Here is a 253,134-nt window from a genome sequence, read left to right as displayed (position 1 = left end):
GACCCCTGCTCAACTTTGGGTTCAGCCGCAGAGTGGGCAGCCTCAGAGCACAACCCTGGGTCTCCAGAAGGTTCTTCAATGCTTGCTTTGTCAAAACACAGCAAATGAATTTCAGCATGCGAGTATGCATATTTATTTTTAACCGTAATGAGCAACTTTTGGTGTTGTGACCAGCGGCAGTGCAATCAACCCCTCCCCAATTTTGCACACTGTCTCTCCTCTCCCCCCGACCCCAGTTTTATCCTGAGAAGTTATTCCTTCTGTCTACCCTTGTTTTTTCTCCTCGTGTCCCTTGCTCTAGCTGTGAATACTGTGGTCTAACGATGATGATTCATTCCGTTTCTTTTCTCTTGGGGCTTCACACCCTTCCCTCCGCAAATCTCTGCTTCCGGTAGTGCTGCTTTTATAAACTGTTCCTTCTGGTGCTGTTTTCTCCATGGAGATACATTAACACCACGCTGGCCTTTAGAAAGCAGTGGGACACAGGCAGGCGATGTTTTAACATGAGACATCTACATTTTAAGTTATCCCACCGAGGAAACTGTTCACTTTTTAAAAGTATGGGCATAGCCTCCGGTGATCACCGGTGTCATACATAAGGATGTTAATTGTTAAATTAACAACAGGAGTTTCTATGCACTAATTTCCCATGCAAGACCTCAGTCCTCAAAGAGTTGTATTATAATTATGTCTAAGTGCTCGCAAAAGATGTATCATTCTTGGGTGCTTCTGTAAACTTAATTAAGTTTCTAAGAAAAAAAAGTGAAATTAACTTCCAGATGCAATGAATTCTAACAGCCCTTGTCTTAGCTGTTGAGGAACAATTTTGGTTTGGTTTTTTGTGCAAATTATTGAACTCTTACACTTATTATAGAACTCTACTTAGTATAGAGTTGGTCTTCTGTGGATAAGGTTAATTGAAATTGAATCTTAATGGAGAATTGGACTGGGAATGGAAGAGGGAAGAGGAGGTGGGGTGGGAGTGTAGGTGGGAGGGCAGGTATGGTGGGAAGAATCACTGTTTTGCTAAAGTTGTACTTATGAAATGCATGAAGTTGTATTCCTTAAATGGAAGGTTTCTTTGGGGAAAAAAACTGTAGGCACAGATTCCAAAGATGTACACTCCCTAGTATTGAACCTGACAAGCCTTGCTGAAGCAGGTTTTCCCTTACGGTGTTAAAACAGATGATGGCTAGGGCTGGTGTGGGCTCAGACTGTTGCCTTGCACCAAGACAAGCATTCTAAGTGCAGACATGTAGAAGGGGCAAAAGTGGTAAATTTTATTCAAAGGCTGAGAAAGCGGACACACATACACCTGTGAACATGGGTTGCCCCAGGTAGAGAAATACCTGTCATGAGTGGGCAGTGGGCAGGAGGATTGCCCGAAAGGAGGAGAGCTGGGAGAAGGAAGAGAGAAAAGACACCTACACAGTACCTGCAGCCCCTCCCAGGAGTTGGATTCTTTTATGAGGTGGGCGTTGCTGCCTTACAGGGGTGAAGCCACCTGGAAGTTGTGTGGCACCTCTACAATTCCACGTGGAACTTAATGTCCCCCACTTAGGTCGATGAAGCAGATGCAACCTGGGGAAAGGGGGCATTTTGATTGACAAATAGGAGGCTAGAATTATATTTGGGGGCTTGCAGTGACTTCCAGGCCAACAGACCTAAACTTCCAAACTCCTTGTTCCACATCAGGACAAGAGCTGGAATCTAGCTGGAGACATTGAAATAAACTGCAGAGGAGCCAAGGTGAAAAGTTACCCTTAGTCCTTATTACTTTTATTTGCATGCAAGGAAGGAAAGCCTCATTTTCTGTTTAATTTTTGTTTATTCTCATAGACATTTTCAGCCATGCATAAAAGTCTGGGGAGCAGGAGGACCCCCCTTAAATTATTGCCTTGTTGGTGACTCACCAATCACCAACCTCATTTGTCCTCGCCCTTCCCCCATGAAACATCCACATTTCTTTGGCTGTTGTTTGAATACATATTAAAGCCAATCCCAAATGTCACATCACTTCCTGTTCCCCAATACCCCAGTTTACATGTAAAGCAAAGACATTTCCTTACTTTTTAAAATTTTTTTAATTTATTTGACAGGTAGAGTTACAGACAGTGAGAGAGACAGAGAGAAAGGTCTTCCTTCCGTTGGTTCACTCCCCAAGTGGCGCAGTGGACAGCGCTGCACTGATCTGAAGCCAGGAGCCAGGTGCTTCCTCCTGGTCTCCCACGCAGGTGCAGGGGCCCAAGCACTTGAGCCAGCCTCCACTGCCTTCCCAGGCCACAGCAGAGAGCTGGACTGGAAGAGAAGCAACCGGGACTAGAACCCTCTATATGGGTTGCTGGCAGGCAGAGGATTAACTAAGTGAGCCACGGCACCGGCCCCAAGACATTTCCTTACTTATTTGAGATGCCATCATCACACCTAGCAAAATTAAAAATCCTATTAACCAATCTAGACTGGCTCTGACAGGCCTGGCCTGTAGTCCACAGTCATGCTGTTAACAACCGGCAAGCAGCAAACCCATGTGGCCTAGCTTTAAGCTCCAAGAGAGAGGGAGAGGATGCTGGGCAGATGAGTTGAGGAGTTATGCAGGAAGTCTAGACAAGCTAGAACTTGAACTCTTCCCTTCCTTTGTTGTAATTGCCTTCTGACCTAGTTCCCAGGCCTGTGAACCTAAAGTTGTATGTGCTGATGTGGTAGGCTGAGCTATGCTGAAGGGGTTGGGTGGCCAAGAAGAATGAAGAAATGAGAGCTCCTCTCTGCTCTCCTCCTAAGATTCAGGAGGGAACAACCAGGACCCCACGGAGAGGGCTGCCACTTGGAGCGCTGTGACCATGGTGCAGTCCGCCACAGCTGAGAGAACCAGGAAAGACCTTGATGCTAGCTGAGGGGCCTAGAGAGGTCAAAAGCAAGAGAGAAAGGAAGCCCAAACCTGTGCAGAGAACCTGGCCCACTGCTTACACTCAGGCCTGACACTCAGTCGGACATAACATGTCAGCCATGCTAACATGTCCAAGGCCTACCCTGGCCTCCGATGCAGTCATTAGAAGGTTGATGTGTGGCTCAGCAGGGATGCCCTGGCCAGCTTCCAGTTGGCTAATGCCTTTTCTGTTAAATATTTGTAGATCACCTCTGGTAATGTCAGTTAAAACATATATATAAGGTCTCTCATCAGACAAGACCCAATAAGCGATAATATGTCCTAGTTTTCTTCCTCCCATCATTGATCTATGTTTGTCTTCAGTGTGAGACTTGAAGTTGATACATTTTTCTATCTTTTTAAGTCCCTCTCTTCTATTTCTTAGCTTCATCCTTTCTTATCTGACTTCTTCATAAAGCATGTGCCTGTGATTTCATTTCTAAATTATATTAATCCCCCCCCCTTTGACTCTGCATCTCTGGAAAATTCTTAGTTCCCTATTTTCAGTGGCATGTGACAAGTCCCATTTTTTCTTCCCACTCTCCCCTATTTATAGGTTTCCCATTTTTGGCAGGTTTGCTCCCAAGCACTCAAAACTTGTGAAATGAGATATTGTGCTCAGGAAATTCATAGGGCCATTTCCTGCAGTAGTCTTCACCGGGTTCTCATTCTGCTCTCTCTGAACTGTTGGACTACAGCACTGAGTGTCCCAACAGCAACCGCAGTGGGCCTTGCTCACTGCCGAAAGAGAGAAGGGTTTCCGTTTCTCAGTGGATCTTGGTGCTCGAACTGAAGGCTGGGTATGCAGTCTGACAGTGGTGTGTCCAGGGAGGGAGGCAGGCCTGGGGCAGGGGGAGCAGGGCAAAGCCTCCGCTGTGACTCAGAAAGCTCACACTGATGAACCAACAGGGCCATTTCAACATCTTCCGTGTTTTATTTATACCCTGCTTCACTCTAGAGTACATTTGAGATGATTTGAAAACTGAACATTTCCTGTCCATGTTAAGGGGTTCCAAATTCCACCCCTTCTCCCTAAACAGTTAGTAGTATTACAGTAGCACCATGTATATTTTATAACAGGCCCCACCAGTTGAAATGGTAGGGACAAGATCTTTTTTGTATTAGCATTAGCAGGAAAATCATGACTTTGAAATGAACCAAAAAGACTTTTGGTGTTTTCCAAGAAACAGGTGTTGTGTAAACTTTCTGCTTTATGTGATTCTATGGGGTGTTCTGTGCCTCTCCTGTCTTTGACTTATTTTACAACTCAGTGAATTATAGAAAGTCATAGCAATGCAAATAATACTTGGTTATCCACATGCAAGTAGATTTTGCCCAATGGGGGCAAAATGCTCCTCTGGAAAAGCCCATTTTGCATCTGTTTAGCAAATTCATTTGCATGTTCCTAATTGTGTATGTGTCTGGAGTCTCTCTTGAAGTTGGTGGTACCATTTTACTAATTCCCTAGTTAATTAACAAGTTAAGAAAAATCTTTACAAGTGCTCCTTTTATATTTGTAGAGTGGTTGTAATTTTTTTAAAAGACTATCCCTTAGATGCATTTCAAATAATAAACTACAGTCACATCAGAGAGACTTATAGAATTATCTTCTGTGTCCTCAGCACTATTCAAAGCCTAAGAACTGGCCTTAGATCTTGAGGAGTTCTGAGCCTGCTTAGAGAGACAAGACGTTTGTGCCTGACAAATGTGGCTTCCACATTAGTACTCCCTGGGGCTCTGTTAACCTTTCTCTTCCTGTTGTTTCTTTCCAGGCTGTCCTTTCTATGGTCATCTCCACTCTATCCCTACTCTCAGCTCTCACGCACACGCTAACAAGTGTCCTATTATATGGCCTCCAGGAGCGTCTTTCTCCCTTCTGGAGCCGTGTAACCTCCTGTGCACCTGTGCTGTTTCACTGGGATGGCCCCCCAGCACCTGAAATGCAGCAACTTCAAACATTGCCTCATAGCCTTGTCAGAAAGGCCTGCTTACCCTCTCTCCTTGCTTCTTGACAAATACTCCACTGAATGCCAGAGGCCTGTGCCAGAAACCCAGGAGTCAACCACACAGCTGAACCAACTTGTTAACACTGAAAAAATCATTCTTATTTATTTCCACCTATTACACTTTTAACATACTTAACCACAAACCTCAAATGGGTATTCAACACTGACTGCCAACTCCCCTGTCTTTCCAATGGGTTTGCTTTTCCTTTACTACAGATGACTGTTTCACACTTTCAAGATTCACCTCAATTCCCTTCTTCCAACCCTCAACTTGCATTTTGGGTCAGGTTGTTTGGGTGTTATAGAAGCTTAGCAGTATTATCTCTACCCACTTAGTGCCAATAGCACCTCCCCAAGTTGTGATAATCACAAGTGTCTGTAGGCACTGCCGAGTCTGTCCTGGAAACCGGATCATTGCCTCCCCAACCCTCTCCACTCTAAGAACCACTGTTCCAGGTGATTCCACCTGGTATCGTTGATTAAAGCACGTTCTATAAACTTAGTCTCTGTAGTTAGATCTCCAATCCTTACTTGGCCATTGAACTTAGACTCATATTTTCCACTGCTTGCAGAATTTCTGCATGTGAATATGTAAGAGGAGCCTGCTTTTAACCTAATTTCTAACTCACTCCCCCTAAACTTGTTCCTTTCTCAGTATTCTTCATCTTAGTAAATGGCACTCCTACAGATGTCGTGGCCCAAGTCTCAAGCCTTGGGATCATTCCTCCATTTCTCTATCCCCATGTCTAACCTGTAGCAAGACTGACTGATTTTGACTCCAAAATAGAACTCAGACTCGATCCCGGCTCTTCATGTCCACTTGCTCCCATTTCAATCCAGACCTTGACTTTTTGTAACCACAGATCTGTCCATCAGACTTTCACCTTCACTGCTGCATGGAGAGAGCTGTTCTTCAAGGCCGCTAATGACCATGGCATTGCCAGATCCAGTGGCCCATTCTCAGCCCTCGGCTGACTCAACCTGTTTGTACTACCTGACAGAAGAATCCTCCTGTCTTTCTGGAAATGTATTTTATTCATTTAGCTTCCAACTCTGTCTTTGGTTTCTGCCCTTGCTGTTTGCCAGCCCTTTCAGTCTTCTCTGTTGTCTTCTCCCGAACCTCCCTACCTTCTACCATGGACGGGTGTACTCCAGGGCTCAGGGTTGTTTCCACCACCTGGGATAGTGTAACAGTCACATCTTACGTGGCTCTAAAAAGCACACAGTGATTGTATCATAGCATAGGCACAAACTGAGTGGGCCGATCCTTCACTCAGAGTCTCTCACACTCAGGGCAGAAATGAAGGTGTCTACTGGGCTGTGTTCTTATTTTCAGGCTCAGCTGGGGAAGAAGCTTTCAAATCACTCAGGATGTTGGCAGAATTCATTTTCTTGCACCTGTAGGTCTTGGGCCCAGCTGTTTTCTAACTGTGGACTGGAGACTGCCCCGCCCCAGCTCCTAGAAGCTGCCTGTAGTTCCTCGCCAGAGTGATAGGCACAAAGCCCAGCAGCAGAGCGTCTCGTTTTAATCAGCGAAAGCAGAGTCTCGTGTGATATAAAGGAAACTCAGGAATGACAGCCCCTTCCCTTGCCTTATTCTACTGGGTAGAAGCAAGTCCTAGGTCCTGTCCTCACTCAAAGAACATAACTCAGGGAGCAGCAATTAAAGGGGCCATATTAAAATGTTGCCTAGCACCCTTCCCCATCCATACTCCCCATCTCAAGCCCTCACATTTCAACTCTATCCTAATGACTTTCATACTTACATCTCCAGCCTGGGCCTCATCCACGAACTAGACTTGTGTACCCAAGACTACCTATTTGTCATCTCTTTGTGGATTCAACAGGCATCCCAAGTTCAACGTGTCCAAAACAAAACTCCTGATTTCTTGTCAAAGTCACTCCTTCTATGGTCCTTCCCATCTTGGTCAAGATCAGTGCAGGCAAAAGTCTTTAAATCATCCAAACTCTGACCTTTCCACATGTTCCATACATAATATATCAACAAATCATATGTCTGACCTTCAGAATCTATCCAGAATCTCACTTCTGCCCACCTGCTTTGTCTATCTCTGTGGTCCATGCCAATGTCATCTCCCATCTGGATGAGGACTTCTGAACTAGGGATGGTTTTGCCCACTGCATACCCCAAGGGAATTTGGCAATGCCAGAAGACATTTTGGTTGGCACAAAAAGGGGAAAGTGGTTAGAGTGGCTAGAGACCACTCTAGTGGTTAGAGACCAGGAGTGCCGCTAAACATCTCACAACCTGCAGGACATGCTCCAAAATGCCAACAGCACTGAGGTTATGAAACTCTGATCTAGATTAACATAAGTGGCCTCCTGTGAAGTGTGTGTGTGTGTGTGTGTGTGTGTACACTTTGGTTTCATCCATGGTTCCTGGTTCATGACTCCCTCTTCAAGGCAGGCCATAGAAACTAGGATTTCTCTTTCCCAAGTCAGCCCAGAGAAAATTTAATCCTTCTCACCTTTCTGTCTTGAAACTGGCCATTAAGAAATTCTCTGATAGTAGATCTTAATACTCCCATTCCAGGGGCTAGCATTGTGATACCATGCATTGAGGCTCTGCTTGTGGCACCAGATGCACAGTTTGAGTCCCAGCTGTTCTGCTTCTGATCTAGTTTCCCACTAATGATCTTGGGAAGGCATTGGATGATGGCCCAAGTGCTCAGGTCCCTGCCACTACATTGGAGACCTGCAAGGAGTTCCAAGCTTCTGGCTTTGGCTTGGATCAGCCCCAGCCATTGGGGCCACTGGGGCCATTGGGGCTATTGGGGCTATTGGGGAATAAACCAGTGAATAAAGATTCTCTCTCTCTCTCTCTCTCTCTCTCTCTTTCAAGTAAATAAATAAATAATAGAAAAATTCCAGAAGGAGGAAGGAGTGCTGTACAGAGAGGTGAAGAAGAATCTGAACAGACTGGCCATGCCAGATTTCCTCACCTGGTTTATTGGCAATCATGTTTATGCAGTGAATTCTCCATAAAACTCAAAACAAGATCCAGGATAGCTGACCACATGGAGGCTTGCAGGATGGCAATGAGGGCTCATCCATGTTCTGGGAGGGTGGTACATGGAAGCTTCTGTGCTTGGGAACTTCTAGAACTCACCCTATGAATCCTGTGAATCCTTGAGTCCACCCAAGGATTCAAACAGTGGCTAAAGCAGAGGGCAGAGGTTGGCAGGCAGCCCCTCTTGAAGGGGCTTGCCATATTGTGGGAGCTGTTGGCTGTTGCATTGTGCCTGACTGTCTTAGTCCATTTTCTATTGCCAATAGCACAATACTTTGAAATAAAAGTTTATGGGTCCGGCGCCGTGGCTCACTTGGTTAATCCTCCGCCTGTGGTGCTGGCATCCCATATGGGTGCTGGTTCTAGTCCTGATTGCTCCTCTTCCAGTCCAGCTCTCTGCTATGGCCTGGGAAGGCAGTGGAGGATGGCCCAAGTACTTGGGCCCCTGCACCGGTATGCGGAGCACCTGGCTCCTGGCTTCAGATCGGCGCAGCGCCAGCCGTAGCAGCCATTTGTGGGGTGAACCAACGGAAGGAAGACCTTTCTCTCTGTCTCCCTCTCTCACTGTCTAACTCTGCCTGTCAAAAAAAAAAAAAAAAAAAAAAAGAAAGAAAGAAAAAGAAATAAACGTTTATGTGTTTTGGCTCACAGTTCTGGTCCAGAGTTGGGAGGCTGCATCTGGTCACAGCCTTCTTGCTGGCAGAGTCTCTGGGCAGTACAGAGCATTGCATGGCAAGAGACAGGGAACATGAGCCTGTGTGTCTCCTCTGGCTTATTATACAGAATATTTTAAAGAATACAAAGGAACAGCCAGATGAAGGATTCATAGGGTGAATCCACAGACAGAAATCATTTTAGTGGGACTCTGGAAAATAGGGGTGGTGCCCAGTTCTGGGTCCCTGGCTCTGGTATGTTTAGGGCAGAGGAATAAGTGGCCCGATGTGGCAGAGCTCTGGATTGGTCGGTTTGCACATGAGAGGCTATTTCCCACAGTGAGTCATTTACCAGCTCTACAAATTACCCAGCCCTGGAGGGACAGTCTTTCCAGGGTCAGTGAGACCCCAGGTGTTCAAGTGTCACAGAATATACGGTATGAAAAGCATGGTTTATGCAATCTCTCCTGATGCTTTTTCAGCCTCTTCTCCTAAGTCAGGTTCAAATATCTTCTCTACAATTCCACAGTACCCTAGCATACTCGTGTCATTGCAGCGGTGGTCATACCAACAACAGTATCTCAACCAACAGCCCAAGAGTCTTTGTCCTTCAACTTTCTTCTTGGGAAATGACTAAGAACGTTAAGCCATTTTCAAGTAGATTTAACAGATATGTGACCTTACTTTGTATTCATAGAGGTGAAACTATACATTTAGTCTCTATTTAAATGTCTTAAAAATATGTTTCTTCAGTATCGTCCATTAAAATGATAACAGCATTCCCAGATGTGTTAATACTGAATTTCAACATTTAGAGACCAATGCCATGGTAATGTATGCAGGCATGATCCATTAATCTTTGTGTGCAGATTATGGAGTAAAACCTTTCTCTGCACTACTGTGCATATACTTGTACTTGATCTTCCAAATATGCAATCAGTTAGGAAAATGGAACTTCTGAACTGTTCTTTAAAAAATTTAGGCCTGTGCATATCCATATATATAAAGCTGAATTACATGACTACACAGCTATTCCTCATGCTGCAGGCCACGTGGTGTCTTATGGTCTTTATAGGTCAGTTGCCTGCATGTGAATTAGGGAAAGAAGCTCCTTTCTTGGGACAGAGGCAGCTCTGTGCTGGGCACATGGCATGGGGAGGAGATCAGAGGCTGGCTCTGGTCCCCCTTGCCACCTGCCCAGAGTGCCTTGTGCTGTGCCAGCCTGTAAGACCTTGGGCAAAGATGTTAAATTTAGGCTTGCTTTGCTCAAATAGGCAGGTCTCAGCTCATGGGCTTCTCTGGGATTCTCACACTCTCCAGAGAACAGGACGGGCAGTCATGCAATAATAAACGAGGAGTTAACACCTCATGAAATACATTTTGGGTACTTTCTAGAACATTTTAATGTTTGCATTCAGAATACTAAGCACATGTTAGATACTCGCAATGATTCAGCTGAGAAGTGAATATTTCTCACCACCTTTCCTTCAAGTTAGATTAAGGAGTCCCCTGAATTGTCAAAGCACAATGTTGTGAATCAGTTTTTATTTGCAATTATTCATCTTGTGATCACATTTTTCTCAAGAAACAAAATACAGATGAACGCCATATAAAACACAGGTACAATTTGGATGCTGACTCTCAAACTATCAACCGTAACATTCCACATTTTATCACCCTGTGGGGAGCAACTGGGAGCAACTCGGACTAGACTAAGTTACTGGAATTAAGACTTATTCTATGCATCTGCTCTCCCACAATATGGCGCTGAGAAGGGAAACAGCTTCTACACAGCTGCCTCCAGTTCAACCAATAAACTGTAGGACCTGCTCCTGATTGGAGGAGAGCAGCGTACTCGGCGTGTGGGTAGCAGAGTTGGGATTGGTGGAAGAGGACTATAAAGGAGGAGAGAGACGACATGCACCGGTAACATCTAAGGGGAACATCTATCTGAAGGAACACCTGTGCAGCCCCCGAGAGAGCCGGCCGGCGGTGTGCCGCTCCCCCGCGGAAGTGGGGAATGTGGCAGGGGGAACCGCCCTTCCACGGAGGTGGAAGGGTCGGTAGCCAACCCAGGAAGAACCAGCAGCAAACCCGGGATCACCCCATGATTCTTATTGATGAAATATAATTTAAGTACAAAATACATTTGCATCATAAAATAAATTTATACTAATAAAATATGATCTTACCACTTTTATGTATTATAGATTCTGTTTGTTTCCCATTTAAAAAGTATAATTTATTTTAAGGGCAGTTTTGGGTCTACAGCAAAATTGAGTGAAAGGAACAGAGAATTCCCATACCCCTTTCCTCCACTCTCCACACAAAGCCTCCCCTAGTAGCAACACCCTCCCCCACAGGGATACACGGGTCACGAGGAACCAGCCCACACTGCCAAGTCACGGTCACCCGCCCATTGTTTACGTCAGGGCTCACTCTTGGTGCACATCTGTGGGTTTGGACAAACTGGCCATGTACTCACCACACGGAGCAGTTTCACGGCCTTAAACACTCTCAGCCTGCTCATCCCTCACCCTCCACCCCTGGCATCCACCCATCTTTTTACTGTCTCCATAGTTTTGGATTTTCCAGAATATCAGGTAGTTAGAATCCTACAGTATGTAGCTCCTTTAAATAGGTTTTTTTTTTTTTTTCACTTACGTGCAATTTACAAAGCCCCGGTGAAATTATTCAAAGTAGATAAGATTTCTCCATGTTTATCCATTTATGCTCTGAAGGACATCTTGCTTGTTTCCAGGTTTGGGCAATTATGAATAAAGCTGCAGTGAACAGCAGGTATTTGTGTAGACACAAGCTTTCAACTCATCTGAGTGAGTACCAAGATGCTAGATCATATAGATTGCAGATTTTTAAAGAAACTGGCAGAGGCCAGGGCTGTGATGCAGCAAGTTAAGGCGCCTGTGCTTTTTTTTTTTTTTTTTTTTTAAGATTGGTTTATTTATTTGAAAGGCAGAGAGAGAGAGAGAGAGAGAGAGAGAGAGAGAAAGTAAGTCTTCCATCCACTGGTTCACTCCCCAAATGGCTGCAACGGCTGGAGCTGGGCAAGGTGCCAGGAGCTCTTCCAGGTTCCCCACACAGGTACAGGGGCCCAAGGAGTTGGGCCATCTTCTACTACTTTCCCAGGCCATAGCAGAGAGCTGGATCTGAAGTGGAGCAGCCGGGACTCAGACTAGTGCCCATATGGGATGCCGGCACTGCAGGCAGCTTACTTGCTATGCCACAGCGGCAGCCCCTGTGCTCCTGATCCAGCTTCCTTCCAGCTGGGAGACCATGGATGATGGTCCACATACTTAGGTTCCTGCAACGCTTGTGGAAGACCCAGTGGAGTTCCTGGCTCCTGACTTCAGCCTGACCCAGCCTTGGCTGTTGCATCACGTGGGGAATAAACCAACAGATGGAAGCGCTCTCTCTGTCTCTGTCTCTCTGTGTGTGTGTGTCTTTCTCTGTGTTACTCTGCTTTTCAAATAAATAAAGCTTTAAAAAAAGAAACTGCCAAACTGTTTTCAAAAGCAGCTGTATCCTTTTTCTTGAGCCTTCCTGTTGCTGCACATCCTAAGCAGTGTTAGGTGTCATCAGAGTTTTAGAGTCTGACCATTTCGGTGTGTGTGGAGTAGCACCTCAGTGTTGTCTTAATTTTTGTTTGATGACGTAGGACATGGAGCACCTTTTCTCATGCTTATTTGCCATCTTCTTAGGTGAAGTATTGAAGTCTTTTGCCCATTTTTAAATTGGGTTGCTTGTTTGGTTAATGTTGAGTTTTAAGAGTTCTTTGTGAGGGCTGGTGCTGTGGCTTAGTGGGTAAAGCCACTGCCTACAGTGTCGACATCCCATATGAGGGCCAGTTTGAGTCCCGGCTGCTCCACTTCTAATCCAGCTCTCTGCTATGGCCTGGGAAAGCAGCAGAAGATGGCCCAAGTTCTTGGGCCTCTGCATCCGTGTGGGAGACCCAGAAGAAGCTCCTGGCTCCTGGCTTCGGATGGGCGCAGCTCTGGCTGTTGTGGCCATCTGGGGAGTGAACCAACAGATGGAAGACTTATCTCTCTCTCTCTCTCTCTCTCTCTCTTTCTGCCTCTGCCTCTCTGTTACTCTGCCTTTCAAATAAATAAATAGTTTTCTTTTTTAAAAAGAGTTATTTGTATATTTTGGGCACCAACTCTTCATCAGAATTGTGGACTTGTTTTTAAAAAGAGTTATTTATTTATTTGAAAAGCAGAGTGAGTGAAAGAGAGAGAGAGACAGAAAGAGAGAGAGAGAGAGAGAGGAGAGAGAGGAGAGAATCTTCCCAGGCACATTAGCAGGGAGCTGGATTGAAAGCAGAGTAGCCAGGATTTGAACTGGTGCGCTGATGTAGGATGCCTGTGTGCCAAGCAGTGTCATCTTAACTCGCTGCACCACAGTGCCGGCTCTGCATCAGATTTGTGTGTGCTAAGTATTTTCTCCCAGTCTGTGATTGCTTCCTCATTCTCTTGTTTGGTTGAGTTTCATTTGAAAAGAAGGTTTCATTGCTCTTAGTTGAGAAGTGCTGTTTTGGTAGCTTTCTGGCGTCATTCCAATCTTGTTATTTTATTGATAACCTCTCATTAGAGGTTATGTGTTCACAAAAGACATAGGACTGATAGTGATAAGATAGTGGCTAAAATGTATGTCTCTGACTACCCTTGGTGAGTCTTTCTTCAATTTTAAATTCTTGCTTGGTTCTTCTTTCTCAGAAGATGGTGAGACACAGGCATGTGCTGCAGCATTATCTCCTAAATTAACTCATGGTTGCTCTTTTGCATAGTCCCTTCAGCTCCTAGGAACCTTTCTCAGTGGATTTCAGGTTGACAGACCCAGCAGGATTAGGGCATCTATTACCATAGTGATTTTATACATAGATACATACATATACACCTCAATACTTCCTTTTTCTTTAATTCTTATTAATTTATTTTTATTTTATTCAAATGGTAGGGATAGAGAGACTAACAGAGATCTTCCATTGGCTATTTTACTCCTCAAATGTCTGCAATAACCAGGGCTGGGTCAGACCAAAGCCAAGAGTTCAGAACTCCATATGGGCCTCATCTGTGGGAGACGGGGCCTCAGATACTCAAGCCATCACCTGCTGCCTCCCCAGATGCACATTAGCAGGAGGCTGGATGGGAAGCAGAGGAGCCAGGACTCTGATATGGGACACAGGTGTCCCAGGCACTAACCTAAGCCACTGCTCCAAATACCACCCCCAGTAATTACTTTCAAAAAACTGTTTCCTGGGGCTGGCGCTGTGGTGTAGCAGGTAAAGCCGCTGCCTGCAGTGCCAGCATCCCATATGGACGCCAGTTCAAGACGTGGCTGCTCCAAAAGCAGTAGAAGTTGGCCCAAGTCCTTGGGCCCCGGCACCCGCGTGGGAGACCTGGAGGAAATTCCTGGCTCCTGGCTTCGGATCTGCGCAGCTCCAGCTGTTGCGGCCAATTGGGGAGTGAACCAGCGGATGGAAGACCTCTCTCTCTCTCTCTCTGTCTCTCCTTCCCTCTGTATATAACTCTGCCTTTCAAATAAATAAATAAATAAATCTTTAAAAATATAAACAAAATTTCCTTAAATTAAAATTAGCATTGTATACAGATTTGTGAGGCTAAAAGTATGGTTTCTGAACCCTCACTTATCCATTCATTCAGCAAATATGTATTGAAGCCTGCTCTGGGCCAGGTACTGCAAGGCACTGTGGGAGGCCAGAGAGACAAGCAGTATCGAAGAAGACCAGCTCCGTGCCCTCCTGAGATTTCCTCCTGTGATTTTAAGTAAAAGTTCTTTCGTGAGTTGATGAATGAATGTGATAGATTTGCATGAGAACTCCTTCCAGAAGTATTCTTAATTATAATTCCTTTTAAACTCTGTACATTTGATTCAAAACAAAAAGCAAACATAGGAGTACATGGTAATTATAGGGTATAGGAAGTGAGTGGGAAATGTTACAGAACCGGAACAGAAGCTCACAAATGGAAACAGAAAAAAAAATCTGCTTGTCTAAGATAGACTGTGGGTTTTACCTTTTTCAAACACGAAGTCGATGTATTTTCAAGTTGTTGTGAAATTACATTCCCATGTAGGCTTATATTCCTCCAGTCAAATTGTAAGGCTCAGTAAAGAGAGCAGTTACCACTGAAATCAAAGTAGTCATTGATCATCTTTGAGTCTCAAAGTTGAGTTTTTTTTTTTTTTAAATCTGTAGCTAGGAAAAGGGTCTTCATTCAAATCTGTTTAAAAATTATTTATTTATGGGGCTGGCGCTGTGGCGCAGCAGGTTAAAGCGCTGGCCTGAAGCACCGGCATCCCATATGGGCGCCAGTTCTAGTCCTGGCTGCTCCTCTTCCGATCCAGCTCTCTGCTGTGGTCTGGGAAAGCAGTGGAAGATGGCCCAAGTGCTTGGGCCCCTGTACCCTCATGGGAGACCGGGAGGAGGTGCCTGGCTCCTGGCTTCAGATCGGCACAGCTCTGACCGTTACGGCCATCTGGGGAGTGAACCAGCGGATGGAAGACCCCTATCTCTCTCTCTCTCTCTCTCTCTCTCTCTCTCTCTCCTCTCCCTGTAGCTCTGTCTTTCAAATAAATAAAATAAATCTTTAAAAATTTATTTATTTATTTGAGAGGCAGAGCTGTAGATACAGAGAAGGAGAGACAGAAAGAAGAGAGGTCTTCCATCCTCTGGTTCACTCCCCAAATGGCAGCAATGACCAGAGCTGGGCCAATCTGAAGCCAGGAGCCAGGAGCTTCTTCTGGGTCTCCCACATGGGTGCAGGGGCCCAAGCACTCAGGCCATCCCCCACTGCGCTCCCATTAGGTGCATTCACAGAGAGCTGGATAGGAAGTGGAGCAGCCGGGACTTGAACCAGTGCCCATATGGGATGCTAGTGCCACAGGTTGGGGCTTAGCCCACTACACCACAGCTCCAGCCCTTTCCCTTGAATATTTTGAGTGCTAGGCCTGATGGATGCTGGTCCTTTTTCCATCACTGAAGCTGAGCCAATAAGCTGCATGCCTTTGAGTAGAGATGGCTCCAGGTGGTGGCTGGCTGGGTGGGAGGCAGAGGTCCAGGCTCCACAAGGCCTGCCTGTGGTGTGCCCAGATAGGAAAGACTCAGGAATGGAGATGGGATGAGGAAGCCACTGAACAGGAGGACTTCACAGCAGGGGTCAGACTGCAGCAGTGGGAGCTCACGGGACATGGCCACAGCACCCACAAGTCAATATCCTGCAGCAAAGACCTGGAATGCAGAGGGCACAGCACAAGCCCCAGGCCCTTCTGCCCTGAGATCGCAACTCAGACCTGTTGTCAGGGGGAGATGAGCTGGAGGGCTGGAGACCCCTTAGGAAGGCCATGTGACCACAGCAGGAGCCAAGGCCACTGTCACCTGAGATCTCATTGTCTCCTGGTCAGCAACAGTAGATTGACAACAGCCAGGGCAGATGCCAGGGGCTTGCGTAGGTTGGTCACGTAGGCGTCCTTAGGACTATCTAGAGTGGAGAATGGAGCAAGAAAGACTGACTGCTATGCTGGGTGGATGAGAATCATAGTCCTTACTTGAACAGATTGTTCTGGGTTTCTACACAGGATGCTAACATGAAATGTATCATTTGCAAAGGGTAATTAGGGGCATTCAGAAAGCTTTAATCCAGGAGGAAGACCAAATTGGGTGCCAGAGGGGCTAATCAATGATCACAGATAAGAGAAGGCAGCAGACTGAAGCTGGCTCCGAAGAGTCTTTTAAAGAGATTTTCTTGTTCATAGCAGCCAGTTTCTGTTGGCTCAAGCCAACAGTGTGTGACATTTCTTATCCAGGGCTGCTGAAGATACTGCCCAACCCCCAAAAGAAATTACAGAATTCTGTCCCCACAACAGAGAGAGAATAGGCTTATCTGAATCCAAGTCGACAGTGCTGGTCCTTCATTGTTTTTAATTTATTTCGACATCTGTGGGCCTCCTTGAGTATTGGTATTGGGAGGAAAACATTTCCAATCGGGATCCCTAGGACCTGCAGATTAACCAACAGCAGAATACCAGGAGGAAAGACAGCATTCACTCACTCACTCACTCCCACGTGGGCATGTTCAGTAACGCTCCGTGAGGCTTCTGTATCAGTTTAACCGGGAGCAGAGGGGGAGACAGGGTGTATGGGAAACAAATGTCTTCTAGGAGAACAAATGGAAGGTGGACAGATTTTGAAAACGTGTGTGTGATTCTTCATTGTGGGGCTAGTGGTCAGGCTGCTTCCCGACTGAAAGCTTCCCAGGATAGGTTTATTCTTGGAAGTCTCTGCCTTTAGTCAGAGAAGGAGAGCTTAAAAAAAAAAAGGGCTTTTTTCTGCATCTGCTGTATTCAAATGTCTCAAGTTTAAAATAATCTTGAAGCCATTCTGGTGAGTCTCGGTGGGCTCTTCATTACTACCACTATGTTCATCAGCCATTATAAGACTGTCTTGGTAACCACACGCAAATCTGAACAGGTAGAGGTAGAATGATGATCATATGATGGTTAGCATTTCCTGCAAGCTTACAGCCTGTCAGGCCCTGTGCTTAGTGCTCCAATTGCATTGCCTAATTTAACCCTCAAAACACTCCTAGGTAGTGGATAAACTCAGCCACCCATATCTATGGGTTCCACATCTGTGGATTCAATCAGTTGCGGATCAGAAATATTTGAAAATGGCAGGTGTTGTGGCACAGTGGTTTAAGCTGCCAACAGCGACACCAGCATCCCAAATAGGAGCACCCGTTTGAGTCCTGGCTGCTCCAGTTCTGATCCAGTCCCCTGTATATGTGTCTGTTAAAGTAGCAGATGATTGTCCAAGTACTAGGGTCCTTGCCACCCATGTGGAAGACCTAGATGGAGATCCTGGCTCCTGGATTTGGCCTAGCTCAGCCCTGGCCATTTGGGGAATAAACCAGCAGATGGAAGCTCTGTATGTGTGTGTGTGTGTGTGTGTGTGTGTTTCTCTCTCTCTCTCTCTCTCTCTCTCTTTCTGCTTTTCAAATAAATAAACCTTTAAAAAACTGGGAGAAAAAAATTTCATCTGCACCAGACATGTATAGACTCTTGTCAACAACACAGTGCAATAACTGTTTACATAGAGTTTATACTGTGTTAGGCATTCTAAGTAATCTAGGGATGATTTAAAGTATAAGGCAGGATGTGCATAGATTACAGGTAAATACTGTGCCGCTTTATATAAGGGGCTTGAGCTGGCTTGGGATTTTGGCATTTGCAGGGCGCTTCTAGAATTAGTCTCCCTCTGGAGGCATCCATACTGGCTTTTCTACAGGAGGAAAATAAGTTCTGAGAAAGCTAACATGTAGCTGTGCTCCATACCTGGGGAGTGATGGAATAGGAACCAAATATGGGCTCTTCTGACTGTAGAGCCCAAGATCCTGCATTAATTCTTTTTTTTTTTCCGACAGGCAGAGTGGACAGTGAGAGAGAGAGGGAGAGAAAGGTCTTCCTTTTGCCGTTGGTTCACCCTCCAATGGCCACCGCGGCCGGCGCGCTGCGGCCGGCGCATCACGCTGATCCGATGGCAGGAGCCAGGTACTTATCCTGGTCTCCCTTGGGGTGCAGGGCCCAAGCACTTGGGCCATCCTCCACTGCACTCCCTGGCCACAGCAGAGAGCTGGCCTGGAAGAGGGGCAACCGGGACAGAATCCGGCGCCCCGACCGGGACTAGAACCCGGTGTGCTGGCGCCGCAAGGCGGAGGATTAGCCTAGTGAGCCGTGGCGCCGGCCCTCCTGCATTAATTCTTTATGGCTGCATAATTGAGTCCCTGAAATACTACAGTCAAAAACATCAAACATTTATTATTTCTTATAGTTTACAGGATTAAAAAATTTTTAAATGTATTTTATATATTTTGAAAGACAGAAGGAGTTCATCTACTAATAAATGGATAAAGAAAATGTAATACACATACACAATAGGATATCACTCAGCAGTAAAAAAAAAAAAGGATGAAATTTCATCATTCACAACAACATGGATGGAACTGGAATTGAATTATGTTAAAGGAAATAAGCCAAGCACAGAAAGACAAGTATCACATGAGTGATCTCTTAGCAGTTAAGAGTATAACGGTGGTTACCAGAGGCTGAGAGCAAGAGGACAGGGAAAGGTTGATTGACAGGTATGAAGTTACAGCTGGATAGGAGTAAGAGGTTCTGGAGTTCTGTTGCACAGAGGGTGACTACAGATAATGTTAACACAATGTGTATTTCTTTCTCTCTCTTTCAAAAAAAAAAAAGAGAAAAGAAAAAGAAACAAGCAAACAAAAAATTAGAATATAGGATTTTGGATGTTAAAAAATGTTAAATGTTTGAAGAGATAGATATATTTACCCTGATTGAACATCATACTATTTATATATATATAATATTGAAATCGTGTATAATGCTCCATAAATATATACAACTTTTGGCCGGTGCCGTGGCTCACTAGGCTAATCCTCCGCCTTGCGGTGCCAGCACACCGGGTTCTACTCCCGGTCGGGGCGCCGGATTCTGTCCCGGTTGCCCCTCTTCCAGGCCAGCTCTCTGCTGTGGCCAGGGAGTGCAGTGGAGGATGGCCCAAGTGCTTGGGCCCTGCACCCCATGGGAGACCAGGAGAAGCACGTGACTCCTGCCATCGGATCAGCGCGGTGCGCCGGCCATAGCGTGCCAGCCGCGGCGGCCATTGGAGGGTGAACTAACGGCAAAGGAAGACCTTTCTCTCTGTCTCTCTCTCTCACTGTCCACTCTGCCTATCAAAAAAAAAAAAAATAATAAATAAAATAAAATACAACTGTCATGTTTGTTAAAATTAAGCAATTTTTCAGTGTAGACACACAGACACAACACAGAGAGCGAGAGCTAGAGAGAGAGATTTTGATTGATTTCATGTGCTGTTTCATTCCTCAAATGCCTTCAATAGCCAGGGCTGGGCCAGACTGAAGCCAGTGTGGGGAAATTAGGCACACGTGGCAATTCAAAGATGGCGCCCAAAGGAGGTAAGGTGGGTGGTATCCAAAGATGTCTACCACCAAAGCTAATTGCCTGCGCAGCATCAGGGGAGGTGACGACAACTGATGACGAGTGTACAGACATGTGGCTGGTCCTGTAGAAAATCGCCCCGTAAAATGACCTTTTAAGTAATTGGTTGGTCCTTATGCCCTGCCCCAGTAATCCTGTGGTCTTGTGCTTTAAAAGGCTTTGCTACGCATGCAATAAACCGAGTTCTTGCTTACTTGACTTGACTCCCCATTGCCGTTTGCATCTGACTGTCTCCGGGATTGGGGCGGGGGGGTCTGGGGAACGGGCGAGTGGCGCATTTACCTTTCTTCGGACCCAGTCCATCCTTGTTCGGGTGCACTAAGACTCCGCAAGCCGGGAGCCTGGAACTCAATCTGGGTCTCCCACAGTGTGACAGGGACCAAACTTGAGTCAATACCTGTGCTTCCCCCAGGAGTGCACTTTACCAGAAAGCTAGTAATAGGAGCAGAGCTGGGACTTGAACCCACACACTCCAATACAGGATGTTGGCACCCTAAGTGGCATTTTAACCACTACGCCAAACATGTTCCCCAATTCTGGGAATTCTAATGAGGTGTGGTCAGATGCTGGATGGGCCAGCAGCTTTCTGAAGATGTATTGGGGTAAGTGGATCCCCTGCTGAGGTGGTGCCTTCCCACGGCTGCTGCTAGATGCTGGTAGAAGGTCTTGGTGCCTCTCTGTGTGGACCTCACCAAGGAGTGATCTCGCCACATGGAGCTGGCTGCCCCAGAGGCCAAAGCAGCAAGCTGCAATGTGTTTTAGGATCTAGTCGCAAAGCCACAGGACATGACTTCTGCATAGCCCTTCTGGGCGTGCAGGTCAGCTGAGGGGACTACGGGAGGGACCACACAGGGCACGGGTGCCAGCAGTGAGCATCACAGGGGCCAGCTGCCCATCCCTGGTAAACGTTTCCTTTGTCATCCTAAGTGAAAATGTTGTTAAATAAAATTCACTGGAGGCCACTCTGGACTGCATTCCTGCCCTTGGCCCCAGCAGACCAAACTGAACCAGAATGGAGTCACTCGTGCTCGGTGCCACATAATCAAACCAATCACAGAAACTGATCAGTTTTCAAAAGAAAACAACCGGTCAAAATCACTGCAGTCAATCCAAAAGGGCCCAGTAAACCGAGCCTGCATGAGAAGGAAGTCTCCTTGGCTTTAGTCCTGCAGGGAAAGCAAGTTGGAAACAGCTGATCCACTTTTTTTTTTTTAATCTTTTATTTAATGAATATAAATTTCCAAAGTACGACTCATAGATTACAATGGCTTCCCCCCCCATACCGTCCCTCCCACCCACAACCCTCCCCTTTCCCACTCCCTCTCCCCTTCCATTCACATCAAGATTCATTTTCGATTATCTTAATATACAGAAGAGCTGATCCACTTTTTGCTCCCCGTGTTTGCTCTCTTCAGCCTTTTCTGCCTACAGATCTCACTCTCTCTGCTCAGCTCATCCGAGCAACTTCCTGTTTCATAGACAGAATGCTGTCCCATTCACAAATCTCTAATAGAAGTCACTTTGACCTTTACGATTCTGTGTGTCGAAATTCTGTTTTCCTGCAATACCACTGTACCTGGAAGGTTTTCTGTAATTATTTCCTTCTCTGTTTCCTCCATTGCAGAGTCATCAGTGTGTTGAAAATCGTAGGCTTTTAAGAAGTAGTGGAGTGAATGGGCAGACAACATCCCATAGTGAGACTTGTGGTATTTGATGAAGAAGATAGATATCAAGGGGCCCACTGATTTTGCAATAAGGAGCTAGCTGGGGAGAGGGCAGATGCTTGTTCAGGAAAACACAGTAGTGCACGGGAAGCTGGGGATGGCAATGTTAAGTAGATGACTGATTATTTCAGCAAGTGTGAAGTGAGAGGAAGCAGCAGTGGGCAAGAGCCAAAGCAGAATCTTGTTGGACAGGATTTTTTTCTCTTCTAGGTTTGAAGTTGCCAGAGCACATTGAAAGGCTAACGTGAAGAAACTGGTAGGAAGGCTGAGGGTGAGGATATAGGAAAGAGGGATTTACTGATGGCCTAAGATCACAGAGGAGGTGGCGAGGGAGGGTTCTAGGTATCCATGCTGTGCAACAAGGCACCCCCAACCTGATGGCTTAACATGAAGTTGGCTTTCATTTTCATTTTTCTGTTGTTCTCTTAAATCTTTAAATTTTTATCCAGCTAAGTGGGAAGAGTTGGTCTCTGCTCCCCTTGGTGTTAGCAGTTCAGGGCCCGGAGCTGGAGTCATGTGGAGACTCTCACTCTTGTCTGCTGGTTCATTCTGGCTGTCTCCTGGGCCTTCAGCTGGAGCAGGATTGAAACACCTCCACAGGACCTTTCTCCTCAGCTTTGTGGCTGGACATAGCTTAGGCATAAAACCAAACTAAAACCAACATAGCTTAAAACATAAAACCAACATAGCTTAGATATAAAACCAAAACAGGACTCTGTGTTTCCTTCCCTAAGGAGACAGGTGGGAGCCATCTGCCTTTTCCTGGCTCAGCCTTGAGTCACAGGCCCATGTGGACGCAATGGGAAGGACCATGCACCTGTGGTGTCAACACCTCATTCTAAGGAGAGAGTGTGGGAGGCAATGCATGGGTGCAGCCGTCTTCGGTAAACACAGTCTACAGTATAGATGGTCTCTGTACAACTTGCTGTTTGTAAGTTCAGCACATTCATAAGTCAGCAGCTCATCTCATTTTAGTGCTCTACTAGACGAGGAGGAGCTGGGGAAGACAGCACGAGCAGGCATTTGTGAGGGGTGCTTCAGTATGGGACACCGGAGGGGCACCAGCCAGATGGAGCGAGGCACGTCATTACGTCTGCATACCTGCAGAGCCTGAATCCGCCCAAATCAGCATTCTGAAGGGGCCACAAGGGAGCTCCGCCTCATAGGGGCTGCCATGCAGAGTGACTAAACAAAGGCAGTGCAGCCCTCTGTGAGAAATGTGAAGACAGTCTCTGCAGTTAGCAGCTACAGCCAGAAGTGGAGGCAGAAGCTGCAAACAAAAGACTGGGGCTAGGAAGCAACAGTGGCTATGAGTAAGCAGAAGCTATGCCTGCGAGAGAATCCTGGAGATGAGAGAGAAGAGCCGTCACAGCAGCAGGTGCATAGAAGGAAGTGATGATGGTGCTGACTCACAGCAACCACCAAGCATTAGAGCCAGGCAGGCACCTGCGCTGAGGGTGGCCCCAAGACAGTTCCTCACCAGAGCCAGCAGCCATTTGAGAGCCTACCTGAATGGCAGCCAACGTTGAGCCACGTCTCTAGGTCTTTCTGCACCGGGCTCTGATCTTTTGAGGCAACTGGAACTTCCTTGGACCAGAGAGAGCTTGCCTGGCATAGAATCCCTAAATTAATTTGAAGGGAATTTATTATGGTGCCAAGGATATGCCTGCTTAAAAAATCACCACTACTCACTTGCAAACTGGGATTGGCAACATGTGGCAAAAGATAATAAAATAATTGCTTAGACAGGTTGCAGTTGGTGCTGTATATTGTTTAAAAAGATACTGTAGAGGGGTCGGCGCCGTGGCAGAGTAGGTTAATTCTGGGCCTGCAGCACCAGCACCCCATATGAGTACCAGTTCTGGTCCTGGATGCTCCTCTTCCGATCCAGCTCTCTGTTATAGCCTGGGAAAGCAGTAGAAGATGGTCCAAGCCCTTGGGCCCTGCACCCACATGGGAGACCAGGAAGAAGCACCTGACTCCTGGCTTCGGATCAGTGCAGTTCCGGCCATTGCGGCCATTTGGGGAATGAACCAACAGGCGAAAGACCTTTCTCTCTGTCTCTCCCTCTCACTGTCTATAACTCTACCTCTCAAATAAATAAAAATAAATGAATTTAAAAAGACACTGTAGAAAGGACATTTGGTTTAGGGAATCCTATCCAATCATTTCATTCTATATTATGCTCCTTGCATGTAGAATAAGGTTGTGATTTTTAGAAATATTTATTTATTCATTTGAAAGGCAGAGAAACACACAGACAGACAGAGAAAGAAAGAGACATCTCCCACACATTTGGTTCACTTGCCAAATATCCACAACCCACAGGACTGGGCCAGGCCAAAGTCAGGAGCTGAGAAGTCCGTCTAGGTCTCCCACCTGGGTGGCAGAGGTTGAACTATTTGAGCTGTCACCTGCTGCCTTCCGGGGTGCACATTAGCAGAAAGCTGGGATCGTGAGTAGAGCAGGGCTCAACCCGACATTCCAATGTGGGATGTAGCATTTTAACCACTGTGCCAAACTCTCATCCCTGGATGTTGTAATTTATGGGCTGGTTAGCTGGAGGGCACAGACCTCGACACGTATCTGTCTCTTCCACACGCTGTCCCTCCTGGTTCATTTCTACACTGAAATTTATACTAAATTGAAGGCTTCTGTAACCCTCAGGCTGACTACCAATCAGCTCTCTCCTACTGTCTTCTCTCTAAAAGGACCGGTGTCGAAGGTAAGAGCACAGGTTACAGGGACTGCTTCAGTGAGTTCCTACTTTTAGAAATCCATTTTCTTTATCCTGGCAAGACATCCGTCATGTGGCCAGGAAGGATCACCTATGCCATTTGTTCTATGATCCATGTAAGACTTTGCCAGTCGCCAAACATTCAGCAGGCTGGAGAGCGTCCATTTATTTGCAGACTTGATGCTTCTTTACCTGTAAAAGCCAAGTACAGTCATGTACTTGGGGACATGCTCTGCGAAATGCAGCTTAAGGTGATTCTGTCATTGACTGAACAGCACAGAGCAGGCTTACACAAAATGGACGGCATAGGTCAGTCATTGATGCAGTCAGTCGACAGGAGACCCATGAGATGTTGGAGGTTTCTGCCAGCGTTACGTGGCTCACTGTCTTACAGTGCACTGTTTAATAACTAGAAGAGTACACTCTAAAATAACAACACAATGTCTAGAACAGTCAACACATAAATGGTAACACAGTCATTGATGATCACTTTCACGTATCACGTACTGTACATAATTGTACTGTTACACTGTTATATGGCAGACAGTGTAGTAGGTTTGTTGACACCAGCATCACTACAAACACCAACAATATGACGGCTAGGATGTCAACAGACACGGCTTCTCAGCTCCAGTATGGTCCTATGAGACCACTGTCATATGTGTGGTCTGTCATTGACCAGCATGCTGGTCAATGTGATGTCATGTGATGCTGTGGTGGTGCTGTAAGTGCTACCATGGATTTTAATATATGTCACTGTTTTCCAAGGCACATCTATGTTCTTTTCCTGTCACCTGTGTTGTGAAAGGCAATGTATGTCGATCAATGTTCTAACTAGCCTGGGAAGGAAAAGACTATACTAAGGAGGTTCAGGGCCCTTGAAGCATCTCCAGGAGGGCCAAAGTCAGGCCTCAGGGCTGGGCTGGCAGCACACAACAGGGCTGCTGCAGGAAGACACCGAAGCAGCACCATGGCCAAGGGTTTGGAGAGGCCCATGGCCACGGCTGCTGGAAGGCCCCACCCTTCGCCTCCAACCTTCCTAGAAACAGATCTACAAGGTCCCTGCATCCTCCTCTCCCCATCAAAGCCAGGTGGGGGAGTCTCTGATTGACAGACAGAGCCTAGGTCAATGCCTTCATTTGCAAGGTGGGGTAGGAAAGGGCATTTCTGACTACTGCTTTAGGAGGGCAAAGTAAAAGGGGGCAATTCGTCAAAGGTGGGAAGAGTTGTTCGCCAAGACGCTGGATAGTCACAAATCATGACAAATGTGACCGAGTGTCCCAAGATGATCAAAGGCAGGGCTTTCAAATGACTATTATGGGGTTTCTGAAAATGACGGAGATGCACTGTAGCTTCATAGGAGCACTGATAGGACAGCACCTTTTAGACTCCATGCCACGATGTCAGCTGACTCGTCTCATGAAGGAGTGCCCACCTCTGCTGCAGTACAGTCTCTCAGCTGGTTCCTTCAGATCCCCTGTGAAGCAGAGCTCAAAGCTCTGTACTCAGTGGGTGGCTGCATAATTGTTTTAGTCCGTTTGTTAAACATAATTGTTTCTCTTCACTTCTATCCTCTCCCTTTGATACATGCTCTGCAACTAGCTCCCTAATGAACGTGATCAGGGCTTCCCATGGTGTGCAAAGGAAGAGGTGGTGACATTGGTAAGCTGGGGACGTGTCTTCATTTCATGTTTCCTCTGACACCTGGACAGCAAGTTAATAGGAGGGTTCGTTGCTGGCTTCATTAGAGCAAATTCTGCCTATTGTTATGCTTGAGGGAGCTGGGGAATGAGGAGGAAGACAGAGGACACAGAATGGGGTACACTGTGTTAAACTCTGCCAGGTGCCCCACCCCCACCCCAAACCCAGAAATTAACCATGAATGTTTACATACAGATGCTACTGTTTGAACAGGTCTTCCAAAATGCAGGTGTTGGAAATTTAATCCTCAAAGCATAAGTGCTGGGAAGTCGGGCCCAAAGAGAGGTAACGCCGTCATTGACAATCGCTTTCAAGTATTATGTGCTGTACACAATTGTATGGTTACACTGTTATGGCAAACAGTGTAGTAGGTTTGCTGACACCAGCATCGCTACAGACGCACCAGCAATATGATGGCTAGGATGTCATCGGCAGTTCCCTTATCCTACCCTGCAGGTTTTAAAGATTTTGTACTACACTTACTTTTAAAACTTTTACAGTTTTAGCTTTTATGCATATGTCCGTCATCCATTTCTAGATAATTTACGAGCATGTTATGTGGTATTGGTGAGGTTCATTTTCCCATGCTTATATCTAGTGATAGACATGCTTCCCAGCCAATTGCAGAGGAGAGCCCTTTCCCGGGACATTTCCAGCAATGGTCCAGCACTGCTTGTCTTATGAGGAGCCAGAAGAGAAATCATTCAAGAAAATGAAAGAACCACCCCGCCTCCAGCTTAGCAGAGATCTCTACTGTGCTTCTAATTGAAGTTCATGCATTTTGTCCTATTTTTAATTTGCTTTCTGTAAATGAAATAATTTACTTATTTAAATTAAACCTGAAAAAAACTACAAGACAACAAATTAAACCATTCATGAGTGTTTTGTTAAGAACTGAGTTTTTTTTTTTGTTTTTTTTTGTTTTTTTTTTTTGACAGGCAGAGTGGACAGTGAGAGAGAGAGACAGAGAGAAAGGTCTTCCTTTGCCGTTGGTTCCAATGGCCGCCGCGGCCAGCGCGCTGCGGCCGGCGCACCGCGCTGATCCGATGGCAGGAGCCAGGAGCCAGGTGCTTTTCCTGGTCTCCCATGGGGTGCAGGGCCCAAGCACCTGGGCCATCCTCCACTGCACTCCCTGGCCACAGCAGAGGGCTGGCCTGGAAGAGGGGCAACCGGGACAGAATCCGGCGCCCCGACCAGGACTAGAACCCGGTGTGCTGGCGCCACTAGGTGGAGGATTAGCCTAGTGAGCCGCGGCGCCGGCCTAGAACTGAGCTTTTATTCCTAACCCTGTTGCTAGACAGAAGCCCTACTTCTGGTGGGTAAAAGTAGACCAGGCAGTCCTTCCCCAACCCACGGTGTGGTAGAGTGTCTAGAAGCCATGTTCAAGTAAATCCTAGACCTTAGACGTCATAGAGAACAGAACCATTGTGAGTCTGATGAATTGGTGGACATGGTAATGCTCTTAGTCTCCACATCTTTATTTGTAGTAGTTGACTTGCATGGTTTTGTTTATTTTTAAATGCTTACAGTTTCATATATCAGATGAGTTATGGATTTTCACTTGTTCTAAAGAGTCCAAAAATTCTTAGTTTACAATAGTGGTCCTCTAAATGTGTACACTGACACTTACTGTGCACCCTGTTCATGTTTGCAGTATGAACCCATGAAATATGGACACATGAAGGTCGACAATTACCACAAGTACAAAATCCTGTGCACCAAATGGAGGAATCTGGAAATGAGAGCTGTAGAAATTTAGGAGAGAGGGACTGTGGTGTTTTAGGGAGCTCGAGGAAAGCTCCTGAAAGATTAGAGCCAGATGTGCTCACCTAGGTTACAAAGAGGACACTTCAGAAGGGCTGGGCCAGGGCGGGCAGGGGTGCAGAAGAGGAGCGTAAAGACACAGAGTGGGGCAGCCACCAGACTGGGGGTGGGGCCATGAGCAGCTGTGGTCCAGGCAAGTAGCCAGAAGCTAGGAAGCCACCTCAAAGCATGGAGGTACACATGGGATTTTCCCTGGGTAAAGTATCACAATTATAAGACCTATGATAGCCGGCGCCGTGGCTCAATAGGCTAATCCTCCGCCTTGGGGCGCCGGCACACCGGGTTCTAGTCCTGGTCGGGGCGCCGGATTCTGTCCTGGTTGCCCCTCTTCCAGTCCAGCTCTCTGCTGTGGCCAGGGAGTGCAGTGGAGGATGGCCCAGGTGCTTGGGCCCTGCACCCCATGGGGGACCAGGATAAGTACCTGGCTCCTGGCTTTGGATCAGTGCGATGCGCCGGCCACAGCGCGCTGGCTGCGGCGGCCATAGGAGGGTGAACCAATGGCAAAAGGAAGACCTTTCTCTCTGTCTCTCTCTCTCACTGTCCACTCTACCTGTCAAAAAAAAAAAAAAAAAAAAAAAAAAAAAAAAAAAAACCTATGATAGCTTTCTGTATCCCTAAATGGGAATTTTGACAATTCACTTCTTTCTTATTTATTTAAGGGAAAGACATAATGACACACACAGAGATACAGGGAGAAGGAAAGAAATCTTCCATCTGCTGATTCATTCCCTAAATGTCTCCAGTAGCCAGGGCCGGGTGAAGCTGGAGCCAGGAGCCTGGAACTCTATCCAGGCCTCCCATGTGGATGGCCGGGACTCAAGGACTTGAGCCATCCTTTGTGGCTCTCCAGGTGATCAATCAGGAAGCTGCATCAGAAACAGAGTAGCTGGAACTCAGGATCCTGCACCCCAAGCCATGGCTTAGCCCTCTGCATCACAATGCCCACCCCTTGGCAATTAACCTCTGACATACCATTTATCAGAAGATGCATGCCAGTTCCAAAGAGGTTAGCATGTGAGGAGCAAGAGTGGTGCTCAGTGTGGTAGCCAGTCTTCAGAGTGACCAGCAACATCTCCATATCCTTGTGTTACAACCCTTTTACAGGTGGATGGGCTTAACATGACTAAAGAATGTATATTTAAATATGGTTAAGCTAGTGAAGTTCATGTTTTATGTATTTTACTGAGACTGAATATTTTTTCGGTTGAAAAATTCTTCTAAGGTGATAGAATGTTACCTTCCAACATCCTGTGTGATAGGGAAGAAATGAGGATACATAAATTTAAATCTTCAGAAAAAAAGAGCCAGGAGCCAGGAGCTAGGAGCTTCATTTGGGTCTCGAACTTGGGTACAGGGGCCATCTTCCACTGCTTTCCCAGGTGCATTAGCAAGAAATTGGATCAGAAGTGGAGCAGCTGAGATTCGAACTGGTTCCCATATGGGACGCTGGTGCCACAGACATCAGCTTTACCTGCTATGCCATGGCAATGGCCCCAATAAAATAGATCTTTTTTTTTTTAAAGATGTACTTTATTTATTTGAAAAACAGAGTTACAGAGAGGTAGAGACAGAGAGGTCTTCCATTTGCTGGTTCACTCTCCAGATAGCCACAATGGCCTGGGCTGGGCCAGGCCAAAGCCAGGAGCCAGGAGCTTCTTCCAGGTCTCCCACATGAGTGCAGGTGCCCAAAGACTTGGACCATCTTCTGCTCTTTTCCCAGGCTCATTTGCAGGGAGCTGGATCGAAAGTAGAGCAGCTGGGACTCGAACTGGTGCCCATATGGGATGCCAACGTCTCAGGCTGCAGCTTAACCTGTGATGCCACAACACCGGCCCCAGACACTATGTTTTTGATAAGGCTGATTTAAGAGTGGCAAAGGATCTGTGTGATTTACTCCAGGGTGATTTGTTTATACTCCTATACTTGTTTGACACAGTTCAAACTTGCTTACCTTTGCTTGGAAATGCGACGGTCCAAGCCACAGGAAGGAATCCTTTCACTTCAGTTCTGTGCTACGTGTCCTCCTTCAGGTGTTTCTGTCGGAAAGTGATGCCATTGACCTGTGGCTCCTCACGCAGCCTGAGAAGAAAGGAAAACCCGGTTTGCGTCTTAGGGATGTCATTGGACTGAAACCTTTGTTGACAAGACTAACAGCAGAGTGATATTTACCAGCCTGTGCATTTCATTAAACACCATTTTCTTCTCTTTATGTTTCACAAAAACAGCCCTGCAGGGGTCTCTTTCTGGCAATATGGCAATCTAATTACTTGAATCATCCCTCTTGCTAAAAATAACGAAAAAGCCTGAAAAATCAAAGCCTTCTCAGAGGCACAGATGAGCTGATAAGAAACAAAGACACAGGGCAGGCACTGGGTGCAGGTTTAAGATGACCCCAGGTGGGAAGCTTGCATCCCATATCAGTGTACTCAGAGTGCTGGCTCTACTTCTGATTCTAGCTTCTAGCTAATGTGCCTGGGAGGCAGTGGTAATGGCCCAAATACTTGGGTGCCTACCAGTCACCTACACTGGAGAACCAAAATTGAGGTATCAGCCTGCCCAGCCCTGCCTCCTGAAAGTTGAACCAGCAAATGGAAGATCTCTCTGTGTCTGCCCTTGTCTCTCTGCCCTTTAAATAAATAAAAAAGTTTCAAAAGGAAGCAAAGAAATACACAGGGAGTACTTCAAGGAGAAATGGGAACTGGGAGAGAAGCAAGCAGAGTCAGCTTTCAGCATGAGGGTTTGGCCAAACTTGATGGGTCTGAGCCGCAAGGGTGTACACCCCAGCCTTGCACACAGAGAACAGGGCTGGGGTGCGGTGTGCTCTCAACTGAGCTGAGACGCACTGCAGGTGCAAGGTCTAGTTTTCACCGCCTCTGAGGGCACCAGAGACAAGAGACAAAGTATGGGGCAGCCAAAGTAGGGTATTCCAGGAAACCTCCCTCCCCAGAAGCTAGAACCCTGGAGAACCTCACCCTCACTGCTTTGGAAACATGCTCAGCTGTAGCCGCTGTCCCATCATAGCACTGTGAGGAAGACTGCTGAGCTCCTGGCATGGAGCAGAGGACGCATCCCACTTCCGCAAAATTGTAATACATCTTATGCCCACCTCTAGCATTTCTACATGGATATGTGAGCATTAAATTTATGTAAACATTTGATTTTCATTTAAATACTTTTCATGGTCAGTAATTTACCACCTGATGTTTTTTTCACTTGATAATGTACCTGGAAGAGCCTCTTCTATTTGTTCAGCAATCTGGACGGATTGTAATTGATTTGTCCAATCCACCATTAGTAAATATTTAGTTTCTCATTTTCTTTTGCTGTTTAAAAGCAGTGCTGAAGTGAACGTTCTTGTACACGTACACTTCTGAAATTGTGCAAACGCACTCCTTCGTCCTTGCTTTCTGCCACATTCTTTTTTTAGGACAGAGGAACACTGCCGACACTCTACTCAACAACAGTGCTCTTCCCTCCAGTCCGGTCCTTTGTGCAGCTGTTCCTGTGTGACGTCTGTGTAATCTTTCTCCTCTGCATCTGAGACTCTCCTGGGACTAGAGTCCTGAGCCAGTCTGTCCCAGCCTGTGCAGAGCCAGAATTGCCTGGGAATGCAGGTTCTTTCGGGACAGAGCTCAGCAGGTGGTAGATGGCACAGGATATGAAAGCCCAACTCTGGCTTGAGCTAGGATGTGCTTGGGAGTGTAATGCACACTGGAAAGCTCCCCTGTACCGCCTGGCGAACGCTGGGCTTGGCTTCCTTAGCTTCTTCTCTCCTCTTCCTCACTTGCCCCGCTCACCCATCGCCCTTCCATGATTGATCACAACCAAACCAAAGAACCCCTGTGTGCTGACCAAACTCAGCACAGAGTTCTTCCTCTGGAGAGAGTGTCTTCCTCAAAGTCATCAACTGTGATGGTCAGTTTTGTCTATCAGCTTGTCTGGACCACGTGTTGTCCAGAAAGCTGGTTAAACGCTATTGCTGACACTGTCTATGAAATTGATTTCACAGATTAGCTCTTTGAGTTGGTGGACTGAGAAAAGCAGCTAGCTTTCCCCAGAAGGGGTGGGCATCTTCTCATCCTCGAGGGCTTCACTGGAACAGAAAGGTGGAGGCAGGCTGAATTCTGCTTGACTGTGTGCTGGAACCTTGATCTCAGCTCTCCTGGTTCTCTGACTCAGAGAGGAGTTGACCCTCTTTGGCTCTCAAGCCTTCACACTACACCACTGGTATTCCGGGATCTCCAGCTTGCAGAAGGCAAGATAGTGGAATTTCTCAGACTCCATAATTCCAGGAGCCAATGCAGTGGTGTAGACACCTCCTATCAGCTCTCCTTCTCTGGACAACCCCGGCTAATAGAAGGGAACTTCAAAAAGTTCATGGACGATGAAATTAAAGATAACTTTAGCACAAAAGAATTTTGAAATCCACGCACACGAGTGTAGACAGTTCTATAGTGAAGGATGGAGTTAAGTTGTTGTAAGGCTTTTTAGCTGGGTAAAGACTTACTGTTGTTGAGAAGGAGCAGAGAGCAAGTGTCTGCATTGTCGGGTAAGCGCCCCCACTGCTTAAGTCCCTAAGCTGCCAGTTTGCCACGTTTCTATCTACAGCTGTCACCTCAGTTAGAGGCAGATGGAAAATGCCTGGACAACCAATGAATCCTGGAGAAGAAAGGGCGAGCCACTGGTCAACAGGACAGATGCTAACAAAGCCCATTTCCATCCATTCTTTCGATTAGTAGGTGGAAGGCCACCTCTGCTCGATATTAACTGGTCGTGAGTGCAGGCCCGCTTATCTAATCAGCGGGCCATGTAGGGTGGTGTCTGCTGCCAGGGAAGCTGCTCCCTGGGCTTGGCTCTGCTGAGCAGTGCCTCTCCACCTCTAACAAAAACAAGATGTTTGCCTGCTGCGTTCTGCCAGCTCAGCTCTGCTGCCCTAGAGCAAGAGCTTACACCCAAGTCACCTGGCCTCCAGGGACATACTCTAGGTAGTCTTTACTGGGGCTCCTTGGTGGAAAGCAGGAGTGAGGGAATCCATTCTAGACACATGTGTGCACGTGTTCAACAGAGTGTTTGCACAGGAATATTCACCTTGACACTAATGCAATCCTTAAAACCCGGCTGCTTTTCTCATTTTCTGGCCAGGACTGGTTATGTGATACTAGTTAGCCATTCATGATGGAAACAGTGAATAGTGCAGGAATGAGGAAAGAAAGAAATATAAAATTGGGGTGTGCGTTGTGATATAGAGGGTCGGGTTGACAATTGCTATGCCCAGATCCCATATCTGAGAGCCTGGGATTGAGTCCTGCCTCTGCTTCCTATCCAGCTTCCTGCTTATGTGCCTGGGATGCAACAGATGATGGCCCAAGTACTTGTGTTCCTGAATCATTCACTGGTTCACTCCACGAATGCCACAAAGGCTGGGGCTGAACTTGGGCTGGACCTGGGAGACAGGAACTCAATCCAGATTTCCCACATGGGTGGCAGAGACCAGCTACTTGAGTTGCCTCCTACAGGTAGGAAGCTGGAATCAGGAGCTGGAGCCAGGAATTGAACCCAGGCATGCTGATGTTTTAACATCTAGAGCAAATATTGGCCTCTCCACAAACTTTTTGAAGTACGCTCATGTATTTATCCACTCTCTGCCCTCTACATTATAAGTAAGGACAACTGATGAAATTTTAAACTTTAAAACCTAGGGAGCCCCTGATCAGCTCAGTAATCTGAGCTGGTTATTTATCTTTGTCAGCTGAAGCCCTTGCTTCCATCTATCTTATTTCTCTAAACTCTAGCACCAGCACTGGTATCTTCAGAGCACAGAACTTTGAAGATAATAATGCTGCATCAGAAAAAACCCAAAACTTATGAGGGCTACCAAAGAAGCTTAAATGCTAATTTCTTGGATAAATTAATATCATTAGTTAACAATGTTCACCATTACTTTCTTGCAAGTTAAAACTAAAAAAGAATATCTATTAATACAAAGTTCATTTTAAACCACAGAAATGTTAGGGATGCACCTAAATCTCGTTTAGCTTTTTCATGAACTTTTGGCTCACTGAAAAGTCCTCACATGAAATCACTTGAAATGCCACATTCTGGTATTGCTTCCAATGCTTCTAATGTCACACAGGTCAGAAATAGAGTAAGGTGTATTTAAGGAACTTGACATGTGATCCTGAGAAAGAGTTTATGACTGCTTGGAGGGTATGAAGTCCCCTCGCATCCTTCTATCCATAGACTTAATGACCTCAGCAACATTAACCTGCTTTTAGGGGTCAAATTTGAAACATCTATAATTCTGTATAAGTAAGGTTTTAAAAACTCTTGCATACCCCTTGATAAAATGCAGGCTATATATAATGTTATTACATGGGTAAATTGTGTAATTTGCACAATATTTAAATGATTCCAGTGGGCGGCTTTGCTTTGAAAGCAGCATTATGCAGAACTTGTGCCTGGGAGAGGTAATTGCAGCGATATTGCTTCTGTCTGAAGGAGAATGAAAGAGCGCGCGTCTGCAGACCTCCTTATTGATTCCAGCACCCATAGGGCCGTGACACGGACACCCCGGCTGTCCCTCTCCAACTGACTTAACATGCAGGAATCGTAGTGACTGCCTCACATTTAAACAGATGCTTTGAAACCAAATTATCCTAGTTTTTATTAATAATTAAAATCCATGATAGTAATTAGGAAACTCTTATTTTAAAAAATTTGATGTCCATTTTGATAGCAGTTGTGTTATTATTTTCCTCAAAGCTAGTGAAGCTGATTAGAAGTGACTTAAAGTGACATGGGTCAGCTACTGTTGAAAGCAGCAGTTCAGGCAAGGGAAGGGGTAGGTGGTGCTTCACATGGCAATGCAGGCAGGAGGGGAGATAATCATATACTCCATAGCATAGATTTTATCTATTTATTTATTTATTTATTTATTTATTTATTTATTTATTTTGACAGGCAGAGTGGACAGGGAGAGCGAGAGACAGAGAGAAAGGGCTTCCTTTGCCCTCGGTTCACCCTCCAATGGCCGCCGCGGCCGGTGCGCTGCGACCGGCGCACCGCGCCGATCCGATGGCAAGAGCCAGGTGCTTCTCCTGGTCTCCCATGGGGTGCAGGGCCCAAGCACCTGGGCCATCCTCCACTGCACTCCCTGGCCACAGCAGAGAGCTGGCCTGGAAGAGGGGCAACCGGGACAGAATCCGGCGCCCCGACCGGGACTAGAACCCGGTGTGCCGGCGCCGCAAGGCGGAGGATTAGCCTAGTGAGCCGCGGCACCGGCCGGTAACTCTGACTTTCAAAATAAATAAATAATTTTTTTTTAAAAGAAGCTGCAGATAGTGAAACAGTAAGGTTGGGTTCTGCCACACATCTAGAAATCCACAGCCCCGAAGGTAGAAATCTTGGTGAAGCATGGGGTAAGGACAGAAGAAAAGAAATTGAAATGACAGTACCTCGGTGGGCAGGCTCTACAGGCCACTTTTAGCTGAAACTACATGATCCACAAAGCTCTGGAATGTTTTCCATAATTTATTTGGCAGCAAAACTTGACCTGCCATGAAGCTATTTATAGTATGTCATTGGTGGTTACTGTTTTTATAACTTCTAATTAAACAAAATGCATATGCGTTGGAGACGAAATTCAGATACATAGATAAGAGGACAAAATGAAAATCACCCACGGTTCCGTTGTGTAGCTGTAAAAACTTAATGCTTTGATGTTTTCCTGTTGGAACGCAAGAGCCCAGAGAAACAGGTTGAACAATGTGTATTCCGTTGTCTGCTGTTACCTGTGACAACCGGCCCGGTCCTGGAGGCTGATAGGCTTTCTGCCGGCTGGGACCACTATTGTGGAAACGCATTTTACAAAAGCCAAAGCGTAAACTGTTGTGGGGCTGTTGCCGTTGCTGTCGCCACTGCTGTGCTGGTCCTACCTACCTATGGCTCCACGCGTGTTGTTCCAGCCCCTGGTCCCGTATGGCTGAGTTTGGATCTGACAGGTTCCTGACAGATTTTAATCATCTTCAACCCACTTATTTATCTGTGTACCTGACTAGTTACAGGACTACCAGCCATCTACCTATAACACCTAGAGATGAGAAATCTATCTATATGATATACAGTTATTTTTACAAAGGCAAGTTGTACTGTATATATTATTTTTTGTGGAGAAATTAGGCACAGGAGCCAATTCAAAGATGGCGCCTGCAGGGAAATTAGGCACACTTGGCAATCCAAAGATGGCGCCCAAAGGAAGTAAGGTGGGCAGTACCCAAAGTCGTTTACCACCCAAGCTGATTGGCAGCACAGCATCAGGGGAGGTGACGACAACTGATGACGAGTGTACAGACATGTGGCTGGTCCTGTAGAAAATCGCCCCGTAAAATGACCTTTTAAGTAATTGGTTGGAGCCGGCGCCGCGGCTCACTAGGCTAATCCTCTGCCTTGCGGCACCTGTACACCAGGTTCTAGTCCCGGTCGGGGCACCGGATTCTGTCCCGGTTGCCCCTCTTCCAGGCCAGCTCTCTGCTGTGGCCAGGGAGTGCAGTGGAGGATGGCCCAAGTGCTTGGGCCCTGCACCCCATGGGAGACCAGGAGAAGCACCTGGCTCCTGGCTTCGGATCAGCGCGGTGCGCCGGCTGCAGCGCACTAGCTGCGGCGGCCGTTGGAGGGTGAGCCAACGGCAAAGGAAGACCTTTCTCTCTGTCTCTCTCAGTCCACTCCGCCTGTCAAAAAAATAAATAAATAAATAAAATAAAATAAAAGGCTTTGCTACACGCGCTATAAACCGAGTGCTTGCTTGCTTGACTTGACTCCCCGCTGCGTCTGTCTCCGGGATCGGGAGGCTGGGGAATGGGCGAGCGGCGCACTTACCTTCTTCGGACCCAGTCCATCCTAGTTCGGGTGGACTAAGACTCTGCAATTTTTTAAACTGTATTCCTTTTTATTAATAGATCACAAACAGCTTTTCATATTCACTACATGTTTTTTCTCCTCATGTTAAAATGACTGTATTTATAGAAATGTACCTTACTTATGTAACCAATCTCTATTTCATGATACTTAATTTTCTTTCAAATTTTTCACTATCGAAAGCAACCCTGTAATGAATATGCCAATAACTACATTTATGCAAATAACTAATTTTTTCCTTAGTGCAAACTTTCAACTGAAAAGTTGCAAGGGAAAAGATATTTTGCTAAGTATGTGATAACTTTGCCAAATAAGCCTCCAAAATGTGTACCAATATGTAACTGCCTCCCACATGTGCTCACACTTGTCACGTTAAAATGCTCATTTTTGTGCAATGTCTCAACACTGAATAACAAAGTTAAAAAATTTTTGCTAGTTTATTAGATGGTATTTTATTATATCCGTTTCAATATCTTTGATTCCTAGTGAAGTTGAACCCCTTTTCATTAGTAAATCAGCCAGTTGTATTTTTTAAAAATATTTATTTATTTCATTTGAAAGTCAGAGTTACACAGAGAGAGGAGAGGCAGAGATAGAGATAGAGAGAGAGAGAGAGAGAGAGAGAGAGAGAGGTGTCTTCCATCCGTTTGGTTCACTCCCCTGTTGGCCGCAATGGCCTGAGCTGTGCCGATCCGAAGCCAGGAGCCAGGAGTTTTTTCCTGATCTCCCACATGCGTGCAGGGGCCCAAGGATTTGGGCCATCTTCTACTGCTTTCCCAGACCACAGCAGAGAGCTGGATTGGAAGTGGAGCAGCCAGGTCTCAAACCGGCGCCCATATGGGATGCTGGCGCTTCAGGCCAGGGCGTTAACCCGATGCACCACAGCGCTGGTCCTGTCAATTGTATTTTTTATAAATACAATATAAAATATAAAGTGTTTTATTAAGACAAAGCACACTTAAAGAAGTGTACAAATACTAAGTAAAGCTCAGTGAATCATCCCAAGGGGAGCGCTTGCACGTAACCAGATACAGGTCGAAAAATAGAACATTAGCAAGACTGTAGAAGTCTTCTTTTTGTTCCCTTTTGCCAGCACCCTCACCTTCCTCCTCAAAGAAGACACAATTTCTAGATTGGTTAGCAAGTGCTACAAAAATGCCACATGACAAACCATCCCAAAATTCAATAACCTACAACAGAAATCACTTATTGTCACAGAGGAGTTATCACCTATGCCCACGGTAATTTATGTATGGGTCAGCCTATCGGCCTTGCTAATCTTGGTTCACCTGCATGCCTGGAGACCAGCTGATCTGGACTGGGCTTAGCTGGGCCACTGTCCTCAAAGCTAAGCTAATAGCTAATTTTCAGTGCTTTTAGTTCTTTGTATAAATGGACTCCTACACTACATGTTCTTTTATGTCTGGCTAATTTCACTCGATGTTGTTTTGTAAGTTTTGTCCAATAGCGTGTTCAAGAATGTGTCTCATTGTTTAATTTTCAGGAATTCTGAAATCCATTTGTTAAACTTAATTATTAGTAAAATTTAAATCACAAAAGCTTATAGTTAAATCAATTATACCAAAAACACAGGTAATACTCAAAAGTCTTCACTTACTCACCTAACATTTTAGTATTATCTGTACTCCTGAGTTGTTTATATATAACTGCATGGAATAAATTATATCATGGGATCCTAGTGTGTATTTCTTCCTGATCTTGTTTACAGTACTGTCACCCAGTTGGCCTGTGATTGGAGTATTTGGAAATCACCAAATGCTATAAACAGGACTTGACTAATTGTTTTGCTGATTGGTTAGACTTCAGAAAGTGATGGAGAAAATGCTAACATCACAGATTAAATTTAAAAGTGTGTCATGTTTGGCAAAAATCTGACAAAATTTATTGAAGATCCATAGGCAGTATGAGCTTGTGGATGGGTTCCAGTTTCTCATTTAACAATGAATGCTCTTGATACATTCTCATGAATGTAACTTGGTATACATATGTACTCATTTTTATTACATACTGTATGAGAGTACTTTAAATACTTCATGGAAAGTAGAATTAAGAAATATGTTTATTTTGGTGCAATAATTTTGAAATCCATGAATAGGTTTTTAATATCCTGTGAACTTTTGGAAGACTCTTTATACTCATATTAGTTGGCTGTTACTGCTGTAACAAATTACCACAACTTTATAAGCTTAAAACAGCACAAATTTATTGTCATTCAGTTCTGAAGATCACAAGTCCAAAATGGGCCTCATTGGATTAAAATCAAGATGTTAGCAGGGCTGCATTCTGCCTGGTGTGTCTAGGAATATGCACCCATTTCTTTTTCCAGCTTCTTCCTTTTTTTAGGATTTTATTTATTTATTTATTTATTTGAGAGGTAGAGTTACAGGCAGAAAAAGGGAGAGACAGAAAAAAGTCTTCCATCCGCTGGTTTCACTCCCCAAATGGCTGCAACAGATGGAGTTGGGCTCATCTGAAGCCAGGAGCCAGGAGCTTATTCTGAGTCTCCCATGCTGTTGCAGGGGCCCAAGCACTTGGACCATCTTCCACTGCTTTCCCAGGCCATCAGCAGAGAGCTGCATCAGAAGAGGAGCAGCAGGGACATGAACTGGCACCCATAGGGATGGCAGCACCGCAGGTGGAGGCTTAGCCTACTACCCCACAGTGCTGGCTCCTTTTCCAACTTCTTAAGGCCACTTAAATCACTTGTTGCCAATTCCAGTCTGCAAGCACATCACTCCAAACCCTGCTTCCACTGTCACCTCTTCTTCTCTCACACTGGCTCCCCTGCCCACAGGTCCACAAAGATTATCAAGGATAATCTCATGTCAAGAACCTTAATCTGGGAACAACAGTGTGTCACAGTGGATCAAGCAGCCGCTTGTGACAGTGGCATCCCATATTGGAGCCCCAGTTCAAGACCTGGCTGCTCTACTTCCTATCCAGTTTCCTGCTAATGCACCTGGGAAAGCAGCAGAAGACAGCCCAGATGCTTGGGCCCCTAAGCCCATGTGGGAGACCCAGGTGGAGTTCTTGGCTTTTGGCTTTGGCCTGGCCCACCCATGGCTGCTGTGGCTATTGGAAAGTGAACCAGTGGATGGGAGGTCTCTTTCTCTGCATCTCCTCTTTCTGTCACTCTGCCTTTGCAATAAACAAAACAAAATCTTTTTAAAAACAGTCTCAGTTTGCTCATATCTACAAAATCCCTTTTGCAAGGTAGATAACATATTCACTGATGCCAGGTGTTAGGATATTAACATCTTTGGGGGCCATTATTCTGTCTTTCACAGACATCTACTTAAAAAAATGGAATTACTGAGTCATAAATATTCATATATTTTGCTTTAAAAATGTTGCCACATTTTCATTTGATAGGATCAATCATCTTAATTTGAGTAATTCTGGTGGGTTTGTAGCAGTATCTTACTGTGATTTTAATTTGCATTTTCCTGATGACTAAGGTGCAATTCCATAGGCTTATTAACTATTTGAAAGTCTTTTATGAAATTCCTGTGTAAGTTTGTTGCTCATCTTTTATTGGGTTGTTTGAACTTTCTTTTTGATACACCAGAATTTTTAAACATATGTTTTGTGGATTCAAGCCTTTTATCAATTATAAGTATTATGTGTATCTTCTCCACTGTGTGTCTTACATTTCAATACTCTGAACAGAGGTTCTGATTTTATGAACAGAGATTCTGATTTTAATGTGATATGATTTATCAATCTTTTTCTTTATGGTTAATATTTGCTGTGCTCTGTTGTATTCTGTTTTGCCTACCCTGTGTCTTAAAATTGTTCTTCTATGTTAACTTTTGCAAGTCATGTTTATTTTACGTTTCACATTTACATCTAGCATTTTGGAGTTAATTTTTGTACATGGTATGGTTTGTTTTTATATGATGTGGTTTTATCCATATATTGTTATAAAACAGACCCTCCATTATTTATTGGAAAAAATGTTCTCTGCCAATTCTTGAATTATTGTGTGTGTGTGTGTGTGTATAATTTTTTAATTGAGTGCTATACATTGGGAATGAACATTTGAGAGCTAACTTGAGGCTTTGAATGATGTCATCCTCTTCCAGAGAAGATTAGGTTTAACTTCTGCAGACAGGTTGGAGCAGATCATCTCAACTGATCAGGGATTGAGCTGATTGGAGAAGAGCCTTCTTCAATTTGCTGAAGGCAGGTTATTTCCAGTTTACTCTTCCTCCTGTAGTTGCCATTGAGGGGCCCAACCACAAGGCTTAGGGTTCACCAAGGCCTCTCCTCTTGGGTAGGCCTTACTGTTCTCTGTCTTGCCCCATGGGAGCACTGAGAGGTCTATTTTGCTTCTCAGGATTTCAATTTCTCAAATTCTGACCCAAGCAGAACATCAGAGCCAAATGTCAGGTCACTCAAAATGTTCTGTGTCCATGTCCAAGTGGAGGCTTATGGTGGCCAGGCAGGCCCACTCCATGGCTGTTTCTCCAGTTCCTAAATATTTGGCAACAAGGGAGATGGTGGTAGGAAATGCTAAACAGAAGCCCTGAAACATCCTTTCCCTATCAGAAGAGTAAGCCAGAATCCGGACAGCATCCCAGAGGAACTGCTCGGATCAATACACATTACAGACTCACAGAAGCAGGAAGGATGAGTTACCTACTTAATTCACCTGTTGATCCATGCAGAAGCCAAGCCGATCCTAGAAAATGACAGTTGACTGTCACAAACTCAATCGTGTGATGAGACTCCACTTACAAAGAATCTTTATTATAGCAAGTCAACACAGCTCATTGCACTTAGTACACCACTATGGACCTGGTTAATGCCCTTTCTCTGGTACCAGTATTCAAGGTCCAGCAGATCAATTCGATTTTAGTTGTCTGAGCCAACAGTATGTCTTTACAGATCCACCTTACCTCAGAGCTTTATTTATTTATTCCTCTTCCTACCACAATACAGTCTGCAGAGATCTGGATCATCTTGCTGTTCCACAAAACATTCCACTGGGCCACCACATCGATGACATTGTGCAGACTGGCAGAAACCATTGGTTACCTGGTCCATTGGACTGCTGCTACACAATGGAGTTCAGGGGACTGGACAATGGCAAACAGAAGCTAGAGATACTATCCATGATAAACTAAAGAAATGACGACTGTAGAAGCTTTGCGTGTTTTCCCTTTGCTTCTTTTTTTTTTTTTTTTTTTTTTGACAGGCAGAGTAGACAGTGAGAGAGAGAGAGACAGAGAGAAAGGTCTTCCTTTGCCGTTGGTTCACCCTCCAATGACCGCCGTGGCCAGCGCGCTGTGGCCAGCGCACCGCGCTGATCCAATGGCAGGAGCCAGGTACTTATCCTGGTCTCCCATGAGGTGCAGGGCCCAAGCACTTGGGCCATCCTCCACTGCACTCCCGGGCCACAGCAGAGAGCTGGCCTGGAAGAGGGGCAACTGGGACAGAACTGGGAGCCCCTGACTAGACCCAGTGTGCTGGCGGCGCCGCAAGGTGGAGGATTAGCCTAGTGAGCCGTGGCGCCGGCCCTTCCCTTTGCTTCTTACATGCATATGTATACTATTTCCTTCTACTGTCTCTCTCCTACTCTCATTTTTTATGCATGTTGATGGAGGTCAACTGTATAATTTTGTCTTTAGGTAACAGAATATTCTAAGAACCATGACTACATTTGAAGAGTAATTAATAGAACCAGTCACGGTTGTAGTCATTGTTGGAACTATGCATCTTCTTAATACAGGGAAAAGTGACAACTCCTTCTTTGGTAAGAAGTCTGTATCTTTTTTTTTTTTTTTTTTTTTGACAGGTAGAGTTAGACACAGAGAGAGACAGAGAGAAAGGTCTTCCTTCCATTGGTTCACTCCCCAGATGGCCGCCATGGTTGGTTGCTGCGTCTATCTGAAGCCAGGAGCCAATGTGTCCTCTTGGTCTCCCATGTGGGTGCAGGCGCCCAAGCACTTTGGCCATCCTCCACTGCACTCCTGGGCCACAGCAGAGAGCTGGACTGGAAGAGGAGCAACCGGGACTAGAACCCAGCGCCCATATGGGATGCTGGCACCGTAGGCAGAGGATTAACCAAGTGAGCCACAGTGCCGGCCCCAATTTTAGGTAGAAATATTGAGTTGCTTTGTCTTGTGTGATGAACAAATTTATGTATGAGGATACAAATGGAAGTTGAGTAGCCAAACAAGTGGGCTGTTCCAGGTGTTCATTTACAACCTTTTCACTCCAAATTCACCCTTCAGTACTTGCTGTGCAATAATGATTTTTTTAGGCTTCCCCCTTTTACTCTGAACATGATAATAAGCTTCGTCAGTAGAGGGCACTAGAGGGGCACTTCTGGAAGGTTCTTTCTGCTTCTGATTGTTGTGTTTTGCTCTTTTTGCTCCTGGTACATTGTCGGCATTGTGTTTGTGTAGGGACATCAGTGGTGCTCTGCCGCAGCCACACAGCCAGGACGTGAATCTCTTGGAGCTTTGCAGTCTTGGTTAGAGCCCAGGTACTATGCTGCTGTGGCCCTTCTGACACACACAATGACTTTCAGGCCTTTGACTGCAGTGAGGCCCCCATCTCCCTCTGTGTACCCACAAGTCCCGCCTTGGCTGGCCTGCACCCCAGATTCTTGCTTCCTGCTTACCGATGACTGTGGAAAAGATCTGGCCCCAGAAGTCCAGTAGACTTTTTTGCCCTCCAGGAGGCTGTAACCATACCTTCTCTAGCAAAAGTACAACCTTAGGAGGGGAGGAGGCTTCATTCCAAGATTGTCTGTCCTTGGAACTGTCACTCAACCCTAGGGTACACTTTCAGTTTTACTTATGTCTTTGAATTTATTCTCCTATAATAGTTTAATAATTCTTTTTTTAAGATTTATTTATTTGAAAGTGAGAGTTACACAGAGAGAAGGAGAGGCAGAGAGAGAGAGAGAGAGAGAGAGAGGTCTTCCATCCAATGGTTCACTCCCCAATTGGCTGCAATGGCCGGAGCTGGGCTGATCCGAAGCCAGGAGCCAGGAGCTTCTTCCAGGTCTCCCACACGGGTGCAGGGGCCCAAGGACTTGGACCATCTTCTACTGCTTTCCCAGGCCACAGCAGAGAGCTGGATCAGAAATGGAGCAGCCGGGTCTCAAACCAGCGCCCACATGGGATGCTGGCACTTCAGGCCAGGACATTAACCCACTGTGCCACGGCGCTGGCCCCAGTAATTCTTTATATTGAGCTTCCCCCTTTTCTGTGTCCTTATGAGAACTACACTGATGCATAGTATGATAATGAAGGGAAAGCTCTATTTAATGTTAGGCAAGCAGCTGGACTATATATCAATGAGGTCATGTTAAAACAGGAAGCCAGAGATCTCCAAGCAGCGATGTCTCTGGAACAAAATCACAACAGCTGACTTTCTCATCACATGGAAAATTTTACTGAAAGGTTGCAGAGAGCATGGGAAAAAATACCAACACGTACACAGGATCACAACAATATGAAGTTGCCTGGATCACATGAAAAATTACCTTGAGGAGCTTTGGCGAACACTTGAAGCATTAACCATAAAAACATAATGCCTCATAAACTGAAAATGATACTGTTATTAAATTTAGAATTAACAGTTAATTATAAAGGAAAGGAAATATAATATGTTGGCTTGCAGCAAAACTATAAAGTCACAACATGATTTAATCAAAATTATGCTAAAGCTGTAGTTAAAAGATAAGGGGAAGGACAGAAAGGTGAAAAGAGAGGGGTGTAAGATGCCAAATAACTGTGCAATTGCAAATGATCTTGGCAGAAAAGAGGACATTACCAAAGAACAGATGTGCCCAGAAAACCTATCACAGAGCCATGTAAATGCTGGAAGCAAGGCTGATACCTGGCACAAATAGAAGAGAATAGTGCAGACACGTAAGAAGAGGAAGAAGCCAACGGTCACAGTAAGCTAGGGTTTGTACACCAAAAACTGCCTGGGCAAACTTACAAGACTTTACAGTGTGTTTTGTTCTGATAAGGTAGGCATTGGAAGATGAAGTCTTTAAGAGAGAGTCATCCATGAGGACATAGAATGCAGAGAGAACAGGAAGCTTAGATGATGTGGAAACCAGGGAAGGCCTCGCGGAAGAACACCGCTCACCCAGTGCCAGGGAGAACGTGGGTAAATGGATTTGCCAGCGTGGAAGGTTTCAGTCTGCATCTCTGAAGCTCTGAGGAGCATCCAGAGGAGCCAGGAGCCCGTGAAAATGCAGATTCGGATCCAGCAAGTCTGGGATGCAGCCTGAGATTCTGAAGTTCCGGTCGTCTCCAGGCGATGCTGGCACTGCTGCTCTGCCACCGTTCGACTAGCAAGAGCCTGAGTCTGCACGTCTGCCGCGACTCCAGTCATTTGAAGAAGAGCAGAGTGCGTGGATTGAGAAAAGCCCGAGTCTGGAGAACACACTCAACGCAGTAAGAAGCCTGGCCCATTTGGGTCCAAGCTCTAAGGAAGCCTGTCTTGTGAGAGGAGGCACTGGAGAGATCTGAGAAACTCCACGGAGAGTCTTTACAAGGTCCTTAATGCCAAGAGGAGAGGCCCAGGGAGGCTGCCTGGGGGAGAACCCCAGCCCCGCCCCAGCACAAGCAGCATTATCAGTGGCGATGGCTGCCCCAGGCTCCGAGAACAGGGACTTGGAGATAGATTCTCCTTCTAGCATTGCTGGACAGGCAGGTCTGGAAAGCACACCAGGAATTTAATGTGCTTACAGGCTGTGTAAAGAAATATGGATTAGATGCTACTTACAATTAAGTGGAGTAGTCGCTGGTTTAATAGCCATACCCAAAGGGTATTGATTAATTGACTGATGTCTACTCAAAGAGAGGTTTCCAGGACCCCGCGTGCAGCTCTTTTGTGTTCAATGGTATGACCCACAATAGGGATGAAACTTGGGACATGAAAAGTGTGTATCAGGACTCTTTTGGAAGTAGTAGAAGGACCAGCCCAGATATGCCTAAGCAAAAAAGGAGAATGTGTTGGCTTATTATTGTGCTTATTATTGTGTGTGTAGGTTTCAGGCAGCTCAGCAATTTAAACAAGTTCTCAGACTGTCCCCTGCCCTATGTGAACAGATACCCAGAGAGTGATGGTTTTGGGTGTTGCAGAAGAATGTATAGGAACAATTGGGGTACCAAGTAAGGAGGGATTCCATCTGCTTGGGAAGACAGTGGAGGAAAACATCATAGAAAAGTCTTGGCTGAGTCTTAGAATGGGGACAGACAGTCTTCAAGAAGCTGGAGGCCCCCAGTGTGGTAATTAGAACGCAGGTGCTAAAGTAGAATGTCCATGTTCAACTCTTGGCTCCCCATTAGGCTGTGTGACCTTGGGCCAGTTACATTTCACTGTTCTAGGCCTTTGTTGCCTCATCCATAAAATGGCATGTTGGTAGGTTGTTGATAACACTCAACATTTATTTACTTGTTCACTTTTATTTATTTGAGAGGGAGAGACAGAGAGAGAGGTTTTCCATCCACAGGTTCACTCCCCAAGTGGCTGCAATGGCTGGAACTAAGCCAATCTGAAGCCAGGAGCCAGGAGTTTCTTCCCAGTCTCCCACGTAGGTAGAGGGGCCCAAGCACCTGGAGAAACTTCCACTGCTTTCCCAGGCCATTAGCAGGGAGCTGGATTGGAAGTGGAGCAGCCAGGACTTGAACCTGTGCCCATATGGGATGCCGGCATCACAGGCGGAGGCTTATTCTTCTGTGCCACAGTGCTGTCCTCTAACAGTCAACATTTACTGAAAGCTTATAATATACCACTTGTCTTAGTTGGCTTACTGTGTTTATAACAGAATACCTGAGGCTGGACAATTTATTAAGAAAAGATGTGGATTGAGCTGATGGCTCTGGACGTCCGAAAGCATGGCATCAGCATCTGCCCAGTTTCTGGTTAGGCCCTGGGACAAAGAGGAAGGGGGAGCAAGAGCATGCAGAAGAAACATGTGTGCAAGAAAGACAGAAGGGGGGCAAAGCTAGCTTATAACAATCTGCTCTTCAGAGAAGTGGGCATTCCCACAAAGCTAGCCCATTCCCTCAAGAAGGGCATTCATCTATTCACAAGGTGGGAGCCACCATGACCTGATCACCTTCCAAAGTCCCCCACCACCCACCACCACTGGATTGGGAATCCACTTCCAACATGAACTTGGCTGGGGACAAAGCATAGGCAAACCACAGCAGCTGGTGTCATTTTACCTAGGAGATAGGTATTATTATTATTATTACCCCTCTTTTCAGACAGACACTGACGGGAAGTAGCATTCTCCATCACAGCTACAGAACATAGACCAGGGATTCAAACTCAGGCAAGGACAGAGCCCGTGCTTTTAACCTAATACTTCTCCAGCTTTCTACGAAGTATTTGGAAAACAATTAGAACACGTCTGACATAGGGTACACACTCAGGACCGCCAGTGGTTGCTAGTGTGGCTTCTGTTGTTGTCTGTGTGGTCTGTCTGGTCTCCTAGAACAACACTCCTACCCTGACCAGCTCAGCTGAGCTATCTTTTTTTTTTTTTTTTTAAATTTGTTTATTTATTTGAAAGGCAGAGCTACAGAGAGGCAGAGGCAGAGAGAGTGAGTCTTCCATCCGCTGGTTCACTCCCCAAATGGCCGCAACGGCCGGAGCTGGGAAGATCCGATCCAAAGCCAGGAGCCAGGAGTTTCTTCCTGGGTCTCCCACGTGGGTGCAGGGGCCCAAGGACTCGGGCCATCTTCCACTGCCTTCCCAGGCCATGGCAGAGAGCTGGATTGGAAGTGGAACATCCGGGATTCGAATTGGCACCTGTATGGGATGCTGGCACTGCAGACCGGGGCTTATGGCATTGGCCCCAGTTGAATTATCTTGACAGCAGCCTGGCTAACAGCAATATCCTACCTTCTATGGTGTCTTCACCTAGCGCACTCAGGGTTCTGAGACAGTATTTTCCTACACACCAGTCACATACAATTCAACTCCACTTCCTCCTCAACCTCTCTAGAACTCTCCCAACAAGCTCGGATGACCAAAAACAAACAAACAAAAGTAAAAAGCCACAAATCCAATAGAAAACATGTTTCTAAATGATCTATCTACTTTGAAGGGGGCAGATGCCTCTTAATGTCATAGTTTGAGGCGTTTGCCCCCTTCTTGGTGAGAAATTTAGGATCACTAAACAGCCGTCTTCGTGTGGGGCTGAGGCATTGTTTCACCTTTGGGGTGTCCCTTAGTTTGGTGTTCGGAGAGGTGTGGTGTTGAGCTCACAAGCGCCTTTGTTCTTTTTCTTGCCACCTTTGTGAGGATTTCAGTGCATTTCCCACTCTGGGAGTTGCATTGCAGGGGTTGTTTAAAATGTTGCTTCATGGCCAGCGCTGTAGCATAACAGGTAAAGTCACTATCTACAATGCCAGCATCCCATATGGGCGCCTGTTTGAGACTCGGCTGCTCCATTTCCCATCCAGCTCTCTCTAATGTGCCTCGAAAAGCAGCAGAAGATGGCGCAAGAGTTGGAGGCCCTGCACCCACATGGGAGACCTAGAGGAGTCTACTGGCTCCCAGCTTCAGCCTGGCCCAGCCCTGGCTTTTGTGGCCATTTGCGGAGTGAACCAGTGGACGGAACATCTCTCTCTCTCTCTCCCTCTGTCTCTTTGTAACTCTCTTTGTAACTGCTTTTCAAATAAATAAAAAAAATCTTTTAAAAAATTTTGCCTCTTCCTTCTGAGGATTTTTTCAGCTAGGGCCTGAGAATTAAGTTGACATAAGAGAGATCAACAAGAGAAAAGCACACTAATTATTTAATACAAGTCATACATGGCACAGGAACCTTCATAAATAAATGAAAACCCGAAGCCTCGGAGTCAGACTCTTGTATGCTGAGTTGGACAAGGAGAAGCAAACAGTGAAAACGTGATGTGGCAAAGGGCCCTGGCCTGGGGCGGTTAATTGACTAGGAAGATAAGGGTTGGTTTCACAAGGCTGGTGTATACAGATTTCCTTTGCCCTCAACTCCCAGTGCTTGATGATAGTAAGAATGATGCTTTCCCTCTGGTACAGGGAAAACGTTTTTCACATGGGAATTTCATCTCCTGCTTTTAAGAAACAGAATGAAGTTTAGAGTGATCTCCTTGCACCCTACTCTTTTTCTTTTTAAAGATTTATTTTATTTATTTGAAAGAGTTACAGAGAGAGGTAGAGACAGAGAGAGGTCTTCCATCCACTGGTTCACTCCCCAAATGGCCACAACAGCCGGAGCTGGGCCAGTCCGAAGCCAGGAGCCGGGAGCTTCTTCCGGGTCTCCCACGTGAGTGCAGGGGCCCAAGGACTTGGGCCATCCTCCACTGCTTTCCCAGGCCATAGCAGAGAGCTGGACCGGAAGTGGAGCAGCTGGGACTAGAGCCGGCACCCATATGGGATACTGGCACTTCAGGCCAGGACTTTAACCTGCTGCACCACAGCGCCAGCCCTGCACCTACTCTTTTTAAAGCGCCTTTAGCTCAATAGTCAATATGCTAGAGTAGCATATTTTAGGGCTGCGTATTCTTAACTCCTTTCAACTATCCTGTAGAAGTTTATTTGCTCTGTCCAAAAATCTGAAATATACAAGATATTTGTACCTCAAATATGAATCTGCAAGGAGGAAACTCCCTCCCATCTAGCACTATGTAAGTCTGTCCAAAACACCAAAAACGGGGAGAAGGCCCAGGCTTAGGCAGACTTGGCTTTCACGCAAATGAAGAAGACGTGGGGCCTGTTCCTAAGATTCAGACCCCTACGCTGAGGCACATCCCAACAGAGCCCGCCAGGATGAGGGATGGGGTAACAGCCTGGGACGGGGCTTTTCCAACAAGCTCCCAGGTCAATTTGATGCTGCACAGCCAGGCCAAGTGCAATTCTGCTGATAGCAATCTAGACCAAAAATCCTCTGGGGACAAAAGGCCAACCTGCTCCTCAAGAGAGCTAGGAGTGATCATTTATCAACGTTGTCAGTGGACGCTCATCAGAATCATCTTTGGAAAGAGAGCTGGTGGTAAAAAGAATGAAAGCTTAGCCCACCAAACCAGCTGTACTGCACACACACACCCCACATACACACACCCACAAACACACACACATACCATATATATACTCATGCCACACACACACCCCACATACACACACACGATCTATATACACATGCTACACATACACACATCCCACACACACATACTCATACCACATACATACACATACCACACACACACACCCCACATACACACTCATAACATATATATACACATGCCACACACACACACCCCACACCCCACATACACACACACTATCTATACACACGCACCACACATACACACATCCAACATACACACACTCATACCATATATATACACATGCCACACACACAAACCCCACATACATACACCCCACAAACACACACACATACCATATATACTCATGCCACACACACCCCACATACACACACACGATCTATACACACATGCCACACATACACACATCCCATACACACATACCCATACCATATATATACACATGCCACACACACACACCCCACATACACACACACTATCTGTACACACATACACCACACATACACACATCCAACATACACATACTCGTACCATATATACTCATGCCACACACACACACCACATACACACATATACCATCTGTACACACACACCACACATACACACACATACCATCTATACACCACACCCCACATACACACACACATACCATATATACTCATGCCACACACACACACACACCACATACACACATATACCATCTATGCACACACACCCCACATACACACACATACCATCTATACACACACACCACACATACACATACCCAACACAACACACACACCAACTACACTCCTTGCCTTGACACAGACTTAATTTCGTTGTTTGCCTACAGGTGTATTTCAAACTATTTCTAAAGGACACAAAGTGACAGACGGAAACAAAGATAGATGACAAACCCAGAGACACTCCTAGTCTCTAGAAGCAGGAAAATTATGGGTTTCCATCATAGCCACATAGGTGTCAAGAGGTTGTCCACCGGCTAACCTACCTACAGCCCCATGCCTCGTCCCATTGCTCACAGGCACAGAACCTGCACCTTGGTTAATCAAAGCTATCTGTAATCATTTGATAAGATTTTGCCCTTGCAAGTTAAAACCATCATTTCCCATTAAAAATATACTAAATAAGAAACCCATATTTATTTTCAGAATTTTGCTATTTTGGAATTTGTGGGCTGTTTTTTTAAGTGACAGGAATCCAAAAATAGCCATTCTTGTCCGAAGGAGAGTAGATATTCATAGATGTTTGTTAATGAGGACGTTTGCAGCTATGTTCTTGAGGGCACGGGGGAAAGAAAGGGTTGGAAATGTTCCTGGACCCAAAGAGAGACACATGGAGCCTTGAGGAAACAAGCAAAGAAGAAACATGCTTTTCTCCCGCAGCCTGTGCAGTGAAGGGCAACACCGTTCACCCAGGTACCAAAGTCAGACCACCAGAGGTTCAAGTATCTGTTGAGTGGATCTTGGACTATCTATTAACATCACACATTTTAAAAAATTATTTATTTATATTTATTTATAGATTTATTTATTTATTTGAAAGTCAGAGTTACACAGAGAGAGAAGGAGAGGTGCAGAGAGAGGGAGAAAGAGAGAGAGAGAGGTGTCTTCCATTTGCTGGTTCCCTCCCCAGTTGGCTACAATGGTCAGAGCTACGCCGATCTGAAGCCAGGAGCCAGGCGCTTCTTCTGGGTCTCCCACATGGGTGCAGGGGCCCAAGCACTTGGGCCATCTTTTACTGCTTTCCCAGGCCACAGCAGAGAGCTGGACTGAAAGTGGAGCAGCCAGGCTGGCGCCGCGGCTCACTAGGCTAATCCTCCGCCTAGCGGCGCCGGCACACCGGGTTCTAGTCCCGGTTGGGGCGCCGGATTCTGTCCTGGTTGCCCCTCTTCCAGGCCAGCTCTCTGCTGTGGCCAGGGAGTGCAGTGGAGGATGGCCCAGGTGCTTGGGCCCTGCACCCCATGGGAGACCAGGAAAAGCACCTGGCTCCTGGCTCCTGCCATCAGATCAGCGCGGTGCGCCGGCCGCAGCGCGCCGGCCGCGGCGGCCATTGGAGGGTGAACCAACGGCAAAGGAAGACCTTTCTCTCTCTCTCTCACTGTCCACTCTGCCTGTCAAAAAAAAAAAAAAAAAAAAAAAGTGGAGCAGCCAGGACTCGAACCAGCACCCATATGGAATGCCAGCACTGCAGGTGGCAGCTTTACCTGCTACACCACAGCGCTGGCCCCACCACACATTTCTTAATCATGAAAGTCAATGGATTCAATAGGCAAATAAGGCTCCAATTCACTTTTCCGTTATACCTCTAGTCCCCCTGTATGAAGTCAGGCTCTTTCTCTCTCTTTGCGACTTAACAAGTCTGTGTTGATCTGCTGATTAGCTAGTCTCCCTGATGGCAGTCATGTGGCCTTGATCCATACACCATGCTGCTACAGTCAATGCGTTTATCCCTTCATTTCATAAACAGTCTCGAACACTGTCTACAGATAGAGCACTGTGCTTGGTGCAGGGCACACAAGGTAGAGTGAGACACAGCCCAGTGCCTTCAAAGATGTATGCTTGACCGTAAACCAGGTAAGAACTCAAAATGCTCCCCAATACTTAACGTGCCAGACACTGTGTTAGATGCGGGGGGTGGGGGCATGGGGTAAAGAAAAACTCTGTCTTCTCTGTTGTAAATAATAATGAACTCCCCCGACCCCGTCACCCCGTGAACAAGCCAATGAGCCTACAAGAAAGTTTCCACTAGCTTGGGCTTTCAGACTCCAGGGGAGGGCAAAGCAAGCAAAGCATAGGGAGGGCAAGGGGGTATCTCAGTCTCAAGAACTCAGATATCCCCAAGATCATTTTTCTGTCTCCTTTCTTCACGTGTTGGCTTCATTTTCTCCAGATGACAGCTGTACTCCCCAGAGCTACCTCTTATACCTCCCTCCACCAGAAATCTTCTCTTCCTATGACCCATTGTGGATCCTGGAGTAGGTTTCTGAATTTCCCCACTTGGCTTATGAGCTTACCCTGGACAAATACACTGAGGTCCGGTGGGGGTGGGTGGGGAGCACAGGACCTGCTGAATGGCCATGGGTACACCTGCAAGGGGCAGACCCCTAGCAGAAGGGACACCGGGTTGGCGGATGGAGGGCATCTACATTAGGGAATCAAAAGGCTATGAAGGGACAGCACTGTGGAGCAGTGGGTTAAGCCACAGCCTATGACACCACCGTCTCATATCAGAGTGCCAGTTTGAGCCCCAGCTGCTCTGCTTCCAATCCAGCTCCCCGCTAATGTGCTTAGGAAAGCAGCCGAAGATGGCCCAGGTTCCTGACACCCATATGGGAGACCCAAATGGAGTTCCTGCTCTGGCCACTGTGGCCATTTCAGGGAGTGAACCAATGGATAGAAGATCTCCCTTTCTGTCTGTCAGTCTGCCTTTCAAATGAATAAAATGAATATTGAAAAAAGGGCTATGAGACAGGTATTGCAGGTGCCAGGGGATAATAGAAAAAGCCAAAATAACCCACACTGGGAGGGTCAGAACCTGGACAGTAGTCATAGGCGGAGTATATGTGGGAAGACTGGTAGGCATGGTTGAAAGCACTTGGTGAGTGATTCGACATGGGGCCACGGGATGGCTGTAGGGACTGTGTACCAGGAGTGAAATGTGGGAAGAACTACAGAAGGATGAATGAATTGGGTTTGAGTCTTATGCTTCCAAGTTAGGTCTGAACCCATTTGGATTTATCCAGAAGACTAGAGACCAGGGTAGAGGCAAGATAAGCCCTTGCAGCCACCCTAGCCCTGTCTTCAGATGGTAACGGACTCCCGGGGAGTGGATGGAACTTCCCTAAGAGCACAGGAAACACCGTGGACAGCAATCAGCAGTTAAGCAGCATTGGTGGAGTTCTGATCTAATTTCACTTAAAACCCTAGAAAGAGGCTTCCTCGTTATTGCTTCTCACATAAAGAAAAACTCGGACATATAAGTGAGTAATAAGCACGCCCACATTTCTCCTCAAATCCTTTTATTCAATCAAGTAGGTAATCCAGTTGGAAAAATATGCGTTTTTATGAGGCTCAGCAAAGTCATTTTTATTATGGATGAAAGAGGGAATCTTTTGACCTTAAGCCAGAGTGCTGAATCTCGGCTGAAGTGGGTGACCTCAATTACCTACAGGGTGCAGGAGTGACACCATTATAGCAACGGGAATGCAGAGTAAGCTGAGGTTACTCCAGAGACCCAGTGGGTCTCTGAGAGGAAGCTGATCCAGGTAGAAAGCAGAAAGCAGGTGGCATCCTATGAGCCAAGGAGCGACAGATTGTCTTCGTGCGGCCCCTTTCGTGCCCCTCCAAGACCATTTGACACCGTCTAGAAATGGATTGAAACTGAACTGACTGATGTTAATCTCTACCAGACAAAGCCTCCATTCCCGAGGGCCTCTCCACATAATTGACGTTTTGCCCCAAGGAGATGGCTGGAGCCTTGTGTCTTGTGTCAGAAAATGTACTGGGCTTCAGTGTAAGGAGGAGGATTGATGTCTTGGAGTTTACATCCCAAAGGATAAACCTTGGTTCTCTCTTGCGGCAGCCTTTCACAGGGGATCCAGGATTGTCCAGAAAAATAGCCTCAGGTTGAGGGACAAACTCTTTGCCATCAGACCCTCAGCTCTGTCCATGGTCATCCTTGACCGTGCACGTGGACTTACTGACCTCCACCATCTGGCAACAGAGAGCGCCGCTCCGGCTAGCTGTGGCTGGCAGTGCTTGATGGCCAATTTTCTCAGCATTCTCCTGGAGGGAAAATTCCTATTTTCCAGTTGGACGGGTTGCATGCTGTCACTCTAACGAGAAGTGACAACTCGTCACAGGCAAGACGGACCTGTTAACAGGGCGATCATACCGTGACTGTGGGCAGGTGTTCTACCCCAACAGAGCCCCTCTGAGAATGCCCACCCTGGGCAGCGCTGCTGGTTGCTAAGAGCTCCTGAGACCAGAGTGGGGGTCTGGCATCAGGAGCCTTTCAGTCAGCCTCAAGTTTTCCTATGCAGGAGCTGGTGGAAATGGAGAAATTGAGGGGGCTCATACCTGGCTTGTCTGGGGAGCTCCAAGTCCATTTCAAAAAAGGGACAAAATGCTTCTGAGGGATTTTCTCACTCTCCGTTTGTTCCTCGGGTCTCAAAATGGTAGAAAGTAAAGGGTGGCTGCCTTGAGCCGGAAGAACAAGCTCTCTGACAGAGAGAAGCCCAGGTGCTGCGGAACAGGCATGAAGCATGACAGTCAGGTGCACAGTCTTTAGCTGACCACAGATACTGGTGCTGCATACTTAGAGAAAGCTAGGAGAAAGAATATTGCATGTTTCCATGCAAATGATAAATGCGTGAGGAGATAGATATGCTCACCCTGATTTGAATATTATACAATGTATGCATGTATTCAAACATCACAGGGTACCCTGCAACTACATACAATTTTTATTGTGTCCATTAAAAAATTTTAATAGAATGACAGACAGCAATGGCCCAGCTGAGGACTAGTGGGCAAGGCAGAACAGTTCTCCTGGGGGCCTTGGATTGACCCAATTCTCTCGTCTCTCTTGCTTGTATTTCTCAGGAGTAACTGCAGAATGTGTTGGGAGCGCTATGTCCTGGGACAGGAAGAAGTACTGGGCTAGCCTGGGCCTTAGTCCCTCCTAGGGAATGAAACATCTTCAGTTCGGGAAGTGTTGCCCAGGATAGCTTTGCTCCTCTCTCCTCTGGAAGCCCGATAGCCTTAAAACTTGGCCTTGCTGAGTCACATGGCCCCTGAGGTCTATAAGCTGGGGTGGGCTGCCTTTCAGGGTCCCTCAGTTGTAGAGTGTGATGAGGCCTGTGCAGTCAGGGCTCTGTCTGCCCTGGACAGCTTTCTTAAGCCTTCAGGGACTGGCTCACAATGAATCTGAGACTTCTGTCCCTTTGTATGACTTGCATGTGAGTGAGTTGTCTCACTGGACTCAGACATTACTCACAGTGGTCAGTAATGGATGGTGGGCCTAAGCAGCAGCCCAGGATGCAGTGGGCATAAGTAGGTGGACTCCTGTTCCTGGTAGTTGGTACAATGACGACTTTTGCTGTGGGTAGGAAGGGAGTCCAGCGAAGGGCGATGAGCTGAGCACTGCCAACACCCAAGCCGCATGCACTGCACAAATCCCATCACCTTCTGTGCTCACTCAGCGTGGCTGAAGGCTCAGTACACCCAGTCCCCATCATGCAGCTAATCTTCACTTTCCACCAGACACCATGGCCCCTTCCTGGAGACCACCATGTCTGCTGCAGCTCTACCCACACCCTGCCTTCTTTGACCATTCAATCAGGCCCTGCCCAGAGCACCACCCCTTATCCTATAAAAGGGTGACCCGAGTCTGGGTGGGGGAAGTTCTCCCTCATGAGGCTGTCCACACTCACGTCTGAGTGCCTTTGCCTTTCAATAAATCCTGCTTTTCCGCTTATCTTTATCTACATCTCGTGATTGTATTCTTGCATGCAGAAAGACAAAACCTGGACTAAATCTAGCTGGAGAACTCTGATCCCTAGAACATAATTCAGAGGTCCTGATCCCCACAACAACTTGAGACTGCTCCCTAGATCAGCCACAGCCTGGTGTTTCTTTGGTTCTTTGTCCCTGTGTCATTAATTCTTTTACACAGGTGATTCACAACCCTAGCTGGTTAGGACCACCTGAGAGAACTTTGGAAAATTCATTGATTCTTTGGCTCCACCTTTTACCTATTAAGTCACAATCTCAGCCATAAATAAAGTTGATACATAAATTTAAAAACTGGAATCAAACATTCTAGCTTATGTAGGCAAAGATTTAATATCCAGGAAATAAAAAAGCATATTCTCTTTATAATCAATAAGAAAGTGATTTTTTAAACAAACAGAAAAAGCTGAAAGAGAATTTATGAGGAAGAAGTAGACACAATCAATAAGCTCCAAAAGGTGCTCAACCTTCCAGTAATTAGGGAAATAGAAACAAGACAATGCTGCCATGCATTTCACCCACAAGACGGGTTAGAAAAAAAAAGAAAGAAACTGATGATGAGAATCAGGATTGATGAAGATGTGGGATATTGGTACATTCAGATATATAAGAGCAATAAAAATAGGTTCAGAATTTTTAAGGAGTTGTTGGTATTTACTTAAATATAGGCAGCAAATATATATATATATATAGATAGATAGATAGATAGATAGATAGATAGACAGTACTCACCCACTAACCCAGAATTCAGCAACTGCATGTCTAAGGTTCTCTTCCACAGAAATGTGTGCTCGGTGTACTGAGACCTGTGTACGAGGGCAGCATCGTTGTACTTTTTAATGGAGACAATCAGCATCTCCATTAAAAGAGAAAGAGCTGAATAAATTATGGAATGCAATATTGCCTGCTTGTTTAAAAATGATGTCTATCTAAATGTGCTGGCCAAGCAGAATGTCTCATATATCCTTTATTGAAGAAAGCAAGCTGGAGAATGCTATGTACAGCAGACTCACCTACGTAATCCTGTTAGATCTGTGTGTATATTTTATATTATTTTGTGCACCTACATAATCCTGTTAGATCTGTGTGTATATTTTATATTATTTTATGCATTGTTCTCCACATCAAGACATTTAGGTCTTTGGTTATTTCTTGCTTTAATGATTTTTGCAGAAAACAGAAGCTGTTAGAAGCCAATAGTCCTTTTGTGTCTTCTAAAAATCCGAGCTCATGAAGAGATTACACTAGGGTGTGCATTTAAGGGTGAGAAAAGAGAGAGAACCCCTTGTCATAACAAGAAGCGAGGGAGAGCAGAGATTTCCCTCTGAACAAGTGAAGCAGGTGACAGGTGTGTAGACCAAGGGGCAAACTGTGTATTGCTCCGGGGAGAGAAGCAACATGAGGGAAGGTCAGGCCTGGTGTGCCCTGGGAGACTGGCACAAGGAACAGGGTGTCTGAGCTTGTCAAAGATGCTAGTGCCCTGGCTTTGAAGTGGGCCAGGCAGCAGCAGAGCTGCCTGACCTGCAGGGCCACCTGGGAGGCACAAACATGAATACCTCCTTGGCTGGCACAGGGTCCGGGAAGTTTGTGTCACTCTGAGAGTAGGGAAGCCCAAATGATGGAGGAGGACTTGCATTCAGAAGTAACTCAAGTTGTGGGTGCTAAGTGCAATAAGGATGGGAAGAGCTTTTCAACACGGTGCTGGGGAAACATGCAAAACAATGTAGTTGGACCTACCTAGCACCATATGTGAAAATCAACTCAATGGGTCTAAGACTGCAAGCTACAAAACTCTCAGATGAAAACACGGGGGAAAAAGCTCATGACTGGGTTTGGCAGTGATTTCTTGGCTATGACACCAAAAGCACAGGCAACAAAAGAAAAAAGTACAAAAATTGGATTTCATCAAAATCAAAAGCTTTAATACAGCACAGTATCCCATCTAGAGAATGAAAATACAACTTTCAATTGGGAGAAAATATTTGCAAGATGTATATTCAATAAGGAATTTTGATATCCAAAATATACAAAGAATTTCTACAACTCAAAACACCAATTAAAAATAAGCAAGGAGGAGGGCAGGTGTTTGGTGTGATGGTTACAATGCCCCTTGGGATGGCTGCAGCCCATGCTGTTGTGGGCAAAGGAGCCCCAGCTGGGCTTATTCCAAGCTGCTGTCTCCATGCATGGAAGAATTCGAGGAGGAGATGCAAAAGTGTACAGGAAAGCAGGATTTATTTAAAGGAATAGCACACACTCACACTGAACATCGTTTAGTTCCATTTTCCATGTGCTCTCCTATATGAGGAACCTAGAGTTGTCAAATTCATAGAGATGTAAAATAAAACCAGAGTGGCCAGGGCCTGGGAGGAGTGGCTGTCTCAGGAAGAGGCACTGTTTTATGAGTACCAAGGGAAAAAGAGGGAGTTCTGGAAACGGATGGTGGTGGTGGTTGCAGAACCATGTGAACTTCTAAATGGCACTGAATGCTAAACTTTAAAATGATAAATTTCATATTCTGCCTATTTATTGTCATAAAACAAAGAACAGAAAATAGTGTATTTCACGTACTAGTCCATCTGATTGGGGAAATGAGGAGAAAAATGACTACAAGGGAATACAACAGCGTTTCCACCTGGGGAGAGGAGCGGTATTGATTAAAGGGAGGGAGGGGGACATTTCACTCTCGCACCCCTGTGTTGTTTGAATCTCTGATGCCTAGCGTTGCTTCGTGGTTTGCTCACTGGGATGAAAGAGCGTGCAGTTCTGCATGGCCCGGTGAGACCCCGCCTCACTGTTCCCAGGAGCTCAGGCCCCGTGGAGCCTCCCGCCCCTCCTCAGACTCCTCCCGCCCTTGCCTCTTGATGCATCTCAACTCTTCCCAGAAACCCCCACCTAGGCTGAGCTCACAGGGCCCATAGGAACCCCTGGGCTCTGGCCTCTTCCCCCAGCGGCTCCCCGGGCCAGCTCCTGCTGCAGGCAGCCAGAACTGCAGCAGCTTGAGCCCAGGTCCTGCCCCACACCCAGGAGCCCGATATATTTTGACAACCACTCTGCCAGGTTCTGGTCAAGCTGGTGGGTAGTCCCTTTCTCTTGCTTGGGACCAAACATTACTTGCTCAGTTGTTTCTGGAGAGCGACAGTGGGAAACACAGAGCCCTTAGGGCGTTGTTACTCCTCGAATCAGAGCTGTGGCCCTTGGGATCCTGCTGCAACTTCAGGAAGCAGTGCTCAGTCTGGCTCCCAGTTGCCATGGCGCCACTTACTGGGAGAAGCCTCATGGGACCCAGAGTTTGCACGCTGGAAGACGCCTTCTGAAGCAGGTTACACAGGAAAGAGGAGACTCACTCTTCCCATCGGCCTCAGCTTCTTGTCCAAATATCATGCCAGGGAGCGGGTGTTTCACCTGGCAGTTAAGATGCCCACGTCTCACGATGGAGAGCCTGGGTTTGATTCCTGGCTCCAGCCCCTGATTCCAGCTTCCTCCTAATGCAGAACTCAGAAGGCAACGGGGATGACTCGAGTAATTGAAATTTTTTTTTTTTTTTGACAGGCAGAGTGGACAGAGAGAGAGAGGCACAGAGAGAAAGGTCTTCCTTTTGCCGTTGGTTCACCCTCCAATGGCCTCTGCGGCCGGTGCACCGCACTGATCCGAAGCCAGGAGCCAGGTGCTTCTCCTGGTCTCCCATGTGGGTGCAGTGCCCAAGGACTTGGGCCATCCTCCACTGCACTCCCTGGCCACAGCAGAGAGCTGGCCTGGAAGAGGGGCAACCAGGACAGAATCTGGCGCCCCGACCAGGACTAGAACCCCAGGTGCCGGCTCCGCAGGTGGAGGATTAGCCTAGTGAGCCATGGTGCCGGCCAAGTAATTGGATTTCTGCTGCCCACACGGGAGACCTGCATTGAATTCCAGGGTCTCAGCTTCAGCCTCAGCCAAGGTGTTGCATGCATTTGGGAAATCAAATGCCAGTCTCTCTCTCTCTCTTTATCTCTCTCTCTCTCTTTATCTCTCTCTCTCTCTCTCTAATAAATATTTAAAACATATGCCAGTTCACTTTGAGCACCTTACAGCCTGTATTTCTGGCCTGGCACTGGGACTTCTGGTTAGCACTCGTTTTCTGGGGAGATCCTCTTGACGACTTGCTGTCGGGTCTCTCTGGCGGTCAGTCTCCAGGGTCACCCAGCTCCTCCGTGACCCACAGGAGGAAAAGGCCGGCATCCCACACAGAGGGCATGGCCAGGATGCAGCTCTCAGTTCCAGGGGAGGAAGAGTGTGGTGAAAGTCTCAAGTCACTGTGACACCAGACTTCCGCCCCCAGGGAAAGCCTGGGCCAGACACCACCCCCGTTCTGTTGGAGCTGTCCCCAGCGTGAGTCCGATGAGAACCTCTGCATGGTTCTCCGTCTGCTGTAACCCTGGTTGCCTTCACCGCCGACGTGGGGGTGGTGGATGTGCCCTTAGCTGTTGTGAAGATTACTGAACAAGGTCCTGCTCTTACGAGGCAGGTAGTCAGTTCCCTACCTTCACCGTCAAGCAGCATTTCTCAAACTGTTGGTTACTTTTTTTTTTATTTGACAGGTAGAGTTATAGACAGTGAGAGAGACAGAGAAAGGTCTTCCTTCCATTGCTTCACTCCCCAAATGGCCACCACGGCCGGCACTGCACCTATCTGAAGCCAGGAGCCAGGTGCTTCTCCTGGTCTCCCATGGGGTGCAGGGCCCAAGCACTTGGGCCATCCTCCAATGCACTCCCTGGCCACAGCAGAGAGCTGGACTGGAAGAGGGGCAACCGGGACAAGAATCCGGTGCCCATATGGAATGCTGGCGCTGCAGGCAGAGGATTAACCAAGTGAGCCACATGGCCAGCCCTATTATGTTTTTCCTTTAGAAGACCGTACACTTAAACCTGACATGGGAGCTACAGGTGAAGAAGGGCCTCTTCCCTCGTGTTTTCGCAGGGCAGGACTAAACAGATATAAATACCTCTCTCTTCTTCAGCCGGGGCAGAATCTGACTGAGGTGTCGCCCCTCTCTCCCTATAAGGAAGTGCCCCAACTATGGCCCGGGTGCTAGTTTTCCTTCTCTGTGCCTTGGCAGAATTTCCCGATCCAATTACAATATCGAAACAGGAAAGCATCAATTTGCTGCCCTTGAATTCCTGATAAACTGAAAAAAAAATTCTATTGTTTTTCGTATGTTCTGTTGTGATCAGTACATACAACCTAAAATTCACAGCTTTTACTGCTTTAAGTATTCAGTGGCATAGAGTATGTTCATCACCACCACCCATCTCCAGAACTGCCTCATCTTTCCCAACTGATCTCTGTCCCCACTACACAGTGACGCCGAGCCCCCGGCCCCGGCCCCGGCCACCACCACCCTGCTTTCTGTTTCTAAGAATCCGACCCCTCTGGACACCTTGTGTAAGTGGCCACGTACAGGGCTCGGCTTTGGTCTCCTGTTTGCTTCACTTAGCATAACATCCTCCAGGTGCGTCCGCGCTGAAGCACACACATGTCAGTGTTCTCCAGCTGTCATTGCAAAGAGAAGCTTCATGTCAGCCCTGCAGCCCCACACCACCGGCCCTCCTCTGCCTCGCAGTGTCAGCTCCAGGCGTGGAGAAGGAGCGCGTCTGATCCACACAGGCCTTCACATCCCTGTCCCACGGGGCTGTCTTTTTTTCTTTTTCCAATTACGAGAAGGTTACCTTGGCAACTAATTGCTTTTCTAATTCTTTATTAGGGTTGTAAAGACATGACCAAATTACAAGGACAAAAGATTATGAAGATTAGGTATGCATTTATAGAAGAGAACGTTGTAATACTTTTCAGAAATGCAAAGTGTTTCTAATGTGGTTCTGACACGTCATACTTAATTCAAGAAATAGGCTTTGAACAGCCTGCAGTTGGCAGCACTGTGCTAGGTCCCAGAATACGACGATAAGCAAATATAGACACAGAGTTCATGTAGAGCTTATGGACTACGGTGGGTAGACATTGCCTCAATCATCACAAACACAGCTGAACTGCTGAGAAGGAAAAGACCACAAACTGGAACAAAGGAAAGATGTGCCCAAAGGACGGGATTTGAGAGATGTGTGGGATTTGAGCAAGCTGTCTGGGAGGGGAGAGGGCCCCCAGATGTAGCGGATCGAGTGTGCTGCCCAGTGGCAGGCTACCGCATGGATCTGCTTCATGGAATGCTCCAGCAAGTCCAAGTCCCCTGAGAACACAGGACACACCACTTTGTCCTTTGGCAGGTGGATAGATGCAATACATGTCTCCCATGTGAGTGGCAGGGACTCAAGTATTTGAGCCATCATCTGCTGCCTCCCATTATCAGGAAGCTGGATCCGAAGCACAGGAGAATTCAAGCCAGGTACTCCGAGATGGAATGCAGGTCACCCAAGCAGTAGCTCGACTGCTGCTCGAAAATACATTTCCGAAGTTTGGGCTGCCCTTCCCCTGCACAGTGTGTCTCAGAGGACGGTCTCTGGGCTAGCTGTAACTGGTTAGTGACCTGGAGCCTGGCTCAGGAGTGGAGTGCCAGTCAGGATGTACGTGACCAGTCAGGAGCTCCCTGGGGACATGGAGAAGACGGGCCAGCTCTAGGGAAAGATGAGAGCCAGGAAGTAAAAGCACTGTCTGGACCTTAGCTCTGGCTGGTGGTCAGGTGTGGACATCATTTCCCAGGCGAGCAGGGGGTGGCGCCTCAGTGTGACTGGGAAATCGAAGTGGGAGCCACCTGCCTCACAGACAAGAGGTCATGGCGGGGACATGGGTGTCCAGGCCTCACAGTGTTATGCTTGGAAGTGAGATTAGGCCCTACACCTCTTGGCTGCATGGACCAAAAGTGTCCATGGCCACTTTGGTGGCTTAGTCTGCACTGAGTCTAGCCTGGAAGGAGCTTAGCACTGAGGTGTGTTTTTTTTTTTTGACAGGCAGAGTGGATAGTGAGAGAGAGAGAGAGAGAGAGAGAAAGGTCTTCCTTTGCCGTTGGTTCACCCTCCAATGGCTGCCGCGGCCGGTGTGCTGCGGCCAGCGCACCGCGCTGATCTGTTGGCAGGAGCCAGGTGCTTCTCCTGGTCTCCCATGGGGTTCAGGGCCCAAGCACTTGGGCCATCCTCCACTGCACTCCCTGGCCACAGCAGAGAGCTGGCCTAGAAGAGGGGCAACTGGGACAGAATCCGGCGCCCCGACCAGGACTAGAACCCGGTGTGCTGGCGCCGCAAGGCGGAGGATTAGCCTAGTGAGCTGCGGCGCCTGCCAGCACTGAGTTTTTAAGAGTTCAGAGAGCAGCTGACAGGAATAGAATGTGATGGGGGCAGGGAGGAGGAAGAGAAGGGTTCGGGCTGAAGCTGGAACAAGCACTGGGGTCAGGGGTCCACAAGACCAGGTTAGATAGAAAGACCCCACCTAGATAGGCATTTTGTCGATGATTGTCCAGGAGGGCTCACAGAACTCAGAAAAGCTGCTCAGTTTGTAGTATGATTTATTACGGCAGAAGGATGCAGATTAACATCAACGAAGGGAACAGGTACAGGGGGACATCCAGGAAGACTAAGAACAAGCGTCCAGTGGAGTTGCACAGGCAGCACTTGCTTCTCCCACCACGGATGTACGACAGCATGGAGGGAGCACGGCACGCCATCCTTGGCATCTGGGATTTTTATTGGTGGTTGAGCTTGTAGGGAGGGGTGCCCATGTGGCTGACCCCAGTCTCTCCAGAGGTCAAACTTACAAGGCATGGTCCAAGTTCCCCACCATAAATTACACCATAAATGAGCATAACCTTGCTGGCGTGGCCCAAGGCCCAGGTATACAAAGGTAGTGCTTTCAGGCTAGAAAGTTTGAGGCCTTAGACTTTATCTCCCAGGAGCCAGTTTCTTTGGCATATGCAGGGTTGGGACAACCAAAATGTACTGCAGTAACTCTTTACTGAACAAGCGTGATTGCTGGCTCACGGCCAATGTCAAGAAAAGGAAGAAATGTGCCCTTGACGATTATCATCCTTTCTAAAATGTTGCTCCGTCTCATCCTTGCAACTTGGCTCCTCACTGCTCCTGAGAGGCCAGTCTTAGTTGCCATGTTCTGGTGACCAGGTCCCCCATCCTCCATGTCCATCTCCTGGGCCCAACTGAGTTGAGTTGAAGGGGAAGGTAGAAATCAGATCAGTCCTGATAGGTGTTGTGTCCCTTAGTTTGAAGCCGCTGTGAGACTGCGCTGGCTCTGCAGTGATGCATATGGAAATCTGTGGGCTGTTTCCAGGGTTCATTCCAGCACTTGCTGTACACAGCACACAGATGGTGCGTGCGTGATATTTTATCCCTCCCTTTGTGGTCGCTGCGAAACTAGGCTACTCACTGTCTCCCCTGCTCTCCCAGCATACTCTACCCACCCCATCTCCCAACGGTGCTTATTTTAGCAGGGAGAAAGGCCTCCGTGTTAACTCACAGGCCTCAGCATTTTACCATCCTGCAACTTCTTAAAGGCAACTAAGAAAAGAGGTCAATATTCTCTCTGAGAAGGTTTTAAGTATATCTGAACAACACAAAATGGATTTTTAAATGGTTATAAAAACTATTTCACCACTCTTCTTCCCTCTTCCCGCTTCCTTCAAACTTCCCTGCAGTGTGTCTCCTTATTACAGGAATCCACTTTGCAGTAAGGCAGTTTTCAGTTGCAAGTAAAAAGACCTATGGCTTTGCTGCCTGTTTTATCTTGTCTTTCAGCTGAAACCTAGAGATGCTGTGTCAGTTCACACACATGGATTCAGTTGTAGGGGTCCCAGGGTTAAGGTCTTTTGGCCTCTATTAAACCGTTGTGCCTTTGGGTCTGTAACGAGGGTCACAGGGTGACACTATGCAGAGGTGATCTTCAGCCGCGGCACCCAGCTCTGTGTCTGCACACTTGGTCTCTGCCCATGCCCATCAGTCATTCAATGCTTTGAATGTCATGCCAGGCTCCATGTAGGATGTGTGAGCATGGGAGGCTCTGAGTCATACCCTATTGTGGGCCAATTCTAAAAGGACAGCAAGATTTTCCTAACACAAAGTTAACGGAACAAAAGACTCAATTCTGGGTGCCCTCTGCAGACCCCAGTTGACTAACAATTCCAGAGTGCTTCCTGGAGTCAGTCTTTGTATTTATGGTGACCTACTTTTCATAGAGTCGTGTTTCAGAGACTTTGTGCACCACTTGCAAAGGCGTGCATATCCGCAGCACCAGCATACGGTGTGTTCCCGATTTAGCTGTTTGTTGTGTGATGAAGATGCAATCTCCCTATGCAGTGAGTAATTTCCTCTACGAGCATTGCTTACACCCCTGCTCTGCAGGATGGGAGGTGCACTGAAAACAGGATTCACACTCAAGAGCACTTGGCACAGAATGGGCTAAACCGAGTCCTTCCTGGAGGGCTGTACAGAGCATTTAACATGCTCATGTCTACTGTGAATGTGTCAGAGGGCTAAAGTATGCAGATTTCTCAGTGTACCTGGGCCAAGAACACGACATATGTGTATGTAACTGTCCTACAATGTCCAGCTCATGGTCCAGTATCTTAATATTGTTATAACTTACAGGCTGTAAGGTGCACAGCTGAGTGACTCTTAAGGCAGAAAGACAAGATCAAGGTTATTCATTCACTCATGTACCCAACATTGATTAAATGCTCAACACCACACTCAATTCTAGTGACTAAAAAAGAATACATGGTCATTTCTCTTGAAGTCCTCAGGTAGGTAGTTAAAACTGCTAGCGGCTCCAGTGCCATAACATGCTGTGAGCTCCCTCCCAAGGAATCCCGTCTTTCCTTAGAAAGAGTGACTACACTGCACTATCATTATGTGAGCGTGCGCCTGTTCTCCATCTAGACCCACGAGAATAGGCATGGCAGTCTATTCATTTTTGTTCAAGAGCTTCTTCAGAAGCTGGTGTATTGAGAGAAAGCATTCCACCAATATTTGTGGAATTTGTCCTAACTCTGTCTCCACTTGTTATTGGCTATGTGACCTTGGACAAGTTCCATGACTTGCCTTAGTCTGCTTTCCAGTCTGTAAATTGGAGATAGTCACATTTCCCTTGCAGGTAGCTGATAGGATGGAAAACGAAGCCTCGGTAAAGATCCTGAGTTGTGCTGACACTTAGATACTCGGGATTAAATTTCAGAAGAAGAGAAAGAAAATCTTGATGAACGGGGTCCTCTAACCCAGTATGCAGTTATCCCTCAGTATTCACGGAGAATACGCAAATCCTCAGATGTTCAGATGTTTGTACGAAACAGCATAGTATTTGCAGAGGACCTATGTATGCCTTGTATAATTTAAACCATCTCTAAAGTACTTATAATACAGAACATGATGTAAACCGTGTGTAAATGGTTGCTGTACTATACTGTTTATATATTATACTGAAATAATGACCAAAACAGAATCCATACATGTTCAGTACAGACACGATTTTTTTTTGGAAAAACACTGTTTTATTTCAATGATTGCCCCACTGTAACGATCAAGGCCACCACGTCAGACAAGAGAGGGGAACTGTATTTCTTGGTCTCTTCCTCCTCGGCCGGTCTCGATGACCTCCTCCTTCTTGTCCTGAGTGGGCTGTTGACAGCAAGTGCTTCTGTGCTTCCTTGGTCTGAGGCCTGTGGGCCTCAGCCCGGTCAGCCTGGAGGGTCTTGTTGGCCGTCAGCTCCTGGGTGTGTGCCATGAGAATCCACTTGTTTTTGAATGTGTTTCCCTCACCTTCAGGTATAGGTGTGGTACATGCGGTGGTCTATCGTCCTGGATTTATGGTATCTTCTGGGCAGCCAGTGCAAAATCTGTGTCCTCCTCCTCCAGGTCACCTTCTCCAGCCTGTGCCCTTTCAGTTACCTATACCTGTAAGCCTGCCCCTCCAGTGTGCCAGCGTGGTTTCCCAGCATGGATCTCGGGAACGGACAGTCAGAGATGTGCAGAAGAGCAGCCCATCTCTGACCAGCTTCTGGATCTGCGGATGGGAGGTGCCCCGAGCTATTTCACTGGTCTCAGTGGGGGTCCAACCTGACCTTTCTGCCACAACAGAGAACACTGGAGACAAACCTCTTATGGAGCTGGGCAGGTGACGTGGTTCCGGTTGTGACAGGATGGGGATTGCGAGCAGGAGTCTCTCAGTTGTATGGGAGAGGGCAAGGGTGAAAGGTTTATTAAGTGGCAATTATAGAGCCTTGCTATTCTCCCATCTCTCCCCTGAAAAAGCTGAGCTCAGCAGGAGGTTTAGGGAGCAGAGCCCCATGAGCAGGGTCAAACCTAGGTTGGAAATGATTGTTGGCAGTGATTGTTGAACTAGACAGAGGAGCAATGGGCCACAGGGCCCACATGACCAAAACGTGTGGCCACAGGGCTCTCCCACCCTGAGACAGGGCGTGTAGGGAGGGTAGCAAGGCCCAGGGAGGACAAAGAGGATTTTCTGGAAGAAAAGCTGTGAGCAAGGTTTAAGAATATGAAGGCTGTGGTGCACGATGGTGTTATGGACCAAATTATGTCCCCGGCCCACAGGACTCAGAATTCAGCCTTATTTGGAGATAGGGCCTTTACAGAGGTGAAGTTAAAATTAAGTCATTAGGCTGGGTCCTAATCCAACCTGACAGATGTCCTCATAAGAGAAAGTATGAGGCTGGCATTGCAGCTCACTAGGCTAATCCTCCACTTTGCAGCGCCGGCACACCGGGTTCTAGTCCCGGTCGGGGTGCCGGATTCTGTCCTGGTTGCCCCTCTTCCAGGCCAGCTCTCTGCTGTGGCCAGGGAGTGCAGTGGAGGATGGCCCAGGTGCTTGGGCCCTGCACCCCATGGGAGACCAGGAGAAGCACCTGGCTCCTGCTGGATCAGCGCGGTGTGCCGGCTGTGGAGTGCCAGCCACGGCGGCCATTGGAGGGTGAACCAACGGCAAAAGGAAGACCTTTCTCCCTGTCTCTCTCTCTGTCCGCTCTGTCAAAAAAAAAAAAAAAAAAAAAAAAAAAGAGAGAGAGAGAGAGAGAGTGAGTATGGGAATATGATGTGAAGACACGGGGTGAAGATGTCACTCTACAAGCCAAGGAGAGAGACCTAGAACAAACCAAGCCTGCTGATGCTGTGGTCATGGATTGGTAGCCTGCAGAAGAACTGTGAGAAATAAGTTGCTGCTATTTAATCCATCCCATCTGTGGTGCTTTGTTATAACAACTCTAACGACCTCCAACCAGGGACCAAACCCATAAGCCTGGTACTGCTCTAGTCTGAATGTGAACCCTAAAGTTCATGCTTCAGGAGCTTAATCCCAGGCAATGGCGTTGAAAAGTGGGATCTTTAAGAGATGACTTGGTAGTGAGGCCTCCACCCTCACAAATGGATTCATGCTGTTATTGAGGGAAATGAAGTTGGCTCCTTTCCAAGCCAAGATCCTGTGCTCAATGAACCTTAGTATAATTCTGTGAGTATAGGAGACTATTTCTCCCATACTAACCTTTTCCAAGAAAAGACACCTCCACTGTGCCTCAGCATGCCCAGAAACATGGCCCAGGATGAGCCACTGGGATGGCTAAGGGCACCTAGTGAGCCAGGCCCATGAGAAAACCCCAGCCCTGTGGGGACAGTGCATAGCCTAGGTACCCACTGCCAGGCCTCAGCATCTCAGCAGCAGCTATGGACACAGCTGCTCCGGGAGCCTCCTGCCCGGGCTGGCAGCTCCACCAGGGTCCTCTGTGAGCTTGACAGTGTTCACTGGTGCAGAGAGGCTGCTCAAGCCCAGAGTCCTCAGGCCCATTGGAAATCCCCTGCCCTTGTCTCCCATGTCCCTTGGCTCCTGGGGAGATGGGTCTGGTAAGCCCTCTCCTCTCCCACGCCCTGTTCTTGTTGCCAGCCATGCTGGTTTTAGTCCAATTGTTGGCAGCTGTGCAGGTTTCCCAGCACACCTGGCCCTCCCCACCCTCATTCTGCCGCATTATTTATTCAAGCTGGCTAGGACTATGTATAGCTCCTCTGAAAAGCAGCAGCCGCTCAGTTCCCAGCAAAGTGGAGCACTGAGACATTAAAGAGTATTTTCAAAAGGAAAAAAAAATGTCTTCTTACAGACTCCTGAAGTCGCCTTCCCCATGTGTCTTCCAAAAATAGGCCTCCTGGCCCCTCCACGGTGCCAGTTCTCTCCTTTGAGTATCTGCCACCTGCTGGGCCCAAAGTGAGAAAGCCCTGTGCCATTTTGCTGCTGTTCCAAAATGGTCAGTTCCAATGCCCCAGCCCTCCCTCACACCCAGAAAATCCCAATGTTCTTGCCTGGGGAGATGTCCACCCGATTGCAACAGATGGAGCCAAGTGAAATTTCTAAATGATCCCTAAATGTCCTGTGTAGCCCAGGGAACCCAAGATTCTGAGCTTTCTGCAGGTTTGTTCTCCAGGGAGCATCCAAACCCATTTTAAATACCACCTCTTTAACATTTTAGTCTTCTGGGAAGAAGCCCAGATACAATGGTTTCCCGGAAGTCTCATAAATGTGTCTGGTGCTCCACCAGAATACCGTGGGTCTAAATGGGTTATCAGGGAACACAGGGAAGTCAGAGGCTGCAGCGAGGGCAAGCCGGCTGGGTGAAACAGAGTGCAGGGCTTGAGAGATGGCAGGTGATCAACTGGAGAACCTGGTGCAATAATGCTATGTGTGGACTCCAGAGACAGCGGTAAGCTACACAGTCTCTAAGCCAGAGTGTCTTTATCCCATGCACATCACATTGTTGTATTACATGAGCTAATTCAGGCACAGTGCTCATCAAACAAGAAACATGTGTCTTGGTATTGTGGTTATTAGTAATGTTATAGATGAGGAGCGTGGGGTACAGAGCTTGGAGAGATTTCTCTAAGGCCCCACTGCCCCAGGATCAGAACCAGTCTCCCGGGTTCCAGTCTGGGCTCTATTTGTCGTTAGTGTATGTACAGTATCAGGTGCTCCCATCAGAGGGTTACACAAGGCAGGTGGCCAGCTGCCCAAGGCATCAGTGAGCACTCAGAGCCTGAGAGAATAAGAAAATTTACATAAAGGAGCAAGAACTGAGAGGGGCATTAGCAATCCAGACAACTTTTTCTTTTCAGCTGGGAAGCCCTCACCTCTTCCCTGTTGTGGAGGAGGCCAATCCCAGGTGGGCTTGCAGGGCAGAGAAAGGGGAGACCCCTAACTTCAAGGAAGGAAGGAGGCTCAGCTGCCAGGCAGCTCTGAGCATGCAGGGCCTGATGTGTGGGGCATCAGGCAGGGTCCATGCCTGCCAAGACCAAGCAAGCTGGAGAAGCTGGGCAAGACTTGGGAAACGGTGACAGAGCAATGCCATGAAAGAAGAAACGCTCCACGATTCCACTTGTATGAGGGACCTGGAACAGTCAGGTTCCCAGAGACAGCAAGTGGAATGGTGGTTTCCAGGGGCGGGAGGAATAGTTAGTGTTCAGCATGGGCAGAGCTTTAGTTGGCGGAGATGAAGTCATCCTGGAGATGGAGGTGGTGATGGTTGCACAGCAGTGTGAACGCACTTAAAGCCACTGAACCATACATTTAAAACGATTAAGGTGGAAATGTCATGAGATAGATAGGTAAATGATAGAAGGATAGAACTATGAAAGACAAAACTGTGGACCCAGAGATGTGGTCCAGATCATTGTCCGAGTGGCAGCTTGATAAGGACAGAAGGACTTAGGCTAAAATGTTACATTAGACAGAACCTTATGATTGCAACCATCAGAAACGCCACTCGACCACCCTAAGCACAACAGGGCATTTTTCATACAATAGAGTTGTGGAGGATGGCCCAAGTACTTGGGCCCTGCACCCCATGGGAGACCAGGAGAAGTATCTGGCTCCTGCCATCGGATCAGCGCGGTGCACCGGCCACAGCGTGCCGGCCGCGGCGGCCATGGAGGGTGAACCTACGGCAAAAAGGAAGACCTTTCTCTCTGTCTCTCTCTCTCACTGTCCACTCTGCCTGTCCAAAAAAAAAAAGAGTAATTCCCAGGGAAGATCATGTCCATAAGCTCTCAGCAGCTAATATTCCTAGGCATTGGAGAATGTGCTCATTGTCCTAAAGATGACAGTTGAACCGTGCGCCACACATGTGGGACTGTCCACACTGCACTGCTCAGGTCTACTTGCTTCCTGTGATGTTTATTCCCTGTGGAAACAGTTGCCCCAGTTCTGTAGTTGGTCTTATTCCAAAGTAAATTTCCAAGAGATGTAGATTGCTCGTGGGATTATAACTGGAATTCATCACACCCTCCAACCCATTCTAGATTCAGCTGATCTTTGGCTGGGTTTATTGGGGATAACCCAGACCTCCTTGGTTACCATTCCCTTCCTAGTGTTATGCTTGTCCATTTACCATTAAGACCAGGCATAGAAGCACCAAGAGATGTCCTAGTAGGCCACCTGAGTGTTGAATCCACTCTTCCCTGCTCTCTTGGGCAACATCAGTCCTGTCTCTTCCTGGTGAACAGGATCCAAAATTCCTATCATGGTGACTGCCTTGCCCACAGAGTCCACAGTCTTGGAGATGAGAAGCCCAGACTCCCAAAGTGGGTCATTAAAGCACTGGCACTCATAGGCAGAGCCACTCCTATTCAGCCCTACGTAGACACATCCCTGTATAACATCTGCCGACTCAGGTGGATATGCTTCCTGAAGGATGGCAACTCATCTTCTCAGGGTATCCCTTGCAAGCAGCAGATTTGAGGGGCAGTGCACTGTTCTAGGTGGTGCAGTATGCAACAGGCCCACAGCAATGTTTATAGGATCCTTTGTAGACAGAGGAAATAAATAATTTGTAAGCCAAAGCACTGTGCAATGTGAAAGGCATACCTATCCTGAGAACATGTGCCATCCCAGCAAAATCAATCATGGGTGGGGAAACTTTTGTCTGCCAGATATTTATAACATCCTTTGTGGACCACACTAAAAATTAGCCTGCTATAGGTTTATTGAATGTTGAGTCCCTGCCTTGGCAGGGCCAGACCAAATGATTTCACAGGCCTAATATGGCCCATGGCTGGACATTCCCCACCTCTGATTCTTGCAGCTGATGGTCTGCATCAGGGACCCAGTGTCGGTCTCTATTGCTGGCAACTTGGAAATTTGGCAGCAAAGAAGCTAGGCCAGTCCTGATGAGTGGAAGCTCTTACTGATGGGCCCATGTACAGCCTCCAGCTCTGCTATGCCGGGCACTCTGCTCAGAAGGCCCGAGTACCATCCCCAGAGAGGCTGACATCAGCTTGCCAAGTCATCCTGTCTGTCATTTGTTCAGAGCCTCTTCCATGGTGGGTGCTCTTAGAGGGCACTGAGATGGAATAGACGTTCATGGGTCAGTCCACAGTTTCCTGTCCCTAATTTTCTGAGACAGAAAAAGAGAGAGAATTTCCTAAATGTATTAAAGTCAGGGTTCTCTCTAATATATATTATTGGCTCTATTTCTCTGAAGAACATCCGGGAAATTACATTTCAGTACACTCACTGCACTGCGGCAGGGTCCTTCCTCACAGGAAGTTGGTCTCTCCTTCAGTAAAAGGGCTCCAGGCCTAAGAAATGGTGGGGGTTCAAAAATTAGGCAAGAAATTTTAACTTTAAACTAGGGCCACATCCTTCAGCCTTCTGATCATTCTGCCTTAACTTCTTTAGGATTCGTAGGTCAAGCAAGCGACGCCCTTGGCGGATGCCTGTCTGTCTTGCCTCTAGGAGCAGTGTGCTTTATTGGCCATCTCTTTGGTTCTCCACCAACCAGCTTGTCGCTCAGCCTTGCACCTCAGTGTGATAATTGTGCCCACCTGGATTCTGAGATTTAATTATCACCCTCTGGTCCTATTATTTCCCGATCCTGGCCCTCCTGTTGCCACCACCATCCATGCTGAGAGACAAAAGCTGGAGTCTTCACCAGCACATAACTTAGGGCTCTGGTACGTGTCCTGAGGGCCCTCCCGCAGGGTCAGCTAGTGGGTTTCTCAGATTCATATTCTTGACCTTGGCCTATTCCAGGTTTCCCACTTCTCTGAGCCTCTTGAAACCTTCCTCTGCCATGTGCTGAGGAAGTTATTACCTTTTCCAGTATTTCAAAAGCCTAATAGCAGCACATCAGCCCTGTTCCAGAAGAGGTCACTTGACAGAACAAATCGATTCCCTCATCCTTAAAGAATGGATGGGATCTGAGTAGATGTGATAGGTAGTGAGGTCAGTTCAGACAGAGGAAAGAGCACTGGCAAAGGCCTAGACAGGGGAATGCACAGGGACCATTGCAATGTGCAGGCCTCCCACAGGGTAAAAGGGACAGGGAGAAAATCAGGAGTGTGTTTAGGGTATTTGTAATAAGAGAAAAGACATCAACTTGCCTGATTGGGAAATTTTCATTACATTCCAGATTGTTTTGGGCATCTGATGAAATTGTAACATAAAATAGAAGTGTTATAGACTAAATGTTTATGTTCCCCCCAAATTCATACGCTAAAATCCTGATTCCCAATGTGATGGTATTTGGGGATTGGACCTTTGACAGGTGCTTAGGTCATGGGGGTGGAGCCCTCCTGGATGAGATTAGGGCCCTTGTGAAAGAGACCTCAGGGAGCCCCGACTCAACCTTCTACCACATGAGGACTCAGTGAGAGGCATCTATGATCCAGGAAATGGGCCCTCACCAGACACCAAAGCTGCCAGCCAATGCCTTGATGTTGGACTTCCCATCCACTCAGTCTATGGCATTTTGTTAATAGTCATCTGCTGCACTTTCTCTTAATTTAATCTCAAGGTCTCTGGACAGTAGCTATAAACCCCACCCTGCCCAGAGAGCCTCAGGGGACATAGCTATGAATATGCACAATGTGCCTTTCATGAAATACTTATCTTTATCCTGGAAGACGGCCTAGTGCCCAAGTGTCTGTGCTGTGACCAGGTGTCCCTCTCACAGGAAATGTGTTTATGCTGGCAGACCCCCTAGTGGCCCTGATTGGACCTGTGTCCAGTCTATTCCCAACCACGATAGCCGCTCTCCAGGAGAACCCTAACTAGGATCAGCTGTGTCAGTCAGGAGGCCACACAATAAAACACAGGAAATAGCAGGAGCTGTGTGTTACTTGTAGGTCCAAGAGAGAAGAGGAATAATGAGAGTACTCAACCAACAGGGAGGTACTGCCGAGAGACAGACCTGTGGACTAAGGACTGCAGACCAGGGCATTAGCCAAGCATTTGTGTGTGTGTCGGGGGGAGTTTTAATAGTTTGTTGTAGAGAAGCAGGCATGAGTTCCACAGAGGCATGCATGATCGACAAGTGAGGTATATGTGCACTGTCCATATGGGTGTGAGTCAGCAGGATGAGTCAAGTAGCTTATATCTAACAGTCCCATGGGGAAGTAGTCACTGTGAAGCGGTTGCTCAAGCACATATCTGGGTCAGCCACCTTAAGGAGCTGAGAGAGGAAGCGGAGAACTGTAAACTGCTTCCAGGTAACAGATACCTGCTTCTGGTATGAGAAGGTCCAACTTGTCTCAAAGCAGGTTGTTGCTATGCTTTGGAGATTGGTTTGGATGCCCAGTGTTAAAGGCTTGGTCTCCAAAGCCCATTAATGGTCAAAGGGTTAATGCCAAGTTTAATCCAATTATAGTGTTTACCAGGTGGGCCCAGTGGGAGGTTGTGCCCTCAGGAGATAGTTCTCACAATAGTGTTGGCTATAAAAGTGAGACTGGGGCCTAATTGCTCTCTCTCTCTCTCTCTCTCTCTCTCTCTGCTTCCCGGCATGCCATGTGGTCTTTTCTCTATATGTGTTCCATCACTCACCATCCTCATCAGAGGAAAAACCAGTGTGACCACCTGATCTTGGATTGTGAACCTCCAGAGTCAAAAGCCAATGTAAACCTCCTTCCTTCACAAGTAGCTCCTCTCAGCTTCTTATTAGAGTGATGAAAAGTTGACCAATACAGATGCTGAGGCCCAAACAGATCAAGACAAGTAGGCAAGGGGGCAGGCATTTGGAACAGCCAGTAAGTCACTGCTTGGGATGCCTGTCCTATGTCAGAGTGCTTGGGTTTAAGTCGTCTCCTCTCTCCATTCTGAATTCTTGTTAATGCATACCTTAGGAAGAAACAGGTGATGGTTCAAGTACTTAAGTTCCAGGTATCCATGTCAAAGACCCAGAATTAGTTCCTGGCCCCAGCCTGGCCCAGTCTTGGACATTTGGAGAATGAGCCAGTAGATGGGAGATCCATCTCTTTGTCTATCTTTTTTTTCTCTCTCTCCCTTTAAAATAAATAAATAAATTTCAAAATAACAAAAATACAAGTAAGAATAAACCCAAGATTGCAAATTCAAATGTCTACAAAAGCTGCCTGGGGAACATAAATAACACAGGCTAAATTTTTCTTTCAACACAAACACACATTGCATATAAAATACACCCAGACCGTCCTAGCCTTTATGAAGGCTTTGAGCAAATAAGAAAACACCATTTCCTCTGAGATGAGGTGGGCCTGAGCCAGGGGTATGGCTTGGTGAGCCAAGTGAGACTGTGTGTCTGCCCCGATTTGTGCCCTTTACATAGGATACAAATTGCACACCATTAGGAACCGTGTCAAGAGGTTTCATCCCGTTCTTCTTCAGACAGATGTCCCGTTCTCCCTTTCACTCAGAGAGCAGCAGAGACTGGCACGTGGCCTTAGTGCCATAACTACAACGGGGGGTGCTGGGGACGGACGCAAACTGGCAACGCTGTGCTCCACTGTACCGGTGAAATGTGGGCTTTATGGGGCTATATCCTGCAGTTTTTCTCGATATCACAAATGTTGATTTTTAATGTAACACCTTCTGCTTTTTAATTGTTCTTTTTTAACAAAACATGGTTAAGCACCCCAGCCATTGTGAGTATTTGGGGAGTGAAGAGTTAATGAGAACTCTTTCTCTCTGTCTCTCTATTTCTCAAATTTCAAAGCTTTCTGTACCAAAAAAGTTATCATTTAATTCTATTTTTCACTGAACTTTTTGAAGTATCCTCATGTTGTGTGTATTTAAGCCCCACAAGACATCATTTATTATTGTAACTAAGAATTAATAATTCATTTTATCTTCATACTTTCTCTGTTGTAAACTTCTATCTGTGATCATTTGCTTTCTGCTTAAAGAATCCTTTTATATCTTTTAGTGTAGAATACTTGGTGACAAATTCCTTCAGTATGTATGTGTGAATGTATTAATGAAAATATCTTTACTGTAACTTTAATTTTTAAAGATTAATTTCGGGGACTGGCACTGTGGCGTAGAAGGTTACAGCCTCCGCCTGCAGTGCTGGCATCCCATATGGGCTCCGAGTCCTGGCTGCTCGACTTTCAATCCAGCTTCCTGCTGATGTGCCTGGGAGAGCAGCAGAAGATGGCCCAAGTCCTTGGGCCCCTGCGCCCGTGTGGGAGACACAGATGAAGCTCCCGGCTCCTGGCTTTGGTCTGGCCCAGCCCCAGCCATTGCAGCCATACAGGAATCATACGAGGCCTTAATTCATAATACTTACTGGTTCATTTATTTACCTGCTTTCTTCACCTTCCTTTGCTGAACAATGACTAACACTGTGTGGCAAATGCCCATCACTAGAGGATGCTCACTCTGCCTTCTTGCAAAGCAACAAGCAAGTGCTTTAAAGAGTCTAAGAAATGAAGATGTTCATAAGTAGATGAAGTTGAGTCACATTTTACATTGAGATCCATGCAGAAGTATTGGCTATCCCATATCAGGCAATGGAAAGTCGGAGAGGTTACCAAATCCCTTAGAAGAGGTGAAAGATATCCTGAAGCCATGAGAGGTGGCAATGGTAGGCAATGGGTGTCCCAGTAGCCAATCCTTAACACAGAGGCTCTGGTAGATGACCAATTGCTTTCTCTCTGTGTGTGCATTCGGCCCCTCCCCTCAAGAGACAGAGTCCAATTTTCCTCCCTTTGAGCCTGGGCTTGACCAACAGAAGGCAACAGAAGTATTGCTTCTAGCCTGCTAGCCTGCTGAGGCTACAATTTAAGAAGACTTCAAATTCTCCTGGGCCTTTTCCAATACTCCCTCTTGGGTTACTGCCTCTGAGGAACATGGCTGCCATGCTGTGAGGAAGCCCAGGTCACTTGTGGAGGCCATATGTAGTGCTATGGTCAACATCCCAACTGAATCCCTGGCAATTTATGAAGCTGCTATGTTTCGAGTGGTTTGTTTTGCTAAAACTGATAAGCAGAGGCTGGCGCCGCAGCTCACTAGGCTAATCCTCCGCCTGCGGCACCGGCACCCCGGGTTCTAGTCCCGGTTGGGGTGCTGGATTCTGCCCCAGTTGCTCCTCTTGCAGTCCAGCTCTCTGCTGTGGCCTGGGAGTGCAGTGGAGGGTGGCCCAAGTGCTTGGGCCCTGCACCCGCATGGGAGACCAGAAGGAGGCACCTGGCTCCTGGCTTTGGATTGTCACAGCATGCTGGCCGTAGCAGCCATTTGGGGGGTGAACCAACAGAAGGAAGACCTTTCAAAAAAAACTGATAAACAGAACGGTGGTATATTTAATTGGAAATATTTTTTTCTTTGTTTATGACACAAAAGAACCATGTATGTTTTGAATTATTGACATCTTACACTTGATGAAATGCAGTAATAATTTTCTTATTTTATAGTACTGCTTTGAGAATTAAATCACCATACTAATAAAATCTATTACTATTTTCAGAATTTTGAAGACTAGCACTTTGATTTTGAAATTATTTCCCCAGTGTTATTCTCCTGCCTGTCACTCACTTTTTCGGTACCTCTCTTCTTCTCAGCTTCCCTCTGGTATTTTAGTCTGTTTTCTGCTGTTATAACAAAATACTTAAGATCAGATTATTTGCAAAGAATAGAAGATTTCTTCGGCTCATGATTTTGAAGGTTGGGAGACCCAAGGTCAAGGGGCTGCATCTGAGGGGGCTTCTTGTTGGTGAGGACTCTGCAGAGTTCCAAGGCTGGTGGTGGCAGGATTGCAGGGGGTGTATGCAAGAGACACAATCAAGTTTTTATAATGGACCCAGTATCAAGGTAACCCACCAACCCATTCATCCATGGATCCATGGATGGATTAATTCATTCATGAGGACAGCATCCTCACCACCCTTTAATAACTCACAGTGGGAATTAAGTGTCAGCAGTTTAGTGGGGACGTTCAAACCATTTTACCTTGAAACTTCAGGGGTTTAACTCAGTTCAGTTTTTCTGTTCTTGTTCATCTGTTCTCCAACACTGCCCTTCATGACTTGGTTTCCTCCCTTGATGAGCAGCAAGTGTATGTCAGCTTCCAGCGGTCTGTGACTTCAGAATAAAGTCTCATCCTCTTCATCGCCCAACCTGACTGGTCACACACCCTCCCTGTTCAGACAGGAACTGCCACCTCCTTGCGACCCTCCAGGATGGTTCCCAGCTGGAACACTTGCTTTGGATGGGGTCTCCACATTCTTTCTCTATGACTGCCTGATCAAATCACACTAACACTCTCTTTCCGATGCTGGGTCACCAGCCCAGCCTCCTCACCATGGCGGGGGGGGGGGGGCACCTGCTGTCTCCCTGATGTTCCTGCTCACTAATGCTTCCCTTATCCCCCACCCCAACCACAACTAAGCCGTAACTTCTTTCTGTACCTACAGCTTTTCCTCCCACATTCCCTCCATTTATTTTTATTGTTTTAAATAAGCATTTTGTGACAATTTAAAGTTCAGAACAAAACTGTTTAGAGAGAACAGGCGGTTCCCACATACCCTCCGGCTTCCTCCCACACACAGCCTCCTCCTCCCCATCACCAATATCCTCATCCCCAGAGAAATACATTTGCTACAATCAATGAATCTATACTGACACATCATTGTCCCTCCATGTCCATCATGTACACCATGGGTCACCCTTGGTGTTACCCATTCCATGGGCTCACAAAACCATTTCCAATATAGAACCACGCAGCCTTCATTATAGTACCAAAGTAGTTTCACTGCTCTAAAAACCCTCTGTTCCACCTTATCCTCTCTTAAACACAAGGATGCCACAGATATCTTACTGTCTCCATAGTTTTGCCTTTCTCAGAATGTAATAGTCGGAATCACACAGTGTGGAGCCTTTTTAGACTGGCATCTTTCACTTAGCATATGTACTTAAGACTCTTCTGTGTATTTTCATGTCTTCATATGTCATTTGTTTTTAGCACTGAGTAATACTTCATTGTTCAGATATACCGCAGTCTGTTACTTATCCATTTCTCCATTGAAGGACTTCTTAGCTGCTCCCAAGTTTTGGCAACTAGGAATAAATTGTTATCAACCCCTGTGGGCATGTTTTGGAATCTCTGCATGGACATAAGAGCAGGTTTGGTTTTGTAGAACTCCTGTTGCTCCACACCCTCATCAGCATTCGAGGTGAGTGTTTTGGTTGGGCATCAATTAAAAACATTGCCACTTTAATAAGCTTTCTCAAATCTTGAACTCTGGAAGGATACACACATACATGACAAACATTTTCTTGTGCATCGCACATGGAAGTATAGATTATTCTGAGTTTGTGGGAACAGGGAGGACAGTGCCAACTCAGATGCAGGAATTCCTAACTTGGCAGGAATTTCACCCGACCTAAAGGCAAGCCTCAAGTAGGAAACAAAGGTAGAGATTAAGTTTCCTGGACACAGGTGGGGCTCATCTTCATGCAGAAGCCCCTGATTCTTAGAAAGGGCTAATGCCTTGGGGACCAGTGTTGTGGTCCAGCAAGCTAAGATGCCACCTGTGACAATGGCATCCCATAGCGGGGCACCAGGTCGAATCCTGGCTGCCCCACTTCCAATCCAGCTCCCTGCTTATGTGTTTGGGAAAGCAGCAGAAGATGGGCCCAGGCCAGCCATCCTGGCCATTGTCTGGACAACCAATGGATACAAGATTCATCTCTCTCTCTCTCTCTCTCTCTCCCTATTCCTCTGTCCTTCAAATAAATAAATCTTTTAAAAAGAAAAGACTGATGGAGAGACCTCAGAAGCTGACACCTGAGGGCCTGAATCTTTACATAAAAACTTCCTGCAAAGCCACAAATTCATCCCAAAGCAGCTGAGATCGCTTATCACAATACACAGAATGAAGACATCAGGGTGGGGCGTGGGATGGGGCTGCGCTTCCCCGTGCTTCTGGCTTGTCTCTCCTTACTGATGGGGCATTGTCATGTTGCCCACATCCACTGGGAGTTGCTGCTTGCCCTTCTCCTCACTGACAGTTGTGAGAGACCCAACATTCAGACGCAACTTCTACAGCTGACTCAGTTTGTCAAAAGGATTTTGATGGTAGGGAAACATGCATGTTTTGTTCCTGCTTTGGATGGAGTTACATTGCACAAAGCATCTTTTGTTTCTTTTAAGCTTATTTTGGTTGCTGCACCCTCACCTGCTCTGAGTTGCCAGGGGGAAGCGATTTTCCTGCCATTACAGGATGGTTCCCTACCCCTCCAATGCCCCCTGGGAGGCTACCTGGCCTCACACCTGTTCAGAGCTGACGCTGAATTTGGCACAGCTCAGCCAGCTTGGTCCAGGCAGCCGGAAGTCAGCCCAGGAGGATGAGTGAGGTGCGGTGCAGGCAGCAGTGGTGAGGATTCCAAACCGAGCTGGGAGAGAAGGACTTAGGGATGTGGGTGGCGGCTCCCACTCCTGCTCCTGCTCCTGCCTACGTTGCCTGTCATGCATAGCATTTCAATTCCTCAGGCTCACAGAGCACCTGCAACTTGCAAAGAACATGTTAGGCCCTGTAAGGAAAAATTAAACACATATGTACACACACGCACGCACAGGCACATGCATGCACGCACACCCTGCCACAACAAAGTGAAAAACCACCACAGGCTGGGAGCTTACGCAAGAGCATTCGTTCTTTCACCGTTCTGGAAGCTGGGCTTGTGAGGTCGAGGTGCTGGCAGGATCAGCTTCTCCCGAGGCCTCTCTCCTTGGCTGGTAGAAGGCCATCCCTTCCCTGTGTCTTCATATAGGCTTCCCTCCCATACCCGAATTTCCTCTTATTAAGAAAAGCACTCAGCTTGGATTAGGCTCTGTCGTAATGGGCTTCTTGAAGTGTAATTACTTCTGTAAGGACCCTATCTTCAAACAGTCACATTCTAAGGTCCTGGGGTAGGACTTCAGCATATGAATGGGGGAGGGGAAGCGGTGGCACACCCACACATATGCACACCCACACATACACAAAGCACACATAGCATACTCAATTGCACACTTTACACACACATGCACATATACACACATGTGCTCATACATGCACAGTTGTACACACACATGCGTATTCACTGCTCATACACATGCACAGTGCACACACACAGTGCACACGTAGCCGCCATTCCATGTCGTAGTGCTGGTTCAGGGACTTGAAGCAGCACTCTGATATGGGATGAGGGCATTCCCAGTTGCAGCTCAACCCACTGCGCCTGCCCTACTATGGCCCCTGACATTTCCCCTTTGACTCTGCACACCACCTTTTCTTTTACTGTGCATCCCATGGTCACAAAGCCGTGATAATCTCTTCCTGTGTAGTAATTTGAAACCTCCTGAATGTTCCAGAGAGCGCCCTCAATGGCTGTGATATGCCGAACAAATAGCAACAGAGACTTGTTGACGTGAGAGAAGCTTGTTCAGAGTAACATAGCAGTTAGCAGAGTTTGAGGGTCTCTTACCCTGCTTCATTCAGCCAGCCGTGGGGGATGATGGCAGGGGACGGGGGGAGGGGCTCTGATCTAAAGTAGATGACCCTTCTGCCATGTGCTAGTTTCCCTTTTTAAACAGGGGGTTTCTTCCAGCAAAGCATGGGTGGACGCCTCATGGCTATGTACTGGGTCTTGGGGATGGATTCACTCCGGGGGTGCACCCCTGTGTCCTGTGCATCTTTGAAATTCCTGGTTTCCCTCCAACTTGATGAAAGCCTGCATTTTGCAGGTGCTGTGCGGAGCAGCACAGAAGGAGCACAGAGTTCTCAGGGCCAGCCTGGTCCTGCCAGGGCACCAGGTGCTGTGGTACACAAGAGTCCAGGCAGGAAGTACTGCCTGAGTCCCCAGCTCTCTCCAAGTTCTGCCCGCAGAGGGCACTGCCAAGACCCGGCTGGGATTCTGGACTCTGGTGGCCAAATGTGACAGCCTCCTCTCCCCCAAGCAACATGCATTCGTGGCTCCAGAGCAGCCGGTCAGCTTGAGAAAATGTGGTCATCTCTGTGCAACTGGACTGAGTGAATCTGCAAGGAGGATACAGCCACATGCTGGCCCTCCCCAGCACCATGATACTCACATGGACATGAAAAATAGCTAACTGGTTTTTAAAATCTTTAACCGAGGCTTCTTTTTACTATTTTTTTTAACAGGCAGAGTGGACAATGAGAGAGAGAGACAGAGAGAAAGGTCTTCCTTTGCCGTTGGTTCACCCTCCAATGGCCGCCGCGGCCGGTGCACCGCGCTGATCCGATGGCAGGAGCCAGGTGCTTATCCTGGTCTCCCATGGGGTGCAGGGCCCAAGCACTTGGGCCATCCTCCACAGCACTCCCTGGCCACAGCAGAGAGCTGGCCTGGAAGAGGGGCAACTGGGACAGAATCCGGTGCCCCGACTGGGACTAGAACCCGGTGTGCCGGCGCCGCAAGGTGGAGGATTAACCTAGGAGCCGCGGCGCCGGCCAGGCTTCTTTTTAAAAACATGTGTTGGACGATAATATGCATATGGAAAGAGGCATAAAGCATAAGTGTGCAGCTTGGTACATTTTATCAACAGAGCCACCTGTGTAGCCAGCACCTTCAGCAAGAAACAGAGACTCTTATGGGCTCCCCCAACCCTCTGTGCCTAGCGCCTCCACCAGCAAGGGTGGTCTCTCCTGACCCAGCCATCAGACATCCAAGGTGGGTCTCACCCACTTTCACTTTTTATATGACCCTTTTGTGTGTGGCTTCTTCACGCAACATTATGTTTTTGGAAATTGTTTTTATAAGTAAAAACATTATTTCCATACCCATCTAAGACAGAGCCAAGAAATGGAGAGGAAATGTTGAGGTCACAAATGCTTGTTCCAGGAACTGCCCCAATCCTCCAAAACATCCCTCCTTATTCTAAGGCTATGAGTACATTTTCTCTGTTTAGCATCTGTTGGCCAAACTGCCAACTGCAACCCTAATCCTAGTTTGACTTAGGAACTGCCAGTTCTCTCAAACAACATGCACAGATTTCTCTGTGCCATGAAACCCTCTTGTTTGTTCTCCAGGCATACCAGGGGCCACTCCAGTCTGTGCGTGTATGTCCCGGATGGTAGTCTTGGCTGTCATTTCCAAGTAGGAGCTCCTTTATTGGAGGTTTGTGTCTACATTATTATTTGACGTTGATATGTTTGTGCGAGTCACCCACATTATCAATGGTTGTAGGTGGTTCTTGTTGATGCTGGGCAGCAGGTCACTGTGGAAATATACCACAAAGTATTTGTGGGTTCTGTGTCTATGCACGTTTAAGTCATTTTCAGGTCTGGACTACTATATCACTTTGAATGTTCTAATCCATGTATCTTGGTGTACAATTGTATTCATTTCTTTTGGAGTCTGTACCTGTAAAGGAATTTTGGGGTCATGGGATGCACAATTCAGCTTTAGGGAATGTACTAGTGTTACAAAGAACTGGTTTCGGGGCCAGCACTGTGGCGTAACTGGTAAAGCCGCCACCTGCAGCGCCGGCATCCCATGAGGGCACCAGTTCAAGTCCTGGCTGCTCCACTTCTGATCTAGCTCTCTGCTATGGCCTGGGAAAGTAGTAGAAAGCAGTAGTAGCAAAATCCTTGGGCCCCTGCACCCATGTGGAGACCCGGAAGAAGCTCTTGGCTCCTGGCTTCAGATTGGCACAGTTCTGGCTGTTGTGGCCATCTGGAGAGTGAACCAGTGGATGGAAGATCTCTCTTGCTCTTTCTGCCTCTGCCTCTGCCTCTCTGTAACTCTGCCTTTCAAACAAATAAATAAATATTTTAAAAAAAGTGATGGTTCCTGTGTACAAGCACCTGGCACTCCCCATCCTTGCTAAGACATCTTATTTTTTCCTCTCTCCATAGGGCCAAAGACAACTCACTTTTAATGACCATTTACTACATCCTAGGAACTATGCATCCAAATACATGTTTTATGTAGTTTTTCAACAATCCTATGAAGTCATCCTCATTTTCACAGATGTTGGAGTTCCTCCAAACCCTAAACCATGTGATTAACATCTGAACTCCACCAGCCTGTCTCCACACCCACTCTCAGTCTCTTCTGCTGCACTGTGCTTCTCTTGGGTATACACAAGGCCGGTGCCGTGGCCTGTGTTTGGGAGTCTCTTGTCTAACTCCCCCCCGCCTCCGGCTTTACTTGCCTTGCACCAGATTTTCTAGTCAAGGTTTCCCTGCCTTCCACATAGCCTGTGTTTGGGCCCCTTAACCATGTAGGAAATGGGTACTGAGAGAGTCAGCCAGACGCAGTGGGCCCAGTCCTGTGAAGCACCACGCCCTTAGCACTGTGGGGTGTCCCCTAGCCCTGGCTAGTTAGCAGCCGACTTGCACTGAGCTGCTAGACGCATACCCAGCTAGGGCTGGAGCACTGGGTTTCCAGCAGCCTCCATGGTGGGAAACCAGAGCTCAGCTTTGGGATTCACCCAGATAACTGGGTTTGGCTGCTGGGCATCCAAAAAACACCACTCACTATTTCAATGAGTCAGGTCCATCTTTCATTTAGTCATATATGGCTTTTCTGTTAGCCTTTGGTACTATATTTTTAAAACTTTTTCTCACTTTGAGGTTATTGCAAGAGTCATCTAAACTTTTCTGTAATTTTTAAAGGGTCGATGCTATGGCATAGTGAGTAAAGCTGCCACCCGCATCACAGGCATCCCACGTGGGCACCGGTTTGAGTCCCAGCTGCTCCACTTCTGATCCAGCTCCCTGCTAATGCACCTGGGGAAGCAATGGAAAATGATGCAAGTCTTTGGGCCCTTGAACCCATGTGGGAGAACTGGATTAAGCTCTTGGCTCCTGGCTTCGGCCTGGCAGAGCCCTGGCCATTGTGGCCATTTGGGGAGTGAACCAGTAATGGAGACCTCTCTCTCTCTCTCTCTTTCTTTTTTTTTTCTGTCTCTCTATTTCTGCCTCTACCTTTCCCTCTCTGTAACTCTTTCAAATAAATAAATAAATCTTTAAAAACAAAAAGAAGTGTGACTCTCCCAGGCTTATTTCCATTACATGATGAGTAAAGCAGCCATCTTTATCCATCTCCTGAGCCTGCCCACACTTCTTCACCCCAAAGCCTTGTCAGATTAAGTGATGATGGGAATGGGGTAAACATCAAAATTATTTGCTGCATCTATTGATACAATCTCTTATTGTATTACAGAGGATCTCTCTGAACCTTAGCTTCCGCGTGTATAAAAAGACAAAGTTGGATGATGCAATGTGTAAGGTCCTTCCGGTGTTAAAGTTCCGTAAGTTACACTCTGATTCTAGCTTTTAAAATTTTAAAAACTGTTGCATTCACTGATGAACTCGCTCACACACAAAATGACACAGCCCACACAACATATGCCTTAGCATCAGTTTGAAATATAGCCCATAACTGAAAACAGTGTGTTTATGTTCTACACTGGCTGTGAGAAAATGTCCCATTCCCACATTCTGCCCTCAACAGCAGTCCCAATGGAGACAGGCAACTGGGCTGGACCTGAGGCACCTGCTGAGGCAGGCTCCATCTTCACCACAGTGCCCCCCCTCCCAATCATTTCCTCTCTGCTAACTTTCTCCAGGAGTCCTCCTTATTCCACCTAGAAAAACCCTGCACTCTCACTGCAGCAGCCAACTCTTTCATTTCCTATGTTCAGATGACTTGACATCTGGGGCCTTGCTGACTGTGCAGGGCCTGCCCCCCACATCCCCGGGTTTACCAGTTCCTGGAGCTGGTGAAGGCCTCCCCTGCCAGGACAAGTCAAGTGTGAACTACCCAGTCCAGAGCCATGCCTACCACCTTCCCTAGGGAACCTTCACACTGCAGGCCACTGCCCCTACCTTCACCGCCCTGGGGCCAGGTCCAACCGGGAGCAGCCTCCAGAGCCCCAGAGCCCTGGAATGATTGAAACTAGCCAATCCTCAACTCACCCACCCTGCTTCAGCAGGAACCACAGTGCAAGCTCTGGCCTATAATACTCCCCTCTCCCTCTGCTCATGGCCCACCCAGCACCTCCCCTGGTGCCCCTGCATGGAATTCTGGGCCCCCCTTCTTGGGGTCTGTGAAGAGCAAGTTATCACCTCCATGGCAGACATTTCTTGCCCTGTTGGTCTTACTGTATATAAAAAATAATAAAGCTGGGCCGGCGCCGCGGCTCACTAGGCTAATCCTCCACCTTGCGGCGCCGGCACACTGGGTTCTAGCCCCATTCGGGGCGCCGGATTCTGTCCCGGTTGCCCCTCTTCCAGGCCAGCCCTCTGCTGTGGCCAGGGAGTGCAGTGGAGGATGGCCCAAGTGCTTGGGCCCTGCACCCCATGGGAGACCAGGAGAAGCACCTGGCTCCTGCCTTCGGATCAGCATGGTGCGCTGGCCGCAGCGTACCGGCCGCGGCAGCCATTGGAGGGTGAACCAACGGCAAAAGGAAGACCTTTCTCTCTGTCTCTCTCTATCTCACTGTCCACTCTGCCTGTCAAAAATAAAAAAAAAAATAAAAAAATAATAAAGCCAATATTAAGAACGTCCACAACACATTCATTTCCTCGAAACTATGCCTAGCTCTGGCCCCAGGCCATTCAGAGCACCCATCATGGCTTCCTGTTCTCTGACTTGTACAAGAGATGTTTTGTCCCCACATCCCTTCTTGACATGTACCGTACCTGCCATCACGTCAGCAGGGCCCATGAAGCCATGAACTCAGGCTTGCTACCACTTCCCAACTCCCGTTCTTGGTGGCATTCACCATCCACCCACAAGCCACTCTCCTGGAACTGAAATCCATTGCCTCTGCTTTTGCAGCAAGGCCAAAGTTCATTTGCAAAGTCTTGGGCAACATGTTACCTCCACGTATTTTGTTGGTGATGGTGGTATTTCTTTTTTTTTAATATATATTTTAGTGGTTTGTAAAGCAAGGAGGCCTCTTGTGAGATTAGTGAGGCTTCTCTGGTGAGGTTAGTCCCCAGCCATTTCAAGACCCTCAAGTTGCCAGCAGGACCAAAGGAGGACCCAATTTGTTAGGCCACAGATGAGTCAACATCGCTCACAGAAACCCAGGATGCCAAGCACAGGTCCTCGATCCCTTGCCACCCAACAATGAAGGACTTTCTCCCGGTTCTCACTACCAAAGGAATCCACGCCCACATTGAGCCTGGAGTCAACGTCTGCCCGCACCTGGCTAATGCCCCGCTGCGGTTGATCTCACTTCCTGGAGATGAATGTACTGAGTCTCTGAAATTTCACCTTGATGTGCACAGCCCTGTGCAGTCTGCAGGTGCCTCCTACGTACCGTCTCCTTCCATTCACTGAAACAACTGGAAACCAGTTGTGCCATAACACAAAGCAATGGTAGATAATAGGACTATAAATCTTAGTTTTCTGGATGAGTTGGCCAAAAACAAAAGAGCAAGAGAAAGAGAGAGAGGAGAAAAGGATCTCAATTAATTTTAAACAATTAATTCACAATATAGAGTTGACAGTCTTCATCCCAGGTTTTCTTCAAGATCAAAAGAGGAGTAAGGTCTTTATATAATAGTTATCATTTTTATTGAACAATGAGTTATACTTTGCAATGTTATTTAATTCTCAACACAAAGCTAGTGCAAAATTAATGCTTTCTTCCTATTTTATGAATGAGGAAATTGAGGCTCAAAGAATGAAAGAAGTTAGAAAGCATTCTCAGTTGAGCATTCATTATCAAATTAAAGTAACCATTACAAAGCATTCAAATGAAAACACGTTCATTTAGGACTTCATTACAAAAGTTCCAGCTTTGATTTTTCTTTTTCTGTTATTATTTTATTATTATTCCTCTAACCCTAGTAGATTCTGACCCTAGAACTGCTTCCTTCCATACCCCCAGAGGGCTGTGCGGCATCTTGGGAGACCCTGAGACATGAGCCTTGATCCTACATGGGAGGGGCAGGGGAGGAAAGCACAGCGCAGAGACACACCTGCTGGGAGACCGGAATGGGGGCCTGGGCTCAGGCAGCAGGGGTCTCATTTACAAAGTATTCTCTCACTGAAACACTGAATTTTGGAAAAACTCGCTTGGTAAATACACAAAACAAACCCAAGCTTAGCAATCCAGCTAAGCAAGAAAATAAGTGTAGTTTCATTCTGTGTGGGTCTTCTTAGAGGATAAATAGCTTGTACTCTAGGTAAGGGCTTTTTATGTAGAGTAGCACAATCATTGGTTCACTCATTCAGTCATTCACACTGAAGACACAGCCTCTTCCCACCTGCTCTAGGGGGTGGGGGTGGCAAACACAGACTCCTGGGGAAGGAAAACTCTGCTTCCCAAGACCGGAAGGGAAGCAATCCTCCAGAATATGGCTCAAACAGAAGGGTCAGGGCTGTAGCCCCTTCCTGGAGACCCACCCGCCTCTCCCACCCCAGAGTTCCTTCATCTCTGCTTTGGAGGGATTTTGTCTTTTGGGTTATTTCAGTGGACGATGTCATCACCAGTTGAGACAGGTAGGTGACCAATTGGATAGGTAGGTGACCTCAAGACGAATGAACCTTTGTTTTCTCCACACCACAGGGCTTTCCCCATTCTCCTCTGCACCTGTGTCCATGCAGGAACACTGATTGGAGGGATTAAGCCCAGGTTGAATGAGAGGTAAAAATCTGATGGAAATTTATATCTGCCCCTGGGGGAAGGGAATCTGTTTAAGCACGCACAGCGTGAGGCTTTGGAGAAGAGTGATTAGAAGAGGGTGGGGCTGGCGCCACAGCTCACTAGGCTAATCCTCGGCCTAGCGGCGCCGGCACACCGGGTTCTAGTCCTGGTTGGGGCGCCGGATTCTGTCCCGGTTGCCCCTCTTCCAGGTCAGCTCTCTGCTGTGGCCAGGGAGTGCAGTGGAGGATGGCCCAGGTGCTTGGGCCCTGCACCCCATGGGAGACCAGGAAAAGCACCTGGCTCCTGGCTCCTGCCATCGGATCAGCGCGGTGCGCCGGCCACAGCGGCGGCCATTGGAGGGTGAACCAACGGCAAAGGAAGACCTTTCTCTCTGTCTCTCTCTCTCACTGTCCACTCTGCCTGTCAAAAAATAAAAAAAAGAAATAAAAAAAAGAAGAGGGTGGAAGCATAGTGGGCCAGGGCTGGGTGAAGTCCTCCCTCCCCTCCTCTCTCAGCCAAAACAGAGCAGCCGATCCTTTAGAAGCAACAGCACCCGAAATAGAGAGAAAATTCCACACAAATGCTCTAGGGATCCTCAGAAGAACTATTAACACATTTGTGATAGCAAGTAGCCTTCCTTGTTTCATTTATCAAAGACTCCTCGATTTAACCCCTGTGGTTTCCAGGCTGCTCCAGCAAATTCATAACAATCATGTTATTCTAATGCGCGTGGGGGCTATTAAGGATCACTCCAGCAGTTAGGTTAGGAAAACCACTCAGCAGCCACTCAGGCCTAGAGGTGACCAATTACCAGCTCCATTTAAATTTTTTTTTTTTTTTTTTGACAGGCAGAGTGGACAGTGAGAGAGAGAGACAGAGAGAAAGGTCTTCCTTTGCCGTTGGTTCACCCTCCAATGGCCGCCGCGGCCCGCGCGCTGCGGCCGGCGCACCGCGCTGATCCGATGGCAGGAGCCAGGAGCCAGGTGCTTTTCCTGGTCTCCCATGGGGTGCAGGGCCCAAGCACCTGGGCCATCCTCCACTGCACTCCCTGGCCACAGCAGAGGGCTGGCCTGGAAGAGGGGCAACTGGGACAGAATCCGGCGCCCCGACCGGGACTAGAACCCGGTGTGCCGGCGCCGCTAGGCGGAGGATTAGCCTAGTGAGCCGCGGCGCCGGCTTCCATTTAAATTTAAGGGATAAAAAACTAGCTGCCTTGGAGGGCTAGGGCTGTGATAAGAAAGGGCCTAGCGCCCAGGAGGCGGCAGGTCCAAGATCAAGGCGCTGGGCAGGGCCGGTTTCTCCAGGGGTCTCCCTCCGCAGCTTGTGGGCGCCGCCCTCTCCCTGTGAACTCACATGGTTTTCCTTCTGTTTCTGCCTCCCCATCCTAGAAAAGCAGGGGTCGCTGGATTAGGGCATAGCCTCAGGCCCTCCCTTTTAACCTAATTCCCTCTTCGAAGACTCAGTTTCCGAATATGCGGGCTCTTTAAAAAGTTCATGGAGAACACGGGCAATCCTTACGATTGCACGTCTCCATGAGCCCTTTGGAGCACCCTCCCACAGTCACATCCTGAGGTGCTGGAGGTGCGGGGCACAGCATACACATTTGGGAAGACACAGCGTCACCCAGAACACCAGCCAAAAGCTGTGAAAGCCTTGATCTATGTCCCTCTTTCCACAGAATTCTGTGTTTGACTTTCTTCACCAACACTCCCCTGTGTTCATTTGTGTTTTCTTAAAAATATTTTATATGAAAGATAGAGTAATAGAGGGGACAGGGAGAGAGAGGGAGCTCTTCCATCGCTTGGTCACTCCCCAAAGGGCTGCAATGAATGAGACTGGGCCAGGCAGAAGCCAGGAGCCAGGAGCTTCTTCCCGTTCTCTTTCATGGGTGCAGGGGTCCAAGGACTTGGGCCATCTTCTGCTGCTTTTCCAGGTGCATTAGCAGAGAACCGGATTGGAACAGCCGGGACTCCAACTGGCGCTCATATGGGATGCTGGCATGGCAGGTGGCGGCTTTACCCACTACACCACAGTGCCGGCCCATACGTATACTTTTTTTTTTTTTAATTTTTTTTTTTTGACAGGCAGAGTGGACAGTGAGAGAGAGAGAGAGACAGAGAGAAAGGTCTTCCTTTTTGCCGTTGGTTCACCCTCCAATGGCCGCCGCAGCCGGCGCGCTGCGGCCGGCGCACCGCGCTGATCCAATGGCAGGAGCCAGGAGCCAGGTGCTTTTCCTGGTCTCCCATGGGGTGCAGGGCCCAAGCACTTGGGCCATCCTCCACTGCACTCCTTGGCCACAGCAGAGAGCTGGCCTGGAAGAGGGGCAACCGGGACAGAATCCGGCACCCCGACCGGGACTAGAACCCGGTGTGCCGGCGCCGCAAAGCGGAGGATTAACCTAGTGAGCCGCGGCGCCGGCCTACATATACTTTTTTTTTAAAAAAAAGCTTTTTATGCAGCTCTCTTTTTACAAAAAGGTAATGAGGGATACTCACCTGTGCATGTGTCAGCACTGCTGATTCTAGACTCTGCTGCCAGCTTTTCTTGCTCCTCTGCTGATTCCTCCCAGGGCTAACTGAGAAGCCACGCCCCAGAGAAATGGAAGGCAACTTGATGTGGATGCTAAAATATACCCTCTACACAGGTGTGATAGAAAATGCATATTCATAGCAGATTTTACTACTTGTTTAGAGGACAAGATTTTATCTGTTTATGTCATACCATACAGCACAAGATTCTAAAATGCTGATCTGACATGCTTACTGGAGGAGGAAATGCTAGAGAGCCATGCAGGCATGTTTCCCCTCTGAAACAGTCCTGCCGCACATCATGGGTGTTGTCGCACCTGTGCCAGCTCCTGGCTCCTCTGGCCCCTCTAAGCGGTCCTCGCTGACCTCCTGCCCTTATGTCAGCGTCTCCTGGAAGGAAGAGGATGGACAAGGAAGCTGTGGCATCTCCCTCCTTGCGGGGAGGGGGGGGAGAGTGTGTTTTGTCTCCCTCTACTCTCCCTGGAGGCCTCTCCAGCCCTACCTGCCTCCCCCCCTCCCAGGGTCTTAGGGTGCTGTGACTGAGATCAATTCCAGGACCTGGGCCCTCACTCACAGCATGAAGATGCCAGGTCCCCACCCTACCACCACCACCACCACCCCCCGCCCAGTGTCTTTCGCCACTGTCTCAGGGCTTCCTCCTGCTCCCAGGCTGCTCCTGCTCGCACAAGATAACACAGTCAAACCTCTTTTGGGCACGATTCCAACACAATCACCATAATTCCTGTAGCTCCCAATATGGATCAACATTGCTTGATTAAACATATCCGTTTAAAGTAAAAGCCTCATTAATATCCAGGATTGCAAGCCCATTTTGCTTGGATAACTGCTTGCCTTATTATTTTATTTGATTTATTCCTCTGCCAAACTAGCACCATCAGGTCTCCTCTCCTGTTAATGTAGCATCCAAATGAAACATGTCTGTCTCGTCACACCAATGCAGTCCTGGGGAACGTCTGGGCTGGAGGGGGCTCCACACCTCATCCTTTCCAGGAGTCGGAATGCTCCCCATCTCTCCCTCTAGAAAGAGGGCACCCATGATATTTTAATTGTAAAAGGACAAGGCAAACAAGACATAACAGAATAAAGAATTGTTTTCTACATGCAGCTTGTGAGAAATTGTCCTAAACTATCAAAACTGAAGCTTGATTCTGCTCTTCACCATGCTCTCTGCTGGGGACTTTTACTGGCAGACTCAGGGGCTCATTGGGGCAACCTTCCCAGGAGAGATGGAATGATGATGATGATGGTGATGATGGTGGTGGTGATGATGATGATGATGAAGAAGATATGAAGATGAGGGTCATACATCAGTCCTATTCATGCTGGTGAAATGATCTCTCCAAGATCACAGCTAACACATGGTCACCCTGGCCAGGTACGGGGTTTTCCCATCTCTCCCTAGATGTCCAGCAGCCTTGACTTTGTGTGGAGAACAGTGCTGCCCTTGGCACTATTCTGGCTGACGTTATCCACGTGACCCTGGATGTTAGTTTTCCAGACAGAAACATGGAGTGGTGGGGTTGGAGGTTGGGTGTCGCTCTGGAGCTGCCCCAGTGCGAGGTCCTGAAGCAGTGACTCTCATTGTTTCGGGGTGGTGGAGGGACAGTGCCGTGTCTATGAGACAGGAAGCTCTGCACCCTCCTTCCTGCTAGAAGGGTCTGAGCCCCCTCCCTTGGGGATAGCTCCCTCCCCTCTGATCTTAGAAAGTGACTGCTCTGGGGGTCACAGCTCTGGGGAAAGCCCCGCCCGTCCTTGATGTGTACCAGCCCTGGTGGAGGACTCCACACACGGTGTGTGCGTCTGGCTGGGGGCGGGGCTTGTCTCTGGTCTTCTCCCTTCCCTCATGCTCTCTAGGATGTGCTGGGGTAACTGTGTAGGGCACTGATATCCAAATGTCTCAATTCTTCTGATGCAGATGTTAAGATGGACACCAGCAGTCAGGGTTTTAGAGGAAAGGGTAGCACACGAAGACGAAAACTCTTTCTCCTGCAAATCAATACCACACACATGTACAGATACCCGGATGCCTCCTCCATGCATTTCAACAGTGAGAAACTGTGGCATGGAAGCCAGGGGTGGGGTGCCAAGCCAGGGGACAGGGCGGGGGGCTCCAAGGGGCTGCAGGGGTGGAAAGCAGAGGTCAGGAGGCAGGAACTGCCACGGATTCAGTGATGGTCGTTAGTGAGATCTCTGGATGACTTCATGCTGTGAAATGAGCTAGAGTTGGCTGGGAAAAAAAAATCACACCAATTCACCTGCATTCCCAATCCTAACAGAGGGAGGGGGAGGGGCGTGCAGGGCACCTGTGGCCCGCCCCATGCTGGGACTCCTCCCTCCCTTGCCTGTGAACAGGGATTTCCTCACACCAGGTTTTGGCTGCTCCATCAGAATCTAAGTGCATGAATCAATTCTATCAAGCGTGTGGACTTCATCCGGCAGCAGGGAGAAAATGGTGAGACTCGCCACCTTGGACCATTTCTGACCTGCACAGGGAAATGTTGGGGCAATCCTGGTGGAGAAAGGGGTGCCATCCACTCCCACAGACACAAGCAGGTTCCAAACCAAAACAAAAGGAAACCCCTTCAGTTACAAACACTTCTGGAAAACACTGACAAGCTGCCTAAAACGGCTTTCTGGGTGGAGAGGCAGAGAGAACATGGAATTTAGGGCTGAAATGGGTCAGGGATGCCAAGTCTCAGTCCTGGGCTGGACCAGAGGGGAGCCAGTGCGTTTTCCATGGTGGGAGGCAGACACACGACTAATATGTAGATCAGCCGTCCATGCTTTTGGAGGAAGGTGGGTGCTGATGGAGACCCCGGGGAAGCAGGAGCCCCGAGATACTCCCTGGGACTCTGATGACTGTGCCAAGATCAGGCTTCAAAGCAGCAGGGAAATTTGGGGTCCCTCTCTTACTGCTTCCTGGGCTATCACACTGAATGCTGAGGGATTTGGGGATTTGCCTAACAGTAATTATAACTCTGATGGGCTGGGACAAGTTCTATATTCCGGCTGGATTACCCTCTCTGCTCACATCCTCCCCACCGGAGGCCCTGGCACTTCCGGTGGCTACCAGTATACCCCAGCTGTTCCAACGCCTTCCAGCAATCCTAAACAGCCCTCCTGGCCTGGCCTCCATGACTAAACCAACAGGAACCCTCCACTGAAGAGCCCGTGTCATCCAGTGTTGTTGCCATGGTAATAGTCACCCAGGAGAACAGCTGCATTTCAGCAGGTGTAGGATGCTAGCACAACACTCCAGTACGGGCTTATGAAGTTTTCTAGTTTCCGCCAAGACTTTTAAAATTAGGAACCACTCAGAACACAATTTCCCTAGCAACCAGAGAAATGCTATTCCCTCCTGTTGGGAGATTAAAAATAACTGCAGCCGACTACAGTCTCCCAGTCACCCTGCTTACAGCAGGTGTCCACGTCCCTAAACCACATCTTTCCAAGACATAAATGTACTACTTGCTTGGAGTCACCGCTGCTTCCTGTCTGTGCCTACATGGAACAAATCACAGCCAGTTTGGTCCTCAAGAGCAGGTGCCGGCCTCCTGTCCTAATTTTTGTCCACACAGTACCATCGTTCTAGGTATAAGCAATTTTTCAGCATTCTTAGACCAGAGCATGGGCCTCCTACTCTACCCGCCTGCCTTCTTTCCTCTCTTCCTTTCCCCCTGCCTCCCTCCTCTCCTGTTTTCCTTTCAATATGGTTAACAAGCAAAAATATGAAACCTTTTAAAATGAGATGGGTATTTGGCATAGCCACTAGGTAGATACTTGGGGTAGCTGCCTCCCATACTGGCGTGCCTAAGTTTGTGTTACAGCTCTGCTCCTGATTCTACTTGCCTGCTGATGTGCACCCTAGGAGGCAGCAGGTAATGGCTCAAGAACTTGGGTCCCTGCTACCTGTGTGGGAGACCCAGACTCAGTTAGCTTGGCCTAACTCTGGCTATTGCAGGCATTTGAGGAGTGAACCAACAGATGAAAAGCACTCTTATCTCCTCTCTCTTCTCTACTCCTCTATTTTTCAAGTGGATGAAAATAAACTTTAAAAAAAGATTTATTTTTTTAAAGATTTATTTATTTATTTATTAGAAAGGCAGAGTTTCAGAGAGGCAGAGAGAGAGAAAGAGAGAGAGAGTTCTTCCATCTGCAGGTTCATTCCCCAAATGGCTTCAATGGCCTGAGCTGGGCCAATCTGAAGCCAAGAGCCAGGAGCTTCTAACACATCTCCCAAGTGGGTGTAGGGGCCCAAGCACTTGGGCCATCTTCTGCTGCCTAACCAGGCCATAGCATAGAGCTGGATCAGAAGTGGAACAGCTGGGACTTGAACTGGCATCCATAGGAGATGCTGGCATTGCAGGCAGCAGCTTTACCCGCTACACCACAGCACCGGCCCCTAAAACAAACTTAAAAAAAAAAACAAACAAAAAAAAACAAAACAGAAATTAATAAACATGTAGGTAAATCTACAGGTACACCCATAGGTCAGTTTGTTTCTCTGTCTCTGCACTTTCTTTAGTAGATCAATTAAATAATTAAACAATTTGAAATATTTTAACTGATATGTTCAATGAAGTTTGACAATTGTATATGCAGGGCAAAATACAGAACATTTTCTTCACACTAGAAAGTTCTCTTGTGGGCACTTCTGGTCAGTCGACCATCTCCCGACCCAGAGACAGCCATGTGCTTTGACGTCTAGTGCCACGGATTGCTTTTTTTCTGATTTGGACTTCACAAACAAAACCCTGCAGAATGTATTCTGGTGTGTGGCTATGGCAGCAGTTTAAGACCTATGTTTCTGTCGATGGACATTTGGACTGCTTCCAGTTTGGGATTATCACAAATACAGCTTTTATGAATAATTTTGTGCTAGTCTTTTCATGGACAATTGCTTTTTATGTCTCGTAGGCAAATGCCTAAGAATGCAATGGCTGAGTTATGGGATAGCTGTGTATTTAACTTTACTAGAAACTGCCAGACTTTTCTCCAAAGAGGTTACACCTTTGAACTCCTCCATAGTCATGTATGAGAATCCCAGCTGCTCTATAGCCTCACCAATGTTAGTGCTGATATTGTCAGTTTTTTTTAATTTAGCCATTCCAGTGGATGTGTAGTAGCATATCAGTGTGGTTTTAATTTGCATGTTTATGTCAACCAGCGATGTAAGCATATTTTCCAGTGTTTATTGCCCGTTTATATATCTTTGTGAAATACCTGTCCAAGTATTTTTGTATTTTTAAAATGGAGTTAATTATCTTCTTATTAGTCATTTTATTAATAATATATTCTGAATACAAGCATTTTGCCAGATACATGTTTTGCAAACACTTTTGCCTATCTGTAGTTTTAGTTTCTTGTGGTATATTTTGATGGGTAGGAATTATCAATTATGAATTGCAATTTGTCAGTTTTTTTATGGCGAGTCCTTGTTGTGTCTTAGTCTTAAAAGTCTAGCGTTAACTCAAGGTTACAATGAACTTCTCTTACATTCTTCTAAAAGTTTTATGGTTCTGGCTTTTTCCTACAGGCTTTGATTCAGCCCGTGTGTGAGTGTGTAGTGAGGAAACGGCTGGGGTTCCTCTTTTCCATAAGGACACCCAGTAGTTCCAGCACCATTTGTCGAAAGGTTTTTCTTTCTATGTTGGACTGAATCATGTCCTTGCCAAAAATTAGTTGAGGGGTAAGATGGCAGTGTAGCAAAGCGAAGCGGTTAGCATTGAGTCTCTGGGCTGACTTCGGTTCCGATCTCCGCGGCAGCAGCTGCGGTCGATAAGCAAAGAGTGCCTAGGATTGCGGGCCAAGATGCTGAATATTAAGATCTTCAGCAGCAGCTCCCACCAGGACTTATCCCAGAAAACTGCTGACTGCATGGGCCTGGAACTAGGGCAAGGTGGTTATGAAAACATTCAGCAACCAGGAGACCTGTGTGGAAACTGGCGAAAGTGTAGGTGGAGAGGATGTCTACACTGTTCAGAGTGGTTGTGGTAAAACCAAGGACAATCTAATGGAGCTTCTGAGCATTGTTAATGCCTGCAAGATTGCTCCAGCTAGCTGGGCTCCAATCTCAGCCATGCTTGTTGCAAACATGCTATCCGTGGCAGGTGCCAATCACGTCATCACCATGAACCTACATGCATCTCAGAGTCAGGGCTTTTTTGATATCCTAGTGGACAGGTTGTATGCTGAGCCAGCTGTCCTGAAGGGGATCAAGGAGAGCATCCCAGAATGGAGGAACTGCACAACGTCTCGCCTGGTGCCGGGAGAGCTAACAGAGTGGCCTCCATTACAGACCAGTTGAATGTGGACTTTGCCTTGGTTCACAAAGAGTGGAAGAAGGCCCATGAAGTGGACCGCATGGTGCCGGCGGAAGATGGGAACGATCGGTGGCCATCCTTGTAGATGACACGGCTGACACTTGTGGCACAATCTGCCATGCAGCTGACAAACTTCTCTCAGCTGGAGCCACCAGAGTTTATGCTGTCTTAACTCACAGAATCTTTCCTGGTCCAGCCATTTCTCCATAAACAAGGCGTGCTTTAAAGCAGTAGTAGTCACCAGTACCATCCCTCAAGAGGACAAGATGAAGCACTGCTCCAAAATACAGTGATCGACATCTCCCTGATCCTTGCAGGAGCCATCAGGAGAACTCGCAATGGGGACTCTGCTTCCTACCTGTTCAGCAGGTCCCTTTAGAACAGTGTAACTTCTGAGGCTTTTTCAAAATAAAATAAACCCCACCCCTTGTTTTGCCCTTGGTATTTTTTAAGATTTATTTATTTATTTGAGAGGTAGTGTTACAAACAGTGAGAGGGAGAGACAGAGAGAAAGGTCTTCCTTCCAATGGTTCACTCTCTAGTTGGCCGCAACGGCCAGAGCTGCGCAGGTCCGAAGCCAGAAGCCAGGTGTTCTTCCGGGTCTCCCATGTTGGTGCAGGGGTCCAAGGACTTGGGCCATCTTCTACTGCTTTCCCAGGCCACAGCAGAGAGCTGGACTGGAAGAGGAGCAGCCAGGACTAGAACCGGTGCCCATATGGGATGCCGGTGCCGCAGGTGGAGGATTAACCTACTGCGCCACAGCACCGGCCCCGCCCTTGGTATTTGAAGACACCATCGGCAGAAGACTCGGCTTACTCCAGCGTAGTTGTCTGCATATCGGATATATTAGAGCTTATCCTAAAATGGGGGAAGACAAATTGAGATGACCTGCTGGGATTTCCCACCTGCCTCCTTTCCCACTCCGGCTCCCCTGATGAATTTGTTGTGAGCTTTGCAGCTTTAAGTACAGCTCAGCAGCTGCAAGGGGTCAGACTTTTGAGGGTGTTATGCAGGGACCTTTGGATGTGACAGCAGGTACTCAGACTATGCAAGTTTCAGGCTTTCCTTATGTCCAGAACAACTAGCAGCAAAGCCAGCCCCTGTGCGACAAGATCTTCGAGGTCTGTAAGAGCCCTGGGCAACCCAAACCCAGTCTGGGAGCCGAGCAGCCTGCAAGGACGGAGCAGGCAGCTCAGCTCGAGCAGCTGTTAGGTAGGATCCGAAGCAGAGCGGGATAGCCGGGTTCTGCAAATGCTTCTTGGGAGGAAGCAGCCTGACCCATCACCAACTCACTTGACTGTGCAGCTTCAATTCTCTGTATCTGATCCTTTTGGTTTTGGCTTTGCCATCAGCCATCTTTTCCTTTCTCCCAGCCAAATACACTCTTGGTCCAAGTGATCATGTCACCGTGTCTTCTGGAAAGAAAACTTAACTTCCTGCCTTGTAACCGCTAACATTCAGATTAGATGATTTTGCCATGGCTTGCTCTTCTTTAGAAATACAAGCTTCTGTTCCCCAGATCCCAAAGAGAGAATAAAAAGGCAAGAACAGGTTTCCAAGAGGATTAAATGAGATAATCCATAAAAAGCACTGAGCAAATGCCCAGCACACAGGAGCCATTGTGTAATGTCATTAAACTGATGTGAGTGAACTGTGGGTGTGTGCTACAAAGCACACCTCACGTGGAGAGGCACCTTGTCTGCTTTGCTGATCCCAGCTCTTCAGACAGGCCAGCAGTGCCTTGCCCGTCGCTGAGTGAATGAAACACAAGGATGAGCAAAAGCAGTCGTCTTTCTGCCCTCGTGGAGCTAGGAGTTGGGAAGGGAGACAGAGGCGGACAAAAACCACACACAGACATAAAATTACAACTGCATTAAGTACAGGTGCTCACAGTCTGAGAGTACGGCAATGAGGATATTTGACCTGGTCAGAACCATCAGAAAAAAAAGATTTTTTGAGCAAGTGAACTAGAACAAAGATGAACAAGAATTAACTAGGCAAACAGAGAAAGATCATGGCAGACAGCACAAACAGCATGTGCAAAGTCCCTGAGGTAGAACACAGCTTGATAAATACAAGAGCCTGAAAGAAGGCCAGTGTGTGGGGGCTCAGGGAAAGAGAGGCCACAGCCGGGCAGTGAGACTCAAGAGGGGGTGGCGCGAGGCCCTGCAAGGCCTCACCCACCGCATCAAGGAACTTGTCCTTATTTTCTGAGCAATGGAATGTTGATTATGGGGTTTATGAGGGGAAGAAACACAAACAGGCACAACTTTTTAGAAGACCACTCAGCATCTGCTTGAAGCCATGTGGTGAAGCTGGTTAAGAGGCCACTGCACAGCTTGGATGTGCGCTCCCTGTAGCTTGCACGAGGCTGGTAGAGGAGAGTGGAGAGAAGTGGGGCAGAGTCAATGTCTCCAGGAATTCTCACCGCTTCCACTACTGATACGGGAGACGGGGCTGAGCCATTCCACACGGCTGTCTTCAAGATGTCCAAAAGAATCTGGGATCATTTAGGTGCTGGAGGGAGGGTTTCAGGGATCCTAAGTCACCCAAAGCTCACAAAGGAGGGGTGATCTCTGAATAAATTCAAGGACAAAGTCCCCTCCTTCCATCTCTCCTGACACCCAACTCTCACTTTACAACCGGGGCGGGGGTGGGGTGGAGGGTGGGGGTCTCTAGGAGTCTTAGTCCGGGTGACTCTTTTGACCCACTGGGTGCTGGCTCTGGCCTTATTGCTATGCAAACTCATGACATTCACCCACTCCCCTTGGAGCTGGTACCACTAACTGGCCTTCGGCACCCCTCCAGAACGTTCTTGCCCACAGGCTACACCCGTGCCTCCAGGAGGAAGGAGGGCACACTACTCCGCAATCTGTTTGCTAAGGGGTACCCCAAGTCCATCATCATAACCCTCCCAGCTTGCTCCGAGACAGAGCCAAGATGACCTCTGGAACAAAACATTGCTTGAGTTTCCAATCTGTGTTCTCAGTTTTCCTTCAAGACGAAGCTTATCCCTCCCCCCCAAATCTGCATCCAGTGCAAAAAAAAAAAAAAAAAAAAAAAAAAGCCAACATAGTGAGTCAGGCCCAGTGCCCCTCTCTGGGCTCCGCTCTGTAAATAATTCAGTCTCCTTCTTGTTCTTGCAGGGGAGACCCTCACACCTTGTCATGCGATACCTCTGCATCACTGAAGATGTGTTATAACTGCCAGATGCTGTGAATCAAAACCGGTATGGCATCTCGTCAAAAGGCATTTGCCCAGTGCTGGGAGCAAACAGGAAACACCAATAATTCGGGGAGGGGTCACCTGGGTGCTGGATTACCTATCAGACACGTGTCTTCTTTTCCTCCAGCATCAAACCTGCCTCGCACCTGCGTGCCTTAGGACCCCAGGGCTGTCAGTTCTCTCCAGTCTGTGAACACATCAGTCATTCAGTCAGTGAACAGATTCCCTGAGCATGCCTTGCACTCAAAGCTGCTCACAAGGACACAAAGTTTCAGGGGGAGGGAGGAGGACATGTCCCTCCAAAGCACAGGGATTAGGGGCCCTGTTGATGCACAGCCTCCACAAATGCAGAGAGAACTCGTTCCCTCGTGTGCAGGATGAATGACAGCCAGGGCTGCTGACCTACAGCCCACTCTCCGGGAATCCTGGAGGCCGGCGGGAAGTAGCAGATGCTCCCTCAGCAGCGAGCACCCTTCCACGGCGAGTCATTGGTGCTGTCAGGCCTGGGACCACCTCTCGCTGCGCACAGATGCAAGCAGCTCCTGCCCTCTGACAGCCAGGCCCTGTGCACTGCATTTATCTCCCTTTCAGCCCACATGTGTCAGGTAAGGTTCACAGTAGCATTATTCACAATCGCCAAAAGAGGGAATCAACCAGAAAGGCCACCAATGGATGCAAGAATAAACTGTGGCATGCCCACGCCACGGAACCTTGCTCAGCCTTGCAAAGGAAGAATTTCCTGGCACATGCCACAACATGGATGAACCTTGAGGACGGAGATTCATCTGCTAAGGGAAGTGAGCCAATCACAGAAGGGCGAACACTGTAGGATTCCACACTTGTTCGCCTGAGGTGCCCGGAGTAGTCAAATCTACTGAGACAGGAAGTGAAGTGATGGCTGCTGGGAGCAGGTGAGAGGAGTCTGGGGAATTGTTTTTAATGAGGACAAATTTCAGTTTCAGAAAGCAAAAAAAGCTCTGGAGATAGATGGTGGGATGGTGACACAACAATGCCACTGAACTAAAATGTTTAATATGGTAAATTTTCCATTATGCATGTTTTACCACACTTTACATTTTATTTATTTGAGAGGCAAAGAGAATGAGATAAGCAGAGACAGAAATAGTCTCATCTCTCAGTTTACTCCTCCAGAGATCCACAACAGCTAGGGCTGTGTCAGAGGAAAGCCAGAAGCCAATCAGTCAGTGCAGGTCTCCCACTTGGGTGTCAAGAACCCTATTACTTGGCCCATCACCACTGCCTTCTAGGGTCTGCATTATAGGATGCTGGAGTCAGGAGCCAGAGCCAGGAATCAAACCCAGGTACTCTGATGTGGGAAGCAGGCACTCTGATCAGTAGACAACCCAACCACTAGGTTAAATGTCTGCCACAACGCTTTATGAAGTTAAAAAAAATGTCTAAGGGCAAGAAAATGAGCAGATGAGGTCAATAGGGTTTAATAGGTTTGCTGATTGAAAACAAAGTTTAGTGCACAGCAGGAGATCTCCTAATTGTCTGATCCAAGCCAGTCTCTGCAAGGGTTGAAAGGCTTAGCCACTTAGGCAGACAACATGGAGAGAACCACTGCATTGGCTGCTGACCCCACATGTACAGTTGGGTTTCATTCTCCTCACACTACACAGATCAGAACACACCTGGCCTTCTGGCCAGGGTCCTTTCCACTCCTTCACATCCTTGGGGAGACTCTTCTGCTTTGAATTCTTTGTCACAGAGGACAAACTTGAATTGAGGCTACCACACTTTACCTTTGTTTCCAGTCTCCCTCTAAATTCCAGATTGTTCTGGCCAGGAAGGTTTGATGCTGCCCTTCCACCCTGTACAACCAGCCCCATCATGTGCCTCTGTGTGTCCTGTCCTAAGTGCCTGGGCTTTGCTGGAAAACATCTCAGAGCCAGGCAGAACAGTTCCATCACAAGGTGCATCCTCAGGTTGCCCCTTGAGACTGCTGGGTGGGGCCTTGATTTGTTCTCAGCCACTCTCCCTTCACTCTTCTCAGCCACGGTGCTCAGCAGCCCCCTTGCCTTCAGCTCTATGATGGGGTCTTACCTTGCCCACCCATGCTCTGTCTCTAACTTGTCCCTGATTTAGCTGGAGAGTTGAGGTCAATGGGTCAACATTTCCTCTCAGCTTCCTGTCTCCTGATTGACAGCTTGTGCATTAGACTGGAACCTGGGCAAGGAATCAGAAAACCAGGCTCTCCTGGATGCTTTTAATAGTCCCGTGGTATGGACCTTGGCAAGTCACTTCTCCCACAGCTGATCAAATGCCGAAAGGGAGGGGCCCACAGAGTTTCATTGGAAGAGCATGGGAAGGAATTGCATCTTGGCTCCTTGACTATGGATGCGAATGCGGGCAAGTCACTGAGCCAGTTTGAGTCTCAGCACATCCAGGTCAGAGCAGGAGGGTTCCTCTTCCTGCTCAAGACCCCTGGGTTCCTCCTGAGTTCTGGATTCTCTTCTTCCAGTCTCCCCTGGGCTCTCCATCCATAGATGACCCCCTCTCTGCCTCTTTAGCTGTATCTTAACTGGTTCTACAAATGGAAACATTTGGTTCTCCCATTCACATTTCTCCTTCCTCAGCTGTCCCCATCACCACAACTTAACCAAAACTGGGCTGACCAGAGCCACACAAAGGCCATCCAATGGGTCTGCTTAGGTGTATTTACTCATTGCCTTGCTTTGTCTTTCTGTAGCATTTGACTCTGCTGCTCCCTCTCATCTTCGCTTCCCTTTCTCCACCCACCTCTTAAATGTTGGTGTGTGCAGGGAGGTGGCTTGGTGCATCGTCTTCATTCTCCCTGAGCAACTATACCCATTCTTTTTGGACTCAACCCCTCCACACCTACACTGGAATCTATTTATTGCACTAACTATTTAAGCGGAGAAACAGTAACAGGTTACAACCAATTAAGAGGTAAACCTCAAGAGCTGACACATACAGAGGTAATTAGCAATGTTACCATGAATTTGCTTAATCGATGGAAAACTGGCTTCTTTTGTGGTGGGAAAGAAATTGATTGTACTTCCAGCAGACAAAATTGACGACCATGTCTTGGTCAAGAGTCTGCATTGGTACCAGCTGAAGTGTTGACAGTGTGTGAACTAGTTCAAGACAATGACAGAGAATGGTGTGCTATAAACTAAAGGTGCAAAATTCTCCCCCGATTTCAAAGTCAGTCACAGTTTTTCCTGATGTCTCCTTCTTGCTCCTCTCCCACTCATGATCATAATCATCTTGGGGTTGGCGCTGTGGCATAGCAGGTAAAGCCACCACCTGCCATGCTGGCATCCCATATGGGTGCCAGTTTGAGTCCCACTGCTCCACTTCTGATCCAGCTCTGTGCTATGGCTTGGGAAAGCAGAAGATGGCCCAAGTGCTTGGGTCACTGTACCCACATGGGAGAACAGGATGGAGCTCCAGGCTCATGCGTTCAGCCTCGCCTAACCCAGGATATTAAAGCCATTTGGGGAGTGAACCAGAGAATGGAAGATCTCTCTCTCTCTCTCTACCTCTGCCTCTCTGTAACTCTGCCTTTCAAATACACAAATAAATCTTTAAAAAAAGGAACATTCCTGATTGCAAAAGAACAGTATTCATAATGACACACATTCCAAAAAAGGCTGACCTCCTTAGGTTTGGCTGAATTATTTCCATAGGGGCAGCAAAATCGTTACTTAACCATGCAGGGTTCCTTGAGTTCACTTTTGCATACTTAGAATTTTACATTACTGAACAAGTAGTGAGGCCACAAAATTAATGGTTAGCTTAAAATTTTCATAAGAAGTCTCAGGTTTTTATTAATCTTCTATTATTTCCTATCATGAGGTTAGGATACCAAGTCTTGGAAGCTTCCCCTGGTTTCCCCCGCAGTCCTGTCAGGTTTGCTAAGGGTCTCAGCCTGCTTGGCACCTGGAAGCCAGGTTCCAGCCAGTTTTTATGGGAGAGCTTTGTAGCTATTGATTGACAATCTGAGTAAAGTCAATCTTTGCTCCTAAAGCAGCTTGTCACACTTGATTCAGTAAGAATTCTCCTCTAACATGACAACTCCAGGTAAAGCCCTAATTGCATAATTTTCCCAACTGTATCTTGGTAAAGAAAAAGGAAAAGGAAAGAAGACAGATTCTTATTGAATCTATGCAAATAACTATATTGTTATGGGAAGTGAAGAGGTTTAGTAAAAGTTTCTGAGTTCATGGGGAAGAGGAGCTTGAAAGAATCAGATATCACTTTCTAAATGAAATTAATTTGTAAGTAACCTTGATGAATTGGAAAGTGGTGAGTTAAGAAATTCAAGTTAAAATATTCTTCGTTTCTTTTTTAAACTCACCAAGGGCACTTTCTTCTTTTTTTAGTGATTTTAATGAGCAGACTTTACTTTCTGGAATAGATTTACAGAGAAATTGAGCAGACAGTACAAAGGGTTCCCATGCGCCACTCCCCTTCTTGCTCCCCAGTTTCCACTTGTAGGAGAGGAAAAATATCTTTTCCTGACCCATTGTTTGGTTCATAGCTACGACCCCTATAATGAAAGACAGATTAACAAGAAAAAGCAGAAAATCAATTTAATATAAACTTTACATAACAGGGAGCCTGCATAAGGGAACAAGGCCCCTAAGAAATGGGTAAATCTGTGTATTTTGGGGAAAGATTTATTTATTTATTTGAAAGGCAGAGTCGGCCGGTGCCGCGGCTCACTAGGCTAATCCTCTGCCTTGCGGTGCCGGCACACCGGGTTCTAGTCCCGGTCGGGGCGCCGGATTCTGTCCCGGTTGCCCCTCTTCCAGGCCAGCTCTCTGCTGTAGCCAAGGAGTGCAGTGGAGGATGGCCCAAGTGCTTGGGCCCTGCACCCCATGGGAGACCAGGAGAAGCACCTGGCTCCTGCCTTCGGATCAGTGTGATGCGCCGGCCGTGGCGGCCATTGGAGGGTGAACCAACGGCAAAAGGAAGACCTTTCTCTCTGTCTCTCTCACTGTCCACTCTGCCTGTCAAAATAAATAAATAAAAATAAAAGAAAAAAAGAAAAAGAAAGGCAGAGGCACAGACAGAAAGAGAGAGAGATCTTCCATCCACTGGCTCACATCCCACGTGGCCACAACAGCCAGGCCTGGGCCAGGCTAAAGCAAGGATCCTGGCACTCTATGCGGGTCTCCAACATGGGTGTCTACGAGGGGTAGGCACTTGGACCATCTTCTGCTGCCTCCCAGTGCACAAGCAGGGAGCTGGTGGCGGTGGAGAGCCAGACTGGAACCAGTGCTCACATGGGACGTGGGCATCAGAGGTGGTGGCTTAACCTGTTGCATCACAACGCCAGCCCCAAATCTGTGCATTTTTTATTTTAGGTTTAATAAAGATGTGGAAAAGCATGAGTGGGAAAAATGTGATCGAATGGTAATAATCTGAGAGGAGCTTGGCAGGGCCTGTTGTGCAGACTCTTGCCTGTGTCCCCGTATCTTCAGAGCTAGGAAGATCCCCTTTTCTGGCATAGGGAGGGCACTTCTCCAATGAGGGTCTTATGACCTGCTTCACAGCAAGGACAGAGCATCCGTCCTGGAGCTTATACCCTGCTCTGGGGGAGAAGGGTGGTAGAGGGTGAGAGCACCTTCCTTTTTCTGCAGTTTTCTCAAATTCCAAGGTGCTGTATTTGGGGATAGTGAGTCCTGAACCCTGTCACCTTACACCTCACACCAATGTGGCAAATTTGTTATAATTATTATTAGGAACCAAAGACCATAGTTCAGATTTCCTTAGTTTTTATCTCATGTCCTTTTTCTATTCCAAGATTCTATCCAGAACACCATGTTATGTTTAGTCACCGTGCTGTTGACATCCACTTAGGACTGCTGAGTAATATTCTAGTTCGTGGATGTACCACAGTTTATCCATTTGTCTTGAAGAACATCTTGGCTGCTTCTAGTTTTCAGTGATTATGAAAGAAGTTGCTATAAGCTTTCATGAACAGGTGTTTTGTGCACATAAGTTTCCAGTTCAGGAGTGTCACTGCTGCATCATATGGTAAAATAATGTTTAAATTTGTAAGAAACTGCCAAACTGTCTTCCAGTGGCTGTACCATTTGCAATCCCCTGAGCAGTGAGTGAGAGTTCCTATTGCTCCATATCCCTGCCAACATTTAGTCATGTCAGTGTTCTAGGTTTTGGCCCTGCTATAAGTATGTAGGGAGCCAGCGCTGCAGCTCACTAGGCTAATCCTCCGCCTTGCAGCACCGGCACACCGGGTTCGAGTCCCGGTCGGGGCACCGGATTCTTTCCCGGTTGCCCCTCTTCCAGGCCAGCTCTCTGCTGTGGCCCAGGAGTGCAGTGGAGGATGGCCCAAGTGCTTGGGCCCTGTACCCCATGGGAGACCAGGATAAGTACCTGGCTCCTGCCATCAGATCAGCGTGGTGTGCCGGCCGCAGCGCTGGCTGCGGCGGCCATTGGAGGGTGAACCAACGGCAAAGGAAGACCTTTCTCTCTGTCTCTCTCTCTCACTGTCCACTCTGCCTGTCCAAAAAAAAAAAAAAAAAAGTATGTAGGGCATTACATTGCTTTGATGTGCATTTCCCTAATGGCATGATATTGAACATCTTTTCATGTGATCTTTCTTGACCATTTGTACTTCTTTGGTGATGTATCAGATATTCTGGTATTCTTCCTTTCATAATTGAGCTGTTTTTGGTTGTATTGAGGGTCAGTGTACCGACGATTACAGATAATACGTACACAGTTTTGAATGCATGTACCCAAAATGGAAGAAGTTACATAGTTTCTCTTTTTTTAAAATTTTTATTTATTTATTTTTTGACAGGCAGAGTGGACAGTGAGAGAGAGAGACAGAGAGAAAGGTCTTCCCTTTGCCGTTGGTTCACCCTCCAATGGCCGCCGCAGCCGGCGCGCTGCGGCCAGCACACCGCGCTGATCCGATGGCAGGAGCCAGGAGCCAGGTGCTTTTCCTGGTCTTCCATGGGGTGCAGGGCCCAAGCACCTGGGCCATCCTCCACTACACTCCCTGGCCACAGCAGAGAGCTGGCCTGGAAGAGGGGCAAGTGGGACAGAATCCGGTGCTCCAACCGGGACTAGAACCCGGTGTGCCGGCGCCGCTAGGCAGAGGATTAGCCTAGTGAGCCGCAGCGACGGCCCAGTTTCTCATTTTTTTAAAGGGGTTAATCTAGTGGTTTTATAGATTAAAATTTATAGGCACGAGGTGGGCGTTTGACATAGCAGTTAAGACACTGCTTGAGACAACCATATTCCATGTCAGAGTGCCTGGTTCAAGTCTCGGCTCTGCTTCACAGTCCAGCTTCCCGTGAATGTGCACCCTGGAAGGCAGAAAGTAATGACTCAAATTGTTGGGTCCCTGCCACTCATGTGGGACTTCTAGATTGAGTTCCTGGCTCCTGGCTTTGACCTGGCCCAGCTCCAGCTATTTTAGGCATTTCAGAAGTAAAGCAGCAAATGCAAGTGTTCTCTCTCTCTCTCTCTCTCTCTCTCTCTCTCTCTCATTTTCTCTCTGCCTATCAAATAAAACCAAGATAAATAACTGATTTTTTAATTTACCTGTACATTTTCCCTAAGATGATATCAAGTATGAGATCTTCATATCTTCAAAGGATGATAAGCTGTTACCTTGTCTCAGTAACTCACATATTAATATGATCCTACCTACTCAAATTTTCAGACATTCACAGCACATTACCGAAGTTATTAGGAAATCTGGGCTTCTACAGCCAAAGGCGTTAAACAACATAGACAGTCTGAGATGGACGGCTAAGATCAGCAAGCATTGTTTTTTCTTTAAAGAACAAGTCTAGGGCCGGCGCTAATCCTCCGCCTTGTGGCGCCGGCACACCAGGTTCTAGTCCCAGTCGGGACACCGGATTCTGTCCCGGTTGCCCCTCTTCCAGTCCAGCTCTCTGCTGTGGCCAGGGAGGGCAGTGGAGGATGGCCCAAGTGCTTGGGCCCTGCACCCACATGGGAGACCAGGAGAAGCACCTGGCTCCCGCCATCGGATCAGCGCGGTGTGCCGGCCGCAGCGTGCAGGCCGTGGTGGCCATTGGAGGGTGAACCAACGGCAAAGGAAAACCTTTCTCTGTCTTTCTCTCTCACTGTCCACTCTGCCTGTCAAAAAAAAAAAAAAAAAGAAAAAAGAAAAGAAAAAGAACAAGTCTACCAGAACAGCAGGGGATTAGAAAGAACTTAAAATGGTCAAGGCCGACTCCCCATTTCAGGTCAGTCATGGTTTTCACCTGCACCTCAGAACACCACAAGCTGCCAGTCTTCCTCCACGTTAGGAGTCAGCCCCACCCCCACCCCAGTCATTGTTCTAGGGAGCCTGCTGCTGCCCAAAAGTGGGCTTTTCTTCAAAAGCCTTGAAAGTGGAGGGAGAGAAGGGGAGGGAGGGAGAAAGGGAATATCACTATGTTCTCAGAAGTGTATCTATGAACTAAAAAAAAAAGATTAAAAATAAACATTAGGAACGGACAGCCTTTAAAGAGGACATGTTCCAATCAGTTAGTTAACATCATCCAAGCTGCACGGTGCTGTCTGCGGCATCAACCTTAAACACCGCAGGTTAACCTAATTACCTGGGGGCAAGTGGTGGGGTCACATGCATCAGACAGGTAAGCGTTTGGGTGGGAGCCCCTACTCTGGAGACGTGCTCCCTGACTCTCAGAAGAAGCATGGTGCTTAAACAGGCTGGTTCACACTTTTCTCGGGCAAAGTTGGTGAGAACATTTCTACCATTTGTGACCCTTTCCCCGCCATCATCCCTACCAATAAATAGACCACCCCATCAATACACTGACATTTGAATAGAGAAGCTCCTAAAGTAGAGGGTGACCTGAATCTAAATGTGTTTCTGGTCTGAGGGTCTGCCCCTGCCTAAACTGCTATGCCCACCTGAGGAATCACTGCTCCGACAGGGCAAGAAAACACGTTTACACTGTGGTCTTCTCACTCTGTCATGTTGGACCATGGACATTGTAAGGTACAGAAGGATTTGTCAGTAGGATCAAGCATAAAAGAGTAGGAGGAATGTATTTTGGGTCTATCCATCTTTTTTTTTAATCTTTATTTATTTATTTATTTGAAAGGCAGAGTTACAGACAGAGAGGGAGAGAGAGAGAGAGATCTTCCATCTGCTGGTTCACTCACTAAATGGCAACATCAACCAGGGCTGCACCAGGCTGAAGCCAGGAGCCAGGATCTTCATCTGGGTCTCCCGCCCAAGGACTTGGGCCATTTACTATTGCTTTTCTGGGTGCATTAGCAGGGAGCTGGGTGGGAAGTGGAGCAGCCAGGACTCAAACCAATGCCCATATAGGATGCTGTCGCTGCAGCCATTGGTTTAACCCACTGCTCCACAGTGCTGGCCCTAGCTCTATCCATTCTATGCATGAGGGTTCTGCTATTCTGCATTCTAGATTTCATTCCTAAAATTCACGTGGTATGAGAGATGGATGGATACGAGAGAGAGAGAAACAGAGACAGAGAGCTTGACACCTAATGATAAATTTAACCAACATTTATATAGGTTTTGTTTTCACATTCGTTCAGCCTTACCATATCTCTGGATGCAGGATCTTTATAGCTATTACATAGAGGAGTGAACTGACAAGGAGAAAAATTAAGTGATTTGTCCAAGATGTCTCAGCTGGTCATTGAAACCAAAGTTTAAACTGCAAGAATTTGGATTCACTGTTTCCACGATGCTGCAAAACGGCCCAGGGAAATGCGGTGCTGTCGTGGACTCCCTTACTGGACTGTCTGAGTCCCTGCCACCCAGAGGGGAGACCCAGATGGAGTACCCTGGTCCAGGCTTTGGCCTGGCCCAGTCAAGCCGTCGGCAGACATTTGGAGAGCAAACCAGCAGATGGAAGATGTCTCTTTGTCTCTCCTTCTCTCTCTCTCTCTCTCTCCTTGTCTGTCTCTTTCTCTCTCTCTGTCACTCTGCCTTTCAAATAAATAAATGAATCCATCTGTAAAATAATATAAGTCCAAAACATCTAAGTCCAAAACATTTCAGTGTTGTTGTAGCCCACATCTTACTAATCTCCATCTGATGGCTTGTGCTTCACAGCAAAAATCAGGAGGACAATTGTAATTAGAATGCAGTCACATTTACATTTCAAATGAGCTCGATCCATTTTGCTTCTCATAATATCGAGGGTTGAACAAGCCATGCTCTTCAGGGTGAAAGACTGCAATGCTGTCTCAGGAGAGAGAGTATTTTGTAGGATCCAAAATGCTCTGAGCTATTCTTGGCCACCATGGTGGTGCTTTGAGGGCTCATTACAAAACTGCATATTATTCTCCTCGGAACATTTTGAAAAGTTCATCTGTGAGCTCGTGGAGTTTTATCGGGTTGTCTTAACCTTCACACAAGAGCAGTCTACTCTTTCCTTAAGAGACTCACTTAGAAGAATAAATCCTTCATTTGTGACAGGCAGCACACCAGAAATGCCACCATTAGTAATTTAAGACTAATTGGAAATTTACTGGTTTGGTTTTCATTGAAGAACTTATCATGGAGAAAAGGGGGCATGGGAGAAATCTGCTGAGGGTCATTATAGGGTTGTTTGGGTTTAGTCACTGAGTCACCAAAGAACTTGGATCAACATCAAGAGCAGAATGTCTGCTTCTGTCTATCACGTAGCAGTACAGGCATCCTGAACCATTGTCATGACTGAAATAACTACATTGTTCAGTACTAAGATTTTATTTATTTTTAAAGATTTATTTTACTTATTTGGAAGGCAGAGTGATATACACAGAGATAGGGAGAGACAGAGAAAGAGACTTTCCATTCACTGGTTCAATGCCCAAATGGCCACAATAGCCAGGGCTGGGCCAGGCCAAAGCCAGGAGCCTGGAACTCCACCTGGATTTCCCACATGGGTGGATGGGACCCAAGTACTGAGGCCATCCTCTGCTACTTTCCCAGGACATTAGCAGGGAACTGGGCTAGGAGCAGAGCAGCTGGGACTTGGAGCAGCTGGGACCTGAACAGGTACTTCTATATGTTATGCTGGCTTTGCAGGCGGAGGCTTAACCTGCTGCACCATAATGCTAGTCCCGGACCTGTTTTTTTTTCCTTTTAAATGCATGATTGGGAAATATCAAGGTGAGAAACCTACCTAGACAAAAACAAAGCAAAATCGGGGACCTCTGGGAGTTAGGCAACTGCAAAGCTAGCCTTTACCATTAAGGTTTCTGCTGAAAATTACAATGTTTGAGCTTCTGTTTGGATGGGTACATAAGCAAGGGAGGCCCGATTAAAACCCTAGGAACCACTCCAGTGAAGAACTTGATGCAAAATTCCTGCCTAGGGCTGGGACCCCAAATAGCTCTAATTTAAATGTCAGGATGAATTAAACTCTAGTGTGCAGAGGGTAAAAGCAATGAGACTTACCTGCCTAGACTTGGTGCTGACAAAAAGAAGAAACATTTCCCTGAGAATATATAACTGTAAGTAAGATATTTTACCAATTTTCAGTCCAGATTCACATGATCTCTGTAACCACCAAAAGCCACAAGCAGGTAATTTTATCCAAAGTGGCCAGATAGGTAATACTCTCAGGATACTGCAAAGAGCAAATGCAAACCCTGCTTGATGGACTTCAACATCAAGCCAGGCCTCAAAGAACTTTTACAGAAAATGATCCAAAGAAATAAGCTTCTAGCAGCACAAATCACAAAACCTGCAAGGAAATAGTGTACCTTGTGTGAGAATCAGCAGAATCAACAGGCAGCTGAAACAAATCCTCAAAGAGAACTTGAAAATATGAACTAGGAGCAATACGTTTACAAAATAATCATGAAGATACTTCAAAAACCAATAGGGCTGCTAAAATTAAAAAGCAAAAAATGAAATGACAATTCAACAGATGGATTAGCCAGCATATTAGATACGGCTAAAGAGAAATTTTCCAAAATGAAGTTTAGGGAGACAAAAAGAGATAAAACATGAAAAAGAAGATAGAAAACAAGAAGGCTAAAATGATAGGGAACAGCCTATGTCTGAACATGTGCCAAAGAGACAGGGAGAATGAATGGGACATATGTTAAAAGATGATGGGTGAAATTTTTTTTCAAATTGTAGAAGACTACCAATTTTCAGATCCAAGGAACTCAACGAATTCCCAGTTGATAGCAGATGGAAGACCTTTTACACAATAAAGAATGGTAAAGAAATTGATGAATATGTAGGTAAATCTATATAGGTACATCTGTAAGTACACTTATAATACAAAATGATATTAATAATATCTAACTTGCTGGTCAGAAACAATCCATTATTAAAATTTTAAACAATAGAATGTAAATTAGGGGGATATTGATCATTATAAAAACTCTCTAAGGTCTTTGTACTGTTCAGAAAGAGGTTAAAGAAGCTGTTTTAGTTTTTATTAGCTAAGTATAGGGTAGTTATTAGGAAACTACAAATAGCTCTATAAAGAATATAAGAGGCTGTCTTTGTGGCTCAATGGATTAAGCCACTGACCTCCCATAGTGGAGCATGAGTTTGAGTCCCAGACGCTCCACTTCTAATCCAGCTCCCAGCCAACGTGTGGTCCATGTTTGGGCTCTCTATCCTGTTCCACTGACCTATTTGTCTGTTCTTTTGCCAGTATCACACTGTCTTGATTACTGTTGCTTTATAATAAACCTTGGAACTGGGGAGTATCAGCTCTCCAACTATTTTCTTCTCTTTCAATATTGTATTAGGCCTTCACGCTCTCCATATACAATTTAGAATAAGTTTGTCTGTATCCACAAAATAACTTGCTGTTTTGATTGGGATTACATTTGATCTATAGATTAATTTGGGAGATCTGACATCTGGACAATATTGAATCTTCCTATCCATGTACATGGATTCTGTTTCTGATTTCTTTCACCAGATCTTTGTAGTTTTCCTTATACAGGTTTTGCACATATTTTCTTAGCTATATTTATACTTAAGTACAAGGGATATTCAAAACGTACACAGAAAATGTTGTACCGTGGAAAAACTATACATAGATTTCAAAAGTGTTGTCATCAAAATAAATTTATCTTTCAACTCATTTTCCACAAACTTTTTGAAGTACCTTCAAATTTCTTTTCATTCTTTCTTTTTTTTTTTTTTTTTTGTCTTTCATCTTAAGGGAAGAGGATTTTTAAAAGAAAATAAAATTAGAAAGTTCAACGATTACAGAGAAGCAAAGTAAAAGAACAATTAAGCTGCATAATTCAAGGCATGACTCCAAATGCAAATTAGCAAAAGAAAGAGTACAATTTGCTAAAAAGGCCTAAAAAAAGCTGCAAAGGCTTCCTCAGTGAAGAAAACACATGGAAAACAAGCTGAGCTTTGCAAGGAGAGCCCAAGAACACAGTTCAGGAATGGAGCGGGTGTGCCAGGCTGCCAGAGCTCTGATCATCTGCCCTGCACCACCCTCAGGAAGGCCTCAGGCAACGCAAGGGGAGACAAAGGTGTAGGCAGGACCAACACACAGCCAAGTCTCTGCCATTGGTCAGAAAGCCATGCCGAGGACCAGTGACAGCACCATTTGGAGAAAGCACCGGCACTCAGACTATGGAGACAAGTCCCAAATCACACATCGCACCTCACACGGGAGGATACAAGGATGAAAGAGCTATCCTGGGACAAATGTTTTCAATGAAGAAACGACTTCTATGAAAACACACTTGGAGAGGAAATTGTCCTTGCTGATGAACCACTTGGAGGTTGAGGCTAGACCCTAAGAGCAGGAGTTTCAGAAAACAAAGACAAGTGAGGAAATCAGCTGCTCTCTGGAGAAGGGAATGGAACTGTGGGGTGGGAGGAAATGCTGAGAACAGAGGGAAGGAAAAGATAGGGAGAAAAACACAGATGATGGCTGAGCAGCGTGGTGTGGTGTCAGAAGGCACAGACGAGGGTGGGATGCCTGATGCCCTGATGTTTGGGGCCTTTTCAAGTCTGGGAGTGGGGGAGTGTTTGGCCTAATGGTTAAGATGCCTGTGTCCCACATCAGAGGGCCTGGGGTCAGTACTCAACTCCATCTCCTGATTCCAGCTTTCTGCCAGTGTAGACCCTACAAGGCAGCAGTAATGTGCAAGTAATTGGGTTCTTATCCCCCACCTAGAAGACTCAGATTTAGTTCTCAGCTTCCAGCTTCAGCTGTGGCCCAGTCCCAACCACGGTGGGCATTTGGAGAGTGAATCAGCAAATGGACGCTCTGTCTCCCTTTCTCTCTCTGCTTCTAAACAAACAAACAAACAAAGTCTCTTGGTCACTGTCACATAACCTGACCCTTTGCTCATCTTTCTTTATCATCAGTTATTTAAAGAAAGAAGTCACAGGAAGCAAAGCACAAATGATCCCAAAAAGGTCCCATAGAAGCAGCAGTTCAAAGCTAGGCAGGGCCATGAGAATGTAAGTTTCAGGCATTGCAGACATCTTGGGTCAAATGCAAAGAGGATCAATGCTCAACAAAGTCACATAAGAAACAAAACCCAACTCTCTTTTTTTAAAATTGATAATCCATTAACATGATTTTTTTTTAATTGTTTTTCAGGCTTTGTCTATGGCCATACCACCCTGAATGCGCCCGACCTCATCTGTGCCAAGAAATTTATACGGGTTATCTCCTTTGACCTTAAAACCCTATTGGGGGGCGGGGCCTGTTGTGGTGCAGCAGGTTAAGCTGCCAGCTCCTACACCAGCGTCACATATGGGCACAAGTTCAAGTCCCAGCTGCTTCACTTCCAATCCAGCTCCCTGATAATGCATCTGGGAGGAGAGCAGAAGATGGCCCAAGTCCCTGGGCTCCTGCACCTACGTGGGAGACTCAGATGGAGTTCTAGGATCCTGGCTTTGGCCTGGTCCAGTCCTGGACATTGCAGCCATTTGGGGGAATGAACCAGTAGGTGGAAGATATACCTTCTCTCTACCTCTCTCTTTCTCTCTCCCTTTCAAATAAAAAAAAAATTTAAAAAAACAACCCTATGAGGTTAGAACTGTTATCATTATCTTTATTGGCAAGTAGGAATATGGAGACTTAGAGCAGGCAGCAACTTGTCTGTGGGCATTCAGTGAGTAACCAGGCCAGGATCTGAGTCCGGACTGCCTGACTCCGGAGTCCCCTTCTCCAGTGCAATGGTCGGCAGCCCGTTTTTCGTATCTATTGGCAGAATGACTCACAGCCAACTTAGAGGTCATGTGACTCCCTGAACCTCTTTTTGTGGAGCTCATTAAATCATCTCCCTGTTGTGAAATCCAGTGAGCTGACTTCTGAGTAATAAAAGAAGCAGAACCTAGCTTTTTTTTTTTTCTTAAGATGATAGTTAACGTTAACTATGAACAACAACGTGCCAGATGCTTCTTCCTCCACAGAACTTTATTTTTCCCTATAGCACTTACCCACCATTTGACATTCTATATTTAATTTGTTTATTTGTCTGTTGTCTCCAACAGCTAGCTGGGGAAGACGTTCCTGTTCTGCTTTATTTGCTGTTGTCTCTGCTGTTGGAAGTGCCTGGGAGATCATAGCTGCTTGAAAAATATGTGTCAAGTCAACCAACAGTTTGCAGATATGTCTGCTAGGTCTTTCAAAAATTAAATAAGGACCTGGTGCAGCAGGTTAAGCTGCAGCCTGCAACACCAGCAACCCATATCAGAGCACTGGTTTGAGTCCCAGCTGCCCTGCTTCCTATCCAGCTCCCTGCCAACACACCTGGGAAAGCAGCAGAAACTGTCTCAGGTGCTTGGGAGACCTGGATGGAGTTCCAGGCTCCTGGCTTTGGCCTGGTCCAGCCCTAGCCATTGCAGCCATTTGGGGAGTGAACCAGCAGATGGAAGATCTCTTTCTCTCTCTGTCTCTCCTTCTCTGTGTCTGTGTCACTCTGCCTTTCAAATACAATAAACAAATAAATAAATAATCTTCTTTTAGAAAGTTAAATAAGCATCTACCTTATTACACAGCAATTTCTTTCCTAAGTATTTTCCTAAAATAATGGAAACATAGTCTTAAAAAGGATCCTGATGAGGGGCCGACGCCATGGCTCACTAGGTTAATCCTCCGCCTGTGGCTCCAGCATCCCATATGGGCACGGGGTTCTAATCCCGGTTGCTCCTCTTCCAGTCCAGCTCTCTGCTGTGGCCCGGGAGGGCAGTGGAGGATGGCCCAAGTGCTTGAGCCCCTGCACCCATATGGGAGACCGGGAAGAAGCACCTGGCTCCTGGCTTCGGATCGGCGCAGTGCCATCCGTAGCGGCCATTTGGAGAGTGAACCAACAGAAGGAAGACCTTTCTTTCTGTCTCTCTCTCTCTCACTGTCTATAACTCTATCTGTCAAATAAATTAAAAAAAAAGGGGGGGGGGTCCTGATGAAAGGGTAGTAATTTTATCCCTAACTGCCAAAAACTGGAAAAAACCAAATGTCTATCAACAGGTAAGGGGATGGGTAGATAAAGTGTGATACTTTCTTTATATGGACGAGAATTCAATAACAAAAAGGAATTAATTACTGATTCAAAAAGCAGTATACATGACTCTCAAAAGCTTATGTTGTACAAAAAAGGCAGACACAAAATGATACATACTGTATGATTCTACTTTATGTGAGTCCAAAGACCAGCCAGAGCTAACACGTGGTGATTGGCATCAGAGCAGAGGTTACAACGGGTGCATGGGCATTGACTTGCAGGGCTACTGGGAGCTTCCTGGGTTATGGAAGTATTCTTTATTAGTTATGAGTGGTGGTCTTAGACATGGAAGCAAGGCAGAACTTAAGAAATGCATCATTTCAGGCCGGCGCCGTGGCTCACTAGGCTAATCCTCCGTCTTGCGGCACTGGCACACCGGGTTCTAGTCCTGGTCGGGGCGCCGGATTCTGTCCCGGTTGCCCCTCTTCCAGGCCAGCTCTCTGCTGTGGCCAGGGAGTGCAGTGGAGGATGGCCCAAGTGCTTGGGCCCTGCACCCCATGGGAGACCAGGATAAGTACCTGGCTCCTGCCTTCGGATCGGCGTGGTGCGCCGGCCATTTGAGGGGTGAACCAATGGCAAAGGAGGACCTTTCTCTCTGTCTCTCTCTCTCACTGTCCACCCTGCCTGTCAAAAAAAATGCATCATTTCAGACATATGCATCTTTCTGTAAATAGACTGTAACTCCATTTTTGAAAAATCTGTTTTAAAAATGTTAACCAAGAAAATCTGGAGAATCCCTCTCCTCCCCACCTCTTTTCTTTCAGAAAGCCGTGTGAGCTAATGAAATAGAATATCATTTTCTAGCAAGGAAAACTTGTAACCTGTTACTTCATATGTTATTCAAGAAATACAAGGCTTACCTAACAGAATTTTTGCCAGGATTAAGTAAGGTGAATACAATGGCTTGAATATGCTTTATCCCCTCCAAAGTCATGAAGAAGCTTCATCTCCAAAGTCATATGTTCATGGTAGTAAAAGAGTGGAAACTTGATCTGACAACAGGGTTTAGAGGTGGGGCTTAGATCAGGTCCCTTTAGGGTGCAGGCCCCACGAGTGTGACTCTGTGGCCTTGTAAAAAGAGGAACAGAGGCTGGCACCGCGGCTCAATAGGCTAATCCTCCGCCTTGCGGTGCCGGCGTACCGGGTTCTAGTCCCAGTTGGGGCGCCGGATTCTGTCCCGGTTGCCCCTCTTCCAGGCCAGCCCTCTGCTGTGGCCAGGGAGTGTAGTGGAGGATGGCCCAAGTGCTTGGGCCCTGCACCCCACGGGAGACCAGGAGAAGCACCTGGCTCCTGCCTTCGGATCAGCGCGGTGCGCCGGCCATTTGAGGGGTGAACCAACGGCAAAGGAAGACCTTTCTCTCTGTCTCTTTCTCACTGTCCACTCTGTCTGTCAAAAAGAAAAAAAAAAGAGGAACAGAGACAGAGATCAGACACAGAGACCAATCGCAAGCCTGCCATTACCATGAGCCATGAGGTGTTGTTGTTGAGGAGCATTTTCTCAGGCACTGGGGCAATGCTGCGTGGCCCTGCGGCAACCCCAAAACTGCGAGCGAAATACAGGTGGGTTTTTTTTTTTTTTTTTTGGTTTTTGTTTGTTTGTTTGGAAATTTAGCTGGCCTCGGGTATTTTGTTATAGTAACACAAAACTGACTGATATAATAAGGTATACGATCTGCTCAATATCTGGCACAAAATAAGTGTTTCATTAATGTTAATTCTCTGTCTTGCTATTATAGTAAAAGACAGTTTTAGATTTTGACTATCTCTTACACCCATTGGCACTTTTCTGCTCTTCAGTTATTATCAAAGTCATTCTATAAGACCACAGTGCTTTTGACCTTGAGCAAAGCAAAACTGGGTCAAATTGAATCAATGCAGGCAAAGGCAAAGTTAAAAAGCAGTTCTGAAATCTGTTCCCTGAACTTCAGAACTTTTATTTTTAAGTAGTGAATTATGGGAGTTACTCATTGGCAAAACCTCTAAGAAACTGTCATTTTAATTTTCAAGGTAAATGTCTGCTAAAGGTTATGAATTTGGTAGGTACTGTCACTTCATTATCATAGAAAATGAAAGTAATTATCAGTTAATTTTGCATTATTGACCTGTGTAATGATTTCCATCACTCTAGATGTGGCTGAGTTTGCTCCAGGGATTCTTTGTGATTGCTAGATCTTTCTTGTGCTGCCTGTAACTCATTTCCCTAAGGGACATCATGGCGCAGCCAGGTTGGCCAGTGTCAGTTCTAAGTCAAGCTGGGAGAGCAAGTCCTCCTGTCCTGCAGGAATTGCCATGGCTGACAGGGCTCTGGGGGGCGTGCCGGTCAGCCAGACTGCAGAACTTCAAGCCCGCATCTGAGCAGCTGAGGATGATACGAGGCAGGAGGGCCTGGTCCTCGCAGAATCTGAGACGTCCTGATTCCTTGGATTTTGAGGGTATAAGAGTGGCGACAAACACAGTTCCATCCTCCAAGACTCCGATTCTCCCTACAGCTCTGCCCAGGAAGAGCTCATTCCTCGCGCCGAGAGTGGCTATCCATCTGGACAATGCACTAGCTCCCTCACATTTTCTCTGGGACTGGACTTCATCAGGGAATAGCCAGGCTGGGGATCAATTCTGGAACCTGTGAAAAGCATCTCAGGCTAACCTTCACCTGGTTCTGTGATGTCTGCTTCGACCGTAATCAGAGTCCCAGGAAACTTAACCAACCAAATTCCCAGGATCTGCCTTCTACTGCCAGGTTTTCCTGGGGGCCTGGTATTGTGGGATCTTACTGGAATTAAAGAGTAGGCATGGGATCCTACTTTGTCTCCACTCCATCAAGGTCATGTGGGACACTTACAGATTAAGGTGAATATTCTGGAACCTTTGTGTAGCCTTGGGCAGGTTTTTCTTTCTAGGCCTTAACTCCCTCATCCATGAAAATGGGGGCTAATACCTACCTCATAGGGTTGTCCTGGGGATGAATAAAGAAACCAATATAGTTCTTGGCACATTATTTTCAGAGTAAATGCTCAATGTAGGATAGCATTATGGTTCTAAATATTTTTATATTAACCTGCCACACAAGCTGGCTCTCTCCTATGGAGAGTTCCCATTAATATCTTTCCCAAGTGTCACCATAGCATTGGCCTCTCTCATCCATGCTGGCCCTCCCAGGAAGTTTTGCCCACTGGTCCTGGAGCCCACTCTATCACCAAAGCGCCCCCATTCTTAGATCTCATCTCCTCTCAAAGGGGATGGGCAAAAGGCCACAGCATTTAGGGAATTCTTAATTGCTGAAAAACCCGCATTTCTTCCCAGGACTCAGTTTCCTTGTATCACTAGCACACACGGATTGGCTTAAGACCTATCAATCTGGTGAGCAGAGATTTGGGAACTAACAGTTAATATCAGTAAAATCTTTCAAAGTCATGTGACAAAAACGTTCCAAGGTGGTACATGTGAGGTATGTCATGATTTCCCACTTTTGCATATGGTTAATTAGTACTGCAGCAGGATGAGAGCCCAAGGAATAAGCACAGACTGACAACTTAGAGCTAGAGGGGCCCACAGAGAACACCTAGTCTGCAGGGTATTGGGAAGATATAATTAAGAGAAACAAAATCTCCCAACCCAGAAATCCTCTCCACATAGGTAATCAAGGCAGGAGGCAGTTTTATTATTAAACAAGCATTAAGCCAGATCAGGATGCACTGCACAGATAATGAATATGAAACAAAGGAAACTCATCCTGCTATGCAGCCAAGCAGGCACAATTTTTTCTTGCCTTTTTTCTAAATTATATCATTATATCATTTATTGGAAAGGCAAGGAGACAGAGACATGGACAGAGAGATCTTCCATTTGCTGGTTCACTCCCCAAATGCCCACAATAGCCAGGGCTGGACCAGGCCAAAGCTGGGATCCAGGAGCACCATCAGGTCTTCCATGTGGGTGGCAGGAACCCAAGTACTTGAGCCATCACCTACTGCATCCCAGGGTGCACACTAGCAGAAAGCCAAAACAGAAGCAAAGCTGGGACTCCAACTCAGGGACTCCCATATGGGATGTGGGCAACCCTAGCAGTGATTTAACCACTGTGCCCAATGCCTGTTCTCATATGCAGATTTTCAAGATAAACAATGGCTAGCCATTGAATAAGAGGATTTGGCAACACTTTTTGTCAAGTTCCTTCTGACTCTACCGTGGTAATGGGAAGCCCACCTGTGTTGCCTTTGTCAAAGGACACAATTACAACAATTTAATGATCTCAACTGAATTTAGTTTCTATTCTAGAATTGAGCAACACTTCATTCCATAAAATAGGGTAAAAACTCCAACAAGTTGAACAGAAGAGTTGGTTTTTTGGTTTTTAAAAAATATTTATTTATTTGAAAGGCAGAGTTACATAGAGAGAGGGAGGGAGTAGGGAGGGAGGAAGGGAAGGAGGGAGGGAGAGTGGAAAGATAAAGAGGGGCCGGCACTGTAGCACAGCGGGTTAATGCCCTGGCCTGAAGCACTGGCATCCCATATGGGCACCGGTTCTAGTTCTGGCTGCTCCTCTGCCAATCCAGCTCTCTGCTATGGCCTGGGAAAGCAGCAGAAGATGGCCCAAGTCCTTGGGCCCCTGCACCCACATGGGAGACCCGGAAGAAGCTCCTGGCTTCAGATCAGCGTAGCTCCAGCAGTTGCAGCCAACTGGGGAATGAACCATCGGATGGATGGAAGACCTCTCTCTCTCTCTCTCTCTCTTTCTGCCTCTCCTCTCTCTGTGTAACCCTAACTTTCAAATTAATTAATTAATTAATTAATTAAAACAAGAAAGAGAGAGAGAGAATCGTGAGATCTTCCATCTTGTGGTTCACTCCCCAAATGGTTGCGACAACCAGGCCAAAGCCAGGAGCCAGGAGCTTCCCCTGGATCTCCCATGTGGGTACAGGGGCCCAAGGACTTGAGTGTTTTCTGCTGCTTTCCCAGGAGCATTAGCAAGGAGCTGGATCAGAAGCACAGCAACTAGGACTCCAATTGGCACCCATATAGGATGCTAGCATTGTAGGCATTGGCTTAACCCGTTATGCCACAACACCGGCCCCAAGGAGTTGGTTTTATAGATAAAAGCTAAAGGAAGCAAAAACAACAAGTTATTTTCTTTGCAATGTGAGGAAAGGAGACAGGATAATAGAAGGTATTGATTAGTTAGCCTCATATTATTGTATACTTCTTTTGTATAAAGATTAAAGCCAAGGGAAGTTTGTTTTAATGCTAATTGTCCTGTTTGGGAAATCAACTGTTCCTTTGGAAAATTCAGCTGCTAATCCTAATCTAGTCCTGATTTCTCAAAAGCTTATAGATACACAGCTTGGTTTGCACTGGGTGATGTGAAATGATAGTATGAGTGACTCCATTTTGATTTTTAGCCTGGTCTGTTGGGACCTGGTGCAGGAGCTTCATTCAAAACAGGGGACTCTTTTCAATTTTTATTTAACAAAAAGAATAACTTTAGTATCAGCATGTTGTATATTTAAAATTTACAATTAAGCAGGCAACAATTTTTGGAGATAACAAAGTCAAAAGGCCAGGGACCTGAGCTGTAGCACACTGTTCTTGGGGTTCCCTTCTTTCTAATGAAGGCCTCACAGTTTGAAGCTGGCAGATGACAAAAGAACAATTATGACATGTTCTTAAGTTGATTAGGAGGGTTGCAGGACACAGAAAGGACCAGGTAAGGGTAAACCCTGGGAACAAAATCCCTAAGATACTGCTTCACATCCGTTGGAACCTCGATGTCAGTCCCACCATAGCTGACCACCAGGCTATCCAGCCCCATTACTGTATAAACTTTCCAGACTCTTAATGCCAACCAATCCCCAGAACCAACAATTATTTCTTGTGGACCATCCCCCTCCCCTTGGCGTTATCCTGGCCCTCTTACTACAGCCAGTGTAGTATCGGCATAGACAACTTACTGTGATACAAAAACTTTTAGTTCTAGGTCCAGTGGACATTCTTTCAACAGCCATGCAGAGTTGCTGCTAGAAGTTGTAGCAGCTTGTCCTAGGACCTGTACCCTTTTCTGGTTAGCATTCTATCACAGCCAAATAAACCCTTCTAATTTAAAGACCCCTTGGTCATAAGAGTTTTGTTTCAATGCAGGCTGGGATGAGCTCCCATGATATTTTGTAGTGAATTTAAAAAGAGTACTTCTTCCATAGGTAAAAACTGCAATTAGTAAATTATTTGTTTCTCAATAATAATTACCAAAATAAACTCAATCTATATAGATTTTTACAAATTAAATTACTGGACATAAAGTTATATAAAATGGAACTTTAATCACAATAATTAGAAACTCAATTAAAAATACAACAATAAGAAACTCAAGGTCACTGGACTATAAAAAATTATGCATCTGGGGCCAGTGCTGTGGTGAAGTGGGTTAATGCCCTGTCCTGAAGTGCCAGCATCCCATATTGGTGCCAGTTCGAGACCCGGCTGCTCCACTTCCCATCCAGCTCTCTGCTATGGCCTGGGAAAGTAGTAGAAGATGGCCCAAGTCCTTGGGCCCCTGTACCTGCGTGGGAGACCCGGAAGAAACTCCTGGCTCCTGGCTTCAGATCAGTGTAGTTCCAGCAGTTGCAGCCAACTGGGGAATGAACCAGCGGATGGAAGACCTCTCTCTCTCTCTCTCTCTCTGCCTCTCTTCTTTCTGTGTAACTCTCTCAAATAAATAAATCTTTTAAAAAATTATGCATCTTGCTTTCATGACAACAGCTTCATTGCTTGCTTGTCCCAATATCTCTGTTTTCTATAGAAATCATTGCTAGATTAGACTGTATTTTTTTTTTCTTTCTAACATTACAGGCCTGTTAAATAAAAATTATGGGAGGCCATTGTTTCAGTCTGGGCTCCTACATTAGGTCCCAACAGAAGAGGCTAAAAATCAAAATGAAGTTTCACGTCACCAGACCACTGTTTATCTGACCTTTCAATAAACCAGAAAGGAGCAGTAACAGGCCAGTGTCAATGGCATGATAATGAAGTTCCTTCTGCTCTAATCTTCACCAGAAAAGGCAACTGAGTAATCTGATGTTAGCCAATTAGTCACTTTTCCATTGCAGTGGACAAGACTAGCACACCATGCCTTAATCAAGTGATCAAATTACATCACCAAGGACCTGGATAAACTGAAACCCAAGGCCACATCTTAGCAGGCAGTGAGAAGAACAGAGTGTCTTGTCTGTGCTAGTCCTACCAGGGATGCAGAACCTGGATCTAATCATGAGGGGACAGGCAAACTCAGGCTAAGGAACATTCTAGAACCTAACTGTATCTTCAAAAGCACCAAAGTCGTTAAGAAACACAATGACTGAGGAGCTGTTCTAGACTGGAGGAGATTGAGACCAACAACTGCACCTACTGTGTGACGGGTTATCCAGACAACTGACAGAACATGGTCTGTGGTTAAATGGTAGCCATGTATGCATGTTTTTTTTTAAAGATTTATTTCATTTATAGAAAGATGGAGTTACAGAGAGAGGTAGAGACAGAGAGAGGTCTTCCATCCATTGGTTCACTCTCCAGGTGGCCGCAATGGCCGGAGCTGAGACGATCCGAAGCCAGGAGCCAGGAGCTTCTTCTGGGTCTCCCACATGGGTGCAGGGGCCCAAGGATTTGGGCCATCTTCTGCTGCTTTCCTGGGCCATAGCAGAGAGCTGGATTGGCAGAGGAGCAGCCAGAACTAGAACCGGTGCCCATATGGGATGCCGGTGCTTCAGGCCAGAGCTTTAACCTCTTGCACCACAGTGCCGGCCCCATGTATGCATGTTAATATCCTGATTTTGAGCCCATATTGTGGTCCTGTGGAAGAAAATCCTCATTTGCAGGAAATATAGACTAAGTATTCAAGGGTAATGACATATCCAGGTTATCAACCAACTCTCAAATTGTTTAAGTTTCTTATTATCTGGGTTTTAACTATTACAAAATAAAATATCAATAATATACAAGAGAAAGAGTACAGTGTTCTCCTATTTTATGTATCTTATTTTAATCTGTGGTGTCTTCCACGCACATTTGCAGCAGAATTGCTTTCTGGGCTCAAATTATTTTTTACTAGATTCACTCTTTGTGTTTTGTAGTATTGTAACTTAGAATTTGTAATACATATATAATATACATTATATATATTTGTAATACATATATAAAAGGGGCAGGCGTCATGGTGCAGTGAGGTAAGCTGCCGCTCGGGGTACCTGTATCCCATACCAGAGTATTGGTTCAAGTCCCAGGTACTCCACCATTGATCCAACTCCCTGCTAATGCACATGGGAAAGCAGCAGGTGATGGCTTAAATACCTGAGTTCCTGCCATCTATGTGAGAGTCCCAGATGGAGTTCCTGGCTCTTGGTTCAACCCAGTCCTGGCCATTGCAGCCATATGGAAAGTAAACCAGCAGATGGAAGATTTCTCTTGCTATCACTCTGCTTTCAAATAAATAAACTAATCTTTTTACAAAATAAAAGTAGGTAATTTATATACCAAAAAAATCTCTATATCATTAAAAGTAATTACTATAATGGAATTAGTGGACTGTATTTGAGTAATTTCCAACTGAGGTATATAATACTATGTGGCTTACTAATAATAAATGAATATAACCTATTAAAATGATTTGAGCAGGAGCTGGCTCTGTGGCGTAGCAGGTAAAGCTGCCGCCTGTAGTACTAGCATCTACATGGGCGCTGTTTGGAGACCCAGCTGCTTCACTTCTGATTCAGCTCTCTGCTATGGCCTGGGAAAGTAGTGGAAGATGGCCCAAGTCCTTGGGACTCTGCACTCACATGGGAGACCCAGAAGAAGATCCTGACTCCTGGCTTCTGATTGGATTAGCCCAACTCCGGCGGTAGCAGCCATCTGGGGAGTGAACTAGAGGATGGAAGACCTCTCTCTCTCTCTCTCTGTCTCTTGCCTCTCTGTAACTCTGCATTTGAAATGAATAAATAAATCTTTTAAAAATGATTTGTGCTATGTTGAAAAGAATTGTAGATTTAGGTGGGGCACTCAAATTACAATACAGGTTTAGCAAATAAATAGCAGAATTTATGAACTGCAATTCAACTACAAAAGCTCAATTTTTGCCACAATGGCCAGGGCTGGGCCAGACGAAAGCCAGGAGCCAGGAACTCTATCTGGGTCTCCCATGTGGGTGACAAGGGCCCAAGTATTTGAGCTATCATTTGCTGCATCCTAGGTATGCATTAGCAAGAAGCTGGAATCAGGAGCTCAACCAGGACTCGAATCCAGGCACTCCAAGAGGAATGTGGGCATCCCAAGTGCTATCTTAACTGCTGTGCCAAATGGTCACCCCTCCCAATGATTTCAAATGGGAAAATATATTAAAGATTATGTGACAACATAGAATCCTTAGCCAAGTTACTAAGACAAACCAAAACACAGTGGAACACTTAAATGCAAGTAAGATACCCTTGAAGAGACATAAAATGCTTAAAGTATTGCTTCTTGATCACCAATTAATACACTGCTAACCAACACTAGGTCTGTATTCCATAGCAGGTGGAGTATGCATGCACCATTACGTTAGCAACACAGCATATCAAATAACACACAGCAATCAGCGAATCTACTAGAGAAAATGCACGTGAAGCTTACAATAAATTAAGACTGTTTTATATAATGCCACTCACTAAGTGGGGTAGACATTTGGAGCTGCCCAAACTTAAGAAGCCGCTGCTGCTGTAAGAGGAGCTCTGTGTACACTCTCGGCACTTCTGTGTGTAAATTTCTTTATATGGTGCTATCGAGGCATGAAACTATTCTGAAAAACAAGCCGTTTCATCCTGTGGCCTCATGTCAAGAGGAAGGACAGCACTGCTTATGTTATTTTGAACCACTGGTGTCCAGGGGTTGATAAGATGCTCTTCCAGGTTTCCACTGAGGTGGAGATAATCCCCCAGCATGAGATTTTAGAGAGCTCTCTCAACTTCTTTTCCATTATCTCTTCCAAGCGCTCTCCCCTTGCAGGGGTCATAGCTTTGCCTGGGCATTACTGCCTCTTCAGAACGTTGTAAAACCAGCCACAACATTGGATGCAATCCTACATTAAAGAACTGGTTCTAGTCCTCACTGCTCCACTTCTCAGCTAGCAACCAGTTAACGTGCCCGAGAAAGCAGCAGAAGATGGCCCAAGTGCTTGGGCCCCTGTCACCCACATGGGAGACTAGGATGGAGTTCCTGGTTCCTGGCTTCAGCCTGGCCCAGCCCTGGCTGCTGCAGCCATTTGGGGAGTGAACCAGTGAATGGAAGATCTGTCTCTTTCTCTCCGTGTGTCACTCTGCCTTTTGAACAAATAAAATAAATCTTAAAAAAAAAAAAAACAGCTACAAATTGCAAGGTGAATTTTTTCTAGAACCATATTTTATTTACAGAAAAGCTGTTTTTTTATGTCTTCTCAATGAAAGCAACCTGAACCAGGTTTGGGAATGTTTTCCATGTAAACTAAAATCTTTGTATGAGAAATATGTCCATCCTACAAAAAATGCATTTTAATTTTTTAAAAAAGATTTGTTTACTTAATTGAATAGTAAAGTTACAGAGAGGGAATAAAGGAGGGAGTTGGGGAGGAGGCAGGGAGAGATGGAGAGAGAGAGATCTTCCATCTGCAGGTTTGCTCCCCAAATGGCCATAAAGTCCAGGACTGTGCTGGGCTAAAGTCAGAAGCCAGGAGCATTTCCCAGGTCTCCCACGTGAGTAGCAGGGATTCAAGTACTTGGATCATCTTCCACTGCTTCCCCAGGCACATTAGCAGGGAGATGGATTGGAAGTGGAACAGCTGGGACTAGAGCCCACACTCATGTGGGATGGTTGTGTTGCAGGCTGCAGCTTAACTTGCTATGCTACAACACTGGCCCCAAAAGTTGAGTAAAGCTGCTGCCTGCTGTGTCGGCATCCCATATGAGCACCAGTTCAAGTCCTGCCTGCTCCACTTCCCATCCAGCTCTCTGCTATGGCCGGGGTAGAAGATGGCCCAGGTCCTTGGGCCCCTGCACCCACGTGGGAGACCTGGAAGAAGCTCCTGGTTCCTGGCTTCAGAGCAGATCAGCTCTGGCCATTGTGGCCATTTGGGGAGTGAGCCAGTGGATGGTTCACTCTCTCTCTATCTCTGCCTCTGCCTTTCTGTAACTCTGCCTTTCAAATAATAAAAATAAATAAATCTTTTTTAAAAAATAAGGATCTACTGTGGAACCAATATTTGGAGTATTCCTGTGTGTTGGCCCTGCTGGAAGAGGCACTTTATTTCCACCTTTTAAAAAAATCACTATAGCATATTGACTTTAATAATAGTGATGATAATAATTAAGAAGACAGTTTTAGGCCATTTGTCAAAAACAGTTCCCAAGAAAATCAATCAATTACCCATCTTTGGAATCAAAAAGGTAATAATATTTAAAACATTTTTTTCAGAGACATAAAGATGTCTGCCTAATTAAGGACATTCCCCTAGTTGTGCAGCATCACACCTTTCATATCTGAATAATTGTTCCTGGCACCAGGAATCAGACTCATGGAATCCATTGGGCATTCCATTAAAAGAGAACACTGCATGTGGCAGATATTCCTGTAAGCGCTGACAACATGGCAGGATGCTGGCTGCAAAGCCCGCCCCCTTGATGACTTAAGGTATCCAAGTATCTTCCTAACCAGTCATTAACTCAGTGGCAGTGTGCTATGGTCTGCATGTGTCCCCCTGAATTTCTTTATTGAACATTTAATCCCCAATGCTACAGTGTTGATAGGTGGGATTCCAGCTGGCCTCTTAATAGTTACAGGCCCTTGGGAAGGTTGTGTGATTTCTCAACAAGACTTAGGGCACAGCTTAACATACTCACTCCATGAACTGCAGTGAGTATATGAGACAGTTACGGTCAGGTGCTCAACAGCCTTCACTTGAGTCACTCTTCATAGTAGCTATTGATATTGTGGTTATTGTCACTCATAATAGGGAATGCAGGGGGCCGGCATTGTGGCATAGCAGGTTAAGCCTCTGCATGGGATGCTGGCATCCAATATGGGCATTGGTTTTAGACCTGCATGCTCCACTTCAGATCCAGCTCTCAGGTGTTGCACCTGAGAAAGAAGCAGAGGCTGGCCCAAGTACTCGGGCTCCTGCACCCACATGGGAGACCTGGAAGAAGCTCCTGGCTCCTGGCTTTGGCTGGCCCAGGCCTGGCCATTGCGGCCATTAGGGGAGTGAACTAGAGACTGGAAGATCTCTCTATTTATCTATCTCTCCTCTTCTCTCTATAACTCTGCCTTTCAAATACATAAAAAATAAATCTTTTAAAAATATAGAACTCAGAATATGAATCATATTATTACTCATAATGTGGAATGAAAGCCAATTCTCTATCCATGATTAGCTTGTTTTAGAATGAATTCTGTTCTGTGAAAAATGGTTCCACCAGTTGCCAGGGGGTTTCTTCAGAATCCCTTTCTGAAGTTTCAGGATCCTCCCTGGAGAAAAGTTTCCATAGGAGACAAATGGTGAAATGTTCTCTCTTCAAGGGAAGTGCAGGGATGGTTACTTTTGGTCATTAATAGTGCCTTGGACATAGAAGATACTCAGTAAAAGCCATTTGTTAGATATATTATGGATTCTGAATGAAGACTTTTATATCTAAAAAAAAAGCACACTGAGTTCAATAATATGTAATTAACCTCATCTCTGTTCAATGGAGCCAACAGCTTAATTAGGTTTGGACAACTGAGTAGAGCATGATTAAAAACAAACACCAACGAGATGCCCAAGCACTCATTTCCCCTTCCTGTTAATTTTCTAGTAGAACAAAAGAAAATCTCTGGGTAGGTTTCTGTTGCCACTGAACAGAAGGTGGCCAAATCACCAATTAGGAAGTTTTGGGCTTTGTTTTGATTATGGATGTATAGAATTATATGAAAGCACTGCTTCATCCCAAAGGATATTTCACTGTAAGGCTGGAAATATCAGTTTACCTACTAAGGTGTACAAAAATGTAATTTTAGCTTTTAAAATAAACTTCAGGGGCCTGAGCTATGGCACAGCATACTAAGTTGCACCTGCGACACTGGCATCCCATATCAGCACAAGTCTGAGTCCCACCTGCTCAGCTTCCAGCTCCCTGCTAATGCACCTGGAAAAGCAGTAGAAGATGGTCCAAGCACTTGAGTCTCTGCACCCACATGGGAGATCTGAATAGAGTTCTAGGGTCCTGGTTTTGGCCTCGCCCAGCTCTGGGCCATTGTGTCCATTTGAGGAATGAACCAGCAGATGGAATATCTCTCTCTCTCTCTCTCTCCCTTTCCCTCTCCCTCTCCCTCTCTCTCTTTTTCTGTGTGTGTGTGTATGTGTGTGTGTGGTGTAACTCTGCCTTTCAGATAAATAAAATAAATCTTATCTGAAAGGCAGAGTTACACACAGGCAGAGAGAGAGAGAGAGAGAGAGAAAGAGAATCTTCCATCCGCTGGTTTACTCCCCAGATGGATGCAATGGTCGGAGCTGGGCTGATCCGATCAGAAATCAGGAGCCAGGAGCTTCTTCTGAGGCTCTCACATGGGTTCAGGGATCCAAGGACTTGGGCCATCTTCCACTGCTTTCCCAGGTCATAGCAGAGAGCTGGATCAGAAGTGGAGCGGCCGGGACTCAAACTAGCACCCATATGGGATGCCGGCACTTCAGGTGGTAGCTTTACCTGCTGTGTCACAGTGCTGGCCCCAATAATCTTTTAAAAAATAAAATAATCTCTAAATTTTTATTTTAAATGTAATTTTACCTGTTAAAGGCTAAATTGGATTCCCCTCAAATTCAGTTTTTGAAGCCCTAACTCCCAGTGTCTCAGAATATGACTGCATTGGGACGTAGGAGATTCATAAACAGCCCTCCTTTACCTTAAGTTTCTATTTCAGTCTGGCGGTTTTGAGTGGTGCTTGTGGGTCAGGGCAGGAGCTCACAACCCCATAAAACCAGTTCACTGTTCAGCTGTCTATGGTGCTAGCTACAGAATTAGCAGTCTCGGTACAAAATGAAGATATGGAACTCTTTGTTCAAAAGTAATGAAAAAAGTACTGTTAACAGAACTAAAATATTACTCTTTCCTTTCTTCCATGATCTCTCACTCAACTTATCAAGATATGTTGGGATTTTTTAAAGATTCATTTACTTATTGAAGGACAGAATAAGAGAGTGAGAGCGAGAGCGAGGCTGATCTATCCATCTGCTGGTTCTGTGCCTAAATGCCTTCAACAACCAGGGTTGGGAAAGGCCAAAGCTAGGAACCAGGAACTCTATGCAGGTCTCCCACAAAGTAACAGGAATCCAAGTACTTGGGCCACCATGCACTGTCTCCAGGTACATTTACAGGAAGTTGAGTGGGAAGTTTGAAGTAGGCAGGACTCAAACCAGAAACTTCGTTATGGGATGTGAGTTTCCCGAATGGTGGCTTAACTTGTTGTACTATAATACCTACTCCTATAATGTTTTTATTTGCTATTTAAAGTAATTTTATATAAAAATACAAATTATTAATATGAATTTGACTGTTCACCTTTATATTGTGCAATGCCATTTTTTAATATTTCATACATGGATGCACTATAACTACACAATTCAGTTTTGCAGCTGGGACTGCCTATATGCTTTTTGTTCTTATCAGAATAGTGGAAACCCTGCACAAAACTACCTGAACACATTCTAACACTCACAAATTCTACTAACTCTCCTACTGCTGGCCGATGATGAGTAAAACTGGAAGGATGAGGAACCTCTCTCCTGTCTGTCCCTTTTCCTTTTGTGTTCCCATTGTCAGCATAAGTGGTTGGCTTACACAGGGAGGTACCATAGTCCCTTCTTAACCACAGTGTATACAGTCTAAGACTCCCAGTGGATGCCACAAATTGTAGACTAACAACAATAACTAATAATCACATCAACAATGATAACAGCCTACTGCTAGGGTTTCGGTATGGTTTGAGTGTCCTCCAAGGCTTCCTGTGTTAGCATTTAACTCCCATTGTGAGGTAGTAGGGCAGTAGAAACTTAATTCAACAATAGTGTTTAGAGGTGAGACCTTCGCTATGATTAGGAAGTCAGTAGGGGGGAGCCCTCATGCTGGACCTAGTACGAGAGAGGCTGGACAGACAGACACATAGACATGTAAGCAACCTGTCTCTTGCCATGGACTTATCTGTGCCAATTCAGAACCCAGCCACAAGAAAGCCATCACCTGATAAAGTCTCTAGACCTTGCACCGCTACAACAATGAGCCAAAATAAACCTCTTTTCTTTATATAAAGTATCCGGCCTCAGGTATTTCATTATAATAGTGAAAAGTGAACTAATATGCTAGGATAAAATTTATGTGAATGTGATATCTCTCTCCCTCTCTCTCTCTCTCTCTCCAAAATATTTTTCCTGTAGATCTTAGCAACCTCAGCATATGACTTTTTCTTGTCTTTCTTTGTTTAAATTAAATCATGAACTTTTCACTTAAAGGAAGCACTTTATAATAGCTTCTCTTTGATACATTTGATCTGGCAGCATCACTGCTCTTGAATTTGGGGGCTATAATTAAGTGTAATTCAGACTACTTGAACACAGACATTGCCATACAGTGACTGGCAAACTTATAGCCAAGATGGCTACTAAGTGACTAACAGGTAAAGACACTGAACAGAGAGATGAGTCACTCCTGGGCAGGAAGAAGCGGGAATGGAAGGGTGAAACCTTTGTGGTAGAAAAGCATTTTACTCAGGATGTTTCATGAATGATTCTTCACTAGCAAGATCTTATAAAATAGCTCAAGGTTGGCCATTCAATCCAGGGGGCTGGATCATTTTGTGAATTTCTGCACAAACCTACCCTCTTCAACAGCTCAGCGGGGTAGACCTGCACCTTTAGATACATACACATACACATATTAAATTTATTTATATATTTATGGACATATATCTTTATATCTAAATTTGTTATTTTATTTATGGATATTAAATATAAATATTATTAAAAACCCTGATTTCTGGGGCCAGCTCTGTGGCGCAGTGGGTTAAAGCCCTGGCCTAAAGCGCTGGCATCCCATGTGGGCGCTGGTTCTGGTCCCAGCTGCTCCTCTTCCGATGGAGCTATGGCCTGGGAAAGCAGTGGAAGATGGCCCAAGTCCTTGGGCCCCTGCACCCATGTGGGAGACCCGGAGGAAGTTCTTGGCTCCTGGCTTTGGATCAGACCAGCTCCGGCTGTTGCGGCCATCTGGGGAGTGGACCAGCGGATGGAAGACCTCTCTCTCTGTCTCTACCTCTCTTTGTAATTCTTTCAAATAAATAAAATATAAAAACACTGATTTTGCCCCTTACTTTGGCAAGATGGAACACATAGTATTACAGACACATGGCAGGGCAGGTGTCAGGTCACAGTAAGCTAAGCTGCTGCTTGGGATGTCCACATTTCATATTGGAATCTCTGGTTTGAGTCCTGGCTACTTCGAGCTTTTTTTTTTTTTTTTTAAGATTTTATTTATTTATTTTAGAGGCAGAGTTACATATAGTGAGAGGGGGAGAGGGAGAGAAAGGTCTTCCATCCACTGCCTTACTCCCCTGTTGGCCGCAAAAGCCAGAACTGAGCTGATCTGAAGCCAGGAGCCAGGAGCCAGGAGCCTCCTCTGGGTCACCCACATGGGTGCAGGGGCCCAAGCACTTGGGCCCTCTTCTACTGAGCCACAGTGCCGGCCCTATACTTCAAGCTTTTAATCCAGCCTCTTACTAATGGAGCTTGGGAGGCAGTGAATCATGGCTCAAGTACCTGGGTCCCTGCTTACCCACACAGGAGACCTGAATAGAACTCATGGCTCCTGGCTTGGCCTAGTCTTCTCTGGCTGTTGCATGCATTTGGGCAGTGAATCAGCAGATGGAAAATCTCTCTTTGTCTCACCCTTTCTCTCTGTCACTCTGCCTTTCAAATACATGAACAAATCTTAAGGAACAAAGAAAACCCCACCATAGCATTTTCCCCAACTCTGCAATTTCAATGTAACATTTTCTCGGGTCTTTGACTTCATTCAGTCTAGTAGCCCAGATTCTCAGTAAATGACCCAATTGATACATTCAAACTGCAGAATTATAGCAAGTGGGATAACATGTTGATCCATCTTGGGAGTTTCTTATTTCATTAATTTGAGAAGCAGAGAAACAGACAGGCAGACAGAGATCTCCCATGTACTAATTCAATGTCCAAATGCCCACAATGGCTGGGGCTGGGCCAGGCCAAAGCTGGGAATCAGTATCTCAGTTAAGTTTCCCATGCGGGTGGCAACTATCTGAGTTATCACCAGATGCCTCCCAGGGTGTACATTAGCAGGAAAATGAATAGGGAGTGAAGCCAAGACTTGAACCCAGGTACTCTGATGGGGGATGCAGGTGTCCCAAGCAGTATCTTAACCACTACACCAACACCTGGCTCGCATTCTAGTGATATAATAACTGGTAATCATTATTGGTCCAGAAATATTTCTCATGGTTCCTCTTTTTTAAAAAATATTTTATTTATTTATTTGATAGGTATAAGTGCCGACAGTGAGAGGGAGAGACAGAGAGAAAGGTCTTCCATCTGCTGGTTCACCCCCAAAACAGCCTCAATGGCTGGAGCCAGATAGATCCAGAGCCAGAAGCCAGGAGCTTCTTCCGGGTCTCCCACATGGGTGCAGGGGCCCAAGGGCCTGGGCCATCTTCTACTGCTTTCCCAGGCCACAGCAGAGAGCTGGATCAGAAGTAGAGCAGCTGGGACTAGAACTGGTGCGCATATGGGATGCCAGTGCCTCAGTCAGAGAATTAACCTACTGTGCCACAGTGCCAGCCCTCTTGTGGTTCCTCTTAACATCCCTTCATTCCTCCTTCTGTGTCCGAGTAAATACTATGCTGTTTCAGATTTCTGAAAGAAATCTGGATGACATAGTAAACTGTGTATGACCCCTGCAGCTTAATTTGTCCCTGAACAACAGTGAATACTGATGGTTTGAAGAATGGATTATTTCCTGGGCAGAGCAAAGAGCTGAGACAGAACATGTGAGGTGTCCTTTCCACCCTGGGTATAAATAATTAAAGTCAGCAGTCTCCCCTCGTGCACAGCTCCTGTGGTTTAGGTACTGTGGATTGTCCCTAGATGGGACTGGAGTGGGAAGCAGGTGACAGCCAGAAAAGTACAGCATGAGACCAGTCTGGAATTAGAATGCCTGAGGTTTTTTGTTGTTGTTGTTGTTGTTGTGTTTTTTTTTTTTTTTTTTTTTTTTTTTTTTTTTTTTTTTTTTGACAGGCAGAGTGGACAGAGAGAGAGACAGAGAGAAAGGTCTTCCTTTGCCTTTGGTTCACCCTCCAATGGCCGCTGCAGCAGCGCTGTGGCTGGCGCACCGTGCTGATCCGATGGCAGGAGCCAGGAGCCAGGTGCTTTTCCTGGTCTCCCATGGGGTGCAGGGCCCAAGCACTTGGGCCATCCTCCACTGCACTCCCTGGCCCCAGCAGAGAGCTGGCTGGAAGAGGGGCAACCGGGACAGAATCTGGCACCCCGACCGGGACTAGAACCTGGTGTGCTGGTGCCACAAGGCGGAGGATTAGCCTGGTGAGCCACAGTGCCGACCTCCATAAGTTTTGTCATCCACAAAATGGGGCTCCTGAGAACACTAATCTCACTGGGTCTGCTGTGAGGATTCAATTAGATACTCCACGTACACCATTCAGCACAGTTCCTAAAACACATAAAAGCTGGCTATCACTTTTATGGGAACTTGATTTTTAAGTCTTTTATAAAGAACTAAAAGGAGTTTATAAAATATAACCAGGCATTTGGAATGTTACAAGAAAGAGATATCTGTGTTGATTTATTAGAATGAAGTAGAAAATTCATTCTGTTTAAGTTGAAAATTTTCTAATCTTAGTAGTTAGCAATTCTGCTTTTGCAATTAGACTGAACATTAGAGACCAGTGCTTTTTTCTGATGGGAGAATTGCTCTTTATAACCAAGGGCATTATTAATTCCAACATTAATGCTTATAAAAAATGATCATACAGGAAGACAGAGAAGCGGTCAGAGGTTGCATGAAATTGGATGAAATCTGGTGAGTGTTTCTTCTTAGGGTTCTCTTCTCTTTCCCTTACAGTGAGGGTACACATGGCATTCTACCTAGGTGATGGCTCGAGTTTGCTACATGGTTCTTGTTGGCATATGGCTGTTCACCAACAAGCTTGTCAAAAATATCCTTTATCATTCCCACAGTAAGAAACCTGAAGGGCAGATGTTGCTTCAATACTAAGTCTGCAATAATTTCTCAATTCAGTAATTTAGGTAGAATTTGACCCTGAAGCTCCAAGTTATATCTTAAATTACATCTGTACTAACTACAGGTTTATGAATTCAGGAATGTTGACAAGGGCTCCTAGCTATCAGGCAGCATCTCTCCCTGCTTCTTCTATACTTACATATTTATTTTTGACTTATTTATTTTATTTATTTGAAAGGCAGAGTGATAAAGAGGAGGAGAAAGAAGGGGGGGAAAAAGAGAGAGAGATCTTCTATCCACTAGTTCAACCCCTCAAATGGCCACAATAGCCAGGTGTGGGGCAGGCCAAAGCCAGGAGCCTGGAATTCCATCCAGGTCTCCCATGTGGATGGCAGGGGCCAAACACCTCCACTGCCTTCCCAGGTGCATTAGAAGGGTGCTAGACTGGAAGCAGAACAGCTAGGACTGGAAAAGCAGCCGGGACTGGAACTGACACTGTCATATGGGATGCCAGTATCACAGGCAGTATCTTAACTCACCGTGGCACAACACTGGCCCCCTGATCCCTGGCTCTTAGAATACCGGAGATTCTGCCACTAAGCACTTGCTTCATTTGTAGGAAACACCAATCTCCTCCTGCAGTTTCTGCTGTAAGGGAAAAAGAACTTCAGGAGTAGTTGCTGACCAGATCCCTTCCTTTTGTCGGGGAACGAGTGGAGTGGGGGTTGAGAGTTTGAAGAGGAAAGCTGTCTCCAAGGGTGCTGGAGAAGACATACATGACAAACCCAGCAAACCCAGAGTCAGTACTGCCTCTCTAAATGATCCCATTACCTGAAAATGTGAAAATCTCACTTCTAATATGTATTTTTTCTTCATTCTAAACATCTCCTAGTGCTCACTTGTTGAAAAAAATTGATTTCAAACCCTACAGGAGAAGGTAGGTTGAAGCATTAATCAGGGTTGTTTGTGCTGCTCTGCAGGAGTCCGGCTGCCCTGAATTACTTCATGGACACATTAATTACCTAAGCAACTCAGGAGAGGAAAAAATATTCCTAGGACAGGAATCCTTTTTTAATATTCTTGAATCCTTTCCCAGAATTCTCACTTGCCTCCATCACAGCAAAGATTCCAGGTCCATTATTCTTATCACTCTCTCCCCACATCAGATGCATGTGTCAAAATCCCACTTTGGCAAAACCCACACTCCTGTCAGCACTGCTCTGCTCCTGGCAATTGAATGTAGTGGGAGAAAAACACAACCATGATGGCACACTTCACATTAAATGCTTTTTTATAAAAAATTGTTTTATTTATTTGAAAGGAAGAATGACAAAGAGACAGAGGGAGAGACAGAGAGAGAGAAGAGGTCTTGCATCTGCTGTTTCACTCCCCAATTGATTGCAACCATCAGTGCCGGAGCAGGCCAAAGCTAGGCGCCTAGAACTTCATTCTGGTCTCCCATGTGGGTGGCAGAGGTCCAAACACTTGGGCCATCATCCACTGCCTTCCCAGCTGCATTACCAGGAGCTGGATCAGAACCAGAGCAGCTAGGACTCAAAATGGCACTCCGATATGGGGTCAGTGTTGCAAGAAGTGGCTTAACCCATTGTACCACAATGCAGGCCCCTCACATTAAGTTAAATTCACAAATCCAAATATATTTCTGTAGTCAGCCAAGTCTCCCACACCCCTATTATGACTGTTCCACACCATCTTTCTTCACAGTCTTAGACCAGTGCTCATTAGCTGTGAATGTAACTTTTTTTTTAAGATTTATTTATTTGAAAGGCAGAGTGACAGAAAGAAAAATAGGGAGAGGGAGAGAGGAGTGAGCAAGAGAGAGAATCTTCTATCTGCTGATTCATTCTCCAAATTCCTGCAAGAGTCAGAGCTGAATCAGGCCAAAGCCAGGAGTCTAGAACTCTATCTTGATCTCCCATGTGGGTGGGCAGGGACCCATTGCCTTCCGAGGCACATTAGCAGGAAGCTGGATCAGAAGCAGAGTAGCTGGGACTCAAACTTGCACTGTTGTATGGGATACCAGCATTACAATTCATCACCTTAACTCAGTGCACCACGATGCCTACCTGTTGAACCACCTGGACACCTGTAAAACACACCAATGCCTGGTCTTATCTTCAGAGAATCTGATTTAGTTGGGGTGGATATGAGTGTGCTTTTGAAACTCTCTAGGCAATTCTAACGTACCGTCAGTGTTGGAAGTAGGACACTTTGTCCACCTTCCCTAGGTACAGCTGATGACCTTGCTTCCAACTTCACAGAAAACATTGAATCGCTACATCTATGAACGTGCCTGCATGGGGTCTTTACTCCACTCCCTTCTGAGAGAAGACCAAACCTTCCACTCCACATTCAAGCAATGGTTCACCCATCCCATGAGTCCCAGGTTAACAAGACAGGTTAACAAGAGAAAAGCTCAACAGATATACTTAATCAAAGTTTCAGGTGACACAGAGGAGAAATTCCGCAAGGCCTGTCCAAATTCTCGGCTCTCTATGCGGCATTTGTTTCTCCCAAGTGTGGATGTGGCTCTCTCTGGAGTAAGGATCTTAAGATCCACCACCAGACAAGTAACTCAAGAGAATTCCTTTATGGCCAACTCTTATACAGAAAGGTTTTATGTCTGTTTTTTGGGGATAGGGGTTCTGGTTTCTATGACCAGGCTTGGGGTACAAGGGGGAACAGGAAAAAGAAAGGCAGGAGAATCTGCAGCCTGGATCTGGTGCTGGAACTCTGGGTTCATGTCTTCAGATGCATTAAAATCAAATGTCCTAAACTACGCTCTAGTTCTTCCTTTCTAATCCTGCTGCTCTTGTTGTAGATCAGGCAAAAAACTGTGGTATCAGTCTCAACTCATCTCTTCCTCACTGCCCACGTTCAATGTCTTCACAAAAGCTGTGGATTCTGCCCTCAAGATATATTCTGATCTGACCAGTTCTCACCATATCCATCGCCGCCAGTGTGGTCCCAAACACCCACTTCTATGGGCTGGATTGAGGCAATTGTATCTGCTCTTGCTGATTCTGCTTTTCTTTGCTTCCCTCTATTTTCCATTAAGAGACTAAACTGAGGCCCTTCAAATTCAAGTCAGGGGGCTAGCTTGTGGTGCAACAGGTTAAGCCACTGCCTGCAAAGCTGCCATCCTATGTCAAAGTGCCAGTTTGAGTCCAGCTGCTCTGCTTCTGATCCAGCTCTCTGCTAATGTGCCAGAGAAGGCAATGGAAGATGGCCTCTTCTGCGCATGTGGGAGTTCCAGCCTCCTGGCTTCTGCCTGGCCCAGCCTTGGCCTTTACAGCCAATTGGAGGGTGAATCAGCCGATGGAAGATTTTCTCTCTCTCCCCTCTCTCTCTTTCTCTCCCCGGCCCCCTGTAACTCTGCCTTTTAAATAAATAAAATAAATATTTTATAAAAACAAAAATAAATTCAAATCGGATCTCACTTCTCTAGAGCGCTAAGCTCTGCAGTGCTTGGTCATTTCCAACAAAATAAAATTCAAAGTCTTACAAAATTGAACACCCAACTTCCAGGGCAAGTATTTAACCTGGCAATCACGACAAATGCTTCCCACACTGGAGTGCCTCTGTTAAGTACCTGGTTCTAGCACCTGATTCCAACTTCCTGTTAATGCAAACTGTGGGAGGCAGAGGTGATAGCTCAAGTGATTGGGTGTTGCCACGCATGTGGGAGACCTGCATTGAATTCCTGGCTCCCTGGTCCAGCCCTGGTAGTTGTAGGCATTCAGGGAGTGATCCGATGGATGGGCACTCTCTCATTCTCTCTCTCCCTCTCTGACTCTCAAATAAAATAAATAACACTCAAATCAAATTCTTCTCCAATTTCATCTGTAATTTTTCTCTCAGCCTCCCCAGCTTTAGCTTCATTGGCCTCCTTGGCGTTTATCAGGAACAGTGTGCTTCTGCCTGGGGCTATGGCACTTACTCCCTTTTCCTGGAATGCACGTGACTTGTTCCTTGCTCTGGTGTGGGGACAGTTTGTCCCTAGGGCTTCGTGTGTTTAAGGCTTGGTCCTCAGGGTGGTGATGTTTGGAGGCAGTGAGACCTCAGTGGAAGGTTTCCATGTTATTTGGAACATGCCTCCTATATCAGTGCTCAAGGGAGACTGTTACAAAAAGAACAAACCTGGCCATACCCCAGCCTCTTTGGCTTCCTGGTTGGTGATTGTGATCTCTTGCTCCTGCACTTGCTAGTACCAGGATGCCATCCACTATGAAGTTCCCATCAGAGAAAAGTTGATACCAGCATCACACACTTAAACCTCCAGAACTGTGAGTTAAATAAACCTCTTTGCTATAGCTATGCAGCTTCAAGTATTTCATTATAGTAATGGAGAACTGACTAATGTACTCTCCTAATCCATTTAAGATCTGATCAAATGCTACCCTAGCAGATTAAATTTCTCCCAACCAATTTATATAAACACACACATACAAATGCACACACACAACAATTACCACCATCACAATCACCATCAATCTCTGTCCCTCTATTTTTTAGCTCTTATCAATAACTGACATATAGGGGCCGGCGCTGTGGCATAGTGGGTAAAGCCGCTACCTGCAGTGTCGGTTCCAGTCTGGCTGCTCCACTTATGATCCAGCTCTTTTCTATGGCCTGAGAAAGCAGTAGAAGATGGCTCAAGTCCTTGGGCCCCTGCACCTGCATGGCAGACCTGGAAGAAGCTCCTGGCTCCTGGCTTCAGATTGGTCCAGCTCCAGATGTTGCGGCCACTTGGGGAGTGAACCAGCAGATGGAAGACTTTTCTCTTTCTCTCTTTCTCTCTCTCTCTCTGCCTCTGCCTCTCTGTAACTCTGCCTTTCAAATAAATAAATAAATCTTTAAAAAATAACTGACATATATACACTAATTGGTTTATTTATTTATTTATTTTGTTCTCTTCTCTCCCTATGCAGTAGAATGTAAGTGTGATGAAAGGAATCATTTCCATTCTTCTTTGATTTATTCCCAGTGCCTAGAAGAGGACCTGACATGTAATAAGTACTCAATATATATTTGATGAATTAGTGATTAAACGAATGAATCAATTAATGGCAAAGTCATAGCATCCCAATCACAAGAGGGATTTTTCCAGAGACTTTTCCTTAGTTTTGCCATTTTCCTTCTCTCTGCCTCTCTGTGCTGGGTCCTAGACAACTTCGCCATTTAAAAGCATGTGGGAAGGTTGGGTCCTCAGGTTCCTGAGTCAGACACAACTCCAAATGCCACCCTGTGTTCTGCAGATTTACCTCCAACCTCCTCCCTCACATGCTGGCCATGGTTTAGCAGCTACATTCTTTTTCTTCCTCTAGAACTTCTCCTTGGCTCTAGCCTCTGTCCTTTATGGCAAGAAGGCAGTGTGGGGAGAAGTAGCAGTTGGACTGACCTTACCTCTGCCCTCTCTATTCACAGTGACAGACACACAGCCTTCCCAAGCCTCATCTGTCCTGTGCAGCCAGGACATTCTCTGCCAACTTAGAATCTTTGTTCTCTTCTTTTTCCTGCAGCAGCCTGGCCATTTACAAAACCAAGTATCAAAAAAGTACCCACAGGAAACAACATACTGTATTTGACTGATTCTAAGATGCCCCATCCCCTTTGTGTACATTTCACATCTCCAACATTAAGAATCATCTTACAGCAGGTGTAAGTCCCTAAGCAGTAACCATAGCCTGAGCCCAGGCCAACTCAATTGCTATTCCTAGAGTGTGCCTGGCTTCATACACCCTTCAGCATGTCAGGCCACAGGCCTTCTAAGACCTGTTTGAATGGGGCCAGTGCTGTGGCATAGTGGATAAAGCCATCGCCTGCAGTGCCAGCATCCCATTGGGGCACCGGTTCAAGTCCTAGCTGCTCCACTTCCGATCCAGCTCTCTGCTATGGCCCGGGAAAGCAGTGGAAGATGGCCCAAAGTCCTTGGGCCCCTGCACCCATGTGGGAGACCTGGAAGAAGCTCTTGGCTCCTGCATACAGATTGGTACAGCTCCAGCTGTTGAGGCCATCTGGGGAGTGAACCAGCGGATAGAAGACCTTTCTTTCTCTCTCTGTTTCTGCCTCTCTGTAACTGCCTTTCAAATAAATAAATAAATTAATTAATTTAAAAAAAAACACTGGATACGATAAAACAAAATAAGCAAAATATCAGCATCAAACCAGGTGACAGATTTAGCCATGCCCTGCCTGTGAGGCTGGGGCATGCTCCTTGGCGTTTTGGTTTGGTTTTCTTCTCCTGCTGCCAGCAGTCTGGATGTTGGGGGGAACAATTCTATAAGAAATGCAGTGGGGTGGGTGTTGTGGCACAACGGGTTCAGTTGCCACTGAGACACCTGTATCCTCTATCAGAGGGCCTGGTTCGAGTCTTGGTTACTCAACAGTTCTGATGCAACTTACTGCTAACGTGCTTGGGAGGCAGCAGATGATGGTCTGATTCCCAAGTTCCTGTCACCCATGTGGAGGACCCTGATGGAGTTCCTGGCTCAAGGCTTGGGCCTGGCCTAGCCCTGGCCATTACAGGCATTTGGGGTGAACCAGCAGATGGAAGATCTCTCTCTCCCTCTGTCTCCCCCTGCCCATTACTGCCTTTTAAATACATAATATATAAATCTTTTTGAAAAAAGTAGCATCACACAGGCTCTGAGTGGCTCAGAGGAGCACATTGTGGAAAAAAACCTGGGAATCGACAACTCTTGAGTTAGAAAGTACGTAAGGCAGCTGGGGTTGTGGTGGAGTGGGCAGAGCCATTGCTGTGATGCCAGCATCCCATAGGGGCACAAGCTCATCTCCTGGCTGTTCCACTTCTGGCCCAGTTCCCTGCTAACTGACTGGGAAAAGCAGAGGAAGATGACCCAAGTGTTTGGGCCCTTGCACCCATGTGGGAGACCTGAATGAAGCTCTTGGCCCCTGGCTTCACCCTGGCTGAGTGCAGGTCATTGTGGCCATCTGGAGAGTGAACCAGTAGCTGGAAGGTACCTCTCTCTCTCTTTCATTCTCTCTCTCTGAAACTCTTGACTTTCAAATAAATAAAATTTTTTTAAAAACAGAAAGCAAATAAGGACAGCAAGAGTATTGTTTTCTCTTTCTTTCTCTCTCTCTCTCTCTCTCTCTCTTTTTAAGAGGCAGAAATTCAGAGTGAGAGAGAGACAGAGAGAGCTCCTATCCACTTGTTCACTCTTCAAATACCGGTAATGGTTTGGTCTTTGGGCTAGGACCCAAGACAAGAGCTGGGAAGATAATCCAGGTCTCCCACATGGGTGGCAGGAACCCAGTGACTGGAGTCATCTCCACGACCTTCCGGGAGCCATAGCCTGGTATTAAACCCCAATACTGCAATGTGAGGCATGGGTGTCTTAATAGGCATTTTAATCACTAGGATAAATGCCTGACCTATTTTTTCCCTCTTCTGATAGTGAGATTCTGAAATTTGGAAAAATTGAACCAGTTGCTTTAGTTGTTATCTATATTTATGCATTAAAGTGATACATGACAATTACCTATCCAAATAATTATCAAAGAGCTTTTAAAATAAACTCAAATAAAAATCAAAAGTGAATTTGTATCATAGTTTTCCCTGACATCCTTTTCTCTCTCAGTCATACACAAAACAATTGTGCACTATCACATGTAAGGAGGTTTAGAATCAATGAAAAATAGCTCCAGTTGGAGAAAAACACAATGGTTGGCTTAACAAAACCTAAGGAATCTACTACACAAGTGGATTGCTTTTACCACCTGGTGCTCTTGGGAAAACCATAACCAAAAGCTCAATATTAGTCTAAAATTAATTATATTTCAAAGTTAAATTATTTGGAAGATGTTTTCAAATGACTTACAGTTAAATATTTCAGTGTGATATTGATCCTGTAATTACCATCACAAATAACATTACCAATAGAAGTTAATGATGTAGAATCACAATGGTAGCATCAAGCAGGAGAAATCCAGGAGATGAGAAATGTCTTTGTTTCCCAGTAGTTTTGTATCCTCTCCACTCCTCTCTTCACAGTGAGATGTGCTCACCTGTCTTCGAAGGTTAGAATATTTTTACTTTTCTTGTTTGGACACATTTGGTTAACATGCAAACACTTGACTCTGAGCTGAAACAGTCATTTAATTTTTATTTGACAAGCTTTAGGGTAATAATTTGACCTCTCAATCTGTTTCTTTGGTGGCCAATTAACAACCCCCTTCCCAATGTTGTATGCTGGATGAACTGCAAGCACTTTTAAGCTTAGGAAGCAGGATACAGGGTTTCCTTGGAATTATCACCATACAAATGCAAATTAGGGGCAAAGCAAGACTCTGTCCATCTTTGTAATTGTTACTGCTTTGTACTAAGCTTCCAATAAGTAGCAAAACAACCCACTGGGGTTTTTTTTCTCTTTTGTTTTTAAAGATTTATTTATTTATTTGAAAGTCAGAATTATGGGCAGGGGGGACAGAGAGAGCGAGAGAAAGAGAGAGAGAGAGAGAGAGAGAGAGAGAGATCTTCCATCCATTGGTTCACTCCTCAGATGGCTATAATGTCTGGGGCTGGGTCATGCTGAAGCCAGAAGCAGGAGCTTCTAGCTCTCCCATGTGGTTAGCCAGGCCATTAGCAGGGAGTGGTATTGGAAGTAGAGCAGCCAGGACATGAACCAGCACCCACACGGGATGTTGGTGTTGCAGGCAGTAGCTTTACCTGCTATGCCACAACCCTGGCCCTAATCTGCTGTTTTTAAAACACACGCCTTAGCTGCAGACTTTTTCCTTGGCTCACTGAAGAAGAGAAGAAACTGTTTTCTATGAATTTTTACCCCTCTGGGTCCCACTTAATTATGATTTTTTTTAAAAATTTATTTTTTTTGAAAGGTAGAGCAAGAGAGCAGGGAGAGAGAGAAAGAGAATGAATCTTTCATCCACTAGTTCATTCTCCAAATGGCCACTACAGCTAAGGCTGAAGTCAGGAGGCCAGAACTCTATCAGGGTCTCCTACATGGGTGGCAGGGGCCCAAGAAATTAGGCCATCATTTGCTACTTCCAAAGTGCATCAGCAGGAAGCTGGATCAGAAACAGAGGAGCCAGGACTCAAATGGGCACTCCAATAATGGGATGCTGGCATTGCAAGTGGTGGCTTGACCTGCTGTGCCACAACATTTACCCATTTATTCAAGTATTTTCTTGGATAACGTGAAATCTTGCAGGAGTCTTACAAAATGTTTTATTTATTTTTTGGAAGTCAGCATTTCAGAGAGAAAGGGAGAGACACAAAGGGAGAGATCTTCCATCCACTGGCCCATTCCCCAGATGGCTGTAACAGCCAGCGCTGGGCCAAGACGAAGACAGGAGCCAAGACGTTCATCCTGGTCTCCAGCTGGATCAGAAGTGGAGCAGCCTGGACAGGAACCAGTGCCCATCTGGGATGCTGGTGTCGCAGGTGGCAGCTTTACCTGCTACAGCACAACACTGGCCCCAAAGTCTTACAAATTTTTTAATTGCAGAATTTGAACTTGAGCTAGAGTCTCAGCTTGCTCCTTGTATCTTCATCCCATGCTTCGGCATGACCCTTCCAGGGAAGTCTGACCAACTGTGCTCTCTTTGAAATCTTTGGTCTGGTTAACACCACATAGAGACATGCTGGAAACCAGCCCTTTTCTGTGGCACTGCTCTTGCAAGGGAGTGGAAATCCTTTGTAAACACTTGATCATGTATCAGCCAGCCGATCCATATAGCAAGCAATGTTAGGTGAATCCTTTCCTTTTTATATATTGTGTTAGTGGTCATCACAAACTGATGCCTGTACAGAGCCTCTGGTTTGGGTGGAGGACACACAGGGGCTGGGGAAGGAAGGAGGCTGACTCAGGAGGTAGAACTGACCTCACTAATGGCCTCATCTCCATCCTTTATGTGCGCTCAGAAATAGCACGTCTTTCTGTTTTGTGTAATTATTATTTAGTTACTCCCAGTAGGATTTGTAAGCCCTTTACATCTCCGTGGATTTATTTTATTTCTGAGTGAAAGTGATTTGACGATCCACTTACCATTAATGTGACTTATTGCACGGTTTGTGTGCGAGGGATGGCGGGGAGGGGGCTCGTAGAAGGGGCATTCAGGAAGACAAGACAGTCTGAATATATGATCGCCATCCCCAGGAAGACGGCTGCACACCCTTGCCCCAGGAAAACGGGCAGATGCAGCCTTCCCGTTCTATTGTTTATCGGAGCACTGGTGACGGGGTCACATTTTCAAAGATGAGTGTGTCAAATGCATGTGCGTAGCAGAGGTTAAAAGACAGAGTCGGGTACTCAGGATTTTGGAAGTAATGAATATTTTGAGTCCAAAAGGTATCGAACGGCAAAGATGATGAGGAATGACTATCCACCTAACTCCACTGCCGTCACCCTAAAATTGCAGGAACACTGAAGCAAGGCTGAGTTAGCATCGGACCCCAGAAATGGGCAGGCGAGACGAGGCTCCTCGTTAGGGTGAGGTTCCAGCCCTGTGTGTTTCGCGGTGACCTACGACTCGCAGCAGCCGCCGCCGCAGCCGCCGCCGCCGCCGCGGCGAGTGTCGACCCCTCGGGGCCGGCCGCCTACCTGGAGCGTTTCCGCAGCGCCTGGTTCAGAACCACTGGGGCGAACAGCTCCCTGGAGCCGGGCGCGGACTGCGAAACCCGACCGCGAGCCGGGGGCTCGGCGCCGCGTCCTCAGTCTCCCGCGAGCGGGAAAGCTCGCTGGGCCGCCACCCTCCGCGGGGACAGCAGCGGGGCCTGCGGGAGGCCGCCCGCGGCGGTGCATCCCGGCCTGAGAGGACTGGTCCGAGCCACTGGCCCGCAGTCTTCCTCCTCGGCTCCCGCCCCGGCCGCTCGCCGAGCCCCGCCCGGCTAAGGGGGCGGGGGCATCCCCGGCGCAAGGCCCGCCCCGCTCTCCCTGACCGCGCCCGGGCTGGGCTTCCCATTGGCCGGCAGGCTGAAGGTGCGAGGAGGCGGGGCCCGGCGCCGGCAGCTCGCGCCCGGGAAGGTCGGCCGCGGTGCGCCGGGTGCCGCGGGGAGGGCGCACGGGGACGCGGCGGGCCGGGCGGCGGCGAGCGACTGAGACACGGCAGCGGCGCCGGCGTCTGGTGTCGCCTGCAGCCCCTGCCTTCCCGGCGCGCAGCTCGCCTCCTGCCGCGGCCGCAACCTGCGGCGCCCGAGCTCCGAGGGCGCATCCCCGGGCGCTGGGCCCGAGGCGGCCAAGACGGCGGGCCGGCCGGGCACGGGGCGGCGGACGCTGTGCTGCGGGCTGCGCTGGTGGGGGGCGGCGGGCCGCGGCGCGGGCCCGGGGCCCGGCGCGTGCGGCTGGGAGGCGCTGTGGGGAGCGGGCGCTCGGGCGGCGGCTGGGGCCATGGCCGAGGGCGGCGGGGGCGCGCGGAGGAAGGCGCCGGCGCTGCTCGAGGCCGCCCGCGCGCGCTACGAGAGCCTGCACATCTCGGACGATGTGTTCGGCGAGTCAGGCCCGGACAGCGGCGGGAACCCCTTCTACAGCACCTCGGCCGCCTCGCGCTCCTCCTCGGCCGCCTCCTCGGACGACGAGCGCGAGCGCCCGGGCCTCCCGGGGACTCCAGCCGGCCCGCCGCCGCCGCCCGGCGCCCAGGACGCGCAGGATCCTGAGGAGGACGAGGCCGGCGCGGGCTGGAGCACCGCGCTGCGGGACCGCCCGCCCCCGCGCTTCGAGGACACCGGCGGTAAGGGGCGGCTGGCGGGCAGGGGTGTGGGGGCGCGGCGCGCGGATCCTGGCCTGGGAGAGTGCCGGAGCACGTACCTTGCAGATGCCCCGTGGGCGGTTTCGTCAGTGGCAGCTGTGCGTTCCAGGAAACAAATGAGGTTGCGGGAGCAGGGGATTTGAAGTGCGAGATCCCTACACTCCTGGGGGGCTCCAGATTCCTCTTGGGTGGGGGCTCTGGCAGGCGCTCTGGCCGAGGACGCGGGCGTCCAGGGACTGTCTTCACTGGATGGGCGTGTCCCAGCGTTCTACCCCGGAAACCGGTCACACCTGTAGGGGTCGGACCTCCGGAATGGGTTCAAGTTGGACTTTCCTAGGATTATTGACCAGTAATGAGGCGTGATGGGGTTGGGGAGGGCGGGGGTCGTTCGGCTCTGAGGGCCGCAGAGCTGTCGTCACCCAGGGGGTGCCAGGGGTGAGGCAGGTAGTGATTGGAGCCAGACCCAGGGAGTGGTTTAATCGGTTTAGTTTTCGCTTTAATCTGAGAAACTTTCCCTGTCCGCGCCCCTGGGAATCTTGTTGAGAACGGAGACTGAAGGGACCGGTTCAGCAGCGTTCAGGTGCCTGGTGCCTCTAGTAGGCGCGCTCAGGTGTGTTCCGCTTACCATTGCCGTGGACAAGCTGGGGGCGCCTGGAGAAGGTGGCCGGAGGGCTGGCCGCTCCGCCTGCTGTAGTTCTTCTGACTGCTTGCTTTCGCGGGAGTTGGGTTTTAAACTATCACCACGTAGCCTGCAGAAGCTCAGCGACCTTGCCCTTCGGAGAACCAGCCTCCCTTCCTGCTGCTCTTCCTCGTTGCACCACCCACCAGCCAGGATCCTAAACGCCATGTTCATCTGCACCAGTGTGCGCAGCCCGTGTTGATGAGGGCCAGGGAGTGGCTACCCTGGACACCATGCGGCTTTTCTTGTGGCTTTTTCTGGTTCTTGTTCACCGAGTCGGGAACATGGTGTATAGGAGGGCAGGCCCAAGGAACCTCTGGCAGGTGCCTGCAGCCTGCCAGGAGGCTGGTAGGGTTGGCCTGCCCCTCTCTGAAAGGAGTGGGCTGCAAATCCCTGGCAGGTTGCAGGGTGGAGGAGCTGCGCTCCAGCTGGGCTTGCAAGGTCCGGGCTCCCTGTGCAGTGTTTTGGGGCTGGAATTAAGAGTTTGAGAATTTTCAGAATCACTCAGCACAGTAATTTTATACGGCCCTGCATTTTCCAGGCTGTCATTAAGGTCTTCCTGCTGTGGACAGCTGTTTTCTGTATCGGCTCTTTAAGAATTGTACCATCGCGGAGTCCTGGGTAGACAGACTTGTGCTGTGAGCATCTGTGATCCAGTTTGCAGCTTGGAACAGCTGAGATACAAATCCACCTGGGAGATTGCAGCAAGTCTGTATCCCAGGCCAAAATAAAGAATTGTGCCAGGTTAGGCCTAGTTATGGCCCGAGTGTGCTGGTGTGAGAAGGCTGAGCACACTGTGATAGATTTTAAAGCAATCTTGTATTTCTTAGTAGCTTGTAAATGGGAACAATTCTGCAGCAGTCATTTAATCTAGCCACTGCAGCACTTACGCTCATGTAGCGCAGTATCGTGTGTCATTTGGCATTAGGTTCAAATTCTGCCTCCTGAAGATGCCCGTGAAGTCCCCACCTGGACCTAAAAATTACAGCCAAGCCCCTTAACCAAAGACATTAGTAGGTGGTTGTTGGCATTTAGACTGGCTTTGTTTTCCGTTTTTGTGTGACATCTTTAAAACCCTTTTAAATCCACATCTAATTTAGAATTTCCTCTCTGCAACACCCTCCCCCAGAGGGAAATTGGAGGTGGAGATTGGGGAGATGAGACTGGTGTCTTGTTAAGCTTGAGGTCAGATTTTCCTGAAACAATGGAATATGATTTATGGAAGCTGAAAATAGATGTAGGAATATACAGGGGTAGTCAGAGAAGGTCCTTACACTTAGCGGTGTGGAGAGAGATGGATCTGTTTATTAAGAGGGCAGGAGCACAGCCCAGCCACTATGAGAGGTATAGCCTGCTGGATTTACGAAGTGTATCTAAGACACTCTCAAAAGCGTGTGTTCCTCACTTGCAAGGAATGTAGCCTGGAGCTCTCTCTCCGGTCTTTGTCCCCCAGTTTGTTAAGGAGTGAGTGGGGTGGGGTTGGGAGAAGAGCAAGCAGGTGACACATCCGTCTGTAATCAGGCTTCATAATAGGAACTTTGTCACCGAAATTGTTGTCACTGCTGTCACTGTCACTGTCAACAAGGAAAGCCCAGAATTCTAGATTCACAAGGCTTTCTGCCTTGCTCCCATTGTAAAAACAGGTGTGCATACAGGTAAGTCAAGGTGTGTCATATGTGAGCGCACAGATGTGGAAATGTGTAACTGTACTGTGTATGAATGTGTTTTGCTCACGCTAGTTTGCACCGTGTAGGGTTCCTTCTATCAGAAAGAGGTTACAACTGCTGCTTCTGAGCCTTCTGATGCTCTAGAAACCTTTTCTGGGAGTCCCTGTACCCGAGGGAGGTAGACACCAAGACCACTGTACATGTGGCCCCTGCAGTGGGGGTGCTCACAGTAAGGAGATGCCTGGTATCCAGCTGAGAGGAGGAGGCAGCAGAGCTAGATCTGGGGCCAACCCTAACAGCAGCATTTCTGTAGCTGAGGATACCAACCAGTCTTCAAGCTGTTCTAGTCCGCCCAGCCCCTTCCTTCTGTTTTCAGCATAGTTAGTGTCCTGGTGTAGGCTGTTGGGATTGCAGCCAGCAATTACAGGTGGAGAGGGTCCTCTCGCCACACCTTGTCTTCTGTCACCTCTGCCAGATTCTGGCTATGATTTCAGGTGTGGAATCCCTGCAAGATGCTTTAAATGTAAACACTGCTTGCAGGGCTGCCGACGGGCTCTTCACCCCTGCCAGGATGGAGGGTCAGTCTGGGAGCTGCACTGCTCCCTGGGAGCTCAGGGCCCAGGACCCTCTCTTACTGGGCCTTGGCAGCAGATGTCCCTGAAACAGTCCCCTCAAGCTGTCAGCCTTGCCTGCTCACTGCACAAATAACCAACACAGCATGCGAGCTCACTCTCTGGAAACAACATGAAATTCAGGCCCGTCTGCCCTTTGGTTTTTTTAATTCCAAGCAGTCCTGTGATCTGTTCCCTCTGAAGAGGCAAAGGAACAGGCAGATTCACACATGCTACAGGGTCCCGGTCTGTTTGGCTTTGTCGGGTCCTTTGTCGTTGGGGACTGGGATCTGAGCCATTGGCTCTTTCTGTTAGAGGCTGGACTTCATCAAAGAGGTTTTCTCTGCCCATGGACAGCAGCCCTCTCATCACTCACTAGGGAGGCATGACCTTGGGAAGGGGGAGAGACACATATGGCCTTGACAATTAATGAATCTTATCTTCACAGTTTGTCCTTGGTTTATTTGGTTTAAAGCCTTTTTGACTAGCAAGTAACAAGAGAGAATTTTTTTTCCTCTGAAAATCAGATTTAAACCAAGACTGTCTGCTTTGAAGCTGTTTGTGAGCTCAGATATCTGGATCTGTCTCTATAATGTTCTGGGAAGACGCTTGCTCCACCTTTAGTGCTACCTCCGATTCTGCAACTGCAGGAGGAACTTCGAACCTTGGTGGACTACAAGAGAAACTTTGGGCAACACTCCCTAAGAAATCCAGTGCCAGACTACCATGTGCCCTCATGCCATGGCCTCACCGTTGGGCTCCTTTCCCGGTGTCTGTCTGTGTGCTAGGTGAACCAGGCACCTGGAGAGAACCAGTAGTTCTCTTTGTAGCTTGCTTTGTCATGCATTATCACACTTACTCTTCACGAGCACACTGGCAGAACAATTGCCATGTCTGCTTTAAGGAGAATACATGTGTGTCTATGAGCCACTGTCTGATGGGGGTGAGGTTACCTGGTTAAGTAATCACTATCCAACTATTCAGACTTGATTATTTGGGAAAAGTAAAACTTTTTTTTTACTAGAACTTTTTTTTTTTAATAACTATTTTACTTATTTATTTGAGAGGTAGAGTTACAGACAGAGGGAGCGAGAGACAGAGATGGGTCTTCTGTCTGCTGGTTCACTCTCCAAATGGCCGCAATAGCTGGAGTTGAGCCGATCCAGAGCCAGGAGCTTATTCCAGGTCTTCCATGTGAGTGCAGGGGCCCAAGCATTTGGGCCATCTGCTGCTGCTTTCCCAGACCATTAGCAGGGAGCTGGATGGAAAGAGGAGCAGCTGGGACTAGGACTGCCACCCACTAGAACATTTTTGAGTCAAAATATAAATATTTTGAGACAAATGTTGATTATAGTACATGGGATTGCATTTAACTTTGTTGGGGGGTGGTTTACAGTTCTTTGAGTTTTAACACATGAATAGATTTGTGTCATCAGCACCACAGTCCCCATATGGAAGAGAGGAACCTAGAATTTTTCTGGTTCCTTATTTGATCCTTGCTCTCCCTGTGTCCTGTCATGGGGGCTTGTAGTGTTTTGCAGGAGGTAGGCTTTGACACACTGCAGCAAGTTTTGAAATCTAAATCCCACCTTCCTTTTTAAGAGCGTGACTGTATATTTTTTCTTATTAGCACGTAATATGTATTCATTTTGGAAAGCAAATAAAAATGAGAAAAATGATTAAAAGCTCTTTAGAATCCCATTGCCTTTAATTAATAAGCAATAACTACAGTTGACATATTGAACCTATACTTCAGAGATTTTAGATTACATATTGTGAGGGAGACTTTTTTTTTTTAAAGACTTACTTATTTATTTGAAAGAGTTATAGAGAGAGGGAGAGAGAGACACACAGAGAGATATCTTCCATCTGCTGGTTCACTCTCCAGATGGGTGGGCTATGCTGAAGCCACGAGCCAGGATCTTTGTCTGGGAGACCTGATTTTTAAATGTAATTAATATATGTGAACATTTTCCCATTTCCATTTTTAAAAGATATTTTAGTGAATCCGTAATATTCTATGGTTCCCTTTGGTTAGCACTGAGGTGTTTCTTTGTTTTGGTTTTGGTGTTTTTTTTTTTTTTTTTTTTGCTGTTATATTGATGTTATGATGAATAGTCTTGAAGTGTAAGTTTGTGGGCACATCCTTAATGTATATCTTAGTATAAAATGATGGAAAAGAGTTTATCCACTTTTTAAGGTTTCAATAGCTGTTGTGAAAGAACCTTCCAGAGATGTACCTACTTAAACTCATGCCAGCAGTATGCCAGAGAGTCCATTAGAACCTATGCTAGCTGACAGGGCAGCACACCAGTGTCTGATTCCCTTGGGTAGGGTGGCTCTTAGGGTACTGTTTGATTTAGTAAAAGTCACTGGGATGTGATACACCTGTAGTGCATGAGTCATTCGTGCACAGATCAGTGAATTCTTACATGTGTACACCCATGTACCTACCACCCAGATCAAGGTAAAGAACAGGCCCAGCACCCCAAGAGCTCCATCCTGCTTTCTCCTGGAGGCAGCCACCGTTCTCGTCTTTTTTAAAAGATGTATTTATTTTATTTGAAAGGCAGAGTGATAGAGAGTGTCGAGTGCAAGATCTTCCATCTACTGATTTACTCCCCAAATGGCCACAACAGCTGGAGCTGAGCAGCCACAGGAAATCCACCTAGGTCTCCTGTGTGAACGGCAGGGACCCTGGCTCGTGAGCCATCTGCTGCTTTTCCAGGCACATTATTAGGAAGGCAGATCGGAAGCAGAGCAGCTGGGACTTGAAGTGGCACTTGGGTGTGGGCTGTGGGCATCCTAAATGATGACTGTGCCACACTTGCTCTGGTAGCTGCTATTCTGAGTTCCATCACCGTAGGTCAATATTGCCTATTACATGGTTTTATCTTTAAGAATCATCCATGTTATTGAATGTAGCAGCCTCACTTTTGTATTGCTGGGTATACTCATTATCCAAACATGCTACAGTTAATCCATTTTTCTACCTGTGGGCATTGGGGTTCTTCCAAGTTGAGGGGCTTTTATAAATGAAGCTGTGACAAGCATTCTTGCATGTAGTTTTTAAAAAAGTATTTATCTGAGAGAGAGCACAATACTCCCATTGCTTGGTTCACTTCCTGAAAGCCCACCATGCCCCCAGTTCCACTGGCTGGGGCCAAAGCCAGGAGCCTGGAACTCCACCCAGGTCTCCCACATGGATGGCAATAATCCGGTTACTTGAACCATCACTGCTGCCTTCCAGGGGCTGCAATAGCAGGAAGCTGGAGTCCGGAGGCGGAGGCAGGTGTTACACACAGATACTCTAATGGGGATATAGGTGTCTTAGCTAACCAGCATCTTAACCCCTAGGCCAAACATCTTATCCCTTGCATGTGTTTTTTTGATGGACATGGACATCATCTGTCTTTGACATATATACCTAGGAGTGTGATTGCTGGGTCATAGGGTAGGTATTTGTTTACCTTCAGAATAAGGTCTTTCATCCTGGGCATATTGACATTTTACAGTAGGTAATTCTTTGTGGGGGCTGTTCTGTGCATGGTAGGACAGCTAGCAGCATTCCAGGCCTCTATTTAATAAATGCCCTTTTCCCCAGTTGAGTCAATCAAATGTGTCTCCAGATATTTCCAAGTGTCCTCTTGGGGCAAAATCAGTAGTCACTGAAAACCTCTGCTTCAGTAGTTGCTGTCAGATGGTTTTCCAATTTACACTGCCACCAACAATGAATGAGATACCTGTGCATTAATTGAGCAGGCACATTGATCCCTGCTGGGATAAAATGATAAGAAAGACATCTCCCCTGGGGTCCACTAGGAGAGACAAAGTGAGGAAAAAGAGGTAAGTGTCTCTGGTGAGTGGTGTGATCAAGGTGAACAGGAACGTGTGTGGGATTCCCAAGGTGTGGGCCGGGAATAGCTGGTGCTTTTGGCAGAGATGGCCCCAATGCTGCATCTTCAACAAAACAGAATTAGCCGGGTGAAGAGGAAGGAGAAGTGACTGTCGCAGGAGAGCAGTTGGGGCAAAGGCAGACAGGTGAGAGAACAGATGCCATTTTAACCCTAGGCAGGCAACACTACATGCCCCAAAACTCAGCTGCCTTAAAGTGAGTACTTAGAGTAGGATCTATGGAGAAGTGCCAGGGTATTTAAGGAAGGAAAAGGGAAAATGATAACAATAGGTAATGTAATAAAGTCGTTATTGGTGTGTAGAAGCACAAAGTACTTCAAAAAGTTCATGGAAGATGAAATTAAAAGAGGAGTTCATTTTGGTGCAGAATTTTTCTGTTGAATTTTAGTTCTTAATTTAGATATAAATTCTTTATCAAATAGATGACTTCTGTTTCCTCCCATTCTGTGGTTATCCTTTTGACCTTTAAAACATGTATTTAAAGATAGAGTCAGAGAGGTCCTCTATCTGTTAGTTCACTCTCCAAATGCCTGTAACAGCCTTGACTGGGCAAGGCCAAAGCCAGGAGCCAGGAACACTCTTGGGGTCTCCCATGCAGGTGGCAGGGACCAAAGCACTGAAGCCATCACCTGTTTTCTCCTAGGGTGTGCATCAGCAGGAAGCTGGACTGGAGAGTAGAGCTGGGTCTCGAACTTGGGCTCTCCAATATGGGCTGCAGGAACTCAAGTAGCAGCCTAACTGTTGCACTATATCTGCCGCGGTCCAAGGATATTTTGGAATCCATGCATTGTTTTTTCATAATGCATGTTTTCATGAACTTTTTGAAGACCCCTTGGCATGGATTTCAAAAGTTTTCTGCACCGCCGGCGCCGCGGCTCACTAGGCTAATCCTCCGCCTAGCGGCGCCGGCACACCGGGTTCTAGTCCCGGTCGGGGCGCTGGATTCTGTCCCGGTTGCCCCTCTTCCAGACCAGCCCTCTGCTGTGGCCAGGGAGTGCAGTGGAGGATGGCCCAGGTGCTTGGGCCCTGCACCCCATGGGAGACCAGGAAAAGCACCTGGCTCCTGGCTCCTGCCATCGGATCAGCGCGGTGCGCCGGCCGCAGCGCGCCGGCCGCGGCGGCCATTGGAGGGTGAACCAACGGCAAAAGAAGACCTTTCTCTCTGTCTCTCTCTCTCACTGTCCACTCTGCCTGTCAAAAAAAAAAAAAAAAAAGTTTTCTGCACCAAAATAAACTTGCCTTTTAATCTCATTTCCCATAAACTTTTTGAAGTCTCTATTAGTCAGCTTTTTGTGTCTTTGACTAAAATACCTGAGAGGAGCTTCTTAGGAAGGAGGATTTATTTCAGCTCTCAGTTTGAAGCTTCACAGTCTGAAATCAGGCAGCCCTGTTGGCGCAGGCATCTGATGAGGCTGAAGGGTGCCGGAGGGATGATCACATGGTAAGCCATGAAGCAGAGAGGATGTGGGCTGATCTTGGCTTAATTAACCAGCCCTCTGATAAGAACTACCTGCCAGGGTCACACCCTCTGTGTCCTAAGACCTCTTCCTGAGTCCACCTCCTGGACAATAGTTAGGTCAAGTCTCCATCCTTAGTCCATTCATCATTAACCCAAGGCCTCTGCTCAAGTTTGGAGGGCCAAATCCTGTTCAATCCACGATGATATCCTTGTGTGATCTGGGGGTGGAGTGATGTCAGGCTAGAAGAATAACACCTGCAATATCTTATTGTGGAAGGCGGTGCTTGGCACATGGCAGAAAGAGCTTTCTTCCTTCTTGTTTGTGAGCTCTAGGGAGGATTGCTACAAAAGCAGGAACAGCTGGGCACTCTTGAATGTATATTTAAGAAATCACTTTCATTAAAACCGTTAGGAGCCCAGATTCTTCCACTTCTGCTGTCCCTGCCATTGTTGCCAACTTTACCTGGGACAGCATCCCTCCTTTGCAGGGTGCTGGAGCTTTTTCTACTTGGATTTCCAGTTCCACTCTTGTCTATGGTGTAAAAGTGATATTTTATAAATATAAGCATTATCTACTTACTTCTCTGCTGCAAACCATCCTGTGGCTTCTCATGCAAGCTGGAAGGAACTCTGGATTCCTTACTGTAGCTTCCAGGTTCACAGGCCACCCTGCATGTCCTCTCCAATATCACCTTGTCTTACTGTCAAGTCTGTTGCCACTTCTGTCCATCTGGGAGCCTCTGTCTTCCTGACCCTTACCTGGCAGATGCTTCCTCCCTGTGTTTGAATGGTAACCCTCGCTTGTTGGCCGGCTCCTCATGCAGATAACACCATCTCCAAGAACCTAAAATCACCACTGTTCCTTGGGTGGCTCCAAGCACCAGTTGCCATCCTGCATAAGCTAATTCATTTCCCACATATGCAGAGGCCTTGTATGCTTTTGGTCACAGAACATAAGTACTTACTTTTTGTTGAATGATTACATGAACAAAAGAATAGATGGCTGAAGAAGTAGATTTTTGTAAAAAAAAATTATTTATTTGAAAGGCAATGACAGAGAGGGAGGGAGAGACACAGATTTTCCATTTGCTTGATCATTCTCCAAATGACTGTGCCAGGTAGAAACCAGGAGCCTATAAATCCATCAGGGTCTCCCACATAGGTGGCAAGGGGCCCAGACATACTTGGGCCAGCTTCCATTGTTCTCCCAGGCCCAGTAGCAGGGAGCTGAATCAGAACTAGAGCAGCTGGGACTTTAACCAGCATTCTGATATGGGATGCTGACATCAAAATCACCAGCTTAACCCACTGTGCCACAATGCCAGACCCCGAAGTAGATATGTTTTCTAAGATTTATTTTATTATTTGAGAGTTATAGAGAGAGGCAGAGGAATAGATCTCCCCTCTGCTGGGTCATACCCCAAAAAACCACAACAGCTGGGGCTGTGCCAGGCTGAAGCCAGGAGCCTGGAACTTCGTCATGATCTTCCATGTGGGTGCCAGGGACCCAAGTATTTGGGCCATCTTCTGCTTTCCAAGGCTTATTAACAGGCAGATAAGTAGCTGAGAATCAAGCTGGCACTCTAGTGCTAGTCACAGGTAGTTGCTTAACCTACTGTGCCACAATTCTCCCCCAACCCCATACATTTTATTTAATTTTTAAAAATTTTTAAAATTTTTTGACAGGCAGAGTGGACAGTGAGAAAGAGAGAGATACAGAGAGAAAGGTCTTCCTTTGCCATTGGTTCACCCTCCAATGGCTGCGGCGGCCCGTGTGCTGCGGCCGACACACTGTGCTGATCCGAAGGCAGGAGCCAGGTGCTTCTCCTGGTCTCCCATGCGGGTGCAAGGCCCAAGGACTTGGGCCATCCTCCACTGCATTCCCGGGCCTTGAAGAGGGGCAACCGGGACAGAAACCGGCGCCCTGACCGGGACTAGAACCCCATATGCTGGCGCTGCAGGTGGAGGATTAGCCTATTGAGCCGCGGCGTCGGCCACATTTGACTTTGATGTTTCAAAGCGTCCAACAGGCCTCCATGGCAAAGGCAACAGAAAATGGAATCACCTTAGAGGTGACAAAGAGATGAAATTTCTCTAATTTGGGCAACAGCGTTACAAAGAGAACATAGATTAGGGCAACGGATGAATTGTGCAGAGTGGGTACCGAGAGTCCTGAGCCTTTACACAGCTGGGGAATGTGACATCTTCCACCAGCGCTACCTTTAATACATGTTCCTGGAACTCCCATGCTGGGTGGACCACAAGAGGCTTTGAGGTTTTCTGAGAGTACAGTTCGCATCAGAATGCATGGGGAAAGCAGTCTGCATCGCCTTCCTCCTCTGCCTGGAGTGAGGCTGGCTTTGCTCAGGTCCCAGCACTGGAGGTAACTGGAAATGTCCTGTCTGGGTTGCTCCTCAGCACTGGGATTTCAGCAGCATTTCCCATCTGTTGTCCTTGGCTGTGTTTCCTTTGGCTGGCTAGGGCACTGGACCACAACCAATGGCATTTAGGGGATGGGCCTTCAGAGTGCCAGGAGGGTCTCGGGACAGAACCTAATTGGAAACTGTGGACCACAACTGCTTTTCTTTAAGGTTGACAGGGTGAATTTTAGGTAAATAACAGCCAGTACATATTCACACTGTGTGGGGGAGGCCTTGTGAAACAGCAGGTTAAACTGCCCCTGGGATACCTGTGTCCCATGTTGGAGGACTTGGATTGAGGCCTGGCTCTGCTTCTGATCTAACATCCTGCTAATGCATGCCTTGAAAAGGAAAGGTTTTGAGTGTGCACTTTATATCCTCCTTTAACTACATTGTATTATTTTGATATATATTTATAGAATATCTAGTGTGCACCAAGCCCTAAACCAGCCTAGGTCCTAAGGATGAAGACAGACAGGTGGCCCATGAGTAATTGTGGGGCAGTGTAATACTGTATGATATGGTGTGATACAGGTGCATCCACAGGAGGAGCCTGCTTGCAGATGTCTTTAGAGCCACAGAAAACTTGATGGATACAGGTGCACCAAGCAGAAGGGATTGTTTGCTCAAAACCCTGCTCCTTGACAGCTCCAAAGAGTCTCCCCCAGAGAAAGAACATGAAGGTTGGCAGGCCTGGAGTCTGGCTATGAGTAGGGGTGTGGGTGTCTGTGCCCAGACTCTGACCTGCAGCCAATAATGTGATTCAAATTCCATTAAAGAGTACAGCTGAGTGGCCAGTGTTGTGGCACAGCAGGTTAAGCTGCCACCTGTGATGCTGGATTCCCTTATCAGAGCACCAGTTCAGTTCCCAGCTGCTCAGCTCCCTGTTAATGCACCTTGGAAAGCAGCAGAAGATGGCCCAAGTGCTTGGGCCCCTGCCACCCACGTGGGAGACCCAGGTAAAGTTCCAGGATCCTGGCTTTGGCCTGGCCCAGCCCTGGCCTTTGTGGCCATTTGGGGAATGAACCAGGTGGACGATCTTTCTTGATCTCGATCTATACACTACCCCCCGCCCAATCTCATCTCTTTCTGTCACTCTGCTTTCAAATAAATAAATCTTTTTTAAAAAATGGATATAGGGGCCAGCATTGTGGCATGATAGGTAAACCTGCTTCCTACGATGCCAGCATCCCATATGGTGCCAGTTCATGTCTTGGCTGCTCCACTTATGATCCAGCTCCCTGCTGGTGGCCCAAGAAAGCAGTAGAGGATGGCCCAAGCACCCACTTGAGAGACCAGGATGAAGCTCCTAGCTCCTGGCTTCAGCCTGGCTCAGCCTGGGCCACTGCAGCCATCTGAGGCGTGAACCAGCAGATGGAAGCTCGCTTGCTCTCTCTCTCTCTCTTTCTCTCTCTCTCTGTATATAACTCTGCCTTTAAAAAATTGAGTACAGTTAAAGACAGTAGTTAAATTATATTACCCTGAAAGTTGTACTGGGAATCAAAGTGGTGCTTGTGGAGTTAAAGGAAAAGTAGTACATTTTTTCTTGATAGTTTTAGCATTGTGTCTGATCTTTTAAAAAATATACATGTAAAATTTTATTTAGATGCATTGGTAAAATATCATACATGGCTTTGAACTAAAGTCCCTTTTTACCCTTTTCCCACTATTTTTTTTATTGTAATCCCCTTCCCCTTCCCTCCTGAATCTACACAAATGCACAAGCACATTTGTAAGTGTATAGAGTTATTTTGCAATTGGGAGGTAGTTATTGAATAACAAATATTTTCTCTTTTTTAGATTTATTTGTTTGAAAAACAGAGTGACAAAGAAAGGGGGGCAAGGGGCAAAGTCCCTGAGCCTTCCTCTTCTGCCTCCCAGGCACATTAGCAGGAAGTTAGATCAGAGGCAGAGCAGCTGACACGCAAACTGGCAGTCTGATATGGGATTCTGGCATTGAAACTAGAGGCTTAATATGCTGTGCCACAACATTAGTCGCTATTATCTCATTTTATAACCATTTTAAAATCAAGCTCTTATTTAGTTTTAATTTTTCTAAGGAATGGCTGCTTAACTTTTGTCAAATACCTTTTTAGCATTTATTGCTATTATTTCTTTTTTCTACATTTAAGTTTTGAAAAAATGTATTCATTTTATTTGAAAGGCAGAGAGAGAAAGAGAAGAGACAGAGATGCTTGCAACAGCCAGGGCTGGGCCAGGGTGAAGCCAGGAGCTGGGAACTCAATACAGGTCTCCCACATGGGTGACAGGTAATAAGTGCTTGGCCCATCATCTGCTGCCTCCCAGGGAGCATATTAGCAGGACACTGGAATCAGGAGCAGAGTTAGGACTTGAACCCAGGTGCTCTGATATGGGATGTGGTTGTCAATAACCTGTGTCTTAACTGCTGTGCCAAATATGTGCCCCCATATGTAATTTCCTGGGGAAATGATTTTGTTGATATCCTGGTATTGAGCTACCCTTACATGCCTGGAATAAAGCCAGGTTGGTCTTGTCCATAGCTCTTTACTGGACAGTTGAATTTGTTGTTTGCTAATACAAGAGTACTTCAAAAGGTTCATGGAAAATGGAGTGAAAAGATAAGTTTATTTTGGTGAAATAAAATTGAAATCCTTGCATAATTTTTTTCATAATGCATATTTCCCATGAATTTTTTTGAAGATCCCTTGTATTACTTCAGAGTTTCTGTAACTAATCAATCATAAGCCAGATTTGTTAATAGGCTCTCATGTTATTTCTCAGGTTTGGTTATGAAAATTATGCTTGGCTTCATAAAATTAATTGGCTTATTATTTTTAATTGCCTCCTGCCATTTAACAATAGAGTTATAGATTAGATAAAACTCAACTGTGAACCTGTCTGGCTTGGGAGCCTTTTTCTGAACATTTCTACACTTCTACTGTTGGATGATTTGTGTTTTCCTAGGAAGTCATCATTGCTTGCAAGGTTTTCACATTTATCAATGTAAAAAGTTCCGTGTGTTCCTGATGCTCATTTTGTCTTTTTTGCACACTGTCCCTCTTTCTTCACCCAAGCCCCTTTATTCTCTCTTCTCCACCTGCTTATTCCTTATCTTCTCCTTATGTGGGCATGTGTGATGTTTTCTGTTTTATTGTTCTCTTTAAAGAACCAGTTTGAGTTTATTGGCCCCTCTTACATATTTTTATTACTTCCAAGTTTCACCTTTATTATAACTTCTTTCCTTTGATTTATTAAACTACCCTAGTTGCTGTAGATAAGTATAAAGATCCTTTTGAATTTTAAAGTATTTTCTCCCATATTAAAGAGAGTTAACACTGAAATTGCATCAAATTATAACTTTTAATGTATTTTCTAAGTTTTGAAATTAAATGTTCGCTTTTCTATTACTTTCAAGATTTCTTTCAGTCTTCATTTTTTTGTTTCCTCTTTGACATAGTATGTTAACATAATGTATATAACAGTTTTACTGAAGTGTGATCAAAAAGTATCCTTTAGGGCCAGCATTGTGGCATAGCAGGTAAAGCTGACACCCATGATGCCAGCAAGCCACATGGGTGCCAGTTTGCATGCCATCTGCTCCACTTCCAATCCAGCTCCCTGCTAATGCACATGGGAAAGTGGCAGAAGATGACCATTGTGCTCCTGCACCCACGTGGGATACCCAGAAAAAGCTCCTGGCTTCAGACTGAGCCCTGCTCTTGCTTTGCAGTCAGTTGGAGTTGGAGAGTGAACCAGCAGCTTAAGATATCTCTTTCTCTGTCTCTTTCTGTCTCTTCCTCCTCTCTCTCTGTACCTTTGCCTTTCTTCTTTCTTTCTTTCTTTCTTTCTTTCTTTCTTTCTTTCTTTCTTTCTTTCTTTCTGACAGGCAGAGTAGACAGTGAGAGAGAGAGAGAGAGAGAGACAGAGAGAAAGGTCTTCCGTTGGTTTACCCCACAATGGTGCAACCAGCGCACCATGCTGATCCGAAGCCAGGAGCCAGGTGCTTCTCCTGGTCTCCCATGGGGTGCAGGGCCCAAGCACTTGGGCCATCCTCCACTGCACTCCCTGGCCACAGCAGAGAGCTGGCCTGGAAGAGGGGCAACTGGGACAAAATCCGGCGCCCCAACCGGGACTAGAACCTGGTGTGCTGGCGCCGCAGGCAGAGGATTAGCCTATTGAGCCGCGACACCAGCTGTACCTCTGCCTTTCAAATAAACAAATACATTTTTTAAAAAACTTAGAAAATAAAGTATCCTTTATATTTTTAGTTGGAAATATTTGTGAAGGTTTTCTTTGTTGTCAAGTACACAGTTACTCTTAATAAATGTGGAAGTTTAAAAATTGGGTCTGTGGAAAGTAAGGGTACCTATCTTCTTTTTGTCTTAACTTTTTTTTTCTTGCTCTAGAGATATTGTCATTTGAAAAGCTAATTTTTTACCATGTTCTTCCTTTTTTAAAGCTTCTAGCTGCTATATTGTTTGGCACACACATACTTATATATTTTATATGCTTTCCTCCAGAATTATGCCTTTAATAATGTCCTTCTTTATCCTGCTTGCACCTTTATTATTTTTATTTTTTTTATTTATTTTTTATTTTTTTATTTTTGACAGGCAGAGTGGACAGTGAGAGAGAGAGACAGAGAGAGAAAGGTCTTCCTTTGCCGTTGGTTCACCCTCCAATGGCCGCCGCTGCAGCCGGCGCACCGCGCTGATCCGATGGCAGGAGCCAGGAGCCAGGTGCTTTTCCTGGTCTCCCATGGGGTGCAGGGCCCAAGCACTTGGGCCATCCTCCACTGCACTCCCTGGCCATAGCAGAGAGCTGGCCTGGAAGAGGGGCAACCGGGACAGAATCCGGCGCCCCGACCGGGACTAGAACCTGGTGTGCCGGCGCCGCAAGGTGGAGGATTAGCCTATTGAGCCACGGCGCCGGCCTCACCTTTATTATTTTTATAGAAAAAATTTATTTAATAAATATAAATTTTGGAAGTACAACTTTTGGATTATTGCGGTTCTTCCCCCCATAACCACCTTCCCACCCGCAAACCATCCCATCTCCTACTCTCTCTCCCACCCCATTCTTCATTAAGATTTATTTTTAATTATCTTTATATACAGAAGATCAACTTAGTATATACTAAGTAAACATTTGAACAGTTTGCACCCACACAGACACACAAAGTATAAAGTACTGAAGTTTGAAGGCTAATTTTACCATTAATTCTCATAGTACATCACATTGAGGACAGAGGTCCTATATGGAGAGCAAGTGCACAGTGACTCCCGTTGTTGATTTAACAATTGACACTCTTATTTATGATGTCAGTAATCACCCGAGGCTCTTGTCATGAGCTGCCAAAGCTATGGAAGCCTCTTGAGTTCACAAACTCTGAACTTATTTAGACACGGCCATAATCAAAGTGGAAGTTCTTTCCTCCCTTGAGAGAAAGATACCTCCTTCTTTGATGACCCTTTCTTTCCACCAGGATCTCACTCACAGAGATCTTTCATTTAGGTCATTTTTTTTTGCCACAGTGTCTGGGCTTTCCATGCCTGAGAAACTCTCATGGGCTTTTTAGCCAGATCTGAATGCCTTCAGGGCTGATTCTGAGGCCAGAATTTTGTTTAGGGCATTTGTCATTCTAAGAGTCTTCTGTATATCCCGCTTCCCATGTTGGATTGTTCTCTCCTTTTTAATTCTACCAGTTATTATTAGCAGACACTGGTCTTATGTCTTATTTATGTGATCCCTTTGACACGTAATCCTGTCTTTATGATCAGTTATGAACTTAAACTGATCATTTTAACTAGTAAGATTGGTACCTGCCAACTTAATGGGATTTGGAGTCCCATGGCAAGTTTTTAGCTTTACCCTTAGGGGTAAGTCTGAGGGAGCATGTGCCGAACTGCACATCTCCTTCTCTCATTTCCATTCTTATTTTTAACAGTCATCAATTTTCAATTGGATTTAAACACCTAATAATAATTCTGTATTAATTAAAGAGTAGAAAAAGAAAATACTAAAAAGAATAACATAGTAAGCTGTTCCTTGACAGTCAGGACAAGGGCTGATCAAGTCATTGTTCTCATAGTGTCAGTTTCACTTCTACAGGTTTCCTTTTAGGTGCTCAGTTAGTTGTCACAGATCAGGGAGAACATGTATTTGTCCCTTTGGAACTGGCTTATTTCACTCAGCATGATGTTTTCCAGATTCCTCCATTCTGTTGCAAATGACCAGATTTCTTTCTTTCTTTCTTTCTTTTTTTTTTTTTTTTTTTTTTTTTACTCCTGCTTAGTATTCCATAGAATACATATCCTATAATTTCTTTATCCAGTCTTCTGTTGATGGCATTTAGGTTGATTCCATGTCTTAGCTATTGTGAATCTCTGCTTGCACCTTTAACCTCAAGTCCAGCTTGTCTGCCTTGAATGTCTCCACACTTGCTTTCTCCTTTGCATTTGCCTAGTCTTACTCTCCTGGTATATTTTTTCCAACCTTATTTGTCATTATGTTTTTTGAACAGCATATGGATACACACACACACACACACACACATCATTCTCTCTTTGAGAAGCACAGTGACAGAGAGGCAGAGGGAGGGAGGAAAGGGAAAGGAAGAAGAGTTTTTTTTTTTTTTTCCATCTGCTGGTACACTCCCCAAATGGCCACAACAGCCAGCATTAGGCTTGCCTGAAGCCAAGAGCCAGGAACTCCATCTGAGTCGCATGTGGGTAGCAGGGGGCCCAAACCTTGGGCTAGCCAGCATAGCAGGAAGCAGAGTGGCTGGGGCTTAAACTAGCACTCTGATATGAGATACCAGGGTCACAGCAGAGGCTTAATCTACTGCTCCACAATGCTGGCACCAGTGGTTATATATTTTTAATACAACACTAATAGGCTTGTTAATGTTGGATAAATCAACATATTTAAAATAATACCAATGTGATTTTATTCTTTTCATCTTATTTTACTAGATGTATTTTTCTTTTTTTCCTTGTTTTTTTTTTTTTATATCTTGATCAAGTTCATCTTTTTTAACTTTAAGAAATTCTTATTTTTTAAAAAAACTTACTCATTTATTGGTGTTGGGGGAGACTGATTCTGTGTGATGACTTGCTCCCCAAATGCCTACAGCTCATGTAGATTGCAGGAACCCAATCACTTGAGCCATCACCACTGGGTCACTCACAGGGTCAGCATTAGCAGGAAACAGAGTCAGGAGCTGAGAATTGCACCCAGGCATCTAGTGCAGGATATGGGCATCTTAAACAGTTGGCTAACTGTCCACTCCGCATCTTTCCTTTTTTTTTTTTTTTTTTTTTTATGACTGGCAGAGTGGACAGTGAGAGAGAGAGACAGAGAGAAAGGTCTTCCTTCTTTTGCCGTTGGTTTACCCTCCAATGGCCGCCGCGGCCGGCGCGCTGCGGCCGGCGCACCACGCTGATCCGATGGCAGGAGCCAGGAGCCAGGTGCTTTTCCTGGTCTCCCATGGGGTGCAGGGCCCAAGCACCTGGGCCATCCTCCACTGCACTCCCTGGCCACAGCAGAGAGCTGGCCTGGAAGAGGGGCAACCGGGACAGAATCCGGCGCCCCGACCGGGACTAGAACCCGGTGTGCTGGCGCCGCAAGGCGGAGGATTAGCCTAGTGAGCCGCGGTGCCGGCCCGCATCTTTCCATTTTTAAAGTAGCAGCTTTGAGATATATAGTAGGTTCCTTTATGTACAGGGGTATAGATTCCAAGACCCCCAGTAGATGCCTGAAACCACAGATAGTACCAAATCCTATATATACTATGCTTTTTTCCTGTACATACATACCTGTGATAAAATTTAATTTAGAAATTGGGTACAATAAGAGATTAGGGATAATTGATGATAAAATAAAACAGTCAAAGCATTGTACTCTAATAAAAGTGTATGAATGTGATTCCTCACTCTTTGTCTCTCAAAATATCTTATTATGCGTTTACCTTTTCACTTAACGTAAGTACTTCGTAGCTTCCTAGCTTCTCTTTGGGATGTCTAAGTTGCCAGCATAGCTATGTCTGAGCACTGTGATCATTATTAAGTAAAATAAGGGTCATTTGAACACAAGTCCTGTGATACTGTGGCAGCCTATCTGAGAACCTGCATGGCTGCTAAGTGAGTGACAGGCAGGTAGTGTATGCAGGATGGATACACATGACAAAGAGATGATTCATGTCCCAGACTGATGAAGCAAAATTTTCATCACAATACTCAAAACTGAGTGCAAGTGAAAACTTGTGAATTGATTATTTTGGACTTCGACTGTGAAACCACAGAAAGCCAAAGTGCAGATACAGAGGGTCTACCGTAATTCACGTGCCATACAATTCACCTATTTATTATGTATAATTCAGTGGCCTTTATTATGTATTCACAGTTTGTGCAGTCGTCAGCACAGATTTAGAACATTCTTTCACCCTCAAAAGAAACTTAAGCCATTGTCCCCTGTCCTAAGCAACCACTAATTTATTTTCTTCTCTATAGAGTTGCCTGTTCCAGACATTTCATACAAGTGGAAATCATAATATGTGATCTTTTCTGATTGGCTTCTTTCAATTAGCATAATGTTTTCAAGGTTGACCTATGTGGTTGCATATATAGGTACTGCATTCTTTTTTGTTGTTGAATAATATCCCAATGAATTTTATTTATCCACTCATCAATTGATAAGTGTTTGAATTATTTTTATGGTGATAGCCAGAACCTTCATGTACAAATTTCCTTTTTTTTTCTTTTAAGTTTTTTTATTTGAAAAGCAGAGTGACAGGGAGAGAGAGGGAGAGGCAGAAAGAGAGAGCTTTTCCATCCACTGGTTCACTCCCCAGTTATAGCTGGGTCACAGTGAAGCCCTGACCAGGAACTCCATCCAGGTCTCTTGTGTAGGTGTCAGGGACTCAAGTACTTGGACCATCTTTTGCTGCCTTCCCAGATACGTTAGCAGGAAACTGGATCAAGAGTGGAGCTCAAACCAGAACTCTGTATGGGATGCTGGTGCACTACAATGCCAGCCTCCTGTATGAGTTTTCACGTGGACATACTTTTTATTTTCCTTGAGTATGTGCCTAGGAGGTCGAGTTTCTGGATCACATGGTAACTGTATGTTCACCATTTTGAGAAACTAGCAGACTGTTTTCCAAAATGTATCTACTATTTTATAGTCCTACCAGCAGTATGTGAGTGTTCCCATTTCTTCACCTCGCCTGTACTAGTTACTATCTTTGGGTCTGATTCTGGCCATTGGGTGGGTGTACAGTGGGATCACCCAGAAGTCTTGATCGGTATTTCTCTCATGATTAGTGCTCATGTTAAATTGGATTATTTATCTGTTTATTATTTAGTTATAAATGTTCTTTATATATTCTGGATATATATGTTCTTTACCAGATATAGAATTTACAAATTTATCGTTCCATTTGGTGAATACATGTTTTGATGAATTTCCATTTATCTATTTCTTAGCCTACTGCTTTTTAAAAAAAGATATTTATTTGACAGGCGGAATGACGGAGGGTGAGGGGAGGGAATGAATCTTCCATTTGCTAGTTCACTTTCCAGATGGTCACCAACAGTGAGGCTGGGCCTGGCTGAAGCCATCTGGGTCTCCCACATGGCAGTGGGAAGTCAAGTACTTGAGCCATCCTCCTCTGCTTTCTAGGTGCATTTGCAGGGAGCTAGACTGGAAGTGGAGTAGCTGGGATTCCTACCAGCACTCCGATAGACCACAATGCCTGCCCCATTCTTTTCTTTTTCTTCTTTTTCTTCTAGTGTCGTAACTCAGAAACCATTGACAAGTTCAAGATCACTAAAGTTTATTTGTGTATTTTCTTCTAAGAGCTTTATATTTTTACTGTCACTTTCATGTCCTCCATCTATTTTGGGTGCCCTCTGTGTATGGTGTAAGGTAAGGTTCCTGTTTTATCCATTTGCATGTAGCATTCAGTTGCTTCAGGACCATCTGTTGGAAAGACCATTCTTTCCCCATTGAGTTGTTTTGGTGCCCTTATCAAAAATCAATTGTCTGTAATTTATTTCTCATTATGGTAATATTTTTCTCCCTCTGTCATCTTCTACCTCATAATTAAATGCATATTTGTTTAGTGATTTGAGAATAACATGCTATTTCCCCAGTTAAAATTGTTTTCCCTAGAGCAAGACCTTCTTTATCAAGAATCTGTGTTCAACTTTTTTATTATACACACACAATCCCTTATAGTTACCACTATACTTTTTTAGATTACACACACACAATACACCAAATGTCCAAATGGCTAAATGCTTGCTGAAGTCAATACTGAAGCCAATTATAGAGTGAACTTCCAGGAATCAGGAACACTATCTCCAGTTTTAAAATTACCTTTTATTAATGTTTTAAGGAGTCAAAATTCAAAGGCTAACAATGTGGTACAGGAATGATAATTTTTTGTGCGGTCAGTGGTCTGGGTGTAGCTGAAGTCACTCTACTGCACACCTGGGAAAGTGCAGAGGTGTTCAGGTTTCCTGAGGTTGGGAAGGGGCAGGGCCTGTTTGGCTGTGTCTGCTAGCACAGGGTCCTCTGCCAGTGATGTTTCTGTTTTCCTGTCTAATAGCCACCTTTGATGGTAAGGGCTCACTCCTAGGCTTGAGGATTTGGTCAGTCCTTGTATGCTGCAATTTCATTGACATAAATAAACCCATGAACTAAAGCCTTGACTCACTATTTTTTTTTAATTTATTTTTTTATTTTTTTGACAGGCAGAGTGGACAGTGAGAGAGAGAGAGACAGAGAGAAAGGTCTTCCTTTTTGCTGTAGGTTCACCCTCCATGGCCACCGCGGCCGGTGCGCTGCAGCCGGCGCACCGTGCTGATCCGACCGCAGGAGCCAGGTGCTTCTCTTGGTCTCCCATGGGGCACAGGGCCCAAGCACTTGGGCCATCCTCCACTGCCTTCCCGGGCCACAGCAGAGAGCTGGCCTGGAAGAGGGGCAACCGGGACAGAATCTGGCACCCCAACCAGGACTAGAACCTAGTGTGCCGGCGCCGCAAGGCGGAGGATTAGGCTTTATGCTGCAATTTCATTGACATATATAAACCCATGAACTAAAGCCTTTACTCACTATTAAGGTGTTCTCTGGATATTTTCAGGGGTAAATGTCAGGTATTTCCATCACTTAAAATTTTCATTGCTAATATCTCTGCATGCAGTTGCTACTTCCCACCATCACTTGAGAAAAAGTAAGCATGTAGCAAAGGAACAGTAATTTTTTCTGGGATAACAGAATCACTTCTGAATTTCTGCCTGCATCTCAGATTTCAGTATATAAACGCCAACTTTGGTGTCCTCCCTGAGAATACAGTAGATGTCGTATAAAGAACACCTGTACTCTTGTGACCCTCAGCTTGGTTACCCAGAGTGCCCTGAGCCAGCGAGCAAGGCAGAACAGGGCTGAATTCCTCATTCATCCAGCAGGCTGTCAAACCTGAAAGGTGGGGATGTGTTTGCATGTCCGAATGTCTGCTGTACAAGATGCCGAAGGAACACACTCATTTGGGTTAAAAAAAAAAAAAAAAATCAGTCACACACTTTAAGGAGGAGTTTACAACCAGGATGCATTGTTTGGGTCCATCTTGGCAATTCCTTGTCTTCTCACTGCTGAAAATGTAGTCTGTCTACAGTGATCATTTCAACATCCATTTATTGCTGCTCTCGGCCTTGGGGCCTGGAGGAATAGACTGACTCCTTCTCTTCAGATTTCTTCTGTCTTGAGAGCTGAGTATACGTTGTCTCAGGTTCCCCCAGTGCCCAGAAGTTGCCAGCATCCAGCGCACCTCTGACACTGTTTGTGGCCAGCCTGTACCTATTTCTTTTTTTCTTTTTTTCTTTTTCTTTTTTTTTTTTTTACAGGCAGAGTGGACAGTGAGAGAGAGAGAGAGAGACAGAGAGAAAGGTCTTCCTTTTGCCATTGGTTCACCCTCCAGTGGCCGCCGCGGCCAGCACGCTGCAGCTGGCGCACCGCGCTGATCCGAAGGCAGGAGCCAGGTGCTTCTCCTGGTCTCCCATGGGGTGCATGGCCCAAGCACTTAGGCCACCCTCCACTGCCTTCCCGGGCCATAGCAGAGAGCTGGCCTGGAAGAGGGGCAACCAGGACAGGATCCGGTGCCCCGACCGGGACTAGAACCCGGTGTGCTGGCGCTGCTAAGTGGAGGATTAGCCTAGTGAGCCGCGGCGCCGGCCTTATTTCTTTTTTAGGCCCCAGCTCGTGCTGCCCAAGGGGTTGTCTGTCTTTATTCTTGGATTTGTGAACTTTAGCATCTACCTCTGTATGTCTTTTCCTTTTTTTTTTTTAATTAATTTATTTATTTGAAAGGCAGAGTTACAGAGAGATCGAGGTAGAGAGAGAGAGGGAGAAAGATCTTCCATCCACTGGTTCATACTCCATATGGCCAGAATGGCGAGAGCTGGGCCCATCTGAAGCCAGGAGCCAGGAGCTTCCTCCAGGACGCCCACACCAGTGCAGGGGCCCAAGGACCTGGGGCAGCTTCTACTTTCCCAGGCCATAGAAGAGAGCTGGATCAGAAGTGGAGCAGCCAGAACTCGAACTGGCACCCATATGGGATGCTGGCACTGCAGGTGGAGGCTTTACCTGCTATGCCACAGCACCGGCCCTTGTCTGTCTTGTCACTTATTTCCAGAAGTTGGTGCCTGTTCCTGCCTCTCCTTCATCTGCCCCTTCTCTCCCTGGGTCTCAGAATAAGACCTCACAGTGTCATATCTTGTCCTTTCTGCTGTCCATTTCCTCTGCTTGGTTATTTCTTGGCTGTGATGATCTGAGTCAGTAACTCACAAGCATGTATAGCTACCTTCACCTTCTTTGTTTAGTTGGGAAACGGGTTTTTTTTAGCGACAGGGACCCTTGTCTTGCCCTGTGTGTGCTGTGGTGGAATCCCGTTGAGTGCTGTAATTCTTTTAGTTAAAATTCAAGTTGTCATCTGTGTCCTCAGCAGCTCCCTCTTCCTGGGTTTGTGTTCTGCTTGTTCCGGGCAGTCTTCCTGCCTCTACTGCTGAGACCCTAGGAAGGAGGTGACCCTCTGTGTGGGCTCACGGTGTCTGGATCTGGAGGAGTAACTCCCACCCTGCCCCGGCAGCAGCTTTGGCCTGCTCTCTTACACAGTAAAGCAGTTGTGGAGCCTTTGCCAGCCACCCCAGGCTCACATTTACATTCGGCTACCAAAGCCCAGCAGATTTGCTTCTCCAGGTCTTGTGTGGACCTGGCAGGTGTGAGTGCTGTGCACTGCCTGTGTGCCACCGGGAGTGCAGTGTGGGTCAAGTGAGCTGAGCACCTGCGTGTGTCGCCAGGGGCCTCCACACAGACAAGCTGATGGCCAGGTGAAAACCCAGGCCCAGGCAAGAGAGGCAGGTGGCTGGAGGTCAGCCCGTGTGGCTGGAAGCCTGAGATCCCTAATGTGGAAGAGGCCTAGACAGCAGAAATCCTAGAAGGCTAGGAAGTGTGTAACCTCTTTTCTTAGTTATGCCAAGGTTGTTGTCAGTGCTTCTCCAACCCTCTGGAGGTCAGTGAGGTCAGTGAAAATTTCAAACAAACATTTTTATTTCCTTCTAGGCCTTGCTGTTTTTTGAACTTAGCCTAGGACAAGGCTCTGCTCCCAGGTCCTCTCTCTAAACTCATCCCAGTGCCCTTTGCTGCTTGTGTTTCGCTCTTGCCCCCAGCAATAAGCAGCTGGGCCCAACATCAGGACAATGTGACAAGTCAAGAGTTGCCTGTGGGGGCTGGTGCTGTGGAGTAGTGGGTAAAGCTGCTGCCTGCAGTGCTGGCATACCATATGGGCACTGGTTTGAGTCCTGGCTGCTCTACTTCCAATCCAGCTCTCTGTTATGGCCTGGGAAAGCAGTAGAGGCTGGCCCAAGTCCTTGGGCCCTTGCACCCATGTGGGAGACCCAGAAGAAGCTCCTGGCTCCTGGCTTCAGATTGACATAGCTCCCGCTGTTGGAGCCACTTGGGGAGTGAACGATCGGATGCAAGACCTCTCTCTCTGTCTGCGTCTCTTTCTCTGTCTGTATAACTCTGACTTTCAAATAAATAAATAAATCTTTTTTAAAAAGAGTAGATAAGATAGACTCTTGGTTTAAAAAAGAGAGAGAGAGAGAGAGAGAGAGAGAGAGAGGCAGGCTTGGCACAGCAGTTAAGTAGCCGCCTAGTAAACCTGCCTCCCATATTGGAGTCCCTGGCTCGAATCCTGGCTATTCCATTTCTAATCCAGCTTCCTGCCAGTGCATACCGGGGGAGGCGGAAGATAATGGCTCATGTACTTGGGTCCCTGCCATTCACGTGGGAGACCTGGATGGCATTCCTAGCTCCTGGCTTCAGTCTGGCCCATCCATGGCTGTTGTACACATTTGGAGAGTGAACCAACAGATTGTGTGTGTGTGTGTGAGCCTGCCTCTCTGTCTTCAAAGAAAATTTTAAAAAAGGAGTTTCCTGTGAGAAGAGCCACCTCAATGAGAAGGAGCACTCATTGGGTGCTGGGGTGTAGCTCATGTGTGTAATGCACCCCAACCAGCCGTGAGTATTACCTGTGTCTTTTGTGTATTGACCATAGTGGGTAAGGGGCGGAGCCAGGACCCAGGAGCCAAGGCTGGTATCCTTTCTTCAGGCCATGCAACCTTCCTAATGGTGACCGTGGCCTCGTCCCTGTCCTGATACTCTGTACAGGGCTATCCCTACTGGAAAAGTTAGTTGTCCTGTGGGAGATGCTTCCTGGGTCACTGTGCACACCAACATGCTTCTCATGGTGGCAATACCTGGGTCAGGATCCTGACTTGTCAGTTTGTATCCAGTTCCCAGCTACTGCACTTCCCATCCAGCTTTCTGTAACGTGCCAGGGAAGGCAGCAAATGGTGATCCACGTGGGAGACTCGGGTGGAGTTCCTGACTCCTGGATTCATCCTGGCCCAGTGTTCTTGCTTGCTGCACCTGAGATGTGGCTTGCCACATTAGTAACCTGTCAGTGTTGCCAGGTAACAGGACTTGACTTTAAAAGGATTTAATTTTGTGGGGAAAATGTTCTGCTGGGTTCCTGTGTCTTTTTTTCCCTCTTGTCTCTTCTGCAAGTCTGAACATGGTCTTGGCTGCTGTGGGCTTTGGGGAATGAACCAGTGGATGGAAAATCTGTTGCTCTCTGCCTTTCCTTCATTCTTTAAATAAATAAATAAATAAATAAATATAAAATAAATCTTTTTTAAAAATAAATAAAGAGATACGTTGGTGCTGGATTGAAAGTAGACCATAGAGAGGTCAGTAACCCGGCTACTGCTGCAACCTGGGGAGAGGTGGTGGAGTGGTGGTGGCAGTGGGAAGTGTTCAGATTCTGGGTGGCTTTTGGACCGGAGGCAGCTGGGTACCCTGAGGGATTGGCAGACTCAACCTTGGGAACTGAGTGTTGGAGGAATCTATAGCAGTGCAGGCAAAAGAAATAGGCATCGTTCTGGCAAATCTGGTGTGAAGAGACTGTCTGCAGCACCTTGCTGAGACCCTGCAGTCACTGGACCCTCTGCCTGCAGCATTCTGTCATTCCCACTGTCATTACTGGTGCTAGTGATAACAGAATTTGTAATAGCTGTCTGAAGACCAGAGCAGAAGGCCTGGGGTAGGAGGGCTCTTAAAAATGTCCATGGACAAGAATTAAATGGGCTCTGTTTTGCTGTAAAAATTTGAAATCCATGCATGCTTTTTTTCCTAATATTTTCTTTGAACGTGAAGACCCCTTGCACATTGTCCTTGATGGCTCCACCATGGGGCACAGCAGTTTTCATCTGCAAAGTGAACACGTGCCAGGGCCGTGGCACCCACGGGAGGGCTCGTAGCTGGGATGGGGCCCAGGCAAGGGGTGTGCTGTGCTGCTGGGCCCCTCCTGCGAGGACCAGCTCCCTGGGGTGTCTCTGGGCAGGACCTCCTGCTCTGAGTAGCTGGCTCCTGTGGGGAAACAGGCTGCCTGAGAAGATGCCAGATGTGCACCCACAGGCTGGGGAAGCGGCATCCTGGGGGAGGGTGGATAGCCAGAACCCAGCAGCCCAGTCACACCTTAATTCCAGATAAACAGTGCTAACTCAGTCCAAGTTTGTCCCAGATAGTGCACAGCATACGTAAGTGCTGAAAGGTTATCTGTCGTTTATCTGAAATGCAAATTGAACAGGGTGTCCAGTATTTTAATTTGCTCCATCTGCCCACCCTGTCTTGATGACATGCTCTTGCTAGTTGCACCCGAGACTTAGCTTGCCACCTTAGTAACCTGTCAGCATTGTCAAGTGACAGAACTTGACCTTGAAAGAACCGTTGCATTTGGTGGGGAAAATGTTCTTCTGGGCTCCTGTGTCTTTTTCTCCCTGTCTGCACAGCAAGTCAGAGCCTGGCCCTGAGCGCTCATCAGAGTGTTCCCTGCTTCCTGCCCTTCTGCCTCTCTTTCTCCCGGATGGATCTGCTGAGTCCTGCCCACTGCTTGTGGCTAGGTGGATTTGTTTGTTGGCTTTTGTAATACTTGAGATTCAGAGGTGGGAGGCAGAGAAGGGCAGAGAGCTCCCTACACTGGTTCACACCCCAAATGCCTGCAATGGTTCAGACTGGGACAGGTTGAAGCCAAGAGCTGGGAACTCAATTTGGGTCTCCCACATGGTTGGCAGAGACCCAAGTATGTGAGCCACCATGTGCTGCCTCCTAGGGTCTGACTTGAGAGCTAGAACTGGGGATCGAACCCACATCTTAACCACTAGGCTGAACATCCACCCCTGCAGCTGGCTAAATCAGTGCAGGCCCTATGGGATGCGGTACTGAGGACTGAGAACAGTGCCCTGAGGCTGAAGGTCTTTAGCCCCTGAAAACCCAATTCTGGGAACTTCAAGGGTGGGTTCCAGGCTAGGTGTGAGCTTTGGGTGAGCTCTACTTGGAAGCTTTGGTTCTGCTGGGGAGAAGGCCCGACACCTCTGCTGCTAGTTCTGCCCTAAGCATCACCTCCTATCTGTCGCAGACTGAATGGTGTCCCCTAGAATTCCTCCACTGGAGTCCTCACCTTAGCCCCTCAGGATGTGATCTTGTTTGAGACGGGGTCTTTTCAGGAAGGCTGTTGAAATAAAATGAGGCCATTAGAGTGGGCCTCAATTCAGCGTGACTGGTATCCTTATAAGAAGAGATTAGTGGGGCCAGCATTGTGGCATAGCAGGTTAAGCCACCGGCTGTTATGCCACCAGCACATATTGGAGTTTGTGTCCCAGCTTCTCCACTTATTACCCAGCTCCCTGCTAATGGCCTGGGAAAAGCAGCAGAGGATGGCCCAAGTACTTGGACCCCTGCTACCCATGTGGGAGGCCTGAATGAAGCTTTTGGCTCCTGGCTTTGGCCTGGCTCAGCCCTGGCTATTGCAGCCATTTGGGAAGTGAACCAACAGATGAAAGATCTCTCTCTGGCTTTCAAGTAAATAAACAGATCTTAGAAAGAGGAGATCAGAACACAGACAGACAGGGAAGACCTCATACAAATACATGAAGAAGGTGGCATTGACAGACCAAGGAGAGGTCTCAGAAGAAACCAACCCTGCTGATGTCTCCATTTCAGCCTCCAGAACTGTGAGAAAGGGGCGATGTTCTATTGTTTAAACCACTCTGTAGTACCCTGCTTTAAAAAAAAATGTTTGTTTTCATCTATGAGAGAGAGAGAGAGAGAAAATCTTCTATCCACCAGTTCACTCTACAAATGCCTGCAGTAGCCAGTGCCAGGTAAGTCTGAAGCCAGGGGCTTTGGTCTCCCATGCGAGTGGCAGGGACCCAAGCACTTGATCCATCACCTGCTGCCTCCCAGGTGCATTAGCAGGAAGCTGAATTGGAAGTATAGTAGCTAGGACTCAAACCAGCACTCTGATATGGGATGTGGGCATTCCAAGCAGCAGCTTAGCCCACTGCACCACAAGGCCCACCCCATGTGGTGCTTTGTTATGGTGGCTTAGGCAATTAAAGCACCATTCTGCAACAGATGTGCAAGACCAGACAAGAAAGCCAGGCAGGACCCTAGGGGTTTCTGATGAGGTAGGCTCAGCTGTGTGCCACTCAGCCCTTTGCCAGCTGGGACGATTTCCGGGGCCTGCGGGAATCTGCAGGACCACATGTGCTGTTTCAGACTTGAAGGTGATCCATTAGAGCTGGCCTTGCCGTTCCATGGGAGGGGGGCAGCTCCTCCAGGGCACAGCCCCTGGCCTGGGAAGAGCTGTTGGGCGGTGATGGCTCCTGAGCCAAGGCGTCCTTGCACGTGTTCACAGCCGTCGAGCTGGCGTCTTCCTGGCTGCATCTTGTGCTTGGGCTCTGCAGAAGGCGGAGTCACGGGAGGAAAATGTCATTCAGCTCATGAGCTGTGAGACGCCTGATCTTCCTGGAGGCGGGCTGACTTCCTTATGCTTTTTGAGCTGTGATACGTCTACAGGAGAACATGCAGCCTAAGTCACAGTGCCATGAATTGTTGCATAAGTGTATACCCGTGTGTTCTTTGAGGTCTGGGGAAAAATACTGTCCTAGATCTATTTTTATGGCAGTGAAGTCTCTGGGTAATTAAGATTATTTTTATATCATTGTGCTTAGGGATGAACATGATAAATCTTCTTAAATCTCCTCTGTTGCTTGGATTAGTTTGCCCTTTAGAGATTTGTCTTCCTTCATAAAAATGTCACCTCAAATGTCAAAAATAGAATTAGAAGGCTGGTTATGTTAGAGGAGTAGAAGCAAAAGTTGATTCTGGATTGTTGGTTTTGTTAAGCTTTGGAACTTCATTCAACATTATACAGTTTCCCTTTTTCTATTTTAATGCAATTGTGAAATTTTTGCTTTAAACCTGGACCTACATTGGAAAATTTAGCTGGTGAGATTTGCAAAGCCAGACGGTGGCTCCATGTGATGAATCTGTGCCGCTTGCCAGGTGGGCTTTCCTGCCCTCACAGGTGCCTGAGATGCGATATGGGAAGAAATTTCATCAGCAGTGGCTGGGTTGGAGGCCTGGTGTGAGTGTGCAAGCGTGTATATGTTTGCCATGTGCAAGTAGGGGGTGTGGGCCTTGTACAAGCATGTATGTGCTTTGTACATTTGCATGGAGGAGCGGGTATAGATCTCAGGGGAGCATGACGTCCAGCTCCTGGAGTCCAACCACACAGAGCTGAGGATTTGGCATAAACCAAAATAGAACTCTGTTAGTACACCTCATGACCTGTCCTTAGAGAGGGTCCCTGGCTGTGGCTCCAGCCCTCTAGTGAGGACTCAAGTGTGTGACACTTCAAGGAGCCCTTCTGATGTACAGATTTGTTAAAACATTTTTTATTAAAATTAAGAAAGAAAGAGACAGACAGGGAGGAGATCCTTCATCTAATGATTCACTTCCCAAATGCTTGCTATAGCCAGAGCTGGGACAGGCTGGTGGTCGGAGCCCAGAACTCAGTCTGGGTCTGATGATGTGTCTCATGGGTGGCAGGGACCCAGATACTTGAGCCATCATCTTCTAGCTCCCAGCGTGCACATTAGCAAGAATTTGGAATTGGGAGTGGAGCTGTGACTGGAACCCAGGCTCTCTGATATGGGCTGTGGGCATCCCAAGTGGTATCTTACCTACTGTGCCACACACTTGCTCTCAGAATGGCTTTCAAACATGAGTGACTTCTTCATATGGCACCTCCTGAACAGGCTTGTATGGTAATTGAGCTTATCTTCACAACAGTCCATGGGTAGGGTGTCTCTCCATTAGGTACAAGGCTACTTCAGAAAGGTCATAGAAAAATGAAATTATGGAGCTGGTGCTGTGGTGTAGCAGGTAAAGCCACTGCCTGCAGTGCCATCATCCCATATGGGCACCCAGCTGCTCTACTTCTGATCTGGCTCCCTGCCGATGGCCTGGAAAAAAAAGCAGAAGCTGGCCCAAGTGCCTGGACCCCTGCAACCCACATGGGACACCTGGAAGAGGCTCCTGGATCTTGGCTTCAGCTTGGCCCAGCCCTGACCATTGTGGCCATTTGGGGAGTAAATCAGCGTATGGAAAACTTCTCTATCTCTCTCTGCCTCTGCCTCTCCCTTTCTGTAACTTCACTTTTCAAATAAATCTATTAAAAAAAATCACCTGCCTGTGGTCTCATGTCTGTCCATGGGCAACTCAAGTGGACCCTGGGGTTCGTTACTGTGAAGCCCAGGGCCATCCAGTGATGCCTTCCATTGGGAAGGAGCACCTCTGGGTAGGTATGAAAGGTTACTGACCCAAGATGAGTGGGGAGGGGCAGTAACCTTATGTACTCCTGTGGGTGTCACAAACACGCCTCAACTGTGAAAGCTCACTGGCACCTGCAGCAACAGGTGGCCAGGCTCCTAGGACAGAATATCTGACAGGTGCAGTATGGTGAGTGGAGGAGGATCCTGGGGAGCCATGGAAGGGAGGGGCGGTGGGAGGAGATGGGAAGAAGAGGGGATGTGAGAGGAGTGGGAGTGGGGAGGAGGAGCATCAGGGTGCTGGAGAATGCCCTGTCCCTGAGCAGGCTGCTCCCCTCCTCCCCTGCCCCTGGAGAGCAGAGGAAGGCAGGGCTGCTCCCTGTGGAAGCTGAAGGGAGAGAGGAATGGGGGTGGACCCGGCAGACAGAGCTGGTTGAGCGCTTTGTCCTGGTTGGCAGGTATGAGATGGGAGCTAGCACCCATGCCCTCCACACTGCTGTGGCAATAATCCCCATGCAGGGGTCCTGGACTCCAGGGAGATAAAAAGACAGCTGTGTTTTGTTGAAGAAAACCTGGGAACAGCATGTGGGCCGTGTTCTTTGAGGAGCCATAGGTCGAATTTGAAGTTCAGTTTTCTCGAAGGTCCACATGGCCCAGCCAGAGATGGGGATGAGCCAGAGAGAAAGAGGGCACTAGGTAGGTGAATGAGAGCTCTGGGAGAGGCACTCTCGGGGAGAACCTGGAAAGCCTCCAGTGTCTCCAGTCTCCAAGGCCTTGTTTCCTGAGCTGGTTCTGAAGCCCCCATAGCAGACCCTGGGAGAAGCTGTGTCCCTCACGAGTCCTCAGAACCTCCTCAAAGGTTGGGGGTCAGGGTCCCGGAGTGCCCTGCTAATGTGTGCCATCTCCTTCCTCTTCACCTGGTCATCTCCTGTGTCTCCAGTGTTGTAGACAAAGACGGGGTCTCCTTGGCCCCAGACCACAAAGCCACCCCTGCCTCCAGCCCTGCTGGCTTTCCTCCCTCTGTTCTAGGCTCTTTGGCCAGGCCACACTTCATGCCAGTTGAGTGACTTTGCTCTGTAGCTCTGTGCAGAGCCCTGTGGAGCTCTTCATAGGGTGGGCCATCAGTGCTTTGTGGGGCATTTCCAGAGATGACCTGTTGAGTACTAAGCAGAGGTGTTGGGGAGGGGACAGAAGCTACCGAGGAGCCAGGCACACACTGGGGACGTGGTCCAGTCTGGGTCATGTGGGCTGTGTGGACCCAGTAGGAATGGGGTGGGCGGTGGAGGCAGTTTGGTGGTGGGGAATCCAGGCAGTATCTTGACAAGGAACACATCTCCAAGGAGCTCGGAAAGGAGGACAGACAGGTGGATCAAAGGGCGGAGCCAACTCCAAGTTCTAAAGGCAGCTGCCCTCCTGGGGCACCTGTGAGCCGGAGATAAAAATGACACTCTGGGTGCTTTGTAACTGAGCTTTGCAGGTGGCAGGAGCTGCCTGGAATACAGCGACATTTGAAGCTTTCCTAGGGCTTCCTCTGCTGATCCCCAGGTGACACCTGACTTTGCCCCCTACCTCTCGTGTGGCCTCAGGTGGGATGGGACCGGGAAGTGCCAAGGCCAACGGTAGGCAGTGCCAGCAGGGGCTGAGCACCACGGTGGCAGCTTGCAAAAGCACTTTCAAAGGAAGAAAAATCAAAGGAAGTCAGATTTTCGTTTGAAGAGCTGGTCGCGAAGCTTCATAGCGCTCCTAAGCCTGCAGCCTGCCGTTTCCTGTGTAAAGTTCATTTCATCCTCAGTTCCTTTCTAGCCACATTGTTGAAATGAGTGGATGCCTAGCAGGACTGCCATGTCTGGCTCCCCGTGGAGGAGAGGGGCAGCGTGGCCTCCTGCCTGGGGCAGGCAGCGGCTTGTGGCTCGTTTGTGTCCAGTGTTGAAAGGATCGGCATCAGGCATTGGGGCTCTTTATCATGGCAGAGCCTGCTTGATTTATTGCCTATTGGGAATGGTGAGGAGGAGGTTTACTTCTCTGGAAATACTACACGCTCTTAATTGTGCCAAAAATACAGCGGGACCTCTGTTTCATGGATGACCAAATCCAACTCTTTGTCCTCACAGCATCTCATAGTTTCGTCGTGGAAACTGTCTTACAGCCAGAACCCAAATCTTGTTGCCGCTTAGCCTATGAGTCCTTAGCGTGTCAGGCTCCTCACGCACACCCCCTGTCACACGTGGGGTGTGCATCTCTCTGTTAGGATTCGATCTGAGAAGTAAAATCTGTTGCATCCCCATGGGGAAGCAGAGCACAAACTCCTATTTGTTCCCAGGGGAGAAATTGAGGGGGTAAAATTGGAAAATTGCTGAGCTGGGGTCCCCTGTGCCATTTCTGAATCCTTCCTCAATGTTTTGATGGCTCAGTGAGAGAGGGACCAGAGCCGGCCGTGCATCCTCACTTTGAGGAGCTGCATGTGAGCTCCCAACTGCTTTGCTCCAGATATTGGCTGTCAGTGACTGCGAAAGGCAGCAGCTCTCACCAGCCCCGCCCCCCAGGCCCTCTCCACACCCAGGCAGGCTGTCCTTGGTGATCTGCCCTGGTGATTTCCTGATGGCCTAAGCCCAGTCCCCATGACCAGGCAGTGTGAAATGAGATGGGGAAACTGGCATGGAGCCCCTGCTGTAACCCACATCCACTGAGTTGTCCCCGTAAGATGTCACAGACAGGCCCTGGCCTGGGAACACTGAGCTGGGGTGCAAGGTGCAAGCCAGGCTCCCTGGAGTGGGCAGGCAGGGGTGGGTGGAGGTTGGAAATTCCAGGTGATTCTAACACCGTACCCACACTCCAGGTGAGGTCCCCAACCTCAGACTTGGGTTTGCCATCATCCATTTTGAAGCCTGCTGAAAAACAAATGCAGGTTGATTGAGTTTGTTGTAGCAGAGAGGACACAGTGACCAGAGGAGCAGTGCCAGGTCCTGGGGCGAGGGGTGGGCGGAGCCTAGCACAGGTTTGGACTTCTGGGTGATGCAAAGGAGGGTGAGAGAGCAAGCTGAGGCCAGTTCTGGTGGAAGCATGTGCAGATATAGGAGCTTCAGTGGGTGACAGAGTGACTGGGTTTTATCTGGAAGGTGGAGGCATACCATGGCGCTGGATTGGTAGCAGTGTGAAAGCAGCAGTCACCGAGCCGTGTGACAGAGTTGAGGGATGTTTGGCTTTGATTGCTGCAGAGCGCCCCTCTCTGTGTCTGTCCACACCACGGACAGCCTCATCCCTCATCCAATGATTGTGACCTTCTGGGACAGGCTTTATGTTCATTTGGGGCTCACTGGGCCTGGTTGGCGGCTCATTTCATTCTCTCACCCTCTTGCCTCCTGGCTGTGTGTTTGGGCTCCTCTGGGCCTTGGTTTCCCCCTTTTGGAGAGAGAGGGGGGTGGGGCGATTCCTTCTCTGCCACAGATGCTGTCACTTCGGGACAGGGTAATATTCTCCGGTCCCCCTCAAGTTGTTGCAAAATGATTGCTTTCTTCCATGTCCCATGCTGCTGAGAATTTCTGAAGACCATATAAATTGGGTGGCTGTTGACCAGTTGGTATAAGGCTGAACTTTTTTATGTTTTAATTAAATGTTTATTAAATGAATTTTTCAATCTTTTTAAAGATGTATTTATTTATTTGAAAGAATTACAGAGAGAGGGAGAGACACAAGGAGAAGAGAGAGATTTTCCATCTGCTGGTTCACTCCCCAAATGGCCACAGTGGGCAAGCTGAGCCAGGCCGAAGCCAGGATCGAGGAGCTTCCTCCATGTCTCCCACATGGGTGCAGGGGCACAGGCACTTGGGCTGTCTTCCCCTGTTTTTCCCAGGCCATTAACATGGAGCTGGATGGGAAGTGGAGCAGCCAGGACACGAACCAGTGCCCACTTGGGATGCGGATGCCACAGGTGCGGCTTTATCTGCTATGCCACAGTGCCAGCCCCTCAGTCTGTTTCCTGTATTGTGGAGTCAGTGAAACCTTTGTCAGGGCCTGAGTGTTTCTGCAGGCCCTTTTCCAACTTTAGTCCTGGGCCCTGTATCCACAGTGCCTGATGAACAGAAAGGTGCCATTCCCCTGCCCATGGACACCCTGAAGACCAGGAGCTCCCACAATACCAGGAAAGGGTCTGGGGAACGCTGGGAGCCCTTCAGAGTCTATGGGGCATTTCTGTCTACGCGTGCACGTGCTCTTACGAGGAGAACGCCATTGCCTTTGTAGACTCTAAGGGTTTGGCATGGCGTAGAAGTTTGCGTGATGCCTTGTGAAGTATGCAGCATGAAGGAAGATGTTAAACTGGAAGGCCAGCCCTGCAGCAGCAGCCGAAGCACAAGGCAGCATCCTCCCAGTCTTCCCAGGACCACGGGGCTGAGATGGGAGTGGGAGAGGACCGACCCAACAGGAGTCTGTCCCTAGGGGCCCCCTGGCTCCTGCCCTTAAAGTCTCCAGCCCAGGAGGCACCTTCTTTTCCATTGCCGTGGCCTGTTTCAACCAGAGGTATCAGTAGTAGCAGCTCCTCTGTGACCACAGAGATTGTGGTCACCTTGAGAGGTGACATAGGTGGCGACCCAGGGGAGTGACCTCTCAGCCTGCCCTCTGAAGCTTTTTAAATGTGGTCAACAAAGGAAGGTGACAGTGGTTCTCGCCTGCTTCCCAGGGGATGATGTGGTGTGTTGTCCCTTGATTGGGATTTCGTGAGGGGTGTTGCTGGCCTCAGATCCCGCTGTGGCCACTTGGTCTGCAGGAGGCCAGGGTCCTCAGCTTTGGCAGAAGTCCACGCACCCTTCCTGGAAAGGTATGTCTGCTCTGGTAGGTCCCTGCCTAGCTCTCAGTGTAAGTCTCCCTGGTCTCTGGCCTTCCGTATGCACGGAGAGACCATCTTGCCCATCCTGAGTCACAGCCCTTCAGCAGCTGTGCCCTGTGGAAGAGCAGCGGTGCTATGTTCCAGCTTTTGGGCCAACACAAATTGGTCCGCAGGGGCTGCTGGGATCTGTAGAAAGCCCAGTGTGGTGGGCAGTGGGGGCAGCAGCCTCAGTGGCCCCCTTTTTGCTCTCAGAAGATCCAGCCCCTCCTGACCACATCCCTTCCTTCTTGTAACTTCTCCAGTTACACAAACTTCACTGCCAGTCCCTGAAGACATTCTTCCCCACCTGACCTGCCCAAGCCAGTACTTTGGTATCCTCCAGGAATGCAATTGCAGACCTGAGCCCCACGCCAAGAACTCTCAGGAGGGCACTGCTGGTCAGTTCAGGCTTACAAGTAACCATAGAGGTGCTCTTGATGTGGTGACTGTCCCACTTTGTTCCCTGGGGTCATGGGCCTCCCTAGCCCCAATGGTCACCCCTCTACAAGCTTAGGCATGCCTGAACAGACAGAACACATTGCTGAGGGCAGACAGACACTGGCCACACACTTGCCAAGAAGAAAAATGGGAGCCTTTTTCTTCCCATCTGACATAAAGGCCTGCCACACCTCCCACCAGCACAGCCTTCTGGTTGTCTTGCGTGCACACCAATGGCTCCGTGAAGTCCAAGTTGCTTCCCCAAAGTCCTCGGGCCATTCAGGGCCATCCTGTACTCTGCCCATTTTGTCCTTCATTCTAATGCTAAATCCAACCTACCCTGACTCCCTCATAAGTAATTGAATCAGGGTCAAGAGAGAAAGGTACCATTAGTAAGCCTAATTTATTGTTGGCTCAGAAATAAGGCATCTTTTGGAATTGAGGTTATAAGTAAAGCCATTTAGAAATCAGAAGGCCTTTAAAGCACATTTCTTGTCTGTGTCTCTGCCTGCTTGCCACTTAGAAAGTTTAAAATTTTGTCCAAAGGACACTCTGCCTACTACTACCTAAATGCTAGATTATGAGGTTTCTTTAAAAAAATAAAATGAAAAGTACTTCTACCTCTATTCTTCAAAAAAAAAGAATCCAGCATCTAAAAATAGAAGGCAATGGGAAATGTTCCTTTCCAGAGTTCACTGAGGGTTTTCTGGGCCCTAAAATAGCAGGGAGCGATGGCTTTGGGTTGGAGTTGTTAGGTCAGAACCTTGAACTCATGTCTCTGACAAACGGTGGTTTTTATGTTGGGTTAGGGAGGAAAGCCTTGATCGTGATGTTAAACATTTTCTTCCAATTCACATTTCTTTTCCAAAATTCCTTCCTGACCTTGCAACATAGTCCAGTGCTGGGAAAATACCACATTTGAAATATGTGCTATATTTATAATGTGGTTCAAAGAGGTAATATCTAAATATAAGAAGATTTCCTACTAAATAAAGAAGAAAATTACAAGGGAAAACCCAACAAAAACCTGAGCAATTAAAATATGAGTGTACTGCACCAAGTTCATAGAAAAATTGAATCAAAACAAAATTGAAATCCAAATATAATTTTTTGAAGACCCATCAGATAATCAAAACAAAAGACCAGTAGGCATATGGACTTACGTTTAACCACACTAGTAATCAGATGATGAATTAACCATCGTTGATGAGGCTCCATTTATTTCCATAAAACCACCAAAAATTTATAAAAAAGAGAAATAGCTAGAATTAGCAGGGGAAACAGGCCCTCATGCTATGGATGGGAGTGAAATTTGGCAACTTCCATCACCTCTCACAACAGGGCCATTCTCTTCTACTCATGTGCCCTATGTAACTAAAGACAGGGAGACAAAGACGTTTGGTGTAAGGATCCCAGTACTGATTATAAAAGTAGAAACTTGGGTCCTGCGCTGTGGCATAGTAGGCTAAGCCTTCGTCTGCGGTGCCAGCATCCCATATGGGTGCCAGTTTAAGTTCCGGATGTTCTTCCGATCCAGCCCTCTACCTATGGCCTGGGAAAACAGTGGAAGATGGCCCAAGTGCTCGGGCCTCTGAACCCTCATGGGAGACCCAGAATAAGCTCCTGGATACTGGTTTTAGATTGGCCTGGCTCCAGCCATTGTGGCCATTTGGGGAGTGAACCAACAGATGAAAGACCTTTGTCTCTGTCTCTCTCTCTCTCTCTGTAACTCTCTCTCTCAAATAAATAAAATATCTTTTTAAAAAGTGAAAACTTGTATAAAATCTAAATATTCGTGGCTGGCGCCAGCTCACTAGGCTAATCCTCTGCCTGCGGCGCGGGTACCCCAGGTTCTAGTCCCGCTTGGGGCGCCGGATTCTGTCCCGGTTGCTCCTCTTCCAGTCCAGCTCTCTGCTGTGGCCCGGGAAGGCAGTGGAGGATGGCCCAGGTCCTTGGGTACTGCACCCGCATGGTAGACCAGCAGGAAGCACCTGACTCCTGGCTTCGGATTGGCGCACGCGCCAGCTGCAACGTGCCGGCCATAGTGTCCACTTGGGGGGGTGAATCAACGAAAAAAGGAAGACCTTTCTGTCTGTCGCTCTCTCACGGTCTAACTCTGCCTGTCCAAAAAAAAAAAATCTATTCAGATAATCAGAGATTAGAGATCTAAATTACAGCACACACACGCAGCATGGAGTATCAGGAAACCACTTAAAAGGACGTAGTTCAGTACTCCTTAAACTCCAGTGCATAAAAACCACTGGGAGCTTGTTAAAATGCTTGTTCTGACTCAGCGTGTCTGGGGTGGCGCCTGGGCGTCTACATTTCCAACAACCCTCGGTGCAGATGAAGCTTCCGGTTCAAGGAATGAACTTTGAGTAGTCAGGATGTAGGTATGTGTTTGCTAACAAAATGCTTGTTGCCTGTGTGGTAGTAAGTGAGGGTAAACTCAGGTGACAAGAGTACCAGGGGCCAGCACTGTGACATAACGGGTAAAGCCTCCTGCAGTGCCGGCATCCCATATGGACACCGGTTTGAGTCCTGGCTGCTCCTCTTCTGATCCAGCTGTCTGCTATGGCATGGGAAAGCAGTAGAAGATGGCCCAAGTCCTTGGGACCCTGCACCCGCATGGGAGGCCCGGAAGAAGCTCCTGGCTCCTGGCTTCAGATTGGCACAGCTCCGGCTGTTGTGGCCATCTGGGAAGTGAACCAGCGGATAGAAGACTCACTCTCTCTCTCTCTCTCTCTCTCTCTGCCTCTCCTTCTCTCTCTGTGTAACTCTGACTTTCAAATAAATAAATAAATCTTTAAAAAAAATAATACCAGCTTATCTGTTAAAATGCACACACACTCTTAGACCCAGCTGTCTGGAAATACATTTACCAAAATGCAAACAGTACGTAACTCAGAATGATGAGAATGTGGGGTATTTATTTTTGCTTATTTGTATTTTCTGATTTTCCCTACAATAAAATGTCCCCCCCCCCCCCCCCATGAAGCGTATGGAGGCAGGAGGTAGCACTGCCCAGGCATAGCACAGCTGTGACCCTGGATGCCCCTGGCTACAGGTTCTCCCAGCCCCTCTGGCCTTTCTCACCCTGCCCTGCGACTCCAACGACCTCTCAGCCATGCTTGCTTTTCCAAAATCCCTTTAGCATCAGGAAGGGAGGAAGAAGTGGTTGAAGGATCCATTTCTAAAGGCTGTGGGTCTGGCTCTTTAAAATACTGCTTAAACCACAAAGCGATTACTTGCCAATCCCCTGCCGTCGGAAGGAAACCTTGCAATTACCAAGCATCTGTCTCTCAAGTCGAACTCAAGGCCCCACAGCCAGCAGACGCCGTGATTCAGCAAACAAGCGGTCGGAGGGCGCTATGGGAACATCTGTATCAAAATCCTGAATTCTCACTTGTGTGAGACTGAACTTTCAGCCCAAGGCTAGGCAGGAGTATATGATGGGAAAAAATAGCCTCTTCATTCAGCATGCTGCACTGACTGGCAAAATGAAAGGCGGCAGTTTTAACTGTCACCTTTGATAAAAGCAGAGTTGAGTTCAATGACAACAAACATATTTACTCAAAGATAGTCCATTAACTATTGTGGTAGCTCAAGAAAATGAATAAGCCACAACAGCTAGGAAGGTAGCAAGCCCTTGGCCAATGCCAGTGTTCTTGGAAACAGTGTTCTAGAGCAATGGTCAGGCACTAAAATGGAGAAAGGAATTGAAGAAGGGAACTAATATTTAATCATCAAGCATTTAGTACTCACCCAAAAAACTCGTGTTACAGATGGGGAAACTGAGGTAGAGAACAGCATGGCATCATGGGAGAATCAAGCCCACCTGGGGTCTTTGTTCCACCCCCTTCAACTTGCATCACCTCGGATGAGTTATTTCTACCCCCGACTCTCTGCTTCTTTGTGAAATGTGGATGCTAAAATGATCCCCAGTGTTTCAGAAGCTGAATTGAGGACACTCAGGACAGTTCTCCTGCAGGGCGCCTGTTGAGCAGTTGGAAAGCACAGTTAGGAGGGACTGCACCTTGCCTGAGGACCCCAAGGGTGGGCTTTGATCCGGGGAAGCTCTGTATCCAATGTCCCTGCACAGCCTCACTTCCCCATGCCCTACCCAGCCAGGTTTCCAAAGCATAATTCCTCGGAAGCACTCCCACCCTCTGCAGTCGAAACCTGCCTTTCACCAAGTGATCCGAAATCAAAACATCAGAAGTACTAGCGTGCATTCCCTCTTTCTGTAACTCTGGTTTCCTGGTACTCTGAATGCCCGATGATCCAATACTTTCTGCTTTGCCATGTCCCAGCTTCGCCAGCCCTCTTTCAGAAGTATCTTGTCTCCTCCCAATCAGGAGTCTTTCTGTCTGCACAGCAAAGCAGCTTAATCAGGAAGGTTTTCAGCTGTGCTTGGCAGACAGGAAGTCCCACCACCTCTGGAGCTAATGGCCAAACCTGACCTGCCGGTCTTCATCTTGACTTCTGTCACCCCTGACATCCGTTCTTTTGTCCACCCGCCCTGCCAGCCCATGCAACCTGCCAGTCCACAGCGCATGAGTGCAGAGTGCCATCGTCCGGAACAGGTTTTGCTTATGAAGGCAGAAGCCAAGTGAAGCCGGCTGATGGCCAGGCTGGAGACCAGGGCACTCAGGCAGCTGCAGAGCCCAAGCTTCTTCTAAGGTGCATTGGCCCCAGCCACTGCCTCTCTGTTGCTCTCAAGCTTTCAGACATTGTGAATGCCTCAAGAGATGGTGGTGAGATGGCACAGAGCCGTTGGCCAGACCGCCTCACTGCCAAACTCCAGTCAGAAGAAGTTTAAGAGACTGGCATCCTTGCAGTGCAATAGCAATACCGAGTGATGTTTGAACCTTGGTCTGTCGCTCCTCCGCTCACAGAGGAGCAGTACCGGACCAGACGCTGTTATTCCCTTGCTGTCGGTTTTTTCTACAGTAGAGCAAGCACAAGTAAAGAGAAGAACGAAATAACGAGCTCCCCCCCCCCGAACTCTCCACCAGCCCGGAGACAGTAGTTGTCCCAGAAAGTGCAGTTGAGTCTCCTTTTATAGTCTTCTTCCACCAATCTGTGCTCCGCTGCCCGTGTGCTGAGCACACTGCTTTCTTCCAATCAGAGGTTGGGTCAGTTCCTGCAGCTCGTTAGTCAAATTGATGAAGCAGCCGAAGCCGCTGTGTAGGACTTGTTTACTCCCTCTCAGCGCCATGTTGTGGGGGCCGGGCCCTGCTTCCCACATTGGTCACCTTGCACGAGCTTTCATAACAGACCCGTGTCTCACACTCACATGACTAACCTTCCCAGTGTACCCAGGATTGCCCTGCTTCAGAGCTGAAAGGTCCTGGATCCATGGAACCCTTCAGTCCTGTGCAAGTCTGGACAGCTATCACCCCCTAACACCCTCACAGTGGTGGATGAATGAGCCCGTTCTAGGAGATCAATCTACAAAAATCAGCACTTCCCCTGCCCACCATCAGGGTGCCCTCTCTGTCCAGTCCAGCCCAGTTTTTATTGTGTCTGCGCCATGCACTCACAGCTCTGCTCTTACATGACGTGGAAAATTCCCTACTAGTGGACATTTCTGAAATTCCATCAGTAGGATTTTATTCTCTTGGTTCTAGACCCTTGTGTCTTATTAAAAGTTAAGATATTTCAAAATCCGCCAGCCGAGGAACAGAGCGTTGGTTAGCACCTGCTTTAGTAACCACAGTGAAGCGCTCCAGAGGACATGGTGACCTGCTGGGCTGCTGCTGGTGAGGGCACTGCAGGAGAAGTGACGCCGTGGGCTCACAAGGAAGCGTGGAGCAGGACTAGAGCTTACAGTGTCAGGGCAAATAGCTGTAGTCCACTTTGGAGGGTTTAAACTCCCTATGAGAACGATAAGTGCTTCAGAGCCCATGGAAGGAGAGTGCTTTCATAAAGAGGTCACAACTGAGTTTGGTGTTACAAGCTCTGTAGAAAATGGATGCACGGGATAGGAGGAGGGCAGGCGGGTGCTCCCTAGTCCAGCATATGGCAGGCTCATGGGTGATTGTTCAGCACCCTGGGCCCCCGTGGGGGCTGGGGAGGGTGAAGGGAAGGATGGGAGATGAGAGGTGGGGTGGGAAGAGGCCACTCACATCCAGGCTGGATGCCCGGCTGCAGAGCTGGAAGGGCAGGGAGCAGGGGAGGTGACTGCCCTGTCCCCACAGTCTGCTTAGAAGTACGAACGTGCTCCTCTCACTCAGCCTAGTGCCCTGCATCAGGCTCCATCCAGGCTGGCGAGATTCTGCTTAGGTAGCGACGGGGGATGCCCAGGCTGGCGGAGGGTGTGTTCTCTGCCCAGGATTGGGTTGCCCAGCCAGACCTCTGCAGCGGGAGACATCCAGTTCCTGTCCCCCCGGCCATGATGCTGAGACTGTGGTGGGCCACTGGGGAAGGAGGCAGCAGGAACTGGCACCGTTCCAGAATCTACCCAGGAGCAGCAGGTGCCCTTCCCCAGGGATGCTCAGAGTGGAGGCTGGGGGCGTCTGCCCAGGAGCCCAGTCTTCAGGCCCCATCTGCGCCCAAGCACTTCAGAGTGCAGGCTTATTCTCTGGCTGGGCTCACAGCCTCACGTTGAGAAAGAACTGTGCTCTCAGCTTGGAGACAGAAAGCTCGGTTTAGCGCCGGCTCAGACTTTGTAGTCCAGGTAAATTCCCCAACCTTGTTTGGCCACCAGTTTCCTTATCCAAAGCCTGGTATTTCAGAGAGTGGTTGTGACAATGGCAGGAAGGAACAGCGGGAGACAGTGTGTGACAAAGTTTACAAAGTATAGGGTGCTGTGCGGGTGAAAGTGTTTGCCTCATTTTCCCTCCTGACTATGGAGAACCTGGAGCAGACACCCACTCAATCCGTGCGTGTCCACAGGGGCCCAGTGCTCCTCCTGACTGTCCTCTCTCCCGTATCTGGATTGATTTGACTCCTTGATCTCTCTGGGGCCACTTGAGCTGTTCTTTCTTACCTTTATTCCACTTAAGCTCTCTCTTCTTCTGAATGGCTTAGCCCTTTGGTGGACGGGCCTGCACAAGCTGCAATTGAGCTCGAGACTTGTGGTCTTGAAAACAGGTTGGTGGGCCCAGGCTGCGTAGCTCCCCTCTGTGCACATGTCCCCTGGGAGTGCCTTTACTTAAAGGAGCTTCTCTGGGAACTCCCAAGCCATCCCCCGTGCTTTCTCCTTTCCACAGATGCACTGGTTCTTGACAGTAAAGACTGAGGGACTTTTGCTTGGACTTGGAGAGTAGGGAGGGAAGGGGTCACTGGGTGGAGCTGTCAGTTTCTCCCAAAAGACCAGCCCAGGGAGGCGGAGCCTCTGGCGGTTGCCAGTGACACAGATGGGGTGTCTGAATTAGGAATTTGCAGCAGGGTTGATTTCCCTGTGTAATTAGGTGAAGGAAAAGGGCCTGCAAGTGCTACCTGTCATTTCCATGTGGTATGTTCCCATGTGAGGCTTTGTTTTCTATTCTGCAATGAAAGCATTGAGCCGACCCCCTGTCCTGGGCTGGCCTCCTCTCTGCACCTGGGCAGGTGCTCCTTAAGCTGTCACCAGGTTTGTGACACCCACTGGGCTCTGGGTCTGCAATGTGCTATTCACCCCTGCTCTGCAGAACTGCCCAGCCATGTGCAGCCCGTACGCATGACGGCAGTGATGACAATCAAGTGTGCCGGGGGCAGTAATTGAGACCTTACATGCAGGGCTTGGCCTTCCTGAGTTCACATCCTGCACTTGGGCAGGTCACTGAATCTCTGGCTTCGGTTTCCTTTGTTTATAAAACGGGAACAATAATCAGATCTCAAGAGGAGGATGGAGATTAAATGAGCTAACAGGTCTCTGTACTGTTGACTCCATATGTGGTGCTATGCAGGGCGTGCTCCATAGCTGGTGGCTCTGTGTATCATGGTAGAGGGGGTGGATAGATCGCTGTGGGCGTGCAGAAGGAGGAGTACCTAACTCTAGGGTGCTGGTGGGCTGCTCGGGCTGGGTGTTGGAAGAGGAACAAATGTGTGGTAGATGGAAGTTTGCAGTGTAAGAGCAAGGAGGCCTGAAGCCATGGCCTTGAGTGGGTTAGTGTGGCAGAAAGCTTGGAGTAACGATGTAGAAGCAAGTGAAGGTACTACTGTAAGAGGCAGCAGGAGAGCAGTCCTGGAGAGCCTTAGAAATGAAGGGCCCTGCCAGTGCCGCGGCTCACTAGGCTAATCCTCCGCCTGCAGCGCCGGCATACCGGGTTCTAGTCCCAGTCAGGGCACCGGATTCTGTCCCGGTTGCCCCTCTTCCATTCCAGCTCTCTGCTGTGGCCAGGGAGTGCAGTGGAGGATGGCCCAAGTCCTTGGGCCCTGCACCCACATAGGAGACCAGGAGGAAGCACCTGGCTCCTGGCTTCGGATCAGCGCTATGCGCCGGCCACAGCGGCCATTAGGGGGTGAACCAACGGCAAAGGAAGACCTTTCTCTCTGTCTCTCTCTCTCACTGTCCACTCTGCCTGTAAAAAAAAAAAAAAAAAGAAAGAAAGAAAGAAAAAAAAAAAAGAAGAAGAAAAAAGAAATGAAGGGCCTTGACCTCATGCTGTGGGCAGCAAGGAGCCCATGGGACATGTCAGGTAGGGGGTATGGAGCGATGAGGAACCTGCGTTTGAAAATGAACTCCAGCCATGAGGGTGGAGATGGGGCAGCCCACCAGCAGGCTGCAGAGTCAGTGTGTGGGGACACAGAGCAGGCCCGGTGGGGCTTGGAGAGAGGATTCTGACGTGGTGCAGCAAGGACACAGAGGCAGAGGTGAAGCAGATGCAGAGGCAGAGACGAGGGAGAAGAAAGACCCCAGGGTTGTGTCTTGAATGACTAAGTGGATGGGACACCATGCTGGTCACAGATCACAGATGGAGAGAGATTAGGGATGCAAGCAGGTTGGGCGGGTAGCAGCAGGGGGTGGTCTGGCGTGCAAGGTGTGGGGTCTCTCTCTACTTCGTGGGTGCCCTCCGGGTGGCTTGGCAATCATATCCTTCCAGTTTGATACCTCAAGGTGTCAGACAATGGCTGCTGTCTTTGGTTTGACTCCTGAGTGTATTAAAAAGGAGGATGATGGCACCCCTATCTGCAGGGTCCTAGAGAAGCGTGAGGAATGAAGGCCTGGGAGTGGGCGAGTCGCTGCATGTGGACATGATGGTCTTTGCCCAGTTTATTGGCTGTGCCGAGGTCTGGTGGGCTGCAGGGGCGCCTCCATGAGTGGCAGCTCAGAGCAAGAGCCTTTCTTGATGGGGGCATTTTTCCTTGCAGTGCTGTGCAGAACAGACAGGAAGCAGGTGGGTGTTCAGACAGAGGTGGAGAGAGAGGAGGCATCTTTGTATGGAGAACCACACAAGCAGGAGAAACCCCAGGCTGTGCTCCAGTGCCTTTCCTTGCAGAGCCTAAGGCACTCTCAGATATGTGAGATGAGCACATGTGAGCCAGCCAAGAGGCTGCAGGGGACAGGGAGATTCCTGAATGCAGAGAGGACAGGGATAGCAGGTATGACCTCGGGGGATGGGTGAAGGGGAGGGACTATCTTGTGTCTTTTCCACTCAGCATCAGCTTGACAGCTAACCCTCCTTGTGAAGGAAGCACCTGATGGCCAGGTCCTTATAACCCTGCAAAGATGATGATGTGATTCGTTAGTGTTGAGTGCGGTCCTGTCTCTAACAGAGAAGCAGTGGCAGGTGGAGCAGGAGCAGCCCAATACCATTTCCAGGTGGTGCTTGAAGACCATAATCAGAAACAGGAAGGACATGATCAACATCCCCAACATAACTTCTGCCGCTCAGGATTTCAGAAGTGGAAATGTGCTTGGTGTTTGTTGCCTGTGATGTCCTCTCCTGCTGAGCTCTCCATACTTGGACTCTCAACAAGGAGTCTACAGGTTTTTTGTTTTGTTTTTAAGATTTATCATTTGCTTATTTGAAAGGCAGAGCTTCAGAGGGAGAGGGAGAGATCCAGAGAGAGATCTTACACCTGTTGATTTACTCCCTAAATGATCACAACAGCCAGGACCGGGTCTGATTGAAGGCAGGAGCTCCATCCTGGTCTCTCACTTGGGTACCAGGGACCCATGTCCTTGGGTCGTCTTCTGCTGCTTTCCCAAGCAAGGAGCTGGATTGGAAGTGGAGCAGGATTCAACCTGGCACTTTGATCTGGGGATGTCAGTGTTGCAGGCAGTGGCTTAACCCAATAAACCACAACACCAGCCCCACAGTTTTTTATTAGTCTCTGTAAGGATCCCATCTGTCTTTGGAGACAGAATCAAGCCAGAGGTGCACCTTACTTGGCCTCATTGATCTATCAAGAAAGAGCCTTAAATCTAATTACCGTGTCTGCACTAGAAGACCCAAGCTCCAAGTGCTTGCATCTAGGCAGACAGCATTAATAACAATAGCCAGTGCTTATTCCAAGTGTAGTGTGTACCAGACATAGCCCTGTGCTTTATGCAGAGTTTTGTTTTATTCCCATGACTACTGTTTGAGGTGGATACTCTAATCATCCCCATCTCACAGATGGGGTTGGATACTCTGTCCAAGGCACCTGTTTGGTGCACCAGATCTGCCTGCCTATAGAAGCCAGCCACTCTACTTGTCCAGCGTTCTTGGAGACAGCAGGAGCCCCAGGTGCTCAGTTTGGGCAGGCTTTGCAGGCAAGAGATGCATTTGTAGGCCAAGCTATCTCAGTGAGGCCATGCCTGCTGTGGGTCCCAGGTGGTCTTCATCATTGTGTCATCATCACAGCTTCCCCCTTTGTGAACCGCTTGTTCCAGTGTCAGCATTTCACCCAGATTGTCGTTTCCTTATCCCTCTCTGCTATTGGAGATAAGCCGCCATTTCCCCTTCTGTCTAAGAATTTGTTTCAAGGGAGTCAGAAGCCTGCTCCTCAGACCTGTGCATTCAGGATCTCATGCTTCTGAGGCCTCTATGCACCTGGAGTCAGGGAGGGCTGTTTCCTGGACCCAGGAGCACTGAGCTCAGGCTGTGTCCTGGAGTGGGCAGCTCTGCCTAGGTGACTGGGCCCTTCCTTGACCATAATTGTAGCTGCTACTTTTGAGCACTTGGTCTGTACTGGACACTGTGCTAAGCACTCCACAAATACCCTCAAGGCTCTCTTTCCAACAGTCTTGTGAGCAAGGAAGTGGGGTGGAGGTAGGGAAAGCATCCTCCCCTTACAGCAGGAGCAATGCATTTAGGGCCTGTTGCTTGGTTGGGAAAAACATTTTGTAAAGAGCCGGAATGAACCTTAGATATTCTTAGTCCACGGGTTTTTTTCTGTAGAGAAGGAAGCAGAGTTGTTCGCCTGGCACCTTGCAGCTCCTCAGCGGTGAGGCCGGACCTAGTGCCATCTGTCTCCATCTGCCCTTTTGCTCTGCACTTCCCCTGTGTGTCTGGGCACACACTTCCAGCACCCAGCCCAGCCCGCTGGCCTTGGGCAAGGAGCTCAGGTTCTCACTCGGAAGCTGTGCATTACAGGGACCCTGGGGGTTAGAATGAGAATTCTATACCAGGTGATATGAGCAGACCTATAAACAATGGCCCAAAGCTGGGATAGTGCCCGCAAGGTGGGTAGGGCCCAGGGAGATGGGGCTACTCTGGGGCACGTTAGATGAGCTCTCAATTTGATGGAAGTAGGATGTAGCCTCACTCAGCTTGGAATTCTCTCCCTTAGTGAAGTGTGCTAATAGAGTTATATAAAACTTCTCCTCTCTCAAAATGTTCCTTCGGGGGCCAGTGTTGTGGCACAGTGGTGAAACCACCACTTGTGATGCTGCATCTCATATAGGTGCCGGTTTGAATCCTTGATGCCGCGTTTCTTTTTTTAAAAAAAAAAGAAAACTTTTATTTAGTAAATATAAATTTTGAAAGTACAACTTTTGGATTGTAGAGGTTTTTCCTCCCATAACCACCCTCTCACCCGCAAACCATCCTATCTCCTACTCCCTCTCCCATCCCATTCTTCATTAAGATTCATTTTTTATTATCTTTATATACAGAAGATCAACTTAATATATTCTAAGTAAAAATTTCAACAGTTTGCACCCACACAGACACACAAAGTATAAAGTACTCTTTGAATACTAGTTTTACCATTAATTGGTATAGTACAACATGTTAAGGACAGAGGTCCTATATGGGGAGTAAGTGCACAGTGACTCCCATTGTTGATTTAACAATTGACACTCATTTATGACGTTAGTAATCACCCGAGGCTCTTGTCATGAGCTGTCAAGGCTATGGAAGCCTCCTGAGTTCACAAACTCCGACCTTATTTAGACAAGGCCATAGTCAAAGTGGAAGTTTTCTCCTCCCTTTAGAGAAAGGTACCTCCTTCTTTGACGGCCCATTCTTTCCACTGGGATCTCACTCACAGAGATCTTTCATTTAGGTCATTTTTTTGCCACAATGTCTTGGTTTTCCATACCTGAGAAATTCTCATGGGCTTTTTAGCCAGATCCAAATGCCTTAAGGGCTGACTCTGAGGCCAGAGTGATGCTGCATTTCTGATCCAGCTCCCACTAATGCACCTGGGAAATCAGTGGAAGATGACCCAACTGCTTGGGCCCCTGACACCCATATGGGAGACCCAAATGGAGTTTCAGGTTCCTGGCCTCAGTCTGGCCCAGCTCTGGATGTCACAGCCATTTGTAAAGTAAACCATTGGATAGAAGATCTCGTTCCCTGTCACTGTCCCTTTCCCTTTCTCTTCCCCTGCCTCTCTCTATCTCCCTTGTAAATCTGCCTTTAAAATAAATAAATAAAATCGTTCAAAAAAAAGTATTCCTTTGAAAATGCACCTATATAGAAAGGGATGAATCAGTGCATCCCAACTTGGACACCCCATGGTGCTCTGCCCACACTCTGCTGTCTGTTGACTCCACGTAAACCATGAGGCTGTGGGATGACAATGAAAATCACAATGGCAGCAGCAGTAGGGAGAGCTGGTATTTCCTGAGCACATCCTGTTTTGCCTTCATTCACTGAATCCTTACAACAGTTCTACAAGATCGTGGACTGAGTCATCAAGCCCCAGGTCAACAGCTAACTCGAGAAGTGGCAGATTCCAGCCAGGCCGTTGGTGCTGGGCTCTGCACTTTTAGCCGCCCCGGTTCTTGACAGCAGATGGGAAGGTTAACGTGAAGCTTTCTGCAGTAGTGCTCGTGACAGCTGCCCAGCCGCCTGCACAGGACTGTGCTCGGAGAAGGAAAGAGAGAAGCGGTCTCTGGCTGGCTGCCTGTGTCCTCCTGCACATTTTGCTACTTCATCGTGAGATTCTTCCATCTATTCAAATCAAAGAAAAGTGGGAGGGTAGGCTGGGGTGCGCTCTGTCTTTGAAAAGGCAGTATCCAACCTGACCAGATGTTTCTGCATGTAAAGGATTAGGAGGGTGGAGAGTTCATTCCTTTGCTCAACGGGGGCATCCAGTGCTGAAGTTTCACCTCGCATTGGGGGGTTTAGGACCCACTCACAGCTAATAGGAAGAGGAGAGTGTGGGGGCACTTTCCTGCATCTCTGGCATTAGCTGTCTCCCTGCTTCCAACATTTGCTCATTAATATACACGCCCCTCCTGCTGGGCCCTTGCTGGCACGCTGCTAACATCTGCCAACAGCTGCTTTTCCTTCTCAGTCTTGACAAACAATACCCTTGGTCACAAAGAGGACTATTTATAACCAATGGAAAGTACAAACCAGTATTGGCCCACCCTATTCACATTTCTGGGATTCTTTTATTTTTTTCCAACCTCATTAAAATTCATCTCTCGAGATCTCTGTCTATAGCTTTCAGTCTGCACAAGTTTGAGTGTTTTTGCTTGTCTGTTTTCTCACTCCTTGGAAACTTAGATCTGACAGCAGAAATTGGGACATTCTGATGAGATCTCACCCCCAAAGAAGGGGGAGGCTGTGAGCTGCTTTGGGTTGGGGGAGATGCTGTAGAAGGAGACCCAACGGCAAACCTCACACCTGCTGTCTTCTCTGGGCCCTCCTGGCCTCTGATTTGAGTAATGCAAGTGAATGCGGAGGCAGGTGGGCCCCAGTGCACAGAGCATCCGTGCTGGCAGCGAAAGAAATCTAATCCTGCTTGCTGGCTTTGCAAATGAAACCAGCCCTTTACCCAGAAGGAAGGTTAGAAGAATTACTAGGCCTGCTGGTACTCCATGTTGATAATGCCATTTGCTCTTCTTTTTCTCCTTATGAAAGCCAGATATTTAATGAGGTCGGTTCAGAAAAGTATGAAGAACAAAAAAGCACACCATGCAGAGGGGACGGTGGCAGGCCCCATGCCTTGTGTCCTTTCAGTCATTTTATCTTTATAAAGATTTATTTATTTATTTCAGAGGCGGGGTGGGGGGTCTTCTATCCACTAGTTTGCTCCCCAAATGGCCACAATGCCCAGAGCTGTACCTATCTGCAGCCAGGAGCTTCTTCTGAGTCTCCCACAAGGGTGGTGGGGCCCAAGGACTTGGGCCATCTTCTACTGGTTTCCTAGGCCATAGCAGAGAGCTGAATTGGAAGTGGAGCAGCTGGGACTTGAACTGGTGCCCATATGGGATGCTGGCACTGCAGGTGGTGGCTTTACCCACTAGGCCACAGCGCTGGCCCTGTCAGTCATTTTCATTTCAATGGCACACTTTTTAAAAGTAAGTTTAGGGCCAGCGCCGCAGCTCAACAGGCTAATCCTCCGCCTAGCGACAGTGGCACACCGGGTTCTAGTCCCGGTCGGGGCGCCAGATTCTGTCCCGGTTGCCCCTCTTCCAGGCCAGCTCTCTGCTGTGGCCAGGGAGGGCAGTGGAGGATGGCCCAGGTGCTTGGGCCCTGCACCCCATGGGAGACCAGGAGAAGCACCTGGCTCCTGCCTTCAGCTCAGCGCAGGGTGTCGGCCGCAGCGCGCCGGCCGCAGCGGCCATTGGAGGGTGAACCAACGGCAAAAGGAAGACCTTTCTCTCTGTCTCTCTCACTGTCCACTCTGTCAAAAAAAAAAAAAAAAAAAAAGTAAGTTTAGATCATGCCATGCCTATTGCTTGATACTACTTTTTTTTAAGATTTATTTTATTTGAAACGCAGATTACAGAGAGAGAGCGAGAGTGATCTTCTGTTTGCTAGTTCACTCCCCAAATGGATGGCTGGGGATGGGCCAGACCAAAGCCAGGAGCCAGGAGCTTCTTCTGGGTCTCCCACGTGAGTGTGGGGGCCCAAGTACTTGGGCCATCCTCCTGCTGCTTTCCCAGGCACATTAGCAGGAAGCTGGATCAGAAGTGGAGCAACGGGGACTCAAACTGGCACCCATATGGGAGGCTGGCACTACAGGCAGAGGCTTTACCCACTATGTCACAGAGCCGGCCCCTATAATATTTTTATTAATTTATTTAATTTCTATTTATTTGAAAAAGAGAAGAGGTTCAGGCCTGAACCAGACTAAAGCCAGGAGCCAGGAACTCCATCTGGGTGTCCGAAGATTTGGGCCATCTTCTGCTGTCCCAGGCCGGGACTCAGTCTGGCACTCAGATGCCAGCATCAAAAGTGGTGGCTTCATTCATTGTACCACAGCAACCCTGTGTAATCTAAAGGTGTTCTCATGAAAGCTTTTTTAAAAACATATTCTTACACAGGCCTCAAGAATACTCACTGTAATATATAGAAAATTACAGAGCATTCCAGGCTACAGTCTACTAGCTCCCTTTTTGGGAACTTTTTTTTTTTGTACTGATTTTCTAATATAAAACACATGAATGTCTCTGATTATTTCCTTAGCCTAACTTTGATGCTTATGAACATTGTGCAGTCATGTTTCGCTTCAGAAATGTTGACACTGTTTATTCTTTTTTCTTCTTCTTTTTTTTTTTTTTTTTTTTTTTTTTTTTTTTTTGACAGGCAGAGTGGACAGTGAGAGAGAGAGAGAGAGAGAAAGGTCTTCCTTTTGCCGTTGGTTCACCCTCCAATGGTTGCCGCAGCTGGCGCGCTGTGGCTGGCGCACCGCGCTGATCCGAAGCCAGGAGCCAGGTGCTTCTCCTGGTCTCCCATGTGGGTGCAGGGCCCAAGCACTTGGGCCATCCTCCACTGCACTCCTGGGCCACAGCAGAGAGCTGGCCTGGAAGAGGGGCAACCGGGACAGAATCTGGCGCCCTGACCGGGACTAGAACGCGGTGTGCCGGCGCTGCTAGGCGGAGGATTAGCCTATTGAGCTATGGCACCGGCCTACTGTTTATTCTTAAAGAGGACAAAATATGTTGGTGGTGCTCTGGGTGCAACCAGAGCTGGTCAGTGTTTGGGGAGAAGCCCTGACTTCCTTTCTTGCCCATCCCTACCAGACATGACAGATATGGGGGCCCACACCAGCTGCAGCAGGTGGTGCTCAATGGTTACCAGACGCTTCCTGGGTCCCGGATGGGGCTTCAGAATCCTCCTCAGTAGCCAGTGTAGGCAGCCACTGGCTATTCAGGCTGACATGTGACCAGGGATTGACATTGTATTTGGCAGTGGTGTGCAAAGTCCTGTTTTATTCACGCCTGAAGAGGTGTGTGTGTGTTTGTGTGTGTGTGTGTGTGTGTGTTTGGGGGGTGGTGAAGGGGCATGAGAACAGGGGAAGCAGAGGTGGCACCTGCACAGAATGGGATTGATTTTGTAGGCACCAGGATAAAGCGCCCAGGTTCACACTTCGTGGCCCCACTCATTGCCATGCTCCATGCCCAGGAGCCACGCCATCCTCACCCTGCCACGAGGGTGATGTAGGAAGTTGAAGGCTTTATTGAAATTAAAACTCCCTTGGGGGAGGATTGTGTCTTTATCCACTGGCATTCCGTTATCTGTCAAAATCTTGCAGAGCTGCAGAGTTTGAGTGACAGAGATGTGTGGGGAGGGAGATGCACCCTGGAGTAAGACTGGGCCAGGGGAGGAGGCAGGAGGACCTAGGCCACCTGGCACGGGGCTCAGGAACTTTGCTGCCCAGCACCTCGGTTGACTGCAGGGAGGATCATTTATGCGATGAGCTTCCGCAGGGAGATGAATCTGCCAATGGAAGGGAGTGAAGGGAGTAAAGAACTTCTGTCTCCATCGCCATCTAGCTGTCAGTCTTTCAGAGACTGTGTGTCTCTCCAAGAAAGGTGTGGGTGGTGAGGACCTTACACTGCAATGTGTCAGCCTCTCTTGTTGTACCTGCTTTGGTTTGGAGGGTTTCAGCTGGAGAAGTGTGTTCTGTGTGGTCCTGTGGGGTCCCTCTCCAGGAGCAAGCTAAACAACAAAAGAACACGAGTGGGATGACAGTGGGGAAGGTGTTCAATTTGCACTTGCCAGGTGCGTCTTCCAGCATTCTGCATTTCCCAACAGCCATCACTTTTTTTTTTAAAGATTTTATTTATTTATTTGAAAGGCAGAGTTAAAAAGTGATAGAAAGGGAGAGACAGAGAGAAAGATCTTCCATCTGCTGGTTCACTCCCCAAACAGCTGCAATGGCTGGAGCCAGGCTGATCCAAAGCCAGGAGCCAGGAGCTTCCTCGGGGTCCCCCACACAGGTGCAGGGGCCCAAGCACTTGGGCCATCCTCCACTGCCTTCAGGTCACAAGCAGAGAGCTGGACCAGAAAAGGAGCAGCTGGGACTAGAACCAGTGCCCATATGGGATGCCAGTGCTGCAGGAAGAAGCCCAGGCCACTGCACCACAGCGCCAGCCCTGAGCTCTCACTTGTAATTATTCCATCTAGGTTGTTTTGTTGTGCATGGAGATCGAAGATGGTTGTGTGTGCACTTTGCAATTGACCTCCCTAGTGTGGATCAGCTCTCACAGGAAGAGGATCTAGAAACACCCAACAGCAATGAAACTGCTTCCTAACCATGCTCACAGTGCAGGCTCACCTGGGTAATTTGATTTGTCAGAGAGTGAATGCTGCACTGCGGAGCACCCGGCCCCGTCAATCATGAACGCCTTCAGCTTGCTCTTTTCTGGGCTTACAGCAGGAGAAATGCGGCTGCTGTGTGTGGCATGGGCAGTTCTCTCAGGCGCTGCTTGGAAGGCCTGCCTGGTTAGGGAACTCTTCAGTGCTGTGCGTTGCTGTGTGTTGGTTGGTATGGCTTCCTGTTCAGGGGTACTTTTACCTGCCCACCCGCCTCTCCCAGACACCCATCCTCTGGGCCAGGTAGCTTGTTCACAGCTCTTATTAGCACTTGGGACACCCCTGCAAGGAGGTGCTATGCTTCCCTCATGACAGAAAGACCAACTTGGGTTCAGCTACGGGCCTTGTCACTCAGCTGGTGACGTTGTCCTAACTCTGTGCCTGTCTCCTCATCTGGAAATTCCTATAATCATGTGTGTCAACCTACAGTGGCCTCCTGGCCCATCATCAACCCTGAAGAAAGGTTGGTGTCCTGGATACTGGATACTGCAAAGTTGAATTGCTTTGGAACTGAAGACTGTCTGAGCTTCTGGAAGGAGTCGTCGGACTCTTGTCTAACTTGCACACTAGGAACGAAGCAGTAAAATGCCTGTGGCCAGGGACCTGGTGGTGGTCACCTTTGTGTCTCTGGTTCCTCACAGAGTGTTTCTCACTGGCGCTGAATGATTTAGAATCCAGGCTCCAGCTGCTGGCCCTGGCTCAGGGCCTGGCCTCCCTGCCTCAAGTGGAAGCTGCCCCTCCTGCCGCAGAACTGGGCTTCATTCAAGGGCACCTTGTATTTTTGCTGCCCTCATTTTTGTGAGAAACCCATCCTTGAACTCTGCAATTCAATGCTCAGGGAGAAGTAACGTTGCCACGAGATACAGTGAGAAGAGCTGGTGTGTCAGAGGGTTAAGTTGCGTTTAAAGGAATGTGCAGTCGAAGTCTGGGCTTTTCGCCTCTTTCTTTCCGTGACCGAACAGCTATGGACCTGCTTCATTTCCTTCCTGGTGTCTGCTTCTGTCCCAGCCCTGGGTCTTATCTCTTCCCTTTTCATTCACTCTCCTTAGTCTCTCCCAGTTACAGGGATCTAGCTAAGTACCAGGGAAAAGCAGTTCCAGCCTCTTCTGTTTTCCTTGGACCGGTTGTGCAGAGACGGGGCCAGTTCCACCTGTCCATGAGATGCTGTGGGTTTCCCAGGGGTTGTGGAAAGAGGGATGCGGACCCCACCTGTGTACCCTCTCTACTGCGTGTGACCCCAGCTATCCTGCAACCCTGCCTTCCCTGTCCCCAGCACCTACACAGACACTCCGAGGAAGCACAGAGGTGTGGGCTCAGCAGAGCTGGCTGTGTAATTCTGGCGAGTGACTGGCAGATCTGTCAGGAACTCAGGAATTATGCCGGTGATTCCAACCTCATGGAGTCTATGTTGGGGAGTGGAAGGGGCATTTTCATGGCAGCATCAACTGGAAAGGCCTCCACCACTGTCCTACTGGCTCCTTTTGGGGAGGGGCTACCAGTGCCTTCCACACCCTGCACTTGCACTGGGCAGGCAGAGACAACTGGAGCCAGCCTGTGCCAGGTCATAGAGGGTTGTCCCCACCCATCCCTGTGTCATCAACACGCTCCACACCGTGTTCATGGATGTCATTTTCTCCGTTGTCCTCAAGATCATCACGTCAACACGTGACCTGCCTTGATCATGTTGCAATGGGGCTCCTGTTACGCAGGATCATGGTCCTGGGGTGGAAACCTTTGGTTTCGCCCTCCCACATCCTTGGTCTGGGTTCTGGCTGTCATGTGACCTTTGCCCTTTCCTCTGAGGCCCTGCAGTGCCTTCCGGCTTGTCTGAGGACTCTCTTCTCTCATTCTCTCTGGCCTATGGCTAGGTCCTTCCAGAGGGCAAGACGGGCCTGTGCCACTTCCTTTTTGTTTTTGCTGCTTTGGGCTTCCAGTGTTCTTTATCAAATGCTATTGGTGCTACAGTTACAAAACAATATTGGCCTAGGGGCCTGTGTTGTGGCATAGCCAGTAAAGCTGCCTCCTGCAGTGCCGGCATCCCCTGTAGGCACCCGTTCAAGACACTGCAGCTCCACTTCCAGTCCAGCTCTCTGCTATGGCCTGGGAACACACTGGAAAATGGCCCATAATCCTTGGGCCCCATCCTACCCGCATGGGAGACCGGAAGAAGCTCCAGGCTCCTATCTTCAAATTGGTATAGCTCCAGCCATTGCGGCCATTTGGAGATTGAACCAACAGATGGAAGACCTCTCTCTCTCTCTCTGCCTCTGCCTCTGCCTCTTTTTAACTCTGCCTTTCAGTAAATAAATCAATAAATAAAAATTTTAAAAAATGTTTATGATGGTACAAAAACTTTTTAAAATAAATAAATAAGTAAAAACGAAATGGTAGTGGTCTGTATATCATGTCTAACCCATTCTGTGTGTCCCTGTGGCTGTGTGTTTAATCACATTTGTATCTGAGAGCAAAGATCTCGGAGGCCCCGGCTCTGCACACATGGGCTTGTGTGTGTGCACCTTCACCAGGGTGGGCCTGCCTGGGCCTCAGGCTGCCCAGACGTAGTGCAGCCATCATGGGCTCTGCCCCCTTTTCTTCTCTCCCCGCTCGTCGTTTTCCAGGGAGCACCTCACTGCTTTGACCTCTGTGAACCGCAGCCATGCTGCTGCCGCCCTCAGATCCTGAACCATCATGCTTGCATTTAATTTCATTTCCTCCCCTTTTCATTCATTCATCCACTTGCTCACTCACTCTGAACAGGGTATCTGCTAAGTGCCGCCTCTGGGCCAGACACTGTTCTGAGCCCTGAAGATACAGCCAGGAGCAAAGCAGACAAAAATCCCCACTCGTGTGGGCCTTTTGTGCATCCTTTCTTTCAGCCTCTCCCTAGGAATTCACTGGTGACCAAATCCCTACCGACCTCCTCTAAAAATACCCACGCTTTTGTGTTTGAGCCTCAGTAACCAGTCCGCCTTGGCCCTGCTCTGCTGGGCCCCACCCCACGCTGGCTTGCTTTTGAGGGAGGAGTCCTGTCGCCTCGGCAGCATGGATTTCTTTCTCAGAATTTATTTTAGTCGTGAAAAACAACCCCAAGTCATCTGCATTTAAGCGATCGCCTTTCTTCCCATCTCTCCAAAGCCTCGTGGTCAGGACTTCAACCCATAACTTGGAAAATCACAAAGCTAGAAGGATTCAGCCATCTGGGGAGGCCTTGTTCCCCGCGTGCGTGGGATGCAGCGTGGTGGGGGGAAGAAAACTTCCAGCTCCCTTGATTACCAGCTGCTGTGACCTTGAGCCACTTCTCCATGAACCTCTGCTTCCACGCCTGCAGAGTGAGTGTCCCAGTAGCTCTGTGTGGCAGTCGTGAAGACCAAATTGGGTCAGTGAAGAGCTCTGTGTTTGATACGAAAGAGACCCTCCATGGTCCCCCGGGGTGTTTGTTTTCTGTTGAGCGCATACGTGGAGCGCACTCCTGGAAGCCTCGACGACTGGCTTCTCCTTACCACTTGGATTTTTCCTGCATGACCAGCCACGCGGTCCATTTCTCTGATGCCTTTCTTGTAGGAAAGATGAGGGTGGTGCATGGTTTGGTGTGCTGGGAACAACGGTGATCTCGGCTGGGGTCCAGCTAACAGGCAGAGGAAGGAACTTGGGGAATAAAGTGCATCCCAGGTAGGTCGAAAATGGAGACAGTCCAAAAAATTTGATTGGGGTGGAACAGCTATAGCCAGTGTGGTTAGAGCAGTAAGTGGGAAGGAGAAAGCTATGAATTTGGGCAAGAAATTAGCCAATTACCCGGCTGTCCCATCCAATCTGGCCACTGTGTGTGCAGCCAGGCCTCTTGATGGGGGCCGGGCTCCACCTCTGCATCTCTTCTGCCCAGTCCCACAGAAGTGGGGAGAAGACTTCCAGCTTCCTTCCTGTACCCCGGGTATCCCACCAGAGTTTTAAAAGTGCAGGCAGACAACAGTGTCTAGATGAAGCCTAAGCTGTGGCAGCTAAGGCTGCTGCTGCATAGCCGCCAACGTATAGATGGGACAGGAACCTTTGAGTTCGACAGATGCATTTGTGGGTGTGATCAGGGACTGCTCGTTGGGTGTGGCTTCAAATCAGGCACCTCAGGTCTTGACATGCATCATCCCACCAAGTGAGTCCTCGCACCGAGTCTGTGCGTTCCATGCCACTGTTATCCTCGTGTTTCCAACAAGGAGCCTGGTGCTCGAAGAGGTTGAACTCCTGGTCATGGAGCTGAAGCCATGGACAGCAGCTATTTCAGGATAATAAGCAGAGGCTTTTATATACTAATTTACATTCCTCAAAGCACTTACACCAGTGCCTCCTTATTTAATGAATCTTGGAAGGTGAATAAGGCAAGACGGATAAGGCAAGTTAACAGTGAAAACCCCAGAGCAGCCACGGCTCCTTGGAGGGTGAGAGGGATGGTGAAAGAACCGGGAACGGAAACCAGCCTGTGCCCTGTTTCAGTGCCCTCAGTGGCGACTCCATCCCTCATGCCTCTGGACACCTCTCTTGCACATCTTAGCTTAGAACTGAGGAAAAGTGAAGTCTGTAATTTGGGCAGCAAAGTAGCTTAATGGATGAATTTCATCAAGGGGAGAGGGCAGAAGCTAGGTCAAAGGCAGAGTTTTCTCACAGGCGGCATGGACTGAAGGAGGCCACGGCACAGACACGTGGCTGAGCTTGCAAACTCTCATAGGATAGGTGTTGTCACCTCCTGGCTGCTCAGGGAGGCAGGTCCCTGTGAGGTTTTATGCTGGAGATGTGCTTCCATTTGATTGACATATGAGGTTTTGCTCTGGAGCCATTTCTGAACTGGGCATGATGTTTATGACCCTTCCGGTGTTATTATCTCGCTAATAACATTGAGCCCCAGCTCTGGCTGCAGCTGTAAAATCCTTTGTTGGAGCTGCATAAGTGTGCATGACCCAATCTCTGTTCACTAACAAAAGCCAAAGACTCATTTGTCCATGTGACCCAGAACATCAAATGCCGCTGCTCCCGATAGAGTTGGGGCTGCCATAGGAGGAAGGACATGTGTTGGGGGTGAGGGGAGGAAGTCCTCAGCCCAGGTGCGTGGTAGCGCAGTGCTTGTGTTGGGGAGGACTCTGCCGGAGGTAGTCAGGGCCACCTCTGCTAAGCAGAGCTCTCCCCAAGAGATGTTTGTCAATAGGTTATGTGCTGGTTGCAGGCACGTGAGCTGGGCATCACACAGAAGCAAAATCTTTTGGGTGGGAGTGGCTTTCTCTTAAACTCACATGCATATATCTGCCTTGCATAGTGGATGGTTTTGAAGGAGAGCCACCTTTAAATGTTTGATACCTTGGGCTTGGGGACATGCCACCCCTTGTCGGCACTAGCTCTTTGTTATGGGACACCTAGTCGAACTTAGGGATTTAGCATCTATATTAGCCAGTCAATTCACTTGTTTTCTGTTCTGTAGGGACTACATACAAATGTTCAATGGTCTGTGTTTCCTGTGAAAAATTTCAGCTCAGATGCCTGATTCTAAAATTGTTTTATTAGCAACCTCTTTACAAGCTACTGTACTGTGTGCACATGTGTCCTTCCAGGTCTTTTAGTTAGTTTCAGGGACCCAAGCACTTGGCCATCTTCTGCTGCTTTCCCAGGCACATTAACAGGAAGCTGGATCAGGAACAGAGCAGGAAGAATGGTACCAGGGCTCTGATAGGAGATGCAGTGTCACAAGCGGTAACTTAACTCGCTGGCCAGGCTAACAGCATGGAGCTGGGCAGAGCTATGGACACTCCATTTTCCACCATTCTCTGTTCCAGGTGTTGCTGGCTGACCTAACCTTGTCACTGGCATTCACACAGGGGCTGTTCCCACAGATCTGACCCTTCTCATTGAACTTGGAAAGGATGCCCCTTGTCCAGGGTGGGGCACAGCATCTATTTCCCTCTTCATGACTCTTCATCTATCCATTAAACAGGGCCAGGCATTGACCATGCTATGAGTTAGGCTCTGAGCATGCAGAGAGAACACAGCAGCCCGGACCTGTGCCTTCACACTTTGGTTGGGGTCAGAGGGCGGGCAGCACAGGCAGACAAAAACCGAGTCCGAGTGGCTAATAAAACAGATGTGAGCTGTGTTCAGGGTGGGAGGGAAGCCGGGTGTTCAGGATGGTGAAGGTCAGCACAGGGGTGTCTGCTCACAGGCCAGCGGTCAGGAGAGCCTTGAGGGCACCGATGCTTGGCGAAGCTGGATGCTGGGAGGGCGTCGCCCCAGCAGGTGGTCAGGCCTCCAGGTGGGAAGGAGCTTGCCACTGCGTAGGCCTGCAACCAGTTCCGTCCACACAAGGCATGGGACAGTGGCCCAGGGGTGATTCTGGAGGGGCTTCACAGGGCCCAGCCACACAAGCCCAGGAAGTCGTGGACATGTTCGAAATGGGAAGGTGTTGTGATCCGATTTCCATTGTTTTACAAAGTATTCTTGTCGTCACTTTCCAGGGGTGGTGCGTGATCGGTGAGAATGCCTGTTCTTGTCTCCCAGGCCAGAGGCGGCTGTGGTGCGTGGGCGGTGGTGTGATTTGCCGGGAGAGGCAGCAGGACCTGCCGATGGGTCTGTGTGGGCCAGGGGAGGAAGAGCAAGGCCCCAGGTGGTCCTTGGGGGGCCTCAAGGAGAAAGGGAACAGGGAATGAGAACAGTTTCACTGCACACACGTGTGATTTAAGATCCCACCTTTTCTTTTTTTCCTCCTGTCCTGGTTCAGAGGAAGATGAGATATAAATGGATGAGGCCACTGTAGATGGAGTGGCTCACCTGTAATCACTCCTGGTGCCATATGCATCTGTAGGGAAACAGCACAGTACGGGGAAGCAAGGGAGCCAGCCAAAGAAGCTGCCCTGACCACCCACTTGGTTGAGTCTCCTGCCAGGTCTCACCTGACCTCAGGAGCGGCTGGCATGTGGCAGAGCAACCTGCTGAAACCATATGGGGTGGCTGCGCTGCACTCACGGTCCTTCTGAGCACCTCACCATCTCCAGCAAGTTCTAGCCCTGGGGCAGCATCCAGACTCGGCCCCTGCAGTGCCTCCAGCGTCTCCCTTCCCTTGCTGTCTCCTCTGCACGTCACACTAAACACAGGGCTTTCTCTCTGACCACAAGGCCTTCCCACGAGATGTTCCCGCTGCCTGAAGTACCGTGCCACTCCCTAACACCCTTTAAGTCCAGCTCAGGGGGCCTCTGGGGAGCCGCCCACATCCTGCCTCCTCCTTGGGGTCCCTGGACTGGGCACAGTCCTCCTCCTAGCCTGAGTCCTTACCTGCTCAGCTCCTGGGGAGGGAGTAGGGGGGTCTCATACCTTTGTTTCCAAGATCAACTTGATGTTCACATGTCCACTGATAAGTGATTTCCCTCACTGCTCTGGGTCACCACCCCATATCTAAGTGGACCCTCTGCTTTTCTAGTCACTGTTAATGCGAGGGGTGTGTCTCCTGGCCTGGTGGTGGGGACAAGGGGACTCCCTCGGGGGGACTGGTGCTCCCTGAGCCACTGTGACACTGCCCCCATCCCTGGGTCCTGCTGTGGTGCCTGGGTTTGAGGACACCAGGTGGGTGGTGGCCTGGCTGGAGAGGATGCTGTGAGTTCTTTCCTGGCATGCGTTTTAGTACCTGCAGCCTGGACCCAGATACCTACCTGGGTAGCACCTCCTCTTCCTCTTCAAGGTCCTCCCCACTGCCTGCCTGCCTGCCCCCAGGTCCCCTAGGCAGTGGCTAAACTGGCTGAGCCATAACGCTGACCCCAGCCTCAACATCTTGAATTAGGTATCCCTGTGCCCATTTTACAAACAGCTAGAACTAGAAGATACTAGGTAATGTATCTAAGATTGGGCAGTTATTTAGAAGTAAATTTGGGATGCCAGCTCCCCAAACCTGTGCTGTGTACATTTCCTAGACGGTCTTGCTGGAGAAAGCTTGTTTTTCAGACTGTGTAAATCAGTAGTAAAGGAAGGCAAGGGGGAGCAGTGGTTACAATGTGGAAGGATGCTTTCACTAGAGATCGTCACATGGATGCGACAGATGCAAAGCCTCTCTCCTCCCAGAGTCTGTGTGCTGTTGGCCCACCTTAGGTAACCACCTGGAGCTGAAAGCCACAGCTCTTTGAGAGTTATGATGGTGTGAAAGTGAGGTGCGTTCAGCAGAAACCATGCTTCAAGGTCTGAATTTTGATCTTTTCCTGGGCTAGCGATACCCGATGTGATCCTTTCTTTGGTCAGCCCCGTGACGGCGAGACTGAACCACTGCGATTCGATGGTACACCAAGTGGCCAGGCGAGGGTGTTGGCAGGATGGGTGTTTCAATGCATTTTCAACTTGCAGCATGTTCAACTGACAGCGGACTCATCAGGAGTATGATTCCTTCTCACGTCCAGGGGTGTCTCTGTGTGTATGTATTCAAAGGGACCACATTTGTCAGAATCCGTGAGCTTTTTCTCGCATGCCTGATATTAACCAAGCCCCTTCAGATTTACCCACCAAGAAATTTAAAGTCACCCTATAGGTGCTTCATAAAAGTCTATCCTGCATGGACTTTTTTGAGGCCCCAAGAGGTAAAAGTGTTTTCTTCACAAAATCACCTTACAAGAAAATGAAGGCTGGAAGACCACACAGCCAAGCCCCCGTGTTAAGGACTTGGTGCTGCCCTGCCTTGCCCTCCCCACATACCCATCCTGGCCACATCTCTCAGCTTGGTCCTCACTGGATGTGCCACCTTGGCCGGAACTTGCATTCTGCCGGGTGCAGAGAGCATGGGTGCCATGTGCTTCCAGGAGTGGTAGGTGTGTTGGGGACGGTGTGGGAGCCCTGGGTGTGGGTACAGAGGGGTCAGTGCAGGGAGGGACAGGAGGGACCTGGCCTCTGTCTGGGGCAGCCTCCTGGGTGCAGCATTGGAGGCTCCTTCTTGAGGGACAGAGGGAGGGTGGCCTTCCAGGCAGCCAGGGCACTGGGAATGTGGCTGCTCCTGCATTGAGCCGGGATCCTGGGGGCTGCCATAAGCACTCAGCCTGCCTCTGGGTTTCAGGTCCGACACGGAAGATGCCGTCCAGTGCCAGCGCCGTGGACTTCTTCCAGCTGTTTGTCCCAGACAACGTCCTCAAGAACATGGTGGTGCAGACGAACATGTACGCCAAGAAGTTCCAGGAGCGGTTCGGGAGCGACGGGGCCTGGGCGGAGGTGACGCTGACGGAGATGAAGGCATTCCTGGGCTACATGATCTCCACCAGCATCTCCCACTGCGAGTCCGTCCTCAGCATCTGGAGCGGCGGCTTCTACAGCAACCGGAGTCTCGCCCTGGTCATGAGCCAGGCCCGCTTCGAGAAGATCCTCAAGTACTTCCACGTCGTGGCCTTCCGCTCCAGCCAGACCACGCACGGCCTCTACAAGGTCCAGCCCTTCCTCGACTCCCTGCAGAATGGCTTTGATGCTGCCTTCAGGCCTTCCCAAACCCAGGTGAGGCTGGGCGGAGGGCAAGGGCCCCCTGGGCCTCACCTTGGCTGGTCCTTCCCGCCATGCCTGTCTGCTGAGGTCACTTCGAGGTGCCCCCTGTGAGCCTTCCATTCCCTTCTGTTAACCTGCGTAATCTACAGCAGATCGGAGAGGGGAATAGCAATGATGGCTTCCACTCAGAGGCGAGTCAGAAGGGGGCCTTTTGCTCCAATGTGAAATCTCCCCGCTGTGTTCTGCCTGGTCTTTCTCCCCTTCTGATAACACTTTTGTTCCTACTTATGTGTTGCTGGTGAAAAGGGGCTCAAAGGCTCTGGCTCTCTGGCAGGCAGGGAGTGAGCCTGGAATTTAACCCTCAGGTAATCGGGGTCACTTAGGTTCTGGGGACCCACCTGGCCACACAAAGCAGATCCATGATGCTCTGGCTAAGGGTTGGGGGCAGCCCGGGCCTCCCTGTCCCCGCTCCCTATGCCTGCCCCAGCCTCGGTCACTGGTTCCAGAAGGCAGCAGTTCTGGGAGCTCCTCGGCCCCTCCCTGCCTCCCCAGGGAGGCCACCTGTGCCTGCTACACCTGTCTGCAGCAAGACAGAATTTCCTCAGAATTGCATTCAAGCAAACCGAGGAGGTGGCTGTTTTCTAGAGGTTTCTCTATCCAGACCCTAGAAGGATTTGGCCTTCTATGTGAGCCCGGTTCCCTTTAATTTGTCCCATGTGGAGAAAGAAGTTCAGTTTGCTTGTATTTATATGTTTAGAGCCCCACCAACCTGGCTATTCTTGTGCTTTCCCTCTGATGATCTTCTAAATAAACCTCTAATTCTTTTTGATGTTCCTCTAGAACTTTTCCCTAACTCAACACTGTGCCTTTTTCCTGCACAGCTGAAGACCACACAAGGTTTTTATTGTTTAGTTGAAAGTGGACCCAATTGGGGCCAGCACTGTGGCCTAGCGGGTAAAGCTGCCTCCTGTGACAGTGGCATCCTATATGGGTGCTGGTTTGAGTCCCGGCTGTACTACTTTCGATCCAGCTCTCTGCTAATGCTCCTGGGAAAAGCAGTAGAAGGTGGCCCAAGTTCTTGGGCCCCTGTACCCACAGGAGCCAGATGAGGCTCCCGGCTTCTGGCTTCAGTCTGGCCCAGCCTTGGTTATTGGCAGCCATCTGGGGAGTGAACTAGAGGATAGATAGAGGATTATCTTTCTCTCTCCCACCCCACCCCATAACTCTGCCTTTCAAATAAATAAAACAATAAAACAATTTTTTTTTAAAAAAAGAACATGTAGAAGCAAGGGAAACAAAACCACACTCTGACTATGCTTGGAGTCAATTGAGTGAAGATCTGTGAGCTCACTATGCCTAAGAAGCTGTCAGAAATCCAGCAACCGGATGTGAGCGTTCTAGCCTAGTGACTAAGACACCTGTGTCCAATGTCACAGTTCCTGGGTTCAGTCCTCGGCTCTGGCTCCTGATCCCAGCTTCCTGCCAGTGCAGACCCTGGGTGAAATGGCTCAAGTTCTCGGGTCCCTGCCACCCATGTCGGAGGCCTGGGTTGAACTCCTAGTTCCTGGCTTCATCCCAGCCCAATCCTGGCAATTTGTGAGAATTTGGGGAGTTAACCAGCAGATGAGAGCTCTCTGCCTATTTCTCCCTGTCTCTGGAATAAAAAAAAAAAAAAAAAAAAAAAGGAGGGGGGGTAAAGGGAAGGAGGGATGAAAAAGGAAGGATGGACCTGACATCCGGCTGCCTGGATGTCTGGATGGTTGACAGTTAACAGCCGAAAGACAGGGCTGCGGGGGTTCCTTCCAGCTCCTGCCAGACGGGCCTGATCCATACTTCCACTTCCACCTGTTGTGTGCGCCTGCTCTGTGCCAGCCCTGTGCTGTCTTTGCATCCTAAAACTGCAGTATCAGATGGTTGCGGTGCCTCTTTGGCACACTGATGCGTCCCCTGGGAATCCGGAGATGTGTGGGCTCATCCCTTGGGTGCCCTCAAAGGAGGCCCCACAGCCTTCCTGAGCCATGCTTGGCAGGCAGTAAGCTCGGCCGCAGCCCTGTGGGTGGGCAGGTGTCAGAGGAAACAGCTCTGGGCTCCCCGGTGGTGCAGCTGCACTGGGCAGTGCTGGGGGCCACAGGGACAGAGAGGACCTAGAGGAATGGTGGGTTTCTTGTTTTTTCTGCAGCTCACATCATTTCACTGTCAGCTGAGGCTCGGGGAAGGGGAGCCTGAGATGAGGCTCATGCTTTTTTATCATTTTCACTCCACATCGGATTCTTTTGCCTTTACATTCGCGAAGCTGCGTTTTGTCTCTGCTGCTGTTTTCTAGCAGTACCCTGGTGTCGGCCAGGATCCCCGCAGACTGTGGAAGAGCAGTGCAGACAGGGACGGCTGCCGTGGGTGTGATGAGGGGCGAGGGAAGTTGGGAGGTGCTAGTGCGCCTGGGGCCAGCTGCAGCCACACGCGGACACCCCATGCACCCCACCCTTCAGCCTGGGGCAGGAAGCGAGGCAGAGTCCTGTCTGAAGGCCAGCTGTGTCAGCACATGGGGAACAAGATTAATCCAAGGAAGCGAAACCCTAACTGCAGAATGTGGTGCCTGTGCATCACGAAGGGGCCCTCCGTGCTCCCTGGGGCTTCCGACAGATCCTCTGTGCCCCTCCCACACCCTTTCTCCTCCAGGGCGGCAACCGCGCCTTTGCAGCTGCCGCGGCAGGCTTAGCTCCACCTTATGCTCTTCCACCTCTTAGAGAAGAAAGAGGGCACTCGTCCCCATCCTTGGCTGGAGGAGCCGAGAGTGAAGTGCTCTGCTTTCCCGGCTTCTCCCCTCTGTGAATGACCCTGCTCCACTGGAGTCAGGCTCATTCGAGGAATATTCTCCAGGAGAGGTTGTGCAAGGAAATGAGTGGACGTCCTGACCTTCCCCTGCCCTAACCTGCCGCCCGGCACACCCTGGAATGAGCTCGTCCTACAGAAGGGGACCCCGCAGGTGCACCTGGGGAGCAGAGGCGTGCTAAGCAGTCTGCAGTCTGGAGGAGGGAGGCTAGGAAGAAGCCAGGAGGAGCTGGCTTTCCTGGCAGCCATGGTTTTCAGAGCTCTGGGGAACGCACTACACTTTACTGCATTTAGTAATGACTTTTTCATAATTCATTTAATGATGATAGAAGGGAAAAAATCATCAAGGTCAGAAAATCCTTCTGGCCTTTTTGCTTTGATGTGATTAAATATAAATTTGCCACTGATGATACATTCAATGCAAGCAGAGTACAGGAATGCTTCCTTACGGAGGAGGAGAAGGAGAGAGGGCAGTTTTGTTGTGTGGCCACAGAAGGGGGAGTGGGATGCATGTCCTGGGCAAGCAAGGACAGGCAGTATGAAGGCTTCTGTGAGCCCTGCTTTGTCTTTCCCACCGTTACTCCACTGTACGTGGGACTTGTGCGTTTCACTAGAGTGGGTCCAAATGGGGCTTTGAATGTTTTATGAGTTGCAGAGAGCCAGAGAGTGCAAAAAGCCAGGCAGGATGACCCAAGGAGGCAGCCAGGACAGCTACTCCAGGCTTCTCCTTCATGAACATAAGACAGGGGAGGCCAGGTTTAATGTCCCAAGCTTCTCCTGATGAAAAAACCGTATGTACAACTAAACCTGAACAATATAAGGCTGTTATTTTTAAAACATGGAAAACAGACTCTCATAATAGAAGAATGGAAAGGTGCTGTCCAAACCCTACATGGTATCACCCCTGCATCCTGGCATCTCTGGGGAGTTTGTTAGAAATGCACAATCTCTCCTCCGCCTTGCAGCGCCGGCACCCCGGGTTCTAGTCCCGGTCGGGGCGCTGGATTCTGTCCCAGTTGCCCCTCTTCCAGGCCAGCTCTCTGCTGTGGCCAGGGAGTGCAGTGGAGGATGGCCCAAGTGCTTGGGCCCTGCACCCCATGGGAGACCAGGAGAAGTACCTGGCTCCTGCCATCAGATCAGCATGGTGAGCCGGCTGCGGCGGCCATTGGAGGGTGAACCAACGGCAAAGGAAGACCTTTCTCTCTGTCTCTCTCACTGTCCACTCTGCCTGTCAAAAAAAAAAAAAAAAAAAAAAAAAGAAAAGAAAAGAAAAGACAAAAAAGAAATGTACAATCTCAGTCTACTGAAACAAAGTGGGTATTTTGGCAAGATCTGTAGGTGCTTTGTTAGACTGTTTCTGTAAATGACCATATAATGAGAATTAATTTTTTAAATGTTTCATTTATTTTCATTTTATTTGAATGGCAGAGAGACAGAGACAAACAGAAAGATTGATCTCCTGTCTGCTGGTTCACTCCACAAATGCCTGCAACAGCTGTGCCTAGGCCAGACTGAAGCCAGGAGCCGAGAACTCAATCTGAATTTCCCACGTGGCTCAAACACACGTACTTGAGTCATCACTTACTGCTTCCCAGGGTGCACATTAGCAGGAAGCTGGGTGAGAAGTGGAAGAGCTGGGACTGGAGCCACTCTGATGGAATGCAAGAATCCCAAACAGTGTCTGAAATGCAGCACCAAATGATGCCTGCCCCAGACTTTTTCTTTGTTTGAGAGGCAGAGCTGCCACCCACTGGTTCACTTCCCAAATGCCTGCAGTAGTGGGGATGGAGAAGGGGAGCATGGCGCCAGGAGATGGTCAGCGCTGGTCTTTGACGTAGATGGCAGGAACCCAATTACCAGAGCCATCACCACTGCCACACTAGCAGGAAGCTGGAATGAGAATCCAGAGCTGGGTATTGAACCCAGGCACTCCGATGTGGAACACAGGTGTTCTAACTGTTGATTTAATCACTAGGCCAAACACCCCCATATTTGAGTATTTTAGACTTTGTCTGGGCCATATGATCTCTGTCACATCTTGTCTATTCTGCCATGGTAGCCCCAAAGCAGCCAATGACAGCAGTGTTCTGATGAACACAGGCATTGGGCCTGATTAAGTATGATCTGTGATCTGGAGCAGTGTGTGCGGCTCCTGGAATCTGATTACTGCCTACGTGGACTTGAATTTATAATTAAGCCTGAAATAAGATTGGGAAGAAAGTGTAGCACTGACCTGAAATTCACCTGAAACACTCCCCAGCACGCCTTAGGTTAAAGACCAAATGGCCTCTCCTTGGAGTCTATTTTTACTGTGCCATTTCTTTTCCCTTTAGTATCTTCTCATTGCAAAAGTCGCATAACCGTGTTATCAGGAAGTTGACACAGGGTGAAATAAGTTTAAAATTTGCCTCGGGGATTCTGCCATTAGCAGGGACACAGACCTGGAGGAGAGCCAGAGGGCAGCTGGGGCGCTGGGGCAGGGTTTCTGTAAAGGAGACATCCCACCTGGAAAGAGGAGTCAAGGGCTGATGGTGAGAGCTGTCTGGAAGCCCCCTCAAGACATAGGATGTTTTTCATCTTCATTTCATGGGGCACACATCACATCATAGATTTAAATTAGGCCGGCGCCGTGGTTCACTTGGCTAATCCTCCACCTGCTGCACCGGCACCCTGGGTTCTAGTCCTGGTTGGGGCGCCGGATTCTGTCCCAGTTGCTCCTCTTCCTGTCCAGCTCTCTGCTGTGGCCCGGGAAGGCAGTGGAGGATGGCCCAGGTCCTTGGGCCCTGCACCTGCATGAGAGACCAGGAGGAAGCACCTGGCTCCTGGCTTCGGGTGGGTGCAGTGCCGGCCGTGGCAGCCATTTAGGGGGTGAACCAAAGGAAAAAGGAAGACCTTTCTCTCTGTCTTTCTCTCTCTCACTGTCTAACTGCCTGTCAAAAAAAAATTTTAAATTAACTGGATGTATATGTTGAATAATCAAGGGAAAGAATGTTTTAGCCATTGGAGCTGTCCGTCAGCGGAAGGAGCCTCCGTGAAAGGGAGTGGGTGCCCACCAGCAGGTGTGTCCGGCCAGCGGCCAAGGACCCCTCTCCCGGCAGTAAGTGGTAGTTTCCACCTACAGAACAGCTGCTGTCCGTCAGGGCCTGTGGGGGTTGTGTGCACACACCTTACTCAGTGCTCCCTGGAGCTGGTGCGGATCCGGACGTTACCCTTGGTGGATAAGGAGACTCAGGATCTGAGAAGTCCTGTCCCTTAGCCACCATCACCCATGGCCACACACAGAAACTGACTTTGCACTCAAATCTGGTGAACCCCTGAACTCGCACTGCCTGCCGTGAGAATCTTTGCTTCTGTCCTTCCTGGCAGGTGCTACACGAACCCCTGATCGACGAGGACCCCGTGTTCATTGCCACGTGCACGGAGCGGGAGCTGCGGAAGAGGAAAAAGCGGAAATTCAGCCTCTGGGTCAGGCAGTGCTCCTCCACTGGCTTCATCATCCAGGTGAGCCCCGTGCTGGCCCAGGCAGGGCCGGGGAGGACCGGCCAGGGACCTCAGGCACCGCTGGTGTTGGAGAACATGGCTTATCCTTTTCCCGCGTGTCAGACTCCACCTGGTGATAGCCACCAGGCTGCTCCCACACCTCGCCCACCGCGGCAGTGGGATAGCCCGCCCTTGAGGAGGTCACTGCCATACCCAGCTCTGTGCCCTGCACATTCTCACTCCCCACCCCCACCGCCTCTGGGGAAACAAGTCATCAAGGCACAGGCCTTGGCAGTATCAGCTGGTGGGCCACGAGAGGTGACCCCCTAACTCCCTGGAGGCTTGGGGACTTCTGACTGCTCCAGGACACCCCTCTAGTCCAGGTCTCTGCCCTACCCTCCCATCCCCAGCACACCTTCTTCACAAGCCACCAACAACCAGCTGGTGAAATTAGCCTTCGTCAGGAGCATGCGCTGGCATCACTGGCATGCGTTCTTGGAAGACATGATCGAGCTCTGCTCCAGGAAAAACATCAGATATTGAGCTGCCAGGAGCAGTGGGGGCCACAGAGGGGGAATCTGGGGCAGGTGCACACTGGCACGTGGCACCCGGTGACAGCTCCTGGGCTGGGCCAGTTTCTCATCTATGCTGTGCAGTGACACTGGGTCAGGCAGGCCAGCTTGGTGGTGACTGCTGACGCCACACTCACTGCCCTCTGTTGGCTGCAGCCCCAGGCAGGGTCCTTGCACTTCCTTCTTTCCCCGAGCTGGAGAAGGAGTCACAGGAAAACTGGGCCGAGCGTTTCCTCACCGTGTCCGCTCCGGAGCCACAGCAAGGAAGGTGCTTGTGGCCCAGCAAAAGGTCTGCCACCTCCATAGTGTCCTTGTTCTGGAATCTATAAATTCCATGTGCGACCTGAGAGGCTTGGGTTGGGCCTGGAAGTTTTCCTTTTATTTGTAAAACTCTGAGGCCGTGCAGCTCAGGAGGGTTTGTTACTAGAGGCCAGGAGGGAGGCGAGCAAGCAGCCTCCAGGCAGAAGGAATTGCATTTCCCCCTCACCAGAGGCAGCCCCAGAAGCACTGCATGAAGGGGAGCCCCCTCCAGGTGTAGGCGGCCCCAGGACAGAGCTGAAGCCAGAACTTTCGCAGCCTCCCCAGTCTGTCCCATTGTTCCTTGGTCCAATTGAGGGTGCCTATGGCAGGAAAGAGATGTCTCTGCCTGGTGCGAGAGCCAGAGATACAGGAGGAGCCACAGGAGTGGCCTGGGGGATGATTGTCTTTCTAGTGTCCCCTCCCCCTTTTATGTTTGTTCTCCAAGAGCTAATGCTAGTTTGACAGCTCTTGGAGGGGCCCCTGGGCAGGTGCAGCCATGGGGCTGAACACCCACATCTCTCACCTTAGCCTGGCAAGGCATGGAGAACAGGCAGTACTGGGCCCATTTCTCAGATAACATGGCTGAGGCTGGCACAGGCGACCCAGTATTTAATGGTGCTTCTCCCCTAGAGCCCCAGACTGCCTCTCACCTCCTCTGGTCTCAAGGACATCAGCAGGGCAAGCATCCTGTGTGAGCCCAGCAGGCTGTCTTTGCTCTGGATTTTGGGATCCTCCTGTAGAGACTACAGGGCTGGGACTAGGTCATCGGGGAGGTCCTCTCTGTTGCAAGGGTCTGCACCTGTCTTCTTTGCCAAGGTCATGTGTTGGGCTGTATACACCGGGATATTTGCTCCATGGAGTGTCTCAATGACATTGTCCTCTTCTGAATGACTTTTCCCCGGGGAAGCCAGCTGCCGAGCCTCAGGGAAGCTGTGGCCAGCTGGCTGCGGTGATGGCCCTTTGCCACACTGCAGTGCTTCTCGCCACGGGCGGTGTCTGCCCTACGCCCTTGCCGTGCCGAGGCTGGCTGGTGGGACACAGGCGACCATGGTGCATGCTGAGATCGGAAGGGGCGTGTACGTGGTGCCTTGGCCACGAGAAGATGCCCAGGCCCTGTCACCTGAGTTCTGGAAACCTGTGAGCTTGGTAAGAGTGTGTTGTGTGGCACAGTTGACCCTGGGGTGACCAGATAGCTTTCTTGCAGTTGGTGCTACCCTGAAGACAGTGTGCGTGTACAGGCGTCCCCTGGCAGAGACCAGCGTCTTGCTTCGGCTTTGAGCTTTTCATCCTGATGAGGCTGTAGCTTGGAGCTGATCGGACTGCGTTCGTGGGAAGTAGGGTTGTGTAAGGATTAGCTCCACTTAGAAGATTCTAGATCCAGGGGTAAGTGAGAAACAGAGATGCAAAAGTGGCCTGGGATTTCTTAAGGACCCCAGAAAATGACCAGTGGAAAAGCCGTGGAGCTCACTGCTGCCAGTTCCTCTCACCACGCCTCGTGTGTAAGTTTATCCTGCAAGCAACTGTGCAAGAAGCAGGCAAACCATCACTTGCATAAAAAAACAGTAACAGTGATGATGTTTAGAGCAGCTCCAATGTTGTTCAATACAAGTTGAATGCTCCCCATTTCGTTTGAAGGGAAATGTTAGAATCAGATGAAAGTGGGGGCCGGGGTCATGGCACAGTGGGTTAAGCCACCACTTGCGAGACCGCCATCCCATATCAGAGTGCCAGTTTGAGTCCCAGCTGCTGAGCTTCCAGTTCAGCTTCCTGTTAATGCACCTGACAAGGCAGCAGAAGATGGCTCAAGCACTGGGGCCCCTGCCACCTGTTTGGGAGACCAGGGTGGCTCGATTCCCACAACCTGGTGTTGCAGCCATCTGGGGAGTGGGCTGCTCTCCCACTTGGGCATGCACACGACTGTTCCATAGAGTTGATGACTTTAAAAGTCCCTGGATCCTGGGAGGGTGTTGGGCTCAGTGGTTAAGATGCTGCTTGGGACACCTCCATCCCCCATCAGAGCACCTTTGCTCAGGTGCCAAGTCCTTCTTCCTGCTAATGTCCACCGTGGGAGGCAGCAGGGTCGTGGCTCAAATACTTAGGTCACTGCCACCCTCTTGGGAGACCTGGATTGAGTTCCAGGCTCTTGGCTTCAGTCTGGCCCAGTCCAGGCTGTTGTGGGCATTTGGGGAATGAACAAGTGGATGGAAGATCTCTCTGTTTCTCTCTGCTTCTCTGCCTTTAAAATAACATGAAAATAAATTGTAAAAAATTTTAATGACTTATTTAAAAAAAATGCCTTTGGACTAAAAATATTTACCTTGGTGTTTCACCAAACACTTCAGAATGAAACCGTGTGTGAAGATACCATCCGGCAATGCTTGCGACCGCCGGGAACTGTCAGATGAGGCCGCCCACACTGCTCTAGGAAGCGACTTACTGTGTGTTATGACTGGGGCCTTGAATTTTTGGTAATCTGGTCGACTTTAATATGAGGAACACTGAGGAATAAAATATATGTGTTGCATACTGTGGGGAATAAAGTGAGAGTCATGGTCCCATCCTCAAGGAGAATGGCTTTTATTTATGTATTTGGTGGTAAAATCCGCATAACATCCAATGTCCCCTTTTAACCCCGTGAGGTGTTTGATGCGGCGGCACTGAGTACTTTCATGCTGTGGTGCAGCCGACAACACCATCCATCATCTCCAGAACGTTTTCATCGTCCCAACACCTGGGAATGCATCCTTAGCTGTGGGCTGATATGCTAACCCTAGAAACAGGGTTAGAGTTAGGGTTAGGGTTAGGGTGAGTCTCCCTGAGCCACGGCCCCTCGCGGGTACCCCAGAGGAGCGCCCAGGAGGACTGCTCTGCAGTCTTGGTCTCTGAATGCTCTCTGTGTCTTCCCTCTAGGGTCGGTGTGGCCGTGGTCTCCAGCCACTTCACGTGTAGAGAGAGATGGGCAGTCAGGACAGTGCGTACGCTCCAGGCCGTCAGTGCCACGGGGTCTGCTGCCTCCTGCAGGAGCAGCGCTTGGACGCACTCCCGGTGTCCTTGAGCCCGTCTGTGACCAGGTGGCTCCGCAGGACATGGGGTCCCTGTGAACCCTCATCCTTTACTTCCTGCCTGACTGGGCTTCCTGCCTTTACCTCCTGATAGCTGCAGGGCTTGGAGGGTGTGATGGTGGATTTTATGGGACGTGATACTCAGCTGCTTGCCAGACACTAGTCTAGAAATGAAAGCATTGTTCAGATGAGATTAACACTGAAATTGGTGGATTCTGAGTAAAGCAGATTAGCCTCTGTACTGTGGGTGGGCTTCAGCCTTCTTGGAGAAGGTGGAACTCTGCCCACAGGGGGCCCTCAGACTCAAGGGGCCGCTTCCCTGGGTCCCTGGCCTACTGGCCTGCCCTGCGGATTTGGGGCTGTCCAACCTCCACAATTGCTTGAGCCAATTCTCTAAAATAAATAACTTCTTCTCTGGCTTCCCCTCCCAGATGCAGACTCTGCTCTCTCAAGTGAATAAAATAAATTTTCTCTTTTTTTAAAGATTTATTTATTTATTTGAAAGGCAGAGTTACAGAGAGGCAGAGAGAGGGAGAGGTCTTCCATCCACTGGTTCACTCCCCAGATGGCCACAACAGCCAGAGCTAAGCTGATCCAAAGCCAGGAGCCAGGAGCTTCTTCCAGGCCTCCTGTGTGGGTGCATGGGCCCAGGAACCTAGGCCATCATCCACTCTCCTCCCAGGCCACAGCAGAGAGCTGGATGGGAAGTGGAGCAGCCAGGACTCGAGCCGGCACCCATGTGGCATGTCAGCACTACAGGCGGTGGCTTTACCTGCTACCCCACAGCACCGGCCCCATAAAATAAATTTTCAAAAAATGTCAGAACACCTACAGAAATGACACGCCTTTCTGGGATTGCCATTGTGCTTGGCACTGAAGACCAGACACTTCTGGAGCCCTTACCGCCTCTCTACAAAAACAATTTTATTTTGTACAAAAGATTTTTTGGGTGTGCAAAAAATCTTCATGAACCGTATGATGAGTGCACTGCTGGAACTGTGGAAGGACAGTCCAAGGTTCTAGGAGAGTAGCTGTAGGGCTTAGGAAGTCTCCCTGGACTTAGAGAACAGGGTGTGTGGGGTGCCAGAGGAGAATACGCCCAGGAACCTGTGTCACAGAGCTCTCGCCACAGGCCAGGCACCAAGGCATCTCCTCCACGTGACTCAGCCCTGGGAGACGAGTGCTGTTGGCCTTATGTTACACACAAGGAGAACCACAGAGCACAGAGGTGAAGCGATCCATCCCCAATCTCGAAGCTGACAGGCACTGAGCCAAGGGCCAGCTCCTCACCCACAGTCCTCTGCCCAGCCCCTGTGCCTGTCACCAAGGATGTCCCACGCCACCCCCACCAGGAGGGAGAAGAAAACAGCCAGCTCCATGGCTCTGTGGGCTTCTGGCACACAGATGCATGGATGCCTAAGTAGAAAGTCTCAGGACCAGTGCTGTGGTGCATAGCGGGTAAAGCCACTGCTTGCAGTGCCGGCATCCCATATGGGCAACGGTTCGAGTCCTGGCTGCTTCTCTTCTGATCCGTCTTTCTGCAATCCCACTCTCTTGACAAACCACGTGATGCCTTCTGCCAGGTGTTGATGCAGCAAGAAGGTCCCCACCAGTGCAGCTTCTTAATCTTGAACTTTTCAGCTGGCAGAACCATGAGCCAAGTACATGTCTGTTCTTCATTATTGTAAATGACCCAGTCTCGGGTGTTCTGTTAAGTGGCGAGAAAGGAAACTAAGACAGGTACGAATTCCTGTATGCCTTCTCTTTTGACATTACCATTGCCATTTTCTGATTACATGCTCATGGTGCACTCCAAAGAGTGTCCTTGTCCTCTGTCACAGGCTGCTGCAGACTGCCCCCAGCTGCGACACGCCCTCCTGCCCTTAGCCCTGTTTGCAGAGGGTGTGTGAGGAGGGGACCTGGCTCAGGTTTTCCTCCTGCCTCCCCCTCTGCAGGCTCTCTGTGAGCTGAGGAGGAGCAGACGGAGAGATGGATACAGAAAAGGAATCTTCCAGTGACTGGGGAAAGTTGTGTGATGGGAAGGCTGGAGACAATAGGATTGCTCATCGTGGAGGGCGGTTGGCACAGCTGTGGGGCAGAAAGGAAAGTGGCTCTGGAGAGACTTTTGTTCAAGCTCTTTTTGGTCAAAAAGTTTGGGAATCCAGTGGGAAGAACTGACCATGTTAATTTCTGTTGATCTTTGGTGATCAAATGGAGCCCTAAGAGAATGGTCTAATAAATAATAATAGCCCTGATTTAGTCCAAAAGAGCAGATTTCTCTATTTAGATATGCTGAAGTAGATCTCCCATCCCCACAGTATGAGACCCAGGGTTCCCAGCCAGGGACATCGGTCGGTGGACCAACACTGGGCAGCAGTGGCAGAGCAGCAGCTGCATGGGGAGTGCCTTGTGCAGGGCCTGAGGGAAGCGGGGCCACATTGCCTGAAGAAGGCAGGGCAGACTGTCTGCAGAGAACTGGGAGGGACAATAACGTGCATGACAAGCCATCGCCCCCTGCCCGGTGGAGCCTGGGCTTGGGCTCACAGTGTGAATTGACTGGGAGTGGGTGCACTGCAGATGCCAGAACTGAAGATGGAAACTCCCGAGCTGGGGAACATGCCCAGCCAGAGCCGTGATGGCATCTCTGGGGACACTGTGCCCTGCGTGGCTGGACTGGCGCACCTGTGGTTTACGGTAGTTTCTTCTGATGTTCAGGGAGGAGTGATGGGCGTTCACAGAGTGTGTGCTATGTGCCGGGTTCCACGCTTACAGCATTTCACATGCATTGGTCCTTTTCTCCCCATGACAGCCGTATGAGCCAGGTGATGAATTGATCAGCAAGGAGACTTACCGCCTCACCCAGGTCACATCTACGAAGTGGTAAAGCTGAGAGTAAACCATTCGGACCCCAGAGCTCACCCTCTTAACCCCCCAGCCATGTTGTCTCCACAAGGAAAGAACGTTTTCCAGTTGAGACAAAACCAAGCCTCTATTTCTTCTGCAACTTGGTTATCGGTCGGCGAGTCTTCTAGGGTCAATTGCCATCAGGTGGTTTCTCTCACTGTGGACACATCATAGTGTGTGGCTCTGTGGGGCACCACGCGGTGCTCGGGTCCAGCATATGTTGTGTAAAGTTCAAATCAGGGTAAGCATATCTATGATTTGAAATTCTTTCTTTAGCTTTTTTGGACCATGCAATACGTTATTGTTGTCTGTGGTCAGCCTACTTTGTACAACAGAACAGCAGACATTCCCCCACCCCCAACCCCGACCCAACTGTAACTTAGCTCCCACTCACCATTGTTTCCCCACCCTTCAGTCACCTCCACTCTTCCTGGGCTCTGGGAACCGTTGTTCTTACTCTCAACTCCAAGTTTGTAAGAATCCACATGAGTGCTGTTGTGGTTCAACGATTTTTCTCTGGTGCTGTGTTTGGATTCCTTGCTCTTTACTTTTGGTGTTTGTTATAGGTTTTTGCTTTGTGGTTATGCAAAATGAGGCTTACTTAAAAATATCTTTTAGTTAGAGCTAGTTAATTTGAACTGACAGTAGCTTAACTTTGATCATAAAGCTAAGAAACCAAAAAAAGAAGAATATTTTAAATTTAAAAATTCTACACATAACGCTCTTGTCCTCGCATTTTAAATTTCTTTTGTTTAGTTATTAGATGGACTGATTGATTTCCAGTCTGATGGTGCATTCCCCAAATGCCCGAAAATGTGGGGTGCGAGGGTGAAAGCCAGAAACCGAGAACTCAGTCAGGGCTCCCATGATCTTGAGCTGTCGCCACTGTTCCCACATTCTGCATTAGCAGGAAGCTGGGATCAGGACCTGGAGCCAGGAACTGAACTCACACTCCAATATGGAACATGGGTGTTCTACAGCCTTCCAAAGCCAGTGCAGCACAGGAGGAGGATCAAGGCTACAGCTTGCCTGCCTCTGTGGTCCCTGCGAGACCTCAGGCTGCTGCAGCTGGTCAGAGGTGATGCTGCCAGGACACAGTCTATCTCTACATCTCTCTGGGGCAGGTACAGAGGAGCCATCCTGGGCTGCTGAGTGCTGCTCGGGATTGGGTTTCTCTCCTGTGGGCCCAGTGCTTCCTGTCCTGTCCTGTGACCCCACACTGTGTTGTCTGAGGTTGGGGGAGGCGTGGAGGAGGCAGCCCGGGGATTGCCTTGGAATTGCAGTGAGGGTGACACAGCAGTGTCTTTTCTTATGCTAAAAGCAGGTGCTGTGGTCTCTCAGTTTCCTTAGCTCTTTTGAAGGTATCTTCACGCGTGGATAGTTGCTCAAATCGGTGTTTCTGTGTGGGCAATCACTGGAAGAAATCAGTCACTATCCAGCTCAGCCCTTCCCCTCTCTTATTTTGAAAGATACTTTTTATGTTAGAAGAATCTAAGGAGATAGTCCTAAAGTTTTTTTCTTACTTAATTGAATTTTAATTGTTTTTATATACTAGAAGAAGGAAATCTTTGGCTTCTGACTTATAACTAACTAGATTAGCTCTGATGGTGGGGCCCAGGGGCTGGCTGTATGCTGTAGCCACCTTCTGGGATGGCAGCATCCCATATGAGAGTTGCATCCAGTCCTGGCTGCTCCACTTCTGACCCAGCTCCCTGCTAATGAGCCGGGGAAAGCAGCATGAGATGGCTTAAGTTCTAGGGCCCCTGCCACCCATGTGGGAGACCAGGATGGAGTTCCAGGCTCCTAGCTTTGGCTTGGCCCATCCTTGCAGCCATTTGGGGAGTGTACCAGCAGGTGGAAGATCAATTCTGTGTGTGTATGTGTGTTTATGTTTGTGTTTCCCCTCACCCCTGTCACTCTGCCTTTCAAGCAAATAACTAAATCTTAAAAAACAAAACCAGCTGGAATCAGAGTGAAATTAATTGGCTCAAGTGAACATTGCCCCTGAGTCAGGGGCTGGGCAGGGCAGGACATTTGTCCATTGGCAGAGCTGTGCAGGGCTGAGGATGCATCCCATCCAGGCTGGATGTAGTTATGTTCCAGGGTGGGGCTGGCAGTGGGAGACATCACTGTAGACCTCTCTGTGTGCCTTGAGCTAATGGCTGGGAATGACCTTCTTTCCTGATCTTTTTAATTGGATTCATTGTCCCAGGTCTCCTTGCCATACAAGGGTACAAAGAAGGCCATAAAGTGTTTATGAAGTACCCAGATGTGTGCACCAGATTAAACCCTGGCCCTTTCCCTAGGGAACTTGTGACCTGGAAATGAGTGGGCACAGAGACCCCACAGGGTGCTCTGACACTGTCCCTCCTCCAAGCCATTTTTAAGGAACCTCCTCAGGCTTTGAATGTTGGGATGAGTCACAAGCACGGTTCTCAGAGGTGTCAGCAATGCTGCAGGTGCAGCTGGAGAGGAGAAGGGCCAATGTTAGGCTCCGTGCATGAGCTCCTCCTGGTCACAGGTGTGGCAAGAGGCAACAGAGAGAAAAATGGGGCATGAGAAGTAAAAGTCATCAGGGTAGTGGTAGCTTCTAGACTTTGCTGGAAACCCTGCGTTGTGAGCAAGAATGGCATCTACAGCATTGCCCAGTAGGACTCCTGTGATAATGGGATGGTCTGTATCTGTGTTCTCCATCATGGCAGCCGCTAGCCATGTGTAACTTGACTACTTGAGATGTGCCCAGTGTGATTGAGGAGCTGACTTTGCCTCTTTAGTTCCTTTAATTGCCAACTACAACAGCTATGCGTGTCTAGGGGCAGCCACGCTGGACAGCGTAGCTGTAGCACGTTCCTACACAGTAGTTCCCCTCCACCTGTGGTCTCGCTTCCCTATGGTCGACTGCGATCCGGGAATACTGAATGGAAAATTCCAGAAAGAAGCAATTCATAAGTTTTAAAGTGTGTGCATTTCCCACGCAACAGTCAGTTAGCAGTGGTCTTGATTGTCAGAGTGATGTGTGGTGTTTGTGGTGCCTGCGTTCAGGTAACCTTGATTTTACTTAATAATGGCCCCCAAGAGAAAGAGTAGCAATGCTGGCAGTTTGGAAATGCTGAAGAGAGTGTGTGAAGTGCTTTCTTTAATGAAGAGGTGAAAGTTTCCAACTTAAGGAAAGAAAAAAAAAAATAGTTGTGGCCTGAGATTGCTGATGTTTACGCTGAGAACAAATCTCTCCATGAAAGGAAAAAGAAGCCAGTGCTAGTGTTGCTGTCTCACCCCAGACGGTGAGAGCTGGGGCCACAGTGCCTGCTGTGAGAGAGCATTTGGTGCGCTCTGCAGTTTCAGGCATACCCTGGGGGTATTGGAATGTGTGCTCCAACAGACAGTGGGGGACATCGTAGTGAAGCAGGTTGTTTCTGTGTGCATGACTCTCCCCTCTAGACAGTGGTCCTCTGGGTACATACAGCATCTTAGCCTGACACACAGGGAAATCAAGGCTCAGAGCAACAGGTCGCTTATCCAGAATCGCACAAGTCAGTAGATAACAGAGCCCATGCCCATTAAGTCCGGCACTTATACCCTCCCCAGCTGCAGTCCCTCTCGTGGGCTGTGAACACCATTTAAATCCATGACTCCTGAGTGGCCGTCCCATGCAGGCGTCCCAGTGACAGCCATACACACATCCGTGATTCAGTGAATGCAGATTGCGCACTCTTGTGCCCGTTCCCCGCAACCGGGTTACTAACACACTCCACCAGCACCTTGCACGGCTACAGTAATGGGTTCAAAGAATCATCAGTCCCTAATGAGTGACTTCTGTGTGACCAAATATGCTCTGAACCAGCAGTGGAGACACCTGATTCTCCTCTCTTCTGAAAGAGACGCAGTAGGGCAGATAGTCAAGACCAGCAGAACTGAACAAGGCTTTTTCTGATTCTTTATTTTAGAGGTAAGAGAACACCCAGATTCTAGCAACAGCTTTGTAGAAATACCAGCCAGTACAAAACCAATTGCTTTTCAGTCCATCGGTTACTGCCATTGTCCCCAGTGTTCTTTGGAGAAGTCGAGAACAGATGAACTGGGTCTTGCTTTTGCAGGTTTCAGAGTGCTGCCCAAGAAGGGCTGAGATAAATGGCGCACGTTGTCCATGCCCCGTAAGGGATGACTCCTGAATCCGTACTTCCCAAGACACTCCCTGTTGCAATGTCATGCAACCAGTGTCACATCCCAGGGCAAAGCTAACACCCAGCATCATGCACCTCCTACTTCCTGTCATCCACTCGCTCTCATCTGCCTCGAGAACACCAGACACGTGTGTTTTGTAAGGGATGCTGGAGTATTTGCTGGGATGGTTACTGAAGTGGCTGGGCTGGGTTCTCCGTGTGGTCTGTCTTAGTGCTTCTCAGATGGAACATCAATAGCATTTTGCATGCAACAGCCCCTCGCTTAGCAGTTCTGTGCCTCTGAACAGTTAGGGCTCTCCTGTTGCCCCCCAAGTGTCAGTGTGCTTCTCAGGTAAGCACAATTAGCTCACGAACGGCTGCCCAGCTCAGGCACCCAGGAGCTCCTCTCCCTAAAGGAGGACATCATTGCTACTGTGTGGCTCACCCTTCGTGGCTCTCAGCCACAGGGAGGACTGTGTTTTCTTGTATCCATCCACTTTTCCGTATCTCCTCTTTGATGATGTTCATGCCAGCACCGTGGAACACAGGGTTTAAAATTTGCTTACTATAGCTGTTGCCTGCAATGCCGGCATCCCACATGGGCACTGGTTCAAGTCTCGGCTGCTCCACTTCCGATCTGGCTTCCTGCTAGTGTGCCTGGGAAGGCATTGGAAGATGGCCCTAGTGCTTGGGCCCCTGTCACCCACATAGGAGATCTGGATAGAATTCCAGGTTCCTGGCTTCAGCCTGGACCAGCCTGGCTGTTGTGGCCATTGGTGCATTGGGGAGTGAACCAAAGGATGGAAGATTGCCACCACCCTCTCCTTCCCACTCACCCACTCTCTCCATAAATATAACATTGCCTTTCAAATTTAAAAATTGCTTACTTAGTCCTGCACCTCTTCTGCTGGTCCTGGATCCCCATTCCCATTTTCTGTCCTGTGCCGTGAGGCAAAGCATATACACACCAATTCACCCACCACATGGGAGTTACCATGAAGAACGAATGCAAGTCCTTGTGAATGTACTTCATACATTAGAAAGGTGTACCCAATGAGCATGTTCCTAATGGGTGAGGGAGGCTTCACTTTTATCGATGGTAACCCTAAGTCTCTCTTGGGTTTCAGAACTGGGGCATATATTTGCATGACTCAATTGTCAAGTTCGTTACCTGTAACTGCCTGTCTCTCTCCTTCTCTACCTTGACCTTTCCAAACAGAAGTCTCCAGGGCTGAGTCTGCAGTGGCCTGGGGTCCCTGAGGGCAGAAGAGATGATGGGAGACCCCTGCCTTGCAAGCCTTTGGGTTCCCGGCCCGATACCACTGCGAGTGCACTGACCGCTGTGTGCTTCTGCTACAGATTTACGTCCACCTGAAGGAAGGTGGGGGCCCGGACGGCCTGGACACACTGAAGAACAAGCCACAGCTCCATGGCATGGTGGCCCGGAGTCTATGTCGGAACGCAGCGGGCAGGAACTACATCATCTTCACGGGGCCCAGCATCACCAGCCTGACCCTGTTTGAGGAGTTTGAGAAGCAAGGTTTGTCAAGGAGGGAAGCCAGGACACGCACTGGCCCCACCTCCACGAGGCTGTAGCAGGACAGGTTGGGGTGCATAGCGGCAGCACAGACCACAGGAGGCCAGGCAAGGAGACCCATCCTTGAGGGTGCCTTGTCCCTGCTGGACGCTGAGATCTCCTGGTGTCAGTCATGGGCCAGTGGTCTGGGGACATGGTGGCACAAAGCTCCACCCTGCTCCAGGGTATTCTTTGTGTGGGCATCGAAGACACTCAGCAGTCTGGCTCCTAGGAAGGCACTAGAAAGTTCCCCGTGCTGATTCGGCATCAGTGATGTGGCCCCATCCCTGCTGGCAAGTGTGAATCTTGGGAAGCTGGGAAACAACACAAGGGGCTTAGAGAGATCAGAGGCGCCCTGGGTGCTTGACTAGTCGCTCATTGCAAAGACTGGGCGTGCCTTCCGTGGCTCTCCAGACATAGGGGACGAGGCCAGGGAGCACCGTGGAAGAAGCGGCATGTGGCGTGTTTCGCCCTGGGTTTGAGGATGTTAATCTACACTCAAGCACAGCCTGTGCCTGTGGGCTATGGCAGCCACCAGAACTGGTAGACCTCTTGTGGCTCAGCCACAGATCAGACATTTGGCCTTAGAGCAAGGCCCTTGTAGGCAAAGAGAAGCAGGGAGCTTACGTGCTGGGACCTCCACAAGCACAAGGAGGAAGCAGCCCCAGGCTCTATGCCGCTTGCTAGCCTGCGAAGCAGCTCACTCCCCTGCAGAGCCCCGGTGAGTAAATGGACTGTAGAGAGGATCTGACCTTGTGAAGAGGGGCCGCAGAAGGAAAGTTAGAGAAAACTGGCCCTGTTGCACTTCCAGCAGCCACTGTGGAAGAAGACAGGGTCTTGGTGAGCGCACAGGCTGCCGCCCACACCCGCTGGCTGGGTACTGCGTGTACAGTGATACAGCTGCTGGTGGTTGTATGCGTCACAGAGCCTCCCCCCTGCCTTGCACTGTCAACCTAGACCGAGGGTCAAGCAGTAAATTCAAGGCCAGCTCAGAGCGTGTGTTTCAGGTGGGCTCATGCCGTGCAGACAGAGCTCCCGGGAGGACAGTGGAAGCCGGGGGATGGCGCCAGGCTGTCGGGGCTGCTCCTGTGATTCTGAGAACAAGTGCTTCATGGCTTAGGGACTTAGCAGGAGAATGGGAAGAGACAGTTCTATCTGGATGAAAATTACTAGAAATGGAATTAGACTTTTTTCAAGGGAAGGTGAGGTAGTGCACCAATGAGAGCGCATTGCCTGTTTTTGGAAGCAGTTAGAGTTACTGAGCTCTTCACACGGGTGGCGTCCTGTGCTTCCTGGGCGGAGGTTCTCCACTGTGCCCACACAGCAGGTCACTAGTGGCTGTGCCCACCCCAAGACTTGGATGACATTTCTCTGGGTTAGTGGCCCTCACACAGAACCTGAGTCTGGCAGGAAAGGGGTCATTCGCTGCCAGGTCACACACAGACTACTTTGCAAAACAGAAGCCACAAAGGACATTCCTGGAGCAGCCCCTACTCGTCATAAAGGGATAGATTGGTGGAAATGGGAGTAGTGCTTTCTTTTCTTCTTTCCTTCTGTGAAAATGCAGGTGCTGACTGGCTGCTGCTGTACACAGAGCCGCAGATAAGTGACAAACACCCTCAGCCTTATTTGTGTGATCTCCCCCACCCCCCCACCGCCCGTTTCGAGAAACAGGTTCTTCTTAAATCTCGAGACTCGAGTAGCTTGGGTGGCTCCATCCCATGGCTGGGAGTGCAGCTGTGGGCAGCAGGGAGCCTCCTCTTTATAAATGCAGCCTCCCTTACCCCCCAGCGCTTCTTCCTCTGCACCTGCTGCTGCTGGCGAGGGCAGTGGGCAGCAAGGAGAGGGACGCAGAAGAGAGAAGAAGGCGTCAGGGTGTCCTCCTTCCAGTGCAGGGTGCCGATGAGGAGGAACCATGCACATGAAACACGGAACACGTCCCAGGGCCTGGTGGTGCCGTATCTAGCCTCAGTGCGCTGAGAGGAGAGGGAAGGGCTTCCTCGCCCTCTCCAGGGGCTTAGTCTGAGGAGGAGCGGCTGGGATGGAGCAGGCCCCCAAAGAGGAAGGACTGCAGAGGCCTGCAATCTAGGCTGGAATTTGGCGAGGCCTCAGTGGACGTTTGTTCACGCTGCCCTCTGCTCCGGCTCCGAGAGGCTGTGTGCAGGGCCCTGCTGTCCACCGCTCGCTGAAGGACACTGGGTTTAGTCTGTATTCGTTGATGACTCTTGCTTGCCTTTGCCTGTAACTTAGCTCCCCCAGGAGGTGGTGGCTGTGGCTCACACAGCTGCCTGGGGAGCTGTGGGCACTGGTACAACACTGGCCATAGCTGGCCGAGTCTCAGTGAGACCACTGGGAACATGGAGCTCCAGCTGGATTGGCCTGTCTCCTAGACTTGAACTTCCTGCCTGTCTTTGAGCAGGAGGAGTCATGCCTTCACCCAGCCTCATTTCCTCTTCTCTGACATGCGTATGATGACTGAGTGCACAAGTGGCTGGCAGTAGCTGGGGTGATGGGTGCTTGTAGCACTGTGCCAGGCACCTGCTGAGCCCTCTTGATGGTACGGGCTCCATCGTTCCTGTTGATCCGTTGCTGTACCACTGCCTTGCCTTCGATCTTAGTATATATTCTTGTGAAGGCACTGGAGGAGACACCAGAGGGATCAGAGGCCCTGAGCTGTACCTTTGGAAGGCCTTCTAGAAGGTTTATCTCAGGAATCCTCGTGAGAACAGGGCAGCGCCATCTTTTCCTTGGGTGTGCACAGGGCCCCGGGAGCTGCCTGCAATGGCGTGTGTGTGATTTTGGGCTCTCCTCACCACCAGGGATCTACTGCTGTGGCCTGCTCAGCGCCAGGAAGAGCGACTGCACTGGCCTCCCGCTGTCCATGCTGACCAACCCGGCCACCCCCCCAGCCCGGGGCCAGTACCAAATCAAGACCAAGGGCAACATGTCCCTGATCTGCTGGTACAACAAAGGGCATTTCCGCTTCCTGACCAACGCCTACTCCCCAGTGCAGCAAGGTGAGTGCAGACCCCTGTCCATACCAGGGGTGTCCGAGGCACTAGAAGGGGGTGGGGGGAAGTGAGACAGGGGACGGGGTGAATTTGGAGCCCCTCTCAGCCATGCCAGTCACTGCTGCTTCCACATCTGTCTAGGAGATAGGGCGGCAGGTGAGGAAGGGGCTTCCTGAACCACTAGAGTCCTGTGACTGTCAGAGAAGTCGGGATGATGGGGCTGGCAAGGTGACTTCAGCAGCTTCCGTAAGCACCCCCAGGTTGCACATAGGATATGGTAATTGGTTATGTTTGAACCTTGGGTTCCATGACAGATCCATTCTTATCTTTCACTGTCTCTTGGCTGTTTAGCACCTGAACTGTCTGGTTTGCGGATGTTCATTAATTTCTTCATTAACTTTCTCTGGGATTTAAAATCCGTTGATAACCAAGGCACTTACTTAGGAGTCTATATTTGAAACAGCCTCCAGTAAAAACATTATTACACAGCAGAAAAGAAAATCGAGAGAACAGAAGGGTGGTTTACAAGAAAATTTACATGGTACCATATACAGGAACAGTATCTTGTATTCTTTTACGTTTAGATACCTTTTTCTTTTGGCGTTTGAAGGAACAAGGAGCTCAGTTGAGGGGTGTGTGTGTGTGTGTGTGTGTGTGTATCTTTGTGTCTGTGAGGTATGGTGTGTGTGCCGGTATTGGGTCTGTGTGTGTGTGTGTGTGTGTTATATCTGTTCCTGTGTTGTGACATATGCATGCATATTTAATGCATGTTGCGTACTTACTCCCATCCTGCATCCTCCACTCCTTCGCTGAGTTAATTTCCGTTGCGATCATAATCAAGGTACTCGAGCAGGTAGTGGCATTGCCCCGTGTCTGTTTAGAGGGCTTCGGGAAGCTGGCACTCTGAGTGCTGTGTTCAGGGATGTTTGAAGAAAAGCTTGGAGTTGGCCTTGTAGGCTGGAGGCCGGGGCTTGGATTAGACTTCTAGACTGCAGTGCTGAGGGCCTTGGTACAGGCAAGGACATTCCCAGGGAGCACGGTCGGAAGATGATTGCAGGAGCTTCTTCCGCCAAGTTCTTTTAAACTCTGGCCTCTGTAAGGGATCCCAAAGCAGCATGGTGTGTTGTTGGAGCTTCATGAGTTAATGAAGAGGAGGAAGGCAAGAGGGGAATGGCATAGGACGTAAGCTGACAATCCTGAAAATCTTTCAGCCCAGTTTTTAGGGTTGGGGCCCTCAGATCAAACACCAAGGGAACTAGTAAGGAGAGCCTTGATGGAGGAAGAAAGAGAGCTCATAGACTTGACTTTTAAATCTACTGAAATTGGGGCAGGCATCTGGCAGAATAGTTACGATACTGGCTCGGCTGGCGCCAAGGCTCAGTAGGCTGATCCTCCGCCTGCGACGCCGGCACACCGGATTGTGGTCCCGGTTAGGGCACCGGATTCTGTCCCGGTTGCTCCTTTTCTAGTCCAGCTCTCTGCTGTGGCCCGGGAAGGCAGTGGAGGATGGCCCAAGTGCTTGGCCCTTGCACCTGCATGGGAGACCAGGAGGAAGCATCTGGCTCCTGGCTTCGGCCGTAGCAGCCACTTGGGGGGGTGAACCAACGGAAAAAGGAAGACCTTTCTCTCTCTCTCTCTCTCTCACTGTCTAACTCTGCCTGTCAAAAAAAAAAAAAAAAAAAAGGAAGACACTGGCTGGGACGCCAGCATCCCGTAACCTAGTGCCTGGGTTTGAGTCCCGGCTCTGGTCCCAATGCGAGCTTCCTGCTAATGTGCACCCCGGGGTGCAGCAGGTGATGGCCCAGGTAGTTGAGTCCCTGCCACCACATGGGGATGGATGGGGATGGATGGAGCTCTGAGCTTCTCTTTGCCCTAGCCCAGGCCCAGCTATTGTGGGTATTTAGGGAGTGAACCAGTCAAGGGGAGATTCCTTTTTCTGTTTCTTTCAGATTTGAAAAGAAAAAATGTACTGAAATTTAGTGTTTGTGTTTTATCTGGTTATGATTTCTGGTTTCAAAATACTCTGTCTTACATGATAAAGCCTCACATCCTGACCATGACCCCACATACCTGCAGGTTTATTCCTTACCTCCAGGGATCCTGTCCCTTCCCCCTGTGCCCCTAGAAAGCAGCAGGGGACGCGTTGCGGGTACACACAGGCCTGGGTGCAGCGTGCATGAGGCAGGACAGGTGCAGATCACTGGTGGACAGCCTGGGCTGGGGCCAGCTGCTCTTTCCCACTGGAAATCCTCTTTCTAGATCACATCTTTGACTTCCTTTTCTCTTTTTTAACAAAGAGAAATAGTTTTCTTCTTCATGTAGTTCAAAAAGCGTAATTTAAAAAAAAATCCTTATATTCCATCCTTTTAGCCTTACTGTGATTCCTTTACCCCCTGCCCCGTTGGTGAATTTTTTTACCATATGAATGAGGATGTAGCGAGTGTTTTCACATGTAAGTACTTGGGTACAGCTTCGATCATTTCCTCACGTTACATGTGAAAGTGGGTGTGCTGGGTCCCCGGGAGGACGGACCCTGCCAGCGTTGGGAGGGGCTGTGTGCTCCAGGCTGCACGTCTGTGCCAGTCCGAGGTTGCTTCCAGGGGACCCGTGTTCCTCCAGCTTTACCAACACTGTTCTCTCTCCTTTTTCAAGTTGTCAGTCTGACGGTGAAAGTGCTTCCACATTTTACGTATAAACTGCTGTTACCAATGGTAAGGTTGAACGTCTCTCCACGTGTTTACGGCTCATCTCTAGTGGGGTTTCTCCATGTTCTTTTCAGTGGTTCTTTAGAAGAATTTGAGGGTTGTTTTCTCATTCATCTGAAATGCTCTTCCTGTAGCAGATTTCTCTCCGCATTTCTTTTTCTGGTGCTATCATTTATGCTTAGGACTTTGTTAACAGAAAAGTTTTTCCTTTCTAGGTAGGCAAATCTGTCGATCGTGTTCTCTGCACTCATGCTTTCAGAGTCCCTCCTGTGTCCCAGGGCCAAGGAAGCAAGAGCTCAGGCTGTTATTTACTGGAGTGGCTTCGTGGTCTGTACTGTGATTCACTCTAACTTACTGTGGTGCCTGCCATCAAGGGGGCCTCCAGTGTTTTGCTGTTGTTGGTTGATGGCAAGGGTTGGTAGACCAGTAGCCCCACTTGTGTGCCTGAAACATTTATCAAATAATTCATCCTTTCCTACTTACTTTGAATGGCACCCAGATGATAGGCTAAAGGCCCATATATTCTAAAAACTGCTTCTCAGTTTTATGTTATATTTTATCCTATTATAACCATACATACTCTTCTTGAAATTGAGCAGGATTTCCAATTATAGAAAAAAATAGAACTAGGTATGAACATTTTAGGAAAGGGTTTATCATCCTCTCGAGTCTAAGGAAACATGAACCTTCTGTCACAGTGTGAGCTTATGCACAAGAGGACTTTTTAAAAAAAACTGTATTTATTTGAGAGGTAGAGATAGACAGACTGACAGAAAGATCTCCCATCTGTTAGTTCACTTCCCAGATGCTTATAACAACCAGGGCTGGGCCAGGGCCAGAGCCAAAGCCAGGAGCCAGGAACTCAATCCTGGTCTCCCATATGGGCAGCAGGGACCCACTACCTGAGCCTCACCTGCTGCCTCCCTGGGTCTACATTAGCAAAATATGATCTCCTATCAGGAGCTGGAGCCAGGACTCAAACCAGACACTCCAACAGGGGACACAGGCGTCTTAACCAGTGTTTTAACCACCATGCCAAACACCTGCCCCCCTAGACTTTGCAAAGCTTAAATACTATCCCATGTCAAGCGACGTCACCATGGAGAGCCCAACCCTTCGGATTTTCTGAAATCCATGTTGAGTCTGTCATCTCCCTGCCAAAACCCTTGCCCATTGAAGATGCAGATTTACCAAGCCTTGTTTGTAAGAAGGCAGAATGCATGTACGTGTGAGCCGGGTCTTGCCTCATTCATTCAAACCTGCAAAATGGTGGCATGCGTGCCAGCCAGGGGAGGTGCAGAGAGCTGCTGCTGGAGAGTGAAGACACGGGGCTCTCCACCAGGGCCCTGCAGCTCTGCAGGTCACAGAGACAGACATGTGGTAGGCAGGCGTGCATCCGCGAGCAGCGTCCCCCCAGTGAGCTGGTGGACCACACGCACATAGTTCTTGGTTATGTCTCAGAGCTTGTCAGCAAAGATGATAAGTAGCCCATGACTTCCTGTTAACATTCGCATGTCGGAAGCTCAGAAAAAGATGTACTGGGGAAGCTGCTTTACCTTTGCCAGCTGTAATAATATCTCAAAATCCAAAATATCCTGGGGGAAGGATGGTGATCTGGCTTAGAATGAAGGAAATGCTCACAGAGGCCGGTGCAGGTCTTGAGTCGGTAGGGTTCCAAGCTGAAATCCCATGGTAATGAACAATTACAAAAAAGATGAGAAGGAAATTAGGAGTTTAAAAAGGACTCCCGGAGCTAGGACTATTGAGATAGTGACAGCGCAGGCGCCCCTGCCCTGGTTGGCCTGACACCAGCTGCAGACTCCAGGGAGCTCCGGAGACCTGGGAGATGTGGGGCTCCATGGAGAGTGGCCCTGACTCTTCATGAGACACTCACCTCGGGGTGGGTGGCATCCGGAAATCACTAGGGGGACTTCTGTGTCTGTGGAGATGGTCTAACCTGCTCACGTCCACGGGGACTTGGTGTACTCCCCAACAGAGGAGCCAGGCCTCTTAAGAGCCAGAGAATGTTGCAATTCAAAGTCAGACACTCTGAAACAGAGCTGAAGATAGGAAACCTGCGACCCACTCCGTCTTGGACTGGGCTGGGATGGCTGAGATGAAGCACCAGGACCAGGGCTCCTCAGGTAGGGCGTGGGAGATGGGGCTGCAGCACGTGCCCTCCCCCTGGGTGCTGGGGAGCCAAGCCCTGGAGAACACGAGTAGCCCCAGATCCACCCACGCTGGAGCATCTCTCTGAGGGCAGAGAGAATCTAGACACATAGAGCCCATAACCTCTGGCCAGGAGGAAGCATCTAGCCTGGTCCTCGGGCACTGGGAGAGCCTGGGCACTGCACTGCCTCGACGGCACCTGAGCCTGCTCTCTGGGCCCTGATGCCTCAGTTTCTCCCCTGTTATCCAGGTGCTTCCTCCCTGCCAGTGCTTCCTGGGGGAAGAAAGGGGATGATTCCAGCTTGGACTCTGCAGGTGGATCTGAGCCACCCTGGTCACCTCGCCCACCCCTCGGGGACAGCCAGGGTTCTGTGTGGGCCTGCAGGGGACAGGCCGATTGTACTATGACTCGGCCCAGTTAAATACTGCCAAAATCTCACAATTTTGTGAACCAGTGCCTTTGAAAATCACGCACAAACTAGCACCACTCCCATAATTGCTCTGTGCTGAGAGGGAAGGCCGGACGGAGGAAGAGGTAGGTGAACCCCAGTAGCTCTGGGACTCTCGCTCCTGGACCCTCATTCCTGGACCATCTTCACTGCCTGCGGGGTGTGGTGTCAGCACACGGGCAAGTCCTGGGCACCCAGGTTGTGGGCCGTGGCACGGGCAGCTGTGCGAAGAGGGCTCATTGGTCCCCATTTGTGTCTCAGGCCCTGCCGGGCCCCCGTGCAGTGTTCCCATCCATGGGGGCGCATCTGTGTGGGGGAGCCTAAGCAGTGCTGGGTGCAAAGAGGGGCCTTCCAGCTCCCAGCCCATGGGGCCCAGAACTCCTGCAGACCTGAGGGGGCAGAGCCAGAGGAGCATCCCTGTGTTCCTCACAGCCTCCCATGTGATGGAGGCAGAAATGGCGCCACGGGGCCCCTGACCTCAGCCACCTCCTTCTCCTTCCAGAATGCTTGTCCCCACTCAGCCTGACGGAAGGGTCAGGAGCCAGGGGGGCAGGGGCGGGGGGAGGTTGAGTCCTGTGTCCCCGTTTTGCTCTCTCAAGACCCAGCCGGGTGTAGCACTCTGCACCCTGCCCCTTGGAGCCACCTTTGGGTCCCTGTCACTTGGAGCACCAGTCTCCACCACAGCTGCCTGTGCACTCAGCTCCCTTGATGTTTCCTTCAACTTCTTGGAAGCATCCTCCCCCTTCCCTCCTCCTCCTCTTCCTCCTCTGCCTCCTGCTCCCCCCACCTCCCCCTCCACTCATTGGTCAGGGCAGCCGGGCTGGGCGAGGCCCAGCACCACTGGGAATCCGTACTTGGAGAAGGCAGTTCAGGAACGGCCCTGACCTCCTCTCCTCCTCGCAGGAGTCATCATCAAGAGGAAGAGTGTGGAGATCCCCTGCCCCTTGGCCGTGGAGGCGTTCGCTGCTCACCTTAGCTACATCTGCAGATACGATGACAAGTACAGCAAGTAAGTGGATGGGCAGCACCGAGAGAGATCGGCAGGGGGCCTTTCTTTCCCTGGCTGGAGACACACCCCTGAGCCCCCCTCCTGGCCTTCCAGGCTCCACCCACCCCGTCCTCACCTCCGGGAGCCCCTGCCCAGCTCCCACTGCTCGCAGGCCTCCTTCCCTTTGCCCCAAAGCACCCTGCCCTCCACTTCCCCATACTGTTTCTCTCAGCCGTCAGCTCAGACCCTCGCCTCCTGTGGCCCTTGCGCAGACCACCCTCCTCGCCCACACCCACAGCGCCTAAGACACCAGCCCAGATGTTTTCCCCCGAGCCATGTGTGTTTCAGTGCTGGGTGCTGGATCTCTTCAAATATGGATGCCTGTGAAGATCACCGGATGTGGTCTCCTGTTCCATGTACCCGTGGTGTGTACAGAGCATACCCAGAGTACACAGGGTACACACGCTGATGTGCACACACCCGTGACGCCTACCCCTGCCGGCATCACAGCGGCCAGGACAGGAGCTCAGATGATCGCTACTGAACATGTTCAATCTCTAGGACTGGGCCTTGCCACCTAAACCTGGGTTGGACTAATTCCAAAGGCAGTTGAGCGTTGACTTAGGAGATGCAGGTCACCTGTGTCTTTTGGCTTTTTTCTTGGTAAGGAGGACAGGCAAAGACCTGGTTCTCTCTGGAAACGTGTCCCCCTCCATGTGTGCCAGGAGGCCCCACTCCTGAGGGACCCACCAAGCTGGTTTTTAATCAGCACCTACTATGTGCTTGGCACCTTGCTGAGTTCCATGAGGCTGCTACAAGGAAACCTGCACTTGTTGCATGGACATTCCTGGGTGCCTGGGTGCCTGCTCCGTGCTGGGTGTTTTGGTGGAATGCTTTGTGGTCAGGGTACACACACACACACACACACACACACGCACACGTGCGGCCAGAGCATACGAGTCCATCCTGAGCTGGGTTGCCTGGGAGAGGCAGTGTCCTCTGGTCAGTGGCCAGGTGCACTGGGCAGGCTTCCCTGAGGGGTGACCTGTGAACCCTGACCTGAAGGGAAGGGGAAGGTGGCAAAGGTGCACTCATGAGGGAGGAGCACCTCGCTGGCCCTGGAGCTGAGGAGGGTGTGGCCAGAGCGCGGAGGCGGCAGCTGGACAGCCAGAGCGCAGCCTTGGGAAGGGTCTTTGGGGCAGAGGGCGGGGCCTGCACCCTCCAGGCACACAGCACCTGGCACCTGCTTCTCAGGTCCCCAGCAGCAACCCATGCCATCCCTGTGGGTCCTTCCGAAGGAGTTGCTTTCATTTTCTGTTTGTCTTGGGCTAAGTTCACTGTGACAAGGCCCCAAGCTGCAGCCCAGCTCTCTCAGCCTCTCGCTGGCTGTCATAGGCGGGCCTTCTGGGCAGCTCTTTCCTGGATGGTTGGGTACCATTGAGCCACCAGGGTCAACCTTTTCATTCTCTCTACCCTCAGGTATTTCATTTCTCATAAACCAAACAAGACCTGGCAACAGGTGTTCTGGTTTGCCATCAGCATCGCCATCAACAACGCCTACATCCTGTACAAGATGTCAGACGCCTACCACGTGAAGAGGTACAGCCGGGCACAGTTTGGTGAGAGACTCGTCAGAGAGCTGCTGGGGCTAGAGGACGCCTCGCCGGCCCCCTGATGCCAGCGTGGGGCCAGGCGTGGAAGGGGACACAGTCGAGGGAGGGGGAAGTGGAGGAAGAGGAGGAAGAGAGCCTGCCGCTTCCACCTGTCCAGCCAGAGATTCCCCAGATGCCCTGGGGTGTGGGCAGAGGACGGCTGCTCTCCCAGTTTCCATTGAACTGGAGTTGGTCCTCCCCGGGGCGGTGGCAGCTCCTGGCAGGGAGCACTCTGCAGGCACAGGAGCCACGCGCGGGGTCTCCAGAGCGTTCCCTCCTCACCACACCCCCACGGAGCTGGCAAGGCCGCATCAGCTCCGGGCACAGGGCACCAGGGAGTTCTCTGACAGCGGGAGGCACCCGTGATAGGATGAGCTGTAGTGTGTTCTGGGAGCGAAGCCTGCGTGCTGAAGATCGCGGCAGGGGGTGAGGAGGCACGCCTAGGTTGGCGCTGCTTGGTGAAGGTGGTTGAGGAAGCCCCGTGCACGAGCAGCTTAGAGAGGGCCCCTTGGAAGGAGAAACAGGCAGAGATGGTCCGTGACCAACGCACCCCTGCTCCTGTTCTTTCTGGCTGCTGGGGGGCAAGGAGGGAGGGAGGGAGACGCCGTGGAGGGTGATGCTATTTTTTATTTTTAAATATATCTTCAGGTTATTTTCTTACTGTTGCTTAGGATCTACTGTAAAAGGAAGGGGTCGTCCTTCCCCCCGCCCCTCTCCCTGCCACACTTCCTTGCATGATCAGGGCTCTGTGTCTGTGCCCATGATGGAGCCATGAGGGGCAGCTCGTGTCCAGAACCAATGCCCAGCGTGGACCTGGGGCGCATGTCCCAGACATTGTTGGCAGAAGCCCTTGTTTTGACAAATATGTAGCATTGCTGAAACAAACAACCAAGCCCTGCACAGGTGACCGTTTGCGGATTGTCTTTCCTCTGTGTGCAGCACCCCTGGCGGCGTCTACCGTCCCCAGAAGGGAGGGGTAGTCCTGGGAAAACCCTGGAACAGGACTGTGGCCACACCTGGGTTGGGTGCCACTTGACCCGAGGGCCAGAAGGACTGGTTCACGGCAGAAAGGAAAGAGCAGGGGGCTGGCAGGTAGCAGCGAGGGTGCCGTGGCTCTCCGGAGAGAGCTGGGCTCCTGCGTGTCCATGGGGCCCCTCAGCACCCAGGCAGTGGACGGGGCTGACCGTCCCCGTGGACCAGAAGTAAGTCATTTCTGGAATTGCTCAATCCCCCTGCAGCCCAGTCTGTGTCAACACCTCATTTTTACAAATGCAAAACCTATTCTACTCAGGCTTTGGGACGTTTCTCCGTGTTCACACTCAGTTCATTAAAGTGTCGCTGGCAGCATGCTCTCAAACCCCATGTCCTCTCTAGCCAAGTCCATGGTGATGACCCCCACCCTTCGATGCCACGGACTGGAGGCCAAATTTTCGATGGTGTCTCAAAAACACCTTTGCTGTGCCCTTGAATCGGATTGAAAGCACTTTTACCACATGGAGAAATATATTTTTAATTTGTGATGCTTTTCTACAAGGTCCACTATTTCTGAGTTTAATGTGTTTCCAACACTTAGGGAGACTCTAATGAAAGCTGATGAATTTTCTTTTGTGTCCAAACAAGTAAAATCAAAATAAAAGTCTATTTAGATGTTGATTCTTTGTTATTATGTGGATTTGTTTACAGTCAGAGACCCAAATACAAGCTCCTCCTTGAAGACTTAATTTCTCATTATGTCATCTAGCATATATGACCTTAGTTGTTCTTGGTACCATGAACTACTGCATGGTTTACAAAAGTAATCCAGTTAAGCCTTGATCAATAGAACTATGTATTGATACTGAAGTTCTGGGAGTGCAGTGGTTCTCCCTTTAGCTGCAAATTCTCCTTCCGCAGTTTTAGCCGCCCACAGTCAACACCAGTCCAAAAATGCAGGGTGAAAAATTCCAGAAGCAAACAATTCATACATTTTAAATAGCTTTCATTGTAGTCTATTGCTAGAATTTTTCTATCTTGTTATTAATTATCATTAATTTCTTGCTGTGCCTAATTTATAAATTAAACTTTATTGTGGATGTATATGTACAGGACAAAAAAACCTCCTATCTATAGGGTTTGGTACTCAGCGGTTTCAGGTACCCGTGGGGTCCTGGGACACACGCCCTGCAGATAAGGGGGGACTGCTGCATAGACTTGTTTTAGGTGCCTGTTCCCTTGCAGCAGCTACCGGGCCTGCCTTCCAACCTTGTGACTCCTCTTCCAGTTTGTGCCGTGTGTCGTTCTGAATTAGCGTAGAGAGGTATGGGTGAGTTGATTCTCGAGTAATTAGAGAGTAATTACAGCATCTCAGTGCTCTGTCTCTGACACGGCAGCCACCTGTGTTCTGATAACTGATGGAAACAGACAGCCGTTCAGCTGGGCATTTGGGGAGGCTGCTGTGACCACTCATGCCTTGCAAGTGGGGAGAGAGTGCTGCTTCCAGCAGGACAGAGTGGCCTGCCTGGCTGACTGGGAGAAGCATCAGGGCCCCGACCTTGCCTTATATGTGATTTGCAGCATCTGCCTGGGTTCCCTGGCCCTCAGACTGGTACCCGGGTGGCTCACTCAGTAACCGGCAGTGCTGGCTGGCTGGGAGAGGGACCGGGAAGTGGCTCTCGTGAGAGAGGGGCCAACGTGACCTGGCAGAGTGTCAGGGGGCCAGTAGTCACCTCCAGCCAGGGAGACCCCTTACTGCTTAGGTCCTGCCCCTGTGACACACTAGTCTCCCAAGGGATGTCTTAGCTGCAGGGTCTAGGAAAGGCAGAGGGGAAGTGAGCTTCCCAGTCCTGCAGAACAAGACACCATCAAAGGCGTCGGAGCTTCTCCAAGGAAAACCCCCCTTGGATTGTACCCACAGGGAGCTGAGCCCACACTGCGGTTCACGATGTAGTCCCGAGACTAGTCTTATTTGGAATTAGGTCAGGGCGTCCGTGGATGAACTGACCTTAAATGAGTGAATTTCTGATTGTATTTGCTGCCTTCTTTATTGTGCTCTGTATTTGACTCGTGTCATCTCTGGTCTCCAGAGAACCTCTATTATTTTGAGCATGGTACTGCAGTCAGTGGAGCGTACTAGGGTCGTCATTCACAACACAGCCAGGTCACACAGGGAAATCTTGGTGTCTGGGCCATTGTGAGCAAAGACATCTGGTTACTGAGTAAGTCAGACAGGGGCTCGCTGCCAGCGCTGAATTCACTGTGCAGTGTGCCAGAGGCCGGAAGGCATCCGACCTGTAAGGGGCTGGATCCTCTGTGGACAGTTGTGTGGACCCTCTGTGGACAGTTGCGTGGACCCCTGGACAGTTGCGTGGACTCTGTGGACAGTTGTGTGGACCCCCTGGACAGTTGTGTGGACTCTCTGTGGACAGTTGTGTGGATCCTCTGTGGACAGTTGTGTGGACCCTCTGTGGACAGTTGCGTGGACCCCTGGACAGTTGTGTGGATTCTCTGTGGACAGTTGCGTGGACCCTCTGTGGACAGTTGCGTGGACCCTCTGTGGGCAGTTGCGTGGACCCTCTGTGGGCAGTTGCGTGGATCCTCTGTGGACAGTTGCGTGGATCCTCTGTGGACAGTTGCGTGGACCCTCTGTGGACAGTTGCGTGGACCCTCTGTGGGCAGTTGCGTGGACCCTCTGTGGACAGTCGCGTGGACCCTCTGTGGGCAGTTGCGTGGATCCTCTGTGGGCAGTTGCGTGGATCCTCTGTGGACAGTCGTGTGGACCCTCTGTGGACAGTTGTGTGGACCCTCTGTGGACAGTTGTGTGGACCCCCTGGACAGTTGTGTGGACTCTCTGTGGACAGTTGCGTGGATCCTCTGTGGACAGTTGCGTGGACCCTCTGTGGGCAGTTGCGTGGAACCTCTGTGGGCAGTTGTGTGGACCCTCTGTGGACAGTTGCGTGGATCCTCTGTGGACAGTTGCGTGGATCCTCTGTGGGCAGTTGCGTGGACCCTCTGTGGACAGTCGTGTGGACCCTCTGTGGACAGTTGTGTGGACCCTCTGTGGACAGTTGCGTGGACCCCTGGACAGTTGTGTGGACTCTCTGTGGACAGTTGTGTGGATCCTCTGTGGACAGTTGCGTGGACCCTCTGTGGGCAGTTGTGTGGACCCTCTGTGGACAGTTGTGTGGACCCTCTGTGGACAGTTGCGTGGACCCTCTGTGGACAGTTGTGTGGACCCCCTGGACAGTTGTGTGGACCCTCTGTGGACAGTTGCGTGGACCCCTGGACAGTTGCGTGGACTCTGTGGACAGTTGTGTGGACCCCCTGGACAGTTGTGTGGACTCTCTGTGGACAGTTGCGTGGATCCTCTGTGGACAGTTGTGTGGACCCTCTGTGGACAGTTGCGTGGACCCTTGGACAGTTGTGTGGATTCTCTGTGGACAGTTGTGTGGACTCTCTGTGGACAGTTGTGTGGATCCTCTGTGGACAGTTGCGTGGACCCTCTGTGGACAGTTGCGTGGACCCTCTGTGGGCAGTTGCGTGGATCCTCTGTGGACAGTTGCGTGGACCCTCTGTGGGCAGTTGCGTGGATCCTCTGTGGGCAGTTGCGTGGATCCTCTGTGGACAGTCGTGTGGACCCTCTGTGGACAGTTGTGTGGACCCTCTGTGGACAGTTGCGTGGACCCCTGGACAGTTGTGTGGACTCTCTGTGGACAGTTGCGTGGATCCTCTGTGGACAGTTGCGTGGACCCTCTGTGGACAGTTGTGTGGACCCTCTGTGGACAGTTGCGTGGATCCTCTGTGGACAGTTGTGTGGACCCTCTGTGGACAGTTGCGTGGACCCTCTGTGGACAGTTGTGTGGACCCCCTGGACAGTTGTGTGGACTCTCTGTGGACAGTTGCGTGGACCCTCTGTGGACAGTTGCGTGGACCCTCTGTGGACAGTTGTGTGGACCCTCTATGGACAGTTGTGTGGACCCTCTGTGGACAGTTGTGTGGACCCCCTGGACAGTTGTGTGGACTCTCTGTGGACAGTTGCGTGGATCCTCTGTGGACAGTTGTGTGGACCCCCTGGACAGTTGTGTGGACCCTCTGTGGACAGTTGCGTGGATCCTCTGTGGATAACTGGTGTGGATCTTCTGTATACAGTTGCATGCCGCCGCCATCCCTGGGGACCCAGCCTCTGTCCGGCAGTGAGGGAGGTTCTCTGAGCTTCAGGTGGTGGTAGGGAGCCAGGCACCCCCGCCATTACCAGTGAGAGACAGCCATGAGCAAGTGAAGTCTTCAAGCTTCATTGTTCTCCTCCAGTCTCCCCACAGTTCCTGGAAACCTGGATGAGAACGAGTCAGTGACATGCCGATAGGGGGTGGGAGGTGTTGTACCCCCAAGCCGTGGCCTCCACCCACACGGCTCGCTCTGCTGATCACTGTGTTTGCCAGGCCAGAGGCTGATATTCACAACACACTTCCCAATGGCTCAGAGAGTGCCCTCTGCACCAGCTGCCGCTCTTTGCTGGGAGCCCTGTGAGGTGGGCATGGACTGTTGTGGACCCCAGGTTGCAGGTGCATTCCAGCCAAGGGCTTGCCCAGGTAAACTAGCTTGGGGGATAGAGTCTTAGGCCCAGTCCTTCCGGACACAGGAGGCCACATCCCCTGCACTACAGGTCCTGGCTGTCCAGATTCATCAAGAGGGAGGGAGTTTGTTCCTGTTTTATTTAATGCCTTTGTGTAGAGTCTTTGCTCCTGTCCATAACCTTTCTAGGAAGGAACCCAAAACTCTTTGCAGATGACGATTGTGAGCATGGCAGCTCCCCACCCCCACCCCTGCCAAGACACTTGTGCATAGAAAACCGGAGCCTTGTGTAGTCACAGCACCAAAGAAGAGACCTTCCTACCCAACAGGGTCCCAACTAGGGACCAGGGCACAGGCTCCCCAGCCCGGCTCGCGGCCTCAGCAGCGCGCAGGAGAGTCCTGTCTGTGAAGAGATCCCTGTGTGGGCCCTGGCATCCGTCAGTGTGGCCACGGTCCTCTTCCCAGACACCTGCTGCCTTCACTCTGACTCCGTCATTCGATGTTTGTCTCCTTGCAGCTTCTTCTTTGTATGTGTCATCTTTGAAAAAACTTCTAAACCTTTCTGTCCAAATATCTCATCCTCTCCCAATAAAAAGTAAAAGCGTCAGGTACCAAAGTGGCCCCCGGAGCTGTTGCCATCGGCTCTCAGCAGAAAGTGAGGATGGCTGAGCTGCCCGCTGACGCTGGCCCTCTGGCTGTGTGTGCAGGTGCATGCTTGTTCGTGCATGTATACGTGTGTGTGCGAGCCCCTGCCTCGCTGTGCCTGGTCCATTTGTCCGCAGTCCAGTTGCCCTGGTGGCCTGGCAGCTTCTTTGGGTACAGCCTGGTGGTGCTGGCGTCAGTGGCTGCTCTGTGAGAACTGATCGCGCTCCTCATCGCCCATGGGAACGAAGCCCCTTGGCCCCTCCATGTGCAACCACATCCGGGCGTGAGAGACCCCTGTGAGGTATTTGTGCCCTCTCCTCGTCACAGTTGCTCTACACACAGGCACCGCTCTTACCTTCTTTTCCTTAGCCAAGCATCTTGGAAGCCTGGCCCCTTGAGTGGATATTTGGAGAAGCAGGGAGGGGAGGACCTTGCCTTCTAGGAGACCACTGGGGAGTGGACGGCCAGGGGCAGTGTGCATGGCCTGTGTTCAGATGTGAAGTCTATGGCTCCTTGGGGTGTCAGGGGCATGGTGTGGCCAGGGAAGTGCAGTGATTGGGGTGAGGGGCAAGGCTGAGCCCACCAGAGATCCACCTCCCCATCTCGCCCTGCACCAGGGGTATCACCTGGGCAGTGCAGCCACCCACCTGGGTGTGTCTCTGGAGTCCTCCGTCTTCTCTCCTGCTCCCTGTTTTGAGACGCCTTTCTCCGAGCCTAATGGTGATAAAAGAGTACCAGTTCACGTACACAGAGTCTTCGCGTTCCAGGCACGGCTTTGTCTCCACGCTGGGTTCTTTCACCCAGTCCTCAGGACAACCCTGGGAGGCGGGAACCCCAGCGCCCCTTCTGTGACCGGCCAGGCGATGTTTGCAGAACCACGGACCGGTCTACAGGGTGGTGGAGTGGGCCCTCAGCCCTTGGCCACTGTGGTTCAGGCGTGGTGCCAAGAGCCAGCACGTATTAGTGGACAGAGCGCGGCCTTTGCCCTGACGGTGTTAGGATTTCAGCATGCGGAGGGCACAGAGCAGGGCAGACAATCAAAAGAAAGGTTTCAGCGAGGGGCGGAGACCCCAAGCGGTGGCGGTACCCGTGGGCACCACTGCTGGCTCCAGCCGCACAGGTACCTCTGAGAGGCCTCTTTCCGGTGCGTGCCCGACACACCTGGCTCCGTGTGTCCCCAGGAACACAGCATCTAAGCCGCTGCAGCCAGCCCCATCAGCGCCAGCTTGACCGCAGCCCGAGGGCCGGTGATGCGCGTGTGTCTTTGAGGAGCAGGCCCCTGCCCCAGCTTCAGCTAGGAAGGAGGCCACAGCCGAGCCACAGGCACGTTTCCCGTCTCACGGATACTGACAGGCAGTCAGTACATTTTCTGTACCGTCCGTTTTCCCGATGGCTTCTGCTTGATTCTGCTTTCCTCCAAAGAACTGTGGACCCTTCCCCTTCCTCCTGGCTGAAGGTGGGCGTGAGCGACCCCTCGAGAGAGAGCGCAGCTTCGGAAAAGCAGGGAAAGCTAGGGAAAGGCAAAGCACTGGGCCCTGAGGGTTAGCTTTGGATCGGTTCTTTCCACAGACTTTGCTGTCTGTTAGAGGAGTCACCCGGCTCCCCCTAGCAGAGCGCGCAGGCTGCAGAGGGAATATGCGGGAGGCAGGGAGGGGGTCTCTGTCCTCTCAGGAGGGTAGAAAGGTGGACTCGGAAGGGCTGCACACACTTCAGGGGTAAACGGGAGATCTGGGGGCTGCACTGTCGTGGGACTTTTGCTTGAGGCACTTTTTGGTCACTCTGATCCGCCTCAACATAACGCAGTCATATAACGCGATTTTATGCACATCCGTAGAAGTGCATGTGTGTGCGTCTGTGGAAAATCGTACCAAGGACAGCTGCAAGGCTCTGCAGGATCCTCACCAGCCCGGTTGGCACAGACCTGTGGGGGTCGGTCCAGGAGGGCGAGGGCGGTGCGTCGGCATCACAGCCACGCGAAGACAGGGCAGGTGAAGAACCTGCAGGGCTCGGCTTGCGGAAGCACTGCCCTAAGCGGGGTTAGGCCCTGCACCCCGGCTTGTCCCGATCCCTTCCTGGATGCGGCTCCAGAGGCCGAGCGGGAAGGGATGGGTGCGCGTGGCTGGGAGGCAGCCTTCAGCTCGGTGGGGAGAGTGGCTTGCAAGTCCACAGCCGCGCAGCCTGGCATCCGGGCAGCTCAGAGGGCAGACTACGCTGCCTTTACTAAATGCCTTCCAACTGAGGCAGCTGGCCACGCCGGGAGCTCCCGGCCTAGGGCCTGCGGGCTTGGACACAACACTCCTGCTTCCAGTGCTGCTCTTAACAGAGGAGGGGCTGAGAACAGCCAGGAAGCTCAGAGCTGGCCGCTGGGCTCCTGGGCAGAGCCTGGGGGGGGTGGGGGATGGACATGAACACATGCGCATCTCTCTGGGGTGGCCTGGGGGAGAGTCTGCAGACCCATCCCCGCCCGCTGACACAGACGTTACACCGTTACACCGAGGCGTGCTTGCAATAACTTTCTACCAGTTTTGTAAACCATGAGCTAAATTCTGGGTTCTAAAATGTGAAGTGTGACCAAAAAAAAAAAAAAAAAAAAATTAAGATTTAATTCCCGTATGTTGTCATGTGATTTTTTTATTTCTTCCACCAAGTTTGTTTACAGTCAGAACTTTGAAATACAGTCAAACATGGCACCTTTGCTGCTGTCTGCTGGTTTTTCTTTGGGGTGGGGGTGAGGGCTGAGAAGGGAGGGAGGACAGCGGGAGAAATGCTACCGAGAGCTGTGGAAGCCGCTGTCGCCGAAAGGGATGGTGACCGGAGTCAGCTGAGCCTGGGAAGCCCACCCAGACACAGGGGGCCCGCCCAGGACCCAGCCTTCCTCCACCCTGCCACCCCACCAGGGGGAGCTAGGGAAGGGGCTTGTCCATTTGTCCGTGCACCTGTGCCAGCAGAGAGGGAACTGTGCAGCCCACAGCCCCTTACAAGCCTCTGCCATCCTCCTCTCCCTCCTCAGAAGGTGCTGGAAGCTGAGAGGAGCCCCTCCTTTGGAAGAGAGGGGCTGGTGTGGTGGTGCAGCAGGTTAACCTGCCACCTGTGACGCCGGCATCCCTTACCAGAAACCCCAGTTCCAGTCCTGGCTGCTCTGCTGATGCACCTGGGAAGGCAGCAGGTGCTTGGGCCCCTGCCACCCATGTGGGAGACCTGGATGCTTCGGCCTGGCCCAGCCCCAACCATTGCAGCCATTTAGAGAGTGAAGCAGCAGAGGGAAGATCTCTCTCTCTCTCTCTCTCTCTATCTCACTATCTCTTGCCCTCTCTCTCTCTCACTCTGCCTTTCAAATAAATAAAAAAATCTTGGGGCCAGAGCTGTGGCTTAGCAGGGAAAGCCACCACCTGCAGTGCCAGCATCCCATATGAGCTGTTCCACTTCCGATCCAGCTCTCTGCTGTGGCCCAGGAAAGTGGTGGAGGATGGCCCAAGTCCTTGGGCCCCTGCCACCCACGTGGGAGACCTGGAGGAGGCTCCTGGTTCCGGGCTTCAGATCAGTGCAGCTCCAGCTATTGTGGCCACCTAGGGAGTGAACCAGCAGATGGAAGACCTCTCTCTCTTTCTCTCTCTCTCTCTCTCTCTCTCCCCCTCCCTCCTTCCCTCTCCTCTCTCTGTATAACTCTGACTTTTAAGTAAAATAAATAAATCTTTAAAAAAAAATCTTAAGAAAAAAAGAAGCTGAAGAGATCCACAGGTGGGCCCTGCGATCAAAGGGAGAAGTGAGGCTGCCGCTGTGACCACACCCCCACCCACCCCCAGGGACCAGGAACTCCATCCGGGTCTCCCACATGAGTGACGAGGACCCAAGTACATGAGCCACTATATGCCACCTCCCAGGTGCCTTACAGGAAGCTGGATCAGAAGCAAAGGCTGGCCTCTATCCCAGACACGGATATGGGATGTAGGCATCCTGAGAGACGGCTTAGCCCACCGTGCCACAATGCCCACCCCTGAATAGTTTCTTTTTTTTTTTTTTTAATTTTTTTCCCCTGAATAGTTTTATTGAACTCTTCTGGAATCATGGAGCACTGTGCTAAGTACGGAAGATGTAAGACAATCTTGGCCTTCGACGACTGTCGAGTTGTGGGAGAGACACAGACACAAATATCTTGTGTGGTCAGAGTAATACTGTTATGTAAAAAATGGCCAAGGAGTCAGGACCACGTTTGGTTTTTTCAGCCACAATGGGGCCGCGGGCCCCAGCCATCCCTGGGCAGAGCATGGATGCCATTCCACAGAGTCAGCAAACTTTGGAGCACACCTATGGGACACTGGCTCACTTGGGATTTGCCAGGGGTGGGTCTTGGGCCAACAGATGTGAGCTTGATGATGCTGCCCCAGTCTAACCACCCCGATGCTACAGGACAAGAGGATGCGAAAGTCTGCACCTGTTCATTTCTGCTTAGCCTCGTGTGGCCAGTCTGCAGGGAGGAGGCCCTGGGCTGAAAAAGCCAGAGGTAACTGGGCCAGGATTCTGAGCCTAGCGTTTCCCAGCGAGAAGGCCATGGCCGACTTGCTCTCTCTGCCCCCTCACGTCCTTCTCCCCTGTCCCAGGAACTAGAGAAAGATGGAGGGAGATGGCCCTCAGTCCTAGTGGTGCTCTCACAGCCCCGGCTACACTTGGTAGTGGCAGTGGCTTTTTCTTCACAGACGCGCCGTCCAGAGAGCAGGAGGAGGGAGCAGTCCAGCCCCCAAATCAAATGCCCGGCCTGCAAG

The 253,134-nt window shown here is 48.5% G+C and overlaps 1 protein-coding gene, 1 long non-coding RNA gene and 1 pseudogene across 5 annotated transcripts; 2 read left to right on the top strand and 1 right to left on the bottom strand.

Annotated features, from left to right (window-relative positions):
• Window positions 1–21,011: 21,011 nt before the first annotated feature.
• Window positions 21,012–149,711, bottom strand: LOC149122590 (uncharacterized). Of its 4 annotated transcripts, XR_016218965.1 has the most exons (4): window positions 149,293–149,711; window positions 148,727–148,957; window positions 29,627–29,754; window positions 21,012–23,035 (listed from the first exon to the last, which is right to left on the bottom strand). It is a non-coding gene; the product is annotated as an uncharacterized LOC149122590 (long non-coding RNA). The 4 variants fall into 4 exon arrangements; XR_016218967.1 differs by lacking the exons at window positions 21,012–23,035; window positions 29,627–29,754 and adding an exon at window positions 95,657–96,006; XR_016218968.1 differs by lacking the exons at window positions 21,012–23,035; window positions 29,627–29,754 and adding an exon at window positions 98,348–98,775.
• On the top strand, window positions 97,406–98,342 carry LOC138845079 (ribose-phosphate pyrophosphokinase 1-like; annotated as a pseudogene).
• On the top strand, window positions 147,906–243,835 carry PGBD5 (piggyBac transposable element derived 5). Its single transcript, XM_051820694.3, has 7 exons — window positions 147,906–148,649; window positions 211,910–212,337; window positions 218,521–218,655; window positions 230,992–231,172; window positions 234,028–234,225; window positions 240,446–240,551; window positions 242,010–243,835. The coding sequence occupies exons 1-7, from the start codon at window positions 148,310–148,312 to the stop codon at window positions 242,203–242,205; spliced, it is 1,584 nt and encodes a 527-aa protein (XP_051676654.1). The 5' UTR covers window positions 147,906–148,309; the 3' UTR covers window positions 242,206–243,835.
• The last annotated feature ends 9,299 nt before the right edge of the window (window positions 243,836–253,134 follow it).

This window comes from Oryctolagus cuniculus, chromosome 13 (genome assembly GCF_051225735.1).
Source record: "Oryctolagus cuniculus isolate XC-2025 breed Fujian yellow rabbit chromosome 13, ASM5122573v1, whole genome shotgun sequence".
Lineage (NCBI taxonomy): Eukaryota > Metazoa > Chordata > Mammalia > Lagomorpha > Leporidae > Oryctolagus > Oryctolagus cuniculus.
The sequence above is the reverse complement of the archived record's forward strand: the minus strand, read 5'-3'. Positions and strand labels throughout refer to the sequence as shown.

Coding starts and splice junctions, on each gene's coding strand:
- PGBD5 (XM_051820694.3), top strand. CDS start 148,310: ATGGCCGAGGGCGGCGGGGGCGCGCGGAGGAAGGCGCCGGCGCTGCTC. Junction 234,226..240,445: donor CTACTCCCCAGTGCAGCAAG/GTGAGTGCAGAC, acceptor TCCTCCTCGCAG/GAGTCATCATCAAGAGGAAG. Junction 240,552..242,009: donor TACGATGACAAGTACAGCAA/GTAAGTGGATGG, acceptor CTCTACCCTCAG/GTATTTCATTTCTCATAAAC.